The sequence below is a fragment of the Talpa europaea genome (assembly GCF_964194135.1).
Source record: "Talpa europaea genome assembly, chromosome: X".
NCBI classification, from domain to species: domain Eukaryota; kingdom Metazoa; phylum Chordata; class Mammalia; order Eulipotyphla; family Talpidae; genus Talpa; species Talpa europaea.
This window is the reverse complement of record NC_140081.1, coordinates 81,557,090-81,845,447: the sequence shown is the minus strand read 5'-3', so window position 1 is coordinate 81,845,447 and position 288,358 is coordinate 81,557,090. Positions and strand designations below refer to the sequence as shown.

Sequence of the window (288,358 nt, the reverse complement as noted above, 5' to 3'; positions counted from 1 at the left end):
TAGATCCAAGTGCAAGTTGCTTTGCACAGCCAAGGAAAAGGAGACACATTTCCCCAGGGAAAACAGTGGCTTCCAGGAGGCTCCAGGTGTCCCGAAAGGGAAGGCACAGTCCCAGGAGGGCTGTATCAGGAGTCACACGCCACTCCTGCTTTATACTCTCTATTTAATAAGAAATACTTCTTTGATTCTTCGATTCACGTGGTTTCCTTTACTTCCGTGAACATATTTAGAATGGTTCCTTTAAAGTCTTTGTGTGCTAAGGCCAACCTCTGGCCCCACTTGGATACAGTTTCCATTGACTGTTTTTCCCCCTGTGCGTATGGATCCCGCACTCCTGTTTTCTTATATGTCGCATATTTTTTGTTAAAAACTGGATATTTTAGTAACTGTAAATATTAGTATCCTTCTGAGGCTTGCTGTTGTTTGTTCATTTGTTTATATATTTAGTGACTTGACCGGACTCTAATTCTGTGAATCTGCTTTCTCTGCTGTGACTAGCCTCATATGTTCTTGCTGAGATTCCTTTCCCCTTGTTTTTATTTTTTAAATGGGCTTTCCTAGGGGTTTTGCTTGGGTCCGGTGTCTTAGTGGTTAGCCACCAATTGGCCAGAAGTTGTCTGTAAGTGCTCAGATCCAGTGCAGTTTTCACCCTTTACCATTGGATCCATGTGTGGCTTACAGACTGCTTTCTGGTTCAAGGGGAAACCATTCAGTTAGGGAACAGTATTTTGGAAGTATTTTCTCTGGTTTCTCCTAAGAAAGGAGAGCCTTGAACCTTGGTCTCCAGACCAAGGGAGATGAGTGATTTTAGAAGTACCCTCTTATACTGTTCCTTGCCCTGATGCACTCATTAAGTTTATGATTGGTCTCCCTCTGTTGGTATCACCCAGCTGTTACCCTCCTCTGATTGGTAGTCTCTGTGATCTTGAGAGTGTTCAACAACACCCTGGAGGATGAATTCCTCCACTCTCTGATCCAGATGTGCCAGCCAGTCTTTGCAGCATTCCCCATACCTACTCCCACAGAACCTCAGTGCTATGAGTTGGGAGAGAGCACCAATCAAGAGTCTGCACAGACTGCTTCTCCATGCAGATCCTCCCCATGAAGCAGGGACTGTAACTGAGAAAACAGACACCACCATTGGCTGCTCCCACCAACCCAGTGTAGATTTCTGCTGCGTGGAAATGGGAGAGCTGGGATTTTCATCAGCTTTGACGAATTTTCCAGTGTAAATTTTCCACGCCAAGGAACTAGCAGAGATACAAGCTACCTACCAGGTTACAGATTCTGAGTCCACCCAGTATGCCAAATATGCATGGGGTAGTAGTCTTTCCACATGAGGAGCTGGGGGAAGATAGGTGCAGCTCAAATGCGATGGCCTGCCACTGTTCTTACACGTTTCAATCAAATTTGTTGAATAAATGACTTCCCAATTTTCTGTACACCCATTGGTCAATCTTCAAAGACTTCAAAAGCTTTTCTTTCAAAATTTAACCCGTTTATTAGATTCATCTCTGCAGGAGAAAACCCTGTGAGCACTTCACACCAGAGAAAAAGTGCAAACTTTTCTCTCTGAGCCTGAAATCAAGACTACAGCTGCAGAAGATTGACAACCAAAACCAAGGTTAGGTAAGTAGCTGGATGGGAAAGTAAAAACCACCATCATTAATAGCGTGGATCAGCAGGAAGAACATCAGCTATGGCACAGGCAAAATGTATATGCATAGGTTTTTTATAGCCACCCTTGAAGTAAGTTTCATCTTCCTAGGATGTCACAAATGGTTCTGTTTGTGTGGCACACACCAGACTCATAATCTATTGAACTTGCATAGTACCTACCTTCCTTCTGGGGAGAGTGCTTATCGGGTGGATGGGTGGGGGTGGGGGGTTCATTCCACTGTCCTTACCAGAGTGAGCAAGTTGACATTCTCACATAGTCCTAACCAGCACCAGGAGGAAGAGAAAGCCCTTGGAGGCTCCCCAGTCTGATGAGAGAGACAAGACACACATCAGGAAGAAAGAAACTTTCAAGTTGCATATAAGAGTCGAGGGAAGTAACAGTGAGGCTAAAAGTGAAGTTAAATCCCAACTTGTTCTCTTACTAAATTTGTGACCCAATGCAAGACATTTAACCTGTCAATTTCCTTGTCTTGTCCTTATCTTTAAAATGTTGATGCTTAGTTCACAAGGCTATTGAGATAATTAGATAATCTGAACCCCCCTTACCTCCTCCAACTATCTTAAAGCTAATGCTCCTTTTTGCTTAACCCAAGCAACACTGATTGCTTTGTCCTCCTTGAGCATACCAAGTTCTTGCCTGTCTTGGGGTTTTGCACGTTAAATTTCCTTTTTGAAATGTATTTTTTTACCAATTCTTCATGAAACAGGCTTTCCTCTCACCATTTAGGCCTCAGCTTAAATGTCACCTCTGCAGAGTGGCCTACCCTGACATTTCAACCTAAAATAAAACAAAACAAAACAAAACAAAAATCTGATTGCTCCTTACTCCAGCCTCTCGATTCCATCCTCTTTCTTTCCTTCGTAGCCCTTACTGATGCCTGAATACAGACACAATTAGCACAGTGACATAGTATCAGGATACCTGGGTTTGGACACTGGCTCTACCACTTTCTGCTCTGTGACTTTGAGAGTTACTTAATCACCCTGTCTCAGTTTCTTCATTTATAAAGTAGGAATAATAACATTATCTGCCTCACAGCATTGTGAGGACTATTGCTTCTCAATTTTAGTTACTATGGTAGCCAGTCTCCCAGGTGGCTTCCAAGGAGCCCCACCTCCTGCTAGTGTCACGATGGTTGGTCTGTATGATAAAGCAAAAGTGATAGTATGTCACTCCTGAGATTTGCTTATAAAAGATTTCATCTTTCATCTTGAGTACTCTTTCTTAGATTGCTCTCTTCAGGGAAAGGAAACTAGCTGCTGTGTCCAATAGCCCCATGAAGATGTCCATATGGCATGTCAAAAATATAGGCCTCTGATCAACAGCTGGAGTGAAAGAGAGGACTTGTCACAACCACTCGAGTGAGTTTGTTAGCATAATCTCAATCCTCATTGACAAATTGACTGCAACCTCGTGAAAGATCCTGGATCACAATTATCAAGTAACTTCTGGATTCCAGAACCTTAGAAATTGTATGAAATATTACATTCTTTTGTTTTTTTAAGTTGCTAAGTTTTAGAGTAACTTGTTAAGTAACAATAGTTAACTAGTGTAACTAATAAATTATCTTGTTGGTATATTCAATTATTACTAGCGCTCTCTTATCTATGCCTAGACCCTTTAGTGGAATGCTGAATTTGGAGCAAGTACAAACATTTTATAGGGGTGAATATAATTCAAATTTCACTAGAGGGCTTGGATGGGTCTTATTTGATTGTTGCCACACTATTTCTGGGGTGATGGAAGGACACTGGGTTGTGAAAGGATTTTCACTGGTTATCTGAGTGGTCTTGGATAAGTCATTTCACACTTCTGAATACTCTCATCTCTCATTTAGGGAAAATAACACTTGCCATATACATACCTGTAAAGGTAGTTATGAAGATGAAATAATAGATAATAGATGGGAAACCTAGTAAGAGAATAATCAGTGTCAGGATAACACCAAATTCCCTCTAACAACTTTTTTCTGCTTTTTTTCACAGCTAGGCAGCAAAAAAAACTTCTGAATTTTTAAGAAATATATTATTTTTAATCTCTACAGAGAAATTAAAGATTCCGAGGTAGTTACATTATACCAGTATGTTTTAGTCAAACTCCAATTTGGCAGTTCCTTAAGAGCAATATTTCTGTCAAAGCAAAGATTTTCCCCTAATGAACAAGCCATCATTCTCTGTCAGTGGTTATAATTCCCCCCCCCATCATATTAATTCTCTTCACTTTGGTCTGACTATGCAATTCCTTCTTGCCAGCAAACAGCTCAGTACTGAAATAATGCCCTTACCATTTGAGAAATTTTCTCTTTGAGCAAATAACTCTCCAAGCTGGAAAGACGGCCAAAAATAATAAAATTGGCTACTTTAAGAGGAGGTAGAAAATAGAGTGAAAAGAAGGGGAATGGAAGCTACACCTATATAAATGTATCTTATTTTGTATATATGTCTTTGGAACCATGTAGCTGTTTTATAAATTAATTTAAAATTTAAATAAATCAAAATGGCAAAGCAATCACTCTAATCAAAATACAAAATGAAACTGGTGAACCTGACTATATATTAAGATGGTGACCTATCACAGTAGGGAATTATTTCAAGTGATATTCAAACACAATCACTTGATTATACATCACTAGTTTGGATATACCTTAGGGACAAAGGCAGCTGCAAACAAATCTTAAAGTGTCATCGATAACTATATTGCTAGTAAAATATTGGTATTGTCATGAAACATATATCCGTGTAAAAATTGTCAAGGTGCACACTTGAGATTTGTGCATTTAACCATCCATAGGTTCATTTCAAAAAAAAGAGAAAAAAATAAGAAAAATGAAAAACAATATGTGATGGTGGGAGAAATTTGACCACAAAATGTGCATTTGCTCATGGGAAAGAAATACTATCAATTTTGCAGGTGTGATATTGGTGTTGTAGTCATTCCATTAAAATCTTGTATCTCAGAGAGATATGCTCTGGAAATTTCGTGGCTAAATGATACATGGAATTTACTGCAAAATCATTCAGTGTTATGGGATGGAGTAGATGGGAATACAGATCAATTAAGATTGACCATGTGCTAATAATTCCTGAAACTGGATGATGGGTGAACGTTATTTCATTACACTATTATCTCTATTTTTCATTAGATTGAACTTTTCCGCCATAAAGAGAAAAAAAAAAACAAACCTTCATTCTAATAGATATTAAGTTTTGCAGTGATACAGCGCTCCCCCTACTGATCAGTGTGTGAATATAGAAAAGCTGCCTGGCCTCTCTGAACATCAGTTAACGTCGTTTTTTAGATGAGGAAACTTCTAGAGCCTGCCTCACAGAGGGTGGGAGGGTTCTGTAAGATTCTGCAGTTAAGTGCCCCGTGTACAGTGTGTGCGCAGCCCTGGCTCACTCCCCTGGCTTCTCCTTTTATAACAGGTCAGTCCCTAATCGCTCAATCAGCAAAGAGGGCTTGTGCTTTTGGTTTTTGCTCCCTGTGAGACAGTGACTCTTGCTCTCTTTCTCTCTCTTTCTCTCTTTCTCTTTTCTTTCTTTTCTTCTTTCTTTCAGAAGAACAAACTTTAAATTTTAATGGTAGTCATAGTACAAAATATTATGAAAGTACAGAGGAAGAGGCTCCTAAGTTCAAATTGAGGTATTTTCTTATTTGTTTTTGGTAGGCAACCATGAATGGAAGGATTGAAAAAGAATTAAGGAAGACTTCCAGGGACAGATGATTGAATTGAATTTTGTAGTGAAGAGAGCAGTTAATCATGCAGATGAGGAAGTGAAAGTCATTCAGGCAAAGGACTGAGACAAATGCATGATGACAATGATGTGTAGATTTCAGTGAACACGATAGAGCTTGAGAGAGAGATGAATGTGCTAAAAGGTTAGGCTGCAGAGACGGATAGAAGATCAAATAGAAGCCTTTAATGCTGGGGATGCCTGGGGGCAAAGGGAAGTCATCAAAAGCTTTTCATGGGGAGGAGGAGGTGATTTGATTGCTCTGAGCAAATTGAACTGAGGACATCCATTCTTGCATACTTTGTCCTCACCCCATTCAGAAAGAAAAAAACCCTTTTTTTTTAAAAAAAAAAAGATTTATTTATTTATGCATACAAGATCTAGGATACAGGCCAGAGGCATGGGAGGGTGAGAAGATTCACCACAGACAGAGCAGGGAACAGAATAGGCAGACAGACCGAAAGCACTGCTGAGGGGAGCAAGGGACAGGAGAGGTCTGCTGCGCCATGTGGGAATCTCCCTGGCAGGCCTGGAATCGAACCCACACTGCAGAGGCTGCGGACAGCTTCACAGTGCTGCGCTCAACCCGCTGCGCCACCGAGGAGGCCCCAGGAAAAAACCCTTCTTTTGGAAACAAACTCACATTTCCACAAAAGATTTATAGACTTTGTGAGAAATTCCAGAATAAGTTCAGAACAAACTGTTTATTTTTGTTTTTTTTTTCCTCAGAGAGAGAATAAACTTCACTTTTGAGAGTGTGGGTTTTTTTTTTCTTCTTTTTTTTATTCCCTCCAGCAAACCACCTCCCCGCTTTGCCTTATTCCCTCTGGTAACCATTATCTTCTTTTTGCCCAGTTCAAACTTCTATTTCTTGTACTGTTTGCATGTAATTGACTTGGGGGGGGAGGGAAACTTATATTCCACTGATGAGCGAGATCATCTGAAATCTGTCTTTTTTTCATTCAACATAATCACCTCAAGATCTGTCCATTTTGTTGCAAATGCCACCATTTCATCTTTCTTTTTTTTTTAAATCAAATTGTATTGATTTGTCATCTATGTGCACGACTATCATTTGGGGAGCACATCTTCAGAGCTCCGTGTGTGCACCCTCCACACACCCTCCCGCAAAGCTGCAGTGCAGAAGCGATCTTGTGGCCACCCTTTCCCTGCCCTGCCCCTCCTTGTCACCACAGCCCACAGGACACAAGCTCAAGTACCTTGAGGTTCCACCTTGGTCTCCAACCAGCACATCATCTCTGATTTTCCCTTTACTTACCACATTTTAATTCAAAACTTGAGTACTTTGTAAACCAAGGGCAAATCAGTGCAATTTTATTTGAATAACTAAAAACTTGATCACTGTTACTAACTAGCTCTATTAAGTAGCTCATAGCTCTTTCTTTTTTTTTTTAATAGAGGCATGTTTATTTATTTATTTGTTTGTTTGTTTTTTTGTTTATACATGCACTGGGTACAGTCAGAAGCGCAGGAGGGTGAGAGAATTCGCCAGAGCCAGAGCGGGGAGCAGAGCAGGCAGAAGGACCGAAGTACACTGCTGAGGGGAGCAGCGGGCGGCAGGAGAGGTCTGCGCGCCATGTGGGACCCTCCTCCGGTGGCCGGGGAGCAGCCGGGGATCCAACTGGCGCTGCAGAGGCCGCGGGCAGCTTCGCAACCCAGCGCTCAACCGCTGTGCCACCGGGGAGGCCTAGCTCTTAGCTCTTTCTAAGTGTTTATCTGAAAATGGGGAAGTGCCAGGAAAATCCTTTCCTGGCTGTAAGGATTAGATTTGTAAATACATGTGAAGTTCTTAACGCAGTCCTGGTAGGTATCACACTCTCAGTGAATAGAAACTTTGGATGCTGTTAGAATAGCTTTTATAAGCCAGGGCCTTGGCACGTATTATCGCTAACCTTCTGAGATCCCTGGCTTCCTTTTCATGTCCCAGAAGCTTCACCAGTCACCCAATTCTCCTTAGGCTGTCTTGGCTCCCCCACAATCCCTGGCCACCACTTACCCCCTGGACCATCCTCACTTTTTCTCCCAATTTAACAGCCCAATTTCCTACAGTTTGTTCAATACCCCTCGATCTCCACCAGGTGGCACCAGAGAATGCGAGAAGCCCATGGGCTCAGCGCAAAACTTTCCAGACTCCTGGGGGAAGAGAGGTTTTGGTTTTGGTTTGTTTAAAGCCTCTTCCAAACCACATTGCATGGGCTGTCTTAGCCCATAAATCAAGTTACAGGCCTGCCCATACTTTTCATTCCTGCACCACTTCCCTCCCTCGCCCTTCCTGGCCAGTATTTGGGTCTGAAGTCTTTCTTTTAAGACAGTTTCCCCTGGCACACATCCAAAAGGATCCCTAGATCCTCTTAATCCCTTTGTGGGGAGACAGCTGTTCCCCCTGCGTTTGAGACCTCTCCCTGATTCCCCAGAGTCAATCACTAGTACTTCCTGGGGGATGTTCCCCTGAAGACATTTCTATGACACTGGGAGGGACAAGAAAAGATTAGTCAGCTATGGCTGGTTAGATTTCCTGGGCGCCTTGGCTCTGGAATCCTCAAAATTCTAGAGTTTGAGCATTTTTTTCTCACACACTGGAGCATTCTTAGAAAAACATGTTATCCAAAGATAAGGCAAGTCATTAGTGAGGTTCAAGGTGGAGGAAGGGAATCAAGAAAAGAAAGCTCAAAAGAGGAGGGTAGAGAGTGCTTAACACGCTTCCGTTTCTCCAGCTTAGAAAGGGGGAAAAACAGTTGCTATTCATGTCATGAATAAAAATGTCACTCCTTATAAGGCACTTGTAACAGCACCTGGCGTGCAGACAGCGCTGTCTTTCCTTCATGTAATTGTACTGCTGCAATTATCTTACTGTTAGAAGTCCTGGGTCACCCTGGAGCCCTCCAGACGTGTTGCTTTAGGAGCTAACCCTTTCCTGGTTCTCCAGATTCCTACTTACCCTGAATTCTTTCTGGCATGCCACAGGGTCTGCATCCTCTCTGTTCTTGTTGGTTAACTCCCACTTTTAGCTAAAGGCACAGAGCAGCTAGGGAGCTGGTGATGAATGAACAGAGGTGACTAAAGAGCCAACGTCTGGTCTATTTGTGAAACTAGCCCTCTGGAAGATGTCAGTGCAGCAATTTTTAGCACCAGTGAATGCCAGAGCCTTCTCCCTGATTCCATTCCCGCTTCCTTCCTCACAGCAGCTCTAGCCATTGGACTCAGGAAGCAGCAACTTCCCAAGTGGACCTGAGGGTGATTGCTTTCTTCACTGCCCCACACTGTGCCATCCCGCACTGCTTGCTGTGACTCAGTGATTGCTGATTTCTAGAACGGTGGAAAAAATGAAGTGTTTGAGGTCACACAGTGTTTCACCCCAGAGGTAGCGTGTTTGCTTCTTCCAAAGACTCTAGGCTCTTTCAGGCCAGGGCCCTTGATTTCCTTTTGGTTATTATTTCACTCTACATGCTGGAGACCCAGTGATACCGTGGCAATAGAATTCATCTTCAAGTGAGAAAACTGGGATCGTGAGCAGACAGCACTCACTAATGGCATGACCGTCATACCCAGGCTGCTCGGTTTCTGTCTCTATAACATGGGCTTGGCTGATCTTCCCAACTCATCTTCACAGGGCAAGGTCAGATGTTACCTATAATCCATGACATGTCGGTCAAATCCAGGAACATAATAGGTCTGAGCTAGGCATAAGGAATTTACCAAATAACTGCTCTCTAAATGAAAGGAAACCTTTTCCTGCCACATGGCCACTAGCAAAGTGACCCGGATCCCAGAAGACAAGGGAAGAGCGCAGCAACCAGAATTCTGACTCATTGCATCTCCCTCTCCTATCTTGGAAAAGGGACACAAAAGCATGGAGCACCATCTCCCATTTTCCTGGTACACAAAACCCATTGTCCCAATCCTTCCCCTTCCTCTTCCCAAACCACTTCCCACTCCCCATGCCATCTGCAACACCTTCCACCTTTCCAGCTTTCCGGATTCTTGAAACCCTTTGCAAGGGAGTGAGGTTATAGGCTACAGCCAAAATTCCTGGCCAGGGTAGCCCCCACACTTTGCTGTTTATTAGCTGGTAGTAGGAGCAACTGCACTGGGCGGAGAATAATGGGGTGAGCACCAAGATGGCGGCTTTTGTCACTATGGCCTGTGCCAGCAGTGTCTGCTGGTGAATACCTCCAGGAGTACAGGTGACGGGTGCTGCTGCAGGTCCCCTCCATTCCTGTCTCTGCACCCATCAGCAGTCTATTTCCTTCCTTTGGAACGTCCTAGTCCCATCCCACCCACTGAGGTCCTGCTCATCTTCTAATTCCTCTATGAAACTTTCTCTGATTTCTGTAGCCCAACTTTGACCTCCCACTTGTATAAATACCTGGCTTGTTGAAAGTGCCATCCTCATTAACACGCTTATTTTACTGTACATGTCACAAGCAGTCCCTAGGCACACCTGAGCCCTCCAGACCGGGCGCTGGCCCGTCCTGGCTTTCGCTCCCCACTCCTTTTTACTGTTCACCCTTCAAGTCAGCAGCCCACAACGTCACACGTTTAAACATTCTCTAGTTTCTGCATGTGTTTTCATCTTTTCTCGCTCACTGTAGGCAGTGGCCATGTCTTAGATTCCTCCTAGTACAGCGATTAATGCACTTAATTTACAGGAATAAGAGCTACTATTTATCAAGCACTTAATGATGGGTCAGGCACGTCAAGTGAGACATACTTTAAGTAAATGTATGTCATTCAATCCCACAGCAGCCTCATGAGGCAGGCACTATTGGTTATTTTTCACAGATGAGAAAACAGTAGGTAAGAGAGGCAAGTTGGCGTGTCTGGGCCTGGAGCTCCTCACTAGCAGGCTGACTCCAGAGCCCTCTCAATGAGCGTCTCACTGTTTCTCAAAATGCAGTCTGGGTAAGCCACTTGCATTAGGTTCTCCTTAGCTACAAGTAACAGACTGTTGCAGCCCACCCAAGCTGAAATGAATCAGAAATCTTGCGGGGTAGGACTCGGGAATATTTGAAATTCTGTCCAGGTATTTGAGATTAGACTAAATTTAAGTACCAGTGTGCTACACTTAACACATACATGCTTACACGGAATTGTGCACATAAATGCATACCCATGCATGCACATGCGGACATACCCATCAACACATAATATTTTATTTATTTTATTTTATTTTTTTAATTTTAAATTCTTTTTTTTTTTTAAAGATTTATTTATTTATTTATTTATACAAGCACTGGGTACAGTCAGAAGTGCGGGAGGGTGAGAGAATTCACCGGAGCCAGAGCGGGGAGCAGAGCAGGCAGAAGGACCGAAGTACACTGCTGAGGGGAGCAGCGGGCGGCAGGAGAGGTCTGCGCGCCATGCGGGACCCTCCTCCGGTGGCTGGGGAGCAGCCAGGATCGAACCGGCGCTGCAGAGGCTGCGGGCAGCTTCGCAACCCAGCGCTCAACCGCTGTGCCACCGGGGAGGCCCAACACATAATATTTTATATCAGACTGGTCTTCAGATGTCAGTGAGGAAACATTTCCATTGAGCCTGCCAAATCCCATCAAGAAATTCACATAATGAATTCCACAGACATGCATCTATAGGAAAAATGGGTATGAAAATATCTTGGCCCTAGACTCTGGCCATTGGTGTGGGTGATTGGCTGCCCACACTCACGGCCCACCCTCCCCTACCCCCAAAGGTCTATGAGTCTCCCCATTAGGTTATATATACCATAAGCCAATTTCAAAAGAAAACGCAGGTACAAAAGAGGAACAAGGTTTATCAAAATCCTTGCTTGGCCAATTTCTTCGCTGTGTGGATCTGAACAAATTATGTAATCTTTCTTGCTTCATCCACTTTATCTGTAAACCTGGGGTAATAATCATAATACTTATTTCATAAGGATAATATAATGGTTAAATAAAGGTTAATAAGAGCATGGTTTGTAAGGCTTGGGACGAGGATTTGGCAAGTAGACTCAATGTCATACAGCAGTAGTTGGCAGGTTTTAAGCTTAGCATTCCCCACTGTGTCCAGAAGGATTACAGACAGGTCCTTAGGTGGAAGATCCTGGGAGTTTACTGGTATGAAAGACTATGTTTGGGGATATGAATACAGGATGGAAGAAAAAATAAAGATATTTTGTGTAGCACTTCCTCCTCTGTAATAATAACTTTTGGTGTGCAGTTTTATCACAAAAACATTTAGTGTTTTCCATTCTTTGGCCTTGGCAGATGTTGTCAGGTATGAGATAAAGTAAGGAAGGTGACATCAGACTGAGACAGTCAGAAGGAAAAGACGTAGGTGTTCCAACTTCCTGAAACAAAGCCTGTAGGGTGGTCAAATGTCTGGAATTCAGAATTTAGGATATTTTAAACAGCTGATATGGTAAATAAATGGTCCATTATATAACCCTCTGGTAGGTATTACAAACACATTAGTGTTTATTTCATAATGAAATGGATAGTCACATAAAATACTCAATTAAGATTAATATTAGCCTCACATCAGTTCAGGTCCAGTTTTACTGCCTGTGTTTGCAGCAAACTTAGGGTAAGTTTTGGTTTCAGTATCATTAATTTACAGGGTTCTATACTTAACCTTTGTCCTTTAAAGATCAGTATTCTGTGGGTAAATGCTGAGAAGTGGAATTAATGGATCTTATGGTAATTCTATTTTAATTTTTTGAGGGACTTCCATACTGCTTTCTGTAAGGACTGCACTAAATTAAGTTCCCACAAACAGTGGAAACTTTTTCTTTACATCTTTTCCAACATTTTCTATTTCTTGACTTTTTTTAAGATTTGTTTTTTATTTATTTATTTTTAAAGAGGCACGTATTTTATTTATTTATTTGTTTGTTTGTTTATACATGCACTGGGTACAGTCAGAAACGCGGGAGGGTGAGAGAATTCACCAGAGCCAGAGCGGGGAGCAGAGCAGGCAGAAGGACTGAAGTACACTGCTGAGGGGAGCAGCGGGCGGCAGGAGAGATCTGCGTGCCATGTGGGACCCTCCTCCGGTGGCTGGGGAGCAGACGGGGATCGAACCTGCGCCGCAGAGGCCGCGGGCAGCTTCGCAACCCAGCGCTCAACCACTGTGCCACCGGGGAGGCCCAAGATTTGTTTTTTATTTATGCATACAAGAGCTGGGGTACAGGCCAGAGATGAGAAGGGTGAGAGGACTCACCAGATACAGACCAGGGAACAGAACAGGCAGACAAACCGAAAAACACTGCCGAGGGGAGCAGCTGGTGAGCCAGGAGAGGTCCACTGCACCCTGCCAGGCAGAGGCTGCGGATTGCTTCACAGTGCAGTGCTTAACCCCTTGCTCCACCAGGGAGGCCCTTTCTTGACTTTTTGATAATAGCCATTCTAGCCAATGAAATACTACTCAGCCCTAAAGAAAGATGAAATCTTGTCAGTTGAGACATGGATGGACCTTGAGGGGATTATTCTAAATGAAATCAGTAAGAAGGAGAAAGACAAATATTGTATGATTTCACTCATTTCTGGACTGTAAGGAAAGCAAAAGGAGAAAAATTACTAGTTCAAATACTCTCCAAGGGAAATTTAGTCTATGTTTAGTTTTTTAATTACTGTCTAATACTGATTTCTCCCCAAAGCCAGCGCTCTCCTGTGCTTTATACCCACACGTCCTTGCAGCCTATCTGTCATCTCTACTGAGTATTTCCATAGATTCCTCAAAGTTAAAATGTGCAAAGCAGAATTCCTCGTATTATGCAATCAACAGTCTATGAGCTGAAACCAGACTTTTTTTTTTTAAGATTTATATATTTATGCATACAAGAACTGGGGTACAGGCCAGAGGTGTGGGGCGTGAGAGGATTCACCAGAGACAGAGTGAGGAACAGAACAGGCAGACTGACTGAAATACACTGCTGAGGGGAGCAGCAGGTGAGACAGGAGAGGTCTGCTGCACCATGCGGGTTGCTCCCTGGCCGGCCAGGATGGCTGCGGATTGCTTCATAGTGCGGTGCTTAATCCCTTGCGCCACCAGGGAGGCCCAGAAACCAGACTTTTGATGGCAATCATTATGTCGTTTATACAGATGCCAAATTATAAGGCTGTACACGTGAAACATGTATATACCATTCTAAATGAATGCTACTTCAATTAAAAAAAAAAAACTCAGTCAGAATTTCAAATCACGATATAAAGTGTTTGTGCCAAAATGGTAATAGTAAAATACAATTAGATCTTTCATCTGCAAAACCCCATGTCCTGACAAGCGCGGTTGAGCAAGACAGCGCGCACCGAACTAAAACTCCCAGAATGCCCTACTACTTCTGAGCCCTGGGGATCGTCGGAAGAAGTGCGCGCGGGGGAGGGAGGAATTGTGGGTATATAGAAGTCAGTGTCTCAACTCCATTTCCCACCATGCTCGGTTTTCACTCGCGTGTCTCCGCCAATGCCAAAATTGCAACCCCTCAGGAAGACCAGCCTCCAGCGACCTCGAACTACATTTCCCATGAGGACAAGGGATTGGGCCGCAGCCGCCGGTGACCGGGAACCAATAGGATCCGCGGCAGCGAGTGCGGAGCGGGTGAGAGTCCAGCCGGGGCCAAGGCGGGCCTCCGCGGACTGGCGCGCCGCCGCGGGTTCGGCGGACGCCGGGCGGCGTGGGAGCCGCGAGGGCCGGGTCTCCGTGGCCGTATAAGGAGTAGCGCTCCGGCAGCCGCGAGCTGGAGGTCAGCGAGGAGGAGAGCCCGAGGGGCCGGGGACCGTGGGACCGAGGGGGCCTCGGGAGGAGGGTGCTTCCGGGCCGTGGGCCGCTGCGTTGGCCCCGCCCAGCTCCGCTCCCGTTGGGCGGGGTTCGGGGCCGCCCGTCGGGTGGGCAGCGGCGCTCCTGGGAGCGCGCTCTTTACTCTCTGTGCCTCCCAGCCGCCCCCCATTCCCGCCCCCGCCGGTGGCTCCACCGCGGTTAGCAGTTAGGGTGCTGGCCCAGGGTCTTCCCCAGGGGACGTCTGGACCCTCCTGACAGCTAGAAGGAGTGGGGTGATCTCTATCGCCTTCCCTCAATTTGCGATTCAGGTTTGGGCACACAATCCTCCCAGTGCACTCTCTCCCCTTTTCTTCTGAGGGCGTGGGAATCTCCTGCCACACCCAGAGTGACTTTTTATTACTTTTTTGCTTTCCGCCCTCCTCGGCCCTTCTCGATGCTGAGCTGAAAGATCGTCGCCAACTGTGTTGGCTCCTCCAGCCAGGGTTTCCCTTCAGTTTCCAGAAGGGATGGGGAGCAGCAGAGGGAAGGTATCTCGCTTTTGAGAAATAGATGTTTAAGGTTCCGTGCACAGTTCTGGTGAGAGTAAAAAGCAAGTCACACCTCTTTTAAATACCGAGCGCTTGCCAGCAAAGACTGATAGCACTAATGTTGACAAATATGTAGGGGGCACACTGACTGCAGAATAAAGTAGACTGTGCGAAACAGACTATTAATTATTTTGTTATTACATACAAACGCGTGCAAAAAGTACTGAGGATTTCCTGGAAGGGGACTGGGATGATGTAGGGAAGGTCAAGTCTAATCCTGGAAGTCCGGAGCCTGGAAACTCTCATCTGTCTTCCATACCCTCCCGGTGGGCTTTGTGGAGGAGGTGAATTTCAATTTGGGCTCCGAGTACTAAAGGGGATTTGGAATGGGTAAAGAGGAAGGAGAAAATCCTTCCTGAAACCGGGGTTGCAATTTGAGAAGGGTAGATGGTAGAGGGAGCACTTAAGCGACAGATTCAGGCAAGGGCGTTGTAAAGCTTGGGGTCATAATAGGACTCTTTGAAACAGCCACCTAGTTTGGATAGTATTCTGTATCAAATAAAATTAAAGACAAAAAATTAAGATTGGGTGATTTTTGTTTTTTTATCCTAGGGGAACCTGATTTGAGATCAATTCTTGGAGAACACAGAAGTGTGGTGGTATGTTCCAGGTGTGTCTAATTTAAACCCAAGAAAAAAATTGTCTTATAGACTGTTTTGTTTGTGGCTATTCTTAGCTACATTCTGGAGTTGTCCATTTTAAAGCCTGGTGATATAAATTTATTTTCTTAAGGAATGCAGGTGCTGTCCTTGTGCATTATAGTGTCTGAATTGTCATTTTATTGGGCACCAACAATGCTGGCCATTTATTGAACCCATATAATGTTCCAGGCACTATCATAATCACTTTGTTGCATTATCTTAAGAGTCTTACAAAGTAGGTACCATTATTCTCATTTTTCTAGAAAAGGAATTTGAAAGCCAGGGAAGTTAAACAACCTACCTAAAGTCATATCGAATCCAAGGAATTCATTTGGAGTTGGGTGTGTACATTCCTGATGCCAGACAGAGTCCCTCTTACTTTGCTGGTCCCACTCTTCACTGTTGTTCTTGACTTTCCATGTGTGTCTTTCCAAGTAGAGGTCATTGTGAGATGTAGTTCACCATCCTGGCAGAAATCCAAATGATGCAGTTTTAGTGTCTGTGTCAGTATGTGTCTGCAATGTACTAGCTCCCAAACCAAAGTAGCTTAACTCTATTGCAGTCATAGCTACCTGTGTCTGCTGGAACAGGAGTCAGTGTAGCTCTTTCTGAATCAGATGTTTCTCTTTATAAAATATGTCAGATCTTTAAGTTATTTGGGTTTGGGCAGTCCTCTAGCTTTTATTTTATTTTAGCTTTTAAGTGTCCTTCTAGGTCACTCCTTGTCCTTCATGACCTTTGCCAACATGAAGTATTGGGGATACAACAGAGGAGGAGGTATGAGCTCTTCCTGAGTCAAGTTGGGGAGAGAGATGCCCATCATTCTGCAATAATGCAGTGTGTAGCATAACAGAGACGGGCACAAGGTGCAATGGGAGGATCCAGGAGGGAGTACGTACTGTCAGAGAGTCGGGGAGGAGGCTCTGTGAGGATGTGACATGAAAGATAGGTTTTTAAGGATAAATAGCTTGCCAGGAAAAGACAGTGGGAGGGAGGCAATGCAGACAGAGGGCGCCTTCTGTGGAAGATGTAACTACACAAGCCAGGCACATCCACTCACTACTGAGGAATCTAGCATGGCCGGGATGCAGATTGGGAAAAAGATTTAATGGTAAAAGAGCCTGGAAAGACAGCTTGGGGCTGATGTGTGAAAAGCCTTGATTGAGTGCTGAGGAGTTTGGATGTGCTCCCATAGGTCAGTGATTTTCCAAATGTAGGGCCGCTGCCAGTGGTGGTGATGTTGTACTCCCACAAACATCTACGTTTCAGTAATTCTACAGTATAATGAGCCTAATAAAAGAGAAAACTATATCCTGAAGCCTAGGGTTCCTTAGGATATGGCTTACATAGAAAGTCAACCAGCTTTCAGTTAATTTAAAGACAACTGTTAAGTAAATGACAGTCACACGTGTGTGGCTATGGTAACATTGCCAGTACCCAAATGACTGAAACTGGGAAACAGTGTTGTAGGTAATACACAGCCATTGCCATCATCAGCTTTGCACTTTCAGAGGCATTGGAGGGAGGCATGACCAGTTAGGAGATGGGTACACGATCCTCAGAGAGATGGGCAAGACCCGAGGGAGCAATACATGAGAGATGCACACATTTGAGAGACATTTAGGAGGTAGATGTAGCAGGAGTTGGTAAGATGTGAAGAGTGTTAGTCAGTGGCATCAGAATTATTTAGAAGTCTGTGTGCCACTTGCCTATTATACTTTATAGTCTTAAGATGAGCATATCCATACCCAAAGAGGCTGGGTACATAATATGTATTAAGGTAACAGGTGGGACTGTTGTCAAGAGTGGGTTTGGATCGCACACAAGCATCCTCACTGCCTTCCTGAGTGTCTACTTGAGATCAGTGGCACCAAAATTTAGGTGCTAGAAAGGAATATGAGTATGAACTGTGATCCATCTGAGGAATTATTGCTCCTTAAGACTCAGCTCAAATGGCAACAACACTACACACACACACACACACACACACACACACACGAATCGATGTTAGGCTCCTGGCTTCTTCAGGCCCTGCTCTTACCTCTCTCCTGGCCTGGACCACAGTCATGTATCAGTCTGGATGTATCAGTCTGGATGTGTCAGTCTGCCTTTGCCCTAGCCTGTGAGCTCCTGGTGGGCAGGGTGAGGACTCATTCATCTCTATACCCATAATAATCCAGAACAGCCCTTGACACATAGTCTAAACCTAACAAATGGTTATTGGATTAAAAAAATGAATATCAGCATATTTGCATGAACATGACTGGCTACTACACAGCGCCAAATGCTACAAAACCATGAGCTGTTTGCCACATTTGCTGAAGAAAGCAGCAAGGTAACCTGGGTGTGTAACCTCACTAGAGTTTATTTCTCCCCACTCTCCTGTGGTTACCTTACCTTTCACTTTCACGTCATGTATGTGCCCTGCCACCTGTTTCTTCAGCCTGCCATTGCTTTGCTCCTCTTGGCAGAGTTCGCGTTGCCCTGATTCTCTGCCAGGGAGCCATCCCTCTTCTCACTATGTCCAATTGAGTCCATCCTTGAAGTCGCTCTCAAATGTGTCTCCTACTCATGGGCACTGAGTAGTGGGACGGTAATTTGATACCGCCCTTCTGGAGAGCAGTTTGTCAAGGTGTCAAAAATCTTCCACGGAAGATAGTCTTCAACCTACCACTCCAACTTCTAGGGCTTTCTGCTGAGAAAACAAGCATGATGTTTCCAACCATTTAGCACCCAGGATGTGTATTATAAATAATCCCAGAACTGTTTTTAATAGCAAGACGAAAAGGAAAAAGAAAACATTTTAAGTGTCCGGTACTAGAGGTTTGAATTAAATCAATTGTGGCTACATCTATAGGATGGATTATTAAGTAAATTGATGTAACCAGAGACTATTTAATGATGTAGAAGGTTGTTTGTGATATATTAAGAGAAAATTCAGGTTATAAAGTTGTCAGATTCCAGTTTCAATACACATGCACACACATGGTGGCGGGGGGTGTTTGTGTGTGTGAGGAATCCTATAATGTAAAACATACAAAAATGTTGATAGAGGTTTGCTAGAAGTTAAGACTACACATGAGTTCAATTTTTAACTTATTTTTATTTTCTAACCTATAATAATACATCTGTTAAGTTTAAAAAGGTTATTAAAAATGTTTTCCCTGTTTCCACCCCTATTACCATTGCCTCAGTTTGGGGAACACCATCCCCTAGCCACCCACCACCCCCCAGCAAACACATGACTTCTAGCTGGAATTACTGCTGCCTGCAGCCTGCCTCCCTTCCAGTCCATTCTTCCCAGTGCTGACAGGATGATTTTTCTAAATTGCAGTTTTGAAGCCATCTGAAACCCTGTATGAAATAGTTCCAAGACTGTCCATTGTCCTAAAGGTAAAATCCAAACTTAATAAACTGACTTATAACACCTTTGAAAATCACCTCCGTGTTTCTTTAGCATCATTTTGTCCACTTAGTATTTACTTTTTCTTTGGGTCTTAGGCCAGTGTCTAGCACATAATAGGTGTTTAGTTAATGGTAGCCAATATGTCATGTGGATTGTATGGGCTAACTATTGTGTGCGGAGGCAGTCCGCCCACATTTCATTTAATCCTCACAGTAAAAATATTAAATATATGCAGTAGTTTATAGAGGAGGGAAATTAATTAAAATAATAAAAGTGAAAGGCCATAATCATGATAAAGAACCTGTTTTAAAAGAGAAAAATCAGCTCTCCTGTCATAACACAGCTCTCTTCATTTTCCTGCAGCCTCTGCCAGTCCTTGTCAGTATGTGTATAGATTTTGATCATTGGCTTGGACAAGTTATATGTGGCCACGGCAGAACAAGAACAGTCCAGACTGATATGTTCTCACCATGTCACAGTTCACATTGTGCTAATGTACCGAAATCTTCCCTTTGTGTACATAACACTTTTCATGCAGGAGAGACGAAATAGCTCCAATTGCTCTATTTTTCTTTCTGTTTTGAAATTCTATGTCTTTTGGGATGGGAATGTCGGCAGAGAGCTCCGGAAAACCGTGATAGAATTGAATGTGCGAGAAACAATGTGTCTCAAGGGAACCAATGTCATTGGTTAATTTATTTTTTTAAATGTCATGTAGATGTATTTTCCAGCAATCTGTCCCCAGGGAAGACCTTGGTTGAATTCAACTGTTAATCCTGTTTACAGAAGGCAGTCCATGCATGTACTACATTCTTGCATTGTTAAGTGATCTCAGACATATGTAGTGGATTACCATAACGACATACAATCAGGTGGATATGGTATATCTGATTTTCTCTACAAAAATGTGTCAGTGTTTGTATTGCTATTCAGGATACTGCACGCGGTCTTTCCTTCATTTTCATTGCAAATAACACCCATTGTGCAAAAATGGATGCTCTTTAAAGCACATTAAGTCCTTAGCATGAATCATCTGAATAAAATGATGTTACCTCATAAGAAATTGTCGTTTTTAAAAACTGCAGGAAAAAGAGTTGGTCTCCTCTCCCATGATCAAGTAAGCTAAAGAATGAAGAGAGAGAGAGAGAGAGAGAGAGAGAGAGAGAGAGAGAGAGAGAGAGAGAGAGAGAGAGAGAGAGAGATTGAGAGATTGAGTAAAATTTATCCAGCTGAAAATTGGGATATGTGCCAGTAGGGATTTCTTCTTTTTTTATTTCTGTCTCTTTCCTCTGTGGGATGGATAGGCAAAAAAGAGCTACCAGCAAATGGTCTACTTCTCTGTTTACAAACAATTTGAGAGAAGGAACAGTGACTTTCTGTGCATCCAGCCCTGCACAAGCCTGCTGGTGATGTTGTGAGAATTATGACTATGTCAGCTTTTCCAGGGTTTCTGTCTCTGCTGCAGAGATTTGGCAGACACCTCAGACAAATTTTATGTCTCTTAAATCTTCCTCAAGCTAGGCTTGGCGCTTAGATTTATATGTACAAAAGAAGTGAAGTGTTTACCTGTTTGACATTTTTGAAGATCAAAACATTCAGTTTTTAATTCAGCATACACCTCAGTTCAGTCTACAGAAATAGCTAATTGCTTTTCTGTTTGTTTAAAACAACCCAAACATTTACTTTCCAGAAGTGGCGACTGATCGTATGTCTAAAGATTTATATTCCAGGCCACAGGGTTGCTTCCTCTTTTTTTTTGCCTACAGAGTGTGAAGTTTTGCAGAAGTCTTTGTCCCCTGCCACCTTTACTGATGTATAGTATAAAGCAATGTAGAATGGGAGTTGCAGTGAAAAAAAGATAGTTGTTATTAACTCCACCCTTACCCCTTTTGGCTCTGTTTTTCCATGGTCCCCAACCCACAAATTGTTGTCCCTCTTGCATCACAGTGGTAGGTGCGAATAAGAACTGGAGAACTTTCAGTGACTACCCATTAGCAAGGCAGATCCAAATGCATCTGTGGGCACAGCACACATGAAAGTTTGGCTGTCATTCAGCAGAGTGGAAACACTGTGTGGAGAATGTTATATAAACAACATCGCTTCCCAGATAACCGTGGGGAAATCCCCAGTAAGGGCCCTCCTCATCCGCTCCAGCTGCTCTTCTTTTTAGCCAGCAACAACTGCCAGTGAGAGCTTCCTGGGGTAGAAACTGTCCCCCAGTAAGACCCCATAATATGTCCTCCTGCCATTTTTTTTTTCATTCAGGTCCTCAGAAACACTTCACTAGGATTACTTTGGCCACATAATATTCTAATTTTCACCTTTCAAGTGACACTGAGTTTGATTTAAGGGACCCTTGATGTTCAAGCTCATTTATTCAACAGATGTGCAAGTACATGTTTAGGACCAGACCCAGTACAGATACTAGAGGTACAGTGATGAGTTCAGAGTGGTTCCTGCCTGCCCTTAAGGAGCTCACAGCCAAATAGGGGACAGAGACAGACACTCAAGCCAATAATTATATTTCAGTGGGAAAAAAATGTTCAAAGATGGAGGTACCCTGGGAACACAATGGAGTGAATCGCTATGACTCATTGCTGGGTGTGAGCAACTTACACACCTGAGTCTTAACTGCAACTGTTGGATCACAAAGGGTGAGTGGGCATTGCCTACCATCTAGGTGGCCAAAGAGGATTCCAGCAGAGGGATCACTGACAGATGTGAAGCCACTGTGTCTGAAAATGCATATTTCAGAAACCAGTAAGACATTGTGTGTAACCAGTGGGAATATGGGAGAGGGGTAGGGATAAGAATCTGGAAAGGTATCCTGTGGCCATTTGGTGAAGGAAGTCTACTTGGTAAGGAGGCTGGTCTTTATCCTATTGGCAGGGGTGACCAGCATAGGCTTGTAAATGGGGAAGAAAAATGATTGGATTGGGGGATGGGCTTTATGGGGGAAAATCTGGAGACTGAGAAAGTCCATTTAATTCCACAGTCTCTGAGATCACGTGACACTGTTCAGCAGTGCCCTCACTACTGGGTTTTCTTTTTTTTTTTTTTAAGATTTATTTATTTATACAAGCACTGGGTACAGTCAGAAGCGCAGGAGGGTGAGAGACTTCACCAGAGACACAGCGGAGAGCAGAACAGGCAGACTGACGAAGAAATACACTGCTGAGGGGAGCAGCGGGCAGCAGGAGAGGTCTGTGCGCCATGTGGGACCCTCTCCTGGCAGCCAGGGATGGAACCGGCGCTGCAGAGGCTGCGGGCAGCTTCGCAACCCAGCGCTCAACCGCTGCACCACCGGGGAGGCCCTCTACTGGGTTTTCTTTCAATACACAAAGATCACTTTGAACAACTCTTTCTTAGTGCACGCAGGATATACCTTGCTGTGCTCCTTCACATGTTGCTTAGCTGAGTATTATTTCTTTGCAACTCAAGTCAGTGATCCCAGCAGTATTGGGACTTGAGTATGATGAAGAAAATCAGTTTCAAAGCATGGCAGCATAGTCTCCAAAACTACATGAGGCTTATTTATTGCTTACTGAGTGAGCAGGACTGAGGTGACTGCTGTCAGTGAGCTCCCCTTGAGGGTTGGGCAGGGAAAGGGACAGAGGCTGAAGAGATGACAGGAGGTGGCTGTCCCTAAAGGCCATATCCAGATATAGGAAGTAGATATAAGAGCTAGAGTAGATGAATATAAAGCGAATGTATGTTGAAGGTACCTGGGCCCAAACAAATTGTACTGTCTGTCCAGCCAGTCAGTTTTAGAGGGTGTTCTTTCCCTGGCTCGGTATTGCAAATGGCTTTCCATTATCCATAGGATCAAGTCCAAACACTCCAGTCTGGCATTCAGTACTTTTCTGCAGTCTGGCTCCAACCTACCTTTCCAATTTTCGTACTTCTCTCTTACAGAACTTCTCTGCTCCTGCCAGTTGTCCTTTCAGACTCTGCTTTGTCATTCCCTCACCAACATTGTGAGGCCTCTCAGGGAAGGGACTACGCTTTTTATTTTTACCTCCTGGAATCCCCCACAATGCCTACCATGAGTCTTGTGTGTAATTGGTGCCCCAGATGTAGGGATGGGTTGATTATTATTCCCCCATTCTACTGACGTAATATCCTCTCCACTAAAAGCGACCGCCAGGACAGTAGGTGAAAGGGATCAGTGGTCAGCAAACCATCTTTTAACTTTTTAGTTTGAAATAGTTTTAAATGTAGAAACATTGCAACGGTCATATAGGGGCTCATGTACTGTGCACACACGCTGACCAGAATTTTAACATTGTGCCCTATTTCTGCTTCTCTTTATAAATGTGTTTCTTTGGTTCTGAAACATTTGAGTTGAAAAAGCCATACCCCTTACCTCACTCAGTTTTTCCTAACCTTTTATGATGAAAAAAAAATTAAATTTTTAATTTTTTAAATTAAAAGTAAAGTAAAAAGAATTATACAGTGGACATCCATGTATCTATTATAATTAACCTTTTATTCTACTTGCTTTATCACTTATCCAGCTGTTCATCCATCATTTTATGTTGCAGATACCTATACAATTCTAAATTCTTCAGTCTGCATATCATTACCTAGATGAACAAACTATTTTGTACTCTGAAATCAATCAGATCATCCAATTATACCTGCATTTACTGTGTTGCCAAAGCTCTGGCATACCTGGGTATCTTAGATCTGTGGTCAGGGAACACATGTCTCTCTGATTAACTTTCCAGTGCCCCTCTGCTTCACCTAAAGCAGTGCAGGGCACACATACTATAAATACCGCTTGATGCTGATGAGCAGAGACAGAGCTAGAACCAAGGAAAGAATCACAGTAAAACTAGAATAAACTCAGTGAGGAGGGGTGATGAGAAGATGATGGTCACAAGTGAATGGGAGAGAGAAACCGGGGCTTGGAGAATTGGGAAAAGCTTGTCTTAGTCCACCTGGTCCTTCCAGCAGTACTTCTATCTGCTGCTTTCCAACCCTCTCTAGAAGGATAGGTTTCAGAAAACTAGGGACGATTGCTGCTCAGCAGAGCACATGATGAGTCTTCTTGCTAGTACTTAGGCACAACCAATTGATATATTCATGTTGCTTCATGAATATGCTAATCTAAAAGACAGCTTAGTTTGGGAGAGTATAGGAGGGCCACTGAAAACCTCTTTTAAACTGTATGTTTGATATATAGGCCAAAGAACACATGAGGTCAATAAATTCCTTTTTTCTTTATGACCTTTCCTTTCTTGTTCTGTGGCGTATGAATACAAGGGTAGCTCTAAACTGCATTTATTAATTACTTTGTGCCAGGCACTGTGCTACCTGAAATTACATCACTGACACTTTCTCTACTTCTGTCCCCACTTACTACATAAGAAAATTTGAGAATCAGACTGGGTAAGTACCTGTCCATAAGGCAGAATTCAAGAAACAAGTTTGTCTGACCCCAGAATCCAGTGGTTGTAACCATTTTGCCACATTGTCAGATGAAATGTTTCTTTTTTTTTTTTAAGATTTATTTATGCATATAAGAACTGGGGTACGGGCCAGAGATGGGGGGTGGTGGTGGTGAGAGGATTCACCAGAGACAGAGTGGGGAGCAGAACAGGGAGACTGACCTAAATACACTGCTGAGGGGAGCAGCGGGCGAGACAGGAGAGGTCTGCTGCGCCATGTGGGTTGCTCCTTGTGCCGGCCAGGGATTGAACTCGTGTTGCAGAGGCTGCGGATTGCTTCATAGTGCGGTGCTCAACCCCCTGCGCCACCACGGAGGCCCTGAAATGTTCCTTAGTTGTCAACTCAGTATAAATGCAAGAAAGTCTACTTTCACTCCTTTGACATAGTGAGCGATTTATTCACTAAGCAGCCTAACTGAATCAGAAGTCATTGAGATTTTAATCATTAGAGTGTTGATATGGTATGAACTGAGATTACTTGAGTTCAAAATCCCAGTCCTATCACTTTACCATTTGAGTGACAACAAGCAAGTTAAAGTGCAGTTGGGCTCGGTTTCATTGCCTATAAAACAAAAATAATAATAGTGACCCTGTGTTGTGAAAATTAAAGTATCGCGATACATCTGGAATGCTCAAGGTGCTCAGCTATTCTAGGTCACTTTCCTGTCTTCTTCCCCTTGGGAACTTTTCTGTAGCTTCCACTTGGGAAAACAAACTGCTCCTGAAACATTTTTTGAAAAGAAATGTTCTGAAAAGTGAGTTCCCAAGGCTGAGCAAGGACAGATGTCCAACTTTTATGTAAAGCATATTTCAAAATAAGAAACATGAACCTTTAGGAGAGGCTGGATGGTACATCTTTCTGCTTCCTGGAGATTAGGGCCAAATTGTGACATCATCTATTTAGTCACTAGACTAAATGTTGTAATTGTCATAGACTAGCAGACCTGGCACACTAGTCATCTCCATGCAGCCATTTCAAGGCAAATGAACTGAGTCTAAGTGAGTACAAGTGACTTGACCAAGGTGAAGCAGTGAAAACATCACTTCTCCCAATTCCTTACCCTATGTTCATTCTGAAACCAAGTCTTCATATGTGTTCTTTGCAGAAGCTTGAACTGATTAGACTGTCAGCACACTCTTAACCAATGCTTTACCAACACAAAAATAATTGATTTAGAAAACAATTATTTGTTGTGGTTCAAATCAATTCACTGGTTGTTGCTGCTTTCAAACTGTTAAAATTTCTATTTTCTTTGGAGTTGAGCAATGTAGTGTATTTTTCTCCACATGTAGGCGAATGGTTTGGTTCAAGTTCTTGGTTCTTTGAAATCACCCACTGAGATCTTTGTTTTTGGCATATGAAGTACCCAAGGTGGTTAATGATGGGAATTCATTTGAAAAGATCACTCAGATTTGGTGATTCGGGTAGATTAAGGAGACCGTTAGTGCTGACAGTGTGGAGCTTGAATTATGGGTAATGGAAATATTACAACGGGTTTTTTTTTTGCGTGTGTATGTTTATGTGTTAGTTTTTATCGGGGTGCTTGATGCTTTCATTGCTGTTCTTGTTAATTTGGGTGAGCCTGCTGCCTCCCACCTCATTGCCTTTTGGAACATGCTTTCAGTCACGTTGTTGATATGATCCTCATCCTTTGACTGTGGGAAAAGAGCTAACAACAAAATTGTCTTCCCCTACTTGTCCCTTTACTTTGAATGTCCTTCTGAGGAACTTGAGGAATATGAATTTCAAGCTTCAATAAGGAGGAGTTCAGATGCAACACCCAAAGGCAGAACAACCTGATTCTGAAATGCAGCCTTTGTTTCTTTCTTACTAGTATGATTTTAAAATCTCAGGCAAGTCCCCTTTGCTAAATTTAAAATTGCGATGGCACCTTTTCAGTGGCCAGCAAAGTCACAGGTGAGGCTGTGGAGGAGGGTTGCAGTGATGAGGACCCTGGGGAAGTGTATCCCACCTGCCTGGCTGCCCACAGGCTAAAGAAAGTGGAGTTCTGGTGCTAGGGCTGTTGGTGCCTTTTCAAGCTCTTGACCATTTACCAAAGCAGTTTTGGATGATTCCAGCAAGTGTGTTTCTGATTAGGAAGAAAAAAAAAAAAACAACAAATCTCGCTTTAGATTCATTTGTCCCTCTTCCCCTTTCCTGCTCCTTACCCATCCCTCCTCCCCTGTCCCCTTTTAATGAGCGCACTTGTTTCTAGCCACTGACCACCTCTTTGTGATTCATATTATCCATTTCCCCCATTGATTCAACATAGATTTTGGATATATGTTTTACTGGCATTTTCAGTGTTGGCAATGGCATTCACAGGGGCATTAGAAAAGTTTTCTTCTTACAGGAAGTGTGCTGGGCACTTGTTTGGGGACACAGATGGCATTAGAGAGGGCCAAGGGGAGCTGACATCTGATATTTCTGCTATAACTCCCACCTTTCTTTTGGCTGCCTCAGATTTGGCCCATGTGGACAGGCATACACTTGGGTAACCACCATACAGATGGAAATCAGGACATGTGGGATTTGGCTGAACCAAAGGTCCCCAAACATTGCTTGGATCATTTAGTGCCTCAGGTGTGGCCACCCCAGGACTTCATGTGCTAAAATTGTGTCCCAGCTTAAGCCAGCTGGTCACTGTATATATAGTATCAAGGCAGCTTGGAGGCTCATAAAACATGACTTTGGATTTTTACCTTGTGGATTTAGACTTAGCTAGTTAACCTGAATCCCCCCACACACACTTGGCAGTGAGGATATCAGGTTAATAGAAAGATTTAACAAAAGGAGATGTTCGTTGCTCAGTAGATTGCATTCTAGATGGGGCATAATACTAGAACATACCAAAAAGGAAAAAAAAAAAAAAAACAAATGGGCTGACTTCTCAGAAAGAAAGAAAGAAGAATTTAGAGGACTGCGGTCTCTTTAATAAACTTTCAGTATATTATATATCAGGTTTTTAATTTTTTCTTCTTAAAAAAAGTCCCCTTGGTGGAATATTAAGAGCTAACAGTGCTTCCTATTAATTCTAAATTTGGGAGAATTGGTGAAGCTTTTATGGAATTATATTAGTTATTTTGCTTTTCTTATCTGATAGAGCTGCCTCACTTTAGTCATTTAGGTGAGATTTGTTTCAAGGTATTATTATACCTTGAAGTAATCCCTTACAATTGTATATCCCTTTACAATTTTCAAAAGGATTTTCGTATCTATTATCTCATTTGCTCTTCACAGCAATGTGAAACAGTCGGGATGAGTGCTATTATGAGCAGTTGGTATGTAAGGGTACTTAGGCTCAGAGTGGTGAAGTGACTCGCCTAGGGTCACACAGCAAAACTGTTGTACAATTGGAGCCTGAACTCTGCTTGCCTGATGCCCAGCACCGGTTCTCTTTCGATTGTCACGTTTCCTTCCTAAGAGACTCTCCTTTTTGTTCCTACTTATAATTAATTATGGAATCAGTCTAGAAATGATGCTTCAATTTAGCAGGCGAGTGAAACTAAAGCACTTACAGGTAAAGTGCCTCCTTCAGGTCACCTATGGCGTGAGTTTTGCATGAAGCATTTAGGTTTTCACCTTGACTTTAATTAACTATTTTTAGGTAGACATAGATTGTTTTTCTGTGTTAAACATATGCATAAAAGTTGTGTGAACCACTGATTATAGGTGTGAAAGCTGCACCTGGGGAATGGGACTAGGGATGAAAAGTTGGCTCAAAATAATTAGCTTCTTGCCTTTTTGTTAAAAGATGTCATGTTCAATAGAATTTAATTTCTTTATACTGCCTTTGCTTCCAGCCTTTTAAATACAATTCTTTGGGGAAAATTAGCAAATATTCATCCTGAATATTGATTTCTTAGAAACAAGGGGAGCTGAAGGAAAGAGAAAGCAGAGGGGTGACTTTCCATGCTGTCTAACAGTGGAAAAGCATTATTTGGTTTTGGGCTGCGAGCTAAGATTTCTTCTAAGGCATGCAAATCGTAAAGTTCTGATTTGTCAACTGCATGCTGTTTCTTTAGGCACTGATGTATGAAATCCCGAACGAATTCTCCGATGAACATACTGCTAATTGCTTCTCCACCTGCTCTCCAACCTCCTCCACCCCACCCCCTCCACTCCCAATTCAGGCTGTAAGTGTCCGTCATTGGAGATGGATGGTGACACATGCAGTAATAGCAATTCATAAAAGCCAGTCCCAGCCCTTGTCTTCAAGGCTCCTGGATTTTCCACTGCCTGCTTTTGTGTAAGTGAAGTGGATGGAAGTACTACTGGCATCAGAATCCACCTCCCTCTGCTCCGTTGCTAGAGCTCAGTTGCTCGGCTGGAGCTGAGCTAAACAGAAGCATCGGATCTGAGCTGAATTGTGGCTGCTTTCTTTCCCCTTTCAATGGGGTGGTGGGCTAGGGGTAGTGTGTAGTGGGCGTTTGGGGTGCTTTGGCTTTTCTTTTTGTGGAGAAGAGGGTAAAGGGAGAATAACTTACGATAGGATACAACGTGAAACAGTTCCCTGAAGAGTGTCACGATGTTCCTGGTACAATATACAGGTACAGTATGCTTTATTTTATCTGAAATTTCTCTTTTGTTTCAAAGTGCATTCCTCTCTTGTTTTGCCTCTAGTTTCAAATGTACTGAAGGACATATAGGGTTCTGATGAGCTAAAGAAAATAGCTGCATAAAACATGCTTGCTCCTAGCTATAATGTTTGTGGCAAATTGCTGTGTAAAATCTGGGCTTTCTGTGAAATTGGTAGTCCCGATCCCTTAATTGTGCACGCTTCTCTGCTGTATTCTTGTATTGAATTTCTCAAGTCTTATGTCTGCAACTGGTAGTATGCGATATAGCCTAGAGTGTTTGCACAGAAGACACAGTGCTTTGGAAGCAAAAAGCAATTTTTGAACGCTGAGTATGTTGTGCTTCTCTAGAGTTTATTAACTCTTGTGTTTGTTAATTGGTTGTCTAGAATTGGGATGTTAAGTAAGGAATAAGGAAACTTCAGATAGGAAGCATTGCAGAACACGTTGCTGGGTAAATTTGTTTCTGTTTTATTATTTAACTCAGATTGATGAAAATTATATATTGTTGTTGTTTGTTTATTCTCCTGGTAGAAAAAAAAGTGCTGGGTAAATTTATTTTCCTTTCATTATTTAACTCAGATTGATGAAAATTATATATTGTTGTTGTTTGTTTATTCTCCTGGTAGAAAAAATGAATGCTGGAAACAGCAAGAGTACAAATGCCAGCTTCAAGTCATCTGTAATATAGAATACCATTGAGCCACAAGTCGTCCTTAAGTATTCTCTTAAGCTTTCAGAAACATAATGGTCCATAATAATTAAGCACTGGAAGGCTGATCAAATATTGGTGAATGTTGTTTAAAAGACTTCTTATGTAGTAGCTAGACAGGAGGGATTGTTCCAAATGAAAAACCTTGGGAAAGTTTCACTTTCTTGCTGAACAGAACAGAAGCTCAGCTTGAACAAACCCCATGTTTTGATAAGTTTGAATATCATTTATTGTCAAGGACCTTCACCTCCATTCTTGCTTTATTGCCCTTAAAATATTGTGCTTCAGAGCTAAAAGATCATGTTCTGTTTTGATGCATGGTTTGACAGTTGATTTCACTCCTCATTAATTGGACAGCATGCAGATGATGTGGAGAAGTGAGTGAGTGACAGTATTTCAAGGTTACGCTGAAGAGCATACAGTGAACCTTAGTGCCTGGACCAACAGCTGCTGAATTGAATTGTCTGCAATTAAAGCAACAGCAGGTTTGTGTAGTCTCCCTGCAGCCCATTTATTTGAATTTATGGCTTCAGTTTCTTCTTGGGTAGTGGCTGGTTTGTTTCACTAAGTAGTGGGGAGTTGTGCTAGTTGGATGTTTTCTCCATACTTCAATGCATGCTTGACTCTAGATGAGCTGTCTCTGTACATTTTAATGTGGGAAATTGTTGAGTTTTTTCTCTTTGGGCTAAAAACCAGAGAATGTCTCATTTCCTCTGCTGCAAAAGTAGATAGACACATTTCCATGGAAAATTTTGCTTTGTTCAATAAATGGACGATTCTCATGGACTTGTGTAACTGGTTTAAATTTCCAGCAGTGAAAAATGTTGGGCTTTGTTATGCTACTAGAATTAGTATATCTGGGAAGAACTTGTCTATGCTAATAATACTGTATTGTTAAAAAAATAGTGGCATTATCTCCTTGCCATCTCTCTATGCCAGGGTGACTCCTAGAATAATGTTAAATCTAACTAGTTGGCTTCTATTTATATGCTAAAGTGAATAAATGTTTAATTCTTACATTTTTTTACTCTATTAAAAATAACTTATAATTGCAATATAGTTGTTGGTTATTGACTCATAGTGGATGTGATATAAGATGTTTGCATGGTCATTTAACATATGCTTGGTCAGTTTATCCTCATAACAGCCCTGTGTGAGGTCAATGGCTTTATGACATCCATTTCATAGGTAAGAAAACTGAGACTCAGGCTAAGTAACTGATCTGAGGTCTTAGATCTAACAAGTGGCAGAACCCAAATTCAAGGTTAGATAATCCGATGGAAGAGTCTGTTTTCCTCCCCTTATACCAGACTGCCTTGAAATTGATGGATCCTAGGTAAAGATGACTTAAGCTACCAGTCAAGAATATTAGATTCATTTACTAAAAAAAAAAAAAAAAAAAAGGCATTATTTGATAGAACTTTAGGGATTTTTTTTTTCCAAATGATTTTGACCCAACATTTAGTATGAGTGCCTTCCAGATTAATTCTATGAGAGACATTAATATGTTTTGATTGATTTATACACCACTGTCAATGAAGGTAGAGCCTTGTGACGTTATTGGGAAGTAAAATGTTGTCCAGTCAAAAATGTTAATGTGGAATATTTTCCTTCTAAAACAGACTAATTTGTTTTTAATAGTCTGCTCCGCTTACTTATCTGATTGTTTTCATAAAAGTAGGTGTGTTTTAAATCATACTGGCCATGAATGCGAAGTGCTGTATTTTTTTTAAAATTTGAGTATTTTATCCAGAGCAACAGAAAAAAAAATATGCAGCTAGCTCACTTTCACACCTTCTCTCTATCTATCTGCTATGTATATTTACATGTATCTAAAGTAGACCAGCTTTCTTCATTTTAAATTTGTTAGTTTAAATGAAAAAAAAAAACCCAACATTTTCTGTCCCATTGAAAAAGGGAATATTGTTTAAAGCTCCTTTATCATGTCAGCAGATGAACCCAGATAGTAGCTCATACTTGGGTAGCTCATACTGCCTCTCTGGTACAATATCCTTCAAAATCTCTTCAGGAAACATTCTTGAAGCAGTCATTCTTAGATCTCAATTTATTAGACTCTATCCCTTGTACTGAGGAAATGACTGGATTTTCACTCCATAGACATCTCTTCAGCATTTGACAGTGAATAATGGAGAATGTTCTCAGGAAAATGAGCCAGAGATAGGGCAAGTGTTGTTATGACCTGTTTATGAGACTTTAGCAAGATGGTAACGACTATATTGTCTCAGATACCATGTAATTAGAATTTATCTTTACTAGGATGATATCTTTATACTGTCAGATGTCTTAAAGTACAACTATCCTTATATTATTTCCTCCCAGCAAAAAGGAAAGGAAAATGATATAAAGCCCTTTTGTCATTCTTTAAACTTAAATAAAATTTGACACTTTAAAATATATAGGAAGGAACTTGGGAGAATGGGTGATGGTTAAAGGGAGGAGAACTAGGAAAACTAGTTCCTGGTTTGGAGGTATGTAATTGGAAGCTCCATATTGAACTAGGTTTCATGTGGCAAATTTTCTGTGCAGTTGGAAGGTCTACCTGACGTCTCTCACTCTACTCCTTGTCCTTGGAACAAGTGCTCTTTAAAAAAAAAGAAATGAGGGCCTCTCTGGTGGTGCAAGGGGTTAAGCAGCGCACTATGAAGCAATCCCAGCCAGCCAGGGAGAAGCCCACATGGTGAGGCAGACCTCTCCTGTCTCGCCTGCTGCTCCCCTCAGCAGTGTGTTTCAATCTGCCTGTTCTGTTCCCCATTCTGTCTCTGGTGGATCCTCTCATCCCCCACATCTCTGGCCTGTCCCCCAGCTTTTGTGTGCATAAATAAATAAATCTTTAAAAAAATTTTTAAAAATGAAATGAATTTATTGGGGACTTTTAAAGAAATTGACACTTTCTGATTGGTGAAAAAAAATCTTTTCATCTGATTATGCATTATACTCATTTTTCTTTTGTGTTGTTTGAGGTCTTCCAAATTTGAGAGGGAATAGAGTTCTAGGTTCTGGTTGTTCAGAGAGCTAAGTTGGTTATCTGAGGGGTTTGCCCTTCAGTGTACCTCTGACTGTATTTTAGGGGAGAGAAAGCCGCTCTTATGGATGGGGGTATAAGAGCTTATATATACTAGACGGTGGTGTGCTCGTACAGACTGACACTAGCTTACTGAAGGGGATCACTGAGAATATTTACCAATTAAAAGCTTACTCATATCTGCCTTTTTCCAAACCAGACTTAAGATATTCATTATGAATAATAGTTAAGATATGCTGTCTCTGCAGGATAGTTTACTGCTGATGTGCCAAGGACTGGGAGACTTCAGCGATCGCCTTCCTTAAGCTATAGCACTGATGCTTCAAAGGGCTATTGGACACAGCACGATAAGCTTGTGTCCCTCCCTGATACATATGCACGGTGACAAGAATAGCTAACATTTGTGGAGCGTTTACTATGTGCTAGACTATGTTCCAAAAACCTTATATGTATCTTTACAGCACTCTGATGAAGTATGTGGTGTTTCCATTTTAAGGATAGGAAAACCAAGGCATAGAGTTTAAGTAACCTGCCTACCAAGTGACACAGTTACTATCTTGCAGAATCAGAATTTGATTACAGGAAGCCTCTTTCCAGAACCCATGCTTGTTAGCTCTCTGCAGTATGTTATATATCTTTAAGAGCACTTCACTAAAGAAGCTATTTACCCAGCCATGTGCTGCCCAGAGCAGACATCCCATCGTCTATGCCTTCCAAACACATTGACAGAGAAGAGCTGCCTGTTCACCAGACTATGAAAAATTCTACTTTCTTTCTAACCCTCAGTGCTGATACTGTCTATTGCCAGAGTCCTGGTGCATCACTGCATCTCTAGCTGCTTCTGAACACTGCCACTATTCATGTTCTGTCTTCAGATTTTTCAACTTTCAAAAAAATCTTTCATATTCTGTTGCTTCTCTCTCAATTCTCAGCTTTTTGCAAGAACAAACATTGACAGCCATAGTGCAGTTTTTCCTCCATGCAGCCAAATCACAGCCCACCTTCCCTGCATCCTCTGTCCTCACTCCACTTTGTACCTAGCTGTTAGTGTTATTCCTAAATGCAGATCTTGTCATACCACTATCCTACTCAGAAACCTGCCAAAGGATTTTGGTTTTATTCCAAACAGTCATTTGGGGCCACCCATAGCAGTGTCCCAGGCACCCGGAAAGCCTTAACCCCCTTGTCTCTCACTGCACAACCCACTCTGAATCCTGTTCTCCAGCCACTCTAGACCTCTTCTGGGTCACCAGGTACACTCCAAAATTTTCAAGCTCTTGTGCTTTTTCCTTATGCTGTTATCTACATTTTCAGTGGCCATTCTTCCACATCTCTGACAGCCCTAGAGCTTCTCTACATGTGTGCTTCGGCTCAAATGATGCCTGCAGTTGTACTAAAGTACTTATTTTTGGTCTGTCTTCCCCTACTAAACTGAGTTCCTTGAAACAAAAACCTTATTTTACTCTTAGCACATAGCCTAGTGTCTTGCATATTCTTGCACTTCCATGCAATATACAGGTCTTTAGAAACTGTACCACCAAAGACTTTCTCCTCTCCTTCTAGCTCAAGGTTCAGAGCTGTTCTCAAACGTGAGATTTTCAGAAGATGAATGGATAGATGGATTCTGCTCTGCACAGATATTCTGGAATATTCTGCTAAAGATTTTCTTTCCTAGTGCAGCTGTCTTGATTTTTTTTCTTCCTTCTTTTGCCTTGGTGGAACACGTTTTTTTTTTTTAAAGGTTTAGTTGATTTTATTTGTTTTTTATATATTTTTTTATTTTTTACATCATTGTTCATTTTTAAACAATATTTGCTTCTCCCCACCACCTCAGATGTAGTCCCCATAGAGTTTCCTTCACCAGTGCACCCGTGCACCATCACCTCAGTCCCCTGTGCTCCTCCTTCCTCCCTCTGATCCCTCTTCCCACTCCGCCCCCGCAGCAGGTCCCTGACCTATAATTGTCTGTCCTTGCTTTGTTGTGTTTTGTACTGTTATTATTTTTTTACACTGATGTCTTATTTGGCTTCCCCACATTCCCACCATAAGTGAAATCATCTGACACCTTTCCTGCTCCTTCTGACATTTTCACTGAGCACAATTCCTTCCAGTTCCATCCACGTCGCTGCAAATGCCATGAGTTCATCCCTCTTGATTGCTGAATAATATTCCATTGTGTATATATGCCACATCTTCTTGATCCAGTCATCTATTTTTGGGCATTTGGTTGTTTCCAGGCTCCACGCACTGAAAACAGTGCTGCAACAAACAGGTGTACAGGTGTTCTTTGAATCAATGTTTCTGTGTCCCCTGGGTAGATCCCTAGGAGTGGAATTGCCAAGTCATATGGCAGCTCCATTGTTAGTAGACTTAGGAACCTCCAGACAGCTTTCCATAGTGGTTGGACCAGTTTGCACTCCCACCAGCAATGCAGGAGAGTTGGTGGAACACTTTTGTTGAATCACAAGGGCTTGTCCATGTATACATATTAATATGTTTATTCATACAAGAAAAAGAGTATGTGTAAGCTTATTATTGGATATTTTACAATGCATATTCAGTGTGTTTCTGAAAACATGTTGTAGGGACTGCCCATCTGGAATTACCTAGGATATATGTTTAAAATGCAGATTTCAGGATCCCCCATCAGGCCTACTGAATCACTGTCTAAGTGTTCTGCATTGAGCAAACTGCCCAGATGATTCTTCTGTACAACTGACTTTTGAGAACTACTGTCCAAAGTAAAAAATAAAATGTTGTCCTAATCTATATTCTCTATAGGTATGAATATTAATTACAGTGTGGAAAAACTATCATTAAAAGGTTTGAATTTTTTGGTCTGATTTCAAAAATTTTGGCCTGTTGTCTTGCTCAGTGCAGTTCAATAAAAAACTTTCTGTGATTATAAAATATTCTCTGTCTTCATTGTCCAACACAGTCACCACTAGCCACAGTTATTGAGCACTGAATTGTGGCTTCTGCAACTGAGGACCTGAATTATGCATTTTATTTAAGTTTAAGTTGAGATTTAAATAGTTCCATTTGGCTATTAGGTGCAATGTTGGATGTGCAGCTCAGAAAGCCTGGCAACTCACAGTGATCATTGCACCAGTGGGGAATCAAACAGGAATGTTGTCTCCTCTAACATATAGGGCATTGCATTTTTTCTTAAAAAACAGTTTACATTTTTAAAAATGGCCTAAAGTCAGTTATCCTCAGAAGTGGTTTAGCAAATTATGATTTCAATTACATTTTAAATGAGATCTACACTCTGCATTTTTCATCAGTGCTATTTTTCTAATCATATTGGTTTGCTATTGAGGGCTGGTTGTTAAGCCTTGATTTCCAAGCAAGGGATGAGACAGTTGAGTTAATGAGAAGGAAGAGCTCCTAGCTCCAATGTTTAGGTTATAGACGTTTTTATACATTTTAGCTCTCATATACCCTTTATACTATTTCATATTGATCAGCCCCATAGCCACACATTACTCACTACTTTTCAGCTTCCATCTCTCTCTTTTTTTTTTAAAATCTTCCTTGAACCAGTAGTGTACCCCTTTCATGATGATTTCATTGTTTAAAATAGCCTTGACACTTTGGAAAAAATTGAATCAGAAATGGTTTGTAGAGACATAAAGATACACAAGTCTAGGCATTCTGTCTTATTGTATAGAGTTCATCATGTGTATTAATTTTACCTTGTGGATTCCTAAAAAGAACCTAGTGTCATAATTTATGATATTGGGAATCACATATGTAGAAGAATGTGCCGGAGTATTGATGTCTGTAGAAACTAAATGTAATAATCATGCCTTCTTGACCACCGTCTGTTGACAAATCCCACTTCTTTGTACTTTTTTCATTTGCTAAACATTTTAGCACATCCTGCAATTCCCTTCAAGCCCTTCACACTCCTCACTTCCTTGACTTGCTTTTTGTTTTTAGTGGTCCCAAGACTCCCCCCCCTTTTTTGTATCATTCAAACTCACTCCCAGAATCTATTGTTGTGTTGGCCTCACTGAACTGCCTGGAGAAGTTCAAAACTGGTGTGTTTAAGTGCCACTGAGGGCCACCCTGGAGCACTCTGCAAATAGGTTCTTTTGTTTTGAGGACTAAAGAGAAAGTAATGCAGCTCAAGGTTTGAGAAATGCTTGAAGATAAAACCCATTTAGAGTTAAAGGAAAAATTTAACCCCTCACCTTTCCCTCCCCACAAGGTATATCTTGAGTGACAGTTTTAGTTTGTTTAGGAACCTAGACATTTCTACTTTCGATGAAAAAGTTTACTCTGATCAGAACCCTTCATAATTCCAACCAGCAACAAATATATATTCTAGGACTCTTTTAGGAGTTTTACATAAGTTATTTCATTGAATTCTCATTAAACCTCTGAATAAATTCTGATTGTCCTTCTTACCCAAGACTATATATATATATATATATATATATATATATATACACCACTAACTCTGCAGCTGAATCCACACCTCAAAACCTGCACTTCTGTTGCTTTTTACTTATGTCTATCTTAGGAATGGTGGTTTTTCTATCTCTGTGTGTGTATATATGTGCGTGTGAGAGACAGAGACAGACACACAAAATTCTCAGGATTAGAGTGTTCCTTCACCCAAATCCCAGATCAGTGTAAAGTAAGAGAACATATAGCAGGTACTCCCTGTGTTCTGTGTCTACCACACAGGAACTGGGAGGTGGCCAGTTAAAGCTGAAAGATGAAGACGTCGTAAAGAAAGCCTTCTTTAGATTCTTTATATACTTGACTCTGCCTCTCCCATTCCCTTACCCTAGACTGCCAATGCCTGTTGCTAAATATGGTTGACATTTTTCCAAACACTGCCCTTTAGTTTGGAGGTGGGGCAGAAACAACTACAACCCTAACATGTTATGCTGAGCCATGAAAATATGTCCAGCTTATTCAGTAGAAGTTGACAATATGGATTCACCTAAATTAGTGAAAGGAGCATCCAAAATATAAAATAATTGTGACAATCCATATTTAATAAATATGACAATAATTTTCAAGTAAGTCAAACTAGTCTCAAAAGTTTTTTTTTGGGTGAGATCTTACATTTTTCTTGATTCCAAATATGTAACTAGGTTGGGTTTTTTTGGGGGGGAATTATTAGGAACTATTCCTCCCCTTTGCCACTAATTATATTAAAGATCTTTTACACTATATATATATACACACACATACATACATAGATGATCATTGAAAGTAAATTTTTTTCATGCTTTTATAAGTCTGCTGGTAAGAGCAAATAATAAACTATATTAAAAGTGTGCAATGTCACCCCTATGTTTATAGCAGCACTATTTACAATAGCTAAGCTTTGGAAACAGCCCAAATGCCCAAAAATAGATGAATGGATCAAGAAGATGTGGTACATATATACCATGGAATATTACTCAGCATTCAAAAAAGATAAACACATGCAATTTGCAGCAACATGGATGGCGCTGGAAGGGATCATGCTCAGCGAAATAAGCCAAAAAGAAAAAGAAAAATACCGGATGGTCTCACTCATAGCAGGAATCTAGAAAACTTAAATAAGGGACCAGGAAAATGAATAACTATAAGAAAGTGAAAATCAGAATCAACAAAAAACTATGAAACAGAGACACTTTTGGGGGGGTGGGGGGTGGAAGGGGAGGGATTGGGGTCAGAATGGGGGGTTTGCAATTGTATGGGGGAATATAAAAATAAAATTTATTATTTAAATAAAAAAAAGTGTGCAATGTGAAATGTCATTTTAAAAGGCAGTATGGTTTTGAGTAACTGACATGGATATAGACAAATAACTTTTTCGAGCAAAGTAGTGAGAATCCCTTTTTAATTGGTAATAAGGCTGTGCTCAAATTTCCATTCTCTGGAATTGAGATGCTTGAAATGGAAAAGTACAATCGAAATGCTTTAGGGATCTAGGGTGAGTGGTTTATGAGGGTGGGATACAAAGTAAATGCAATAAAGACAGCTTGAGTATTTCGTGAATATTGGCGCTCATGGCTAATTTGAGTAGTATGAGCAATAAAGCGCACAATCTGGCAGAAAAAAAGATAAGCAGAGGCAGAATGATCACTGTTGGAGAACTGAGCTGATTCCGGTAGTATCTTTCCCCTGCCTTTCCCCTCCATGAGTGCCCTCTCCATGGGCCTTGAGACTTTTAACAAGGGAAAGAAATGATCTGGGAAAAAATGGTGTAAAGGAATCGATACGACAAGGCCACAATTGTTTTGTCAAATATTTACAACTGTTTAAAATAAAAAACTCTCACCTCGCAGCAAACTCTCCAGAACATTTCCTTGGCTGGCCTCACATCAAGACTAGATAAAGCACAAGCTGTAGAGAAGAACCTCACTCTAACATGGAATATGATCTATGGCACTGCCCTTCTTGGAGCCTCTCCATGGGGATTTATTACTGGAAGTAAGAGAAGGACTGTGTTAGAACATCAGAGGACGGCTCCAAGGCATGAATCCTGAGGTTAGATTTAGAGCAAGGCTCTGGTGTACCAGCTGGACCATGCGTACAATTTTGTTGCAGATGTTTTCCATTTGCAATTTTTGACAAAGGGATTTTGCATTTGCCTAAGATGTCAGTGCGCCAGGATAAGTTAGTCAGCACTACTTAGCCACCAGCACCTACTACATGTGTTGTCTGTACATGCCTAATCCAGTGAGGCAGCTTTTTGCTTGAAGCTGTTCAGCTCTTTCTGATCCCCATCCCACTAGTGGTAAGTGCCCACACCCAGGATCTTCAACTGCCCCTTGCTTTGTGAAACAGATGATGGATAAGCAGCTTTTCTCATTGTATCTCAGCTTCTCTTTTTTAATATAAAATCATTTCCAGTCATTTTTAAATGTAAAGTAGAATAAAGGACTGCTACCCCATGAGTTTCTAAATCTAGATCATAATGGACCACCTGACAAATGACTCCACTTTATGATCCCAAGCTTAAGTTATTGACAGAGAGAAAAGCATTGCAGGATGGAGTGCCAGGTTCTTATGGCATTTATGGACTTAAGCCAGATTATTTGAAACCTTCAGCCAAACAATTCATTCTAGAGCTTTGGAAGCAACTTGTAAAAATCAACAGCCTACATGTTCCATATCTGGTGAGAGGACAGAGAAAGAAAAGAAAATTTAGACTTCAGAATGATTTGTATTCATTAACTTAACTATTATCAGTATTAAGTGTAATATAGAACCTGTTCTTACTAACATTTTTGAGTGCTACCCTTAAAAATGTAGACTAAAAAAAGAGTAATGCAGTCGATAGGCCTATTGCTAAATGATTGAGCCAAAGATAGTACATAAATATTAGAAATGGTGTAAGCCATAGACTTAAGTTTTGTATTTCATAGAAAATCAAATCAGGTCTGATTGCTCCAAGTTCCGTTATTGCAGGTCTGTTGTTATTTCTGAATCTAGTTGGAATATGGAACTATGTTTATAGCAGACATCTTTTATCACATCATTCAGAGCAGTCAAGCCTACTAGACCTCTGATTAGACTCCAGTTGTTCCCAATCCCTGTAAATTGACCCTCTAGGCATATTGAGAGGCAAGTATCAAGACAGATACAAAACCCTAAAAGAAGAAAAATCCGGAAATAACACAGCCATTTCCCAATTTGAGATTGAAAATACACATTTTCAGACTACATTTTCATGGAGAATAATTTGGGAATAAAGCCATGATTTGCTGGGTACTGCAACACTTAGGGGTCTGCTGTATTATGCTGTGGCTCTCCCCAGAAGTTTTCCAAGATGGTCTCCAAATCATCAGCAGGAGAATCGTGTTGGGACTGGGTCAGTGGCTGTAGGAATTCCTCTGTAGACTTGTGGAACTGATGGTTCCAGGTCCACTTATTCCCAGCTTGAGTTCCCCAAGTCTGACTGCTCCAGGATTGGCTGCCCTGGGTCTGATTGCTCCAAGTTCCGTTATTGCAGGTCTGGTTGTTCCCATTGGAAGGTTTTCGGGACTGTTTCCGGGCATCCCTGGTGAGAGGAATAGAGATAGGCGTATTCCGTAGGTGCTGAGAGCTTCTAAGTCGTGCTGGTGTTGTTCTTTGGCCAGCTGTTTTTCTGCCACCTCTTACATTTCATTCTCTGGTTCTGGAAACAAGCCTTAACCTGTTTGTAACTGAAGTTCAGGCTCTTAGAAAGTTCATGCATCTCCTGTAGGCTGAGGTACTTTGTGAGATCTATCATTGAATACACATAGCTGGATCTGAGACAACAGTTCTGTTTTTCTGTTTCCTGACCAGCACCGTATCTTCCTTCTTCACCATACGATTTCCTAGTGTTACTTTGGGACTGGTGGAGATTCAGGACTGTCAGTGTCCATGTGGGGTATCTCAACAGAGGACTTTTGCAAGGGTGCATGATTTTCTTCAGTGCCATAATTTTCAGACGTTGGTGGAGTCCTTAGAATTGGATGCTTCAGGGCAAGGCAGGCTTTGGGGTAAACTGGATCCACACTCATATGGTTGAGTTCAGAGAGTGCAAAAAACTCAGAGAACTAGATTGTCTGAAAGACCCAGGCTTATCTATGAAGAGCTTTAAAGAAATATGAAAATCTCTAGGTGTAAAAGTATCCAAAAGGGGCTGTGGCAGGGGGAGGAGCTTGGGGAGGATGAAGTGAGTCACCTCCACTATAACAGGAGCCAACCGGCCTAACCTCGCCTTATGTCTGACTTTCTGAGGAGCCACCAAAATTGCTTTCCAGAGTGACCACGCAAATTTATAATCCCACTAACAATGAATAAGTTTTCCAGTTTCTCCATAATCTTGTGAATACCTATTATTGCCTGCCATTTTTTAATAGGTGTGAAATGGTATCATGTGGTTTTGCAAATGTTTTTCTACCACTCTGTAGGTTTTCTTTCACTTATATAGGTATTGATTTTCAGCACAAACATTTCTAATTCTGATGAAGCCAACGTACAGATTTTTTTTCTTTTGTTGCTTGCTTGTGTTTTGGTGTCACATGTAAGAAACCATTCCGTTCACTCACAAAGATTTACTCTTATGTTTTCTTCTAAGAGTTTTAAATTTTCATCCCTTCCATATAGGTCTTTGATCCATTTGTAGTTAATTGTTGTGTATGTTGTGAGGTAGGGGTCCAACTTTATTCTTCTGCATGTGAATATCCAGTTGTCCCAGGATCATTTATTGAAAAGACTGTTCTTTTTTGTATTGCATGATCTTGGCAGCCTTGTTAAAATCAATTGGTGGTAAATGTAAGGATTTATTTCTGGACTCTCAATTCTGTTCCGTTATTCTACATACCTTCCCTTATGCCTCTACCACACTGTCTTAATTATTGTAGCTTTGTAAAAATTTTTGCAATCAGGAAGTAGGAGTCTTTCAGCTTTGCTCTTTTTTTCAAGATTGTTTTGGTTATTCTGTTTGGGTCTGTTGCACTTCTATATGAATTTTAGAATCAGTGTGTCAATTTCTTAAAAAAAAAAACAGCTTGTATTTTGAAAAGAGATTGCCTTGAATACATAGAGTGACTGAATTTTGACAGGCACAATCCTCACTTAGAATGGACCCCATGAGGAGTGACTCCATACACAATTTCCATATACCCTTGATCACCAGTAATGCCACTTCAGAACCAAAGGCTTTACAGCTACCTATTTGTTTGTATATTACCCAGATCTCCCAGGGTGTAAATATGTGATATGAACAAGCAGAATTAAGCGATCTGCTCAGTGACCAACACAGTTGAAGAGAAAACTGGCTCAGGCAGAGATAGTTTCCTTTCATTTACTCCCATACTGGTGTGTGTGTTTTGGGGTGGGGGGCGGGTATGAGTGGCTGTGTATGTGACTATGCACGGGATTCTGTTTTAATCCTTGTGCACAGATGTGTGCATCTGTGTGTATGTATGCAAACATATGTGTATTGTTTTCTCCCTTCTATTTTGTTATTGCTTTCGAACCTTAGCAAAGATGACTTTTGATCATGGAAAAGTGTTGCAAATAAACTTTGTGGTATTTCATCCTTTTAGTTGAGCTTATTGAGATTCAGTTATAAGTGAATGTGGACATTCCACCTGAAAAGGGTTATTTATAATTTTATCTTTTATTTCTCTGCTTTCCTTCTCCTACTTCATTCCCCTGCTTGACACTAGTTTCTGCATTTACTTCACACTAGTTTCTGCATTTGCTTCTTGGTTGCAAAACCGCAACTTCACATGATCTTCATGGTTTACTTGCTCCCTGCACTGCTGTGATCGCCTGTGCTGCCAAACTTGAGGCGCTGCCTCTTGGCCTTTGTCCTTTCTTCCCACCTTTTACTACCAAGGAGTCAGTTTTTCTCTAGAGCCCTTCTAATTCCCTCACACCCCATGACTCAGATGCCGCCAAAAGAGCCAGGTTATGTGTTTGCATTCTAGGTCATGACAGACACTTAGAGTGTGGGAAATAGAAGCCAATCCTTAGCATGAAGAGAATTCAGTCAAGATTTGAAAGCTTAGTCAGCTAGAAAGCTAATGTTATTTCCTCTGTTTTAAAAATTGCCTCTGCCTTTCTTCTTTTCTGATCTCTCCTTTCTTCATTGCCCTGGTTAATATGATGGCCTGCCATACAAAGGTAGTTAGGAATGAAGTTCGGTAATAGTTGGTAAGTATTAAGTCTAGGTTGATGCTGAAATCAAGTAGAGAGGAGATAGACCAACTTGGGCAGATATCAGAATATTAGAAGTTGGGGATACATTGTTTGAAGAGAATTTGTGATTCTGATATGATCTTCAGTGGATATAATGCCAGTCTGGTTGGAATTCACTGAGGTAAATAAAAGTGACATTCATGAGCATTTTATGTTTTGCCAACATAAAATGACTCCCTGTATCTTAATAAAAATGGGAGGGGATAATGCTAAGTGAAATAAGTTTGGAGGAGAAAGGCAAATACTGGATACTGTCACTCATATGGGGCAGAAAGAAACAAAACAAAGGGTCAGACAAAAGCAAACCAATAACAAACCCTAGGAATCTGACTGTAGAATTGAGGCTACCAGATTGGGAGGGGAGGAGGGAAGACACAGTGGGGAGAGACTGTGGACTGTGGTGGGGGGCTCTGGGTGCCTCGGCAGTGGGTGTGCTGACGTGTGCCTGCAGAGGTGTGAGCCTTTGCCTCTGAATCTCATACAGTGTGGTAACACAATGTTATCTCAATAAAAAAGCATTTTGCTTTTTTGCTTTCTAGCCTTCAAGAACTTACATTCATTTACTCCTAACCCTCATTTAGATTACACAAACAGCACTAGTCTTACATGAGAACAGAAAAAGCAGAAAAAAACTAATGCTGAAAAGAAATAGATACTTAGAATAATTTCTTAAATGGTTTCCAGTATTTGCAATCTGCTATATCCAGGAGCCAAATAAAGTAAAGAGCTTGTGAAGAGGGGGACAGATAGGTTCTCCCTAGTGATTCTGCATAGCTGAAGCTCTAGCAGATTATGTGGTTAAGGGAACACCACTGTCTGCAATGGAAAAAGAAGAAAAAGGCTCTGGCGGGGGCGGGGGGGCTCTCCCAGTGCCAACATACCTTTTCCTCTTATTTGTATTAATTAGAGATTCAGTTGTTGGTTGATGATCTCTTTTAAGACACACATGTCTCAAGAGGTTAAACCTCAATCATATTTTAGTATCAATTACTTTAATCAGATATTCAGATCAATTCTGAATTGTTTCTGAGGTTTCTGTTGCTCAGTGGCTTAAAAAGGAAGGCATACAGGACGTGTGTGCACCTCCTTGTTGCCACCTTTACCTGTTTGTTGGTATTCCAGGGAGGAACGTTCAAAACACTTCTGTGTTAAAGAGCTCACGTACTGGGATAGAATGAAGGTGAATGATAAAGGTTAATTTGATGCTTAGTTTGTCCTCCTCCTTCACCTTTCTAAATTCTATTCAACTTACCAAACTCAAAATCTACACATCACAGAAAGCATCTCTCTCTTCTTCCAGTCTCCACTGGCTTCTCCCCTCTTTTGAACAGCAGCAGTCTTTACTACCTGTACCACCCAGTCCAGTGTTCCACTGGGTTTTCTATCTCCTATTCTTTGGTGAGTTTGTATGTGCTAATTCTGTTCTCATGTAAGACTAGTGATGTTTGTGTACTCTAAATGAGGGTTAGGGGCCTCCCCTGGTGGCGCAGCGGTTGAGCGCTGGGCTGCGAAGCTGCCCGCAGCCTCTGCAGCAACGGTTCAATCCCTGACCCCGGGGGAGGGTCCCACATGGCGTGCAGACCTCTCCTGCCGCCCGCTGCTCCCCTCAGCAGTGTATTTTGTCACTCTGCCTGCTCTGCTCCCTGCTCTGGCTCTGGTGAATTCTCTCACCCTGCCACACTTCTGACTGTACCCAGTGCTTGCATAAACAAACAAACAAACAAATAAATAAATAAATCTTTAAATAAATAAATAAGTGAGGGTTAGGAGTAAATGAATGTAAGTTCTTGAAGGCTGGGGCGGTGCCTTTCTTATTCCTCAGCTGATTGTTCTCCACAGCATATTTGGATCTAGGCAAACATCAGCTGTAACTACTGTTTGACTGCAGTGGGGGACTAAGGGTGTCTTGGAGTTGGGAGCACTTCGGTAGCAATACCTGAAGGGGGGGCTTCTATACTTCCAAAATATAAGCCACGATGGAACCACTGTTGCCTCAATAAAAATAAACAAATAAAAGAAAAAAGACAGAAACTTTACCTATGCCACTCAAAACAACCTCATTCTATACGGTTATCTACCTTAAAAAATACAACATTGGCAAGTGGACGCAGTGATGCGTCCACCAAGCCTTGAGTCACCGCGTCAGCTGGCAGCATTTTCTGCCTGCTTTGCACTTGCCTTACCTCGTGGCATTTGGCCATTCCTGATGGCTAAGATTTTGATACTGGATGCTTCTCATAATGAATAGTGAGAGCACTTAGAAATGCCATTTGCTAGCTTCATGAAAATAGGAGTATTGATGAAAATTTAGTAGGTTTCTCCTTTTCCAAATTCTTAATGTTAACTAATCTTATTGTGATCACACTATATACATATATCAAATTTTTACATTGTATACCTTAAACTTACATCATGTTTTATGTCCGTTATATCTCAATAAATTGGGGGGGGGTGGAAGATCTGTATCTATGTCATCTCAATAGTTGTTTCTTTGTTAAAACTCTCTGTAGAATATAGAAAAAAAGTTTATTTAGACAGTGTTATCCTTTTTTTTTTTTGACATAGACTCAAGGGGGCCAAGTAAGAATGCCCTTCTAAAAAGATAGAGTGGCTTTTAATTCTCCTTAGTAGTTGCTGGCACAGTAAAACACAGTAGCCATTGGCAGAGTGTGTGTTAAAAGGATTTATATATTTAATCATTGCCCCCTGCGCTTCCTCACCTTGTACTTATTCCTTGTAACATCAGGTAGAATACAGTGCTGACGATCACTTCTCTTTCTCCCAATTGAAGTTTAAAAATTATGAACGCTGTATAATGAAATGGTGATTTTTATTCTATCCTGGTGGTAAAAAGGGATTTGCTGATGTGTAAAATGAGACAAAGATAAATAACAAACAGATGTTCTCACAAACTGTTCATTAAATCCCTGCCTGGTATAAGATGCTAGATTACATGTGTTCAAACTCCAAATGTGTTTGAGAATATGGAACATTTATACCTTAATGCCCAATTTAGGAAAGACTATATAGCTTTCTCTGTAAAAATCATAGTAATCAGTGACTTATCGTCTCTTCCTCATTTCAGAATGTCTTGTCATGACTGTTTTTAAACTTTTCTTATTGATTTTGACAGTTCCAATTATCCAAACAGACATTGCCTTATTGAGAGATTATGAAGTGAGTTTAAGCCTCCTGGATTGTAAAGGCCCAGACAGGGGATATCCCATGTGTATAACTTATGACTTTTGCTTAGATCATCTCTAATGGACTATCTGTCATGGGGATTTGACTGTGATCCTGGGAGAGGGAAGAAGGGGAGGAGGGCAGAAACAAAAACATCCCTGTCTTATTCTTCTGCTATTCCACAACAAATTCAAAATTAGAGTTCCTGACATAGTGTCCTACTTGTAGCAAGGACTGCTTGCAGCTGGTTACCCACTGTTATGCTGTGCTGAGTGCTGGGCAGGTGTTTGCTTCTGGTAAGTTGTAATATGCAATTTATGTTCCAAAAGTGGGAAAGAGTACCTAGCTTTACCTGAGGAAATGAATAGCCAGAGAAGGTAGCTCAGAGAGGAGATCTGAATCTTGAAAGATGGTAGAAGCTCATTAGAAAAGATGATTCTATTTGGCTTTGTGCCTCAGTTCCTCCTCTGTAAAGTGGGCATGCCTATCATTATGATACCTATCTTCTATGATTGTGAAGACTAATGAATTAATAGATGTAATTTAGAACTGTGCCTGGCATATGGGTGATTGAAAAGTTTTAGTCATATCAAGACATTGATGGGTAGAGTTTGGCGTTTGTATATGAAAATGGTGAAAAATTTAGTGTAAGTAATAAGTAGAGGAGTATGTTATAGATTTACACTTTGTAAAGGAATGTGTATTTTTTTTTCTTATAAGTAATTGGGAACTATTATGGCATTTTATGCTGAGGTTTCAAATAAGTGATCAGATTTGCATTTTAGATCACTCTGCTTGCTTTTAAAAAATTAATCAGGATGGGGCAGGGAGAGGAAAGTATTACAGAAACTGGAACCAGAAAGATAAGTTATAAAGCTATTACTGTGGTCTAAATCTAAATTAGAAGAATGGCAGTGAAAATTGACAGGCAGGTGCAAATTTCAGAGTTACCAGTTATCACAGACTGGCAACTAACAGCTATGGTTTGTTTGGCCCATGCAGTATTTGGATTTGAATACTTTTAGATGGTGTGTGCTTTCTCCAGTTTGAGTTAGGCCTTGCCACTCCCTATTGCATTATAATGCTGTTGTTATCACAGTCTCATAAATTGATGTTATCACTGGCACTTTATGGGTGATGGAGGGGGAGAGGTTAAGCATGACCCCTAGATTTCTAAATTGAGTGATTGGATAAAAAAATATACTGAAAGCCTAGGTTAGTAATTCAAAACATGAAGCCTTCGAGAGAAAAGATGAATTATGTTTTGAGTATGTTAAGTTGGAGATATCTACAGGATATTAATCACAGATATAGATCTGTGGTTTGGGGTATAAGTCTGTATTGGAGATACAGATCTGGAGAAATTATTAGTTTACAGGTAGTTGCTGAAACCATTTAGGTAGATGATACCACTCATAGTGTATATTTTGAATGGTAAGAGAACTGATTTCAACAAGAAGCTGGTGAAGTGACCTGAGATATTAGAGGAAAGAGTTCTAGGCATAGTCTAGACCTCAAAATATAGACTTAGAGTGTAAATTCAAGTGTAGACTCCATATAGAACCATGTTGAAGGGTGGAACATGGACCCCTGGGATATCCAATACCCTTGCAGGGATCCTGAGAGGTCAAAACTGTTTTCACAATAGTTCTGAGATGTTTTGTTTGCCTTTTCCCCTGTGTTGACATTTTCACTGATCGTGCAAGAGCAGTGATGAACAAAAGTGCTGGTGCCAATCAAGGAAGTGGCACAAAGCTGCAGTGATTATAATTATATTCTTTACCACCATATATTCACAGTTTAAAAGAAATACTTTCATTTATTAATGTCCTTGGCAAAGCAGTAAATATTATTAATTTAATTTAATCTCAACCCCTGTGTACACATCTTTTAAAACTAACTTTATTGAGGTCTAATTGATACACAAAGAACTGCACATATTTAATATGCACAATTTGATGAGTTCATATCTTTTAAATAATCTCTATCAAAATGGGGATTATGCATAAAGCACTTCTTTGGTCCATACTGAAGAGTGTGGACTAAAGTGATAATGAAGTTGTTGGAAAGAGAATCTTGAGCATAGGTATGATGTTGTAGAATGAAAGAGTGGAAAAGTCTCATTCCAAGGTATAATAGTGTCTCAAGGTGAAGCACTTGCATGATTAAGTTGCAAATTGAACTAGCAGCTTTTTCCATAGAACTCCAGTTTTACTTGAAAAAACAACTGAAAACTATGGTTATTCACACTTGGGCATTTAGTAACCATTTTATCAAAAATAAAATAAGTCCATCACTTTAAGGAAAATACCTGACAGTATTTGTTGTCAATGATAAGATTTGAGCTTTCAGGTGAAATTTAGAATTTTGGAACATTTGTATCCACCACCATGAGCTTCAGAGCTTCCCAGTACAGCATTTTCTGATGAAATTGACAGTGCTATTAACAAATATAACTTTTAAAATACTGTATAATGAAATGTGACACCACTTGTTAGATCTGCATAGCTCCGTGAAATGATATTTTTTAAATGATCAATGCTTGATATTGTAAAATCATACCTTGGTAAGTGACTCATTTATAGTAGAAGACTAACCAGATAGGTTTTCATATAAAGAAGTCTAAAAAGTTCATTAGTATGGATTCAGATTCCCCATTATACTTGAGGAAACTGCCACTGTCAAATTTTGGTGTAGTATCAAAGAATACCCATAATTATCTGAAAAGACTATTCAAATACACCTTCATTTTCTAATTACATATTTACATGAAACCATGGTTTCATGTAAATATGTATTCATATATTTTAAACAAAGAACACATCACAACAGATTGAATGTAAGAAACAGACATAAGAATCCAGCTATCTTCTATTCAACTCTCCTCTATAAAAAACATTTGCGAAGTTGTAAAACAATGTCGTTAGTCTCAGTGTTTTTATTTTGTTTTGGAAAATATAGTTACTTTTCATAAACATGTTATTTATGTTAACATGTATTAGATTTATTGTTGTTATATTTAAATGAATACATAAATCAATACTTTAAAATATTATAGTTATGATTTCTAATACAGTAAATCTAGATATAGCCTATAAAAGTCAAAGACACTTTGAGATCATCAGTATTTTTTTAAAGTATAAAGGGGTGTCACTACCAAAAAGATTTGGAATTGCTATTGTGGATTACTGGGAAGAAGTGGTGGAGGAATAATTGCTTCCACTAGTCTTTTTGTTACAGAGCCTTGACTCTTACAAAAGAAATCAACATAATGAAGACATAATGTGGAAAAATATGACTAAGTGCCAAAGCCAGTGGACAGAGACAGTAGGCACTAAACAAGAAAAAAGAAGAGTATGAACTAAAGTGATAATAGAGTTGTGGGAAAGAGAATCTTGAGCATAGATATGATGTTGTAGAATGAGAGAGTGGTAAAGTCTCATTCCAAGCTTGATGTCCACCACAAGCAAAGTCCTAGAGGCCAAGATAAGCATAATATATTCTAGGAAGAGTGAGGAGACCATCCTGACTGGAGTAAATAGTTTGTATGGGTGAATGGCAAGAAATTTCTTGAACAAATAGGCTACAGCCATGTTATAGGGAGCTTTAAATATTGAGATGAGGAATTTAGATTTTATGGACAATGGGAAGCTATTAAAGGTTTGTGATTCAGGATGATAACTTGATGAAAGTGCTACTTCACGAAAATTAATGTAGAAGGAGAGGCAGGAAATAGAAAGACTAGAAATGAGTTAGGGTAATATTATGGTTATCCATGCATGAAGTGGTGAAGACCTAGTCATTCCATGATATGGAATGTAAATAATGAGAATAAAATATTGTAAACAAAATAAAATATTGTAAAGGCGAAATGAACAGGACTTGATAGATTAGAAAGAGGGGGTAAATTTTGATACTGAATGACTGAGTATAGTGCTGTCATTGGTGGAATATAAAAGAGTGTGGGAAGACCCATTTTAAGTAGTGTATGATAACTCAATAGGTTGTTAACTTGTTTGTTGAAGGTGTGGGACTATCCTAATAGAAATATGTATGTATAGATAGTCACTTGATAGGAAGTTGGAAGAGAAGTATAAACTTGAGAGGCTGATTAGAGAGATGAAGGATTATAGAGATGATTATAGAAGCTGAAGGCCAGATTATATGGAGGGGGAGATCTGCTTTCAAGCTTACATGTTAGTAGACTTCAGTCCCTTGTCACATATGCCTCTTTACAAGTCTGCCCATTGACATAGCAACCCAGTGGGGAGGATCTAAGAGAGTGAGAAATACCCAAGACAAAAACAAGAATCATTTTATTACCTAGTCGCAGAAGTGGCATCCCTTCACTTTAGCCATATTAAAATTGCTAAAAGAAAGTCAATACATCCAGGTGAAATTCAAGATTATACAAGGGTTTATGAAGACCAGGAGGCAGGGTTCATTGGCTACCATTTTAGAAACTGCCTTCTAATTTTTTGACACATATTTTACACAGAACTGAATTTGTAGAAAGAAGAAAGAAGCAACACTACAGTCAACCTTTAGTACTGAAACCACAAGCACATCCTGTCTCCTGAAATAAGAAAATTTGAACACTTGATCTTAGCCAAAAGGCTGAGAAGTAATAAAATATGAAAATTTTTATCTTCTTCTATAAAGAAATTTAGAAAAATCCTTGATACTTAATACATGTATAATAAACTATATATGATTTATATGCATACATGTGTATGTGTGTATATCTATGTGTATATATATGACTATAAAAGATATGCTGTGTTTACTGAAGCACAGACTGAGAAGAAACTGAAAAACCAAAAAGGGAAAAAAGGTTAACATGAAGAGATGAAATTTATCTTCATGTGATTCCTGTAATTACAAAACCACCCGGAAGGACAGTAGAAAATGTTTAGCATTAGCAATAGCTCCATTTTTATTTCAGTACTGTTATTCAATTAAAATAAGTTAATATGAAATGAGATACAAGCTATATCATTGGGATACAGTCCCAATATGTTGTTTTTAGTGCATATTTGAAGCCAGAGAGAAGAAGTAGACTAAGCCAGTACGAAATTGAATTCTAAAAACAGATATTATGGATTTCCTTTTCATAAAAATCAGAACTATCAATCTCTTCCTCTTACCTTTTCTTTATCTTCCATTACATTTTAGTTTAATAACTGAAATTATAAAAATACCCATTTTTGATGATAAAATGGTAATTTAGCAGGAAACAGAACAATACTGTCTTGCAGCAGATCTTTAAATTCAATTTTTACCTAAATTAATTTCATGAGGTCTGAGTTGTTCTATCTAAATCCAGAAATTATATGTATTCATTTAGATTCATTTACCATATTCCATTTACTCCAAATAAAAGCTATAGCCCTGCTCTTGTCTATTGAGACAAAGAAAGGAACAAGGTAAGAGAGGAAAGTGCTTTATTAATCATAACGAAATCAGATGCCCATTTGAAACCGAGCAAGGAGAAAATATGTATAATAATTTGAAATGAGTGTGTCTGTGTATTTCAAAAAGGTGAAATTTCTGATGTAGTCCTTTTTATTGGAAAGACAGACATCTTTGCTCTCAAAAAGGAAAAGATGGAGAGAGGCAGAGCTCAGATGAGATGACCTAAGGTCCCTTGTAGCTTTAACATCCTATTACTCCTATGTTCATGAGATGCATTTGAGATGTAAGTCTTGGTTATTTGTGATAAGGAGAACATGCATAATTAAAATGTTAATATCATCTCTAAACTTAAATTTAACATAAACTTCATTAGAGTCAATACCAAATGTGTGCATGTACATGCATGCATTCAAGACATCTGGACTTGCAGGTTTTGGGAGTGGGGTAGTGCTGTGTACCTTGCAGTAGTATCTTCACTGTTTCCTACTAGGAAATGTAGATTATTGCTTTGCGGACACAAACTGCCTTTGTGTTCCTTGTACTTCAGAAATCCATTAGAATAAGAGGGACGCTGTGTATGATCAGCTCTCCTTATACCCCTTGGAAATTCTCTTCAAATAGGCTCTTCTCAAATTCCCTTATACTTTTCAGATTTATCTAAGGTAGTTACTCCCAATTTTTCATTCCCTGTAGGTTCTGCTTCATATTCTTTGATTTATTCATCACATATTTATTGAGCACTTACTATGTGCCAGGCACAGTTCTGGGTGCTGGAAAAACATCTGAGTACAGAAATACCTCTGCTTTATTGATTAGATTCTAGAAAGAAGAGATAGGCAAATATTACACAGACATACACATATACATATATATATGTGGTATATGCATAACTACATGGTGATTATCCACACACATATGTATACATATATATATATACATATATAATATTGAAGAAATAGAGCAGGATTAGGGGAGTTGAGAACATTCATGTGATACAGGTTGCAATTTTAAATAGGATGTTCAGGGTAACCTCATATTCAAAGGACATTTAAACAATGACTTGAATGACAGTGGCTCTCTGGGAGAAGGACATCCAGGCCAAGGAAACAAGCAGCATAAAGACCTTTAGGTGTCTGTGGAGTGCATGTTTCTAGAGCAGAGGAAGTAAGGGCGATGATTGGGGATTAATTCAGAAAGATGTAATTAGGGGTAAGAACAGATTTTATAGGGCCTGGAGACCATGATAAGGACTTTGGCTTTTAGTCTGAGTAAAATGAGAAAACTTTGGAGGATTTTGAGCATAAGAGTGATGTGATCTGGCTTTTAAAAGGATTGTGTTAGCCGCTGTCTTCAGAAGAGATTATAGGGGTATTAGAAGGGTGGAAGCAGAAAGACCAAATGGGAAACTGTTGTAATATTCCAAACAAGAGAGTGGTGGCTGGGGTCAGGACAGAAACAGTGTTAGATGGTGAGAGGTGGACAGATTCAGGATAAATTATTAGGGTACAACAAACGGGATATGCTGATAGATTGGGTATGGTGTATGCAGGGGAGAAGATAAGGATGAATTCACGTTTTTTTGGCCTGAGGAAGGTGAAATAAGATTGACATGCAGGAGTTCAGCTTTGGACATATTAGTCTGAGATGTTTATTAGACATCTAAGTGGAAATGTCAAGCAGATAGGTATGAGTCTGGAGTACAGTAGAAAGGTCTGGGCAAAAGCTATGCACTTGGGGATCTTTGTGTTTAGCACATAGTATTTCAAGCCAAAGGAGTGAAGAGAGAGATGAGATCCATGGACTGAGCTCTGGATCAATCCACTGTTTAAAAGTTAAGGAGGAGAGACAGAACCAGGAAAGAAAACTAAGAAGGATGGCCAGTGATAAGTAGGAGGAAAATCAAGAAAGCTTGGCATCTTAAAAGCCAAATGAAGTAAATTGACCATTGACCATAATCTGTTCTGTCCTCTAATGCTATTGCCCTCCCTAGTTCAGCACCACATCATTACTTGTCTAAACCTCAGCAGTCTCTTTAATTGGTCTTCTTGCCTCCCTTCTTATCCCCTCTGATTCATCCCCCACACTGCCAGACTTTTCTATTTAAAACACAAATTGGATCCTGTCACTCCTTTGCTTAAAACACTTAATCTATTTGTAGTTTAAGCACACTCTGCTGCGTCTCTCCTTCATGCCTCTGCCTTTGCTTATGTAGTCCATCGTGCCTGAATTGCCCTACTACATTTCTCATCACCTAGCTAACTCGTGTCATCCTCCAAGACTCAGTTCAGATACTGTCTCCTTCGGAGAGCCTTCCCTGGTCTTTCCTCTGTACTTGACTTACACCTTGTCCATGTTTTTTATTGTTGCCCTAGCCATCCTATTTTATAATCTATTTATCTGTCTCTCCCATTTAGGCTGTTATTTATTGGAAGAAAGTGATGATATTTTCTCCATTTCTGTATGTTTGGCAGCACACACAGAGTCTGACACGTAGTGGGCACTGAATGGATGAATGAATGAATGAATGAATGAATGAATGGGGAGTTATTTTTATGCTTGCTCTGAATTTGTCAGTTTCGGCTTACAGGTTTATAGATTTTTCTCCACATCTTTGCATTATTTCAAATTCTTCAATTTTAAAATGCAAATACAACTAATTATGGGACAGAACGACAGATTTTCATCTCAGACACAGCAGCATGCTGAATAACAATGTCATGGTTTACTAGCCCTGGGATAGCATCTTCCCCAATGTAATCAATATACATCTGAGTTAGAATAATACAACCAGTGCTCATGAATTGTATTTCTCATGCTAGCACATTTACCTCATACCTTTGCCATGTAAAATACATTCTTGTGGGAAGACTCGAGTTTGCTTGTAGCTCTGGGGAGAAAGAAGGTATTGTCATTCTGGACCTTTTAAAAGGTATTTAATACTCATTTGTCATAAGCTGAAAGGATAAAGCTAGTTTTTTTTCTATTGATGACCTTCATTTCACAGGTAGAAATGTAAAAATGTTCTGGATGAGGCCTACCTGTCATCCAGCCAATCCAATATTCTGAGGAGATCATCAAATATCTCCCTAATATCAAAAATTTTTTAAATTATTGGAGTTAAACATTGGTATATGGTATTATATATTTCAGATGCACAGCATTATAATTCAATATCTGTATATACTTCATCATGATCACTAGTAGAGCCTAAGGCCATAGAGACAGAAAACAAATTTGCTAATTTGCTAGTGGATTACCAAGGATAATAGTGAGCCAAACCACTCCCACTTTCATTTCAAATAATTATTTCTGGATCCATAAATCCTGGTTATTGGAGAAATAACACCACATGTTGGTCATTGATTTAGAGCTTATACTGCATCCTGGAAGGCAGTGCCCCTCAAAGACATCGCCATCTAGGGCCTCCCCGGTGGCGCAGAGGTTGAGCGCTGGGTTGCGAAGCTGCCCGCGGCCTCTGCGGCGCCAGTTTGATCCCCGTTTGCTCCCCGGCCACCAGAGGAGGGTCCCACATGGCGCGCAGACCTCTCCTGCCGCCCGCTGCTCCCCTCAGCAGTGTACTTCGGTCCTTCTGCCTGCTCTGCTCCCCGCTCTGGCTCTGGTGAATTCTCTCACCCTCCCGCGCTTCTGACTGTACCCAGTGCATGTATAAACAAAACAAACAAACAAATAAATAAATAAATAAAAACATGCCTCTAAAAAAAAAAAGACATCGCCACCTAGTTGATACTGTACAGCGCAAGCTTCAAAAGGCCATTCAAAACAAGCCCTCAAATCTGACTGAAGAATTGAGGCTATAGAGGGGAAGAGCGGGGATGGGGAGCAAAGTGTGTATGGGGGCCCAATGGACTATGGTGAAGGACGATGGTGGGTTGGTGGTGGGTATAGTATGGTAACATACATCTGAAGAAGGGTGACCCTATACTTCTAGGTCATATATGGTGTTGTAAATCAGTGTTACCCCAATAAAAATAATACTAAAAAAGAGGCCATTCCACCAGTGTAGCATGCCTGCTGCTTTAGGGTGATTGGGAACATGGTAGGACTAATAATCCCCATTGCCATGGGCTCATTACCACTATTCATGATTTCCTTGATCAAAAGTGATTCTATGTGGAATGCTATGATGGTGGATGAGGCATTCCATGCATTTATATATATATATTTTTTACATCATTTTTGCACAATGTATGCATTTTCGCCATGGTTATAGTCCCCATACAATTCTCACCCCCACCTTGTTTTCATCCTACTCCTTCCTCCCCCCCCCCATGTTGTGTCTCTGGCTTATAGTTGCTATGGAAATAACCCAAATGCCCAAAAATAGATGACTGGATCAAGAAGATGTGATGTATATACACCATGGAATATTACTCAGCAATCAAAAAAGAAAAACTCATACCATTTGCAGCAACATGGATGGAGCTGGAAGGGATCATACTCAGCGAAGTAAGCCAGAAAGAAAAACAAAAATACTGGATGGTCTCACTCATAGCAGGAATTTAGAAAACTTAACTAAGGGACCAGGAAAAAGACTAATTATAATAAAGTAAAAATCAAAATCAACATTCCATACATTTTAATGAACTGGAGTGGCTGTGCCACTTTATGTTATCACTAGCAATATGCGAGATTCAGTTTCTCTGCATTCTTGGCAGTGTTTGGTGGTGTCACTGTTTTTTTTATTTTCACTATTTTGATAGGTGTGATTTCATTGTGATCTTAATTTGCATTTCCCTAAAGGCTAGTGGTATGGGATATCTTTTCATCTGTTTATTTGCCACTCATATCTCCTCTTTGGTGAACTGTCTCTTCATATCCTTCGACATTTTTCTAATTGGGTTGTTTGTATTTTCATGTTCACGAATCTTTTGTCAGATATGTGCTTTGCAAATATTTGTTGTGTTTTTTTTTTTTTGCCAATTGGTAGTTTGTTTTTTTAATCCACTTAACAGTCTTTCACAGAGCAAAAGTTTAAAATTATGATGAAATATAATTTATTGATTTTTTTCTTTTATGGATCCTGCTTTTGGTGTTACGTCTAAGAGTTCTTCACCAAGCCTAGATCCCCAAGATTTTCCCATATGTTTTCTTTTTACATTTTGCCCTTAAACTCTATGATACAAGTTGTATTAGTTTTTGCTTACTATGTGAGTTTTGTCAAGGTTCACCTTTTTGCCTATGAATGCTAAACTGCTCTAGGACCATTTATTGATTACTGTAGCTATATAACTCTGGAAATTGGATATACCAATTCCTCATGTTATTCTTAGTTTTCAAAGTTGTTTAATTAATTAATTTATTTTTGCTATTCTAGTTCCTTTGTCTATCCATACAGATTTTAGAATGTTTGTCTATAGCTAGAAAAAAAAAAATCTTGCTGAGGTTTTGACAGATATTGCGTCTATGACCTATATGTCATGTTGAGGGAGAATGATATCTTTACTATGTTGAATCTTCCAATCTATGAGCACAGTAAGTGTCTTCATTAATGAATCTCTTTGATTTCTTTCATCATGTTTGATAGTTTTCAACATATGTCAGATAGACAATTTGTTGGATTTATACCTAAGCATGTCCTTTTTCTGAACAGTTGTGATTGACATTATATTACTAATTTGGGTGTTCACCAGTCCATTGCTAGCAGATAGAAATATAGCTGGTTTTTGTATGTTGGTACTGTATCATCTGACCTTGCTGAATTCCAAATTAGTCCTAGATTTTCTACATGGATCATCATGTCACCTGCAAATAAGGACAACTTTATTTCTTCCTTTAAAATTTGTATGTCTTGTATTTTTCTTTTTTTATTGGACTAGTTAAAACTTTCAGTACTATATCAAGTAATAGTAGTGACCAAACACCTTTACCTTGTTCCTAGTAATAGCAGTGATGTATTAAGCTCTTCACCTTTAAGTAAGTAATGTTAGCTGTAGATTTTTTTGTAAATGTTCTTTACCAATTTGAGAAAGCTCCACCTTCTCTCCTGTTTCCTGAGACTATAATGAATTATTGTTGAATTTTCAGATTGATTTTTTTTAAATCTTTTTTAAAAAGATTTATTTATTTATGCATATAAGAGTTGGGGTTGCAGGCCAGAGATGCAGGGGGTGAGAGGATTCACCAGAGAGAGTGGGGAGCAGAAGAGGCCAATCTACTGAAATACACTGCTGAGGGGAGCAACGGGCGAGATTGGAGAGGTCTGCTGCACCATGTGTGTCACCTCCCTGGCCAGGGATCGAACTCGTGCTGCAGTGGCTGCCAATAGCTTCATAGTGCTATGTCTTGACCCCTTGTGCCACCAGGGAAGCCCTATTGTTGAATTTTCGAATGCTTTTTTCTTGCTTCAATCGATATGATTATATGACTTTGCATGTTTAGCTTATTAACACAGTAGTTTTCATTGATTGACTTAAAAACAACAAATAGTCCTCGAATCCTTAGAATATACCCCACTTGGACAGATTCTATTTTTATCTATAATTCTGCTTATATATCTGCTGTCATCCTGTTTTTCACTTACAAGTAAAGGTGTTATTTTTCCCTCACTGGTTTCAATGTTTTGTCTTTAGTTTTCATTAGTTTGCTTATGATGTTTGTTGGTATGGATTTTTTTTTGTTTGTCCTATTTGTAATTTTTTGATACTGTAGCTTTACGTCTTTGGTCAAATTTTCATCCATCATTTCTTTGAATACCTGTTAGCTTCTCTTCCTCCTCTCCTGGGAATTCAGTCATACAAATGTTATATTTTTTGTTATTGTCCCACAGGTTCTTGAAGATCTGTTCATTTTTTCAGTCTATTTTCTCTTTGTTGTTTGTATAAGGTAATTTTTATCATTTTATTTTCAAGTCATTGATTCCTTCCTTTGTCATCTCCGTTGTACTGCTGAGTCCATCCAGTGAGTTTTTTTTTTTTTTTAATTTTGGTTATTGTATTTTGCAGTTCTAAAATTTCCATTTGGTTCTTCTATTTCTTTGCAGAAATTTTCCATTTTTCATTTTGGTATGTTCATAATTACTTGTTCAAGCATTTTTATGATGGCTGATTTAAAATGCTTTTCAGATAATTTCAACATTTGTATCATCTTGGTCTTGGTGTCTGTTCTTTAAGTTGAGATTTTCTGGATTCTTAATATGATGAGTTACTTTTTAATTGGATCCTTGGCATTTTGGGTATTATGAGACAGGCTTTCTATTTATTTTTTTAAAGATTTATTTATTTATGGATGCAAGAACTGGGGTGTAAGCCAGAGGTGCAGGGGGTGAGAGGATTCACCAGAGAGAGTGGAGAGCAGAACAGGCAGATCGACTGAAATACACTGCTGAGGGGAGCAGTGGGTGAGACAGGAGAGGTCTGCTGCGCCATGTGGGTAGCTCCCTGGCTAGCTGAAGATTGCACTCGTGCTGCAGTGGCTGGCAATAGCTTAATAGCGCTGTCTTTAACCCCTGCGCCACCAGGGAGGCCCAGAGACAGGCTTTTTAAAATAGCATTTTAAATTTACCATTGAATTGCAATACCAAATATGTTTTGGGAGTGCACCTTCACACCTCAATATGTGTATATATCACACTACACCCACAACCAGAGTTCTAGTAGCATTCACCACTATTAAATCAACCCCCTCTCCACCAACGCCTTCCACCCTCTACCCTTTCTCCTTTGGCAACCACCATATTTTTTTCTCAGGAGACTCTGAATCTTAGTTACACCTTTCATTCTAGTAGGTTTACTCTGACATCATGCTGTCAGGCGAAGTGGTCACCACTTCATTGCTGCCACGTGGAAACAGAAGTCCAGGTTGTCCATTCAGCATCCATTTAACCTTGATGAATGTAGAGGAGCAGCTCCTTGCTTCTGGTAGGTGCAGAGGTTTAAGCTCCCGTAAGGCCTTTGCTGACACCACCTTGGTTGTTGGAGGGAGTGGCACCTGGTTCCTGCTTATCATGTGGCCTCCACCAACATTGCTGGCTGGGATGAAAGCCCTACTTGGCCTCCTCTGATACACAGCCCCAGGATGCAGCTTGGGTGACCTCATCAGAGTCTGGAGAAGGTGGAAGTTTAAATTCTATGCTTAGCCTTTGCTCATGGGCTTGAGGGTGATGCCCGGGGTTTTTTTTTTTTTTTTTTTCTATTGTGTGGCTGGAATCTGGTGGTTATTGTTTAAAAGATTTTAGAATTGCCTCTTACCCCTTTCTGGGTCTTTGGGTTAGGGAGAGCAGACTTTTCAGACTTTTTACTGTGTGCATTGGATTGTCTGAATTGCTGGCTTCTCTAATTAATACCCAGTGTGGGATATATAAAGTAAAAGTATAGTCAGGGAACTCAGCACTTTGTCATTCGTTCGGTCCTGAATTCCCTAGCCTGTCTGCCTTCTTTTCTCCACCTTTCAGAGTCTTCTTCTGTTTGTTTTGTATATTATTCCCAGATTTTCAACTGTGCTTTGTGGAAAAAATAGAAATGTATCTACTTTAATGTGTCCTGGAACCAGAAATTAAGGTATGCATTTTATCGTTTTAATTTACCATATGCAAGGCGTTGTTCTGGAAGTGGGTGTATCATCCTATAGCTTCCATTCATAATGTTCATAACGGTCATTGAAATTATATATTATGTTATATATTTCCATCATCATGTTCCTTCTGAGCCTTCCTTCAGTCCTTGCATCATTTAGTTGACCTTTGGTGGCCGACCTTCAGCTCCATTTTGATTTCTTTGAATATTCTAATGGTATTTTCCAAATTTTGAACTCTGTCTGTTCTTGCTTTCAACTATGAGCATAGTAGTTTTTGAATTAAGACAAGAAAAACTAAGATGAGTCCTCATTTCATTCAAAACTGTGTTCAAATGTCACTTCTTCAAAATGGCATTTCCTGAGCATTTCCTGTACATTCACCCATTTTTTCATACCACTTATCACTATCTGATACTGATATCCATACCTTTCTCTCCCACAGTATACATGCTTTATAAGGGCAGAGGCTGTGTATTATTCACTGGTGTATATCTCCAGTGCTTAGAAAATCTCTGGCATATAGTAGGTTGGAAATAAATATTTTAACTGATTAAATGAATAAATAATTTATGAGGGATTTGGTTGGAAGAGAGAGGAGTGAAGAGAAAATTCTGGGCACTTAGTCTAAAGAAGTCTAACTAACTTGTGTGATACTAAATACTAACTCCAGATTAGAAATATACAAAACAAATTTAGATCAAAATGTGTGAGGGGAAGAAAATAACTTTTCTCTGTTTTTTTTTTCCTCCCTTTATCTAAGCTGCTTTTCTTATTCTATGAAAATGCCTTAGTATAGGAGCAAAGTCTTTCTGCATGTGGCATTTGTAGCCCTCTGATGGGAAATGGCGTATTCAAAAGTCGAAGACTTCTGACCAGAGAGATTTCCACATTTTGCTTAGATGGCAGAAGCAAGTGACAGTTTGGCCAGCTGCCTTGGGTGCATTAAAACTCATGTGGCCCCTGGAATAACTGGGTTCATGCCAAATGCATGTCTTCCAAATAAAGCTCAACACCTTGAATTGAGTCCAATTTTTAACTGGAGAGTAGTTAAAATGAATAGAAGAATGTGGTGATGTCATATATTCTGTGTAGTCAGAGCCTGTCATATTTCTCCCCTTAATATGACTTTTGTTGCAACTACCTATGGAACCCCACAGAGACGGGGCCTCTTCACTCATCACAGTGGAGGAAAAAATGCAATCTATTCCTAAGATATCATTGCACCTTGGAGGAAGACAGGAAAGGGATGAGACATTTCTCACTTCATCTATTAGTTTGATATTTCTCTAAGCAATTCAGTTATCAGGCACCATACATTGAAAAAAGAAAACTGTTTTAACCATCCCAAGACGTTCATAAAAATACATCCATTCATAAGGCAGATTCAGAAAAGGAATAGTATATAGTATACTACAGTAAAATATTAGGGATATGCTAAAACAAAAGTGGAATTTAAATTCACCTTAATGTCCTTTCACATCTAATCACCTTCTTGGGAAACACAATTCAGGTTTGATAACATTAGTTATGTTCAACACTTGTCCTGGATAACCGATATCACCCCAGCTATAAAACTACAGAGCCACCTGGCCCTTTCCAGAAAGATTTCCTTCAGAAATTATATTGTTCCTTGAACAGGCAAAGCTTTTACTCAAATGAGCTGTCTCCAACAAGCTTTCCATCAAATTCTCTGCCATTGGTGCACTTGTCTTAATTTTACTTAAGTGCCTGCTGGCTGACTTTGAATCCAAAAAGACAAAGCATATTTTCTGGGATAGAATTTATGCTGGGGAGGAAAAAGAGAAACAGCTGCCTTCTGCTTGACCTCCCTGTCTTCCCACTACTAATGGAGATAAGGAGGAGGAGAGAGAGAAAATGACCCTTGTTCCTAACTTGATTTACTTACTTTGGATACTTCTTTACTCTCTGCATGTGAATGACCTCCCTGTAAATAAGTTTTAGGAGAGAAAGATCTCCTGCCAAAGCAAAATTTAATTTGATGATTTGCTCCCACAGATTTATATTTCACATAGTTGGGCAGGGTTTTGCCTTTAGTGCTTGGCTGACTCAAGATGGTAGCAAGATTATTATCCATCTACCCACTCATCCTCCCATCCATCCATCCATCCAGCCAGCCATCCACTTATTCAGTCTTTATTGAGGACCTGATACCCCACAGTGATGATTCTACCATGGAAAGAATGGAGAAGTAGATATTTTATTCCAGTGGGTCTTTGAAGATGTCCTGCTCCTTAAAACTCTCTCCTTTGAAGTACATCTTCATTTTATTTATTTTGTTTACCTTGAGAGGATGGTGAGCTTCTCCACAATTGAAACCCCATCTTGTGTTTTCTATGATACAGGACATACAACAAATACTTGCTAGACTTGATTGAACAAAGAATTTTGAAGATTGTAGGTAAGGAAAAGTTTCAGAGTCAGTCATAGCAGTTTAGATCTAGATGGGACCTTAAAGATCATCTAGCCCATATATTTTTAAGAGGTATTTGTGTAAATAACCTTTGTCTGCTTCGAGGGAATAGTGAAGGCCCAGCAGAGGGACTGGGGCAGCTCTTATGGTCTTTACTGTTTTTCAAACATGAGATTTCTACTTTCAACTTTTTTATTTGTAGGGCATTTTTCAAATTTTATTTGAAGAAAGGGTTTGCTGCTTTAAAAAAAAAACACACAAACCTGAAAACATTGATTGGTCTGACACTTCTGTCTGGTATATCTTTTAGATCAGCCTAGAAAGGTTAGGTGACTTGTTCCAGGTGACTTGTTCCACATGCAGTTATTAATACTCTCAGAACTAAAACCTAACTCATACTTTTCTGTCTTGTTTTTTTCTATGACATTCTGTTGTTAACAGTTCACATCTGTTGCATGATCGACACAATGCTTGATGCATAGATGACATAGCTGAAAGGAGTGTCAAAATCGAGTTTGACAACACATTATCTCCTGTAACTCTGCGTCTCTGCACTTAGCCATGTGGCTGTCAGGCAGTCAGTGCTTAATGGTGGTGGTCTTACTGGTGGTAGTTATTCATCACTAATTGTTTCATCGTGGCTGATAAATGCACTCTAATCCTTTTATGCTGTCCTTATTGTTGCCCCATCACCATTTCTTCAAACAGCTTTCTCGTTCTTATTCTCTGACTACATTCCTTGGGGTGGGCTGGATGTGGAAACTGGGACATATATAAGCAAATCTAACCATAGCTACCACTTAAATGCTTTTAGCTGACAGATTTAATTATGCAACACTTAGCAGTTGTCTGTTGTCAAGCTTAAGAAAATAAATAAGTGGCTATAAACATGAGTCATACTAAAAATGATTTCTAGAGTTCAGTTTTTTTTTTTTGTTCGTTGTTTTAAAACAAGAATCTTTGTATCATTTAACTGTACCCTCCTCCTGGCATATCTGTAGCACAATGATTTTTTTGTTTTGTTTTTATTGCGGTAATGTTGGTTTACAACACCGTGAGATCAGAGGCGCAGGATCACACCTCCTCAGACACATGTCACCACACCACACCCACCGAGGCACCCTCAGTCCTCCACCATAGTCCATTGGGCCCCCTCCCCCCTTTGTCTTCCCGCTCCCCATCTTTAACCTCAGTGCCACAGAGAAATTTCTAGGGTAGTTGGTTCTCCTGACTCTTGCTCTGTTGGCTTCCTTAGTTTTGTTTGTTTAGCTTCCCCTCCCTCCACTTCCCTTGTTGCCTGTTTTTCAGTTGTTATTTTTTCCAGTCCAGATGACCAGTATCACTGATGAGGACTTTGAGTTTTGCTCCAGGGAAAGTTACTTAGTGTTGCAGTTTTTCACACCTTGCAGACAAATCCTCTAAGAATAGTTAGGCCGGAATGTTCCCTTGTAACACAGATGCAGGACTGTTTCGGGGAGGGTCTGCTGCCCCCAATCACTGCTGCTACTGCTGTTGCCAGTTCAATAGTAGCCAGTGAGCTGGCTTTGTCTCCAGACAGAATTGAGTTTTGTTGGTTTTCTCATTTATTCTTTCTTTCAGATGCTGTTGTCTCTTATTAGCATTATAACACCTCTTAAGAACATTATAACAAAAGTTTAAAATTCAAAGCTAGAATTTCGGTCTCCATTTGGTCAAAAAAATAGAACCTCCACTTTAAAAGTTCATGCTAGGTTTGCAGTATTTAATTTAAGACTACTTTCAGTATTAATTTAGGGATGATTTTGTTACAGTGAATGAGAAGTAAGGACCATACTTTTCAAATGGATGGATTTATTTTATTTTTAAAATTCTTTCTCATTGTATTATTTTTTATTGAGCTTGTATTACAATTGACATTGTATTATTTTTATTGAGTATTATTTTTTAGAGCACTGTATATGATTCAGAGGTATAGGTTGACATTTCTTCAGATAGATGCCACCACCAAGGCAGCTATAATCCTCCACCATAGTCTATTGGGCTCTCTTCCCTGCTCCTACCCTCTCCCTCTGGTGGCCTCAATTCTATAGTCAGGGCTTGTTGTGGTTTAGTTTTGTCTATTCCTTTGTTTTGTTTCTCTATATTCCGCATATCAGTGAAATCTTCTAGTATTTTTCTTTCTCTGTCTGACTTATTTCACTTAACATAATCCCCTCCAGTTCCATCCATGTTGTCACAAATGACAAGAGTTCACCGTTTTAAATAACTGAGTAGTGTTCCTTTGTGTATGAATAGCAAATCTTCTTAACCCACTGATAAGTGGGCACATAGGTGTTTTCTATAACTTGATTGTAGCAAAGAATGCTGCGATGGACATAAGAGTGCATATACCCTTTCAAGTTTGTGTTTTTGCATTCTTTGGGTAGCTGCCTCAGAGTGGATTTGCTGGATCTCATAGTACATCTATTTTTAGTCTTTGAGAACCCCCATACTGTTTTCCATAGGGGCTGTGGGCCAGTCTACATTCCACCAACAGTGTACGAGTTTTCATTTTTATCCACACCCTCATCAGCACTCATTTCTGGATTTTTGTGTTTGTTTTTGATATGGGCCGTTCTCACAGGTGCATTTCCCTGATGATAAGTGAGGAGGAGCAATTTTCCATGTTCCTGTTGGTCATCTGTATGTCTTCTTTGGAGAGTATCTAATTAGCTCTTCTACCCATTTTTTGATTGGGCTCTTTATTTTCTTTTTGTTGAGTTGTATGAGTTCTTTGTTGGTCTTTGATATTAGCCCCTGGTCAGATATGGTATATGCAAATATTCTCTCCCATTCCTAGGTATCATTTTAGTGATAGTCTCTTTCACTGTGCAGTAGATTTTAGTTGGATGTAGTCCCATTTGTTTATTTTGGTGTCTGTTTTCCTTGCCAATGGAGTGTAGTCTGAAAAGATACGACAAGCCAGTGTCATGGAGTGTTGTGCCTATGTGTTCTTGTATGTACTTTATGGTTTCAGGTCTTATATCTAAGTCTTTAATCCAAAAAGAATGGATTTTCATAGGGCATTCTATATATTGTGGTGTAGATTTTGATATTGTGTACTGAGAATTTATAATTCAATATTTTCTGGTTTTCTTTTTTATTTATTGTAAATAGGACTAAGGCTTTTATTTTCATAAGATTTCATAACTATATGTGATTGTAATTATAGTGCAGTTAAATTTTTAAAGCCTAGAGGTTTGGAGAAACCTAGCCTAGTTTTATCATATCCAGGGAGAAGTTGACCAGGCTGTTTTTAGAAGAGATTTTGAACCGAGGTTATTAGATGATTAGAGGGTATGAAACTCTACATTAGAAACTTGGGTGATTTATCAGACTAAAGCTGTTTTTCTATCCTAACATCATGCTGGAACTAAGATTTACGTAGAGCGACATTTTTCTTTAGCACAATATAATTCTTCAACATTATATAATGTAAGACAATAGTTTGCATTTATCACAGTCAACTAACATGCATTGTCTGTGACCCTTTATCATAGGAGTTAAGGTATTAATTTCACAACAGTGGTTTAAATGTGTTGTAGTACAAATTCCAGTTTTTATCCTTTTGAGGTAAATAGATTATTCCTTAAAGATGTGTTTCCACATTAGACAGAAGAATAGACAGTTGTCTGGGTTTTAGTCCAAATTTTTCTATGGGTCCTCTGTCTTCCAGTCTTTCTCTCTTTGAGGTCATCTAATAGATACCACTCTGCTAATTTATCAACTTGACTAGTTTTTATAATTGGATTCAAGGAAACATTAATCACAAAAATAGAATTAATATCTAATTCTATTTTTAAAGCCTAGAGTAGAAAATATATTTTTTAAAACTTAAAACATTTTTTAAGACTACATATTCAGATAGAAGCCATCAGGTGCACACACAACCAGAAATTGTGATTGTATATTAATATACATAGACAACCAAGGACAGGCTCAGAGGTTCCTCAGAGCAGTCTTATTTATATTTATTTATTCATAGTTCCTAAGTATGTCAGACCAGTACTTATATATAGTAGAAAAATGTTTTATCCTTCATTAAACTAGACTTCAGTGCTTGGCTCACCCTGAGCTCTCCACAGAGATTCATCTTTAACCCAAATGTGATAACACACTTCTTTCCAAATATAGACAATGCAGTGTCACTTTTTTCTGGAGGTTGCTGAGGACCTTTGTGCCTCTCGTTTATTACATTCTCCTAAATTTAGTCTTTCAAATGCCTCAAGGATATTTTCACATTCACTTATTTCAAAACTCGACTTCCTTAATGGGGACAGTGACTTATTGGACATAGTTTCAGTTTCCTGGTTTTGAAGTATGGATTTCCTTTTTCTCTCTGTCCCCCTGTACCTCCAAAATAGGCATTCTAAACTTTAAGGACAGTCAGTATGTCAGTGTTCAAATTTGCAAAAGGAAAATCAAAGGCACGTCTACAGGAAGCTTGGTGGTTCAAAGATACCTGATTTTATTTTTAAAATGTGCTTAAGAAACTGAATATATAAATTCTGTATTTGTAGAAACAAATCTTAATTAAATGTGTAATGTGAGCTTGGCATTTTAAAGACTGCCATGTGAACTGCTTCTGTCATATAAATATCTACCTCTATGATCTGTGGGTTGGATATGGGAATAAGGCTTTTCTTAAAATAGGGTACCCCTTTCCTCTGTATCACCACAGAGAGTTCCTCAAGGAGTGCCCTCCCTGTTATACCCTGATTTCTCAGACTGATCCTGCGTGGTCTCTTGTGACTTCTTCCTACTGCATAAAGGTTTGGTTAGCCAGGTGTACTTCCCTGTCCCTTGATCTCTGCCTGGTTATCATTTATAAATATATCAACTATTTATGTATTTGTATGTGAGATAGAGTGGGAATTTATATAGGAGCCCTATACACATATGTCTCCAGGTATTTATCCAAGTTTCATGGTATGTAAGACTAGCAGACATTACACACATTGCTAGGGGTTATATATTATATATAATAACTATTCTAAATATTCTTATTTTGTTTCTTAACCATTTATGTGACATACTAACTCGATCTACTGCTGAAGTGTAACCACTTCTGAAGTGAAATGGCATGTATCCTAACAGCGTTTAAAATGCTATTGGCATTGTTTATCATAGAAAGTGGACACCCTTCTTTCTTCCTTGCACTGAGAAAGTTTAACCCATCTCCAATGTTGGCAAGGATAATGTTTCTTTTGATTTGTTTTTAAAAGGGTATGCACTAGTAATCTCATTTTAGTCTTTCATTTCCCTCCTTAATATGCTGCCCCTTGGCTTCATTTGCCTCTTTATGGGGAAGAATGCATCCGAGGCTTTCTTTGCTCCTACTCTTGCTATGATATGTTGACTAGTTTATGGAGAAATACATCACCTGCCTGCTGTGCATTTAAATTCCCCACTTTCCTGCTGCATTTGTGTGCAGCAACTGAAAGACAAATAGATGAATACATGGTCATTTTTGTCAGTGTAAGTTTTGGGGTGCATACATTACCGAGCGCACATATCATTAAATACGAGTTTAATATCCTGAAGCAGAAGTGGTAGTACATCAGCTTTGTCCACAGAGGAGAAAAGGGGTCACTGTTTATGAGAACTGAATGGAAGCGTACCCTTCCTTATCAATCAAAGAAATTAAGAGATGAGAATTGGTCTTTTAGGCCATCTGCTTCCTGCCCCGGGGACCAGTGGAGGATGGGTCCTTTCATTATTATAGTCTTAGTGCTGCTTGGAGGGTGGTTTGTGGTTGTTTTTTGCCACACATTTCCATAGCTTTGCAGTAACTTCAAAAGCTTCTTAATATTCTTGGAAGTTCCTCCACTCTTCTTGACCAGAGAAGTACAACTTGTATCTCATTTCAAAGGAGATGCCCTCTCCCCTCTTTTGTAAACCTCCAGTAAGCTTTATTCCACCAAATTGTGTCAAGTTACTGGAGTTCTGCCTTTTCAAGATAATTTGCCACTCCATCTCTCTTTTTCTTCACTTCCCCCATATTGTTTTGAGTGTTCTTAGACAAATTTAGGAATCTTGTCATCATATCGTGATCTGACATTGTGAACATCTGAACCACTGTCACTCATGAAGGCTAGAAAGGGGAAGGGAATGGTGGCCAGGAATTGCTTCAATATCTCCTTTCCCTTTCCCATTCCCTCCCTCATGCCCTTCCTTCCACTCTCTCTCTCTTATACACACACACACACAAAACCTCCTTGGACTAATGTTGAGCTAGATCATCACAGCACTGGGATGGTGGTAGTGCATGTAGGAAAGGCCTGAACTGGGCCTGAACTGGGGTTTGGGGCATGAGAATTAAGTAAGCTAAGGAAGCCGTAAACTAAGGAATTTCCAAGCCAGAAAGGACCATAGAAAACAGATCCTTAATTATACAAATGAAGGAAGTGAGCCCTAGGCAATTAATGCCTAAATCAGCTAAATTTTTATTTCTGACAACAACCTGAAGGCCAAGATTGTAGAGATTAAGAGTACAGTGTCAAAGTGCAAGTTTGCCATGAATTAATTTAGTTCATCAACATGTATGTATTGATGGGCTCTTAATATGCCAGATACTGTGCCAGATGTTAAAGATACCATATGATCCCTGGCCTCAAGGAGCTTATAGTTATTCACCAAACTGTAATGGTAAATAGCAAAGCAGAGAAATAGACAATCACAGCATTAGATACTGTGTTTCCATAGTCTATGCCGATGCTAACAGAGGATATGGGAGCTGCCCCCAATCCAATTTTAGGTGGATAGGGATAGCTTCTTGGCAGAGGTTACCCAAGCCAAGATGGGGCACAGTGTTCCCGCTGATGTTAAAGTATATACAAATTCCTGAGCAAAAACTGTAAATAGTTCAGTATGGCTAGAGTATAGAGTAGTTAATGGTTGGGGAAATGGGTAGTTAAGGGATTGGTTAAGGGGGCTGTTGGGAGTATGGATGAGACTGGAAATAAGCAGTAATCCACTTGGACTGAGATAATGGTGGTTGAGATGAAGATTCCCATTTGAGGTAGGGGGTAGAGTATTGGGCTTGGTTACTGGATGTGGGAAATGAGGGAGAGGGAAGACTGTAGACCCCCAGACTGGCACTGAGCAGCTAGGTGGATTGTATGTCATTTATTGACATAGAAGAAAGGGCAGAACTGTCAAGTGAACATAAGTTGGAGGTACCGTGGGGTGCCCACACTGAGAACAGTCTGAACTGGAAGATTATAGATAACAGAGTTATCTGCATATTTAGATATGATTTTTAGTCATGGGATCATGCAAAGCCAGTCTGAGAATTAGTTGCCCTTAGACCTTGCTTGGCCTTAGACTGCTTTAGGAATCTGGCAGCTATAGACCCTCTCCCTATAAAATTTACATATATAATTCTGCATGCAATTTTAGGAGGTTTATAGGCCCCATAAAGCACATCCATGTGCCCACATGTTGTCTAGATTAAGAAACACTAGTTGTGGGATAAGAAGGAAAAATACATAAAGACAAAACATTGGCATTTAAGAAATGAATAGAGGAAGAGAGGTTCAGAAGGAAACTGAGAAAGAGAAAGCAGAGAATTAGGAGTGCCACAGAAGGTGAGGGGAGAATTTAAGATAGGAGTGGTCTGTAGAGTGAAGTGCTGCAGAAACAAAGAGAGAAAGACTGAAAAGTGATCATTGGCTTTAGCAACAGAGTGTCAGTGACCTTTGCAAGGGTGGTTTCAGTAAAAAGCTGCGGACAGGATCCAGAATGCTACGATTAAGCAGTGGAGGAGAGGAGAGGAAGTGGGAATGGCAAGGGCTGGCCACATGTTTCCAAGGGAATGGGGGTGGGGGGGAGTTTGTTTTTGTTTCTTTCAGACCAAGTTAAGGCTGTTGAATGTCTTTTAGTATTTTCTTAAGTTTGTCATGTTATTTTATGATTTTTTTACCATTCCAAAAAGAACAAAGAAATTCCATAAACAATGGAGTTTCACAGATTTCAGTGCTTGTCTGATATTAATAAATGATGAATTGTGGCTTTAAATCCCTACAGTTCTGTATCTCTTCCTCAGCTTTGCTTAAGGTGTCTATCTACAGAGAGTCCACAATGCCTCAGGCGGTACTAAATTAGCACTGGAGGTATATTCGGGCCAGTCTGGCTGGGGATGAAAGAGGCAATAAGACTGGCTTTAGACCCTTGATTGAGGAGCCAGCTTTGTAATACCCAGCTTAGTAATTATGGGGCCTTTATGTGTGCAAGCGTTAACCTTGGTTAAGCTTTGTCGTAGGTTTTCCAAAACAGCTGGGGCTTTTGGTCTATGAAGACATTAATTTGTGTCTCCAGGGGCTATGCATATATCAAACTGGGAAAGAAGGGAGGAGGAGCAAATTTCTTTGTGTGAATCGCAGCTCCCTGTTAACTGTTTAATTGAGGAGAAGGAAAGAGTCCTATGACAATTACTGAATTAGGGATGCACTATTATCTTCTGCTTGATGTATTCTTTCTTGGCGTATTTATACTAAGAAAGGCAGTAAACCCTGTCTCCTCTAAGAAGGTCTGCTTTGTTGCCCTTCCGCAGAAGTGTTGACTCAGATTTCACAGTTCTTGTTGTCTCAAAAGAAGGCTTAATGTTGGTGGTGATGGTTGTTAATTTAAACTTTGGTCCTCTTTTCTTACCATCTGCTGTGTAGCGGACTCTCAGTCACAGTTCGGGGTAACAGCAAGGAGCCCACCTGGGGAAAGCAGAGTAATGACTAGGCCTTTGGAAAGTCTGCTCTTTTTTCCTCTCTAGCCATAGAGAAGATTATTGGGAGACCACAGCATCCTGGAAACAATTGTCATGTTAGAGTGAATTAACAGTGGGACGTGAACCTGGATTTAACACCTCCTGACCTTTAAAAACATCAGCATAAATGATGCTATGGTGAGCCCGGGTTCCCCCTCTTGCACTATTTCAGGTTGATCATTCAGCCATTGAATGAATCGAATTGAAGAATGCCAAAATGTATTAAAAAAGGAGATTCTTCATAGTTTTCTTATTGCTACCTTTTTACTGTGATGGTAAAATATCCTCTGAAAAATACTATAGGAACATTCTCACCCCACCAGTGTGTGTGTGTGTGTGTGAGAGAGAGAGAGAGAGAGAGAGAGAGAGAGAGATATTTACTAAACATTCTTAATATTGGGGAGTGTGCTCATAGGGGGAAAGGATGAAACTCTCCTCTAAAACAGTCCTGTGATGCCACAGTCAAGATCCAAATATCAGAATTTATAGTCCCTGACCCAGTATGCACACTCTTGAATTAAAAGTAAAAAGACATTAATTTTATCAGTGTTTAATGGGACAGTATTTTGGGGTTTTTTTGGGGGGGGCAGTTTTATTGATAAATATAAGCAGCAATGTTGGCTCTTAAGCGTTTTCTATTGAATAATGTATCTATTCAATTGGATAATTGTATTCTATTGGATAATATATCGATAGATTTCATATGAGTACCTTTAATAAACTCTTAGAGAACTGTAAAAAAGAGTGTAGCCTGTCCAAAAGATTAGTCTGTACATTGGAGGCCGCTTATAAACCAATACTTTCATATGCAAAAAGGTGCTGCTTTGTAGTCATTTTGATTATGACTTTAAATTTAAATTAATAAAAAATTTACAAATTAGCTTATTATACAATTGCTGACATGAGATAATTAGTGATATATCTTCTCAGACTTTCTCACAGCATTTTACTTGTTGAGCTATGAGGAATATAGTGTCTACCAAATGTCAGCTTGCAAGCCATTTTTTTTCCCTATGGCAAATACATTATAAAAGATCTTACTTAATTCAGTTTCTTTTTTGTACCTCAATTGTAGATGTTAAGCTCTTCCCTTCGGCTTAGCTATATAATCATAATCTTTGTAAAACACAATTTAATTAACTGCTTTAAAATTATATAAGCAAGAGGCTGGGAGAAGAAATGCTCAACTCTTTTTGTTCTCTGTTAAAATTAACACAGGTTGTTTAAAAATCCCATTTTGTCTGGGCTATTCCTCAGTGATCACTGATTAAAAATGTAAGTATGGTATAGGAAAATAGAATTCTTTAATTACCCAGAAGCTACAGAATTGAGCCAGATGTTATTGGATCTGGAAGAGACAATGAAATTTATCTAGCCCAAACGTCTCATTTTACAGATGAGGAAACTATGATCCAATAGTTTGAATGATTTATCTAGGATTATGTCCTAAGTTAGTGGCACATATAGTGCTCAATCTCAAGTTCCATGACTCTTGGTGATCTTGGTATTCTATGCTGCCTCCAGAAAACTGGAAAGGTAGAAATTTAACTCCAGCTTTTGACATTCAAAGCATGTACTCTACCTCTGTATATTCCTGGCGGTGCTTAATCAATACTAACCCACATGATTAAAATTATTATCTTCTTAATTCAATAAGTTGCTTTGGAAAGCAACCACATAAAATGGATTGGAAGAGACACTTTGGCAGTAATGCCCCTCAATATATGTTGCATGAATTAGGCTTGCTATATTATAGATGCAGTGCAACCTGCTAAGAAAGCAGAGTCCTAGGAAAGAGCTACTGGAGCTAGCCATTACGACTGCTCTGATTCAGAAAGTAACTTGAAGTTTTGATGGAATTGATCACTCATTAGCCCATGGGCCAGAAAAAAAGAAAATCAATGAGCAAAAAAAATCATGGTGATAAGAGAATACACCTAATCCCTGCCTTGTCCGCATATGCTTTTAACTGAGCTGTATCTTCCCAAGAATAAAGAAAATTTAGGTGGAAGTCCCACTCTACTGTGCATGGTAGACTTGGGCCTCACCTCTGGACTAAGGCTTCCCATCCCAGGTATATCTCAAGAAAGACTCTTGCCAAGCTAGAATAAAATAAAGATGGTTAGGGACTAGAAAACCTTGTCATATACAGAAAGGTTAGAAATTTGGGCATTTAGTGCCTGGAAAAGAGAAAGTTTAGGCCTGGAGTAGGGAAGGGAACTGAAATATTTTAATTACCTACTGTATGCCAGGCATTTGCATGCATTATTTCCTTTCATCTGCATACCATTCTATGCAGTAGATATTATCTTTCTTGGTAGTATCTGGTTTTTTGTTTTTTGTTGTTTTTTTTTGGCAGTATCTGGTTTTAAGGTGACAGATAATAAGGAGCAGACATAGGATGCACAGCTCAAGAGCTCATATTTTAGATTGGAATCTTCAAATATTTGAAGAGCTGATATGAAAAAGAGGATTGAGGATTGATATGTGATACTCCAGAGGACATCCTTGGTCATGATAGTAGTTATAGTTGTAAAAGTAGCAGTAGTATTAGCAATAAAAACAAAGCTGACATTTATCGAGAACTTACTTTTGGCCAGAAACTGTGCAAGCACTTGAATTATATTAACATATTTAATCCCTACAATAATCCTGTGATGTCAGTACCATTATTATTTCCATTTTACATATAAGGAACCGAAATAGAGCTTAAGTCACGTACCTAACATCATGCAAGTAAGGGAGACTGCATATGAACCCAGGTAGTAATAGGAAGGCAAATTTTAGCCTTGCACCAGAGGGATATCTTTCTATTCAGATTATCTGGCAGTGGAATGAGTGTTCTGGGGAAGCAAGGACTATTCCAGCCCTGAAAGTATTTAGACAATATCTGGTCGCTGCTGTCAGGCATGCTGCGCGTGGGATTCCTTTACTGGGAACAAAGTTATGAGCAAGATAAACTAAAAGGCCCATTTCAGCTCTGAAATTATATAGTTTCATAGGCAACCATGCCCTTCCTAGACCTTTTGTGGACTTGGTTGGATACTTAGAGCCCATTGATAGGCAGGTTTCACTTCTGTTACTCAGTATATGAGCTATTGGCACAGGAGAAATATAATTTAATGAACTGGCCCACCAAATAGAGAGAAGCCATTCTAAGGGTTCATTGCATGAACAAATTTAGAAACCACTGGACAAGGTCAAAAGAAATCCATTAATGAAAATTGATTAGCCTCCAGGGTTGTCCTTTCTTAATTGCAATAGTTTATAATCCCATGAATTTAGTACCCACTTTCAAATTCCAACTCTCTCATTTTATCTTAATAATTTCTTGCATTAACCTGCCATATGGTTCTTCCCTTTCCAATCTTGTGATAATGTCACTTATCTATTCATTCAGACACCTTTGTATTTCTAATATTAGCCAATTACAAAAACCATCTGGGATTTATATAGCATTCTCACCTAGAGCACAATGGGTTTCATTTAATTTAAAAATACAAATGTGCCATGCCATGAGGAAAATAACCCACAGATATAGCTAAATAGCTAGACCTTTCTCCCTCTCCCTCAGCTTTTCTTATCTTTCTTTGGCTACTTTCTCAAAGGAGAAAAATGAGCTCTTTAGGAATTCCAGCATTGTGCATGGTAAAAGTGTGAAGACACTATCATTAACCTCTTTTGCTCAGTGATTCCCAGAAAGGCAGTTAGAGTGTGACTTATCACTACTTCCCGTGACAAAAATGACTGTAGGTTGTCACCTAGGAAAGGAATGGTTCAGGGAGAAACGAGTCAAGAATTGCTCTGGAGAAATATAAATACAAAAGCTTAACACTTCTTCATCAGTGCCTCTTCAAACTAACTAGAATCCCCATAGAAGGCCAATGGAGTCTTTGAATGTGTCCATTCTTTCTGGAGACTCGCTGATCAGTTTGGTTATTGTGTACTACACAAAAGATCAAATTCAGAAGTCCACCTACACCAGTGGAGTCCCCGTGTCTTGGCAAATTTACGTGAAGTTTTTATAAAGCTCCCAAATGCTCAATCTCCTGGAGAAGGAAATTCTCTAACTTTGGTCTAGTGATGTTTCACAGCTGGTCTTTCCCTCAGTTCAACTTTATTTACAATGATATTTCAGAAGCAATATATGAGGCTTATACTATTAGGACCATTTTTACTGACCTAACTGATGCCTTTAATTTAGTCACCCATAAACCCGTTCTTCAGAAACCCCATGATTCTGGACTTAGCAGTGACCCTGTAAAATGGTTTTCTCTCCATTTAGTTCTTGCCAACTTTGCCTCGACCTGGAGGTCCAAAATTCTTGCAGACCGTCATGTTTAGTGAAGATTAACTGAAGCCTCTCTTTGGGTGATGGTGAAGGACAGTTCAAAGACTGTGCTGGCAGCGCCATTTGCTATCGCAAAAAGGTTCTCCTTTTGAAATCATCTCCCTCTTTCTAGCAGATCTGCTGGTGTCGAGGGGAAAATTTTTAGCAGAATTTGTTCTTCCAGTTGCTTCCAATATATGTTATCCCCTAAGGCAGAACATTCATGGTAATTCATGTGACATAGCATTTCAGTGGAGTGGTAGAGCTAACTGGGATGTTATAGAACCTTTAGCTTGATATCCTTGTTTTATAGATAGGGAAAATGAGTCCCAGAAGTGTTAAATGACTCAACTGAAGCCGTGTAACTAATGAGTATCAGGGTCTAGAGTAGAACCCAGGTTTTAGGGCTCCTAATCTAGTGCTTTTTCTACCAGGTATGCTGCTTCATACCTAATTTGTTTAGCAGTTACTAGTCTGTTATGTATTTTATGAGTGGCAATTAAGAGCAAGCCTGGATTTGAATTTTACCCTTTATTACTTGTGTGCATTTATACATCGAAACTTAATATCTGAACCTCAGTTGCCTGGTTTGTGAAACTGAGATAAGAATACCTACCTGTTAAAATTATGGTGAGAATTAAGTGATACAATGTATATAAAGCACTTTGCAAAGAGCCTTGCACATAGTAAACTCTCAGTGAAGGTAACTTCCTTTAACTAGGTAGCTTTTCCTCTATATAATGTATTCAGTTCTCCCTGCCTCCTCCCTAGGATGGGAATTCTCTTGGAAATATTAATTTTCTTAAATGATATGCAAATGTGTTAAAATGCAGTAATATTCTAGCTAAACTGAGTCTAGTGTATCTATTTTTTCCTAAGTTAATTGCAGCTTGATTTGGTTCTGTTCTGTATCACATCTATTTCCACAAACAGGAAATTGTCTTTTCTAGATTTTGATTGGCAGGGATGGTTTTGTAAACCTTATTGAATTACATTAGTGTTGCTCTGTGGTGGAGGAGACTCTTTCATTATAAGCCTCTGTTCCTAGGTGTTTATCTTTTTCATAAAATTATCCTTTGGACTGAAATAGTTTCAATTTGTTTTCTCTTTCTGATGGGGTAGAAAAATTGGAAGGTAGGAAAAATGGGGAAATTTATTATAACATTTTATTTGACAACTATAATCACATTTAAAGATTTTCCTGTTTGCCCCTGTGGTTTTAAAATGTTAAAACTCCATAAGAACCCAGAAACACAAAGCATAGTTATTTTAAAGAGCAACTTGCAGAAATTCCACAGGAAGCAACAGGATCTGTATGAGGTCAGAGTCTCGTGAAGACATACACCTGGCGCCAGAAGCTTTCTTTTTCAAGTTATCTTTGACAATTCAGATTTTTTTAACAGATACATTATTTGAATTGGACACTGTCCTTTCAGCTTCCCAACTATCTTCTCAACACTGTTGGAAAATATTTGTCAGGAAAAAAGAGGTACAAAGTAAGCAAAAAGAAATGATTAGAGAGGAGTTAGGAAAAGGATTTGTAAATGGAATTGGAGGCTCAGTCAAGAAGTTAAGAAAAGGCTAGTTAGAGATTTCCCAAACCAATACCTGGTGATTTTGGTCAAATTGCTGTCTCCAGGGCCTGGGAAAGATGGCTGACCCTTACGAAGAAAGCTTGTCCGTTAGGGACAATCACAGCTAAAGGAAGTTGAGGATCCGAAAGGGGAGTGGAGGCTGCTGAAAGAGCATTGGGGTAGACTTAGGAGAGGAAAGGGAAGTATAGAATCATCAAAAACAGCACAAGATAAAGGGCCAGAGTCTGGGGTCAATGGATTAGAAGCTAAAGAAAGAAGGAACACAAAGGGACTGTTTAAACGCTGGAACCAGTATTAAGCTATGTGGTTATTGCAAATTTGACTGTAACTTATCTCAACAGCTCTCATTTAAAATGTGAACTCTAGAGAGTAGGGTTTATTATCTGTTTGTCCACTGATTTATCCCTAGCACCAAGATCCCTCCTGTGCTCAGAGTAGGCACTCACTAAGTATTTGTTGAATGAATGATCTGCTTAGAAATTTACTTTAAGGTTTTCTCCCAGTAGTGTAAAGATAACTGTGTGTTTGAATTGCCTGAATGTGCTACAATGGAATGATAGGGAGGAAAAGGTGAAGAAGGACCTTAAACCCAAGATGCAAAGCAAGTGACAATGGCGACCTGGGCTCAGGAAGGGATGGTTTGGGGATCTCCCTATGGAGAGCGTCTCAGTAACTCACTGTAAAATTGCTTTCCTTTTTCAGATCCCTTTTCCCTGAATCCCAAGGTATGCTATCCTGTAATTAGAAAGGAGGGAAATCAAAAACGCAGGTCGTCCCAAGGAAGAAACTCTATTTAACATCTTACCTGCTGCAAACAGCCTATAGCAGTTGCTGTTCCACTGCCTGCTCAATAAAACAAAACAAAACAAAAAAGTACAACCTTAGAAATCAGAAATCCTTGTCTCCTCCTTTCTCCATAAATTCATTTGAACCTATGCATGATCCTATTTGGGCTTCTTATGCCAACTTCTAAAACAGTGCCTGGTACTACGAGGCACTCAATAAATATTTCTTGAATGAATGGCCCTGCTTATCATATGGTTTTGAAGGACCACCTGTGTGTTGGGGCTCTTTCTATAGCCCCCTAAAGAACAGAAGGCTATAGCAGGAAGCAGAAGTGTGAGGAAACTGGGCAAAAGGAATTACAATTGCAGATATATCCGAATTCTGGTGCACTTTAGGGATTCCCCTAAGTGTCTCATGTAAGTTACCACTTCAAATCAACATGTAAAGTAATTATTTTAAATGTGTGATATGAAGCCTCAAGTAAATTTGGCACCTACTTTTCTTCTGGGATAAAAAGGAAATTTAGTGTTATGTGAATGTACCATTTTACATGCATGTTTACACTTGGGGTGCCTCTTAAAATATTTGTGTCTTATGTTTCCCTGGCCCATCGGTTAATGCGTTATGCTTAGAAATGTGATTCAAGACATATAAAAAATTGTTCAATATCACTTACTATAAAGGAAATGCAAATCAAAACCACAATGAGATATTACCTCCTCCCTGTAAGAATGGCTCATATCAAAAACAATGGAATCAACAAAAACATAATTCAGCGAGGATGTGGTAAAAAGGAACCCTCACCTAGTGTTGGTGGGAATGCAAGTTGGTGCAGCCTCTGGAAAATGGTATAGAGATTTCTTAATAAAAGTGGAAATACCATTTGATCCAGAAACACTTCTATTAGGTATTTACACTAAAAATATGAAAATATGTATGGATGCCTGTGTGCATAGTAGTGCTGTCCACAATTGCCAAGTCGTGGAACCAATCTAAGTGCCCTTCAGCGGATGAATGGATATAGGAAGTGTGGAATATATACTGAATGGAGTACTACACGGGTGTTCAAAAAGATGAAATAGTGATTTGGTGCACAAAATAGATGGACACTGAGGTGATTATGTTAAGTGAATTAAGTCAGAAAGTGAAAGGTGGATTTTAGATGGTTTTACTCATCTATGGAATATAAATAATAAAAACCACACACAGGCAGAATACAGCAAGAATACATCTTGAACTCAGTGGAAGAATGCTTACCAGAGGGAACAGGGTGGAGAGTGGGAGAGAAGCGAGAGGGAGGTGGAGGGAATATTGGCGTGGGTCATTTTGTGGAGAGTAAGTGGAACATGTGTGCATATGGAAGAACAAAAATATCACCCCAAGATAAAATTAAAAATTAAACAACTTCCTCACTCCTAATCCCAAAGCATTTGAGTGTAACCAACATTTTGCTAGAAGGGGTGGTATGTGAAGGCAGATGTGCTCTCTGCAGGATGAAAGTTGGAATTTGAAGCCTGGAAGGTTTATGGGCAGACCTGGGAGGCTCCAGCTCTGGAAGCCAGGAAGTAAAATATCATGGACAATACTTTTAATACAGATCTAGATGTGTGGGAGGTGAAAGCAGCACAGGAAACATTGACCGAAAACATTTGGTAACCTTGTACTTCCTGCCTAAAAATAACTGTTGGAGAACATTCGTGGGAGGTAGTAGGCTACAGTGAATTGTAACTTTTTCTTATTAGACTCATACTACTGAATTTTTGTATGGTATAGATTTTGTCCTGTTTTATTTTTTGCTCTTAGAAAGGTCACCTCCCAAGTGTGTGTATGTAGCTATATATAGTTTCTACCTTTAGGTGCATTTGTGTTCCCGAGTTACATCTTCAACAACTGACATGGTATTGTTTAGGCAAGACATTTATTTTGAGCACTGTAAGATTTCTGATGGCGGTGCTGTAAACTCCAGCTCTAAATTGATGTTGAAGAATCGATAAACTGTTTAGCAGAGGAATAAATGACTTGAGGTAAAAATAACCAAGTAAAATGTAACTCCCACTTTCTGTTCAAGTGTGTGTAGTGAGAAGAGGCATACTTGACAAAGAGAGCCTTAAACAGTTATTATCCTCAAGGTCCTGTCCTTCATTTGGGTTAACTTTGCAGATATATATATGTAATATATATATATATATATATATATATATAATTCAGAAAGAGATCACCATGAAAGGAAATGAGAATCCTCTGATTACAGCCTAGCAAAGGGCTCGGGGTCACGAAACCAGGCAGACTCTTTTCCTAAAGCTGTCAGGATTATTTCCCCCATCTAGAATATCTTTATTTCATAGCAATGTGCAGATGAATGATTATAGAAAAGCTGAAGAAGAGCTCCTCAGGGGAATATTTTTAACATTATAGTTGAATGGTACCAATTGGCTTCTTGCTTTATTTGGTATGTTCTAATGATGTCGCTCCCCCATTTGACCAATGTCCCAGATACTATCAATGAGATCCAGGAATTAATTCATTTCATTTCATAATTCATCAGAAATTTATTGAGCACCTCCTTGGTGCTAGATACTCCATTAGGCATTATAAATACAACAGTAAAAAAAGCCCTCATTGAGCTTTGAGGCAGACAAGTAAACAAATACACACATGCATGCGTATGTATGTACAAATACATACAGTATTTCCTGATAGTAAGTGCCAGGACAGCTATGGATTAAAAAAAAAAAAAAAGAGGACCTACTTAAATGACATGGAAAGTAGGTTTCTTGGAAAAGATGCATTTCAAACTGAAAGCTGAAGAATAAGAATGCAGATGGCACACAGAGCCTGTGGACATCAAACACGGGTCCCTGAAGCAAGAAACGAACAGAGGGAAAATCAGCATAGTGGACTGAAAGGGGATATGGGGGCCTCCCTGGTGGCATAGGGGTTAAGTCTCAGTGCCATCACCAGAATGGCCTGGGTACAATCCCCGATCCCCAGCCAGGGAGCTGACCCACATAGGGCACAGCAGACCTCTCCTGTCTTACCCACTGCTCCCCTCAGCAGTGTATTTCAGTAGATCCACCTGTTCTGCTCCCCACTCTGTCTCTGGTGAATCCTCTCACGCCCTCCTCCCCTCGCACCTGTTGCTACATCCCAGTTCTGGTATGCATAAATAAATAAAAATAAATTTAAAAAACTTAATGGAAGGGCATTTGGTATGAGATGAAGTTAAGAGATGTAAGCAGGCCACATCATACAGGGTTTACTGGTCTCAAGAACTTTGGATTTTGTTCTAAAATCACTGGGAATCCATAGAAAGATTTTAAGCACAATGAACTGCATTATATATATATATATATATATATATATATATATATATATGCAAAGATTACTTTGGCTGCTTTGTGGAGAATGAGTTAAAGAAGCTGGGCAGGAAAAGAAGCATGTCAGCCTATTTAGCTATTTATTGCAGGAATTTGAGTAAGAGAATCTGGTGACTTGAGTAAAGATGTATTAGGGAAGATAAAGAGAAATGGAGTTTCAAGATGTATTTTGTACTTAGAATCCAAAGGCAGCACTTGCTCATGGTTGGGAAATACAAGGAGTTGAGAGAGTAAGAGCTGACTTCCAGTAGAAAGGAAAAAGTGATATGGGATAAAGGGTTATTTGCAAGAGCAAAGTATAGGCAAGAGGGAATGGGACTCAGGGACACACTTTTATTTTAACAGGACAGAAGAGAAAGAATATAGATCAAGATGTAGGTCCATTTTTCAGATTTGGTGGTGGGAAGATGACAGAGCTCTTTGGGATGGTTCTTGTTTTCTCTCTAAAGCATGAGGAGAGATTATCAGCTAAAGGCAGGAAGCAGGAGAGGAGTGGGGAAGATGTGGGAGGATTGAGGAGAGGTGAAGATGATACATCACAGTCACTTTGAAGAGTAGAAAAGCAATTTTAATGCAGAAGGAGCTTTGCTGGACAGAGATGAGTGCTCAGTTGGGGCTTGTGATCATGAATACTTTAAATCAAAGCGAAGTCCATTAGCTCAGCTATGTGAATTTTCTCTGACCATGTTCAGTGGTTTATGTGCAAGCCCAGAAAAAGGCAATTTAACTGAATTCGTCTCACATTTTGCCATATGAGTGTATCTGGAAGTGCAAAATAATGGTACAATGGAATGAACATTTCGTTTGGGATTAGAAGATCTGGACAGTAATGCCAACTCCAGCTACTTGGAAACTCTGTGACCTTAGGCAATTCACTTAACTTTGCTCTGTCTCACTTTTTCTCATTGGTAAGATAAGCAGGTTAAACTAAATCATCTTTAAGGTTCTTTCCAGCTTGTGAAATGTGTGATTTCCTCCTCCCTGCCCCTTGGAATAATTTCTAACCTCAACCAATCTCTCATTAAACTTGTTATTTTCCTGGAGTATAGATGAGCAGTTGGGAGCCCATCATTGAGAAAGAACTAAAAGGAAAAGCCAGATCAGCCAGGACATTAGAGACAAGATGAAACTAGAAGGGCTAGGACAAAGAGGTGTGCATTGTTGTAGTTAAGCATGTAGACTTTGTAGCCAGACTTCTCAGATTTGAATTCTAGCTCCTCTACTTTCAAGCTGTGTGACCTTGAATACGTCATTTGAACTTTCAGTGCCACAGCTCTGTATCTTTGTAATAGCACTGAACACTGCATACCTTAGTAGGGTTATTGTATGTATTAAATGAGTTAGTGCCTCTGATTCTCTTTGAACAATGTCTCGTATGTACTGTGCCCTTAATAAATGTTAGCAATTACTATTATAACTTAAGTTCTACACCATGCTTTTGGCCATAAAACATATGAAATCTTGGAATTTCTTCCCTTGCAGGCATGCATACCAACTGAAACCATATGTAGAGTACATCATTTAGCTTCATGGTGGCATAGAAAATGATTTTGGAACCAGATGAACCTTGATTTAATACCTGTGTCTGCCATTTACTTAGCTGTGAGGCCTTGGGTAAATAAATTAAAAGAGATGATATTCAAGTCCCTCTCTTATAAAGTAAATACAACAGAAATATATATCTAATATTTTATGGGAAGAAGTTAGACGAGCTAATGCTTGCAAAGCACCTGCCAGTACAGGGCTTAGCATATAGTACAGATTTAATCAAAACAATGATGATGCTTTATAATACCATGCTCTCATGTTTACATTCTTATGTCAACTCCTGATGTAGACAGAACTCTTGTCTTCGGTACTTGTTATTTTCCTGGAGTACAGACAAGCAGTTGGGAGCCCGTCATAGAGAAAGACGTGAAAGGAAAAGCCAGATCAGCCAGGACATTAGAGGCAGGATGAAACTAGAAGGCAAGAACAAAGAGGTGTGCATTGTTGTTTGTTACACTCAATTTTGTAAACTTACAGATTTTTCAACTTTGTAGTCTTCCTTCAGAGTTTGAATATTGCCTACCAGTGAGGATGGACTAATAGAGTCCAAGACAAAAGTATGCGTGATCTCTGCTCTCTAAGGAGGCACCATTGCCTTTCTTCCCACCCATTACGCGTCAGTACACTGGCCATTTCTCTGAGTTTCTTGAGCTCCTACGGGGAAAGGAAAGAGCTGGACTCTCAGAACTGCTTTGGGAGCAGTACCCACTTTGCTTCCTAGGTTTGAAAACACCCTACTGAATTGTATTGATTTTTTGTAAGGAAAATAAATATGGAGGAGAGCCCCTTATTTAAATGCTTTGTAATCAAACTAGATCATAAAGGCCTCAAAAGGGAGCTCAATTAATATGGATAGTTTAATCTCAGTGTTATTTTCCACACAGTATTACACAGATAAATCAGACTTAATTTTTTTCTTACCAATTGCATTTCACAAAAATATTAGATTTAGTTCTTCTGACTGAAATCTTGGTCATTCTTGTTAAATGTGCTTATCAGCCTGCTGATTTCTTCATGAATAATGTTACAAAATTTTATCAATTTAAAATGTAAAGTAAACTTTAACCCCCACCCTAATTTCCCCTTGCACGTGATAGCTAAATAAGTATCTTGAACTGAGAAGCTGAATATGACCTTTGGCAGAGAGTGCAAAGCTGATTAGTTGGTGTGAATTATGGGCTTGCTCTCTGCCTCAAATATTTGCTCTTACCTGTTTTTCCTGCTCTAGAAAGAGTGTGATAATAATTGGTATGTTACCAGGCTACACTGCTCTAGTGCTGGAGCCTCAACTCGGATATTTTGATACCATTTGTAGTTGGCCAAGTTCACTTCACTTTTTAATCCATTTCCCCTTCAGAAAAATGACAATGATATTATCTGCCCTTATCTATTTTGCTTGGAGTTTGTAAGAATAAATGAAACATGATGGAAGCAGTTTGAGCATAAATACATAAATCTGAAAAATCATGACTTCTCTGGAAATATTTTGGTATACTGATATTTATGTTCCTAAAAGTTCTTCCCTTTTATAGAGTACATAATATACTCCATCAAATTTAAAGAAACACATACACACACAAACCCTTATGTTATCTGACATAAATTTTGAAAAATGGTTACTTCGCACTTTGTAGAATTTGATCAGCATATTAATATACCTAACTATGTCTGTATCTATCCATCATCTCATTAATATATTCAAGAAATATTTACTAAGTCCCTACTATGTTCCAGGTACTGTGCTATGCTGGGGGGAAACTATAAGTCAGGAATGATTCTTGGCTCATGAGCTTATGGTCTAGTAAGGAACACAACAGATAGTTAAAACAGTTTAAGTGCTATAATGGCTGATTGTCAAAGTATAATAGAATACTGAATAGGAGTGCAGAACCTGACACATGGAGGGTAGAAAAGGTAGAAGACTTCCCACAGAGCTGACATTCATGCTGAGGAGTAAAGAATGAGTAATTGTAGCCTAACAAAGAAGAGTAGAGTGTGCCAATCTGAGGGGAGAAAGACAGTATCATTGCAAGGTTTTGCAGTATTTGAATGTGTGTGTCCGTTCACATTTCAAAATCACTTAGGGGTAGCCGGGCCTCTGCCTAAATTTGGAGGAACTTTATGACTTTTTAAACCTGTGGGTTATTGGCCTGGATACACTATATGAATGAAAATGAAACCCTGACCTGGTTTTGCGCTTGGATTACTTTTCTAATTCCTAAATGTCAAATTCTCAAACTTGAAAGTTTTATTAGGACATTTTTATGTCCTGTCTTGACTGTTGTTTATTTTGGTTATCATAATTGAGATAATTGCACATTTGCATTTAGCATGAATTTAAATACTTTTAATGAGTTTCTGTATAATTGTGCAATAAATGCAAACACACATATCCCTTCAAATTAGTGTGTTTGCATTCTTTGGGTAGATACCTAGGAGTGGAATTATGGGATCATATGATAGATATATTTTTAATATTTTGAGTCATCTCTATACTGATTTCCATTAGGGCTGAACAAGCCTGCATTCCCATAAACAGTGTCCAACGGTGCCTTTTCTCCACATCTTCACCAATTCTTCTTGTTCTGGTCTTTCTGACGTGGACCATTTTCATAGGCATGAGGTGGTATTTCACTGTGGTTTTAACTTGCATTTCCCTGATGATAAGTGTTGATGAACATATTTTCATGTGCTTGTTCATCATCTGTATGTCTTCTTTGGAAAAGTTATCTATTTAGCTTTTTTTTTTTTTGCCCTTCTGGGTTCTTTTTTGTTATTGTTGTTGTTGATTTGTATAAGTTCTTTGTAGATGTTGGACATTAGCCCCCTGTTAAATGTATGATATGCGAATATTTTCCTCCCATTCAGTAGGATATCTTTTTGTTTTAATGATCATTTTTTCCCACTGTGCAGAAATTTTTTAGTTTGATGTGGCCCCTTTTGTTTATATTTGCTTGTTTCCCTTGCCATAGGAGTTCAGTCCCCAAGTACTTCACTGAGCCTGATGTCATGGAGTGTCTTGCCTATATGTTTTCTTCTATGTATTTCATGGTCAGGTCTTACATCTAAGTTTTTAATCCATTTTATTTTAAAGATTTATTTATTTATTTATACAAGCATTGGGTACAGTCGGAAGCGCGGGAGGGTAAGAGGATTCACCAGAGCCAGAGCGGGGAACAGAACAGGCAGAGCAATGAAATACACTGCTGAGGGGAGCAGTGGGCACAACAGGAGAGATCTGTGTGCCATGTGGGACCCTCACCAGTGGCTGGGGATCGAACCGGCGCTGCAAAGGCTGTGGGCAGCTTCACAGCCCAGTGCTCGACCGCTGCGCCACCAGGGGAGGCCCAGTTTTTAATCCATTTTGAGTTAATTTTTGTATATGGTGTGAGATTAGTGGTATAGTTTCATTCTTTTCTAGGTGTCTGTCCAGTTTTCCTAACACAATTTATTAAAGAGGCTTTCCGTTTTCCAGTTTATACTCTTGGCTCCTTTGTTATAGATTAACTGTCTATATAAGTGTAGGTTTATTTCTGGGATCTCAATTCTATTCCATTCGTCTATGTGTCTGTTTTTTTCCAATGCCATAGTGTTTTGATTACTATAGTTCTGTAGTATAAGTTGAAGTCTGGGCATATGATACCTCTGTTTGTCCTCCTTTTTGTTAGAACTGCTTTGGTTATTTGGGTTCATATGAGGTTTCATATAAATTTCAGTAATGTTTGTTCTTTTTTCTCTGAAAAATGCCATTGAAACTTTGATAGGGATTACATTGAATCTATACCTTAATAATTGTAAGTTGTTTCATTTTATGAATGTTCCCCAATGTACTTATCAATTTCCTTGTTGATAAGCCTTGTTTCTAATTTTTCATTATTAGTAAAACACTCCAATACTCACCATTGTACATGCCTCCTTGTGTGGATGTGTGAGATCTTTTTCACCTTGAAGTGATGTTGCTGGGTTGCAGAATGCACGCCTCATCAACTTTAGTAGATGCTGTCAAGTCACTCTCCAAAGTTGTCATTACAAAATACCATAAACCACATAAATGTATTGCTTGTAGCTCTGGAGACTAGAAGTCCAGTATGAGAGTACCAACATGGTTGAGTTCTAGTGAGGACCCTCTTTCAGGTTGCAAACTGCAGATATGTATTCTCACATGGCAGTAAAGATGGTAGAGAGCTCTCGGAGCTCTCTTTTATAAAGATTACTAAAGCCATTCATGATGGCTCTATCTTAATGACGTCAATATCTTGCGAAAGCTACTCCTCCTAATATTAACACACTGCGGGTAAGGATTTCAACATGTCAGTTTTTTCAAAGATTTATTTATTTATGTATACAAGAACTGGGGTGTAGATCAGAGATATGGGGGGTTAGAGGATTCATCAGAGAGAGTGGGGAGCAGAACAGGCAGATCTACTGAAATACACTGCTGAGGGGAGCAGCAGCGGGTGAGACAGGAGAGGTCTGCTGTGCCATGTGGGTCACCTCCCTGGTCGGCTGGGGATTGAACTTGTGCTGCAGTGGCTGGTGATAGCTTGATAACGCTGTCTTTAACTTCTGTGCCACCAGGGAGGCCCCTCAACATGTCAATTTTGAGGGGACAGAAACATTCAGTTCATAACTTCTTTATACTTCCTGCAAGTAGTGTATGAAGATTCCTTCTCCACATCCTCCAACAATCAGCATTGTCATACTTAAAACATTTTGCCAGGGCCTCCCCTGGTGGCGCAGCAGTTGAGCACTGGGCTGCGAGGCTGCCCGCGACCTCTGCAGCGCCGGTTCGATCCCCAGCCACCGTTGAGGGGCCCACATGGCGCGCAGACCTCTCCTGCCGCACCCGCTGCTCCCCTCAGCAGTGTATTTCGTCGGTCTGCCTGTTCTGTTCCCCGCTCTGGCTCTGGTGAATCCTCTCACCCTCCCGCACTTTTGACTGTACCCAGTGCTTGTATAAATAAATAAATAAATAAATAAATATTTTTAAAAAAAAAAAACATTTTGCTAATTTTGTGGGTATGTTTTAACGTGTATTTTCTTGTTTATTAGTGAGGTTTAATATCTTTCCATGTGTTTATTGGCCAGGTGGGTTTCTTCTTCTATGAATTGTATATTCGTATCACTTGCCCATTATTCTATTTTGTTGTTAGTCTTTTTTTTTTTTTAATGGATGTGAAGATTGTCTGTTCTGCATAGGTACTCCCTTGTTTTATAAATATCATCTTATAGTCTGTAGCCTGTCTTTTAATTTTGTTTGTGCTGACCAGAATATTAAAAAAAAATATTATCAAGTTCTTTATTCTTTCAGTATAAAGCTGTGTGGAAAGTGTATCATTATCATTCAACCTGTACTCCTTATCATTACATTTATTTATTTATTTTTTAAAAAGATTTATTTATTTATTTATACAAGAACTGGGTACAGTCAGAACCGCGGGGGGGTGAGAAAATTCACCAGAGCCAGAGTGGGGAGCAGAGCAGGCAGAAGGACCGAAGTACACTGCTGAGGGGAGCAGCGGGCGGCAGGAGAGGTCTGCACGCCATGCGGGACCCTCCTCCAGTGGCCAGGGAGCAGCTGGGGATCGAACCGGCGCTGCAGAGGCTGCGGGCAGCTTCGCATCCCAGCGCTCAACCGCTGAGCCACCGGGGAGGCCCACCTTATCATTAAATTTGAATGAAGCAACTTGAAGGAAAATGCAAAATTATATTGCTGTGACTTCATGTAAGACAAACTTGGGAAGTTATCTAGAAATGCATGAGAGTTTTCATCACTAGAATTGTAACTTCAGTAGAACAATAAAGAAACTAAGTTATGCAAAATGAGACATTCTAGAGCTCTGCTATACAATAATGTACCCATAGTTAACAATACTGTACTGAAAATTTTATTAAGTTGATAGAACTCATGTTACATGTTCTTTTAGCCATATTGAGAAAGAAAATAGGTTAATAATTCAATACATATATTTTCAGCCTAAAAAAGGTAATGTCATAGGAAATGTAAGTGTTATTTCCTTCATTTATCGCTAATAGCATTCCTTGGATGACTCATTTTATCTTTCTTCTGGTCTTTTCATATATAAGTGAAGAAATTGTATCATATGGTCTCTGAGTTCTGTTCTGGTTCTATGATACAGGAAACGAAAAAATGGTTTAGGTGTAGGCTAATGATTTCAAACACTCATTCAGATCAGGCCAGTTTTTCTCAAGAATTCTGCCAGTATTTCTTAGAGACTTTGTAGTACACATTTCTATGCTGGGCTCATCCATGGTGCTAAAACAGTTCTCATAGATACTTTTGGAAGACCTAAATGAAGAAAAGCAGAAGAAAACAAGTTGTAGAAGTTCAGTGAGGGGAGTGAGGTGTGTTTGTAGAGGAAACCTCAGGACTATTCTCAATGCCTTTATTTTGCTTTTTTAAAAATGCCTTTATTTTGATAAAGAACAGACCTAGTATGTGGAGGTGAACTGGTCACAGATGTGGATCTTACAGAAGCATTCACCAGTAGTATCAGACTTGCAGGGCATTGCGCCGTGCCCTTAAAGATGACCCTTATCCCCCAAACACATATACCACATGCATTCTGTAAACTTCACAAACTATTAATTTTCACATATAATAAAAATATGTCCCTTTCCTCACTATCACCGTGATCTTCTTTGTAAGTTGTTCTACCCACAATATATAAAGATACATAAAAATGAGAAGAGATGGGCAAATGTAAGGAATGACTTAGTTATGGGCCATCAAATCAAAGTTCAGGTTAGCGCAGTCCACTTAGTTTGGGGGAAATAAAAAATATCTTTGTTTGGAGATTTGACTTGGCCTTGGTTAAAGGGCCACGAAAGAGTGACATTTCATTGCTACCCCTGTAGAACCCAGTACAAGAGCAGTGGCGCCAGTCTTGGCAAATGTGGAACTAGCATTATTACTTTAGGTAGTGTACTGCAAACTTCCTTTGTGACAGTGTTATAGATGCTATCTGAAGTGGGTATGCCAGCATCGATGCTTGTTACCATTGTGGTGACTGGTTCATTGTGTTTTCAACAGCTGCAATAAATCAGCTCCTCCTCTGTAGTGGAATAGCTAGTGCAGCTACCAACCAAAATGAAATACACTATAATTTTCCTGTATCTTTAGGTACCTAAAGCAGTATGTCTCTGTTAATAAAGTTAATAAAACTCTCATGGACACTGCCACTTCCTCTTTTGTCACCTTTATTACCATTTCCTGTTGGTCAGTAGGAACAAAACAAGAACTCACTTTCAGGTCACAAGATTTTGAAGAAAATATTGACTAGCCTTAGTTAATTAAAAGGCAACTTAAAACGTTCTGGCCTTTCTATTACACACCAGGGCAATTAGGAGCCTACTGTAAATGTGCACTCTCTGGTGTGCTAAAAGAGATAAGAAGTTGGTAGTTGATGCTCTACTCTGTGATGTGGGCTACAATACACAAAATGAAAACCTGTAGAGACATATCTCATTTGATTGTGCTTTACCTTATTTACAGTTTTTTCTCAGTTGCTGAGTTTTGTCCAAATTGAAGGCTGTGGTCACCCTACATTGAGCATGTCTATGGGTACCATTTTTTTTTTTCAACAGCACGTGCTCAATTCATGTCTCTGTGTCACTTTTGAATAATTCTCGTAATGTTTCAAACTTCGTTATTATATCTGCTTTGGCGATCTGTGATCAGTGGTTGTTGATGGTGCTATTGTGACTGTTTGGGGGCACCATGTACCTCACCCATAAGAGATGACAAACTTCATGGGTAAATGTTGTGTATGTTCTGACTGCTCCACCTCCCAGCTCTTCTCCCATCTGGCTTCCTTCCTCCCTGAGACACAGCAATATTGAAATTAGGCCAAGTAATAGCCCTACAATGGCCTCTAAGTGTTAAAGTGAAGAGTCTCACAACTCTCACTTTAAATCGAAAGCTAGAAATGATTAAACTTAGTGAGGAAGGCACATTGAAAGCCCAGGATAAGCCGAAAACTAGTTCTGGAGAAGAGGCTGTGAACACTGTTGAAATGACAACAAATGATTTAGAATATTACAAAAATGTATGTAACAAAGCAGCAGGGTTTGAGAGGATTGACCCCAACTTTGAAAGAAGCTCTACTGTGGCTAAAATGCTATCAAACAGCATCCAGGCTACAGAGAAATCTTGCATGAAAGAGTGAGTCAGTCAATGCAGCAAATTCATTGTTGCTTATTCTTAAGAAATTGCCACAGACACCCCAACCCTCAGCAGCCACCCCCCTGATCAGCTGACAGCAATCAATACTCAGGGAGGCCCCTTCTCTGATAGAAGAGTGATGACTCACTGAAGGCTCAGGTATTGGTTTGCATTTTGCATCTTTTTTAGCAATAGAGTATTTTTTAATCTTGAATCAAGGTATGTACACATTAGTTTTTAGACAGAATGTTATTGCACACTTAATACTACAACATAGTGTAATCATTTTTTTTTAAGGATGAACACAGTAGAGCAGTTGAACATTTTGTAAACATAACTTTTATATGCACTGGGAAACTGAAAAAAAAGTATGACCGGCTATATTGCAATATATTCGTTTTATTGCTGTGTTCTGGAACCCACAGTATCTCCAAGGTGTCCCTGCACATTCTACAGCTCAGTAGGGTGATAGAAACTACATGTGCTTGGAGAATAGAATTCCGGGAGTGGTCCTTATGCTCTAAGTGTTATATCCAAAAAGCTTTTTTCATCTCATGGGATATTTACTATGCTACCCAAATCATTTTTGCTGTTTGGGGTCTGCTGCCCTTCCCGCTACAAGGGGTAGCAGATCTCTGAGAGTTCTGCAGATGTTTTTGGACAAAGCACTTCATCACTACTTGACATATATTTCACTTATATATTTTATTTCTGTGTTATCTACTAGACTGTGAGCTCCATGAAGGCAGGGATTTTTATCTTTTTTTCCACTGTTTTATTTCCAGAGTCTGTTATGTAATAATTGCTCAATAATATCTGTTTTTTGGATGGAAGGAAAATTATCCAAATTTCACTGAGGCAGTCTTAGCTCAGGTTCCTAGGAAAACTACAGGTAAGAAAGAGTGAGTAAAAGTAACTCATTTTTTCAAAGATTAACTTTTATTTATTTAATGTATACAAAAGCTGGGGTGTAGGGCAGATGTGCCCAGGGTGGGGGTGAGAGGATTCACCAGAGACAGAGTGGGGAGCAGAACTGGTGGATCTACTGAACTGCGCTGCTGAGGGGAGCAGCAGGTGAGACAGGAGGGGTCTGCTGCTCCATGTGGGTCAGCACCCTGGCCAGGGATTGAACTCGTGCTGTAGTGCCTGCCAATAGCTTTATAGTGCTGAAATTTAACCCCTTGTGTCACCAGGGAGGCCCAAGTAGCTCACTTTTACAAAGTATTTTGCTGTGTATCAGATACTGTGTTGACTATGTTTTACGTGGATTATCTCAATTAAATACTGTAAAGGCTCTGTGAAATAGATAGTATCCCCCATTTATAGACACAGAAATTAGTGTTCAAGGTGTTAATTATCTTGCCCCACAAGGTTCCACAGTCATGGGTGGCAGGGCAGTTATACTAGAAGGTTTGACTCCAGAGCTTTTGTTCCCCTGCCTTGTCATCTATAAAAAAAAAAAAAAAAAATACCACCTGCTCCCTCCTCAGTAGTACTCATGCTCCCAAGTAAGGCTTTATAGGATGATCACCTTGGTTGGGGATGGACTTTAGACATGAGAAATCACTTTAGATGGCACCTATAGAGAGGATGTGAATCCCAGCTGCTCCCATGAGGAGGACTTCTGTCAGTAAAGAGATTGGAATCTGTTTCTGGATATCCCATTAATTAGCCATGACCTCACCTCTCAAACACCCCAGAATTATCAGCAAAATGGAGGTGGGGTGGGGGGATTGTAGTAGACCAGGTGACTGCCAAGGCCCCTTTCAGCTCTAAGACCTTTTTACGGACTGAGTGAATGGAAGGTGTAGCAATTAAGAGGCATCGTTTACTTTCACATTGGTAGCTCAGATGCCTTTCTAAATTTTACTTTTCCTGTCAACCTTGTTGGAAGATCCCACCCACAGAAAATAGGAATGATAATTAGTCCCTCATTTTTTAACCACCCTGCAAAATTGTCACCAATTCTGTTTCAAACTTCATACTGAATATCTTAGTCTTTCAGCTCACGAGTCTTATGCTACCAAAATACATGGCTGCATTAATCTTCACAATGGCTTTTTGCTCCCTTATTGGAAAGTAAATGACCTTATAAAATACTCCGGAATGTGGCTATAGAACTGTTTGCAAATGAGTAAATATAGTTAGGGGAGATAGTGTGATATACATATTCAGTCAGTCCATCAACAAATATTGAGTACCACATGTGTTAGGTATTGTAAAACTCTAAATATGTATTCTTTTGGCCAGCTTAAACCTTTAGAAGCTATATTGGGCAAATTATCCTCTTTAAACCCCAGTTTTCATTTTTAATAGAAAATAATAATACCTGCTCTACCTACTCCAACCCCTGGAGTTGTAAAAATTGAATAAAAAGTGGCATGAAGTACCTTTGTCAACCATGTGGACCTCATTAAGATAATTTGTCCAAAGTCTCTTAGTGAGTCATCGATAATTCTAGAAGTAGAAATCATGTTCTGATGATGAAAGTTACATTATAGAACCCCTTTCTGATTTGGAAATATTTTTTTGCGGAAGACCCTTATGATGCAATGTTAATATTTTGACATTCAATAGACCACTCATTGCTCTTCTTTTCCACAGAAATATTTATGTAATTATGCATACCCTATCCTTTTGATTACTTTTGTTTGTACATGATGTTACCTTTGCTTGACTCTCTTACATGGAAGATGATTTTCCAGTAAGTTTGATAGCAGTTCCTTAGTCACACAATGACAGTGTGAACAGTGATGTTCTATAACAGAAGAAAGGTTTAAATGATGTGAGAAAGTGTGCTTACAGGCTGCTGGCCTAATGGATTGTACATTTTTCCTCTTCCAGCAAAGTTTAAACGTCAGCCAAATTTTGTATTAACTAGAGTTGGTTGTGTCAGCTGTAATTCATAGCATCCTTTATGTAAATGATGACATACCAGCCCAGGCTGGTAAAAGGAACCCCCCACAAACAGATACCCGAATGTCTTGTAAACTCTTCAGTTAAGCACACTCATGCAGTTGATAGCAAATTGTGGATCACTTGTTTCTGATAAAATTACTTATTTTTTTTATAATAAAGCCTTGAGGACAAACATTTCTAAGTTTCCCCCCTGCTCCCCTCCGATTGCTAGCAGGAATATTAATTGTCCTCACTGAGTAGAACTCTGCTTTGGGTTTGGCATTGACATTGTTTCCTAAGTGAAAGAGACCAGAACTGCCTTCACTATGCCTCCCTCAGTTGGAGGTCTAAGGAAGTGAAGAGAGAAGTGCTAGAAAGGGAATGAGTTGTTACGAGGGAAGGGATGAGAGGCCAGAGCGCTGTCATAAAACGTGCCACCACACATGTTTTGAACCCTGTAGAGTGTACAGTGTGGTGATGATATATTCCAGCCCATAAGGGTGGTGTGCATGCCTGTGCCAGGGCTGGGGAAGCAGGGAGCAGACAAGATGCCATGTGCATAGGAGAAAGAAACTGTGCTTACACAACATGAGTGGGATTTATAAAACAAAAGGAATGCAGGTAGAGCTTGGAATGCTTGGCCAGGGTAGGGGAAAGGTACTAGTAGTGTTGGCATGTTCACAAGGAATATTTACTTCATAAAAGTTTACTTTTAATGGGGTAACATTGGTTTACAACACTGTATATGATTCAGAAATAGAAGTTCCCACCACCAAGGCAGCCAGAGTTTTCTACCATGGTCTGTTGTGCCCCCTCCCCCTTTGCTTCCCACCCTCTCTCTTCTGCTCTAGTAACTTCAGCTCTACAGTCAGATTTCTAGGGCTTGTTATTGGTTTGGTTTCGTTTGAACTTTCGTTTTGTTTCTCTATATTCCTCATATAAGTGACACCATCCGGTATTTGTCTTTTTCCCTCTGACTTATTTTCCTTAGCATTAGCCCACCCCCCCAGTTCCATCCATGTTTTCACAAATGGCAAGAGTTCATCTTTTTTTTTAATAGCTGAGTAGTATTCCATTGTGTATTTATACCACATCTCCTTAATCATCCACTCATCTGTCAAGGGGCACTTAGAATGTTTCCATAACTAGCCATTGTGAATAGTGCTGCAGTGAACCTAAGAGAAGTTAAGGAATCCTGGACTATTCTTCCTTGCCCTTCTACCACATTCAGCTTAAATTTCTTCCAGAAGTGCTAGCGGGTTTTCCTTTATCAATGACACTATTTGTAGAAAAAATATCTTTGGAAATACAGAAAAGTAGATATGCAGTCCAAAGCTGCCTGGAAACCATCATCATAATGGAATGGGCAGCTTTACCAGAAGTATGAGATCTCTGGGAATTGATGGTTTAGGAAACAGGGAACATACCAGATTGATAAAACAGGGTTGAGAAATGAATCTGGATCTGAGTAGAGTAGCCATACCAGGGAGCCAGTTCTATAGCCTGACATGAATTCTAAAGATAAAATCAGCAATCATCTGTTTCTAAGGAGGTGAGAATAGGAGTGGTTGAAAGAGAATGGGTCGATGCAGGGAAAGGTGGCCAGAGGGCTATTATAAATTTTGTCTCCAGGCATGTAGAGTGTCTGCAGAGTGCACACTGTGGTTATAATATGCTGCAGTGTGTGAGTGTGTGCGCGCACGCGCGCACGCATGCCTGTGCTGCTGGTGGTCTCACACTTGTCTTGATTATTAAGGAATAAGAAGAGAAGTAGAAAAAAAATTAAAGCAAAATCAAGTGAGGCACTTTAGGTGAATATAAAGGAAAGGATTCCCTACAGCTCAAGTCTGGTGTATGTATTGAGAGGGAAATCAGATTCTTAATTACTAAAAGGATATTCACCAATATGCTGATATTGCTGGAATGTTGACTCCTAATGATTCAACTCATCATTGCTTAAGGGAACAAGAGATACTACTCCAGTTTTCAACCATCTCTTATGGTGTCCTAGGCTCCTGAAAAAGTTAGCGACACCTTTGGGTGCCCAATACAAGGAAAAGAATAGTGTATCAAGAGAGGCTACTAACAATGGTTCCAGTATCAAAGTTTGGCTGTCACTCCCTATCTCTATTCTTCCAAACAAGGACTTAGCAATAAACTGCAATTTTGTGTTTATGAAGCTAAAAGGAAAGTATAGAATAATGACTCTAAGTGAGAAATAATTCAGATTTAAGCCCAGCATTGATTATTCAGGAGCTCATTGTCTGGTTTGTAGATTATCCATACCCTTCGCATCCCTTGTTCTCCATTCTACTCTCTGCCTTTTGGTAATTTTACTGCTCATTTGTTCTTTTATCAGAAAGTGGGCAGAGAAGGAATAGGAAAATGGCACTTTTATTAGCCAACTTTGCTACCTGAGAGCGCTCTGGTGAAGATTCTGACAGAGAACAAAGCAGAACTTTGGACCAAATGAGAGATTTAAGGTCTATATAAATTTCAGTTTTCTTCACAACCTTTATCTCCTGTGAAAAGGTGAACTAATTGTATAGTTTTTCGTGGAGGGGACTTGATAAGAGAGGAAAATCAGGCCCTTAAAGAAAGTGCTGAAAGTTCTTTTTTTCAGACGCCCTTATCGACATATTAAGCTACAAAATATACCACACTAAGCAGGCTTACATCAGGCTCTGGGGATAGGTAAATGAAACAATTTAATGTGACATTTACAATAATATGTTTTTATTTTTTATTTTTGGTGATGGTCAGCGTTTTTTGTTTTTCTGAATCACCTTTGCAAGTTTGTTATTCACTACCACTGTCATTTATTTTTTCCTCTCAGTTTTTCCAGTTCCTCTCTGTAATTCCTTTTGCTGTGTTCCATTTCATTCATTTCCTGACTAATTACTTGGGGTTAGTAATGAAGCCATATATATCATTTTATGGCTTATTTATGAAGTACAAATCTAATCATGCTATCATACATGTTTTTGAAAAGTAAAGGGTTTTCATCATGGGTAAATTGACTTGGATCACAAGGGTTATCCTTTGTGGTGGTCCAGCAAGCAATAAAAGTGACATTAGTTTTAATAAAATACATGTGTGTGATGTAGCATGTGCCTTATTTATGGTGAGGGAGAAAGAAGTCAGAGGTTTAGAAAAATCAGTTATAAACTTCAAGAAGAAATGGGTTAGAGAGATGAAGAAATCTTAAGTGTTTAAATAAAACATTTTATAAGCAAAGCATTGGGCAAGTCTATTTTGTAGAATTAAGTAAGAAATAATAATAAAAATTAGAACTGCTTCTGTTTTTTTTAAATCCTTGACTTTTAAAAATATTATATATGCTCTAACTTACAGAATATTTTGTGCCAAATATACATGAAGCCAATATTCTTATGTTTTAGAGGGAGTCTGAAAACAACAGAAAGGCCTCATAATTGGTGTCAGCCATGCTTTAATTTGTGAGTAAAAGATGTATGATAGCATAATTGACCCCATCCTTCCAGAAGTGAAAAGAACTCTAATAACAGAAAATATTTGTATCATTGTTTTCATTTGAAGTCTACCTTTTTGGGCTTAATTAATGTTCAGTTTGGCAGGATTGCAATTAAGACTCCGTCTGCTTAAAACAAGTTTCTTATTCAGAATTGCCTGCTTACCATGCTGGTTTCCTTACTTCTGGGAAATCATTTGTAAATAATTAACTTATGCAGTAGTGCAAAGTGAGCCATTGATGAGCTTTTCATGACTGCTATGGAATTCTTCCAAATACAACTCTCCTGACCCCTGGAGTCATAGTTGGGAGACCCAGCTCGGCCACTGGATTGCTGAGGAAACTTGGTCGAGTCATGTGGCCTCTGTGAACTTAAGTTCCATAAATTAATGGTAAAATCATGCCTTCTCTGGTCACCCCGTTAGAGCAGTGTCTGATTATTCATTGTTATTATTATTGTTAAAATAAATTCAAGCATCCATTTAATAATATCAGTTAGTGCTTTTTCCTGCTTTTGCAACTTTTCAACTTTATCTACATCTTGTCTATAGGCGCCAGCGTCTCACTGAGTCAGATGACACAGTATATTTGGTGACACAGTTCACCACTATGCTGAAGGGCAGAAGAACGCATTAAAAAAAAAATGTAACTTTCCAGAAGATATCTGGGAAGCAGCAACAGATATATTGTCATTTTGAGCCAAATCATTTTGTTGACCGTGAGGCAGAAAGGCAGCAAGCTCAGATGGGAGAACCATAGTCATTATCCAAAGGTCAGACTTGAAAAGCAGACTCTGCTGTTTCTTCTCCTTGCTCCCATATGTCTGGAGGGCCATGTGGGCGGCAGGGGGAGCCAGAAATCTCACTGTCAAAAAAAAACATTTAAGTGATTTTCTGCAATTAGACTTGCATTCTTCTATGCAGAATGACAAGACCTATCTTCAAGGAGTTCTTACTCTAAGAAAATAAGGCAGGAATATCAGACAGAGCCCACATCTATCTTGCTGTTTAGCTCAAAGTAATCGTTCCATAAATGTCATCCGGACAATTGGATGAACGAATGGGTGAACTGAGGAGTAATGAATGAACAATGAACTTTGAAAGGTAATTCGATAGAGTTACTATTTGGAAAAACAGAGGTGACAACTTGAAAACCTTTAGCAGTGTAACTTAGAGTCAAGCATTAGAAATGTAAATACTGAAATTCAGACCAAGGGTGGGGAATGCATTCATTATTATTAATTTGTATGTAAAATTGAAACAAAACTTAGCATTAAAGATTTCCAGTGAAGTTACACTCCAATATCATGAGGATATACTTTTTGTTGAATAATTTATCATAATATTTTAAATCTTTTTGATTTATATTCTACAAAAACATCTTGGAAGTAATATTTAAGCTTTTTCTTTCATTGATGGTGAACCATATACCTCAGTAAAAATATTTATCCCAACAACATACATTCCACAGGTGTGGCCACAAGGAACAGGGGGACAGATTTTTAATCAAATCATCTGGGTTCCAGTTCATCCACATGTTCATGTTATTACTTTAGCAATCCTTGAAGCTCCCATAAGCTGCAGTTTTCTCATCTACAAACCAAGGCCACTGACTCTCACCCAATTATAGGAATGTTCTGACGGCACTTAGTAGAATGTAAGATTCTATAATAATGTAAGTTTTTCTGAGGCCAGATGTTAGACATAATGTCCTCGTGCTCCAAGACTTTCCTTTCTGGCATTCTGGCATAGAGGTTGGGGTGTAGTCCCTGAATGTTGCTTACCACCTAACAACATTGAAATTAAAGATGGTAATATGAAAGACCTCCAAGTTATTAAACGAAAAGTATTCTAACATGGCAGTCGAAAAGATTATAAGGTTTCAGTTGAGACTCCCTTTATATGGTACTACTCTTTCAAAGACTTCCCCAGACCTCACTTGTATTTGCCAATCCACATGGCACATACCATGCATTGCTCTGGTTGGCAGTGTTTAGAATGGAGTTGTTTCACTGATAGGCCCTCATCGCATTTGACTAGCACCAAAGTTGCTGGAATCTTTGCTTTAATGTAATCATCAGTCCCACTAAACTGTAAAATGCCATTTCATTTTAGAGGATTATTATCTTACTATATATAAATCAAGTCACTATCCTCTAAAATACAACTATGTTTAAGAGCACTCAGCAAGCCACAGCTATTTTCTGTATGTTGGATGAGGTTGTAAATGTGTCACCAAATGCTCAAATCAGATTGTTACTGAAGCACAATCCTATCTCCAAGAGGGAAGACAACTATTAAGAATGAGCTAAGAAAAAAGACATTTTGTAGATGTATTAAAATAGAAAACATAAGCTGATTAGGCAAAGTTCCAAAGATTCATTAGTTTATTAAAGTAGATTGAAATGAATGTTTGAGAGATTTAAATAAATTAACCTTTAATGAGTACCCAGGGGCCAAGGAAAAAGAATGACAGAGGATTAGGAGTATTTTGTCTGATTGTTGCATAATGCACACTGATTAGTTTTTTTCTGAATGCTCATTGCTGTATAACAATACTAATAAATAAAAAGATTATATTTAAAATATCTCTAGATTGTAATTGCTGCCTGCTCTTATGTGTACATAAATACCGTGCTTGGATTTAATAGCAGTCCCTATAACTTTGGCAGAGAGAGACAAGAATTTTTGTCATTACATCATTACATTTTGAAATATCTCATATGTGAGCAAAGCCTTGGTCAATTAGGATAAGTTATTCCTAACATGCTGGACATGCTTTTAGCATTTCAGCATTAAATTTTTATTCTGAATTTCCAAACTTGTGCTTTAAATGTTTTTGATTGCAAGTTTCTTAGAAGATATGTTGGTTTTTAAATATCTTATTAAGAAAAAGCCATCTCTGTGCTTCTATACAAGTTCTGGTTTATAATTAGCCAAATTCTTAAGAAGCAAATTTTTTTTGGAACACTGTTGGAAATGACTTGATTTGGGGGAGACAGTGTTGTAACTGTACTACTATAAAGTCACTTACTGACAGTGTAGTAAGTTTTGTGTTGGTGCTACTGGGAAGGCATTCTTCCAGGTCTCCCTCCTCTCCTTTATTTATCCCTGTTCCTGAGTTGTGTATCAGGTTTCTATTAATGTCTTTCACGAATACCTTTGTTAATGTCGTTGCATCTTAAACACCAAATTTAGAGATCGCATCGTTTTTACCTTTCATTTCTCAGATGAGGAAACCTCTGTGAAAAATGACTTGTCCAAGGTTGATGGAACAGCAGAGACCAGAGCCTGTGTCTGTCTGGCCTGCTCTCTCACTACACTTAACTGTGGTTTTGCACATTCTTTGCATTTTACCAGGTTCTTCCTAAAGTTCAATGGAATCATTGAGGAATAGATGAGAGGTGACAAAGGCAAAACTCATTAAAGACTGATTTTATTAAATGTAGTTGTGTAGATGCTTCATGACAGTGGTACATGAAGTGAAGTAATGAGTGATCTACTTGATGGTAAGGGTAGGTGGCCTGCCACCCTGAGGGTTATGAGATTTGAGGTCAGTCTCTAAAGACAGTTTGGAATCTTTCTTTGGAAATAAGAAAATAGAAAAGGATCATATGTCATGACCAAGTGTGATTCATTCCGGGACATAAGGATGGCTCCACATTTGCAGATCAATCAGTGTAATTCACCACATCAACATACAGGAAGAAAAAATATAACAGATACAGAGAAAGCATATGACAAAACTCAACATCCCATTTATGATAAAAACTCTCCATAACTTGGAGATTGAAGGAACATACTTCAACATAATAATGGCCATATATGACAAACCCACAGCTAACATTGTTCTCAATGGTGAAAATCCACTAAGATCTGGTACAAAACAAGGATGTGCACTCTCACCATTACTATTCGGCATAGTACTGGAAAACCTAGCTAGAGCAATTAGGTTAAGAAGATATAAAAGGAATTAGAATTGGGAAAGAAGAAGTAAAACAGGGTGGTATGTAGAGATAAGAAAATGTACCATGTGTGAAAAAATAGTGAAACATGCCATATGATACTGTGTAATTCTAAAATATTATAATTTTTTAAAAAAGAAAACAGATATAATATTCCTGATATTTTAGCTTGTATCTCCTGCAGCAAGGAAAGGGACATAATCATAGAATTAATATAACTTGCCTAAATTTTCCCCAAGACTTAACAATTTTGTCCAATAACCCTTTTGTCCAATAACCCTCAATCTATCCATCTTTCCCCTAGAAACATTATAAACTGGACAAGTGTAAGTCTAACCTATTTATACTACACAACCTGCTTATTGTAGGTAATGAGTAAATAAACTTACTCTCTAAGTGTTATGTAGCTTTAACTTTAAAAAAAAAAAGACCCCTTTGGGCAGTGGCTATTCATTTGCTCCATTTGGAGCAGTGGATTCCAGTTTCTGGATGCACATTACAAGCAACCAGTAGCTTTTAAAATACCAGATGCTTCCCTGCTCTATGCAGAGACAAAATACTAACAGCCATGTAAACCAATGGTACTTCAATAAAAATAATTAAAAATAAATAGTAAAATAAAAGCTTGATTCTCAGGCCTCATTGTGACCAATGAACTTAAAATTTCTGGGAGTGAGACTCAGGCATTGGTATTTTTTAAAGTTCTCCAGGCGATTTCACTGTGTAGCCAGAGGTGACACTCACTGCCTTGAAGTCTCCATCTCTTCTGGGTCACTCCTAACAAATCTGTGAGGTCAGGGACTGGGTTGAGGCAAGAAGCAAGTGGTGAAAAAAGAATGTGAGCTACTTCTGGCACTGCTCACTTTGTAGCAGAACAGATTTGAGTCACATGTGTATCAGAAATCAAGTGTGTTTTAGAAGCCCAAAGGGAGGATCTTGACATGGAATTGGTGTGCTGCACTATTGCTATGTGGTCACCTGGAGCATCCACTCAGGAGGCCCGGCTGCCTGGCCAAGGTATTCAGGATCTTAGCTCATTGCTATTTTTTTCTTTATTCTACCGTCAACCCATGATGGTGGGTTTTCTCTGTCCGAATTTCAGCCCCTGTTTGCTCTGTCAGAATTTCCAGGAAATTCTGAGCCTCAAAATTTATTAAGACTGTAAATTTACCAATTAAAATCTGTTCTCAGGGATGCATGTCCCCAAAATGAAGAGGTACGGGGTGGGGAGGATTCACAAATAAAGCAACCACGATGAAAGAGGGAAATGGATTCAGTTAGAGAGGGAGCGAAAGTTGAAATGATTTTCCAAACAAGATTAACACCAGGATCCCAGTGATATCAGTTGGACTGAGAGGATGTTTAGGTCTTTTCCACTCCTGGATTCTTCTTGAAGGTAGTTTGCAAAGTCCTTCGTCTTTCACGCCCTGACTTCACTTAGTACAACAGCTTCCTCTACTGTTTAATTACATTAATTGGGTTGTACGCTTGCTGCCTCTGTACTGCCTAGAACTCTTAGGTGTAAAGAATCAGTGCAATGTTTAAGGCCTCTCTTCCATGAGGTAGCTTGATTAGGTCTCCCTTACAGTGCTGTTTTGTTGCAGAGAAACTCATGTTGAAACCCTTCCTGGAATTGAATTCGGCTATGACATTCTCTTCAACTCAATCGATCACTTAACATCTCTTAGGAGCCCCTGTTTGCTCTGTCAGTTGTTTGTCTCAAAGCATCTTCCTTAAATGAATTTACTTTAAAGTTAAAGATGATTGGAGTGCTTCCTCTCCGGAAGACAATTACATTGCTGTATTCTTTGGCGGGGAGAAAAACAATGTAGCATTATTTTTTCCAAGCTTTCTTTGAGTATTGCTAAAAGGAGAATTGTCAGCTTAATCCAACATACTATAATAACCAAAAGACAATTGCTATTAAAATTCAGGATTTTCTAATAAGACCATTTTGAGGAGTTGTTTGGAAGCAGGAGAAAGGGGGAGAAGTATGAAGGGAGAAAGGGAAAGAATCTATTAAGTATTCCTGACCTTTAAAGACACTTTTGTCAGTGAATGCTGTAGACAAAATAAACCATATCAGAAACCTGTTATTGAAATGTTTTTCTGCCTCTTTAGCCCAATAGTATGTTATCCTGCCTCTTAGACTATTATACTTTATCTGTTTTCTGGATGAATTGATATCTTCTGACAGGCTTTGTTAAGTGTACATAGTAAAGGTCAAGTGTAAACCATTTGCTGGTGTTTCCTGGCAGGCTTTATGTCATGGTAAATAGAGATTGGAAGAGGTTTTACTTTGCAGTATAGCTGTGTGGATAGTCTTCCAATGGATTGTGCTATTTCTCCTAGTGAAGCTCATAAACCTTGCAGGATTTTCAGGACTGTGAGTTTTAAATGGAGTCATCTCAGACTCCCCTCTTTCCCTCAACTCTCAGATCCAATCAAGCACCAAATACAGATGATCGTGCTTTGTGGATATCTCTGAAATCCATTCATTTCTTCCTATCTGTTGCCACTGTCTGAGGTGACAGTACTGACATCTGTTCCCTGTATCACTCTGGTATTCTAAGTGAGTCTCTGCCTCTGATGCCTTCTCACCTCCCGTGCATCCTCCATGCTGCCAGCAGAATTAACTTTCCAAGGAACAGATCAGATGTTGACAACCCTCTCTTGAGAACATACACAAACCCACAAACATCCAGAATGAACCCCGAGGTACTTCAATAAGTGCTCTGATTAAAAAACAAAAATCTCCATGTCTCTCTGTACTCATGTGGAGAGAGCCTGTGGAGATTAGAAAAAATTCACTGAAAAGGTGACATTTTATCAGGGTTTCGAAGGTTGAGTAAAAGCTCTCTGGGTTGAGAACAGGGGAAATGGTAGCTCAAGCAGAGGGAATGGTTTGTACAGAAGTATGGAATAAAAAGCCCAGAAATAAATCCATGCACATACTGCCAGTTGGTCTTCAACCTGGATGCCAAGAACGCACAATGGGGAAAAGATTATCTCTTCAACAAAATGGTGTTGGAAAAGCTGCATATCCACATGCAAAAGAGTGAACTTGGACCCACAGCTTATATCATATATAAAAATCCGCACAAAGTGAATTAAAGTTTAAATGTAATACCTGAAACTGTAAAACTCCTAGAAGAAAATCTCAGGGAAAAGCGTCGTGACATTGACCTTGGCAGTGGTTTTATGATACGACACCAAAAGCACAGACAAAGAAAGTAAAAATAGGCAAGTGTTACTACATCAAGCTAAAAAACTGTATAGCAAAAGAAACAACAACAAAAGAAACAATCAACACAGTGAAGAGGCAACCTACAGAATAGAAGAAAATATATCAATTCTAAAATATATAAACAATTCAATAGCACAGAACAAAACAAAACTGATCATTAAAAAATTGGCTAAGGATTTGAATAGATGTTTCTCCAAAGACAATATGCAAAAGACCAACAAGTATATGAAAAGTTGCTCAAATCGTTAATCATATGGGAAATATAGGCCAAAAGTACAATGAGCTAACACCTCATACCTGTGAGGATAACTGTTTTAAAAAAAGAAAAGATAGCAAGAATGGATGACCATGTGGAGTAATTAGAACCCTTGAACACTGTTGGTTGGAATGCAGAATGGTGCAGCTGCTATGGAGAACATATGGTGGCACCTCAAAAACTTAGAAATAAAACTATCATATAATACAATCTTGCATTAGGCAATTTTGTTATTGTGTGAACATCATAGAGTGTAATTACACAAATCTAGGTTGGTTAGCCTACTACATGTCTAGGCTATAAATATCACAGTCATATTTATGGCCTTTAATTAAAACATCATTATGTGATGTGTTACTGTATAGGATTCCCTCATGTGGGAACTAACCAAAAAACTTAAAAATCAGGATCTCTAAAAGATATTAGCACCCCCGTATTCATTGGAGCACTACTCACAATAGTCAAGATATGGAAACAACCCAAATATCCAACAGATGGACGGATAAAGAACATATAGTATAGACATACAATGGAATATTATTAGGACATTAAAAAGAAAGAATTCCTGCCATAGCCAGGAACATGGATGAACCTTAAAGATATTATGCTAAGTGAAATAAGCCAGTCATAGAAGGACAAATAATTGACTTAGATGAGGTATCTAAAATAGTCAAACTCATAGTACCAAAGAGTAGAACAGTGGTTACCAATGATGGAGGGCTGGAAGTGGGTGAAAAACTGTTCATCAGTAAACATCAAGTTTGACTTGTGCCCTATGAATGAGTACTAGAGAACTGCTTTATAACATCATGCCTATAGTTAACAATACCGTATCATACACTTAAACGTTTGATTAGAGAGTAGATGTCATGTTAAGTGTTGTTACCATAATAAATACACATTTTTAAAAAGGAGATTGAAGAGATATGGAAAGGCACAGCATGTTTGAGGAATTTGAGAAGTTCGTTATGAGTGAAGGATAGGGTACTTGGGGGAAGTGGCAAGAGAGGAAGCTGATAGAATAATTTGAGTCAGATTTTCTGTGTATTATCTGCTTGTCTTTTTGGTTGTGACCTGCTGGAGGGAAAAAAGTGTCTTACTCAGTCCGGATGTCCTAGGGCCTGCCTAGCAGACTGCCAGGCACACAGAAATATTTGAATTAATTGGATGACTAAGGAGAGAGACTGTCTGTCAATGTTAATTAATTGATCCATTCATTCCAATACATATTGAATACCTCAGTTAGACTCTAGGCTGAAGCAAAATTAAGATCCTGTTTATTCTTTTATACAACAACAATAGTAAGTCTTGTTTCAAACACAGATTAGTTTTATTTATTTCTTTGCAGCCTTTTCCCATTACAGTCATGTTGTCTTCTCAAAGAGTAGATTCTGGTTTTCTTTGTGGTAGATTTAACTTCAGCTCAGGAATATCTCTAAAGGAATTCATCACTTGTGAACACCCTGTATTGATACTCCTAAGGTGGAATTGTTATAGGGGGAGGTATAAATCTATAAAGATGCATTATCATATTACCGGAATCTCTGTTTTCTCCCGTGTGTTTAATTTCACAGCCAACAGCAGGGTTGTTTATCATACATTCTTGAAAAATGAGCCCAAATGGGGATCCAAGATTAGGAATGCAGAAAGCATAACTCCAGAACATTAATGATACAGTATAGCAAAATTAATGTCGTGGGGGAAAGGAGGGAGGATACAAATTTTGAACATGTAAATGAAGATTTACTGTATTTATGTAGTTCTATCTTTAGGGAATGCTAAATCACAAACTCATCATTGGTTAATTAGGAGGTAATTAAAATTGTAGCATAGTGATTGGATAAATAGTTAATGAAGGCTGAATGAATGAAGAAAGAAAGTCTAGGGAAATTAGTGTGTACATTTTGGAAAACCAAAGATATAAATGGTATTCATGGGCCTTCCTGGTGGCACAAGGGGTTAAGCACCACACTATGAAGCAATCTGCAGCCTCTGTAGCATGAGTTCGATCCCCGGCTGGCCAGGAAGAATCCCACATGGCACAGCAGACCTCTCCTGACTCGCCCGCTGCTCCCCTCAGCAGTGTATTTCACTGTCTGCCTGTTCTGCTCCCCGCTCTGTCTCTGGTGAATCTTCTCACCCCCCACATCTCTGGCCTGTACCCCAGCTCTTGTATGCATAAATAAATCTTTAAAAAAAAAAGAAATCAGAAAAAAATGGTATTCATGTAGTCCATCAGTCTTAAAGTATACCAATATCCTTTTAGCATTCATTGATAAGATTAACTCTCAAACTCCAAAGGAGTTTCTGTTCTCACTCTCCTCTTCAAAGCTTCCTACACTGAAATGCAGATTTATCTAACTGCTACTTCAATTTTCACTCACTTGCAGTGAAATTATTTTGCTGAGTCTTGCTTACAACTTATTTATTGGAGTCTTAAGAATCTACTAGTGGGAATTGGTGTATCCTGTAGTAACTGTTCCTACTTAAAGGGCTGGCTCAACCTAGGCTCCTAATCAGATCCAGCTGACTAGTTAGTTTTCAAAACCAGTAGAGTGGTTTCTTCAGGGAGAACTATGCTTGCTTTTGAGAATGACCTCAGCTTTATGAAATCAATCAGCCTGAAGGGAAGATCTCATTACAGATCTGACAAGATAGACTCCAATTTCAATAGCAGAATAACTCTCTGTCCTCAGGCACGGAAATCTGCAATTATTTATTTTATTTAGACAGACACCCATAACACTACCTCTGGGGACAATCTCAGGTAAATATGAAACAGATAATCTAATGGTCAGTGTGTTAGGAACCTGCCTTGTGCCTCTCATACAGGTGGAAAATCTGTCAACAGGAATTGCAGCATGCCTAGAGCCAGCTCAGAGCAGGCTCTGATGAATCACCATCTTTCTAATCTCCTAACCCCAAAGATGTAGAGAGAAAGGTAGTTGATGTAACTGTTCCTAAGGCTAAACTACAGGAAAGTAAGACTTTCTCTTCTCATTTCCTCTGAAGACTGCCAGACTTTATCCTAAGGAAAATGATAGATCACCCGTCTGCCATCTGTTTCTTTGAACTGTTCTATCAAATCAACAATTTTTTGAACTTTATTTTCATGGAAGAATGTGATTCTTTGCTGTGCTCCCCAAGCCTTAAATTGTACAGGGGAAAAGAACCCTGAAGAGTTCTTCTTCTCGAAGTTGGAAATAAGTATTTTGCTTTCCTGCTCACGGAACTGAAACACCTTAACAGATTTAGTTCAGACTTTTCTCAAATAATTCACCTTTACCAGGCCTGGGAGATGTCAGCCTCACAGGAAAAGCACAGAGAACATTCTGAGTGTAGGAAAATAAGAATTTCGAGAGAAATGGTCCTTCTATGTTCCAGCTTTAGCGTCACAGTTAGCAGTGTTCTAATAACATAGCACCCGTCTGAACGTGAGCACGATTAAAGTGTTGGGAGGAGGCATTTCAGTTGTAAGGGGGAAATGTGGTTCTTTCTTGTTGGAAAGTTCAAGGTGGTGACAAATACGGTCTCCCCAAAATAGTGCAAGCAAAGAACAATCACGGACTACTGCCAGCTTTATTTATTAATGATTTACCTTGATGTCTGTGTATTAACTGCAAGAAAGGGTTATAGACTGAATGCAAAGCTCACATCTTCCAAGTCATAAATAGGATGGAATCTGGGGACCTAAAATCAAACCTAGTCAAACTTTCATATTCTATTCTGAGACAAATATCTATAAATCCTCAATTGGTTTAGAAGGGCACTAATCCTTATTTAGTGTCTAATATGTTCTAGACCCTGAATGTATTCTAGCACTTAATTCTCCTCACTTCCCTGTAAGGCAGGCATGACCATCTCCATTTTACAGCATAGAAACCATTTTAGAGAGAGGAAGTGACTTGTCTTATATACCTTATGAGTACCAGATGCAGTTGGAAATCCAGTCTGACTCCAGAGTAGCGCTGACCAGTAAAATTTTTTGCCCCATGCGAGGCGGCAGCCACCAGCCGCATGTCACTGTTGGGCTCTTGAAATGTGACTAATGCTGTGACTGAAGACTGAAGAGCTGACCTTTTCATTTTATTTCATTTTACTTTCTTTGAACTTGGATTTAAATGGCTGCCTGTGGCTGCTGGTGACTGGATGGGACAGCACGTGTTGAGGCATGGCCTTTTCTTGACTGTAGTTGTAAAGCGGGAGTCTGTAATCTGGTGTACACAGAATTAGTAAGAGAAATTCCCTGGATAGGGGTTGCCTCTATAGTGTTTTCTCATGTAAGAGTCTTGTTGGAAGGACTCTTTTGCTTCTTGGGGGACAATGAAGTTATGCAGAATGGATCATAGTCTTCCGCTCCACCCTGAGAAGTCTTCTGGGATCCTAGGATGGACAGGATACCAGGAATGCTGAAGGAACCCCAAAACATTTCTTCCTCCATTCATATCAGCCCCAGCAGCGGACTAGTTGCCATCTAGAGTGGGAAACATAGCTATTGTGCCCAAAGCTGACGCTGAGTTGAGTTCAGTACACATTTTGGAGTGCTGATAATAGTGTGTGGGGCACCATGCTGGGCATGGGGGAGAGTAAAATAGGATTGAGATGGACGCACGTAAAGCGTGTCCTCAAAGTGTTTAAACGTGGTGGTGAGGTAAGGCAAGAGGGAAGGGAAAGTAAGACAGACAGATTTCCAAAGAACTATAACATACAACATGTTCTAAAAGGCACAGGGAAAGTGTATGGATTAAGATCTGAGGAGGGTCAGAATAGTGGTTTAGAATTTTAAAAGCCCAAGTTCCTTGTTCTACTGCTTGCTAGCTATGTGACCTTGGGAAATTTACTTAAAACATGTTGCAAGATGGGAATAGTAACTAGAATGTAGAATAGTAATCTATGTAAAGCAGGCACATTCTGAGCAGGCAGTGAATGGCCCTTCGCTTGTGGATGTACTCTCTCGTGCATACGTTTTGTGTTGGGTGGAGGTGGATGTGGAAAGGCATCATGAAGGAAATAGCATCTGAGATCAACTCTAAAGGAAGGGCAGTGTTTTTGAAGGCTGGAAATCGAGAAGAAGGTGGGGGAGCAGCAGCATGACCCAAAGATGTGGAGTTCGGAAAGTACTGGAATGAATTTTAAGTGGTAGGTAGTCCCATTTTGTTAGTGTCATACTCGTCTACTCACATCTGTGTATCAGCATCTTCAGGGAACTTGGTAGAAAAGCAGACCACAACCCAGACTTACTGAGCCAAAATCTGCATTTTTCACAAGATCCTCAGGGAAACCCGTGGTTCAAGAAATGTTAGGGTAGAGCACAGGCTGGGGCATAGTAGGAAGCAAGGCTCGCAAAGGACAGGGTAGATTGGGGAGTCACTAAAAGTCTCTGAAAGATCACTGTCAATAAAAATCTGCCTGTGAGCAGTATCAGGCTTTGAAAAGGGGGATGGGACAAATGCACTCATTGTTTTCTCTCTTTTGAGCAGGAGAGGACTTTGCCCCTTTTCTTTCTTCACTTGCTTTCCCTCACCCATTTATCTTTTACAATCGCCCTGCTTCAGCCAAACCAGTTACAGAGAACGTTGGACTCACAAAATTGACAAAGTAGGTTTCATTCGTTTGACATCAGCTAAGACCTGCAACTGAGAAATGTTCATTGGTTTTGGCTACTAAGCCCTGTGGCTGGGGAGTGATATTGCAGTCTAACTCTTTTACACATTGTAAATATTCCTTCAGAAGTAGCCGGTGGAGCAGTTGGATGGTGAGAGCTGAAAATGTGGTGTCAGAGGTTTCAGACCTGGACCGGGGAAGGAGCTGGGGGAGCGCTCCCCAAGATGGATAAATCATACAAAAGCTCCTGCCTGCGCATTAAGGGGGCCTGGTCATTATCCTAACCACTTATTTAATTCAAATGTTTTGGATTAAAAACTAATTTGGAGACCCTCTCCTTTCCCTCACCACGGCGTCCCAGATCTGATTTTCAACAATTAGAAAATAAGACTTGTCATGCAAATTTGTTATATACACAAATTAGCTACAATGTTCCTGTTGCCAAAAACTCATATATTCTATTTTTCAACGCAACTGTCTGTCTGGAGATTGCTGCCTTGAATTGAATTTATCAGGTTTCTCAGGATGTAACCATTTTCTTATAAAGGAAACTAATCCAGGGAAGATAATGTGTTTCTGTACCACCTAAGTCTGTGGGCCACAGCTGCAAATAAGAACTAGCAGGGCCCCACCGGGTCACCTTTTGGTCCTTTATCCTGGAGCAATCATTAAAAGTGTTAGATTGCATCATGAAGGTTAGTCCTTATTTGACCTGATAGTGGAAAGCTCTGTAAAGTGAATTGTGACCGTAACTACTACAGCAGTTGAGCACAAAGAGATCATTGATCTTCTTTCACAAGCATCATGAAAATTCTTCAGTGTTTTCCTCAAAGCCCAGGAACCATTTGCATCTGCGTGGCAGACATCATTGCATAGAAAGCCCTGACCTGCAGACCGGAAGATTCACTAGGATCCACACTTCATCCTGAGATGCTTGATCTCCCGGTTCCATTGGATAAGCAATGTCATTCTCCAACGACGCCACCCCCATCCTTCGCCTGCATGCATACTTTCTAAAGGGGCCTCATGTGTGATAGGGAGTCAGATTATCTATAGTTTGACACAACACAAAATAAAAGCTGGTCAGCTGTCTAAACAAGTTGACCCGATTTTACATGAGATTCCATTGCCATGCAGATGTTCTAAATTGTGAATATAAGACACAGAGATAGCAGAAATCTCTCATTAAGGTCTAGTACCTATTTCCTTTTATTTTATCAATTTGTGCTTTCCATTAACAAGCTGTTCATTTTGTGGGGTTAGGCGGTGAGCAGACGCGATGTGAGGAGGAATGAATGAGCAAAGTTCAAGTGTTATTAAATTTATCCTCCGGAATGAAAGGGCAAGGACTACGGGAAATATATGACTTCGGGAAATTTCTAATTTTGCTCCATTAGTTATCTGTGACTCCCTCATTTGTTTTCTTACAGTGATTGTCAGTAGAACCCTTCCAAAGTTAGATTTCTCATGTAGGCTCATTTTAGGGACAATAAGAAAGTTGACGATTACACAAAATGCATCTTGCTTTGTTTGGGGGACATAAAAGGAACCCTAATAGAATAAGTGGTAGTTTTTGAAAAGGTAAGGAAGGTCAGCCGAATCCCCGGGAGCATAAATAGGAATGGTCCCCAGACTAAGAAGAGCTCCCGCTCTCCAGATTTAGGTCAGGAATTCTATAGATGAGGTCCCAAACTGCAAAGAAGGATGAACTAGGATAGCTTCAAAAGATTATTCCTAATTTAATATTCCCCAGTTTCATCATGTCCAGTTGAAAGTTGGTAGAAAATGCTTCCATAAGGGATTTAAAAATAAATTCTGCAGTTTGGGTGAGAATTACAATACAGTAATTGCTCATGGTTTATACTTAAGTCATAATTGAAATTTCAGCAACAAGAATTATTGAATTTAAAGGTGTGGGGATTTCTTTTTAACATTGAAATTGTTTAAATAGGGCTGTTTTACTTAAAATAACATCAGGCATGGATCACAAATACATGACACAGAAAAAGATCCTATAAGTATTTATTGATTTATTGGCTTATTTACTGCTGGCTAACAGTAGGAATAAAACAATACAATAAAAGTAGCTAGGCATCACCACTGTGTCTTAGGATTTTGCTATTTCTATAACCCTTGCTTTCAAACCACAAATCTTTAGAGACTGCATTGTGTCCTGGATATAATATAAAATGTGGATTTGTATTCAGTGAATCAGCTTACACAGCGTGATATCTCTCTTGTTGATAGGAGATCTTTCCCTATAAGAAAGAAGGCGTGAGATGGTGCCCTGAATTATCAGGATTTTCACATATGTTGATCATATATGAGGAGGCTACATAGAAAGTACTCAAATCTCACTCTTAATTCAGTGCCAAACAGAAATCTGTACATTAGTGTGAAGAACAAAATACCTAAATCCCTGAAGTTATCATCTGGGACTAAACAAAAGGCAAGCTCAATTATAGTCAAATGTCTATTACTAAATGCCTTTAGTTCATCAGATTTTTCCCCCTAAACTCCTTCAACTTTTAGAAGAAGGTATAAATAGCAATGAAAAGGTTCAATGGGGAAAGCAAGGTATATTCATGGATCAGGGCAAATTCAGACCAGTCTCCTCGCGTTGTACATTAACAATTCAGAAATTAAAAATAGAAACCCAAAGTTATAATAGTAGCAGTTAATATTTATTGAGCATCTGCTCTATGCCAGATGTGATGCAGTGTGTTCTACGTACATCATCTCATTTAATTTTTTTAACAGTCCAGTGAGTTAGGTGCTGTTATCAGTCTCCTTTTATAGATCAGGAGCTCTGTAAAATCCAATCTTCTACTTTAAAAGGCAGTGATGTGGACTAACATATTATTCTGTAAAATTACCAAGTGCAAAACAAAATAAGTACATTTTTTTCTGATTAACCATCGTTAATCAGAACCTCCTAAATCCCTGAGCATTCCATTTGATCAAGATTTCACCATCTTGCACTATAGTACTCAAATGATGGAAATGCATTTAAAACTTGATTATTCTAAGAAATGTTGATATAATCAGCATCAGAACTTTTAAGTTGTGGCATTAGCTCTTCATTATCATCTGTCAAGTTTTTACTGTAAGTGAGTAAGTTCCTAGAATGAGTCACATACTCCTACCCTATTGAGTATTAATTTATTCATTCAACCAAGGCCCACTCTGTTCCAGGCATCAAACATGGTGATGGGTACAGGGGATATAGTTGTAGAACAGAGCAGGGGAAGACAGGGAGAGGGAGAGAGAGAGGGACAGGAATAGTCAGAGGCCGAGGGAGAAGGAGGAAGCAGCTGAAGCAAAAGGGAGAAGAGAAAGGGAGAGGGAGAAAAAGATGAGATCCTCCTTAGAAAAACTTACAAACTTGCGGGGGGAGAAGTTAGGTTGTGTTTTTTGTTTAATTTTTTTCTATTCCAATCTAATCTCTTATTTATTCTAAGACTGTATGTATGTACACATACATATTTAAACAGAGTAATAGTACATATGCTCATTTATAACCTGCTCTTGAAGTTTGCACTATAGTGATTATTTTTCCATGCCAATGAATATTCTTTTTATTTATTTATATAAAAATATTGTGATGTCATTAGTTTGTAGCACTATACATGACTTATGATTCACTTAAATTAATAAGATAATCATAATTTTATATATTTGCTTACCTTTGCAACAACCTTGTGAAATGTTATCATTCCCCTTTACACATGATGAAAGTAAAATTAGGGGAGATTGCATGAATTACCCAAAGCTACTCACCTAGTAAAGGACAGGGAACCAATATTTGAGTCCTAATCTGTCAGGCTCAGAAGCACTACTGCTTCCATCATACCATTCTATCTCCCATGGAACTCATTTTGAGCAGTATGAAACTGCAGAAAGAAATGCCAAGAAAGTTTTGGGTAGTGTACTAATATTTGACTCTCTGGGAGCATTCAAGTGCCAGAACGGTCTTCCTTTGAAAATGATATGCAAATCTAGTCTGTGAAAATCATCTTGGTCATGACCTGCATATTTCCTAATACACTGCACTGGGTGTTCGTATCTTTAGTTCTAGTCATGGCACGGATTTAATAGGACATGCATATGATGCAGTGAGTGGTGGACTCAAGATACACAAGCAAGTTTTCATCCTTTCACTTAGCTACTCAGTTGATGCAAGGAAGGAATGTTTGACAAGTCCCAGAAGACATTTAATGGAAGTGTTCCAAATGGAGTCTGATTGCTGAAGAAATGGCACTAGTTATGCAGGCTGAAAACATTAGCCTAGGGATGCTTTTTATTAAAAACAATATTGTAAAACGTCATTTTGTTAGAGCCTTAGCATGCATTGTACTGAAACTTGATTGACCTTTAGCTGACTGGATTCCAAGCCTTTTATTGACATCTCACAACACTGCCTCAAGAATTCTATAGCTGCAGGCCCTGGAAAAATTGAGGGTTAAAGAATGAGCCCTGAGAGGCCAACCTGATTTCTCTTTTGATAGGATTAGAGAACCAGTAGATAAAAGGCTTAGGCGAGTCACCTAACTTTGGACTTTAACAAACCTTCTGATTCCACATTTCATGAAGTTTTAATTGAAACACTTGAAATCCCAGGTGCTGCTGAGGAGTTAAGAAACCATCTCTGCTGGTCCCTGACTGACCTGTGTAAGACTTGGAGAGTAGAAAATGCCTTTAGCCATTTTATTTGGTGGAGCAGTGACTAGTAAAGTGACCATGTTTCTGAAATCATTTGAAGAGGAAAGGATTAGCACTACCCAAACCTGGGCCATAACCCCCATCACTCTACCTACTAAATAACACCCCCTTTTTATTATTTTTTTTAATTGAGCTAACTTTTAAAACACTGTGTATGACTCAGAGGTGTAGAATCACACTTCTTCACATGGATGTCACCACACCATGGCACCCACAGTCCTCTGCAATAGTTCAGTGGGCTCCCACAACACTCTACCCTCCTCTCTCTCCCTCCCCCTCTGGTAGCCTTAATTCTGCAGTCAGATTTTTTAGGGTTTGTTTTGCTTTAAGGTAAACAGACGAAATAACATAAATAAATAAATAACCCCCTTGCAGTTTCTGTGTCTTTGTCCTCTTTCCTCATTTGCTGTGGACCTATAGTTTTCTTTTCTAGAATCCTCTATATTATCAACCAAAGTGGCTGTGGCACCAGGATAGTACAATGATTATATCTGCATCAATGAAACAAACCTTATAGTGAAAGGATGGGAAAATGTCAGGAGAAAACCTAAGGAATATATGGCCAACATTTTCAAAGGCAGATTGAGTCCAGTCATAGCCATGTTCAAAGAGGATCCTATCTCTTTAAGGGAAGAATAGAAGACAATTGATAGCTTATGACCAAAATATTAATTTCCCAGTCGCAGGGGGGATCTTGCAAATGACAGCGTCACAACCTTTTAAGGGCCTATATTTCAATTCTGTATTTTTCAACAAGATCTGTAAATATTACAGAGGGCAACTGGCTTTAAGCAATTCATGTATTAGTCCTAGACTTTGAAGATTTAAAGAGTTTTCCTCTGGCTCAGATAAAATCTGGAGACATCCCAGTCCTTAATGGAGTCTGGACTTTGGCTTTCTTTTTCTTCTTTAGGATTGAACCAGCTGCCCTTTGACCCTGCCAACAACAACGAGCCCCTGCAATTTGGTAGTGCCAGTGGCCCTTTGGTCACAGAAGGCCTCAGTGAAAATGGAGGGGAGTCAAGCAAGAAAAGAAAGAGAACAAATGCTCCTGCAGGTAAGCTAGGCGCTAATGCACTCTCTTAAGCCAGTGCGACTGAGCCAGCATTTCCCTTGAGCCTTGTATGTGGCAGGCACTGTGCTAGGATTTGTAGGAACTACAGAAATGAAAGAGTCCCCTGACTTCAAGGAGCTCACGATGATATTGAGGGGGAGAGTAAAGCACATACAGGAATAGTTTTAATAATAAAGTAGCATAAAATAGCATATCACTAGTGCTGTGGTAAATGCTTTAAAAGGAAAAAAAATGTCTATGGGAGTATAAATGGGGGAAGCGTTTCCTTCAACCTTGGGCATCGTGGAGCACTTCACAGTGGAAGTACATTTGTAGTTGGCTCTTGAACGGGTGGGCTTGAGACAAAAGATGAGTAAAGACCACTGATTTATGTGGAAGGAGTTGCATGAGTGAATGGTTTCACTGTACATTTTCCTTTGTGTGTGCACGTGATAGTCCACCCTTGGGCGCGCTTCTGATGCAGATAACTGCATATATTTACATCTCACCACCCCACCTGTTTCCCCCAGGGCACACGATGCCTGTGTGTGTGAAGAACACATTTTCTTAAATCCTCTATCATAGCCAGCTGGCTTTGTAGTCTCCCCTCAAGTCCCCTGTATCCCTTATGCTCCATTGGTCTAATCTCATGCTAAATTTCTCCAAAATGAGTGGGGAAACGTAGGATAACCAGATCTTAATTGATCATTTTTATTTTAAATTTTCTTCAAAACATCTCTTTGTTGCTTGGCTATTTATTTGGAAATAGTAACTATTGTATATAGAGTCTTGCCCGAAATTTTGGTACTTTTTTTGTTCTGATTTTTACTATCACTTTTATATTCTGATTATATGTTTATAAACATATCATATCCTATCTCACTTTTAGTTTTTATTTTTTAAATTATGTTTGTTGTGGCGATTTACAATGCTGTCTGTGTTTTAGGGGTATAGGTTCACCCCATACAAATGTGTTATGACACCAGCCCACCACCAAAGCCCCAATAATCCTCCACCATAACTGATTTTAAGTTATTAATTTTTCTGCTTATAAATCAAGATATTTGGTAAAGAAAACTTTGGAAAACAAAAATACAGTAAAATATTAGCTATCTGGACCCTCCAAAAAAGAGTGATTCTCAAAACTGGAACACTGGAAAACTGGATTTTCTGGAACACTGGAAAGTATAGCCAAAGAACCAGCCTGAGTTGTAATGGCATCTGTCTCCCTCTGTGGCCTGAGGTTGGTTGCCTCCCCCTCTGAGTTTCACCTCTGAGTTTCTACTGTAAAGGAGAGTGATACTAAAATCTACCTCTTAGGGAGTGACAGAATTAAATGAAGTGATGCAGGTAAAGTGCTTCATATGCTGTCTGCACACAGCAGTCACTTCGAAGGTGTCATTATTTTGTTATCATTATTATTATATGATCATATCATATACTTCATCTTTTTAAGAATCAACACATTTCACAATTTCAGCTTGGCCATTGTGGATACTAATGGGGCTTGTGTGTGTGTGTGTGTGTGTGTGTGTGTGTGCGCGCGCACACCCGTGCCAGTGCATGTGAACTTACCTGCCTTTTAAGGCGCATGCTCAACATAATCTCGACATTGCTTGCTTACAGGCATAATTCCAATCATTAATTATTGTGCTGTACTATGACATGCTACTTTTTCAGGTTTTCATGGTTTACTAAGGAATATAGGTCTTTGCCTCTACTCTAAGTGGTGGTTTTTCAGTTGTTCCACCCACGTTTTACTTTGTCCTGTGCAATCTATGGTCACTTCTGGTTTCGCTCAATATCTCTTCATATAGCAGCTTTTTTCCTTCATCTAATCAGCTACAAACTTTAAACAAAAAACTCATCCCTTTCTCCATGTTGGTTTATCATTATTATGTTAAGTATGAATTAAATCAGCTTCACGTGAACCCCTTATGGAGAGGGTTCCAAGAGTTAGGGCATCAAAGTTCAGACATCTATTTGGGCTGTTCTGAGACCTTTGCTGGTCACCTACTAGTTTTTCCCCTGTGTTCATGATCAGGATGTACTGGTTTTGAGTAACACCTCATGAGCTGCTGTTAACCCTTGAGAGTGGGAAAGTGGATGTGCATTCATCTGAATGGTGAACTCTAAAGTAGTGCAGTTTTACTTCCAATGAGCGTATTCAGCAAGAGCAGAGTAACTGTTGCAGATATAGGGTTTTAGCGGTAGACTATGCTAATCTGTAATTAGCAGAATCAGTTTGCATTCAAATAATGAATATGCTGACGTTCTTAAAAAACAGTATGTTCTTTAAAATAGGTGAAATAGGCCCCTGGCAGGCTAATGATCTCTCTTGCAATCTTTTTCGCACTATTTGCTTAGTGAACCCTTTCTTTATAAGTAATACAAAGGTAACACCAGCCCAGGTTAAATTACCACAAATTTCAAATTAGTGTAGTTGAAATTAATGAGGTGTTACTATACAGGGAGTCTCTTAGAATTGGGCAACTGGTAATCTTATGATATAGATTATAAATGGGCAGGTTGCCTCATAATGATTTTCTTTTATGCAGTACCAGACAAAAGGAAGAGGGAAGTTATTTTGGTAGTAGAGACTTCCTTCTTCTTTTGTCACAGTTCTCTACATCTTAGTGAGGAATGCTGGGGTTGGAAGTGCTTTCAGTGGCTGCCCATTTCAGTGCTAAGTGGAGATACACGTCTAGCTGTTACAAAACTCAACCCTGTGTGCCCTTTCAATCAAAGATCTACCTGCCTCTCCTTTCATTACAAATAAGGGATAGGTCTTTGCTTGCAGCTCTAGTTACTCATTACACATTCTTTTTTTCTTTCTTTCCAATCCCTCCTACCTCAACATTTTCTATACCCTCTCTCTCTCCTTTTATACTAAAATTGATTTCTTGAAGGTCAACAGTGATCTCCAAATTGTCAAAGTCAGTGGCCTTTTGGCAGGTTTCAACCACCTTGACTCTTTGCTTCATTTGATGCTGTTAACCTCCCTTTCCCTGCATTCCCTACTCTTGCCTTCTTTGGCAATACACTTAATAGATTCCCCTTCCTTTTCTGTCTCCTTTGTACATTCTTTCTCCTTTTCTTCCTATCTCGATTGTAATTGAGGTTACTATTATCCACATTCACAAGTGAAGAAATAAAGGTTGAATAGAGTTACCAAAGCATGAACATTTAACCAATCATTTAACCAATTCTCCAACTCTGGCCCCTAAGCCAGAGTTACTATGTTTGTAGATAGTCAGAATCTGGACTCATTACCATAAAGTATATTAAACATCAGTAGCACACTAGGGGGGCTATATTTATATGAGAAGAAGGTGGACAGAGCTTGGATTTGATTATCTCTAGAGTCCCTTTGAACTTTGAATGCAGATCCTGCAGTTTCTTATTTTCAACTTTCTTGTCTGCTACTCCCTAAAGCAATCTTCTTCTTCTTTTTTAAAAAAGATTTATTTATTGGGCCTCCCCTGGTGGCGCAGCAGTTGAGCGCTGGGCTGCGAAGCTGCCCTCAGCATCTGCAGCACCGGTTCGATGCCCGGCGTGACATGGCGTGACAGACCTCTCCTGCCACCCGCTGCTCCCCTCAGCAGTGTATTTCTTCATCAGTCTGCCTGTTCTGTTCCCCGCTCTGGTGAATTCTCTCACCCTCCTGTGCTTCTGACTGTACCCAGTGCTTGTATAAACAAACAAACAAATAAATAAATAAATAATTTTAAAAAAAGATTTATTTATTTATGCATACAAGAACCGGGGCACAGGCCAGATGCGGGAGGGTGAGAGGATTCACCAGAGACAGAGCTGGGAACAGAACAGGCAGACTGACCGAAATACACTGCTGAGGGGAGCAGCAGGCGCGACAGAAGAGGTCTGCCGCGCCATGTGGGACCCTCGCCTGCCGACTGGGATTGAATCCGTGCTGCAGAGGCTGCGGACAGCTTTACAGCACTGCGCTCAACCACCTGTGCCACCAGGGGAGGCCCCAAAACAATCTTCTTTTTCAGCCAAGCTGACTGCTTCCTCTTTTCAAAGTGACAATGTGCTGACCTCACTTGGTACCTTGTTCATGCCATTTTTTTTGTGTGTTTTCCCTCTACTTTCACCAGTCAACATCCTGTCCAACTGACAGCAGCTCGCACATGGCTTACCTTCTCCAGGAAGCCTTCTGGATCATCCAGTTTAAAGTGTTCACTTGTACCCCTTAGTCATTATATTCATATGAATCACTTGCTACTGACTATAAATCACCTCGAAACAGCCAGTCATCTGTTTATATGAATATGCCTTAATCTTTCAACTCAACATCAACCCCTTATTGGAAGGCTCCCTGACCAGCAGAGTTAGAGTATCTTGCACTAAACAGAATTCCAGTTGTTGGTTGAGCACATATTTGGTTGAAGAATTGCTTTCCCTTTGCCTTACTATTCTCTTGCCACTCCCGGAGTAGAATGTTGCATAAATTGGTCACTCCATTGCTAATGTTTGATCACTTGACCCCAAATGTCAAACTCCAGACATTCATGAAATTACATACTGAGAAGCAACCACAAATAAAACTGGATGTTTGTGAAAAATATACTTGACTCCTATAGGATCCTTGATTCTTTACTAGGTAAAATTTCTTGAGTGCCCTAGGGGAAAAGATAGGTAGCATTTGGGTGTCCTGCCCCACATATCTACTGCAGATTACTGATCTAGTTCACAGAGAAGGGTAGATGACTGGATCAAGAAGATGTGGTACATATACACAATGAAATATTAGTCAGCGATCAAAAAAGATAAACTCATGCCATTTGCAGCAACACGGATGGAGCTGGAAGGGCTCATGCTCAGTGAATTAAGCCAGAAAGAAAAAGAAAAATACCGATTGTCTCACTTATAGCAGAAATACAGAGGATCCAAATAAGGGACTAGGAAAAAAAACTAATTATAATAAAGTAAAAATCAAAATCAACAGGCAACTATAAACCAGAGACACACTACGGTGGGGGAGGGGGGAGAAGGGAGTAGGATCAAAACATGGGTGGGAAGAGCGCAAGGGACCCTTGTGATTGTTCATGGGTGAATGGATGGTGGGTATTTTACGAGGACTATAACCAAGATGAAAATGCATACATTGTACAAAAATGAAAAATGATGTAAAAAGTATATAAAATAATTAAAAATAAATAAATTTATTACAAAATTAAAAAAAAAAAAGATATGTTACCTCTGACCACAAACTTGTCCGTTGTGGATCCAACTGCTCACAAATTTTATCCTAAGGTGAGCTCAGACATCTTCAGAGAATGTTTGCTTTCAAATTTCACCTTTTCCCCTTGGAAATGTTTCTTCAGTGATGCTGCGACTGCATACATTGTTTAAGATGGCAATGAATACACTTAATCAGCTGGTACTCTATGACAAAAGAATGGAAGATCATTAAACTTTTGTCAAATCATAATGCCAAGTTCCTGTCCCGAAGATGCCAACTGCCTCCTGGTTTAAGATCCACCTGGACTTGTAGAAACAGATGCCAACTCTCTTCTAAGATGTACCCATTAAAGTGGAAGAATCCATGAATCAACAAAACCAGCAGGATGATGACTAAAATTGAATGCATTCTTTTAAGTAACATCATGACATGCTAGTATCCAAAGAATGTATGTGCTCTCTGAAAAAGTGGACAGCTAGACTGGGGATAATTATGAAACTAAAGTGATCATCCAGATGTGGACAACTTGTGTTTCCACTGGAAACATGGACCTGTGTTAAAGATAGGCTTTGGGCCTCCCCCGGTGGTGCAGGCAGTTGAGCGCAGCGCTGTGAAGCTGTCCGCAGCCTCTGCAGCGCAGGTTTGATCCTGGCCAGCCAGCGAGGGTCCCACATGGCAGGGCAGACCTCTCCTGTCCCGCCCGCTGCTCCCCTCAGCAGTGTATTTCGTCAGTCTGCCTATTCTGTTCCCAGCTCTGTCTCTGGTGAATCCTCTCACCCTCCCGTGAATCTGGCCTGTACCCCGGTTCTTGTATAAATAAATAAATAAATCTTAAAAAAAAAAAGATAGGCTTGCATTTAAATGCTCATTAAATGCAGTACTTAACAATATTGCCATTTTTCATTTGAAATAATGATTGAAGATCCCTAGGAGGACCTTTATATGCAATAATATTTTTCACCTGTACGGTGGTTCTTTCCCTTAATATATTTTCATATTGCCTTCATGTTGCAGATAAGATGCTGACAGTGAGAGGAAAAACAACTTTGTCTAAGATAGACAAGCATCACCAGGAATGTTATGATATGATCAGGACCTCCAGATAGTATCTAATTGTGGTGATAGACCCCTAATTCAATTATCAAGGTTTCCTTTCAAATTCCTGGAAGTCAAAATGAGACTTGACAATATGAAAGACAGTGAACAGTAGCGGCACTGCCAAGGCTAGACTAATGAGAGGAAGTGGGCCTCCAGAGCATATGGAGAGGTTCAGTCAGCCATGAGGAAGAACTATATCAGAATGAGTTATCAGGGGGAGTTGTTAAAGCGTGCTTAGAAGAGAAATGTAAAAATGAGATGAGTGCTCATCTGCCTAGGAGTACTTTTATTTCCTTTCTTACCTAGAAGAGGCATCACAAACCAGGAAACTTTTCTGTGACACTTTACAGCCCTTTGATTTACCTCAGACTCACAGGGCTGAGACTTTTATTTCACATGTACTTTGAAGTCCACAAATGAAAGCATTGATTGTTTCTGATTGTTTTTAAAGAGAGAAAATGCCACCGTTTTATATCATGGTGTGTGATATTTCTAGCATGTCAGCTGAATTATTACATTGCCAAAGACAAGAAGAGCCTATTGTTTCCTTCAGATGGAATTAAAATAAGAAAAAGAGTAGACTAATAGCCCTACTCAGTTTCTTTAGTCCTTTGGACATTTTTATCAGATTGCAATTTCAAGAAATAAAACCATATCTTGATAACTAGAGGAAAAAAGTTAGCTGCCTTCATTCTTTCTCAGGTCTGACAGAAACTCGGTGTGAAATTTTTCATCTTTAAGGACTGTGGCGGGAGGGGAGAGGTCGAGAAGAGAGTGAAGTGGCACAAAAGAGGGAAGATAAAGAAATGCAAACATTATCTCTCTCAAGTTGCCCCGCCCCTTGGAATAGCTCAGAATGAGTTTGTGACTTCACTCTACGTCTTTAGGAGTTCTTTTCTCTAGGGGACCTGTAGTGTGAGTCGGCCTCATGCATTGGTAATAAAGAGGCCAGTGGTAGATGTCGAATCAGAGTGTTTTAGAGTTACAGGCCACATCCACTCAACCCATCATTTTTACACATGAAGAAACAGAGACCCACAGAAGAATGAGACTTGTCTAAATGCCCATGGTTAATTAGTGGCAGAACCAGAACTAGTTATTACCAGACTAGAAGATCATTTCAGGTTGGCTCGGATCGTGGCATGTGATTGATTCATTTGAACTGTATAAAGTGTTTCTCTAATCTAGGGGAGCTTGCTTCCCACGTGCTAATAATATGACCTGATTTGTAGCAAGCTAACCCACAAGTCTTCCTTTCTCTTCTGTGACACCAAAGTATAATAATTATAATGCTTTATTGCTATCACTACTACTACTACACTAGCTAGTAGTATGGAACATCTACACGTGCCAGACACTGTTCTAAGTATTTCTAATATGTTAATTTATTTTATTTTAACAGCAACTCTATGAGTTTTTAAAAGCACCCCAGATGATTCCAATATGCAACCAGAGTTGAAAGGCAGTGTAGCTGTCCTTGCTGTATCAGATAACTGGGTGTGCCTAGGCCACTGTGACAGCATATATCTAGAGTCTTCTGTTAAGAACTGAAGTGGGGCCTCCCCTGGTGGCGCAGCGGTTGAGCGCTGGGCTGTGAAGCTGCCCGCAGCCTCTGCAGCGCCAGTTCGAACCCCTGCCCCCCAGCTGGGGATCCCACATGGCGCGCAGACGTCACCTTCCATGCCCGCTGCTCCCCTCCGCTGCTCCCCTCAGCAGTGTATTTCATCAGTTTGCCTGTTCTGTTCCCCACTCTGGTGAATTCTCTCACCCTCCCGCGCTTCTGACTGTACCCAGTGCTTGTATAAATAAATAAATAAATAAATACATAAATATATAAATCTTAAAAAAAAAAAAAAAAAACTGAAGTGACGGTGAAGTAATAGGCCAAAAGCTGACAAAGAAAGTGGTTGAGTAAATGTAGACCGCTCTTGGCATTTCAACACAGAAAACAGAGACCACCTAATTTGCAATTTTTTCTTTCCTTGCTTTATTTCCAAATATCCATTTATTTCCTATTGAGATTAAAATCCACGATAATGACGTTCCCTCTTGTAATGGGAGACAAGAACATCTTAATTTTTTTTTCCAGTCCTCCATATCCTTGAAAATGTAAGCCGTTCAATTTAAGCCCCATGGGTCATTGTATTTCACATTGCACAATTGCTTGTGTAATAGTATTAATTTTAAAATATTTTCTTATTTTTCCATTTGAATTTTAAGCAACAACAACTTTCAGTGTGCAAGCTGTTTTATGGAAGGTGGTGAGTGAGAGTTGATACAAGTGTCCCAGAAAGCCTTTAGACACATGTCCAGCTGCTGAAATCCAATGTCCTATTTGGGAGAGAGAGGTGGGGAGGGCAGTTTTCAGCAGGTGGCATTCCTTTGCTACAGTTGCTTTCTTCTGCATATTTGAACAACAGTAGGGAGTGGCAGCTTTTCTTAAATATTAATTGTATGCCAACCCTATAACCACGTGTATTATATATAAAAACTCAAGAAAAATTCACAATAAATCTGTGAAATAGATACCATTTTCTCCTTTATTTATAGATAAAAAGCCAACTGACGCTTGGAAAACTTAGGAAGCTTTCCCAGACTCCACAGAGTAACTAGTAGAACAGAATTTCAAAAGAGAGAAGCAGGCTATTATAGTTGTTAAGAGCACTGCTCAGAATCCTAGCTCTTACTTGAGGCAGGTTATTAGAACCCTTTGAGCCTCAGTATCCTCATCTATAATGTAGGGATAATAATACCAGTGTGCAGGTATTTGAAGGATTAAATGAGAAAATGAACATATAGTGCTTAGTATATGGTGTTCTTTTGTTCAGTATTTATTTAGTGTTAATAAACATGAGACATTGCAACAGGCATTAAGAATACAGCTGTGAATAAAGACAAACTCCAACCCTGGCCATGTGATGTCTAGTGAGGAAGATAGTCATTAAGCAATTAATTGCACAAATAATTATTTGTAATTATACTGAGTGCTATGAAAGAATGACTGCTTATAAAGAATACTCAGTAAATGAGAGCAAATATTTACTGAGTGGCTATTATGTGTTGGGCTTTATGCCAGGTAGAGAGTTGAGTGTAAGAACACAGTTGGGATGAAAAGTAGAGGCAGTTTCTTAGGATCTTATTTCAGATCAGGGTGAGGCTAAGGAGCCATCTTCTTTCCTCTGGTCAACCAAGGAGGCTTTTGGGGGAAGGAGGTAAAATTTCAGTAGATGCTTGGTTGAGTTCACTGACAAGAGGAGAGCTCAAGTTGAAAATGTTCCTTCTTTCCCCAAAATTAGCTCCTGGGGATCAGAGGCCTCGCCAGCATTAGTGGTCTTCGTGTCTGCAGAACAGAGAACTTCAGAGGCTTGTGTGCCAAGCCACAGGGACCGGTTTTCCCTCTGAGATGAATGCTGAGTGCTGAATTTGCTGAACAGGCAACAAGTCATAACTATAAACTGTTTTCAGATGCTAATTTAAATATTAGCCCCTACAAATATAGTAGTTGTGCCAGTCAGCTATTTTCTAATGTGGGCTTGTTTATTCTTCGCCATACTTACGCTGGTCTAGGGTGACTAGACTGAGAAACACGGGCTAATACATCCTGAATTCTCTCAGCGGGATAACCTTGGGAGTAGAGCTTCCCTTGACTTTGGGCTGGGTCTCCGTTAGGCAGTTCTTACCAACCTGAGGCATGTGCACAGGGGAGTTTACAGGCGGGGGTTTCCCACCCATTAAGATTCCTGTACCCTTTGCTGTGAGCTGCCACTTTCTCTGTGGCATAGCCTGCCAAGAGGGAGCTACCTTTCACTTTTTGTCCTGCGATCAAATAGCCAGTTGGTTGGAAAGCTTTGTTGAAGCTTGGACTGCCAGAAGTGTTGTTTGTCTTGATCAGAGTGAGTAAAGTGAAAGGACCTCAATTCCTCACCTTCAGCCCAGGCCCTTCGCTGATGAAGTTGTAACTTGGGACTTGACACATCAGTTAGTGAAAGTCTGTTCTCCATAAGCTAGTCAAACCCTGGCTTCTAAGTGGCGGGTCCTATGCACTTTGCACTGTGCCCCACTGCTTTGTAGGATGCTAAAAATGGCAGTGATACACAGAGTGGTTTTTTTTAAAAGCTATATTTTTATTTATAGAAGAGCTGGGGTGCAGGCCAGAGGTGTGGGAGGGTGAGAGGATTCACCAGAGACACAGTGGGGAGCGGAACAGGCAGACAGTGCCTGAGGGGAGCAGTGGGCAAGACAGGAGAGGTCTGCTGCGCCATGTGGGATTCTGCCTGGCCGGCCAAGATTTGAATCGGCGCTGCGGAGGCTGCGGACAGCTTCACAACGTGGCGCTCAACCCGCTGCACCACCGGGGTGGCCCAAACACAGAGTGGTTTTTATCATGGATTGGAAAGAGGCAAAACTAGAGCTGGAGAGAGAGAGGAGTTTGAAGACTTTTGAAGTAGCTAGGGAAAATGAAATATGGGCCTGAGTCAGTATTAATGGAATTAGGGATGGACAAGAAGGGTTAGATACAACAACCTTAATGGAGGTAAATCATCCTGAACTGTTGTGGCTTAAGGAGTCATAAAGCCTAGAAATGGAGAAAATATGAAAATCATCAAAGCCAGTCCTCTATCTTTAAGCAGAATAGAAATACGGCCACTTGTACTGCTGTGTCCACTGAGATTCAAGCCAAGCGACTTGACGAAGGTCTCACACTAATCTGGGTAGAAAGGAACTGCAACTCAGAAGTCCAGCTTCCTAGTATCATCCTCTTGCCACGAAAGCATGGAGTCTCCCAAATCTGCTTCTCAGTTTGTTAGCTTTATTTAAAAATACTTTTATTGGGCCTCCCCTGGTGGCGCAGCGGTTAAGCACTGGGCTGTGAAGCTGCCCGCAGCCTCTGCAGCACCAGTTCGATCCCCAGCCACCGGCGAGGGTCCCACATGGCACGACAGACCTCTCCTGCCGTGCCCGCTGCTCCCCTCAGCAGTGTATTTCATCACTCTGCCTGCTCTGCTCCCCGCTCTGGCTCTGGTGAATTCTCTCACCCTCCCGCGCTTCTGACTGTACCCAGTGCTTGTATAAATAAATAAATCTTAAAAAAATACTTTTATTGACATGCAAACAAGTGAAAAATCAGATGCGTACACCAAGGAATTGTCACAGACAGCACACTTATGGAACCGGCTCCTGAACACATCCGACACCACGGAAGAAACTCGTGCCCTCTTCCAGCCACTGACGTACCCACCAGGGATAACGTTTGCCCTGACTTAGTCTTCCTCTTTTAATACATACCTTCCTGGCGGGCCACATCAGACAGGGAAATTCACTCATGGGGATCCTCCTGTTGCTAGATATTTAGATTATTCCTATCTTTTCCTGCAACAAACAGTGCCTGCACAGAACATGCACGCGCATGCTACTCTGTACATGTGAGCAGGTGGCACCCAGGATAGGGTCTGAGAAGGAAGCATTAAGGGTTTTGTACATTTTGATAACTGATACCATTATGACTTCTGCAAAGTTTTCCTTCAACCATAGTGTGGATTCCCTATCTTTTTGCTAGAATACAGTATCATCAACCCTATGAATTTTTGCCAAATTGACAGGTGAAAATTGGTCGCTCCTTATTGCTGTAATTTGCATTACTCTGTGAAGGAGTGATTTTTTTCAAATGCTTACTAATCCTTTGTGTTTCTTTCATAAATCAATTGTGGTATCTTTCCTCATGTTCCTATGGAAATTTTTCTTTTACTTTTGGGCTTGTAAGCATTCTTTTGTGGCATGAATATTAATATATTTTCTGTTAAGTGTCTTGCAAATATTTTCCCCATGTATCTACACATTGTTTATGCTGTGCATAAACAATGTGTTCTTTTCACATCGAAACAATTTTATAAAGTTTTTGCCCTCTTGTAGATTCTTTTATCATTCCTTTAAGTATGGAAAAGCACATATTCTGAATTTTTCAGGGCAGCCCTAGTGTCCCCAAAAGTACAAGTGCATATGTCAAATCATGCCTTCCCAATTTAGAGTCAGAAAATTTAGTCTTCCTACCCATTGTGGTTCCTGGTATAGTTGTTGGTCTGTTTTCCAAACAAATCCAGGTGCTCTTTGAGGAGCAAAATAGGGTAGCAGGACACACCTGTCTTATACTTGTGGAATCCGGTATGTGCTAAAGGGAATGTGAATATGGTGTAACCTCTGGGCTTTCTCAACATCATGTCCCCAGCTGTCTTCTGCTGCGACACTCAAACAGCAAAGACACTTTGGAATGTTTGGTTGCCATTTCAAAGTGTTTGGTTACACAGAAGGAGGTCTGGAAAATTTCTGCTGTTGTCTATAAAGGGAAATGGAACTTTTTGAGCACATGGAAAAATCTCTTAAATTCCCATCCATATTCTTCAGGCCTATAAAGTTTAGTTGTATCTAAGAAGTAAAGAGTTTGCTAATCAAAATTTTTAACTCTCAGGATAGTGTTTACACTAATGTGACCAGTTTCAAAGCATTCTCAGCAGTAGACGATTTCAAACAAATAACATGCTAATCTGGTTATTCAGCAAACATTTATTGGATGTCCACTGTCTTTCAGGTGACATTGGATGAAAGGGTGGATGAGTGTGCTCATTTCTAGCTGAAACTAAGAGATGAATAATACCTGGCTCTTGTCCACAAGGTGCCTACATCTGGTAAATAGAAATTATTCTCTTCCATTGATGAAAAACACTTCCCTGTGAATTCTAAAGGGACCAAATGGATTACTTTTTAGTTAGAATTACTGAGTTTGCTTGAAAGCAATAAAAACTGAGCTTACCCTCATGTAATCTGTACCAGTGCCTTTTTCCTGTATTTTTCTCTCAGGAGCCCCATTATTATACTCATACTCTTTATTTTTTTTTTTTTCAGGAAAAGCTGGTATGAGCATTCAAGTAAGGAAAAAAATGACTTTTCCTTTGCCAAAATTTCTTTTGTCCAAATGTCAGTGACACCTTTAGGATATGAAATGGTCGCAATGATCTTGGTTTCAATTGATAGGAATTTAGATGGTAGAAATAAGAGGAAATGGGGAGATGGAGACTTTGAGTCTGCTTCAGCCTTAATTGTCGTAAGGAATGACACATTTCTCACTGAGAAATGTTCTTGGTGATAATTGGCTTCCTGTTGCAGACTGAATGTGGCTTGAGAAGAAACTGCTTCCCCTAGATTATGGAATAGGCAGTGTTGGTATTGTAATTTTAAAATTAATTCAGTAAACATTTGCTCTGATAATTAGACCTCATAGAGCTTCATGCTGAGAGTACACTATCATTTGTGTGTGCAATTTAAAAGTTTCTTCGGAGTAGGTCAGCTTAAAAAAATGACTTTTCCCCTCTCTACCTGCCCCTCTCACCTCCACCCAAGCTTTATTTGAGGTTGAGACAGACAGGAAATTTTAAGGCATCAGACCTTCAAGGATAACTCTGCAATTTGGAGTTCCATCTCTCTGCAGCCTGCCCTCCCCACAGCATACTTACACCAATTCTCACAATTTCTCTTTGAAAAGATCAGGCTGCCTCTGCTTGCAAGAGAGCTCCCAAGTTATTTATGCAAGTTAGCAGCAGTCCAGTAATTCTATCCCCTCCCTGGGGAGCAGATGCTCAAGTCTTTCAGATGTCTCTGGCTACTGTTGGCTAGTTTTCTTCCAAGACAAGAATTTGTAGCTCTGAGCACCTCCAGAAAGGCCAAACAACTCTCTCAGGGGGATCCACTGTGAGACTGAAAGCTTAGTTGGAAATAAGAAAAGAATCAGAGCATGTAGCAAGCAGGGTATTTCGGGAGGTGGGTGGGGGTGGTGTAAAGAGGGGGAACTTAAATATCATCGAGTCCAGTGGTTCTCAACCAACATGCCTGAGAGATGCATTCACATGTGTATCTGTTTGGCACTGCTGCCAAGATCCTTGTCAGGGGGTGGTTGGGGCTGGAAGCAAGTATTTCTGTTGGAGCAGTTTCTAAGGAATATTTCTTAGGAACTATCTGAAGAGCATAGGTGTACTTTAAAAAAAAACCCTCTTTCCCAGCTTTAAGTGAACGAAGTTCCCATGCATCATGCAACAGTTCAGTGGCAAAACTGACTTGATCCCAGGTCTCTGGACTCCCCATCCTCATGCTCTGCTCTGGAAAAAAAGGAGAAACAGCAGGTGAGAAAGGAGGGAGAGAGAAGTCACTACTGTGATGGTCTCCTTGCCTCCATTATCACTAAGTCTCTGAAAAGTCTCAAATAGCCCAAGCTCTTGATGTCAAGCCCCACAAGACTAACTTTACAAGCTCATCTCTGGAGCCTTGTCACAGCAGCACTGGACTCCTGGACAGAACACACCCTGTGTTTTCAATCCACTTCCTCTACCCAGACAACTTCTTCCTATTAGCCAGGCAAAATCCACTTTGCTCCCCACAATGACAGTTACTTATCACAGTGCTTGCTTGGTATTTTGCGCCACGATATCTGCATGTAGTAGCTTTCAGATAAATAAATATGCATTTAACTTCCATAATTTGCACTTTATTTGAAGGAAGACATTGCCAAAGCCCACCCCCAGTGTGGCCGCCTGTACAATCGCGCCTCCACGGACCACTCCCATCTGCATTCAGTTTTCTCCTGTGTTCAAATTAGTATTTTGTTTGTCTTGTAGCACTTCGTACTTTTTGTCTTGTATTATCATAGCACTTTACATACACACATACATTCCTGGCCTGTAAGTTCACGAAGGCGAGGGTCGTGTTGCTTCATCTTCATGCTTCTCCCCTTGGTAACCATCACAGGGCTACACACGTGATAGCTTCCCAGTAAATGAAATAAATGAACGAGTAAAATTTTCTTGTTTTCATACTTCTTTTCTTTTTGAGAAAAGTAATTTTAATGGCATTTAATACCAGATAGTGACTTACTATAGTTACTGTTTTACTATTCAATTAGTTGAATATTCTACGAGATATTTTTGAACTCTTTAAGCTGAGGGAAACAGATGTTATCTGTCTGCATTTGCAGCAAGAAAATTGAGGCACAGAGATACTGAGTAACACTTTACCCAAGTCACAGAGACAAGACTGGAAAAGAGGTGCTTACTCGTAAGCATGTAACCAGGGCCTGCCTCCCTGGTGGTGCAAGGGGTTTAGACACAACCTATGAAGCTATCATCAGCCATTGTAGCACAAGTTCGATCCCCAGCCAGGTAGCTGACCCACATGGCGCAGCAGACCTCTCCTGACTCGCCCACTGCTCCCCTCAGCAGTGTATTTCAGTCAGTCTGCCTGTTCTGTTCCCCACTCTGTGTCTGGTGAATCCTCTCACCCCTCCCCCCGACACCTCTGGCCTGTACCCCAGTTCTTGTATGCATAAATAATAAATAAGAACACAATGAAGTACTGTAAAGGCTATAGATTTATGGCAATTCTGAGGGAGTTCTCAGGAGATGGGTATTCTCGTCCGGAGATGGGTATTCTCGGCATCCTATGATCCTGACCATAGGCTGTTTCCCGGGAGGAATGACGTGCTTTCCCAGCACATGTCCTAGCGCTTGCTGTGCTGCCCCAGTGCAGATCTGATCCGCTAAGATGGTTCTTGCCCTCTCGTAATCAGTTCACACCTGTGTGCATACATGTGCCTCTTAAGAAGTGTCGGGTAGAAAGTATGCTAGACAGTTTTACATCCACGAGTAAAAATTCTTTTCATGACATTTATATTTAAAAGAGTATAAGAAAGATATACCTAGTAGAGAAGGTGAGTACAACTGAAATTATATGGTGTAATCTTTTTTCCATATATAGGCAGAAATTTGTTATCTAAAGAAAACAATGGCAGAATTGAGTAATTAATACTGAAGTTTTATTTATAAATATAGAATTGTAGCACTAAGGAGGACTTTTGGGGGGAAATAAAAGAGCAGGATCATGTCTGTAAATTCAGACTCCTCCCCAAACACCACATTATTTAAATAGTGACATACTAGTTCAGAAGACTTTATTATCAACCATTTTTTTAACCTTTAGGTTAAAAAATATTTTATTTATTTTTATTTTTTAATGATGTACCATTGTTTCACATCCTTGTTTATTTTTTCACAATATCAGATTTCTTCCCTCAGGTGTGGTCTCCATAGTTTTCCTGCCACCAAAGCACCCATGTCCTCTGCCACAGTCCATTGTGCTCACTTCCTGCCTGTTTTCCCCGTCTCCATAGTTCCTTTCTTAAACTCAACATAGTCCCTGCTAGATTGTCAATTCTCCAGTGACAGAAGCCTTACCTTGTTTGTTTATTCATTCGTTCACTCCATAAATACGTATCATATCCCTGCTATGTACCCGGCACTGTTCTAGGCTATAGGCAGACAGCAGTGCATAAAACAGAGTCTGTCCTTGGCCTCACAGACCACACATTCTAGTGAATGAGACAGATAATAAGCAAATACCTATATAAATTGAGGTCCTTAATTAGTTAAAAAACAACAAGACAAATGAAAGGCCTGCAGAATGAACAAGTGCTGCAGTTTAGGTAGGGAGGTCAGGGCAAGGCTGAGCAGTTGACATTTAAGCAGAGACTTTGTCTTTCCTGAACAACACTACCCCCAACCCTGGCTCAACCACCATAGCTAGTACAGAGCTAAATATATAGTTTACTGCCTGTGCAGTTACTGACTTTCACAACATCCTTCTAAAGAAATAGGGTAAGAGCTAATATTGATTACTGCCTAAAACTCTGGGCTCTAGAGTCTTGGGCTTAAAGCTGCCATAAACTAGTCTTTGCTGTTGAGCAAATAGCCAACTACTCTAAGCCAATACTTGCCTAAATCTGTGAAGTGAATTCAGTAGCATCTACCCTCAGGGTGATTTTGTGGATGAAATACCAGATATTAGATTACTTATTGCGAAAACCGCTTGAAATACACCCGTACATGTGTGGAGCTCTGATATGTAGCAGAGAGAGCATGTCAGGTCAGTGGGAAATGGAGAGACTGTTTACCAGTGAAGTTGGAAAGATGTTTATCCATATGGAAAAAGATGAAAATAAACCCTGTCACACTCTATACAGGTTCCATCAAGAGTATAAATTTCAAAAACAAATTTTTAATTCTGGGTAGAAAATATTAGTGAATATCTTACTAACTTTGGAATAGAGAGATGTCTTAAGTCACAAAACAATTAACTATAAAATAAGCGATACATGAACTATTTTAAAATGTAAATTGTTGTTCATCAAAATACTCCTAAAAGAATGAGAAGAGACAAGTTACAAATAGAGAAAATATTCACAAAACAAAGAAATAATAAGAATATAATAGCAATAATAGCAAGAATGGTGAAGAGGGTCAAAAGGTACAAACTTCTAGTTATAAATAAATAAATCTTGGGGATGTCATGTAAAGCATGGTGACCATAATTAATAGTACTGTACTGAATATTTGAAAGTTGTTAAGAGTCGATCTTAAAAGCTCTCATCACAAGAAAATAAGTTTTGTCACTATGTACAATAATGGGTGTCAACTAGACTTATATGTTATATACAAATATTGATCATTATGTTGTACACCTGCAGCGAGTATGTTATATGTCAATTATATGTCCATTTTAAAGAGTAATAACATTAATTTTTTAAAAGAAATCCCATAAGAATTTGGAAAAAAAACAATAAACAGACATTTCACAGAATTTCAAATGCATGTGGCTAGTTAACTTTGAAGAGGTTCAACATTGTTAATCAGGAGGCCTCCCCTGGTGGTGCAGTGGTTGAGCACTGGGCTGCGAGGCTGCCCACGACCTCTGCAGCGCCGGTTCGATCCCTGGCTGCCGGCGAAGGTCCCACATGGCAAGCAGACCTCTCCTGCTGCCCACTGCTCCCCTCAGCAGTGTATTTCGTCAGTCTGCCTGTTCTGTTCCCCGCTCTGGCTCTGGTGAATTCTCTCACCCTCCTGCGCTTCTGACTGTACCCAGTGCTTGAATAAATAAATAAATTTTAAAAAATTAAAAAAAAATAAAAGTAAATATTGTTAATCAGGAAAATGCAAATGGTGTCATAAGATACCATTTTATATCTGTTGGTTGACAAAAAGTAAAAGGTGACAATACCAGGCAGCCTTTCTCAGTTGTGGTTCCTGGAGAGAACAAAGTGCTAATGCCCAACGATATCCATTATGTGTACAGAATTAACTTTTATGCTTCTAGAATGGTACCAGTTATGTACCATCCTTGAGAGAATTGATGAAACAGTTACTGAAATTATTTTCTGTGTTATGGGTTCAGATGACAAAGTCCAGCTAAGAAAGGCAAGGATGGAGAAGATGCCGTTACATGATTCCTTGTGTGTACTCATAGGACGATTAAGGAATTGCTGCAAACACTATGAACATGTTGACATTATCTCCTAAAGTTGAATGCTCATATAGCCTATGACTCCAAAATTCTCCTCCTAGATAAATATCTAAAAGAAACTCTTTTTCATGTATCAAATGAGATGTGGACAAGTATAACAGTATAGTTTACAATACAAAAACCTGGAAACAACCTAAATCCTTATCAACATTAATTATACATTAATAAACAGCTATATTCATATAGTGGAATTTATAGAGCATTCAGAGCAAATGAACTACAGCCATACACAAAAATATGTATAAATTTTAGCAATAAAATATTAGATGAAAAAGTAAGCCCTAGGGCCTCCCTGGTGGCACAAGGGGTTAAGCATGAGCACTATGAAGTTATTTGCAGCCACTGCAGCACAAGTTCGATCCCCGGGCAGGGAGCTACCCACATGGCACAGCAGACCTCTCCTGACTCACCCGCTGCTCCCATCAGCAGTGTATTTCAGTGGATCCACCTGTTCTGCTCCCAACTCTGTCTCTTGTGAATCCTCTCATCCCCCACACCTCTGGCCTGTACCCCAGCTCTTGTATGTAAAAATAAATAAATCTTTTTAAAAAAGAAAGAAAAAGTAAGCCCTAAAAGAATCCTAAAAGATACAAAAGTATCTTTATCATACATGTAGGTATAACAAAACTAGTATTTGAAAAACAAAGGGATAATGAACAAAGGATTCAGGATGAGGGCGATCTTGACTGGTGTGTGGAAGATATGTAGGATGGGGGTGGAGGAATTGTCATAATAATCAAGGTCTTTTTTTTTCGGAGGGGGCATTGTGAATTTGTAAGTGCTTATTACATTATTTAAAATGACTAGCTAAATAACTAGGGGGCCAGCGCTGAGTATATATCATGATCCAAGTAATGTATGCACCTGATTGCTTAAAAAAATACATGAATAAGGAAGTACTTAGCCTCGTGCTTTTGATATAAAATAAGGCTAAGTAAATGACAGTTGTCATTGCTACCATTTCTTCTTCCCCCTACTGCTTCTCATTTTACCTTCTGTCAAGAAATCATTATTTTCCTGTTGTGCCTGCGAATTAATGAGTAGAAATATTAATTTGCATGAAGTTTCCCCAAATGACTAAGAGAACTAGATTCAAAATTTGATAATTCCAGAGTTTTCAAACTTTTATAAATCCATTAGACATCATTCATTGAATTGTGCTTTTTTAAAATTATCAAAGTAGTTCTATACATACACTTTTAGGATTTTACTAACACCAAAAAGCTTTAACCTCTGCATGTTATGACTTTGGTACTCAAAATCATAATAGTAATTTAATCTAATGGTGGCAGATGGTACTGAATTAGGGCACTCTGCTAGAAGATTATAGTGTGTGATGAATGGGTGGAGAAAAAAAATTGCACTCTTAGCTTGGATCTGTAAGTCTGTTAGCTATTATTATTTATTTATTAGAGCTTACATAGCACCTACTCTTCATTCCCTGCTGCAAACTTTCCTCTATTTCCACCATCAAAAGAGCTGAACTATAACTTTTTCGGACAAGTTTTTAATGTTACAATGGGGTAGGAGGAATGATCTGGAGGTGTTGTCTCATTTCAGTTTGTTTTTGTGGTGAAGGGTTCAGTGCATAACAGGAAAGAGAAAACTGAAGGAGTCCAGAAGATGAAATGCATGAAAGAAAATAAGGTAAGGGCAAGAAAAACAGGATAGTACTGGGGGGAAAGTATCAGAATGACAAGCCAGAAGATCTGAAGTTTGGCCTAAGCTCTGCCCTCACATCATGTTTGACCTTCAGCCAGCTCCTTACCTTTTCTAAGTCTGTTTTCTGGTATAGAATGGAGAAATTAGACTAGACATGACTATGTCCTTTTAAGCGTCTGCATACAGTTTAAGACAAATAGGGGGACTTTACTTCCAGGAAGATGGAGTAAACACTTTCCCCTACTACTGCCACTAGTTCAGTTACAAACATTGGATATTATATATTTAAAAAGTCAGACTGTAAGTTACAGAGACAAGGGATGGTGGTGGGTCAGAGGGATAAGACTTAGCTCTTCTAGGGCCTGTGTCTTTCCATATAAATGTTAGAAAAAGCTTGTCTGTGTCTCCAAAAATAATGCCCTTGCTGGAATTTTGATAGGAATGGCATTGAAGCTAAAGATCAATTTGGAGATTACTGACATCTTTACTAAGTTGTGCCTCCCGTTACATGAACACAGTGTGTTTGTTCATGATTTATGTCTTATTTCATTTGAATTTTATAAACTGCAGCATATAGATCATGAACAGGTTTTGATAAACTTATATTTAAGTATTTCATTGTAATTGAATAATTTTAAATGATTATATTTTTAAATTCAGTTTCCATGTGCTCATTGATAATATACAAAAATGCAATTGATTTTTGATCTTGCAATGGGATTTTCTGTATAGATAATTATGTCTACTTTGTTAAGTTTTTCTATTTTTTCACTTGACTCAAGCAAGTTCATTATAACTTGTTGGAAGATTTTTCATCAAGGCAGATTTGCAATGTTTACCAGATAATTCTAATATCTCTGTCATTTCAGTTTTGCATCTATTTATAGTTGTTATCATTTAGTTTGAAATTTTCCACGTTCTTGGTATGACAAGTGATCTTCAGTTGAAATCTGGGCATTATGAGACTTTGGATCTCCCTCTGCCACCACCACCATCCCTTGTCTTTTTCCTTCCCCCTCTCTCAACCTGAGAGCCCTGAAAGTGTTTTATGTTGTCGAATTGTCTACTTTATAGACATCTAATATTTGTTTTTATCATCCTGGCTTGCTCTGCTGCATATACATATATATATATATATATACACACGTATACATATTCATACATATAGACACACATATATATTCAACTTTCCTCCATTTGTTGAAAATGGCTACATTCGTACTTTTACTTTTACTTTACTTTTTACATAATTTACTTTTTACATACTTTTACTCTTTCGTATATGCATGTACCACATCTTCTTTGATCAATTCATCCATTGAAGGAGACTTAAGTTGCTTCTATATCCTAGCTATAGCTGCTGTGAATAATGTAGTCTATATGGGTATTTTTGTTGATGGTTTCATATTCTGTGAACAAATGCCCAAAAATAGGATTGCCAGGTTGTGCTGTATATCTATTTTTAATTTTTAAGGTTAATCTGGATTGCTTTCCATGTTGATTTCATCAGTTCACATTCCCAGCAACAGTGTAATAGGGTTCCTTTTTCTCTGCATCCTCTCCAGCACTTGTTGTTGGGGCTCTTTTTGATATGTGCCATTCTCACGGTGTGAGGTGGTATCTCACTGTAGTTTTAAACTGCATCTCTCTTATTAGGAATGACAATGCACATCTGTTGGCCTTCTGGAGATCCTTTTTGGTGAATTGTCTATTCACATCTGCTGCCCATTTGTTAACTGGGTTATTTGTTTCTTTGTTGTTGAATCATATGGATTTTTAAAAAAATATCTTGGATGTTAATCCTTTATCAATTATATATTGTGTAAATATTTTCCCACTCAATATAGTGTCTATTTGTCTTGTATTTTCTTTTGTTGTATGGAGACCTAAGTTAATCTTTAAAAAGGAATATATGTGGAGTAATCAATCTATGCGATATTGTCTTGCCATATAGCTTAAGCATTCAAGTTCATGTGGTATTGATGGAATGATAGATACATAGGACAATGGAACGAAATAGAGGACCCAGAAATAGACCCACATAAGTGTACTCAACTGATTTTTCAAAGTGCAAAAGTAATTTAATGGAAGGAGCATAATCTTTTACAACCAATGGTGCTAAAGTAATTTGACATTCATAGGCAAAAAAAATTAGCCTAGATCTAAATCTCACCCCGTATACAAAAATTAACTCAAGATGGACAATGGTCTTAATTTTAAAATGTAAAGTTAATGAAACTTCTAGGGAAAAAACCAGGGTAAAGTCTTAGGGATCTATAGCTAGGCTGTTAAGTCTACTTAGGTGACACCCAAAGCACAATCCATGAAAAGATCAATTGATAATTTTGACTTCATCAAAATTATACTTTTATTCTGTAGCCTATAGACTATTTCTCCTAGCCTATAGACTAGAGGAAACCTTTGCAAATCACATATCTAACAAAGGATTAGTACTTAAGACATACAAAGAAGGGCCTCCCTGGTGGTGCAAGGATTTAAGTCTCAGCTCTATGAATCTATCTGCAGCCACTGCAGCATGAGTTCGATCCCTGGCCAGGGAGCTACCCACATGGCTCAGGATATCTATCCTGCCTTGCCCACTGCTCCCCTTAGCAGTGTATTTCAGTCAGTTTACCTGTTCTGCTCCCCACTCGGTCTCTGGTGAATCCTCTCACCCCCCGCACCTCTGGCCTGTACCCCAGTTCTTGTATGCATAAATAAATAAATAATAATAATAAAATGTATACAAAGAACTCTCAAACTCAACACTATAATACATAAAAACATACATACAGGCGTACATATATATGTACATGATCCAATTGGAAAATGAACAAAGACATGAACACACAGTTCATCAAAGAGCATATACAAATAACGAATATGCACAGGAAAAGATGTCCATATCACTAGTTATTGAGGATACACAAATTAAAATCACAATGAGATCTCACTTAACCACAATGGCTAAAATAAAAAATAATGAGGATAGCAAATTCTGGCTGAGATATAGAAGAACTGAATCAACTGATACGTTGCTGGTGACAATGTACAATGGGATAGCCACTGTGGAAAATTTTGATTCTTTCTTTAAAAAACTTAACATACAATTACCGTAAAACTCAGTAATAGCAGCTTGGACATTGACCACACAGATAGGAGGTGCACATGAATGTTTTTACCTGCTTTATTCATAATAGCGAACAACTCAACTGTCCAGCAGTGTGTGAGTGGTTAAACCAACTGTGCTATAAACATACCATGGGGTACTAATCAGCAATAAATAGAACCAAAGTGTTCATAAATATAACATGGATTAATGCCCAGATAGGTATGCTGATGGGGGAGGGAAATCTCAAAAAGTGATAAACTTTGTGATTCTATTTATATAATGTTTTTGAAATTGAAATTATAGAAATGAAGAACAGATTGCTGGTTTCCAGGGGTTAAGAAGGGTTTCAGTAGGAGAGGAGGTGGGTATCACTACAGAAGGATAACCTGAGGACCCTTGTAGTGATGGACAGCTTCTGTATCTTCATGTCAATTCAATGTCCATGTGATGTTGTTATCATATTCTCCATGTTGTTGTACTATGATTTTGCAAGATGCTACCAAAGGGCATGGGCAGCAATCAGTAAGGGATACACAATATCTCTTTATTGTTTCTTATACCTGCAGGTGAGGCTGTAATAATCTCTCAATAGAAGTTTAAAAAGGAAAAAGACAAATGAACAAACCACACAAGAATAACTGAATCATGGGCCTCCCTGGTGGGGTTAAGACGCAGCACTGTGAGGCTATCTGCAGCCACTGCAGCACAAGTTCGCTCCCTGGCCAGGGAGCTACCCACATGGTGCAGCAGACCTCTCCTGACTCACCCGCTGCTCCCCTCAGCAGTATATTTCAGTGGATCCACATGTTCTGCTCCCCACTCTGTCTCTGATGAATCCTCTAACCCCCCACACCTCTGGACTGTACCCCAGTTCTTGTATGCATAAATGAATCTTAAAATAAAAAGAATAACTGAATCCCCATTCTGGAAAGCAGTGGTTCAAAAAAAAAACCATTAAAACAACAGGAATTGGGCAGGACCTTTTTTTCAAAATTGATGACCTCTTTCCTCTTTCCTCTCTGGCCATCCCAAGGCCCTACAAAGGTTTTATTCTGCCGCCTACCAATCTTACTGCAGACAGTGTGAAGGTATGTGAACCACACAGGGTGATGCCTGGTGGTGCGCTGTATAAATTGCACAGATCTGCCCCCGGTGGCCAATATTCTTCATCCAGAAGATCTTTACCTGCATAAATTGGACAAAATGTGTTCGGCATGACCGCAGGAATGTAGGGTATAAATTTGTAAGGGGGCAGGCATGTACCCGATCACACAGGAATGCTAAAGCTGACAAGTTTGGGGGCTAGGGCCAAGACAGGTGCCAGGGATATGTGAATGTTGCCACACACCCCACCCCACCCCCACAGGGAATTGGACAGCCTTGTTCCAAGGAAAACATTGAATGAAGAAAATAAAAGGGTGGGTAATTACGGTGAGAGAATTCTTATAGAATATGTGAAAATGATATGCCCTAATCATAGGAAATATTCTGAAAAGTGATGTAGCATTGTACCTCCAAAGGCAAAAATTCATTCATCACGGTGTAGGGTATGTTATGCCAAGACATTTGGAAGTAACAGCTCTTGCCTGAATGAATATGGTTTGTGCTTTCACAGTTTTCATCCATTTCAGATGAAACCATTGCCAATTGCTTACCTTAGCTAATAAGTTAGAATCTTTATATCACGGGCCGTTTTCTCAGGCTCAAGGTCAATTTGCTGATTGTTATTCTTCCTTTTCTCCAGTTGCCACTCCCCCCCTCCAGTTTATCCATTCAGAAAATGGGATTAGTAGGCCAAGAGATTAGATTTATTATTTTAAGCAAGAGAGCTGTTCAGTCTGGAGTAAGTATTCATGAGTTTGCCATTAGTTCTGTTACAAACCCCAAATCAGCAGACATATAAAATACACATATCCACTAACACAGTTCCCCCTCAGCAGCTGCACAGGGTAAGCAGCTTTGAAGAGGAAATCAATATTTAACAATGTTAGAGAGCCCTCAGTTTGGGAGATGATTTAGCCACAGATTGTATCCAAAGTGAAGTAACTCCCTACAGACAGTATTCCTCATGGACAGTGTGCCTGGGAAGGTGGAACCTTATCTGAAAAAGGTGAACCTTACCCCCATAGGCAGCATCCCAAGAAAGTCACAGCACCATTCCAGGAAAAGTACAACATCCACAGGTAGCACGGAAACAAAGTGCAAAATCCCAAGTGCTGAGGAGGGCCCTCTAACTTACACAGGACCCAAGTCCTCATGTCTTTGTGGAAATGTCAGTTACCCCAGCTGTCTCATATGAGCAGCTTGGAAAAAAGAATTAGAATGAAAGTTGCTCCTGATTTTACAGGTTTTTGTCCTGATATTGTGAGAGGTAAATAAGTCAATGAGAAAAGTTTATACATGTCAGGTTGACTTTAAAAATGTTTGGAAATTGGACCTCCCTGGTGGTGTAGAGGGTTAAGTCTCAGCGTTATCACACTATCACTGCTGCAGCCTGGATTCGTTCCCCGGCCAGGGAGCTGACCCACATGGCACAGCAGACCTCTCCTGTCTTGCCCACCGCTCCCCGCAGCAGTGTATTTCAGTCATTCTGTCTGTTCTGTTCCCCACTCTGGTGCATCCTCTCATCCCCCATATATCTGACCTGCACCCCACTTCTTCTATACAAAAACAAATCGTTAAAAAAAAGAAATGTTTGAAAATCAAAAGTTTATCCTGTGGCTTCTCTCCTTTCCTTTGTGTAACTTACAGTTCTGACAAACTTTTGAGGATAAAAATTGCATCATGGAGTCTGACCTAAAATATGACCCAGGGCCTCCCCTGGTGGCGCAGCAGTTGAGCGCTGGGCTGCGAAGCTGCCTGAAGCCCCTGCAGCGCCAGTTCGATCCCTGGCCACCGGCGAGAGTCCCACATGGCAGGCAGACCTCTCCTGCCGCGCCTGCTGCTCCCCTCAGCAGTGTATTTTGTCAGTCTGCCTGTTCTGTTCCCTACTCTGGCTCTGGTGAATTATCTCACCCTCCCGCGCTTCTGACTGTACCCAGTGCTTGTAAAAATAAATAAATAAATCTTTAAAAAAAATATGACCCAATGTGTTTAGCATTCTGAAATATATGAGTTCTGGAAACATAGACCCAAAAAATGATCTCAGAGGTTCATCTTTTTAGGTAAGGTTCAATTTTTTAGGTAAGGAAACTGCCAAAGAGCAGACTGGCTGTTTAAATATTTATATAATTATAACAATGAAAACAATTACAATAATAACAACAATAGAAGTAATAATAAGAATTTTTGAGTTCATGCTATTCCAGGTAGTGTTCTGCTGCTTTACATGGATTGTTTCATTCATTCCTTGAAGGTCATTTATTATCATAAGCCCCATTTTATAGAGAAAGAAAGTGAAACCGAGAGATTTAATCACATAGTTCCTTAATGCCGCTAAAGATTCCTTATTATTGGGTCCATAATTACCAAAGTAGACTGTCAGGCAAAAGTCAAGTGATTATTCTGATATAATACAGTCTGCGGGATTTTGAATTGCTCTGTTTCGATGAAGATGTCATTTTCAAGGATAATTTGTTCAGGGTCTGTATTTCATGTGGTCTATATTCCTATTAGAATAGAGTTTTTCAACCTTCTTCATTTCTAGAAGATTACTTAAGATATAAGTCTGGTGAATGCTTTGCAAGACAAGCTTTGAGCACATAGATTGTATTCTATTTTTCACTTAATGGGAAAATAAATAACAATGCTTAAAAGAGGTTAGTGTATACCTGTTTTAAAGGTGCCCAATTGACTTTTTTATTTTATTTCAGAAATTTAGTACAGTTCATGCATCTTTCGCAAGCCAAGGACTGTAGGTCCTTTCTCTGAGATATATGATCAACTGGTAGAGGATGGGAAGAAATTTATAGTTCAGCTTTTATGGAAGACGGGTGCCATTAATATTGTTCTTCATAGCAATTCCCACGGAAAGGAGGAGATGGACAGAGACATGGTCAGGGAGAGGTAGACATACAGGCATAGAAATAGCCATGAACAGAGTTGGACAGAGGTAGGGATGGACAGACCCAGAGACAGAGACAGCTGGTGGGGTGTTAGTGGGGTGGGGGGAGAGGAGCAGAGGGAAACATAGATAAAAGGATGAAGATCAACAGATAAATGTAGAGAGATGGAAGCATCTCACAAGAGATGGACAGATACAAGGAGGCAGACAAACTGGAAGACAGAAAAAGAAAGAAGAAAAGGAAAGAGATGCAGAGAGAAGTGAGGAACAGGGAGAGAGAAATGGAGATGGAAAGATAGAATGATGCGCAGAATCTGAAGGATGAGAGAGAGCGCCAAAAACAGAAAGCTGAAGAACTAGTGGAAGACGGAAACCAAGGGAAGAACACAGGGAAAGCTGCTGCCCCCCAGAATGGAGAGATAAGAGAATAGAGGGAGTCCCAGCTTACTGCAGCCGAGACTCGTGGTCAGAAATCACCATGGGACTGGCACTGGGTAGGAAATCCTGAATTGTAATTGACAAGTGGCTAGAGGCTCAGTATCGACAAGTATGGAAACCAAAAACTCCAGAGACCGCAAGTCATGTGGAGCCTCCATTTACCTATAGGAGTTCAGTCAGATTCCCACAGTAATAATCAGAGAAACCTCATGCTTCCAGCAAAGGGAGTGGAAAACGCGCCATTTTGAAATCTGCAAAGGCTCTGTGTTCTTCCTAACAGGGTCTGCTCTCAGGGAAACTGGTTAAGCAGAACCTGACTTATTGAGGTTTTGTCAGAGCCTTACTGACTGGTGAAGGGAAATAGCCAACTCCCACCCACTCTAGCAATCCTGTCCCACATAAAGCGGGAGTAAAAAAAAAAAATGCTGAGAAACTCTTGTGAAGTTCATGGTCCAAAGGCCTAAACCTCATCATAGGATAACCGAATGCTTCTACTCCCTCCACCCCGCACAGCTTCAATACTTACATGTCATCAGAAAATGAAAATCAAAACAATGAAATACCACTCCACACCTACTAGAATGGTCAGAACCCAGAGCACTGACCGCACTAAATGCTGTCCAGATGCAGAACAATGGGAACTGTCACTCGTGGTTGGTGGTTGTTGGGGGTGCAGAATGGTTCGTCACTTTGGAAGATAGTTTGGTGATTTCTAATTAAACTAAATATATACTTACCATGTAATCCAGCAGTCATGCTCTTTGGTATTAGAGTTTAAAATTTATGTCCACACAAAAAATGTGCACACAGTCGTAATTGCCAAAACTTGGGAGCAACCAAAGTGCCCATCTGTGGGCCAGTGGATAAACAGTGCTACATTCAGAGAATGGAATCATATTCAGCACTAGGAAAAAATGAGCTAGTTTTTGGTTATCAAGCCATGAAAAGACATGGCCAGACATTACATGCATATTACTAAGTGAAAGAAGGCTTTCTGAAAAGGCTATATACTATGTGATTCCAAGTATGTGACATTCCAGAAAAGGCAAAATTGTAAAAATATTAGTGGTTTCCAGGAGTTGAGGGATGGGCAAAATGAGTAGGCAAAGCACAGAAGATTTTTAGGGCAGTGAGAATACTCTGTAATACTATAGTGAGGGATACATGTCATTTATGTTTAGTGAAACCTATTAATTGTACACCACCAAGCGTGACCCCTGATGTAAATAAGGACTTTAGATGATGATGATGTGTCTATGTGAGGTCATCAGTTATGACAAATTATACCTCTCTGTCCACACAACACCACAACTCTGGTTGTGTTGATAATGCGGAAGGCTATGGGTATGTGGGTGCTTGAGCAATATGGGACATCTCTGTACCTTTTCCTCAATTTCTCTGTGAACCTTAAACTTCTCTGGGAAAATAAAGTTTAAACAAAGATATGAAGTACCTATCCTTGCTACAACAAGGATGAACCCCATAAACGTTATGCTACATGGCAGAAGCCAGACTCACATTTATATGAAATATCCAGAGAAGGTAAAGCTGTGGAGACAGGACTGGTGGTTGTCAGGGCTGGGAGGAGGAGAGATGGGGGTGTAACTGCTTACTGAGTGCAGACTTTCCCTTTGGGGTGAGAAAAACGTGGGACTAGATAGAAGAGGTGGCCGCACAACACTGTGTGCTAAATGCCACTGCATTGTCAACTTTAAAATGGTTTATGCTGGGCCTCCCCGGTGGCGCAGCGGTTGAGCGCTGGGTTGCGAAGCTGCCTGCAGCCTCTGCAGCACCAGTTCGATCCCCGGCTGCTCCCCGGCCACCGGAGGAGGGTCCCACATGGCGCGCAGACCTCTCCTGCTGCCCGCTGCTCCCCTCAGCAGTGTACTTCGGTCCTTCTGCCTGCTCTGCTCTCCCCTGTGACTCTGGTGAATTCTCTCACCCTCCCATGCTTCTGACTGTACCCAGTGCTTGTATAAATAAATAAAAAAAATTAAAAATCTTAAAAAAATAGTTTATGTTATGTGAATGTTAGCACAATCAGAAAAGGCAAAGAAGAAAAAATGAGACAGAAGAAGACATTGACCATGATCGACAATGTGACAGAAGGGGGGAGAGGCAAGAAAACAGCCTGAACGCCGGGGTCAGACAAAGTGGTAAAGGGAAAGGGAAGCACAGACAGGCAGGAACAGAAACAGGAGGCAGGGAGGGAGGCAGACAGGTAGGAGGAGATGTCGACAGAAACAAACAGGGGCAAAAAGAGTCAGATGACGGGGAAAGAGACCAGGTGGGCAGAACACACAGAGAGGGTCTGATGTGGGGAGATGAGAGGAGGTGAAACACACACACACACACACACAGAGAGGGGGGGGGGAGGAGACGAGCAGACAGACTGACAAGAAAGACGTAAATAGACCAAGAGACAAACCTGGAGACAGAAGGACAGACTTGGAGGAAGGGAGGGAGACCAGGAGGAAACGAAGGGGAGAGAGAGAACGAGAGAGACTGACAAAAGCTGTGTGACAGGGGAAAAGGCAAGAAACAGAGGAACAGAGAAATCAGAGCAACAAGAGGCGGAGAGACAAGTAGATGCAGAGGGAGAAAGAGAGAGAAAAAAATTGAACAATAATCAGCTACACAAAGACAAGAGTTCAGCCTGACATAAATACACACAGTCAGAAACAAGCAGACAGTCAGGCTGATGGAGAGACAGACTGACAGGTTGCACAGAGACCCAGAACACAGACAGACAGATGTAGAAAGAAACTAATGCAGAGACAATAAAACAATAAAGAGACAGGTTAACAAAGACTGACGGAAAGAATTGACAGACAGAGACAGGGAAAAGGAGACAAAGAAGCAAATGAAAGAGGCACAGAGTCAGAGAGACTGATCCAGAGACGGGAAGGCAGATATATAGCACCAGACAGTAAAACCCAGACAGAGACTGATATTTACACAGAAAGAGAGAGAGACGGCCGACGCCATTGGTCAGAGACACACAGAGACAGGCCAGAAGGCGGGAGGCAAAGACAGAAACACAGAGAGACAAAGTGAGGTGCAGAAGAATGAGGGATGGGGGGTGGGAGGGGGTGGGGGTTAAGCCGGGGGAGAAAGAGACAGAGACAGAGACTTGAAGGAAGAAGGTAGTGGACAAAGAGTGCCGACAGCCCAGAATATTGATAGAGAAACAATCAGGGAAGCAGAGAGAACACCAAAACAGACATGCTGACCTAGACAGACAGAAATGCAGAGAAGAAAACTGCAGAACAAATGGAGGGGCCCCCTCTCCGGCCTCACCCCACTCTCCCCACTGTGACCACCACAAATGCTTCAGTATTTGGCATTAGATGAGGAACAGCAGGGAGGAATGTTCACACAGTGCCTAGGAACTGGCAGAGATTTGGGAGAAGGTGGTGTCCGGCAAAAACCATTCAAATCATGCTGGGAAGGGGATGAGTATGAACTTTTTTGCCTTTTGGAAAGATTCCAGGGCCCCTGTACTGCTAGGTAGGAGAACCCTCGTCCTATGTCCATTCTGTGAGCATTGGTCCTTGTCAATACCCTGGAGTTTGGGTTGTTGTTATTTTTGTTTTTAAGCAAACACATGAAACCTCTGAGAAGTCCATTGTTTGCAGATTTCCCATCATGCTTCCTTCCTCCCTGGAGGAAAATGCTTTGTTTCTTTGATAAAGCAAACTTATCGCTTTTTTCTTTTACAGTTTTCTATTGAGTGTCTTGTTTTCATAGTTTAGAATTCATATAGCTCTCAGGCAAGTTTCTCTAAGATGTTTCTGTTTAATATTCAGCTGCAGCTCCAAGGAGTTTAACATTATTTTCCTTTTTAAAAAATGAAAATTCTAGGGGAAACTTTTCTTCCTGAAGGCATTTCACCTGAAATATCTTCAAGGGACTTCTGGCCTCTGCCTAATTATCAATGGCATCTGATATTTGCTCTCCCAATGTATTGAAAATGTGCAAATAACTAAAAAGATGTGCTCCACAGGTGGCCTTTTTGTTGCTTTACCCAACTCCTCCTTCCCAGCAGGAGAAAGCTCTGGAAAATGAGTTTGGGCTGAGAGAACTAAAGTATGAAGGGAGTCTGTGTGTACTTTGCTAAGGCCTGATGCAGGGAGCAGCAGTAGCCTATTCTCTTAGAAAATTCTCTGGCCTGTTTGCGGAGTTCACTTCACCTTCTAGAGAAACAGACTGGAAAGCCAGTCCTTTGGGCATCAAGAATGTAATGTTCACAGGAGAAAAATTCCCGTAGCATGTGATATAAGCTCCAAGTTGTAATGCTGTCTACTAAAACTGTCTCCACATGTACTTGGAAAGCAAAGAGCTTTTATTCTCACACTCTTTAAGAAATTCCTAGAATTTTAGAATGAGGAGGATTCTGAGATCATCCAGTCCATAACTCGCACTTACAGTGAGGAAACAGGAACAGTAGCGATAGGATCCGGTAAGCGGTGAGACAAAGAGGGTAGGTTCAGACCAACCTGGAATAGGTGTAACCTGTTATATTCAGCGAATGTTTGGCCTTTCTGATTCCTGTAAAAGGAGAAAGATAGTACGACTCAGTGAAGAAATAAGAAGGGGGCCATGAAGAAATAAGACAATAAAAATGGAGTAATGTGCTTCCCGTCGTATCTGGCACGTAATAGGTGCTTAATATGATACTCTTATTAGTTCAGAAAGAAGTGGCTCAACGAGTTATGGCCTCTTGATTCATGATCCAGTACTCTTTGAAAACTGGGGTACAATATACCCACCGAATGTGTAGCGATAGACTTAATATACAGTTAGCATTGCAGCACTGACCTTCTATGCCCTCTGTTGTTATTCCAAATTTTCACAACTTTGGGGAAAACAACAGCCTAATGAGCATTTCTAACTACATCACTCCACATTTGCATCTAATCTTTGTTTATTTTCTGCAGGCTTTCTTCAATGGTGACTAGCCTGAGCTGGAATCCAAAATATCCGCAGGTCTCCATATGTTGAATAAATAGATCTGTCCAAAGACACTGAAGCCTCCAAATTCAATCACAGCCACTTCCCCAAATTGGGGGCTTGGTAGATCTGAGTAATGCTCCAAGTTTTGCACACGTTGCTGCAAATCTCAGTTATTGGAAGACACATAGGATAGGGACCCTTGTCTGATAGCTGAGGCTAATTGCAGTGTGCCAAGAGCTTGCTCAGCAGAGAAGCTCTTTGAAAAGCCTTGCTTCAGGGGCAGTAGACCCACAACTCACAGCTTCTTTGTGTCTTAATACAGGTCATCTGTACACAGTATCTGGAGTCACCTGAGGGGTGAAACTCCAAAGTCAATTCAGGGAGATAGTGATCAATATTCTGCTGAAACCAGGGGGCATTTGGGCTTGTTTTATCTGCATGGACTGTTATAAAGTTGAGCAGGGGAATTAAATTCTGAAAACAAGTTGGAACTCTATTGAAAGGGTGTTAAACTAGGAATTGATTCCAATTTCTTTTATACTTGAGTCTTTTTCATTTGAATGGCTATTTCTTATATAAATAGATTTAGGGGAATTCAAACTTTCTGCTAAGTGCCATTTGTTCTCTGAGATATATTGGGGTGGAAGAGAAACTTCATAGACTTTTCTCCTGTCTGCTAGGAGAGTACAGGCTAAGATCCCATGTAGCTTATGAGGGCTTTGTCTGGAGTAGTTGTTAAAGCTGTGATTTGCTGGCATTTTTCATAACTTGACTCCTCTGTTTCCCTGGCCAAGGAACATGCCTCAAATCATCCTTCCACCCAAAATTAAAAACATGAATTTGATGCTCTGCACACCACTAGTCCCCTTTTTCATATTCCAGTTAATATTTGAATGGGAGATTAGCATGAGTAATACTCTTCACATTTTCAATGTCAACAGCCCGTGTTGTGCTCTTAACAGACTCTAAACTGGCCGCCATTTTACTCACCTGTGGCCTGCACACAGCTTTGCTCTTGTGATGGCGAGAAGAGCATCATTGGAGCTCTGGTTCTGGAGTTGCCAGTGCCTGCCCAGCATGGACACAACCACCCACCTTGGTTTGGGGTTGTGGATAAGGCATCAAAATGTAATCCTCTGCCCCATTTGCTCTTGAATAGTCTCTTGTCTCACTTTCTCAATTCCTTCATGCTTGGAGACTAGCTTCGTTGTCTGTTCTTTTGGCAATGGGAAATCCTGGTTGGGGGGAAATGTGGATCCTAGGCCTAAATCAAGGTGGGGAGGCAGGTATATTTAAAAGCAGTGCCAATTAAGGCAGGAGGAAATCTGGTAGATATCAGATTTGTAGCTGCTATGTTACTAACCTCGTATCTAAAATAAGGAAGGCATCCTAACTAAGACTATAGAAGACAAAAGCAAGGTGCCAATATAAAGGAGGATGGGGCCGTGGGTTTGTAAGCACTCTTGTTTGGCAGTGTAGCGGTTACACATTAGTCCACCTGGGAAATGAGGCTACGGATGTGGCTCAAGTTCCTGACTCTGCGATAGTTCCTGGAGTGTCCTGTCTGCATGGGGAAAATGATGGGTAGAAACAGTGTCTGCTGGCAAGCCGATTGCCTCATTAACGGGAAGCTGAAGAGGAATGTGTAAGCTGGGAAATGCACTGGCCTTTCCCCAATTGCTTGAATTAACACAGTGGCAATTTCTCTTCACAAAACTGATGCCTTCTCGGAAGTGAGAACTTGTGGTTATAATTCATCACAGGCTTTGGAGAATAGATGACAGGTTCTGAAAAAGGGCTTGAAGTTGGAGCTGGCCAACCAAATCATCTTTCCTGCCAGCCTTTACTACTGCATTGCCACCACTTACTCTACTCTTCAGTTCCTTAAGAACCAGTTGAACTTTGGACTTTCTCTAACCTTCACTCATTTATACCAATGGGGCAGGAAGGGTGAGCGTGAAGTCCCGTCAAAGGATGATTACCTTTACAGCAGTAGATCTTAGACTGGCATTGCTTTAGAACCTTGACTGAGAGACTGGGAGCTCCCACATGGGGGGATCTCAGTCCTTCTTCTGTCTCTGGACCTCCATACAGTAGCCATTTCAGGGTTCTGCATATAGTGAACAAGCAATACGTGAAATCACACGGACTGTTGGATCTTCTATCTTTTCCATCTCTCAGCAGTTTAGAATTTAGATTGCAGAAAACAGAGTGACACCTTTTACTGTGCATTCGTCCTCCAATAATTTTTTTTATTTTAACATTTATCATTTTTTAATTTTTTAAACAATATTTGCTTCCTCCTACCCCCTCAGATTGAGTTCCCATAAAATCTCCTTCCCCAAGGCACCCGTGCACCATCACCACAGTCCTCTGTGCTCCTCCCTCCCTCCCTCTTATCCCTCTCCCTCCTCCTCCCCTGCAGGATGTCTCTGGTTTATAATTGTCTGGTTTTGCTTTGTTGTGTTTTGTACTGTTATTATTATTTTTTTATACTGATGTCTTATTTGGTTCCCCTATATTCCTATATCCCCTATATTTGGTTACAAATGAAACCATCTGATATTTTTTTTTTCTTTTACCTTCTGGCTTATTTCACTGAGCATAATTCCTTCTAGCTCCATCCACATTGCTGCAAATGGCATGAGTTTATCTTTTTTGATTGCTGAATAATATTTCACTGTATATATATATACCACATCTTCTTGATCCAGTCATCTATTTTTGGGCATTTGTTTTGTTTCCAGGTTTTACCTATTGTAAATTCAATGCTATTCAAATAAAAATCCCAATGACATTCTTCAAAGAAATAGAACAAATACTGATGAAATTCATATGGAACCACAAAAAAACATGAATAGCCAAAGCCCTACTGATGAAAACAAAGGAGAAAGGAGGTATCACACTTCCAAACTTCAAGCTATACTACAAAGCCATAATAATTAAAAACAGTTTGGTATTAGAACAAAAACCGACACACAAACCAATGGAACTGAATGGAGGGCCCAGAAATAAAGCCACAATTATATGAACAACTAATCTTTGACAAAGGAGCAAAGAATATGCAATGGAACATGGACAGTTTGTTCAATAAATGGTGCTGGGAAGACTGGACCTTCACATGCAAAAAAATGAAACTAGGTCACTACCTCTCACCATGCACAAAAATCAACTCAAAATGGATAAAAGAACTGGACATAAGACCTGAAACCATAAAATACATAGAAGAAAATATAGGTAAAACACTACAAGACATACATGTTAGAAACATCTTTAAAGACTCATCACCCAAAGCAGTGATAGTGAAGGCAAAGATAAACACCTGGGATTACATCAAACTGAAAAGCAAAAGAGACATTAACCAAAACAGTGAGACACCCCACTGATTGGGAAAAAAATCTCTGCACTCCATTCAACTGATAAGGGACTGATCACAAAGATATACAAAGAACTCAAACAGCTCAACAAAAACAAAATAAACAATCCAGTCAAAATATGGGCAGAAGATCTCAAAAGACATTTCTCCAAAGAGAAAATGCAAATGGCCAACAGGTATATGAAAAAATGTTCAACATCCCTTATAATCAGGGAAATGCAAATCAAAACCACACTGAGATACCACCTTACATGAGTAAGAATGGCACTTATCAAAATAACAAGCAACAACAAATGTTGGAGAGAATGTGGTAAAAAGGGAACTCTCCTACATTGCTGGTGGGAGTGCAAACTGGTCCAACCACTGTAGAAAGCTGTCTGGAGGTTCCTCAGTCTACTAAAAATGGAGCTACCATACGATCCGGCAATTCCACTACTAGGGATCTATCCAAAGGACACAAACACAGTGATTCAAAAAAGCACCTGTGCACCTATGTTTATTGCAGCACTATTTACAATAGGTAAAACCTGGAAACAACCCAAATGTCCAATAATTCTTCAAGCACATTCTTCTGATCTTAACATCAAGCCTATAAAATAGGCCACGAGTATCTAAATTTCTCCTATGCTAAATAGCTGTGGAGAAATTTGGAGACTCATGGCCTATTCTATAGACTTGATTTTAGGAATGTGGATTTTTTCAGTCAGAGATCATGTGACTGTAGATGTTGATGTTACAGTGGTTTATCAAAGGTAGCCATTGCCATCTATGCTATTCCTTATCTTTCCTATGTACTTTGTGGTGACAGAGGAAAGAAGAGGGAACAAGGGCGCCAATATAGCACATTAGACAACACAAAGTCAGAAGTAGTTGTGTTCAAATCCTGTCACCACTATGTCCTAGCTATGTGACCTTGGATTAGTTGTTTCTCTTTGAAAATCTATTTCCTCAACTTGAAATTAGAAATAATATTATCATACTGACCATGTCAAGTTGCTGCAAGGATTAAAAAAAAAAAGATAATATGCTTCCTTATATATATTTTATGGTTTCAGGTCTTATATCGAGTTCTTTAATCCATTTTGAGTTGGCTTTTGTGCATGGTGTGAGGTAGTAGTCAAGCTTCATTCTTTTGCATGTAGCAACCCAGTTTTCCCAGCACCATTTATTGAACAAACTTTCTTTGTTTCATTGCATATTCTTTTCTCCTTTGTCAAAGATTAGTTGACTGTAAATCTGTGGGTTTATTTCTGGATTTTCTATTTGGTTCCATTGGTCTGTGTATCTGTTCTTGTCCCAATACCATGCAGTTTTGATTATTATGGCTTTGTAGTATAGTTTGAAGCCTGGGAGTGTTATACCTCCATTCCCTTCTCTTTTTTTTCAGAGGAGCTTTGGCTATTCGGGGGTTTTGGTAGCTCCATATGAATTTCTTTGAAGAATGTCATTGAAATTTTTATTGGAATAGCACTGAATCTGTAAATTGCTTTTGGTAGGATGGCCATCTTGATGTTAATTCTTCCAACCCATGAGCAGGGGATGTCTTTCCATTTCTTTGTGTCTTCGTCTATTTCTTTTAACAGTGTTTTATAGTTTTCTTTGTATAGGTACTTTACCTCTTTCGTTAGGTTTATTCCCAAGTATTTGATTTTTTTTTTGTTTTTATAATAAAAGGGATGGTTTTCTTGATTTCTTCTTCGAATTTATTGTTTGTGTATAGGAAGGCAACTTATTTTTGTGTGTTGATTTTTTTATCCTGCTACTTTACTAAACTGATTGGTTAGTTTGATTAGTTTTTCTGTGGAGTTTTTGGGGTTCTCTATGTATATTATCATATCATCTGTGAATAGTGATAGTTTAACTTCTTCCTTCCCTATTTGGATTCTTTGTATGTCTTTTTCTTGTCTTATTGCTCTGGCTAGGACTTCCAGTATTGTATTGAAAAGCAGTGGTGAGAGTGGACATCCTTGTCTTGTTCCAGATCTTAATGGAAATGCTTTTAACTTTTCACCATTGAGAATGATATTGGCTATGGGCTTGCCATATATGGCCTTTATGATGTTGAGATATGTTCCTTGTATCCCAAGAATTTCAAGGGCCTTCATCATAAATGGGTGTTTTACTTTGTCGAAAGCTTTCTCAGCATCTATTGATATTATCATATGGTTTTTATATTTCTTTTTGTTGATGTGTTTGATTACATTGATTGATTTTTCGGATATTGAACCATCCTTGTGTCCCTAGAATAAATCCTACTTGGTTGTGGTGAATTATCTTATGGATACATTATTGGATTCTGTTAGCTAAAATTTTATTGAAGATTTTTGCATCAGTGTTCATTAGAGAGATTGGCCTGTAGTTTTATTTTTTTGTATTGTCCTTGTTCAGTTTTGATATTAGTGTAATGTTGGCTTCATAGAACGTGTTTGGTACTATCCCTTCCTTCTCAATTTTTTGAAAGAGTTTATGAAGGATAGGCACTAGTTCTTTTCTGAATGTTTGGTAGAATCATTTGTAAAGCCATCTGGTCCTGGGCTTTTGTTTTTGGGGAGGGTTTTGATTACCATTTCAATTTCACTGCTTGTAATTGCTCTGTTTAGGTGTTCTTTTTCTTCTTTATCTAGTTTTGGGTGATGGTAAAGTTGTACACCTCAGTAACATCTTTAAAGACACATCACCCAAAGCAGTGCTAGTGAAGGGAAAGGTAAACAGCTGGGAACACATCAAATTAATGGGCTTCTGTACAGCAAAAGCGACAGTAACCAAAACAAACAGACACCCCACCGATTGGGAGAAAAATTTTGCACACAACGCTAATGGTAAATGTAAATCAAAACTACAATGAGAGACCATCTTACACCAGTGAGAATGGCACATATTAAAAAAATAGCAACAACAAATGTTGGCAAGGATGTGGAGAAAAAGGAACTTTCCTGCACTGCTGGTGGGAGTGCAAACTGGTCCACCACTATGAAAAACTGTGTGGAGAGTCCTCAACCTGCTAAACATGGAGCTTCCATATGATCCAGCAATTCCACTCCTAGGTATTTACCCAAAGGACACAGAAACACTAATTCAAAAGGGCACCTGCCCCCCTATGTTTATTGCAGCACTATTTACAATAGCTAAGCTATAGAAACAACCCAAATACCCAAAAATAAATGACTGGATCAAGAAGATGTAGTACATATACACAATGGAATATTACTCAGCAATTTAAAAAGATAAACTCATGCCATTTGCAGCAATACGGATGGAGCTGGAAGGGATCATGCTCAGCAAAATAAGCCAGAAAGTAAAAGAAAAATACCAGATGGTCTCACTCATAGCAGGAATTTAGAAAACCTAAATAAGGGACCAGGAAAAAGGCTCATTATAATGAAGTAAAAATCAAAATTAACTAACAACTATAAACCAGAGACACACTATGGTGGGGGAGTAGGATCAAAACAAGAGGGAGTGGGAATTGTATGGGGACTATAACCAAGATGAAAATGCATAAATTGTGCAAAAATGAAAAATGATGTAAAAATATATAAAATTTAAAAAAAATAAAAATTTTACCAAATTACACACTTTAAAAAAAAAAGATAATGTGCAAATATGCTCTAGCACAGTGATGGAAGTTGAAGTTAGGTCTCTACATTTTTATTATGTCTAAAGACATAGCAAGAGAATCATCCATTGATGGGTTGTGATTCAACCATTGAGATGGAATCCTTCTGAAATTTACATTTTCATTTTTTTTCTCTTTTCATTTTCTATTTTTAAAAACATTCAATTCCTTTCCATCATAAATATAGCATATGCCATTCTCTCACATCATTGCATGGCTTAATGAATGGATTGTGTGTTGTTAGGATTATTTGAAACCTCCACATATCCAGATGGCATCCCTGTCTTTCTCCTTAAATACTGGTGTATATTATTAGAAAAATTACTGTGTGTGTGTGTATACACTCACAGACACATAGCAACAATCCAATAAATCATATATATGTGCATAAATATTTGAACCAGTTAAGTAGAAAATTTACTGATTCTTAGATTAGACAAGTCTTAGTCACAGTCATCTAATTCAACTCCCTCCTCCTACCTCACCACCTCGATGCAAAATTACATATGACACATTCCTGACAGGTGTTCAGCTAGCTGTGTTTACACTCCAAGTGATGAACTAAGTGAAGAAATTTAATGGTTACCAGAGGGAACAAGAGGATGGAGGAGGGTGTAGGGGAGAGAAATAGAAGTGGTATGTGGTATGGATGGTTTGGTGGAGAGTGAGTGGAACATTTGTGCACATATGGAAGAGCAAAGATGTAACTCCAAATTTAAATTAAAAAATAAAATAAGTAAATTTTAAAATAAATGAATAATAAATACTCCAAGTGACATTGAGATCACTGCTTTACAATTTAGTCACTCCCCTCTCCACGGACCGCATAGGTTCTTGTGGGGATTCCATTGGGTAAGTTAACCATAGACCATAGTGCTGAGTTATTGAAGTATTGCCTGTTATTGTAATTGCTACCCAGCTGGACTCCAGTTAGGAGGACTCTCTTATATTGAATCTTAAACTGCCTCCTGCATCCTAGGTTTGCACTACAAAACCTATCACACCAAGTGTAATCTTTTTTTTCCACATGATTGTCATTGAAATATTTGATTACAGCTCCCATGCTCCCAAATTTTCTCCACATTCAGTTAAATTATGGTAGTTACTTCAGAATGTCCCTCATAAGAGGTGTTTCCAAACACTTCACCCCATACTCTTCCCTCTGGTGATATTCAATGTTGCCCTTGTTACCTGCTCATCACAACAAAATACAGTAGCCAGAGCAGGACTGTATTTGTTAGCTTCTCCAGGTCTGGAGTCTGGTTAATGCTTCTATTAATACAGTCTGAGTTATATCTACATTTCTCGAAGTCATTCCATGTTGTTATCTCATATTAATGTTGCAAACTAAAGCCCCTAGGTCTTTGTAATATGAATTACAATGAAGCCACATTTCTTCCATTCTGTTCTTCTGTGGCTACCTCCCCCCTCTTTCCCCTATATGCCATCTGTTTTCATAGTTGTTGGTTCATCATTCCAGCCACTTTTCTTCATGCAAATAAAGATTAATATGATGAATGCAATCCATCACAAAGCAAGGAAGATGTGACATTCACTGTCTTCTAGCTGAGAATGTTCTTGGCAGTTTATTAGTTCAAGTGCAGGTTTTTCCCATCACCTTAACACCATTCTGATCCTTCATGAAAGCCATTGTGAGTCCATGTGTTCTGATTCTTTCCAGGGCCTTCAGCCTCTGCTCAGCTCTGTCCTATCATCAGGAGAAATCATATTTTAATTTAGTTTGTCAAGCTAGTGTAGAGTAGTGGCTGGCATGCTTAGAAAAAGCATGAACTTTAATAGCAGACACATGAGGTATAAATCCTGGAAATGCCATTTACGAGCTGTGTAGTTTGGACAAAACCTCTCTATGCCTTAGTTTTCTGTGGCTTTAAGATTTCAACAAGACAGTTTATGTAGAGTAGTGCCTAGAGAATACCCAATAAATGGAGTGACTTTTTGAAACTCAAGTCTATCATCAAATGAATATATTCTCCAGTGTTGTCTTACCTACAGTTGTAACAAGCAAGCCTATTATTTTATACATTCTTCCAAAAAGCATAGATTAAAATCTTGAACAAGAAATGGGCAAGTGGAGAGTCCTATCAAAATTGTTGTCCATTTATTCATCACCATCTTTGAGCACAATTCTTCAGCCAGTTAGGAATCCCATTAACTAAGTTATTGTCTAATTCAGTTTTTGTCATCTTTCTTTTCTTAAAGACAAATTGTGAAGGATTTGCTGTAAAGCTGTCACTCTAACAGCATTTTCAAAGAAAAAAACTAAAATCATCTTTCCTTAGCCAGATAAGTGCTTAACACTGGCTTCCCTGGTCACCACTTACTTTCCTAAGTACGTGTGCGTCATCGATTTAAGAGGCCATTGTTTAGCAGCGACGGTTTACCAGTTCAGCAAGCTGTTGGTTTTACAATCTACATTTTCCCTCCTTTTGAAAAAGAAAAGGGAGAAAAAGACACGAAAGATACTGCATGCTGTCATAAAAGGTGGCTTCCCACGCCTTCTTTACTTCAAAAGCAACCCTGCAGCCCCCTCTGGACCAAGGAGAATGATGTATGAACACTATTTGAAAGCACACGACTTGCATTCTGGGGGTGGTTAGAGTTACCTGGAGTTCACAAGATAATTTTCTTTATCAGAAACAGAGCTAGTTTAACTCTCTTGAGCACCTCACATTTAAATATTACATTGTTCTTTGTTTCTCCCTTTCTATCTCCCTTTAATTAGTGTATCCATCTGTTTTCCTGGTACTAGGGGGATGCTTATTGGTTGGTAATTACAGTGATGTCCCTGGGCTCCTATTTTGAAAATGTGTTCCACATTCCTGACCTTCCAGGCTCCGTGACAGTTGCTCTTTCCTGGAGTGCTGTTGCTTGTCATTGTAGGCCCCTGTTATGTCCTCCTGCTCACTCAAGCCTGGAATTTAATTCCCTAGACCACTCTTAGTGAATCTGATCCTTTGCTCCACTATCCCTGACCTCTTGTTAGAGAGTGATTATATCCAGGGTTTCTAGCACAAGATGATGATCCAAACTTCCCATCCATCAGAAAGTGTATGAGGGAAGCCAGATGTGCTCAGCATTCCATACCTTTAAGAAATGCTCCTTAGAGAGAGAAAATGAGAGGAACCAAGAGTGTCACCTGGAAGAGTGGATAGACATAAGGATGAGCAGTTTGCAAGCTTGGCACACTTTTGCCAACAATTGGCTAGGTGTCCTTGAGTTGATTCTTCTGGCTCCTTCTCCTTGGTCAGAAGGAATATGTATTCCCCACAGGACGGTCTCCTCAAACCAACCACGAAGACTGCAGAATCTGATCTTAACTTTCGTAGTCAGTGGCATCTCCCACTCTGTCCCCACAATGATGGTCATCACGTTTTATGAATCAAGATGTGAATAAAATATTAGAACAATTGGTCCGGCCCAAACATTTCATTTTTAAATTTATCCACGTGAAAAGACTTTTCAAAAGTGTGAAAATAAAGTCTCATTCAATGGATCACCTTTATCATCGTTTCCCCTGGAGTGCTTATCACATGTCAGCACCTTGCTTAGTGCTTGATGGGCGTTATGTCATAGGCTCCACATTATAACTCCATTTTACAGAGGAGGAAAGTAAGTGCCACAAGGTTAATTTATTAACTCAAGGTAATACAGCATGTAAACGGTCATCCTGGGACTAAAACTCAGGTCTGTCTGACACTACAACCAAGTTCTAAATCATTATTCTGTCTAATTTCAATGTGATTTTTATTCAGGAGTGAACAGAATGCTAGGAAAGGCAGACCACACTCTGCCTAAGCACTAAGGGTAAATTGTGGCTTAACCAGACATTTTCACATTTCTCTCCACTCCGATCAGTATCTTCACAGATGTCCAATCTCATGCATGTCTTTTCCTTTGATTCAGTTCACACTATTCTATTCCCACACCTTTCATTTTCCCTTTGCCCTCCTCTCTGCCATGGAAAGTCTAGCCATCCTGTCAGTGCTTCATTCAATTCCATTCCTTTCATGAAGACTTCTCTCACTGACTTCCCTTTCCTCGTGTCCTTACAGCATGTACTGTTGTGATGATGACACATAGGAATTTATTATACTCTATGTGGTGGTTTTGGAACTTCTTGAAGTCAAGAATGTTTTATATTTTTGTTTATTTCCCTGTCACCTTGCACATGGTCATTTTTACAGAAGCTCAATAGATATTTGCTTTGACTTTAGTAGATACATAATGATCAACTGAATTCATTGACTACTGTGTATTTACTCAGAGTTCTCCAAACCAGTGGTCCTTGTATTTTCTCAGAGTTCTCCAAACAAGTGATTCCCATGATGAGAAATTAAACATATGTCACAAGTCTTCAAATGAGTGTAAAATTGTTTTGCCATATCTGATTTATTTATTTATTTATTTATTTATTTATACAAGCACTGGGTACAGTCAGAAGCGCGGGAGGGCGAGAGAATTCACCAGAGCCAGAGCGGGGAGCAGAACAGGCAGAAGGACCAAAGTACACTGCTGAGGGGAGCAGCAGGTGGCAGGAGAGGTCTGCGCACCATGTGGGACCCTCGCCCGGCGGCTGGGGATCGAACCAGCGCTGCAGAGACTGCGGGCAGCCTCGCAACCCAGCGCTCAACCGCTGCGCCACCGGGGAGGCCCCATATCTGATTTTTAACTTACACTCCTGACAACACCTAACAAGTAATAAAGTTATTTGAAAAGTGTATTGGTGAATTTGGTAAACCGGTGAAGATTTGGGTTCTGTTCTTGACTTTACCCCTTGCTATGAGAACGGGGACAAGTCCCTTAACTTCTGTGAGTCCTAGTTTCTTTATCTGGTAAGTGGGAATAGTAATACCTGCTTTCCTCACCTCAGTGGGTATTAAGAAAATATAAATGAGAAAACACATTTGTTGGCATGTATTACAAAATGTAAAGCATTATGCAAAATTGACCTATTATAATTACTTTTCTACTTTCTTAGCATTTGTAATTATCTAGGAAAGAGATTCACTACTATCAATTATTTAGAAGTAATTCCATCACTTCCTATGGAAAGGACTCCAGCTTAATCCTCAAAGCAAGTGTTAGACTTGGCATAGGGTTTCTGTGAGTTGGCCAGGATTCTTTCAGTGATGGAATCATGTGTTCCTGATCTAAAAATTGGCTAGTGTGGGCACAAAGAGAAAACCACTTTGTTTTCACTAGGTAATAGGGCAGCCCTCTCTGGCTGCACAGTTGGGGCCTTTGTAATAGTACTTGCTTGCTGTGCTTCCCATGGGGTGAGTTAATGAACCACCAGAGAGCTGCTCTGAATTAAAAAGGTCACACCTGACATGATCCATTTCAGCACAAACATCCTGTTCTTTTCCCCTCTTCAAGGGGAACATTTTACTTAAGACCATCTGTGATTGGCCAAAAACTTAAATTGTGTGATGGCACAATGACCCTTGCAAATAAATGTCGGGAGAGAAAACCCACAGAATCATAAAATGTGAGTGGTAGAAGATCCTTTAGAGATTATGGAGTCCAACCTCATCTCACAGGTGAGGAAACCGACATCCAGAGAGAGGAAGTGACTTAGTCAAGATTACACAGTAAATTTGTGGGCAGAGCTAGCACTAAAGCCAAATTTCCCTGTCTCTATACTTTCTGTTCACTGTACCTTCCTCTGCTTCAGTTCATTCAAGTTAAAGGTCTTAAGGCTTTTCAGTACTGACAGTGACTTCAGTGTCATCCTCTAAATTGGACAATCTCCATCTAGTCTCCTAGCCAGGAACAACTGCTGTGTGCCAGCCCCATGTATTCAGAATCAGACACTTTCAGGTTTAAAGCACCAGTTATCATACCTTCAAACTTCTGTCATCTCCACAGAGGAGTCCAGCAATCATTTCACACCTACATAGTACATAGTTTTTCTAAGTTATGGAAATCTTTTTTTTTAAGATATTTTTTTTTTATTTATACAAGAACCAGGGTACAGGCCAGATGTGCGGGAGGGTGAGAGGACTCACCAGAGACAGAGTGGGGAACAGAACAGGCAGACTGACTGCTGAGGGGAGCAGCGGGTGAGACAGGAGAGGTCTGCCGCGCCATGTGGGCTGCTCCCTTGCTGCCCGGGGATCAAACCAGCCCTGCAGAGGCTGTGGACAGCTTCACAGCGCTGCTCTCAACCGCCTGCGCCACCAGGGAGGCCCCAGTTATTGAAATCTTTTGGAAAATAAAGTCACTAGCATGGTGAGCAGCTGGGTGACATGGTAGAATAGAGCATCGGCGTGGAAACTGAAAGTGAATTCACCTTTCCGATCACTGACAGGAACCCGGAGCAAGTCACATAGCCTTTCTCTGTCAAACAGGAGCCTTGATTCCAGCAACACATCTGTGCTCCCTCTCTGGTCCTCCCTTTCGCCCTTAGGTCACTCTTACCTCAACTAGACCTTTGACGCCACTCCCCACTCCCTGTGAACCTTCCAAACACCGTCTGTTAAATTGTCTTGGGTCTCTCGAAGACCTTCCTTTTAACCCACCTTAGCCCACTCCCTGCTCTGCTAAGTGGCTTGGACTTGGGCTGCTCTACCCGGGTGCTGGCCGGCCTGCGAGACCTGAGATTCTATCACTGAATCTTTGGTGCTATCGGTTAGATTTTCCCAGGCTAGGAATTCAGAACATCCAGCTCTGCTGTGGCCCAGAATCTTGAGTAACTGGCTCTGGTTCTGTGGATCTAATACCTAATGCATTCTGTTCTTAGGTGGCTTTTGAGTGACCAGACCATTAAATGTGATTGGATCATATTTTAGATGGCAGGATCTGGGTGATCTGGAAGTTACATAGTTTAGAAGCATTTTAGTGTGTGTGTGTGTGTGTGTGTGTGTGTGTGTGTGTGTGTCTTAGCAATTAATCCAACTTCAAAGAGTAAAGAAGAGGTAGAAAGTACTCTTTGCAGATTGAATATGTCAAATAAATTGCTTTAAGAAACTGCAACACGGATTGCAACTTAAGGTGAAGGTGAAGGTGTGAACTAGGTCCTTACAGTTGGCCTCATTCCATACTCTGCTGGGCATTCCGGGTATTCTCTGTGACTGGGTGTGCCTGACCATCTTCAACCAAAATGTTCCCTTTGTTCCCATGTATATTTTGCCTCAGCTATTTAAGTCTTTTAAACTTCTAGATTTAGGATGTTGTTGAACATTTTCACCCTCCTGGAAAAATTTCCTGTGGCCAGACATTAATAATCCACCTCCTCAGAAAACTGCTTGTTGTAATGTGTTTAAATACTAATGGGTATAGGGAACACTGATTGTTTTGGCCTTTCTGGTTCGCTAAGGTCATTCAGTTGGTGGTTATACATTCATCAACCCTTTCGAGTCACTTCGGGAGCATTTGTATCATGACTTTATCTATGGTAGAGCTAGAGACCACTTAGGTGGGCAGGGTGGCCTGAGATGAATCGTGACTTAAGTATGGAGTAGGAAAATTCCCAATGCAAGTAGCAAAAATAGAAGGTACCAATGATGATGTCTCCAAGCCATTTCATCTTCAACTTTGGAATGCTGCATTGACCCAGGGAAGCAAAGGACACCAGATTAATTCTCAAGGCACATAGGACTGCAGCCCCCTCTACCTCTATTCTAAAGCACAGATAGATAAACTACAGCCTGTGGGTGAAATCTGGCCCACTGCCTGTTTTTTTTTTCTTGTAAATAAAGTTTTATTGGAACACAGCCACACCACTTGTTTACATACTATCTCCGACAGTTACAGGGGCAGAGTGGGAATAGTTATGACAGAGGCTACATGGCCCACAAAAACTAAATATGATCTGGCCCTCTATATAAAAGTCTGCTAACTTCTGCTATAGATTAAAACCTGAGTTTGAATAGCAACATAAAGGTCACTTGGAATTCAATTTCAAGTAAAAGTAATTTGCAAGTTGTATAGCTATAATCCCATAGTATTTTTTAACAAAATAATTTTGCTGTGTATGCTTTCTAAAAATTCAAACAGTAAAGAAAGATGTGAAAATCGCTCACCATCACAACACCCAGAGAGAACTTGTTAACATTTGGTGTATTCCTTTTCTCGCTTTTTGACCAGTGTGCCTTTTTTTTCAATAAAAACAATTGAATCATATTGTACATACTGTTTTGTAACTTAACTTTTTTATTTATTAATGTTTCTTGGCATCTTTCCATTTCATTAAACAGATCTACCTCATCATTCCTACTGGCTACAAAGTATTGCACTGTATGAATATAGCATTTAATTTATTTAACTAATCTTCTATTGTTGGACACAAATTGTGCCTCATAGATTTTCTTCTCATGGCAGTCCCATAACAGGCATTCATTATGTGTATTTCTTTTCACACTTGTGACTTTTTATGTTCTCCAATTTTTTAGAAATCATCAGTTACTTATGATGTCAGAAAAAAATTCCTATAGCATTCTCTTCTTGGGTGAATGAATGTTTTTTCTAAATGGCAAGAGGTTTCACTTACATTAATGTAGACACAAAACCAGGAGGGTCCAGGAGGTCACCTTCCCTCACAGGTAGAGTGAATTAGTGTACCCACTGAGATCATTAAATAACAGCTTTGCCACGTAAAGCTTGTACATTTTGATAGGTTTTTGTGAAAGCTTCTCATCACATTAAATATTAATGACTGATGGCAAAGCATTGCTTTAGGAGAACATAATGGCCCAAAGAAAACTAAAAGACACTATTAAAAAAAAAAAACCCTCTGGCAGGATCAAATTTCTAATGGAGATAATAGAGCTGGCATCCAGAAGAGGAGGTGGGCAAGGCAAGAGGGTGCTATCTCCTAGGGAAATGGGCTGAAAATAAAATGAACTCAGAAGTCCAGGAAGCTCCTCTGTGCCCCTGACAATTAGGGACGTGTGGGGGGGGGCGGTGGAGAGTGGGCACAAGTGAGCTGTCCACCCCTGCCCTGCTCCTAGGAGACATTAGATCCCCCTAGCTGCAGTAGGCATTCACATGGATGTGGTTTTTAGGTCCCCTTAGGATATCTTTATTCTCACCCATTGACTATTCACCTGATTCCAAAGAACTCTGCTGATAGTAGGCAGCCCGCCCAGGCATCTGTGGTGGGTTTGGTAAACAGGGAGCCAGTGTGTGGGGAGGCGTTAAACTCAGTGCTAATCAAGTTGAATAGATGAATGACATCAAGGAACAGCAGAGCGCAGCAGGAAAGACTACAGTCATGTGTCGCTCAGCGACAGGGCTATGTTCTGAGAAATGCATCGTTAGGCAATTTTGTCATTTCACAGATGTCATAGAGTGTAATTGCACAAACCTGGCTATTGCGGTCGACTACACACCGAGACTAGATATAGGGACTGCTGTCATATAAGCCATCCTTCATTGACCGAGGGGTCTGTTTGGAAATGCTCTACCATGGCGGAAATGTATTCTCTCTGCGGAGGTCCATTCTCCAAATGGAAAAGCAGACCGGCCTTTAACATTCCGCACAGCCGGGTCCTGTGTGTCCAGTTAGCCTTTAGAACAACTCTTGGTCTTTACCCAACACTTTTCTTCTAAGTCGCCTCCAGTATTGCAGGGCATCCATGATAGGTAAAGAGATGCCCGCTTACCCAGGCACGCAGAAGCACAGAAGTTTCTGCTCACTTCCATTCTTGTCAAGGCGGTGATTCTCAGTCTTTTCTTCCCTCCCACTCTTTTCCTTCTCCACATGGCATTGCGACCTGTCCTCTGGTTGCTCTCCCTTGTCTCTCCAAAGGCCAAGCAAAAGAATACCATTTCCCCTGAGTTCCCTCCGCGTAAATGAGCCTGGAAGTTTCTTCAGTGGCAATCTCATTAACAGCATCAGAGCTGCTTGGAGGACTTTCAGGAAATTTACTGGTTCTGATTCTAACCCAGACCTCCCTAACCTTGATTAATTGTGTCACATCCCTCCCAGTTGCCAAATTTGTAAGAGCAATAACTAATATCCCAGGGAGAGGAGCAAGTATTATCTCTGCAGGAAAACTCTGCATTGCTTTCCCATACTGGGCCCATCTCCGCAGTACATTGGATTAGCCTGCCAAGCTGGAAACCCTGTTCTAATCTGGAACACATATCTGACTCTATTGGAATCAGCAGGGTCTGTTTCTTCTCTGCTGCTTCTGTCTACCCACATTTTTTTCTTTTTTTCTTTTTTTTACTTAAACTGGCGAGAGAGAGTGGGGCAACTCAGGATGTTACAGCAATGTGATTTTTAGTAAGTAACGCTATAGAAATAGTGGCTAGCACATGAGACATTTTTGCTGTGTGCCAAAAACTTTACACATCTTATTTTATTTATCCCTCATAACATCTTATAACGTACATACAGCGATCACCTTTTTGCAGGTGAGAAAACTGACTCAGGGAGGTAAAGTACCTTGCTTGTGAACCTGGCAGTCACACCCAGATCTTGATCCTGGGCCCATCTTAAACATTAGATTCCCCCTCCTCTCCACACCAGCTCTTCAGATGGCAGGGCAGCCACCCTGGGCAGGAACCAGCCCTCTAATCTATAATCATTATAATGGCAGCAACAGAGGACTAAGTCCCATTTTGAAAGTAAAGGCAAGTCTGAGCTCATTTCCAGAAACCCCTAGTTTATTTCAATAGCTTTCAGACTCTTCAGGAAGAAGTTTTAACTGGGGTAACAAAGCCCTACATATAACCTATTCTACCTGTCCCTACCAGCTGCTACAGTATAAACAACAAAATGCTCTCAGGCAATCTTCCAGTCTTGGCTGTGTGATCCCTCTGTGTGTGCATGTGTGTATATATATATGGGGTGTGTGTGTGTATATATATATATGTGTGTGTGTATATATATATATATATGTGTGTATATATATATATGTGTGTGTGTGTGTATATATATACACACACACACACACACACACACACACACACACATACTTTATGTGGTATATATAGGGGCAGAGGAAAAGAGGGAAAGCTAGTGAAGTTTCTTAGGGACTTGGGCCAGGGCTACGTTTGGAAAGAGCAGACGCAAGAAGGCAATGAGAGGCCGTGATTGGGCTGATTTTCTGAAACCAGCTGGTTAGTTTTCTAGCAGGAGAATTCTATGACTCAATCTTTTCTCATTCGCCTGTGCTGATTGGGATCTCCCAAACATAAACATTTGGTGCCCTGAGTGATCCAGAAGACCACCTGGGAGCCTCTCAAAGATCATAGGTTCTAGTATTGTAAACCAATGCTACCTTAGTAAATAGTAAATATATATATATATATATATATATATATATATATATCTCATAGGTACTGCAGATCACTCTGGGTAGATACCCTTTATTGAAAACTGCTTTGGCTCCAAATACAGTTGTTATTGCTATGAGAGTTCTAACACATGGAAAGTGTGTATCAGAAACTTCTAGCAATTAAATAGGCTGGCTGATTAGCTATGATGCTTTCAGTGTTTCTGATTTTGATCTGGGCCAGTGCTTTCTAAATTCTCCAAAGATGACCTTGTATCATGTACAGGCAACATTTTAGTTGATTATCAGACCTTGAGATTTACATTTCGTTGTTCTCTCCTATTTAACTGCTTGTTTTCCATTATGTATTCATTGAGCTTTGGGGAGGTGATATTGCAGTTTGAGGTGATTTGGAGGGGCAGGGAAGCATGAAGGCATAAAGAGAACAAAAGTAGAAAGGGAGTGGTTAATTGCCAATATGTGTTTTGGAAAATATGTTGTATTCAAATTCAAAAAGAGAACTCAGCTGCACAGATCCAAGATGAATACCACAGTTAGGACGGTGTTCAGCCACCGGTGAAAACATCCTGACATGCCAACTCTAGACACCTAAACTTCTGAAGTTTCAGAAGTTTTTACAGAATTCCTGACACATTGAGCTGTCTGACCACATCTATGAATTTGTCCAGAGGAAAACTGGGTGAAAAAGGAAAATTACTTCTTCTCTGGCAGTAGAGGGAACACAACCTTGAACTTTGAGAAAGGACTCTGTGAGCACTCATAGAGATTTGGGGTCCATTCGTCATCATTTTCTTAAATGAGGGTAGTCATTCTGAGGCTGTCATCACAAGTACCCACATCCCCCTTGGAGTACCTATCCTGTAGAACATCAAGTGTGGTTTGAACTAGAAATCATCATAAACCCCTTGAGTCTCAAGCCCGAAGCAGTCCTCAGACTCCAGTTGCCTTTCCTATCTGGCAGGTTCTTTCCTACTCTTTGAAAGAATTCCAGCAACCTACAAGCCCCAGATGTTCTAATTCGTTTTCTTATACTGGAAAGCAAACAGAAAAGTCATCTCCTGCATCCTGAAAAAATAAGATGTTATTTCCTCTTATGACCTTGTCTCTGAGGAGAAAGTCATCCCCCACCCAACTGCTCTCCCCCCCTAGAAGCATCCCTTTGCCCTGGAGTTGCCTTACCTTGACATATGTGGAGAGGGAGTTATTTATATCATTTTGAAGAAATTCAGTACAGAGAAACCACATAGTATTTTGTTTTTTGGTTTTTGTTTTTTTGTTGCCGCCCTCCATATTTTATTGCATCTGGTGTGTCAAAATACACTGTCCATTATTTTAAGTCTCACAGTGTCATACAGAGGTAGGACCATTGATTTTTAGGCCTAAGCCTCATTCAGGGCCTTCATAAGCTTTTACAGGTTAAAAAGGGTGATATCCATAGCTTAGCTATTGTAAATAGAGCTGCTATAAACATAGGGGTGCAGGTGCCCTTTGGAATTGATGTTTCTGTGTCCTCTGGGTAAATACCTAGGAGTGGAATTGCTGGATCATATGGAAGCTCTATGTTTAGTAGGTCCAGAAATCTCCACACAGCTCTCCATAGTGGCTGGACCAGTTTGCACTCCCACCAGCAGTGCAGGAGAGTTCCTTTTTCTCCACAACCTCGCCAACATTTGTTGTTGCTGGTTTTTTTAATATGTGCCATTCTCACTGGTGTGAGATGGTATCTCATGGTAGTTTTGATTTGCATTTCCCTGATGACAAGTGATGTTGAACATTTTTTCATATGCCTGTTGGCCATTCGCATTTCCTCTTTGGAGAAGTAATAAATAGACTACTGGATCAAGACGACGTGGTACACACACCATGGAATATTATCAGCAATCAAAAAAGATAAACTCATGCCATTTGCAGCAACATGGATGGCGCTGGAGGGGATCATGCTCAGCGAAATAAGCCAGAGGGAAAAAGAAAAATACCGGATGGTCTCACTCATAGCAGGAATCTAGAAAACCGGCAGTGACAGCCGCCGTCGTGTAAAATCTCAGGGGCGTTGGGGGGAGTGGCGCGAGTTGGCGGCTTCCGTGCTCCGGCCACCTCAGGCCTCCTCAGGCGTGAGCGCCACCCCCGTGTGCGCGGCCCGAAGCCCCGCCCCACATAGTATTTTGAAGAGAGAAGATTTAATGCAAGTATTATCTATATGAGAGACTTGGCTAGTAAGAAGTAAAGGCATATTAAGATATAAAGAGCAGTCACTACCCCTCAGACTGAGCTAAAGCACCCATGGGAGAACCCTTCCCCCAGGGATGAGAGCCAGACCTTACCGGAGAGGACACAGTTATGGCTCACTGAATAGGAGAAAAGTTGCTGTGGTGCTGTGCCAGCAGAACTTGCTGAAATTCTGCTTCCTGGAATTTTCTGGATATCTGTCCTGTGGCACTTCTGGGAAATCCGCCCACTACAGTGCCAGGGAGAGCTCCCAGGGAGGTATCTCAGCATAGGCACTCCACACAAGACCACATGGGGGAGGGGTACCGGGAGAAGCTGCTGGATGCTGTCGATCACCGTGTACTATAGGAACTACATGTTAGAAAATAAACCGCAGGACCTTGGCTCAGGGGAAGCCAGTGTGCTGGCCAGGCACTGGGAAGCCAGGGCCCTGCATGTAGGAGCCACCAAGTGAACACTCCAGCACACCAGAACGAGAGAGAAAAGCCCCTTCCTCCTGAAAGGTCTCCTTGAGCCACTTAATGACAAAGCTTAACACTCTGCTGCAGAGAAAGGTTAAAAACATAAAGCGCCCAGAATCCTTTTCACAGAACAAGCAGGAAGGGTAAATTTGGATCTAAAAGGTGATAACTGACATACCAATCCAGCTCAGGTAACTCTCTCATAGTGTTAACTCCTAACCCAGTTCGTGTTCTGAGTGGTCTTTCTTCTCTTATAATTTGGGGATAAGGGGGTAGAAATCAGTTTCTTTGTCACCCTTGCCCCATCCTATATACACCAGGTAGATAGCAGCTATACCTCTGGCTCCACTACACAAGATCTCCTGCTATAACTGCCAAATCCAGGTTACTTACCTTCAACTCTTTGTTCTCCTCTATTCTCACTGTACCAGCTGGGATGGGGACACACATTTCCTGATTGTATCAGGTGGCACAGTTCAGCAGCTAAGATCATGGACTTCAGAGTCAGGCTTGGATTAGAATCCTTGCTCTGCCGCTTACCACCTGTGTGGTCTTAGGCAAGATGTCTAACTCCCTTGATCCACCATTTCTTCAAGTGTAAATGGAGATAACGAGACCTGCACCTCAAGAGTACTGTGGAGATTAGGAACACAGAATGTACCAAGCACACCACCTGGCACCTAGGGTCAAAAATAGGAACCCGGATTCAAATCTTAGCCCATCAGGCTTGGTGTGAAGCCTTTGAGTAAATTGCTTCACCCTCCAAGGTCAAGGGTGATGAGCAGTTCAGCCCCTGGGAAGACGAAAAAGAGGGGATAGATTAATATTTCTATAGGAACAGTTTCTGCATTTGAGTTTAACGTAAGGAATAAATTTGATCACAAACGTTTCCTTGAGCATTGAGGCTGCAGGAAACTGCAGCTAGGGATAGGAGTACCCACTTACTTACGCTGCATGTTCACATAACAGTTGGTCCCCCACCTCCAACCAGTGTATGTTTAATGACTATACCCATTTAAAAATATTGAAAATCTTCTGTTCTGGTTGATAAATAGATGTTGCCAGGAGCCCCCTATGTGGTCACCAGTCCCCGTGTTCAATAAATAATCATTGTTCCAGATCCCCCTCAGTAACCTGTCACCCAGGCCACCCCATTCCTTCTGGCATCCCCCTAGTCTTCGCCACAGTATAGCAATAATTGATTGACTGCTGGCATAACAAAGGTGTCTCCCAGGCCCTGCTCTGGTGCTAAAGTTCACTGTCCAATTCTGTTTTATTGCTCATGCCATTCTGTTTTTTTTTTTTAATATTTTGAATATCAAGGCTGCTTCCCTTGATCTTTCCCCCATGACCTGAGGTCATTCTTGCAAAGAGAACCAACCAGCTTATCAGAGGACCACAGTGGAGTTTCTTGCTCTTATGTTAGCTAGTCAGTTCGTGAAAGAAGAAATTAATATGGAAATATTAGCACGATTAACTTGGAATTTATGTTTATAAAAGTGGGGGAAATCATTTCTACTTAAAAACAAACCAACAGTTAATATTCACCACAATTATTGTCAGGCATTACAATGCTGTCAGCAGATTTGAAGGTGAAAATTGCTTGTGCTCTCTCGGCTATTTTTTCATTCACTGTGCCATATACTGAGTGTAAGTAAACAGTATATAATGCATCACCCCTACCCTCAAGGCTCTTATAGTCCAGCTGGGGGAATATGGCAGGGACCCGTGCTCTTATCCATACAATGTAAATTACTGATACCCATTTAGAGAATCACAGTAGTGCTAAGTGTCTCTTAGAAAGGTATAGTCAGTATACTTTCTGTGCTAGAGGAGAATCCCCAGACTGGAAAATGCTCAGTTCCTGTGGAACAAAAGAGGGGGGCTCACTTAGACAAAACCAGGTTATCTCTGTATTAAATTAATACTGACTTAGCAGTGATGAGTAATACTCCATGCAACAAACCCTGATTGTTAAAGAAAAACTTACTGCACTCAGTAGAATGAGGCAAAACAGACCATTGAAGGATCCCTTCTACTCCTGTGATGGAACAAATTAGATAATTTTGATTTCCTTATCCTCCTCTGTGAAATTATATTTGCTAGTAGAGTGTTAATGTCACCGGTAAAGAAAGAGCAAAGATGAATCATTAGAATGAATGTTCAAATAAAGAGCACCAGATTCAGAAAGTCACATTATATTGCCTAAATAAAACCAACCAGGGTTTTCCACTCAGACAATCTTAGCCCTTTGTGTGTAACACGGTTGTTAAAGTGCAGTCACTGGAACACAGATTCCTCCTGAGTAATGCTAGAGTTGGTGCTTCTGGTGCAGAGACTTTCTAGAAATCCAGCAGGGTTCTCCTGTTTGAGGTTTTCTCAGCCACCTTGGGGAGAAGGCATCTTTCTGAATTCGTCAGTATCCATTTGGCTTTCTTCGTTTCTGATTAGCAATCTCCTGCCCTAGGCCACCTACCACCAGCTGGAATGGGAAGGGGAGTGCAGAAGGATGGCATGTCCTGTACTATCCCCAACCCACTCAATTACCAGCCTCACCCTGGGGTCTCTGGCGCTTGCCAAATGGCTTCCCTATGTGGGAAGCTCTTAGGGATTGAAGTTGCATCTGCAGGTGGTAGGGAAGTAGCCCTGTGGGCGCCAGACATCAGATTTGTCTTACTCTTTTGCCTCATTCTCCAAATCAGTTCTCATCGAGTGCCTACTGTGCACCAAGGATAGCCCCTTCCACTTAATTCCTCGAAGTCTATCTGCCTTGTGTTTCCTACATGATTTGGCCAATTGGCTGGTATCCTAAAATGCATCAACTTCAATTCTCCCCTCTGATGAGCTTAAGTGGAATTTAATAATCCCTGCTAAATTGTCTTATGATTCTGTCATATGAATAAAGGCTACAGACTCTAGGTTAGATTGTAAGCATCGGATTAATTTTATTGCAAAGGTCAGGCTGCTCTCCTGGTGCTCTGTTGTGCTTGAAGGTTAGTCACTGCATGCTTGACCAAAACCTTCCTGTCTGAACTGTATTCAAAACAGATTTCAAGGTACAGCCAGATTGAAAACCAGACATTTGGAGATAAAAGACTGTGGACTCTGACCCCCTGGAAATAGTAAGCAGCTGCAGTGATTTTATGTGTATATATAATACATCATCATCTCCAGGAGCTGATGGACATTAAGCTCAGCACCTCTTGCTCCCAAAGCAAATGTCTGCTCATCTTTTCCACCTAGCTGCTCATGTCAGAGTCAAGAAATATTTCTTCCCAAATGACTTCTAAGCTTGCTAGCCTGAGAAGTGCTGCCCCTGGGGATGCGGGGTCTATCAGTGGAGTTTGGCTCAAAAAAAGACATAATCGTATTCAGATAATAGCAGACACCTCCATCTTGGTTCCCTTTAACCTTCATCTGTCTTCCTAATTTACCACCAGCTCACCTTTTCCAGCTCATGTCCTTTGGCCAACCCTATCATGAGTTCATGCACTCCTGATGTATGTGTCAATATACTCATCAGTTCAGGTTCTACAAGTAACATTCATGTAATAACCTGTCATTTATATACCTAGAAAAAATCCATAGATGGTCTCTCAGGGTATAAGATAACATTCGGGCTATTGTCAGAACTGTGATACCTGGAAGCTCGAGGGGCTGGGGTCACAGACTTCTCATCACATGACAGTTCCTTTGGGAATAATTGTCATCGCTTTCAAACTTCCTAAAATGAAAATTGGCCCTATAGAAGGAAATGGAATCAGATTGCAATTCTGCATTAATTCTTCTCAATGAGAAATTTACAAGAATATCCAGGGAAGCCCAGTAGCCTGTTACTCCTCACAAAGTTCAGCTTTTGCCTGTGTCAATAACACTGTGGACTCACTGTGTGAAGAACTGTGGACCCACTGTGTGAAGGACAGTGTGTAAGTTCAGTGAGTTCAGTTAAATTATCTACAGTAATCCCCACCCCCTACCCCATCTCCTTACAACCAGTCGTGTTTGCTAGACAAGGACAGGTGCGGTGTATAATCTGAGGTCGTGAACCAAAGGAAAGTGGAAAGTGAAGTTGCTCAGGAAGGCTTTGTCTGAGATACCTATGAACACCAACTAAGTGATGACAACAGATCCACAATGCCTTTTTCCAGGAGAATTCAGTCTCTCCTTGCACAAACTCCATGAATGGACTAGCACTCCAACTGGACAGACAAGTCAGACTTAGTTTCTGAGACAGAATGACGGCTTGGCCACGAGATGTCTAATAACTGAAACATGTGGCCTCTCTTCAGCCCACAGCACAGACTACCTGCCTTTTGTGTGCTCACCAGGCACTAGAGTACTCTATCTTGAATTATCTGCCCTCCAGCGCTTAGATGTATATATAGGGATGTGCCAACCCGTTGTACTTGCCTGAGAAGCACTGCCCCCATGGAAGCAGGACCTATCAATAAAGTTTGGTTCAAAAATGACATGATCATATTCAAATGATGGCAAACGCCTCCCTCCTGGTTCCCTTTAGCCTTCATTGTCTCCCTAATTTGCCTCATGTGCTCTCCTGTTCATCTCCATCGGCCACCTTTAGTGTGACTACTGCTGATGGAAGTGTGTAATACATTCGTTCTATTAGTAACATTCATACAGGAATTTGCCAAAAACCTGCTTTTCAGGTTTCCTCATTCCTTTCCTCTAGCTAGCAGGATATAGTTCCTTTTGTTTACTTTTGCTTTTGTTTTCCTTGCTGTTAGAGTCAAGTCCCAAAAGAAATCCCTGAAGCCAACATTGCAGTGTTTTGCCTATGTTTTCTTCTATGCATTTTATGGTTTCAAGCTTTACATCCAAATCTTTGGTTCACTTTGAGTTCAGTTTTATGTATGGTGTGATATAGTGGTCTAGTCTCATTCTTTCCCATGTGACTGTGCTATGTTCCCAATGCTTTTTTTGAAGAGACTTTCTTTTCTCCATTGCATACTCTTGGCACTGTTGGTATAGAATGACTGTCCCTATAAGTGTGGGTTTATTTCTGGGCTCTCAATTCTATTACATTTTTCTGTGTGTCTATATTCCATTGCCAAACTCTTTCTATTGTTACAGCTTTGTAGTATAGTTTGAAGTCTGGGAGTGTCTCTAACTAGTAAGATAAACAGGATTGTCACTCTATATTTAGGGCTTCTGTGCAGTCTTGTTTGATCTTTATTTTGTGTGTGAATTTGCCCATCCCACTTCTAAGTCAATCATAAACTCTCTTAGTGAAATAACTATCTTCTGCTTGTCTTGTGTCCCTCTCAGTCACTAAGAAAAACTATAACTAGGGCTCAGTACACACCATTCATTTATTCATGAAACTAGGAAATACCATCCATCCAAATGGATTAGACTGGTTTCTTAACTCAAGTGTATTCCTTTTTTTTTTTCTCAGAAGTAAAATTGTACTCTAAAGTTGTACTGTGCTCTAACAGAAGTAAAAATGTACTCTGGTTCTGGGCTTTTATCTGCAGATTTTCCAACTACTATGGTTGAAGAAATCTATGCCTTTCACGGTAGCTGAGAGCATGACCGCAAACCATGATAGGTTGCATAGAGTAGGTACTGTCATCTTCAGAGGAGCAGCTCAAAGCCTTTTGCCTCTTTATCTTGGCTCTTTATAACCCAAGTCCTGTTATGGAATGGTGGCACCGCTTGTGCTAATTTTCACTTAACCTCTCCATGCCCCCATGTTTTCTTCAAAAAAAGCCCATCAATATCAACCTGTCTTCCAGGGATGTTTTGAGGACATAATGCTGATAATAAAACATTCTCCATGAGAGAATATTAATGACTGTTATTTTGTAGCCTCAAAAGGAGCGGGCACTCAGCAGTAATTGGGGGCCATGTTTAGCCACCCAACCACCCATTATCGTTAGTACTCAAATTGATTTTAATGCATCATAATAATGCAGCATATACTCCACATTTGGGGGGCAATTTATTGTCAGGTGGTGATTGTTAGTGATAGAGAATCATTTGAATGTATTCAGAACATAGTTGTACACATCTCTTCTTTTTTTTCCTTCCTTTGTTTGCAGGTCCAATTTTATGCCCCTTTGCCAATCCAGTTTTCTCCTTTACACTGCATCTTATAGTATTGTTTTTACTCCTTAAATAAGCTTAGTATCTCAATGAACAGCTTGAACTCAGGAGACTGATTTGGAAAAGCAGTTTAAGTCACCAAGTCCAAGTTAAGAATGGTGGCAAATTTTATCACTCAGCTTTATTAATGGACCTCATTGCGCTGTATTGCGTTTCTCTCCCTGATGCATTTATATAAAAGCCCTGGCCTCTCTCATTAACCCCTTTGGCTGGTGTTAACTCATTCCTGGGCATTTGTTGCCATAGTTGCAGCCACCCCTGTGGAGGCCGTGCAGGGGCTGGCCTGCCTTTTCCAAGCGTCAGCTGCTAGGCGGAGGGCAGGAGCCTTGCAACCTCAGAGGTCAAACAGCCATGTGCTTAAGTCCTATCTATTTTTTTTCCTTAGCAGCAGATGGGCATGTGGCTGTCCAGTCTCAAAGTTGGGAAACCTTTGTGGGAACATTACCTGCACGCTTCCTCTCTCACCTTCTCTTGGGCCTGCAGGCAGGTAGCCTTGCTCCGTGTTCAAAAAGATGATCAGTATTTCCCCTTTGTTGTTTGAATGTCTTCCTTCAGCACCTGCAGCAGCTGTGGGGAAACAGCCACAACTTGCTTCTGTTCCCTGAAATAATTGCCAGCAGTTTTATGGAGAGTCTCTTGTGTGTGTTTTTGCCGGTTTACAGATTTGATTATATCATTTGCAGAATAGAAACGTGGCTTTCCACTGCTTACTCTCATTCTTGTAGATCTTCAAGGAGAGCCCCTTTTAAAAACAAAATGGAAATGACATGCAAATAGTTATGTTAATAGCACACACACAAAAGTCAGAACTTTCAGAAGGTTCTTCGGGTGCAAACAGATCAGGTGATGAACACATCTTGCATACATTTCGATTTGAGTTACCAGCTGGTGCTGTCCTATGAAAAATGACAAGCACCAGAAGATGGTAGATACCTGTAATGGATGACCGTGGTCTGCGCCAGGCTCCGGCACTGACATAGCTCAGAGCAAACGCCACAACTCCCACACACACACAGATTGGGAAGGTGCAAGGGGTTTTGAGGGATATGTTTGAAAGTGGAAAGTTTCCTCTGGTCATACAGAGTTTAAAATAAATTTTCATTTTGGGCCTTCCTGGTGGTGCAGGGGTTAAGTCTCAGTGCTACCACTATGAAGACCCACCATAAGGGCCTGAGTTTGATCCCCCGCCAGGGAGCTGACCCACATGGCGCAGCAGACCTCTCCTGTCTTGCCCGCTGCTCCCCTCAGCAGTGTATTTCAGTAGATCCGCCTGTTCTGCTCCCCACTCTGTCGCTGGTGAATCCTTTCACTGCCTCACCTCTTGCCAATACCCCAGTTCTTGTATGCAGAAATAAATAAATCTTTCAAAAAATGAAATTTTCATTTTGTCTGTGCTATGCCAGTTTGGCCAGACAGCTGGCAAGGATAAACCCAGGACTTGGTTCAGATTTGGAAAATTCATAGCCCTCTATTCCTTTACCTTGACTTTAACGGAAATGATATTATATCACATCATTAACAACAGCAGCAGAACAGCGACATCGTTAACAACTAACCTTTACAGCGGATCTTAGAGCTTTCAAAACACTTTACAATGCATATATCTTGTTTAACCATCTGCCAACCCTGCAAGATCAGCATTATTCTTCTCTGCATTTCTATAATGAGGGAACCAAGACTCAAAGACATTAAGTGACTTACCCAAGGCCACACAGCCAGTAAATAGCATAGTCTGACTCCAAATTCCTGGGGTCCCCATGCTAGGCCATGTGTACAGCCTGTCACCCTGCTCTGCAGGTCACTGCCACCTCCATGTCCCCAAACATGTGGATAAACAAATTAAGGCCCATGGAGGGATTCACTTGAAAAACAAATGGAAAGTAGTCAGGTTACAAAAAAATAATGTCTTTCCAAATAGGTTTACTATGAAAGGATATCTTTGACACTCATGGAAAATTCATACCTTCCTAACTACTGGGTAGGCTGGGTCGAGGAGTAGGGGTGTATGAACAAGGCAGAGGGGTGGAACACGAGGGTGGTCAGCACAAATTCAAGCTCCTAGCAATTAAAGAATCCTTCAGAAATGCAGGCAAAACTTTTCTGAATGGGCAGCATCAGCATATGTAATTACTATAAAGATAAACAAAGAATAAAGAACACAAAATTCAGAGTGGTTATTTTTATGGGGAGATGGGAGAAATTAGGGATGTGGTGACCTTTAAAGGTAATAGTTACAGGGCCTCTCTGGTGGCGCAGCAGGTTGAGCGCAGTGCTGTGAAGCTATCTGCAGCCTCTGCAGCACAGGTTCAATTCCTGGCCAGGTGGGGAGATACCCACATGGCGCAGCACACCTCTCCTGTCTTGCCCGCTGCTCCCCTCAGCAGTGTATTTCAGTCATTCTGCCTGCTCTGCTCCCCACTCTGTCTCTGGTGAATCCTCTCACCCCCCCGCACCTCTGGCCTGTACCCCCAGCTCTTGTATGCATAAATAAATCTTTTTTTTAAAAAAAAAGGTAATAGTTACATTCTTTTGCTTAAAATGTTGGTTGAGTACACAATATTCATTGCATTTTTTTATACTTTTCACTGTCTCATAAGCTCTCCTTGTACCTACTCAATATTTATTTAAAAAGTTAGAAAAAGGGTGTAAGTCCATACAAAAATAGGAGTTGCCATACAGAAATTACCTGTACATTTTCAAGTTGCGTAGTCACTGTTGAAAACTACGTGCACTTTAGTTAAAAAAGAAGAAAGAAAAAGAACCTTAGCAGTTTGCCTTGACAGGGTATCCCAGTAACATGCCAGTTAGTCTCTCAAAAGTTGTGATTTTCTGTGAGGACATGTTTACCCAGAATTTTCCTGACGTCTCTAAGTATTTCAGCTGCCTGCCCCTCATCCCCTTCCTGACAGTGAACTTCTGGCTTGTGAGAGAGGAAAGAACAGAGACATAGTCATATGGAAATCTGCAGTTAAGTGCTTAAACTGTAACCAAGGATTTATGGGTTGTTACCCACAGACTTATTATCTTTCTGGCTTTTCCCGGTGTTGGACCTGGCAGCTAAGGCAGAGAATGGATGTTCCTGTATGTTTGTTCTTGTCACAGGTTGGTTTCTCTCCGGCCAATCTAGGCATGCTGTAAACACAGGCTGTCAGGAGTTATGGCTTCTCTTCCATGTGGAAATAAGTGGATAAGCAAATACTCCTAGCCTGATTTTCTTTCCAATTCATTATTTACAGGGAATTCACCCTTTGTAATCATTTTCAAATCAAATTTGCTCTACTGATCCCTGTAAGGTTTACTCTGGAGATCATCACCAACCTAGACATCTTTTATATTTTAATAGCTTAGGTCTCCTTCATATTAATACCAATTTTTTTAAAAAAAAACATGAATGAATTAGAGATAATGTCACTACTGGCTTGGAGATTCACTCAGGAAGAAAATTTAAGTTACCTCAGAAATGGATAAAAGAAAGTCGATGATTCACATGTGTTTGCTATTTGGACTGCTATTGCTGTATTGAAATATTCAGGAGCACTATTGAATTAAATGGGGCAAAATATGTCATATATTAGAAAGGTTCTGGGAAGGTGCTATTCTCAGTACTTTTCCAGAATCCCAAACTGTCAACCGAATCACTTGCATGAGATAGCTTCCTGGACTAGGCCGATAGTGTGTGTCCTGCCCAGCTGCCACAAGGTCCCAGCCATGGCCTTAGTCTCCCTTTGTCTTCTTGAAATGCTGGCCCTGAAATCCAGGTTCTTCTCCTGCCTAGCCCCATCGCTTCCCATCCCTGTTATGGAAATCGAGATGTGATACTAAGTAATTCTGGCTTTCCTCCACCAGATGGGTGATCACAAGAGAAAGCATGGATGCAAATAAAATACTGGCCATGTCTTTGGAAGAAAAGCAAATGGGTTTTGGCAGCAGGTCCGATGGGCTTGGGATATAGACAGTGGAGAAGGGAGACACTGGAAAATCTTTTGAGGATTTTATTAGTAGTACCACTTTTAGAAAATGCATCAATCAGATGAGAGGCATATAAATTAGTCCTGCTCTTCTTTTTGGCAGTGTTCTTGGCAAAGAACTAGTTGAAGGGAAACCATCTCGTGTTTGTGTGTTTTTGTTAATAGATTCTGCCCTTTTATTAATAACTGGTTGTTCCTGTACTGGTACTTTGCTGTCCTTTTCACCTGAATGAATTATAGCACCAGCAGTGGCCCCTCAGTGGCCTACCCAGTAGTTAGGAAGAATGAACTTACCATGAGTGTCAAAGATATGCTTTCATAGTAAACCCATTTGGAAAGACAGTGGCCCCTCTTTTCCATAAGATGTCAGAGATAATGCCCACTAGTATTAGTACATTAATAATAATTACTAATATTCTACTACCCTTTACTGAGCTCAGCATGGTATTGTACCTTTTTCTCACATATTTTCTCCTTTAATCCTTTCCACGGCCCTGTGCGATAGGTGTAAGTATTATCCTCATTTTTCAAATGTGGAAAATGAAGAACAGAGACATGAAGTCACTTCCCTAACATCATACAACTAATAAGTAGCAGGTCAAGATGGGAACTCAGATCTAATTCAGACCGTGATCTTAACCCCATTTTTATTTCATTCGCATACATAGCATTAGAGGTTGCAAGTGTAACCTAAGTAGAAATGGGGGTTGATGGGAGTGTGTTACAGTCTTAAAAGAAACAGTCCTTTTGAAACATGAAGGGTGATGGCAAAGTGGGAGGTTCTATACAGTAAAGGTATAATTTCTGTAAAAGCAGAATTTCTGGAACCTTGTCAAATTGAGGTGCAATTTGAAAAGTTCAGTGAGGTAACCTGGAGAAATAAAGAAGCTAGAAAGGGCCGGGGCTGCTGGCCTTCCACAGCTGAATGTGTATATATAGCATTGCCTTTGGTATTTGAGGCTGTCTCTGCTGAGGCAGCTGGTTCTCAAGCCAGAGTTCCCATTATTAGTAGCAGTTAACACTTGACTTGTTTATGGTGGTCATGGCCAGTGTCCCACCCCCCTCACTAAGACCACGGTCTTAGAAAATACAAGTGACTCCAGTTGTATAACTTTTTTTTTTAATGTGATTTTTTAAAAGATTTTTATCTATTTATTTATACAAGCACTGGGTACAGTCAGAAGCGTGGGAGGGTGAGAGAATTCACCAGAGCCAGAGCGGGGAGCAGAGCAGGCAGAAGGACTGAAGTACACTGCTGAGGGGAGCAGCAGGCGGCAGGGGAGGTCTGCGCGCCATGTGGGACCCTCCTCCCGTGGCCGGGGAGCAGCCCGGGGATCGAACCGGCGCTGCAGAGACTGCGGGCAGCTTCACAACCCAGCGCTCAACCGCTGCGCCACCGGGGAGGCCCCAGTTGTATAACGTTTTGCTTTTAGGAGACACCGATGACAAATAAACTGATGCAGAAAATATTCCCCACTCATGCCCGTAAACGCCCAACACGAAGAAATTCTATTCTAGGTTTTAGCCTGATCTCCTAAACCCTGTAAGATCTCCATGGTGCCATCACTGACTTAGCTTTGGAGGCTCGGTTTAAAGTTACCTCCTCCAGCTTACCATCACTTCCTCCATGCTCCCTGCTTCCTCCACCCCCTCTCCTCCTACTAGAGTCACTGCCTCCCCTTTGTCCTGTCTCAGGTAGCCATTCTCAAACTACACGGGAGTTTTAGTTTTCTTGTCTGTCTCTCCCACTACTCTGTGAGCCCCTCAAACAGTAGGAAAGCAGGGATATTTTTTTTTACCTTGGCACCGCCAACTAGCATATGAATTTAACATGCTTGTTAAATTAAGGACTTTTTATGGGGACAATAACCAAGATGGAAATGCATACATTGTACAAAAATGAAAAATGATGTAAAAAATATATAAAATAAAAATTAAGAAACACACACACACAAATTAATGTTCAGAATATATCCTCAAATATGACCATAATCTCCCTGAAAGATTCAGATCCAGCTGCGCAGGTACACCCCTGTGAGAAGAGCAGGATCATCCTTAGTTATAGACAAGGAAACTGAAGTTCCATGTTTCTCACTTTGGCCGTGGGAGTAAGAGTTACCTAGGGCGCTTATTCAACACATTCTCCAGCACCACCCAGATGCAAACCTCAGCCTTGGACCTTCCACCTCAGCGATTGAGCAGATTCTGATGCACGTGGTTGAGCTGCACTCTGACAAACGCTGGCATGAGTGATTGCTACACAGCAAGTCAAGCCAGAGTCCAGGCCCCGTCCTTCTAATTCCAGCTCATGCTCTACTGCTCTTTGGTGTACCCTGTCTCCCACGGCAAGGAAGTGGACTGAAGTATGTTGGAAAGATTTTCAGCAACAAGGGCTAAAGCAGGATGGCTTGTGGATTAACCCCAGCGCTGTTTATTTTTTTCCTCCAAGAGATCCTGCCATTCTTCCAACAGCTTGGCATCAGGGTTGCCAAGTCATCTCTTAGGCAACGACCTCAGGGAAGCGTAGACACAGGACATTGGGAACTTACAGAGTTTGTGCTTCTGTTTTTTTCTTTATCCATTCCCCCACCACCAGCAGCCACACCCTTTACTTAAAGAGTCGCCTTAATACCTGTTATGTTAAATAATCAGGTTTCTAGTTAAAATCCAGTAACTACCACGTGGATCCTGACAGTAATGTTAATGTGTCTGTTTCAAAACCAGGAGAGGAGGGGCCTCCCTGGTGGCACAAGGGGTTAAAGACAGCGCTTATCAAGCTATGGCCAACTACTGCAGCACAAGCTCGATCCCTGGCCAGCCAGGGAGCAACCCACATGGTGCAAGCAGACCTCTCTTGCCTCGCCCACTGCTGCCCTCAGCAGTGTATTTCAGTAGATCCGCCTCTTCTGCTCCCCACTGTCTCTGGTGAATCCTCTCAACCCCCACACCTCTGCCTTACACCCTAGTTATTTTAGCATAAATAAATAAATCTTTAAAAAAACAAACAAACAAAAAACCAGGAAAGGAAATGTTTGACTTAACAGGCAATTAGTAAAGATGTTAGAAGAGCTAAGGTAAGGTCGCATTTTTACTGCCTGTTTATGCCTTCAATGCTCTTTGTCTTACTGTTAGGCGAGGAAACGGGATGAATGTGACAGTGCTATCCTGGAGACCCAAGCTCCTCAGTCAGCCATTCATTTCAGCCAGGGTAATACGAGCTCACTGGTAGCTCAGAGCTCAAGAAGCCTGAGCTGGAGAGGTGGGGGATTATAGTCCTTAGTCCAGAAAAGCCCTAGAGAGTGTCTGTGGTGCAGCTAGCCACCACTCTTCCTGACTAAGGAACCCCTCCAGCGTTCCCATGGCAGAGTCTGCTGGGGTTCCGGGACCCCTCCATCCAGCCTCAGCCTATCCTCCTGGCTCAGCTATCACCTTGATGTGACAAGGACTATCCCTAAGATTCTTCAACTTGTGCTAGCCTATCCTTCAATCACAAAGGGGATCCCTGGCTCTGGTTCAGTGAATGGAAAAAGAGACCCAGAGGGCAGCTGAATGGCTTCTTTCTTAACTGGGAAAAGGGGGAAGGAAAAGTTCAAGGAAGAGGGGTTAAGAGCAGTGATTGCTTGTTCTGTGCCCGATGTTAGACTCAGCATCCTTTGTAGTGATTCTAGAGCAATCGTACAGAGCTCAGTGATTGAGAGGATGGGCCCTGGAGCTGTCATGTCTGAACTGGAATTCCAACTCAAGCCTTCACTCCAGCTGTGACATTGGGCACCTTCCTACATTGTGTTTCATTTTCCTGATAAAATGAGTATAATGATACATGTTTCCTGTCTCATAGGGTTGTTGCGAGGACATAATATATGTAAAGCCTTAAAACAGTGTTTGGCATATAATGAGCATTTAATCAGTATTAGGCATCAACATCATTATTGAGTATCATTAGCTTATTAGCTAATATCATTAGCTAGTTCCTAAATGATAACTACCGTTAACACCAACTCCAGGTGACTAAACAGGCTAAAAAGTTTGTAGAACTTTCCTAACGTCATACAAGCTAGTGAGTGGTAGAGCTAAGGTTTGATTTCAGATCTGTCTGGCCCCCAAGTCTGTATTCCTGTCTCCTGTTGCCTTCATAATCCTAGGGCATCTGCTGTGAGGTCCTTGGAGAGGTGCATGCGACCTCCTTCCTTGCTCTGCCCCACCCCCGCGGGAGGGCTGGCTTCCCTAGCTTTTTACAGACCTGGTTAAAAACCTTTTAACTGCTCCAATGTGGAGGTGGCTGTCTCTGGGACACTCCCGCTTACAGACTAGAACCATGGATCTTCCAGGATAAGGGATAGCCTGAGAAAGCACCATCTGCCCTAAGGTTCTCATCTGCATACCTCGAGGATAGAGCTACTCTGCACCCCCCACACCCCATATCACACTCAGAACCTACGTGAGAGTGACTCCGTCCTGCATAGGCTGACATAAAAAAAAAAAAACCCTTTCCCTTTCATATTTCCTTTTCCTTCTCTTTTTCTCTTTCCCAAGGAGGAACATGTTGTGACATCCTGACCCCCTTGAGTGCCTCTTTGATCCATTCTTGGTAACACTCAGGAGGAGATAAAGCCCTTGCTTGTCTCAGAGCATCATTTCTCTCAAGCTGCCTGGGAGCCTGTCTTACAATAGCCACCCCTACCCTCCACCCCCGCCCCCGCGTTGGTTCTCTCACCTTGCATAGCCACGACGCAAGCTGTGGCGTCACTGCTGGTGACGTCTGATCCCAGAGAGTGGGGGTGTGCCTGCGGCGTCAGTCATTCACAAACAGTGATGCATTGTTAATTTTCAGAGAAAATGAAAAAGGATTCAAAATAACACCTGCAACACACAATATATTGCTTCGTGAGCAATAAATACCAAGCAGAAGATAAAGACCTTGAGCCCTAGGCTTAATACAGACCCAAAACACAATTTATCTACTGCTGTGTTATTTAGTTCTAGAAGATCCAGCCCTATCCCTGTGCCATCATATTCCACAACACATATTTCTTGAGTGCCTACTGTGTGCAGTGCACTATATGATGTGTTCCATGCAAGCATTTTCTAAACTTCCTCTCTCTTTCCTTTGTATTCCCACTGCTGTTCACAGAGCAGCTTTGTAAACAGTACCCCACCAGCCTTCCATGGCACCTGGACTCCCCACCATGGGAATCATTTCTTCTTGGTGAAGCATAATAGATTCCTAGTTCGGGTTGGCGGGGTTGAGGGTGAGTGATGACCACATTAGTCTTAACTCAGTGGTGTTAACGAGTAGGGCATAAATTGTGGAAGTTGGGATTGGCTGCATTGTGGATGGGGAGGGAATTTTTTAAAAACCTGGGGTAGAGGTTTCTCTAGTAAGAACATGAGAAAATTGCTGCAACAGAACAGGATTTCTCAACCTTGGCATTATTGATATTTTGCACCAGATAGTTGTTTGCTGTGTGTATGTAGGAGGGGATCTTCCACACATCAAATAACTTTGATAGTAATTGACTAGTTAATCAGAGAAGAATAAACATAACAAAAATAAACAGATGGCATGATTTGATAGCTATGGAGTGACACCAAGTCAAAGCGGATGATTACTTCTTAATAAATAAAGTCTTATTCTTTTGGCAATAATGAACTCTTGTTCCAACGTGCCACATCGTCTGTCTACTGACCTAGAAGGCACTCATTCACAACTACTCTACAACGTGCAGTCTCTTGAGGAGTTGCCACATGAGCAGAACAAGAGACCCAGCACAACATGACATGTTCTTCAGATTTGGGTGAGGTATTTTGAATACCATTTGACAACCAACTGCTAGCACTTGTCTTCTGAATATTCTTGGCCATTGCCAGTGAGTATAGGACTCATGCAAAAATGAAAAATCTCTTATTTTAGTGAGGTAGAACTACTTTTATGAAACATTTGAAGAAGTTGCTAGATGCCCATTTTTAGTCTGGAGTGTGAATCAGGCCAGGACAACTTTTCTACCGTTAAGTGATGATTCTGAACAGATGTTGAGCACAGCATGTTTTGCTAGTGCAGACCTTAACTCCAGATTGCTGCCAGACTGAGGTGATCACCTGGGATTTTTCTTTGAAAGTAAAAATGTACAAACTTATCTGTACATGTGACTGCCTATATGGGGAAAAGGCTATAGCTAATGAGATTAATCTGAGTTATTAGTTGGGTACATCTATCCCTGGTTCTAAGTCTAAATAAATTCCTACATGTAGATTCAGTTGTCCTGGGGAGTAAATCAGTATAGCAATTTTTCCATCTTTTTTAAGTCAAGTTATCATTCTGAAAATGTACACAAATTATCAATGAATATCATTGCATAGATTGCTTATTGTGCCCCAAATCAAGGTAGTCGATAGTAAACATCCAGTTGTTCTTGCTTCCTGGAATGCTCTGAACCCTAATCCTCCATTCACTACCTGAAGGAAAATCTTATCCTCCTTAAAGACTCATTCCCAATGATTCTTTCCCAGTGAAGATTTCCCTAGCATTCCTCATCTCCTCCCTGCCTACAGCCCCAATCATAAATATCTAAATCCTCTCCAGCAAATTTAATTACTCCTGCTCTACTCCTACTTTACTGATAGTTTTATCACAATACTTATTACAGTAATTTGTATTTGGTTGTTTATATGTCCTTTCTCAGACTGTAATGCAAGTTCTTCCAGAGCAGTTAATAAATGGATTTTGGTTCATCTTTGTATTCCTAGTCACTAGAACAGAACTGGGCTTAGAGTTCGACTCGATAAAAGTCTGGTTTGGGGCAAAAGAATGAGAGAATAAGCGAAAATAAGCAAACATGAAAATCAAATTCTAAATAAAATGTTATAAGGACACATAGGACAGAGTAATTAATCCCAGTAAGGTGACGTCACAGGCAAGGTGGCATTTGAGATGATCCTTGAAAAGTGAGTAGGACTTGACAGGTGGAGATGAGTGTTGGGGAGTGTGTGTGTGTGTGTGTGTGTGTGTGTGGGCAGTTAAAGATGAGAAGGGCACTTAAGGCAGAACTCCTTAAGGATTTAACAACCAAATTCATTATGAGAAAATAATGCTGTTAATTACACATGTTCCTTACCTATTCATGTAACTCTAGCAGGAACACTGCTTGCTAACATTTTAGCAGGCAGTTTGAATTAACACATATTTTGAAAATAGTAACACTGCTTTCTGTTTAAAAAAAAAACTGATAATTTTTTTCAAGTACCACTTTTTAAAAATTTTATTAAAATAACATTGGTTTATAACATAGAGGTTTCAGCATCATACATCAACATCTGTGTATGCTCCATTAAGATCACAACCAAAAGTCTGGTTTCCATCCACCATCATACATTTTACCGCCCCCCGCCCTTTGCCCATTTTAGCCACTCTTTTAACCCTCTCATTTTACCCACTCCCCTCTGGTAAACACCATTCTGTTCTCAGAAACTAAGAGTTTGTTTTTGTTTTGTTTGTTCATTTTTTTTTGAAAGATAGATAGTTTAGATCTTTTTCTCCTTTTCGCAAATTAGCCCACAGCTTGATTGGGTGAATTACATTGTAAATTCCCATTCTTTAATCTCAAAATTCTTTATTGAGAATAATTCTTGATTCTCTTATATTCCCCATGGTTGCAGAACCAATAAGTCATCAGAATGTTGCAAGAAATTGCATCGGGGCCCAATCCTTCTAAACCTAGCTACTTGCTCTGAGAGTCAGTATGAACATAGTAACCTCAAAAGTCCCTTCCAGCTATAACATTCCCTAAAAGCCCATCTCCCCTGGCTGGAAATTGAGAATGATCTAGATGACCCTAATACTGACTACATAAACTCTTGACCCAAAGGGTATTTAATGCCCATGTTTGTTTTCTAGATAATATTTACAAGAAGACTATTTCTAGCTTTCTCATATACCTTCATGAGAGAACACTAAAAACTGGGGGTGAGGATTTGAGTTCCTACAGATTTAGAAATCATCAGTTCTGAAAGGTGACTTCTGACTGCAGTAACGAATTCTTAGGGCCATCAATAGGCAGAATAGGAGAAGAAACACTAATATTTTAGAAATAGTATTTTTGGCCACTTGCATTTGTTGTTCTGACCAATTAGTGGCCAAAATAGCACTTGTATAAATAACCCGGCCAAGGATCAATTCTGATGTTGCCAAGTTGGAAGGATGTGATAGACGTTAGCAAGCTACTATTAGAACAGAGTTGCCTTCCGGGGTTTAATTGGTAGGAGTGTACACTGGGAGGTAGGAGAAAAGCCATAGAAAGCTTTTCCTATGGATATCTGCAGTGAAAGGGTAAGTTCCAAAATAAAAGTCTCTTTTTTTCCCTTTTTTTTTTTTTTTTGCTCACCTGACTTATGATTGTATCTCTCTCAACTGTATAGTATATATACATCACTTGCAGATATAAACCACTTCAATGTCTTTCCTTATATAATCACAGTTTCTGGAATGTCTTCCTTCCCTCATAATTTTCCTATCTAATAACTACCCTGCACCCAAGACCTGTTCTATAGAAATCTGGTCCATTCTCTCAAATTTCATCTTCTCCATGAAGTCCCTTCCACCTACTGATGCCTTAGTCCTCTTCATTCCTTAAACTTCAGTAATGTTTCTGGTTTGTACCATTTGAGTCATTGTTTCCTAATTGTTTTATTGGAGGTAGTAAAGCATAGTGGCTAAAAGCACATATCCTGTGACCTAATTGTGAAATGCAAAACTATTAAACTTTTAAAAGATCACAGGAGAAAACCCAGATGACCTTGGATATGGTGATGACTTATTAAATACAGTATCCAATGTGTGGCCCATGAAAGAAATTATTGATAAACTGTAATTCATTAAAATTCTCAGTACAAAAGTCTGCTCTGCACAATACAATGTCAATAGAATGAGAAGACAAGCCACAGACTGGAAGAAAATATTTGCAAAATACACATCTGTTAAAGGACTTATCTAAAATATACAAAGAACTCTTAAAACCCAACAATAAGAAAACAAGCAACCAGATTAAAAAGTGGGCCACACCTTTAGTAGACATCTCACCAGATATGACATACAGATGGCATATAAGCATATGAAGTGATACTACACATTATATGTCATCGGAGGCATCGCATGCATCAGGAAAATATAAATTACAACAACAGTGAAATGCCACTACACACCTATTAGAATGGCCAGAATCCAGAACACTGACAGCACCGAATACTTACAAGGATGTGGAGCAACAGGAAATCTCATTCATTGCTGGTCGAATGCAAAATGGTTCATCCACTTTGGGACACAAGTTGACAGTTTCTTACAAAACTAAATACGCTCTTGTTATATGATCCTGTGATGGCACTTCTTGATATTTACTCAAAGGGGTTGAAAACTTATGTCTACATAAAAACATGCTATAAACATGGATGTTTATAGCAGTTTTATTCATAACTGCCAAAACTTGGAAACAACCAAAATATCCTTCAGTAGGTAAATGGAGAAATAAACTGGTATATCCAGACAATGAAATATTGTTCAGCAATAAAAATAAAAATAAAATACTATCAAGCCATGAGACATGGAGAAAGACGTGGAGAAAGCTTGAGTACGTGTGTCATCAAACTTTTGTTCAAACCCATAGAATGTATAGCACCAAGAGTCAGCCCTGGGCCTCCCCGGTGGCGCAGTGGTTGAGCGCTGGGTTGCGAGGCTGCCCGCAGCCTCTGCAGCGCCGGTTCGATCCCTGGCTGCTCCCCAGCCGCCGGCGAGGGTCCCACATGGCACGCAGACCTCTCCTGCCGCCCGCTGCTCCCCTCAGCAGTGTATTTCAGTCCTTCTGCCTGCTCTGCTCCCCACTCTGGCTCTGGTGAATTCTCTCACCCTCCTGCGCTTCTGACTGTACCCGGTGCTTGTATAAATAAATAAATAAATCTTTTTAAAAAAAAAAAGAGTCAGCCCTAATGTGAACTGACTTTTGGGTGATTATATCAGTGCAGGTTCAAAAATAACACATGTACCCCTCTGATGGTGATACGTTGATAATGAGGGAGGCTGTGCATGTGTACAGGGTGGGAGTATATGTGAAATCTTCCCCTCAACTTTTCTGTGAACCTAAAACTTCTCTAAATAGATAAAATATTTATTTAAAAAATAAGGACAGAAAGAAGGGATGGAGAGAGGGAGAAGATAGCAAAGCAGAGAGGAAAGGTAGGAAAAAGGAGGGAGTAATGGAGAAGAAGGGAGGGAAAGAGAGAGAGAGATTCTGTGACTTCCTGCCAGCTCCAGCTGTATTGTTTGGGTTGGGTTTGGTTGGGGTTTATGGTTTTTTGGTTTTTGTTTAGTTCCTGCTATTGAGCTAATGTTGGTTTACAACACTGTATGGGATTCTGGGAAGTAGGTTCATACATCATCAGATGTCTGTCACCCAGCCACACCCACCACCAAAACACCCACAGTCCTTTACTCTTTTACCAGTGGGCCCCCTCCCCTTTTTGTTCTCCCCCCACCCCCCGCCCCAGTTCAAGCTGTATTGTTTTAACCCTTGTAAAAACCTGGAATTAAAGCCTTATCCACAATCCTCCATCAGTCCATGTCTATAGTTGGCCAAAGTTTACGTTGATAGGTAAACTTGATACTGAAACCTTAATATAACAAATGCTTTTGTTTGTTATTTATTTCTAGCTGATAATAGTAGAACTCTGAATGTGGATTCCACTGCAATGACTCTGCCTATGTCTGATCCAACTGCGTGGGCCACAGCAATGAATAATCTTGGAATGGCACCGCTGGGAATTGCTGGACAGCCAATTTTACCTGGTATGCTATTTTTAATCACCTCACAAGTGTTTCCTTTTATTGACTATGTGGTAATAAATATAACAGGGTGACGCAATTTATTTTGAAGTTGACATTTACCAGATTCTGCCTAGAGTGTGCATTTTTTTGTAATATGAGCTTTATAAGCTGGGTGACCAGTAATTACTACTATACTCCCTATGGCATGATGGGCCAGCTGGAGGTATTTCTTTTGCAGCCTATGGCCACTGAACATTTAAATACCTCATTGAAATAAAAGGCAACAGGATTTGCAAAGAATTACAAAGCTTGTCTCCTTTTATATATTTCTAAGAGGAGTCAAATAAGCATAGAGCTGGAGTGAGAACTGACTTAACAGCTCAAAACTTTTAGATTGCTAAAGAGGACAAAATGAGATGGTGGGGGACATCAGAAAAACAGACTATGTCTTACATTAAATAGCTATTAGTATTTTTTTACACAAGTAACCCATGGCATAGTAACTCCATTTCCACTAAAGGTAAAATCGGAAGAAAACTGCCTCTGCATTTGAAAGGTTTAGTTTAGACACCAAGAAAAAGCTTTCAGTACCATCAGCTATTAACCATTAAAATGGTTTTGTGAAGACATTAGAAAATTGCCGTCTTGAGCCAGGGTGTCTTTTAAACATCTTAAACATGAATCTTCCCAGTTATATTTAATGTGATCCTACTTAAAAGCACGAGGGTCTAGGACCTCGCTACTCAAAGTGTGGTCCACATAACCTGGGGGTCGTTAGGAATGCCAGAATCTGAAGCCCTAGTTCAGACCTACCGAATCAGATGCTACATTTTATATGATCCCCAGGGTTTTCACAGGGACATTAAGAGTGAGAACCAGCAGCTCTCCTGCCTGCCTGTGACCTATGCAGGTGTTTCTTTTCACCCACCTTCCTCCCTTTGCAAAGCAGCAGCGAGAGCTTCCTCCCAAGGCCGCCGACCTGTGACTATGCAGGTGTCTCTTTTAGCAAAGCTGTCCCTTTCAGAGGCAGCTCTTTCTGCCCGCCTGTGTCTGCGCAAGTATCCTTTATTCCCTCCCCTTTTTATAATAACCTGCCCTTTTGAATGTAAAAAAAAGTGAGAAACAGAGCTAGAGTGTGCTAGTTTGTTGTGCAATCTGTTTATAAGTTAGCTACCTCCTCCCACCACCACCCCCCCCGCAGATAACTTCATGATTCTAGATTTTGAATCCTTGTACGTTATAATGGGAGTGAGGTAGGATAAGCAATACTTAATAACCTTAATAATGTTATTACATTGAAAGCGAGAATAAAAAGTCAAACATAAAGAAAAAAGATATGTGAATGAGAAAAAAAAAAAAAAGGAGCTCAGATTCTGCATGTGGCGGAGACAAAGAACTGTCACACCAAACTGAAATTCATACCATGGGCTGTAGCAACCAGACCTCATCTGACTCTGTTAGCCCAACCATGATTGAAATGAGCAACCAGTGTTCCTCTGAGGGCTAAGATGATTGGACCACGGACCTCCTGGTACTTTCTTTTGGTATGTGTACTTTTAAAGTTGTTAGCACATTTTTAAAACTTTCTCACTGAAATAACAATTAACATTGGCTTATAACATTACATAGGTTTCAGGTATACAGCATTATATTTCAGTGTCTCACCACCCAAAGTCTAGTTTCCACCTATCACCATGCATTTGGTCCCTTTTACCTGATTTATCCCCTTATTCTCCCTTTCCCTAGTGGTAACCACAATTTTGCTTACCTCTAACACCAGAAACAAAAGTGTTAGCAAAGAAGTGGAGAAAAGAGAACCCTCGTACACTGTTAGTGGAAAGGCAAAATGGTGTGGACACTATGGAAAGTAGTATGGAGATTCTTCAAAATATTAAGACTAGAAATAACATATGATCCAACTGTTCATATTTATCCAAGGAATATGAAAACACTGATTTGAAATGATATATGCACCCCTTTGTTCGTTGCTATTCACAGTAGCCCAGACTTGGCAACAATCCTCGAGTTTTAAATAACTAACAGAGCCGGTCTGGGATTGGAGGGTATTAGGACAAGAGCCAATATTACATTGCGGTTAAGAGCTCAGACTCTACAGTTAATCCACCTGATTTCCAAGCCTGTTTCTTTCTACTTCATCTTGGGCAGTAATAGATCTTCTGTGGGACTCAATTTCCTCATTCATAAGATCAGACTAATAATAGTACCTAACCCTTAAGTTTGTTGTGAGAATTAAATTGTGTCTAGCATACAGTGCTCCAAAACGGTGGCAATTAAGAATCATTCTTTTCAAGTGAAAATCAAAATCAACAAAAAACTATGAACCAGAGACACTCTATGGGGGGTAGAGGGCGGGAGGGGAGGGGTTGGGGTCAAAATAAGGAGGTTGCAATTGTATGGGGAATATAAAAATAAAATTTATTATAAAAAAAAGAATCATTCTTTTCTAATGACTTTTATGTTATTTTATAAACCATTATTAGCATATGTTCTCATGGACATTTCTAAAGGAAGTGATGGGGTTTTGTTTCATTTTTGTTTATTTCATTAAAATAGAATTTAACTATTAAAATAGAATTTGAAATATTATGTATTATTTTGACTCCACCCAGAATGGTCCTGAATCACAATCCTTTATAGTTTAGAGCGACTGGAAAACCTTACTTGGCTTAAATGTGTATGGAAATCTGAACTGTATGGGTGGATGTCACAGGAAAATTCTTGAGTCCAAATCTGCTCTGATGTCAAGGGTACTAAGTTTCAGGTTACATCAGATTACTTGTAAATCAGCACATCTGAGCATAAACCTATGCTCACAAAGTAATCTTCATTGCCAAGCCACCCATCTATCACGTAAAGCAAAAAAAGGCTTAACTCAGAGAGTAAAAGATCATTCAAGCCATCATTACAGGCACTAGAGTGGTTATAATTCCTACCTCTATTCCCCTTTACCTACATGTTGTTTTCTCTTTTGTTTGTTTTATTTTTTTTTATTGAAGTACTGTTGGTTGACATCTTGTTAGTATTTTGGGAGTATAGGGTCTCCCCCTTCAGTCCTCCTTAAGGACAATGAAGAAATGCCTTCTCAAGGTCCCTTTCAACCTTGTGATTCAGTGATACTCTAGCTGTGTGCCAGAAAAATTAAAAATCCATCCTGTTCTAGAAATACTGATACTTAGTTTGGTAAGCCCTTCTTGGCTTAAAAGTGCACGGGACACTAGCACTGGACTAAGGCATACTTCATAAGCTTTGTGTAAAATCACTTGAGTTCTGTGTGAAATCATTTTCTCCTCTCTGTATTATTTTAAGAAGGCAGTTTAAAATCAAGATTAGAATATGGATTCTGGGTTCAGACTACCTAGATTCAAATAAATCCATGCTCTGCCATTAAGTAGTTATGTAGCAGTTGGCAAGTTATTTAACCTCTGTATGCCTGAGTTTCTTCATCTATAAATGAAGTCATAGTGGCACCTTAGTCACAGGGCTGTTATGAACATTAATGAGTTAATGCATAATTAATGTATATAAAGTAAAGTTAATAAATATAATGTCTTAGAGTAATGTTTGGCTCACATTAATCCTTCAGTGAACTCAGCTATAATTATTATTGCTTCAAATTCACATCTGATATATGATTCACAAAAATTTGAATTGTGGCTCATTTGTATTCTTAACAGTGAAGAATAACAAATGCAGGGCTGAGATTTTTCCCTGGTGACGCACTGGACAGTGGTAGGTGAGGAGAACAATGTGTCTTACACTGCTGATGACTGGACTACTCCCTACATCGAGTGGCATGTCCCCAGAATTAGGCACTCAGTGCTGTCTGCCCTTCTTGCCAAGGTCTGGGTAAGAGGGTGCCATCATCTTTATTGTGTAATGTTTCAACTGAATGGGCTTCCCTCTAGTCTCTCCCACTCAAGATCCCTTACAATGGAAAAGCAGCAAATGAGCCATATGCATCTGTTTTCCAAGGGGGCCACTCATTGATGGCTCAATAATTCAGCTACTTTTCTGCCCCTTAGTAAGCATCCCCCTGAGCTAGCCAACTTTTCTTTGTCCTGTCTCATCTGGCCTATCCGTAACAATAGAAAAGGCTTTGGCAATGATGAAAAACAAATGATACTGAAGCTTCCTTGACTTCCTCCAGAGAGCTCAAATCTGTACTGTCTTTTGGACACACACTTGCCCTCAAGGCAGTGTCTGGGTTATTCTGCCCACTCTGTGGAGAGCTGAGACAGGCCATCTCTGGGGTTTGACGTGGAGCTCACATTCACCTAACTTGGCATTTTCTCCAGCTGCTCTTCAATGAAGTTAATCCACATGGCATGATTAGGAGCCCCCTCTGACTGGAAGCTGTCTTTCCTGCAAGACTCTTTGCTTTTCTAAGCTGGTCAAATAAGACCAAAGTTGGTTTTCAAATGAAGAAAGGCATCGAAAAAGAGCCAGGCCTTCTGCTAAGAAGCATTTTTCCACCCATCACCTTAGATGAATGCAAGGATGGACCAAGTAAGGGGTGCTCATTGAATACTATGTGTTGTTTTCTTTATTTCCCCCCTCAATTAAAATATCCTTAGGAGCCCATCTGGCCTTTCTGACATCCCAAGAGAGAAGAGTCTCTCCTTATGGTGTCTCCTCTGTGTTGGCTATGTTACCTCCATAGTGAAAGATGTTGGAGAATGTAGATTCATGGACCTTATTCCCAGAGCAAGATTCTGCCCATCAATGGGCGTTGTCACTTTTTGTGTATTTTAATTGTTTTTATTGCACATAAGCTATTCACTGCATTCAGTTCAATATATTCAATATTGTGTGTGTTGCCTTTTTATTAAATATAAGTTTAATAGAAAAGTTTTAGATTTATAGTCAGTGCTGATCATTGTATTTATAAATGAAATAAAGGCCTTTATTGATATCTCATTTTGAAAGCAGGGAGAGGCTGGTAAAGTAAAATGATTTCTAGTAAAATTATTTAAATCCAGGAGGAGAAAGAGAAAACTAGAATAAATTCATTTTTTAAAAAATTATCCATCCATGCACACAAGAACTGGGGCACAGGCCAGAGGTGTGGGGCGTGAGAGGATTCACCAGAGACAAAGTGGGGAACAGAACAGGCAGATTGACTGAAATACACTGCTGAGGGGAGCAGAGGGCGAGTCAGGAGAGGTCTGCTGTGCCATGTGGGCTGCTCCCCGGCCGGGGATCGAACTCATGTTGCAGTGACTGCGGATTGCCTCACAGGTTGCGTCTCAACCCCTTGTGCCACCTGAGAGGCCCAGAATAAACTCATTTATAGTAGTACAGTCAACAATTGAGATTTAAAGGATTCCATTAAAAGCTGAAAAATCTACTGGAAAAAATGGTAAATAAAATAGGATTAAGACTACTATAAAAGTATAAATACAAAATTGACTGCTAAAATAAAAGATAAAAACCTTGAGTCACAATGGTTTTTGAAAAAAAATACATTAGGTAAGGAAACAAGCAAATATAATGTAACTCGCATTATTGTAAAATGCTATTATAGTTAAAAAACATTAGTCATGTCAATAAATATGAATAGACTTAAATCAATTACATCAAAAATTATCAGTTTGTCAGAAAACAGAACCCAACTATATCCTTTATGAAAGAGTGATTCAAAAACATTAAGAGAATGAACAATGGTATTCCAAAGAAATAAGAAAGCAAGAACTATCATCTTGATATCAAACTGAGAACAGTTCAACCTCAAATACATGAAACATGAAAATACTTTTTAATGGCACAAGTTGCAGTTCACCATATGAAAATTATGAACACTTGTACATCAAATAACAGTAAGGCCACCTTATAAAAACTATAGAAGATGCAGGGAGACATATACAGAAACATAGGAGACTTTAAAGCACCTTTAAATAATAGGAGACTTTAAATAATAGGAGACTTTAAAGCACCACTCTCAGTTCAAGAGAGATCAAGTGGATAAAAAAAAAAAAGTAACATGTAGAAGACATAAAAGATATACTGAGATTGGCATTGTCATTCTTGGGAGATAGTTCTCCCTGGACCGAGAAAGCCAAGTTTGATGGTAACAGAAGCAAAGAATGAGGATGTGCAATACATGACGGGCCACTCCTCTACAGGCTCCTCAAGGGGGTCTGGACTTGAGTTTCTGTTATTTTTAATATCTTCCACTGATAGAAGATGTCTTCATTAGCAGATAAGGTTGAAATTCTGAGAAAACACTCTTTTGTACATCATCATGGTGGACACTTCACCAAGAGCTAATAGTAGATAAAGCACTAAACCAATTAGAATTAATGTCTCTCCAAAACATCCTTGAAGCCTACCCAGTGATGGTGCTCTCAAGACTCCTCTTGGAATCTATTATGAAGGATTATCAAGTGACCACTTGTTCTTCATTCATACCAAAGCTATTTACTGAGACCTGCTGTATACGTTGTACTGCCAGAAGCCCTGAGGATAAATGAATGAACAAAAAGGTCAAAGATTCCTGCCCTAATTAAGAAAATCATCCCATTTACAATTGTGCCCCCCAAAACTAAATACCTAAGAATAAATCTAACAAAAGATGTCAAAGACCTATATGAGGATAATTATAAAACATTCTTAAAAGAAGGCACAAAGATATGGAAAGATATTCCCTGCTCATGAATGTGGAAAAGCAGCATTATCCAAATGCCCATCCTACCCAAAGCAATTTACAGTGTGTTGTAAATTTTTGGACTTCTTTGATATTTTAGGTTCTGTAGTACTTGCATAAGACCCATGAGTTCAAATGGTTGTTTTCTTGGTTGACATTGGAAATTGACATCTACATTTGTAATTAGTGGTTGAAGATAAACAAAAGAAATAATCAGTGTGATAGGAGCCTTTGAAATGTCATGTTCTCCTGCTCTCTAGCAAGCCCTGCTGGCCAGGGTAGCCTGTGGAACTCCTGGCCTATTAAACACAAGGAAGAAAGGGCCTTTATCTACTCTGGCTGTAACCATATGTCGTGAAGGCATCTGTTTTTAAATGAATTTCATACAATATTAATGTAACCTACCAAACAGCAGAGTGGTGAGTACATCAGTCAGAAGTTATATTTATCCTGTGTGTTTGTTTTTTTTGTTTGTCTCCATTTCTTGGTAGACAGTGCGTGGAGACAGGCATTTCTTTCTGTCAGAGTGGCAGAACTTGTTTAATGAACTAATGTTTCTGTAATCTGTGGTAAGGTAGAGTTGTGGGTGACAGAACTATATGAATAACAGTGAGGAGGCAGTGGAATCATAAAAGGAAGACAAACATTTCAATAGGAGAGGGAAAATAGGTAGGATGGTTTCGTTGGCACACAATCTAATCTGATCTTTCCCTACTGAAAATTAACAGTTTGGAAATGGGTGAGATGTTGTGTACAATTTTCTGAAATCGTCTACACAAGGAATCAGATTTTCCAAAGACATAAACCCCATTCTTAACCACGGTGTTCCTATTCTACAGCATAGAAACACATGGTATTGGGGTCTTAAGTTCCCCAAGTTAGGAAGGAAGGACTGAACTCCTGCCCACCCCCGTACATGGAGCTTGACATAGAGGAGGCCATCACAAATGTTTCTGGAATATGGGAATGAATGTCTGAACCCATATGAATCCCAATCTCCATTTCTCCCCTGGGGGCGCTGTTCAATCTTCTATGCTACCTGAGGGTCAACTTGATGTCCAAGAAGCTCCAGGGCTCATGTCTATAGAGTTCTCCAGAGTCTTGGTTCTAGGAGCATAAGCTGGCAAATGAATCAACCCAGCTGGCTGAGAGAGTATGACTTTCACATCATGTGACATATTGCATGAGTATGGTGTTGACAGTGATTTGGGTTGAATCAAATTGTAAATATAGACAAACCTCACACGACAACATTGCTTTGGGGCCCTGCCTATCGTAGATGCATCCCTGAATGAAACAAAGGATGATGCAAAATAAAATAAAATTCAGTGGCAACAGACATAGAACAGATTTTAGACAGCAGTAAGAATGATCCAGACTTACCTGAAAAGTGTTCTTCAGGGAGGGTGGCAGTTAAACCAGGTTTTAAAGCATAGGGATAATTTGGGGGATGGGTGTCTCAGATGATTCCAGGCAATGGAAATGGCATGATCAAATGCATAGAGAATAGTTATTTATTGAGCATTTTCATTTATGAATGGTGCTAAGCACATTACATTCATGATTTTGTTTATTCCTCGCAGCTCCTTGTACAGTAGAGCGTATTAGCCTTATTTTGCAAATGAGGAAATGGAAGTTTGCAAGATTCATCCTGCTAATGAAAAATGGTAGAACTAGCACCCAGGCTGCCTGATCCCCAAAGCTGTGTGCTCTGAACACCATACTATACTGCAGTGAGACAGCAAGTGCTGCAAGGGAGAACAAGAAGCCTTGGCTGACGGGAGCAGAGGGTGTATGTTGGAAACTAGTGGAAGGGCCTTTGATATTGAAATGAGATGTAGAGGTTTAAATAGACACTGGTCAAAAAAAAAAAAAAACAGCCCCATCTCAACAGGAAAATGCACAACTATAATATATTTAAGACCTGGCGATGCTAGCTTTCTGTTTTTGTAAATATTTTGCCTCTGTCATTGAAAGACCTTTGGTTTGAAGCTTATAAGAGTCTGCTCCACTTGACCTCGCCTACTGTCATTTATTGTTTTCTCTTTCCTTTCCTTTTTTTAGACTTTGATCCTGCTCTTGGAATGATGACTGGAATTCCACCGATAACTCCAATGATGCCTGGCTTGGGAATCGTGCCTCCACCAATTCCACCAGATATGCCAGTAGTAAAAGAGATCATACACTGTAAAAGCTGCACGCTCTTCCCGCCGAACCCAAGTAATATTCTGCTTTGCTCCATGCAACTCACAATGTTTTGGTGTCTAGAAACACTTTCTTCTTTTTCAAAAGAATACCCGAGGGCTTCATAGTTGTATATATAGACGTTTCACCTAGAAAACAGAAGACGGGAAAATATTCCCTTACTAGGCAAGGCTGAATTTTAGGCACTGAACAGTAGATTTCTGTATGCTGGTTGCAGACCAGATGATAAAACATGTTTCTAAGGCCACTCATAAGGAGCTGAAATGTGTTGGTACAGAAGGAGGCACCTGACATGAATCGTTCAACACTGTCATTTGAAGGCTCTCCTTTTCATAACCAGCCCACATGCTGATGAGGCAGAAAGAGAGTGAGGCCTGAAGCTCCCCTGAAGCACATGAGAATGTACATTTGGTACTAAGAACTCGCCACTGCTACCAGCTATGCACACATCACTCAAATTACTGCTGGACAACTGATGGGTGGTGATAGGCAGTGAGGTGAAGTTCGACTTACTATGAGAGTGGAGAGGAATATTGAGGTTAAGTCAGACTACCTGCAGCCATCCAGTCAGTGCAGTTCATGTGGACATGATCTAGGGCTCTATCTTGTCAGTAATGAATAGGTTTCTTCTTGGACTCCTCAAAACATCTGCAAAGATGGGGTGGCCATCTTTTGTTGAAATTCTAGCAGCAACAATAGTTGACTCAAACTTTTTTTCTGGATCTGTTTGGAGTTCTGTTTGTTTAAAAGGATCAGAAGCTACTTCTGCATGTCACCCAAGCCTCATTAGAACATCTCCCACTGTTCTAACGATGCTGCCTGGCTTACTAAAGGGAGCCCCCACTATAGTGCCTAGAGAGTAGAGCTTTTAAGGAACATGCTCAGAGGTTCAGGCCATAGATCAAATGAACTTGCTTATCATGATAAACATGAACCTTTGGCGTGCGACTTCAGTCAACTACATCATCTCCTACTTCACACAGGGATCAGTTAATCATAGTATCAGGCCCTGACAGAGACACAGAGTCCACTTAGTATGGTCTGTTCGTAACCAAGAGAATTTGAGTCACTTGGGGTTAGTAAGATACATCATCTTGGCTCCTTGCTAGTGAAGTGTTCTAAATGCCTTCTTCAGTTCCTTGAACTTGGTGATCATCAGGGTACTTTTTGCCAAACCATTAGGAGAACTAGGAGGCCAGCCTCTCAAGAGGACCATGTTGGGAGAAGAGCTAGCATGTCACAGGAGAGTAAAACAACCCTAGGCAGTCTTACTTGCCATCTCAGGTGAATGAGCAGGGCTGTTGTACCCTAGTCTCTTTTTTTTCTATTTAAATTTTATTTTTATATTCCCCATACAATTACAACCCCTTTATTTTGACCCCAATCCCTTCTTTCTCCACCCCCCACTCCCCATAGAGCCTCTTTGGTTCATAGTTTTTTGTTGATTTTGATTTTTACTTTCTTATAGTTATTCATTTTCCTGGTCCCTTATTTAAGTTTTCTAGATTCCTGCTATGAGTGAGACCATCCGTATTTTTCTTTTTCTTTCTGGCTTATTTCGCTGAGCATGATCCCTTCCAGCTCCATCCATGTTGCTGCAAATTGCACGAGTTTATCTTTCTTGATTGCTGAGTAATATTCCATGGTGTATATGTGCCACATCTTCTTGATCCAGTCATCTATTTTTGGGCATTTGGGTTGTTTCCAAAGCTTAGCTATTGTAAACAGTGCTGCTATAAACATAGGGGTGCAGGTGTTCTTTGGAATTGATGTTTCTGTGTCCTTTGGGTAAATACCTAGGAGTGGAATTGCTGGATCATCTGGAAGCTCTATGTTTAGTAGGTCCAGAAATCTCCACACAGCTCTCCATAGTGGTTGGACCAGTTTGCACTCCCACCAACAGTGCAGGAGAGTTCCTTTTTCTCCACACCCTCGCCAACATTTGTTGTTGCTAGTTTTTTTAATATGTGCCATTCTCACTGGTGTAAGATGGTATCTCATGGTAGTTTTGATTTGCATTTCCCTGATTACAAGTGATGTTGAACATTTTTCCATATGCCTGTTAGCTTAGTGCACATGTCTCTGCAAAGGGACGATGGACTTTTCCCTCTTTCTTCCAACATGTTGCTTGTGGATTCGAGAAAGCTGTACACCCGTGATACAGCCATTTTTACTTGAAAAGCCATGAATTTAGGTATTGACAGTTTTAAAACCTCCTGCTTATGAAAAGGTAAAACCCTGCAGATTTAATCATTAATTTATCACATAGCCTGCATTAGGCTTGCATTGTCTTGATCAAGTCTAACCTAACAGGATGGCTCATGACCTGTAATGTCTAGATTGGGTGCAAAAGATGACTTTACAAGATGCTCAGCTTCTAATTTCCAAAGAAACAGAGATGACTTGTGCCCAACAGACCAATTTGTTGAACAGTCTTTAAACAAAGTACAAATACATGGCTTAAGAGGACTCTGACTTTCGACAGTCTCTAGTGAAAGAAACAGACATCTCTCAAATGTTTTTATCTTTCCCCACCCACTGCTTTCTCAGTTCTGCATTGGAAGGGCCACAGTGTGAGAGGGAAAAATTTTGCCTCCACAGCTCAGTCCTTTAGTTCTTCATCTCTGCATTAAGAATGCTGACAGATTTTGATGTTTCTTTCTTATAGTTATTCTTTTTCCTGGTCCCTTATTTAGGTTTTCTAGATTCCTGCTATGAGTGAGACCATCTGGTATTTTTCTTTTTCTTTCTGGCTTATTTCGCAGAGCATGATCCCTTCCACTCCATCCATGTTGCTGCAAATTTCATGTGTTTATCTTTTTGACTGCTGAGTAATATTCCATTGTGTATATGTACCAACTATGAATGCTGAAGTTAAAACTAAATTTGCACACCTCATCAAACTTACTAATTACTAAATACTACTTGATAAATACCCTTATAATCAGTTTCTCAAAACACAATCCCTAGCCTAAAATAGATTTATTGGGTAATATTACTAAACTGAGACAAAAATAAACAATTTTGCAAAGAACCATAGTTTGAAAAAAAGGAGAAAAAAAAGAATGCTGACAGAGCAACTAGTGACAGTAAAGTGGTGGCTTCTGAGAATGAACCTGGCTTTGGAATTGAATTCATAATAACACTCCTACACCACTTGAAGAAAACTGCTATCTATTTCCTTTGTAGAACTTGAATTTTGTTAAAAGGGGGCTCAGGCTAACTGGGCGGGAAAAGCAGTAACAGAGAAGCCTCCCTGGGTTCTCAGCTGAAAACTCGGCAAGTGCCTTTTTTATTAATAGTCCCAAGACTTTTTGAAGGTGAGATGGAGAAAACTGGAACTTGGTATGGCTGAATCCTTTATCTTCTCCAGACCCAAGCAACCCTGTCTGATAAGATCTTGATTAGAAACTTACCTCTCTGCTATAGTCTCTTGCATTCAGTGACTTCTGATATTGCAATAAGGCTGCAATTTAGGGTCCCTCATAGTCTTTCATGTACCCATTCGATCTGTTCCTAAGTCTCATTGCTTCATTAGAAAATATTTTAACCATCAATTCCTTTCCCTCTCTCCTACCTGACTCTTAAGCCAGGTGCTTTTCACCTATACAGAACCCTAAAATAGTCCTGGGGTCCCATCCTGAGTCTAACTCCTGCTTCAAGAACCTTTCATTCGTGTGCCTCATGCGACTGTCTTCAGTTCACAAATTTCCTCTTGCTACTTACCACCCTTTAGGCAGGTTCAACTTCTTCCTCACCCCACACTCCTCTCCTATCCTAACCCTCTGTTGGAACATTTCTACATGAAATGTACTGAAATTAAAACAGTAGTTAGTCATTCATCACACTAATGCATTTCCACTTAAATATTGGGTGTTAAATCCAATAGACACTGTTTAGTCCTTACAATAATTTATCTCCCTGCTATATGTAGCACTATTGACCCTTTTATCCTTCTTGAAACATTAGACCATTTACAAGTATAATAACAACTGAGATCACCAGAGAGATGACATAGATCAAGAAGGGAAGATGTCCAAGTAGAGCACCCTGAGGAAGTCCAATAATTCAAAATTGTTGGAACAATTCAAAATTGTTAGCAATTTAAGCCTCTAAAGGATTCATCTTTCTGAGCTGTTTCCAGTTCTTCTCTTCTTCTTAAATCTTCAGTTATGCTTTTTCCCTACCCTTCTCTCAAAATGTTCCTTCTTTAAGACCACTAGTGCCTTTGTAACACTAAATCGAATGGTCAATTTTCAATTCTCTTTATAATTGACCTAATAGCCATATGTGATGCAGTCGATTACTCCTTACTTCTTGACATCCTTTCTTCACTTGCTTCTAGGACACCACACTATTGGTTTTCCTCCCACTGTCCTAGCTGCTCTCTTGCTGGTAACCTTCTCTCCTCCCTGATTTCTTATCATTGGAGAGCACCCACTCTCTGTGTCCAGACACATAGGAAAGTGCCCAGGAACTTAAAAAAAAAAAAAGGAGCATTTTATTTTGCATTTTACGATCTCAAAACAAGCAGACCTCATTTTGTCTTCTGGAGCTGGATTCTATAAAGAGAATTAGGGAAAGAGGATAAATTGAGAATTGATAAAGATTGTCAAGCCTTCTGATTATTTCCAGTCAGTTGGGATTACATTAAAATCCACCTGACCCCTGCTGATTATCTAAGGGGCCTTCAACCTTGGACTGTCTAATAAAACCAAAGACTTTGTAGTATGTAAATTCTTTTTTTTTTTTTTTTTTTTGTGGGACCCTCGCCAGCGGCTGGGGAACTAACCAGCGCTGCAGAGGCTGCGGGAAGCCTTTGCAGCCCAGCGCTCAACCGCTGCGCCACCAGGGGAGGCCCTGTAGTATGTAAATTCTAGCAAACCAGTTTAGTAGTCTGTGATGCTCTTTTGAAAGATACAGGTGGTTTCTAGATCCTCCATGCTGCTCCCAGCCTCACTTCTGGAAGATCATCAGTAACTCTTATCTTAATGCTGATTGCTCCAACACAGCTCCCCGAGGTGGATGTTTGGATAATTAGAATTGCTAGAAGCTCCTCCTTTTCCATTACCAGAGATTAGAATTCTTTATACTTCCAGTTATCTTGAATTGTTTTACATGAAAGTTTTCTTTTTCTCCAGTTGGAGTGGAGATTGGGGTGTTACAAGAGCTAAGCACATTACCTGATTAATAGGTGGACTTTGAATTTGCTTTCCTATGGAGTTATCGTGGCTATACTAAGATCACTGTATTTCAATGGGATTAGGAAATCAGGTTCAGGAAACAAAGTGCTTTGAGCTGTTAATTAAAGAAAAGTACTATCCATTAAGGAAGATAGTGCAGCCTACTGCCTTGCTTGGTGCCATACACCTAAATCTCAGCAAATGCTATCAAAGAGGCTTTCTACATTTATCTAAGGAAAACAAATAAATCCTCAGCATTCTTGACACAACACTTACTGGCTTTTATACTCCTTGACTTAGCAGAGAGTCACCCTAGAATAATCACTATATCTAAGTACTGTGATTATTTCATCACCGAATTCTTTTTTTTTAAATAATAAATTTTATTTTTATATTCCCCCATACAATTGCAAACGCCCCATTCTGACCCCAATCCTTCCCCTCCCGCCCCCCGCCCCCCAAAAAGTGTCTCTGGTTCATAGTTTTTTGTTGATTTTGATTTTCACTTTCTTATAGTTATTCATTTTCCTGGTCCCTTATTTAAGTTTTCTAGATTCCTGCTATGAGTGAGACCATCCGGTATTTTCCTTTTTCTTTTTGGCTTATTTCGCTGAGCATGATCCCTTCCAGCGCCATCCATGTTGCTGCAAATTGCATGTGTTTATCTTTTTTGAATGCTGAGTAATATTCCATGGTGTATATGTACCACATCTTCTTGATCCAGTCATCTATTTTTGGGCATTTGGGTTGTTTCCAAAGCTTAGCTATTGTAAACAGTGCTGCTATAAACATAGGGGTGCAGGTGTTCTTTGGAATTGATGTTTCTGTGTCCTTTGGGTAAATACCTAGGAGTGGAATTGCTGGATCATCTGGAAGCTCTATGTTTAGTAGGTCCAGAAATCTCCACACAGCTCTCCATAGTGGTTGGACCAGTTTGCACTCCCACCAACAGTGCAGAAGAGTTCCTTTTTCTCCACACCCTCGCCAACATTTGTTGTTGCTAGTTTTTTTAATATGTGCCATTCTCACTGGTGTGAGATGGTATCTCATGGTAGTTTTGATTTGCATTTCCCTGATTACAAGTGATGTTGAACATTTTTTCATATGTCTGTTGGCCATTTGCATTTCCTCTTCAGAGAAGTTTCTTTTTAGCTCTTCTGCCCATTTTTTGACTGGATTATTTTCTTTGTTGTTGCTGAGTCTCATCAGCTCTTTGCAGATTTTTGTGATCAGTCCTTTATCATTAGTGTTGGGTGCAAAAATGTTCTCCCAGTTGGTGGGGTTTCTCTTTGTTTTTGTTATTGTCTCTTTTGCTGTGCAGAAGCTCTTTAATTTGATGTAGTTCCAGCTGTTTATCTTTGCCTTCACTATCACTGCTTTGGGTGATGTGTCTGTAAAGATGTCTTTGATGTGCAAATCCCGTAGTGTTTCGCCTATATTTCCTTCTATGTATTTTATGGTTTCAGGTCTTATGTCTAGTTCTTTAATCCATTTTGAGTTGATTTTTGTGTATGGTCATCACCGAATTCTTAAAACCCACAAATGTAGTCAGGGGAAAGAATCTTTGTGTCTTCAGTGTTATAATATACAACTGTAGCAGTAACCAGACATTCCTTAGTCTTTCAGTGGACAAAGGTAAACCTAACTAAGCAAACTCAAATAAAATAAAAAGGTGATTATTTAGCTTCACAAAAAGACTCTTTGCCATTGAATTCCTTCAAATTGTAAACTTCAGAAGTCTTTATTCTAAAACAGGATTTTAGACGCCTTTGTTTTGAAACTGTGGCTCTAAATTACATAGATGCCCAAATGCTGATTGGGAATGTTCTTTACCTAAATAGTCAAAGACTAGATTGTGTTCCACACTCAAAACCATATGTGTCTTCATAGCTATAAGGGTCCTCTGTTGGTAAAATTGATTCCTTCCCAAACCCAGTGTATCTAAAGGTCTGGATAAAGCAAGGTGTGGGGAGTTTAGATGCCCAGGTCTTCTCTACCACTCCAGTCTGGACTTGTGATAGGGCTTTGGAAAGCCTGAGATTGGTAATTAAGAAACCTGAGTTCTCCCATCCAAGTACTAACCAGGCCCGACCCTGCTTAGCTTCCGAGATCAGACGAGATCGGGCGCGTTCAGGGTGGTATGGCCGTAGACCAAACTGGTCCAACCACTGTGGAAAGCTGTGTGGAGATTTCTGGACCTACTAAACGTAGAGCTTCCAGATGATCCAGCAATTCCACTCCTAGGTATTTACCCAAAGGACACAGAAACATCAATTCCAAAGAACACCTGCACCCCTATGTTTATAGCAGCACTGTTTACAATAGCTAAGCTTTGGAAACAACCCAAATGCCCAAAAATAGATGACTGGATCAAGAAGATGTGGTACATATATACCATGGAATATTACTCAGCATTCAAAAAAGATAAACACATGCAATTTGCAGCAACATGGATGGCGCTGGAAGGGATCATGCTCAGCGAAATAAGCCAAAAAGAAAAAGGAAAATACCGGATGGTCTCACTCATAGCAGGAATCTAGAAAACTTAAATAAGGGACCAGGAAAATGAATAACTATAAGAAAGTGAAAATCAAAATCAACAAAAAACTATGAACCAGAGACACTTTTAGGGGGGTGGGGGCGGGAGGGGAGGGATTGGGGTCAGAATGGGGGGGCTGCAATTGTATGGGGAATATAACAATAAAATTTATTATCTAAAATAAATAAATAAAATAAAATAAATAAAAAAAAAGAAACCTGAGTTCTATAATAGCAAATAATAGTAACATTATAATGACAACTGATAGGGAACCTGGAAAGCGCTAGATACCGCATGCCATACACAGAATATATTATCAATTATCCTACCCTTCTCAGGTATATTATCAATTATCCTACCCTTAACATGTAGGGGACAATATCCCTATTTTATAGATGAAAACAAAAATGAGTTTCTTAAAGGTTATGTTATTTTCCCAGTGAGTAATTAAGCTAAGACTTAAATCAAGGTTTACCTGTTCCAAGTTCATGTTCCTTCTCTAATTTGAGGACTTTGAATGCATCACTTTAGCTCACTCAGCTAAGGGTTCTTCCTCTGTAATATGAGAAGTTTAGATTAAGTCAGTGGTTTTCAGCCCCAGTTACACATTAGAATTGCCTGAGGATCTTTTGAAAAATAATGTGCAGGCTTCACCCCCAACTAATTAAATCAGAGTCACTGGAGTGGAGCCCAGTCAGTGTTTGTTTTTGTTTGACGCCCCAGTTGATTCTAATGTGCAGCCAGCGTTGATCAGCACTAGAAGTATGATGTCTAGAACCTTTCAGTTTTTAAGAACACAAAAGCATAAGTCATGAGAGATTCTGGACTTTATTTTCCCCTTTCCACTAAAACTATAACCTTTCTAGTATCTGTGACTAAGACATTTCAGATTCTGGCTCACTTGCTTATCTTTTTCTCTTTAAGTTTCTCATATGGAACATAAATCAAGACAGTAAGTTCTTGAAATTAGAGACAATTAAAAAATTAACAGAAACTTTGTAAGTTCCCTGACTCTGTTTACCCCTTTAAGTGACTGAATAGAGGAGAAGACAACTTCAGGAACAAAACGGATTATCCCGAACCGCACTGATTAAATAGGCAGTGGGAGCAAAGGGAGGAAGCTATAGGTACCTGAGGAAGCACCCACACCATCTGCCTGCCAGCTTGGAAAAGCGTCAGGTGGGCACCTTGGCCTACTCTACAAAGTGAAACACATTTATTTTTGCATGTTAGCTGTAATCACCGGTTGAGCTCTCCAAATCTGCAGCTGGGAGAATTATTGTTAAGAGCTGAATGGAAAGAGCGGATTACACAAAATAAATCCTTGCAGATACAAAACCAACACTAGAAAAACCCTTGACCATCATGCTTTGTTTTGTGGGGCTATGAACTGTAAGATTTTGCTCAGAAGATGCTTTGATACATAGAAATAGCAACAAGGAACTGGCAGATACAAGCTTTATGTATAAGATGAGTGAATAGAAAGCATATTTTTTAAGCAGAGAGAGAAACATCTCATTAAGTATGTTTTTAATGACTCTCTATAGCCAAATTTATCTCACTTTAGTTAATAATTTCCCAGATAAGCTTCCTTTCTCTGCTGTCTTTCACGCTTCCTTCTAAATGCTGAATGATCAGTTCTGGATCTTACCTTTCCAGCAAGGAATTTGAGAAGGGTTCCCTGCTGTCAAAAAACAAACAACCTAAAAGGGATGGGTTGTCCTCTGGCTGAGTTTGTTAACCAACTCATTCTGACAGGTATAAATATTTTTGTAAATATTCACTCCATCATCAAATGAATCCTGAAACAGTTCTTCCAGTGAGCCTGAACACAGTGTATGTAGTAACTACACACTCAGTTGAACAAACCCTTCTCTCGGGGACATTGGTTCTGAGATTTCCTGAAATTTTTAATTCATTAAGTGGGATTTCCCTCCACTGCCTTCTTGATGACTGAAAATCGGGCAGAGTTGGGTTGCCACAACAAAAGTAAAGAACAAAATTAAATAAACCTTCACTGGAGTGGACAGGTATGTCTGAGTCTTTATATAACCTGTAGATGTCATGGTCACCAAACCATTGAATAAAATGATTTTGAGCCTCATGCAACCAATTTACTTGGAACAGAGAGATGAGCACCTTGGCGGTGACTTGCTTCCTCCAGCATTCTCATGCAAAAGTCTGATGGGGACAGTTGGGCTATCTTTGAGACATGTTAGCTTTCCAAGAGGTCTGTCTCAAATAAATATTTTAATTTCAAATGCTTTTGCACTTACTGTAGATCTTCCACCTCCTGCAACCCGAGAAAGGCCACCGGGGTGCAAAACAGTATTTGTGGGAGGCCTGCCTGAAAATGGGACCGAGCAGATCATCGTGGAAGTGTTCGAACAGTGTGGCGAGATCATTGCTATTCGGAAGAGCAAAAAGAACTTTTGTCACATTCGCTTTGCTGAGGAATACATGGTGGACAAAGCCCTATATCTGTCTGGTACGTGTTTCGTTGTACGGGCTGTGCCCACCAGGCACAGCAGATATTGGGGGTCAGTTTAGGGTCTTCAATAGCACCCAACTGTCTATAGGACAACTGTAAAACTCCTTATTTATATCACCTAAAGTCCTTAATAATCTGCTCTACCTCTTGGCGCCATCTCCCAATCCCTCCTTCACACACCAAGTCCCAACCACACTGAACTAATTCAGGTTCCCAGAATTTGCTGTGGTGTGTTATGCCTTTTCTTCTGACTAGAATTAGCTTCTGCATCCTCACCCGCACACACACATCTTCTAATCCTAAATGCTCCAGCTCAAGCATAACCTTTCCTGGAAAACTTTGTCTGACTTCTATATGCTGCCTCGGGCTGCTTTGGGTACTCTTTCCTCGCTGCTTCTGCAGCACCCAGTGACTCCACCTAAGGTGATACCTGTAACACCATGCTAGAACTGTCTCCACATGTCTCCCTGCCAAAGTGTGAACACAGTAGAGGCAGAGATTGTGTCTTATATAACTCTGAGTGCCCAGTATCAAACACATAACCTGGCACAAAAAGAGAAGCTGAAAATAGCTAAAGAAATTAGTTACCAAGTTTGTATTGACAGCTAGGCAGAATGATAAGATATTGAGAACACAGCAAAGACCAGGACAGAGTTCTTGCCATCAGGGATATTACATTCTGGAAATAGCAAAATATGAGATATGTATGAATAAATATCAGGTAGCATTGATCAGTGCTACAAAGAAGATAAAAATGGTTAATGTACCTAGGATTATTAGGAAAACTAGTTTTCACTAACATTTGAATTAAAACCTGAACAACATAAAGGAGGCTGCTCTGGAACATCTGGGGGAAGGGCATTACAAGATAAGGAAGAGCAAGTTAAATACCCTGAGCTGAAAATGGACTTGGCATGTTCAAGCAGAGAGGAGGTTACCATGACTGGAGCATAACAAATGAGAGGTAGTAAAGGGAAATGGAGTCTGAGAGGCAAGCAATACTGAATCATGTTGTGCCTTATACTCTACTGTAATGAGTTTATTATTCGGGATGTAATGAGAAGCCATTGGAGGATTTTAAGGAGTAGAGTGACAAAATATGATTTAGAAATATCATTTCTAATTAAAGGATGGACTGAGGGATGTGGGCAGTTGTGGTGACTGGGAGATAAATTAGTCAACTGTAGCATTAGCCAAACACAGAAGTGGCACTGGCTTATATAGTCCAGTAGTTGGAGTGGGGATAGTAAGAACTACTTTGTATAATATTTCTTGTTTGTAATAAGTTCAGATATGAGAAACTGAGGTAAGAAATTAGAATTTGAATAATTTCTGTTGAGTATTATAAAGAGAAACCCTTTGTTTTTTTTGGAGGGGTGGTTTCAAGATAAAGTTTCATGGCTGATAACTTTATTTTAAATTGGTATGCCATGCAGAATAGAAAATAAGTAAAACCTACTTCGCCCCCTTAATGAACTTAGAGTTATCATGCAGCCACACATTCATTTATTAAAGAAACATTCAGTGCCAATCATTGTTCAAGACATACTCATTGCTGATAATAATAAGAAATTGAAAGTTATAAGTGCTATAGGAGAAGTATGAATAAAGTGGTATGGACATTCAGAAGAGAAAAAGAAAATATGTATTTCTGACTCCTAACTGAGGGTATCAAGAAAGGGAGCATTTGGACCAAGTGTTTGACACAGAAAAGCATTTGCATATGGACAATGGGCCATAATACAACCTGAGCAAAAGTACAAAGGGGTAAGTTCAAGGAAACAATGAATGTTGGTTTGTGTACTGAGCAGAGTTGAAAGGGAGAGGGAAAATATCAGTTGTTAGCATACTATTAAAGATTTTTTTTTCATTTTTTTATAATCCCCATACAATTGCACCCCTTTTATTTTGAGCCCCCAATCCCTCCTTTCCCCACTCCCCCACCATAGTGTGTCTCTGGTTTATAGTGGTTTGTTGATTTTGATTTTTTCTTTCTTTTTTTTCATGTCAATTCGTTTTGTTTTTTTTTTTTAATTTACTCTTAAAGATATAATGGAGAATAGTTGAAATTTTTGAACAAGGAAGATGATCGTTTCTGAAAGATTAATCTGACAACTCTGTATAAAAATGAATTAAGAGGAGAGATGAGAAAGGGGGAGAGGAAGTCAATTAGAAGCGTGTTACATAATAGACCAGAGAAAAGGTAGTGAGGGTTTGAAAAAGTAGGCTGGTAACAGGGAAGGAGAGGAGGCAGATGTAGAATACGCGTATTATATTTTCTAAGTGCTGCAAAATCTAACTACTGAAGATTGAACAGACCTTAGCAATGATAACAGCACTTCACAATAGACTGTTTTAATAAGGTCTTGAAAAGCCCTAGCAGTTGTACATAAAAGATGACAGTGCTGCTTAGGTAGCATCCACCTAAACATCCCTGAAACCAGCTCTCTAGTAACAATCACCTCCTGGAAAGATTCTTAGTGCTGCCAAAGGAAAGGGGATTGCAATCAGTGATGTGAAAACAACTTTATTTTGTTCTTTGTATTTGAAGCTACCTGCTGGTAGTTCACAAGTGCTAGAAATCTGAATTGGATAGCTGTTCTCCCACATTGTAAAAGAAAGAGGTCAAAGCAAACAAAGATACCCCAGAAAGGGGGCTACAACATGTAGGAATAATCTTTTTATTTGTATTGGAGTAGGAGAACTTTCAGAATCAGGAGTTGTTTCTAGTATACCAACCTCATAGCATCACAGCATCTTTTGTGTGTTTACGTAGCTCTTTCAGATTATTCTCTTATTTGGCCCTCTCCAAGATCCTGGAAGGATAGGCAAGGTGGTCTTGAATAGCCCTATTTTTCTCATGATTCAACTGGTATTATTGCAATGAAAAATATACAATAAAAAATTTTAAAGAAAAAACAAATGACAGTATATTGTAAACTGTAAAGCAATAGTTGCTTGTGAAATTTATTCTTTCTCTTTCTAAAAAGAATGGGTGGTACTTTTAGTGTTATTGCACTTTATTCTTCATAACAGATTTATTGAAGAATTAATATAATCATTGACATACCATAAATTTCACATATTTCAAAAAGGCAATTTGATATACACACATACAGCTGTTATATCATAACCACATCAAAATAATAAATATATTGAATACCCCCACAAGCTTCTTCATGCCCCTTTTGTACTGTTCCTGCTACCCCTGTCCACTTCTCTCCCGAGGCAACCATTGGTCTGTTTTTAGGGTTTCATACAAATGGAATCATATATTATGTATGAACTTGATTCCTTTATAAAGATCCAGTTTGGTATCATTGACCCCGTGCTTGTATTTCCTTTAACTTTTTTTTTTTTTTTTAGCATAGGTCTGCTCATGATGAATTCTTTCAGCATTTGTATTGAATATGTATCAAAAAGAATTTATCTTACCTTTCTTTTTGAAACGTATGTTCTCTGGGTATTGTATTCTAGGTTGACAGATTTTTTTCTCTTAGGTGTCACTCCACTACCTTCTGGCTTGCATTGTTTTCACAAAGAAATATGATGTTATCCATATCTGTTTTTTCTCTGTACATAATATATCTTTTCTCTGTGGCAGCTTTTAAGATGTTTTCTGCTTTTTGTTTTTGTTTTTTTGCCGCTGTTGAACAATTTGATTTTGATGGCCCTAGTGTAGTTTCTTCATGTCTCTAGTACTTGATGTTCATTGAACTTCTCAGATCTCTTAGCTTCTATCAAATTTGGAAATTTTCCTGTCCTTATTTAATCTTCAACTATTCTCTAACCTTTCCTCTCTCCAATCGGGGCCCTGATTAGGCATATATCTATATATAGGTATCTATATATAGATATATAGATATATCCACACACACACATATATATATTATATACACACACATACAGCTCTCCACTGGTACACTATCCATATTGTCTGTCTTTTTTCACTCTGTATTTCATTTTGAATACTTTCTATTACTGTGTCTTCAAGTTCATTAATCTCCTCTCTCATAATGTCGAATGTGCCATTGGTCCTAGCCACTGATTTTTTTTTCAACTCAGTTATTGTAGTTTAAATCTCCAGAAATTGGATTCTGGCTCCTTTTTATATCTTTTGTGCTTCTACTCAATATATTCAATTTATCTTTATGTTCTTAAGCATATGTAATCCACTGATAATAGTTGTTGTCCTTATCTAATAATTATATTATCTGTAGTACCTCTGTTTCTATTTTGATTGTTTTTTCTTTACTATGATTTTCCTACTTCTTTGCATCTTGGAAAAATTTTTGTTAGATATCAGACATTTGGAATTTTACCTTATTGGGTGCCAGATACTTTTCATTACTATAAATATTCTTGAGCTTTGTCTGGGATGCAGCTAAGTAACTTGAAAAAAATTATCCTTTTGGGTCTAATTTTTTAAGCTTATTCAACAAAACCAGAGCAAGGTCTAGTCTAGGTCAATTTTTCTCCACTAAGTGAAGCAGAACTCTTATGATTATTCTACCCAGTACCCTATAAATTATGAGGTTTTTCTGCTCTGGCTGGTGGAAAGAGGAACCATTCCTAGTCCTTTGTGAGCTCCAGAATTGTCACTTATTATGCTCATGTAGTTTCCACACATAAATGTGGACATCAATATTCAGCTAAACAATAGTGGAGAACCCACTTCAAATCTGTGAAGCTCTTTCTCTGTGTAACTTTCTTCTTTCCAGTGCTCTACCTTGTGAACTCTGTCTGCCATAGTCTCCCTAAAGCCCCAGTTCAGTCTCCTCAAGTGAAGAAACTGACATACTTTTCCTGAATTCACCTCCCTGTACTAAGGCCTGAAAAGCCTCTCGAAGCAGTAAGCTGGGAAAATAACAGGGATCGCTTCATTTGGGTCTTGCCTCTCAATAATTGTTGTCTTTGTGACCTTATGTCCTGTGTCTTAAAAACCATTGTTCATTATATTTTGACCATGCTCTTCAAGCTTGTTCTGAGAATGAAATGAGATAAATGTGTGTAGACACATGTATCTCAACTCCTAAAATTAAAAGGTTAATAAAAATTTAAAATTTCCCCCACTTTTTTTAGGAGCCATATCTTGGGTAGCATAGCTGGTAAAAAAGTGGAAGTAGGGACTTACATATCCTGGTTTTCTGAATGCTAGTCCTATACCACTTATATTACAATCACATTATCTCTTTGTTTTAAGGGTCCAAATCATGTCACCTGGATCACATATATATCACTTCCCATCATATCTAATTTTTTTCCCAGAAAAAAAGATTCAGAGTCACCAAATACATCAAGAAAGGAATTTTAGGGATTGAAATGCCAAACTGAGCCATTTAAATTTCATCAAAATTCTGTGTGGTGCTATTGAATGAGTGTCATTGAAATTATCCAAAGACATCATAGTTTGGAGCCATCTCTAAATTCTTCCCAGCCCTCAATGCCATATAAAGCCCATTCTTGATATTATTACTGAGCCTCCTTCAGCCAGAAGTGGGTGGCACATGGAGGACTGGAACACCTAAGAACAAGACTAACCAAACCCATAGGCTAGTGAACTGTTATCAGAAATGAGAGTATAATCCAAGTCTTTTGACAGTTCACCACGCTAGTAGTGGGAAGAAAGTTTGGGAATATGTGGTCCCTTGAAACAGCTGCAAGTGCATCTGAAAAGCTGAACTTAGTTGCTCACTCACTGGGCTACCTTGTACCCCCTTCTCTCCTTGCCTCTGTGCATTTAGGTTACCGCATTCGCCTGGGCTCTAGCACTGACAAGAAGGACACAGGTCGACTCCATGTTGATTTTGCACAGGCTCGAGATGACCTGTATGAGTGGGAATGCAAGCAGCGAATGCTAGCAAGAGAGGAGCGCCACCGTAGAAGGATGGAGGAAGAAAGACTGCGCCCACCATCCCCACCCCCAGTGGTCCACTATTCAGATCACGAATGCAGCATTGTTGCTGAAAAACTCAAAGGTATAGAATACATTTAAGCTTTGTGATTAAAATAACTTTTTAAGAGAAATTTGATAAATGTATTTGTGTTGTTGGCAGACATCCTTTGACTTTCCCATTAACAGAGTCTGGGGATTTCTTTTGTTGGAGCCTTGCAGTTAGAAAGGTAGACCTAGTAACTGAAGAAACCAAAAGCATTCCACCTGTGTCTCTGCACCTTCACTGTCCCAAGGAAGGGTATTTTTCCTTCCAAACAGCAGGTGACTAGTAGGAAACAGGTTTTCTATGTCAGAGGCTTTTAGTTGTAATCCATGTCTTGGGGCCTGTAGGCACACCCTTACACAGTAGATATAAGTTAGTTTTAAATTCTAAATCAAAGTAAATAAGAATAACAGAACTTGATATGACCCCAGAAAACTCTGGGGAAAAAAAAATCCTCATTTTACAGATGAGAAAACAGTGGTCCAGAGAGCATTCAGAGTGGACAGTTTTCTTAGATTACCTTAAGATTTGGCCACCAGCAACTGAAACATTCTTAATCACTTTAAATGGCCCACTTGTTTCACACGATGACTGTGGAGAGTTACGGACATGAGTAAATCAGACTGGTCTCCCTTTAGTTTTGATTCCTTTTCCCCTTGCTTGACTCTTAGAGCCATTTTGCTGCTCTCACATTAGTTGTCCTGTCTAATTGCCTGTATTAGTAGCTCAAATCCACTCTTTTTCATTCTCTGAGTGTATTTGATTTTATTGAGTGAGTGTTAATGTCCCATTAATCACATCGATGACACCAAACCACCGCCAGAGCATGCCTTTTCCTACCTTCTTGTGCTCCAGGCTCAGCAAGAGTCGGCTAATTCCACTTCCAAATAGGTCTCACTCACCAACCTTGTCTCCACCATATAGTCTCAGGGATGCACACAATTAAGAAATCTTTTGTTTGGATTGATTTGTCTTCATGTCAGAGAAGAGCAGAAAACAGAATCCAAAGAAGAGACACAGAAATCATGATGCTTTTCAAAAGTTGGAAAGGCTGAAAGCATTGGTAAGATACCAGTTCCAAGACTCGCCTGTTCACACACTACCAAACAGGTCAGTTTGAATCTTTTTAAAGAGTGAATTTGCTGGTTATGTGGACCCCAGAGGAAGCATCAACATATTGACTACATGCAAGTCATCAGATAAAAAGCCGCTCTATTGAGGAGGCCAAACTCATTACAGACACACCTCAGAAATATTGCAGAGGGCCTCCCTGGTTGTGCAAGTGGTTGAGCGCAGCACTGTGAAGCTGTCCACAGCCTCTGTAGCGCGAGTTCGATCCCCGGCCAGGGAGCTACCCACATGGCACAGCAGACCTCTCCTGTCCCGCCCGCTGCTCTGCTCAGCAGTGTACTTCAGTCTATCTGCCTGTTCTGTTCCCCACTCTGTCTCTGGTGGATCCTTTCACCTCCCACACCTCTGGCCTGTACCACAGTTCTTGTATGCATAAATAAATAAATCTTTTTTAAAGAAAAAGAAATATTACGGAATCTGTTCCAGACCACCACTGTAAAGTGAATGTTGCAATAAAGTGGTTCACAAGAATTTTTTGGTTTCCCAGTGCATATAAAAGTTACATTTATACTCTACTGAAGTAGTGTATAAAATGCACTACAGCCTTATGTCTAAAAAAAAAAAAAGTACACTCCTTCATTTAGAAATACTGTGTTGCTAAAAAAATGGAAAAGTGATGCTGCTGGACTTGCCCATGCAGGGTTGCCACAAACCTTCCATTTGTAAGAAGTGTAATTGCTAAGCAGCACAGTAAGGCAACACACAATACAAAGAGGTGTGTCTGTATGTGTGTGCACTGCCAGAAGCCAAGAGGCAAGAAGTTCAAATTGCAGACATAAGGTTTCTGACCTGAGAGGATGAGGAATCCTAGAGCCTTTAGTGGGATGTGAATGAACTTTCCCTCTGAGGAGTCTTTAACAGCAAGAGAGAGATTTAGATGGCTATCTCAGAAGGCTGAGCTAGAAACTTTGGAGTAGCTGTTGCTACTATTTAAACATCAGAGAATAACTCCTAACTAGCTGCAGAAATCTACTTAGAGGGTTCCTCAGGCAAGAGAAAGAGGACGTGGAGAAATGTCAAAATAGAATGAATTACATCAAAACAGATTGTGACTGGAGCTGAGTAGACGGCCTGGAGCTGTGGATTGAATGCAAAAGTGATGTTATAAAAGGTCAAAGTTGTAGGTGTTTAATACCTGAAGAACTGCCCATTTAACTTGTTCTTAAGGCTCCCTCCAGCAGTTTCGTCGATCCAGGATAAACTTACCGTCAAATTCAAGTTAGACTCGAGACATGTTTACTTTTCCTTATTAAAATCTGGGGTTATAGAATTCTGAAGTTCTCTCGCTGCTCACTCAGACATTACACACATACACACACATACACACACTCACACACACATACACCATCGGAGGGGTTAAGACATTTGCAAAATGTGGAAACTGCATCCGTAAAGAAAACGATTTTTTAAGGAAAGAAGAAACCATTTCCTTTCTGAAAATTCGTCATAGCTAACAAACAGCCAGTCTGAGGACTTCTGAGTCTCCCACTCCCTCGGTGGGTCCGCCGGCTGCCCGTGCGCGCCGCGTGCTCGCTCAGCCCCTCGCCCTCAGCAGTTAACAGCCACGGCGCAGAAGCCACGGTGGCCTCCTGAGCGCATGTTGGAAAAGTAGATTGAGATTTGGTTACTTTTGAGGATTCTAAACATGCATTTTCCTTTTCAGACGATTCCAAATTTTCAGAAGCCGTGCAGACCCTGCTCACCTGGATAGAGCGAGGAGAGGTCAACCGCCGCAGCGCCAACAACTTCTACTCCATGATCCAGTCCGCCAACAGCCACATCCGCCGCCTGGTGAACGAGAAGGCGGCCCACGAGAAAGACATGGAAGAAGCGAAAGAGAAGTTCAAGCAAGCGCTTTCAGGAATTCTCATTCAATGTGAGAATAAACATATTGATTCCATAAAACATAGTTCTGCAGGCAGCAGAGTTCTACTGAAAGGGGAAGGCAGTCCATCACAGAGTCACCACTTGTTCCACACACGAGCCCCAGCCTACAGTGCCCCCTGTGGCAAAGGCAGGGGTCCCCTGAGTCACCAAATGCCCAAGCTCCAGTTTCACAGGATATGTGGAGTCACCGCCTATTTTCATGTTCTCTGGTGTATCGGCTGCAGCACCTTAGAAATGTTGACACTGAGGCCCCTGTCCTGTACTTTCACTGCTGCTTGTTCTCAACTTGAGTTCCAAGCACCCTCAGGTCTCCCTGGAGAGTTGAGGATCTCATTGCTGAAGTTATAACGCGACATGAGCACTTGTGAACATCTTAGCTCTGATTTTCATCGTGATTATCATGTAATAGGGTTTTTAGGTACTCCATTTTAGTGGTAAATGTAACTGTACCTCCCAAGGTGATTGAATAAAAAGCAGATATGGCACGTCTGCCTTTGGTTTTAGTTTCCTTTGATATTTCCTTAGCTGGATGCCATAGACACTAGGCTGGAATGGGAAGCCACTGAAATGGCTATTTTCCAAAAGAAATGCTTATCCAAGATCTCAATGAGATAGATGAGAAAAATTCTCACGTTCTGTTTCTCTTTCACCATACTATTAAATTATGCATGTCTATCCTTTGAGTAAGGAACTGTGTCTACCTTAAGAATACAGGTGCAGTTGTATGATTTTGCTTTTAAACTATTATGGCCCACTGTCCTCATATTTGACTTCCCAGCCTTGATTTGTACATAATTTGAATTAAGGAGGCGTTGTTTGATTTTCCTTTTTTATTTTGAAAGTATATGTGGGCATAGAATCCGGGAGGAGAAAATACATGTGTTTAGGACTTCAGAGTAAATTGAAGAAGAAAGCAGCAAACATCATGAGACTATAAATGTTTAAATCGTTGTTAAAGAAGCTTCCCTTCTCTTGAGCTGGCTAGGTAAAGACCCCAAATAGTTGTACACATTTCCTTATTTGACATTTTAAGAAACCCTGGAAAATTCTCTGTTTGACAATACTTGCACAGTATACTTCCATAAAAAATATTTCTCCAGTCGACAAACCTACTTAGGTTGACTTAAAATACATTCCATCTGGGGTCTCCCTGGTGGCGCAAGGGGTTAAGACACAGCCTATGAAGCTGTCCGCAGCCACTGCAGCACGAGTTCGATCCCCAGCCAGGGGGCAGCCCACATGGCACAGCAGACCTCTCCCGGCTCGCCCGCTGCTCCCCTCAGCAGTGTATTTCAGTCAGTCTGCCTGTTCTGTTCCCCACTCTGTCTCTGGTGAATCCTCTCACCCCCATGCCTCTGGCCTGTACCCTAGTTCTTGTGTGCATAAATAAATAAATCTTTAAAAAAAATACATTCCATCCATCTTAGGCTTTGATATGATGCTAGTTAAACATAACTTGGAATAATAGAAGATTGGATTCTGTTCAAGTATCCAGGCTCACTTCGGAGGACTAGTTTAGGAAAGCAGCCAGTGGCCAAAAGGAGCTGTTACCAAGCAGGGTACATAGTATAAGTCACATTCACCGCCATGCCTGCCTTTCCTGCCTCAATATATACCGACTCCCTGTATTAACACTTCAGTCACTACATCACTCCAGACCTCCCAGTGTTCCTTTTTTTCGGCACACTGATGTCTCTGCCTTTGATGCTCCTTTAAAATCATGGTACCCCAAAGTGCATGGCCTTTCCAGAGCACAACTACAGCCTCATGGTATAACAAGAAGGCACAACAAGCCTGATTCTTCTTTTTTTTTCTTCTGTCTTCTGCCATCCCTGGATGACACCCTGGCCTGATTCGACTGCTGATCTGATGCTGCAGTTGAGCAGATAGTAGCTGTGTACCATTCCGCCTCCAAGCAGAAGGCCTGGGACCACTTCACAAAAGCCCAGCGTAAAAACATCAGCGTTTGGTGCAAACAAGCTGAGGTTGGTAACTTCTCATTCTAGTAGCCTTGGGGGAAGGGGGGCAGTTTCTTTCTTTAACAAGTTATTGATCTGGAGGTTAGCCAGAATTAAATAGTGCCAAGCTCTCATGGGCACAACGAGGCCCTAATGAAACACTAAGATGTGTTCTATAGCCTGTCACTGTATCCAGACCACCTGCTGCCAGGAGGGTAATAAATGTGTACGTGTGGTCTGGAATGCATTCTGCTGGCTAGAAACCTGAGTAGTGAAAATGTAGCTGCGCTAATTGTAAGTTTACTTCTGTAAGCGAGCTAGTCTTGAGTACAACAGTAATTACTGACCTGTGTATCTACTGTTAGTAATATTAGGGCTGTCTTAAATTTATTAGAGCCTTGACAGTTGATGCTGGAAACTGCCTGGTGTTACATCGGAGCATTAGAATGTCTAAGCTTCTTTTATCAAAGCCATTCAGCCATCTTTATAGGTGGCAGCTTTAAAGGTATCAGAGGACTCTGATTTCAAATCATGGTTGACACACACCTCTCTGCTTGTGCTCCAGTGACATTTTTAGCACAATTCTAGAATATGTCTGATGTGATTCGATTGCTATTCTGAATCTGAGATTACAAACCAAGATGAAAGATTTGTTTTCACTGATTTCCTTTGCAAGGGTGCTGTGTATACCCCCAGTCCTCCCATTCCTGTGGGCGGCTCCCTTACCCAGCGCTGACATTTTTGATCTATATATGCAGCGACTTTTTCAACTTCATTTCTGAGTTTTCTTTGCCCACGCGGCGGTGGTCCCATCACAGCTGTCAGTGCAGGTCATCGTCGTCCTTAATATTTAAATCGCGTCTGGAAGGCATTTACCTTTATAAAGCACCTTCGCATTGTTATGCCACCATTGCAAGCCCCCTACTGGATGTGGAAAGAACACTGAACTCAGAGCCAGACACAAATCTAAAGCTCAGTTCTGACACCTGATAGCTGTGCGACATTGAGCTAGTTCTTCAGCCTTTCTCAGTCTGTTTCTTCACAGCTAAGTTGTAGATTTATACAATTGAATGGGATAAGAGATGCATCGACTGTGAAAAGTAAGTGGTAAATAGTATTCTTTCAATTTATTGTTAACATAGACTAGGAACAGGAATGGAGGAACAGAGAGTAGGAAGAGTATTCATATTTTACACGTGAGGAAAGTGAGACGCAGAAATGTTAAGTGATGGACACAAATTACATAGTCAGCAAGTGGTCATTTCACAACTAGAAACTTTTATCTCTGGTGCAAACTGCATTGTGGTCTTGAGCAAATCATTTAACCATTGTGGGTCTCGGTTTCCTAACCTGTAAAATGAAGATGATGATCTATCTATTTGTCTGTCCTTCATGAGAATACATGACAGAGTTTGTGGTGCAACAGTTTGAAAGCCATGAAGAACATGAACAAGCCAAATCCTGTTCATAAATGGATAGTCTCAGCCCTCAGTTCGGATACAGCAAAGGCATCTGGGAGACACTGGGGAGAAATCCCTGAAAGCATAAGCACAGTGAATAGGTGGAGTCATAAAAAGTCAGTAACATTTTTAATTTTTTTTTAAGAATTAGGAACAAAGGGAAAGCTATTGACTTACAGAAGCACAAAATGATTTCATAATCCTAGGGTCACTGCATGTTTTTGAACCTCAAAACAAGCAGAGTTCAACATTTCATTCCAAAAGGTTACTGGACACATCCTCTGTTTCAGGTATTATAGCAGGCAATACAGAATGAAATCGTTTTTTGCTCTCAGGGAGTTAGAAGGGTAACAAAAGTGGTCAAGAAGGGAGTAAAGTTGAGTACCCTAAATTTAAAATATCCGAAGTCTTACTGCAAAAGAATTAAATATTGAGGAAAATGCTCAATGTTCCTTACCATTGTAGAAAAGTGATAGTAAGTCTTTACTTCCCCTTCAATATGTGTATATGGGCATGGGAGACCATGTCTAAACTGCCTTGCCCTGCACAGAAAATCCAGCCAGGACAATGATGCCTCTTTGTAGGAGGAAAAGAGCGTCTGGTTAGAGCGCCGACTCACCTAGGCCACAACCTGTTGGTAAAGGCCTTTGCAACAAGACATTTTCCACTAACATTATTCTTCAAGTCTCTCAGTCATTCTGTGGAGTCTGCCTACCTGGTGGGTATATACAGTCATGGATTTAAGGATGTTTTGGTGAACAACAGTCCACATATGCAACGGAGGTGGCAACAGGCCACACCATAGAGCCGAGGTGGGTGGAAGGCCCTACCATCTAAGTCTGTGTGGTTCTCCTCTATGACATTTACACAACGATGAAAATCACAAAACCAGGCATTTCTCAGACTGTGTCCCCATTATGAAATGAAGGAGTTTAAATGTATATGCTCAGTAAAGGGACCTCTGTCAGAAAACTGGACATCTCTGGGCCTGTGGAGAAGTGTGAGAATAAAGTACATGGCCACTGTGAGTGGCCAAAGGCCAGATGTTTCATGCTGTGCTTTTCAACTTTTTAGAAACCAAAACAAATTCTTCCTGCCTGTGTGGACTAAATTAAGGTCCACCTTGTATAACTCGGTCTTGAGAAGTAAAACTACTAAGAGTGGAATATAGCTCATGACTCCCTCTGACACTGTATTCCCTACTTTATAATGATACCTTTTAAAATCATGATTTTTTAAAATCTGCTTACTTTCACTTTATAACAGACAACTCAGAGGACTAAAGGAGGTGTCCTATGGAAAGTAACAAAACTGTCCGCTCCAATTGAGACAGTCTCTCAGCACCCCCACTGAGAATCAGAGCATCTCAGTGACTTAACCAGACTGGCTTTTCTTGACCTTGATAGTGAAGCTACAACTCATATGTCAAGGTAGACTTTTCTGAAATTTAACCTTTCTCATCAGTAATCTCTGGGAACAAGGTAGCTGGTCACCTCCTCCTGTCATAAAGTATCTGTTCTTTGTCTCATTGTCCTCCTGCCAGCAGCTAACACTGTCTTCCTCTGTTGAGAGAGAGGAGGTGATGGAATAAGAAGGAAAAGCCCCTGCCTTGAGAGAGTTTAGGCATTCACTTTGGTAGCACAAGCCAGCAGACTAGCTTGCTAATGCATCTTGTTCACTGGTTCACTTTCATGGTTATCTCTGTGTGTGTGAGGCTCCTGCTCATTCAATTGGAAAGGGCAATAAGAGAAGGTTAAAGTGCCTCCCCTATCTAAAGGAGGTGCTCACTTTACTAGCAAATCTGTTTGTTGTAGGAACTCCGCAAAGAATTGTTTAAAGCCTATGAATTTCTCTCACCGGGAAGCTGGCCTACGTTGGAAGCTAGCCCTTGGATATCCATAGGTACTAGAAGATAACCCCTTGAGTCCTCCCTGTTGGAAGATTTTGTACCACTGGGCCAGGGGAGACGGTCCTTGGCAATGACTGGCATTCAATCCATAAAAGGAAATACTGTGATTGCTAAAATAACTTTCTTTCCAGATTTCCAGGCCTACTTTTCCAAACTCTGAAGAACTGTTTGCAGATAGACATCACATCATCTGCATACCTGTGTTTTAGGACCCATTTGCATAAACACTATTTATTGATTTTCACCCTCCAAAACACACACTAACATGGTTTGGATCAATTGTATTGGCCAATACATGTCATACAACAGACATTGATTAAGAGCTTGTGTTTGTGTTTTGCTTCATGGTATTGAACGATCTCAGAATCCGATTTCTACGTAAATTAGCTCTCTCCTTATCCTCTGCTCTTTTCATTCCTTCATCTGACCCCTTCCCCACCAAGTATCCTGTTAATATTATAAGTCTGGGTAAGTGCAATTTTGTTACACATTTAATAAGAAACTTTGCTTTTCTGATAACCATGCTCCAATCAGACATCAATAAGGTATGTTTCAGTCCACATAAATTTTTGTGAAACTGTGTATAGGTAGGTAATTAACATGCAGTGATTGATGATGTGCTTACTTGATGATAAATCAGAAATGTTAGCTGATACAAGGGTGATTCTTTTTATACATTCTCCTCTGTCTTGGGAGCAGTGTGTGCATTTCCAAGCTTTAGAAAAGTTACTGATAGAGCAGTCTCAAAGTCATTATAATGCGTTTTCAGAAATCCCCAGGAGTTCACTGTTTAGGTGAAAATATCACAGATCCACTGTGATCAGAAGAGTGATATAGAGAACTTTAGGAGGACTGTCTTACCTTTTTTCTGATGTGACCTATCACTTAAATGGCCCAGTCAATCAGTAGATTTACAAATGTACTATTCTGTCAAATGTTTTGATGTCATTTCCACTCCTAGTTTCAGCACCAGTTATAAATGTCAGCAACTGTTGGAGGCAGCTGTTTCCCTTGTGGCCTGCACTTCAGTGGCTGAGTACTCTTCCTATGTCCAAGTTAGGTAAAATGACTTCAGTAGGTAAATGCCACCTTTCAACCATTCATTTTGAAGGTATTTCCCAAATACCTTGATTTTTTGATCCAACTAGAGAACAAGATAACAATTACTTAGATAACAAGTGGTTTAATGGTAAGGTTTTCAAACAGTTAGAATCTCTCTTTCTGTAGTTAGGGGTTTGGACATAACTAAATGCTCTGCATAAGTTTACTTTAGTATGCTACTTTAGAACCTCCATGTCCTCCTCTTTTAACCCAGTCATGTGACTCAGTATGGCTAGTTCTAGAAGAGTAATGATAAGGACCTTAGTTTCTTCATAGCTAAAAAGGTTGTCTAATAGTTAGGGACTTTAAAGCTCTGCCCCTTTACCTGCCTCACGGGAAACTTAGAGCAAAGCTGCTTCTTAGTTTATCTTACCCTCATTTCATTATCAGCTAAAAGAACTGCTAGTTCTTGTTCCTGAAGCATTTTGAGGTATTGATATTAAATTTGCCCAGAGGTCAGTTATATTTTTAGGGATTTTTTTTTTGAAGATGTGAAAGACCTCTAGGTAAGCTGTACCAATTAGACATTGAACTTCTTATACTTCTAAAGAGAAATTAAGCTTTCTTGCCCAGCTGGAAGCAGAAAGCTGCTTTGTGGATGCTGGGCAGCTACAGGGCATATCTTAACATTCAGTTAGATCTTCCTGCCCTGGGACATTTCCCCAGAAGGAACTCAATTTTCTCTTCTGAGAAACACAATAACTTTCCCAGAGTTCAACGATGCATTTGTGAAATCTGAGTTGGCCTCTCTTATACCCTCTGACAGTCTACATTTTTGTTAGGCAATGCAAAGACCCCAGCTTTTCCTGATACAGTAAGTTGTACAATATTGGGATTTGCCAGTGTCAAACCTCATCATAACCACCTTTCCAATAACAGCTCTTTGACGGTGACTGAAACACAGATGCCTGGGATAGAATGAATTCTTAGAAATGACCAATTCCTATGTTGTTCTGTGTGCCATGTGTTTGAATAAGACATAGAAAATCTTTCTCTTGACACAGCCCCTTCAAGTTCATTTTCCTCGAGCAAGTCATTATATTCCGCTATTTTAAGGAGTGCCCCTGCAGCACATGAGGAAGCTATATCAGTATTTCTATCTTCTATTACTTCTATTTTTATATTACCTCTTAAATTGCCATGATAACACTGAATAGCTCATTTTTTAAAACTACTTTTATTTATCTTTAGTGAAAACTTAACTTGATATAGACATTATTTTTTCTGGTAAAGGGAATAAAAAAGGATATTCGTTGAGATAGTGATTAGCTATAGCATAAATTATTAAGAACGCCATTTGGAATATTTATAATCCCCCTAAATAGAGGCAGTTTTTGCCAGACAGCTTTGGCTATTTCCTGCGTTATGGCACAATTGGGGCTACCCGAGGCAAGGAATTCTCAGTGCTGCGGAGCCTCTGACAGACAGGTAACAACTGGCTTCTAAATGATTGCAAGCTGCTCCGAGTGCACCGTTCTCCTGCTTCCTTTTTTTTTTTTTTTTATAAAGTGACTTTTTCCACTGTGATCTCGGTCATTCCCAGGGTTCTTCCTGAAGATGTGCGTTTACCTGGCAGCGCTCCCCTTCACCCTGAAGAGCTTCCTTCAGCATTTCTTAGCTTGCAAGTCTTTGGATGACAAATTCTTACACTTATATTTGTCTGAAAATATATAAATCTTATCTTCATTCTTGAAATAATTTTTTCTCTGAATATAGAATTCAATATAGATTCAAAATAGGTATTTTTATTTCTTCTTGTACTTTCCAGATATTGTTCCCAGAATTCTGGCCTTTATTGCTTCAAAAAGAAATTTAAGTATTCAAATCACTGTTGCCCTGAATAGACTTTTTTTCTGGCTGCTTTTAAAAATTTCTCCATTTTTCCCAATTTTATTGAGGTGTAATTGGCACACACGCTATATATGTAACGTATGCAAGCATCATTACTCACATATATTGTGAAATGATCACCTCAATAGTTTTTTTAAGATTTATTTATTTATGCATACAAGAGCTGGGGTACAGGCCAGAGATGCGGGGGGTAAGAGGATCAACCAGAGACAGAGATGGGAACAGAACAGGCAGACTGACTGAAACACACTGCTGAGGGGAGCAGCGGGCGAGACAGGAGAGGTCTGCCGCTCCATATGGGTTTCTCCCTGTCAGGCCGGGGATCGAACTTGTGCTGCAGAGGCTGCGGATTGCTTCATAGTGCGGTGCTTAACCCCTTGCACCACCAGGGAGGCCCACCTCAATAGTTTTTTTAAGAATCCTACGCTTTATTGTGAGTTGTTGGGTTGAAGTTCGAATTTCTGTCTCTTCTATGGCAGCTCAACTCTCAGTTCAGTTCTTTTAGCCTTAGTTTTGTTGTTTGGAATCTACCCTATGCTTTCAAGTTCAATTAAGTTCTATTGAGTAAGATTGTAAGGGGAGACAGAAGAAGATGGAAAGAAGGAAAATCGAAGGGTTTGGCATGGAAAGGTGAAAATAATATATATCTCTTAAGGAAAATTCCAGAAATCCACATGAGTGAGATGTGACAGCTCTTTCCTCACCAACACTGTTTTCTAATATGGGAGGAATACAAGAATCATCAACTATCAGAACTCTGGTTATGGAAAGAAAAGCCTATGCAAGACAGTATACAAAGTCTAGTTTTTCTATTGAGATTACTTCAGCCTCAACACACCCCTATGCCTTTGACGTTAGAGTACTCTGAAATTTTATTATTAAAAAAAAAAATCCTGCCTTATCCTATCCTTACTGTGTTCATTTCCTCAACATTTTCAAGGCTTTCCTGTCTAAAAAGCATACCTTTGAATCTTAGGAAATTCGCAACATTCATAATGATGAATTAATGGGAATCAGGCGAGAAGAAGAAATGGAAATGTCTGATGATGAAATAGAAGAAACAGCAGAAACAAAAGAAACGGAAGAATCAGGTAAAGATAATTCTGCTTTGTTTACTTAACATCTACTTGAAGGGGAGATATTTTAAAACCGTTAACGCCCGGAAAGGTGTGGGCACAAACACATCAGACTGAAATCAGCTAGAAACAATTGGTCGAGGGCATTTAAGTACATACTCACAAAATATCAACATTGGCTACAGGGTATTTTGTGGTCATCATTTACCCCTGCCTTCCATCATAATGCCTAATTAATTGTAAACTATCTTTTCTATAGGTGCTAAATATTTAGGCAGATTAGTCTATATTTTGTTTGGGTTCATTAATAACATTCTACAGTAGGACTCGTAAGAGTTTATACATAAGTAGGTAACTAGCCAAACTTTTAGGAAAATTAGTTCAATCCCTATATCACATATACCTTACACCAAAATTAACAGCAGATGGTTTTAAAATGTAAAAAACAAATACATATAGCAAAAGATATTCTGGAAAATATAGGACTTGATTACATAATTTGGGGTGACGGTCTCCCAAGAGACCTTTTGACTTTAAGAAATCATTAGACTGGTCCAACCACTATGGAGAGCTGTGTGGAGATTTCTGGACCTACTAAACATAGAGCTTCCATATGATCCAGCAATTCCACTCCTAGGTATTTACCCAAAGGACACAGAAACATCAATTCCAAAGAACACCTGCACCCCTATGTTTATAGCAGCACTGTTTACAATAGCTAAGCTTTGGAAACAACCCAAATGCCCAAAAATAGATGACTGGATCAAGAAGATGTGGTACATATACACCATGGAATATCACTCAGCATTCAAAAAAGACAAACTCATGCCATTTGCAGCAACATGGATGGAGCTGGAAGGGATCATGCTCAGCGAAATAAGCCAGAAAGAAAAAGAAAAATACCGGATGGTCTCACTCATAGCAGGAATCTAGAAAACTTAAATAAGGGACCAGGAAAATGAATAACTATAAGAAAGTGAAAATCAGAATCAACAAAAAACTATGAAACAGAGACACTTTTGGGGGGGTGGGGGCGGGAGGGGAGGGATTGGGGTCAGAATGGGGGGGTTGCAATTGTATGGGGAATATAAAAATAAAATTTATTATTTAAAAAAAAGAAATCATAAGTTTATCAGCATAAAAATTAAATTAATTAAATTTCTGTTAAAACATCACCAAGTTAAAAGAGAATTTACAAACTGGGAATATCTATAATATATGACAGTCTACCTTTCTGCAGCCCTCCACAACCTACTGTCTATATTGAATAAACCCTTTGTGATTAGTGCATAGTTAGCATTTTCAGTCTTAGGGGTTTATGGTGATCCAAACAGGAGTCTATAAACAGTTGTCTGGGGAAAGACTTTTACTCTTACCCAGTATAGTCAGGACCTCATTGTGAAACAGAAGCCATGGTGTGTGTCCCCTGTGGAACTCATAAGTCAAATCTGTTAAGCAATATAGAAATATACCACCCTTCAATTTCATAATGAACCACCTTGAAGATAGGGTTACTATGGGGAAGATAAAAAAATATCAGCCAAAAGACTAGTGTTTTCAGGTAAACCATTCTTGACAATCTTAAAAGTTAGTAAGGTACAAAGGACAAAGCACAGGACCCACAATTAGAACACCTGACTTATAGTCCCAGGTCTGTCCTTCTTGACATAGGAAGCACTTCTTCCTCACTGATCCTCAACTTCCACACTTATGAGAATTGCATTATAAAAGACATAATAGGGATTTTTTGATGGTTAAATGAGTCCACTCACTCATTTAATAACTATTTCATGACAAGCACTATGCTAGATATTGGAGATATGGTAATATACTGTCTTCAGTGCATACACTTGTACATGTGTGTGTATGCATGTGTGCATGAGTGAGTGAGAGAGAATTATGTGTGTGAGAAGGAGATACAGAGACAGAAACAGATTGAAACTAATACAAATCAGAATTTCTTGGTTTCACTGCTTGCATATTGAAGTCAGCAGCTCTATAGCCACTTCACTGGCCCTAGAACATTCACTCCATTGAAACTCTTAAGGGAAGAAAACCACCAAGTCAGACTTTTAAAAAGCATTTGTTAGGTGTTGTATCTGAATTTCTTCTATTTCTAACATATGTTAGATACCTAAACATACAACCTACCATCTTTATTGAATAAACCCTTTGTAATTAGTGGATAGTTAGCATTTTCAGAATAGTGGTCTAATTACTGTAAATAATATCAAGCCATAGCCAAAATAAACAAAAGAATTTAAGAATAATTGAGCTGCTCAAATTACTTAATTTCTTAGTCAGAATACTTTATAGCTGATTAACCTTTGACTTGTAGGATTGCCTCCACCTCAATATCTACAGTATTGTATACAGTGCTAATCCAGTGTTACACCGACATGAATGCAACCATAAGTTGCATCCACTTGATAAATTGCTGAGTTTGAGGAGTTATTGGGGGAGGAGAGGGGTGTATGAGAAATTCAGATTGAATGCACTTACTAGGGTTATATAATTCCATTTTGCTTCTGTATCTCTTTTGAGTTAAAAGCTGTATTGGCTACTGCACAGAATCTTATTCGTTTAGAGACTAGAAACTCCCTGACAGATCATCTTATAGCTATTTTCTTTCCTGTTCCACATGCCAGGATGCTGCTTTGTCAAATAAAGCTATCTACAATAGACTTAATGGAGCTTACCAAATAGCTTTTCTCCCAGAAGGTTTCAATACATTTTAATTCAAGGACTTTTGTGCATTTTTCTTCCCCTCGATCGTATCTAATTTTGTTATCTTGCTTCTGTAGTACTCAACTGCAGAAATCCTGCACAGTGTAAGCCAGTGAGCGGCTACTCAGTTTTTATCTAAATCTGATACATGTTTTAGTTATCATTTGGTTCCAATTAAAAGCTTATGCAACTGGATCTCAGGGTTGTTGGGTTTTTTTTTTCTCTCTCTCTCTTCAGGCTGCCCAACTTGAATTCCAAGAGTCAATAGCACTTTTTAGGTTAAACTTTAGTTCCCAGAGAAAGTAAGAGTCAAAACTAGCCTAGCAGTTTCAGTTACCTTTCCTTGGAGTGCCACAAAATTTCCATTCTTCATGAGACTCTACACTAGCCAGCCCATATTTGTGATTTTGTGCTGGAAATACTATTGCCATAGAAAAAATGACTGCTATGTTCAAAGCCGTGTATAAGAGGAAGAATAACATCAAAGCAATTCATAACCGTGTGAAACTATTTCATTCTATTGTTAACTATGATGGAAAATACTTGTACCCATGTATTTATATGAGAACAGCTGTTCTTTTCAACATCTATCTTCTGCCTTCTTCACTTAGATTAGTGCTTCTCAGACTTGGCATACGTAAGAATCATTGGGTTACCTTTAAATATCTAGATTTGGGGACTGCAGAATCTGACTCAGTAGGCCTGTAATATGTATTTTATCAGGGCTGCTAAATGATGCTGCCAATCCAAGGAACACATTTGGAAAACATTGACTAATTCTTCTTCATTGTTCTAGCCAAAGTTTTCCCATCCCAGGACATCCAATCTCCTTCCTTCTCTTTTGTGTCCTATAAGTTGATGATCATACTGATATAATATTTGTAAGTCCATAAAAAATATAAGCAAATGCAACTTGGTGCTCACTTGGAAGGTACTGATTAAAAAATGCATCAGGGACAAGCGATATTAGTGTGGGCCAGAGTGGTTGTAGTCAGTGAAAATTGATGAAACACTTTGAAAGATGAACAGGTTTGAATGAAAAGAGGGAAAGAAAGAAAGCATCTTGGGGTGGAGGAGGAAAAAGAGAAGGAGTAGGGCTTTTCAAAAGGGGGAATAAGGATAGTATGGATAGGGAATAAAAGACTGATTAGGCAAATGGGTCCAGATTATGGGGAACCATAATTATGGTACTCATCTCATTATGAGAGTGTGCACCTCATTATGGTGCTCATCTCCCTCTCTTTCTTCCAACTCTTTTTTTGTTTGTTTGCTTTTTGTTTTTGTTTTTTTTTGGATTTTTCCCTGTCACTCACTCCAGCTCTACCTTTTTATGAACCTGCAGAGGAATGTTGTATACTTGTCCTTCTATAATTTGGTAACATTTTTAGCACCTCTTGTCATACACGTTTGTCAGGGTAGCTGACTTGAATTTACTTCCACTCACCTTTTGTATTCTTTGTACCATTGTACCTACACATTAATTTTTTTAATAGCACAAAATGCTTTTAGATCTTTTGTTGTAGAAAAACATGTCTGGGATTTTGCTCAAGTGGCTTCTCTAAAAGGAGTTCACAGCTGTCTTCATGCTTTTATATTGGCAGGATGAACTGGCAGCCTTTAGATCTGAGGAGCAATCCCCATAAAGAGAAACGTTTTTCCCACACAGGAAATAGTCAAAAAGGAGAAGCCAAGAACAAATGATGGTAGGATATGAGTAAATTCACTGTCCCATGCTCTTTAGTATCAGGACTAATGGATTCACCTACTCAAACATATTATTAAAAGGTAATATTGAACTTTTCAATGTTCTGGCAATGTACAAGGAACTCCAACTTCAGAAACAGGCCCAATTAATACTAAGTCTGTGAAGGTAAAGACTTAGTGTCCTCATTAAAATGACAAAAAACCCTCATTTCAGAGAGCAGGAAATACATTTTGTGAGTAAGGCCCCTCAGTAGCATTATGGGAGATCACATTTTCTTTTGCCTAGTGACAGGTCCAAGCTGAGGATATTATCTGCTCCCACTTGGCTGCAGATACCATCTCTGCTCATCAGGATATCCTGCCCCCAGGAGGGAAGCCATCTCTCCTCTTTATTTCCTCAGAGGGCAAATATTTTCATATTTCACCTACAGAATATGCCTCTAACCGTTCTCCCAGATCTCTGCCCTTTTCTTGACCATGTTTCTCCACATGATTCATAAGACATGAGCATGCTTTACTGACCTACAGTACAAGAAGAAACAAAAAGAGAAAAATGAAATATCACCATTTTGTATTGAGCGGTGTGGCTCGCCAGCGGACAAACATGCAAACCAAAGCAGAAATAAATAACCGTCCATCTGTAGCAGTCACTTGATTTACAGACTAACCTCTGTGCCGTTCCTCCAAATGCCAGCTCCAGATGCTATCCTTGGTGCTGACCCAGCAAGCAAATCAAATATTTCTTCCCTTGTTTGGCAGTTAGTGGCCCTTTTTCTATAGTTTCTTGTGTACAGTTGTCTTCACTTTGAGCATTGTCTTTTGGTGTCGTTATTGTTAAGAACATTGCCTGTCTGATGACAACTATCTCAACTGCTGGGAGAAATGGCAAGGATACCTATTATTTAGAGTGTTTGCAATCCAAGTCTCTGTGTAACAGCTTTCTCTTCAGAGACACAAAATATGTGTGATTACAGCAAGAATTTAAATCAGTTATAAAATCAAACTTAAAATGTGTCATGCCAGAGGTCTTTTGACATTTTTTAAATCAAAGTGCAAAGTTTAAAAGACATAGAGATGGTCAATAGGCACATGAAAAAATGTTCAACTTCACTTATCATCAGGGAAAGCAAATCAAAGCCACAATGAGATACCATCTCACACCTGTGAGAATGGCCCATATCAAAAAGACTGGAAACAGCAAGTGCTGGGGAGGGTATAGGGAAAAAAGGGACTCTGTACACTGTTGGTGGGAATATAAATTAGTTCAGCCTCTATGGAACAATATGGAGATTCCTTACAAAACTGAAAATAGAAATACCATGTGATCCAGCAATATCACCCCAAGGTATTTACCCAAAGAATATGAAAACACTAATTCAAAAAGATATATGTACCCCTATGTTCATAGTAGCACTGTTCACAATAGGTAAGACATGAAAACAATGTAAACGCCCAACAACAGATTACTGGATAAAGAATTTGTGGTCCATGTCCTCACTTGATACTTACTACTCAGCTATTAAAAATGATGAAATCTTGTCTTTTGTGGCAACCTGGATGGAGCTTGAGGTGGGTGTGCTGGGTGAAATAAGTCAGAAAGTGAAAGATAATTACCAGATGGTTTCTCTCATATCTGGAATATAAATAACCAAAGCAAATGAACTAACAAATCACAATGGAAATAACTCTTAGACTCTGTGAAAAATATGGTGGTTACCAGAGGGGATGGGCGGGGGCTGACTAAGCAGAAAGGGTTGAGGGATCCATCTGGTAGCAGGAAGGGCACTAGAACTATGGAGGTGGGTGGGGTGTGGCTTATACACATACAGAGGCGTGAAGCTGTACTCCTGGAAATAATATACTTTTGGAAATCAATAAAAATTCTTTTCAGCAGAAAGGAAAGGAAATGCAAGGTTTAAAACTGTAACATACGGACAATTGCATGGCCATCCACAAAAACAAGTGTAAACTCTGAGAATATGTCTTGCCACTACTAGGTCTTTCTCACCCAAACCCTGCCTATTACATTGCCTGTCTCTGCTCTGGGTAGACAATCTGATCACATCAGACTGTGTCGGTGCCTAATTGTTTTAGGAAGACCTGGAAGGTTTGAGTAAACCAAGCACCTCCCTAGAGGCACCTTCCTTTTAGGAATTGGGAATGTTTTCACCCTGGAATATGCTTTTCTTTTTTCTATTTCCTCTTTGTAAAGCACAGTGTCTTTCTATCCATTATATAGAGGGTGAATATTGTCTTTGAAATTCCACCATTTATAGCTAAAAATGTCAGATTTCATTTCTATTACTTTCTTTGACTTTCTTCTACCCAAAGATAGCAGAGAAAATTCATACCTTTGTTATATTGCCTTTAAACATTTTAAACATTTAATGTAGAGTTTTGTAATTTTGATTCATTTTGATAATGTCTCTTTTCTGGGCTTCATGCTCTGTTAGGAATTTTAAAAAAAAAGGAAAATCTAGGTGTTGCCACTAATTTGGAGTGTAAACAGTAGAGATTAGTGGAATCTCATTTTTTACCATAGTCATAGACCTGGAACGTGGAATGTATTCAATAAATGTCTGTTGAATGAATGAAAATCCTCTGATTAAATATTTTGAAATAGCCCTTATGATTCTTAACCTTGAAAAAGGTACCATAACCATAAATAATTAAATTTAACCTAGGTTTCTCCATGCATCTCAGTTTTAAAAAAAATTTTAAATGAACAAATTTTTAAAGCAGATTTTGGCTCACAAAAAATAATTAAGCCAGAGATACAGAGTTCCCAAATAGCCTCTGACCCCCTGCACATAGTCTCCTCCACTACTGACATTCCTTACCATAGGAGTACACTTGTTATAATCAATGAATATATCATTATTACCCAAAGTCCATAGTTTTCATTAAAGCTCACTCTTGGTATTGTACATTCTATGGATTGGGACAAATGTATAAAATGCAAGCATCCACCACTGTGGTATCGTGGAGAATAGTTTCATTCACGAAAAGTCCTCTGTGCTCAATCTATTCATCCTTCCTGCTCCCCTCCCCCACCAACCCCTAACACCACTGGTTTTACTGTCTCTCTACTTTGACATTTAGAGATATCATATAGTCAGAACCATACAGTATGCAGCCTTTTCAGATTGGCTTCTTTCCTTTAGTAATACTCATTTATGTTTCCTTCATGTCTTTTCATGGTCTGATAAATCATTTCTTTTTAGCACTGATAACTATTCCATTGTCTGCATGTTACCACAGCTTACTTATGCATTTACCTACTAAAAAACACCGCAGTTGCTTCCAAGTTTTGGCAATTATGAATAAAACTGCTATAAATATCTATGTGCAGGTTTTTGTGGGGACATAAGTTTTCAATTCACTTAGGTAAATACCAAGGAGCATAATTGCTGGAGTATGTGATAAGAGTATCTTTAGTTTTGTAAGAAACTCAAATTATCTTCCAAACTGGCTGTACTATTTTACATTCCCACCAGCCATGAAGGAGAGCTCCTGTTTGCTCCACATCCTCACCAGCACTTGGTGCTGCCATTGTTTTGGATTTGGACCTTTCTAATAGGTGTGTAATGATATCATATTGTTGTTTTAGTTTGCAATTCCCTAATGATACTAATGATATATGATGAATGTCTTTTCATATTCTTCCCATTTGTGCGTGTGTGTGTGTGTTGTGTGTGTGTGTGTGTGTGTGTGTGTGTCTTTGGGGAGGTATCCAGGTTTTTATACCAATTGGGTTGTTCATTTTCTTTCATTGAATTTTAAGAGCTCTCTCTCTATTTTGGATAATAGTCCTTTAGGAGATAGGTCTTTTGCAAATATTTTCTCCCAAACTGTGGCTTGATTTTTCCCTCATTCCCTTGGCCTCTCATCCATGGTGGAGAAATCTTTAATTTTAATGAAATCCAGATTATCAATTATTTCTTTCATGGATCATGCCTTTGGTAATATATCTAAAAAGTTACCATCATATCCCAGATAAACATTTTCTTTTATGTTAACTTCAAGGTGTTTTAATAGCTATCACTAATTTCACTTCTACATAAATATATATGTGTATTTATGCACATCCAGTATAAATAATTAAATATATAGTTACTCTTATTTTGAGCCAACTATTTTGTTAGGTCAATTAAGACTAGGAAAAAATAAAAGTTTTCGTTTCACTTTCATGTATTTCTTTTTTGATGCTCTTCCTTTCTTTCTGTGGAGTTAACTTTCTGACCTGTGTCATCTTCCTTCTCTTAAAACCTTTTTAAAATTGAGGTATAATTGACATGTAACATTATATTAGTTTTAGGTGTACAATATTATGACTTAATATTTGTATGTATTGCAAAAGGATCACCACAATAAGTCTGATTATACATACATAATTACAATTTTTTCTTGTGATTAGAATGCTTAAGATCTACACTTAGCAACTTTGAAATATGCAATTCAATATTATTAACTATAGTTGGCATGCTGTACATCACATTTCCATGACTTATAGCTGGATATTTGTTTGGCTCTCTTCCCCATTTTATCTACCTCCTTTACCACCCACTTTGAGCAACCACCAGTCTATTCTCTGTATCTATGAGTCTGAGTTTTTGTTGGTTTTTAGAGTCCACATATAACTGAAGTCATATGGTATTTGCTTTCCACTGCCTGACTTGTTTCACTTAGCATAATGTCCTCAACATCCATTCACATTATCTCAAATAGCAAGATTTCAGCATTTTATGGTTGAATAATATTCATATATATATATATATATAATCATGTACAACATATGTAAGTTTTGGTCAACAATGTACCACCCATACATAGGTGGTCCCAAAACTTCTAGTGCCTAATGACGTCATAGACTTCATAACACTGGCCACAACCTTGTGTTAACCATGTCTCTTGATAGCCTCATTTTCCCTTGTGCTTGATTCAATCTCATGTTGTTTTGTTCATCATGGACCCTAAGTATACAAAATCTGTGGCTAATTCGTCAATAAGAAGCCACATTGACTGATTGACCTGGAAACAAACTGAAAAGTAATTAAGGACTAAGAAAATGGGAAGTTGGTCATGGTTAAAGCGCACCAGCCAGATATGTCCCATTCCACCATGGCTACGATCTTGAAGAACAAGAACAAAGTGGCAGAAGCTGTTAAAGGCTTTATACACATCAACTTTCATGGTACTCAGAGGAATCACAAAGGAGTCTGGATATATGATTTTATTACTTTATGTTGATTGTTTAGCCTTAGTATCACAGGCAGAAGCTCTGAAGGAAGAAAATGACAGCCTCCGTTGGCAGCTTGATGCCTATCGGAATGAAGTGGAACTACTTAAGCAGGAACAAGGCAAAACCCACAGAGAAGATGACCCAAACAAAGAACAGCAGCTGAAACTCCTGCAGCAAGCTCTGCAAGGAATGCAGCAGGTAAACGCATTTTGGTTTTCTGAGATTTTCAGAGGGATACTATCCGCTTCTGGCCTGTAAAAGTCATCTGCAAGCAAATAGAATAGCAAGCCTCTTACTCTTCTTGATATTCTGTTCTCTGGCATAGCTGAGGAAGAAATTATGTGTTGTGGTTAATGAAATGTTCTAGTTAATATAGAGATAGCAGTGGGGCACCAATTTTCAAAGAATGAGCATTCAGTGAAAAATATTTAATAACAAAACTATACAGGACATAATATAATCCTTTCTTTATGCTTCAGAAGGTACAATGGATCTGGACAGGGCTTCGGGATCTTTATGAAGAACCTCAATTTCTTAGCTATGACAAAGTGAAGGTGATTAAGTATCTAGCTGATGCAATGCTGAAGGACTATCTTTTGGAAGGAATGGTAGAACTCCTACCCTTGACTTTGGTGGAGGCAGGGGTGTTATAGGTTTTTAAATGTTAATGCTCTGGGCATACAATACCAATTTGCTTTTGTTTTGTTTTGTTTTCGGTCACTTATGTGAATGAGCCTATCTGCATATTACCAAGTGTAAAAAGTAAAGTTAGTAAGTGCATCCAAATGTCACTGCATTCAAATACAACATCATGTAATAGATGCTCAGTATCTAGAAGTTTTATATAACCATCACCACAGTGAGCCTACAACTTAAAAGATATCAAGGGCCTCCCTGGTGGCACAGGGGTTAAAGACAACACTATGAAGCTGTCGCCATCCACTGAAGTACGAGTTCCATCCCCGGCCAGGGAGCTACCCACATGGCACAGCAGACCTCTCCTGACTTCCCCGCTGCTCCCCTCAGCAGTGTATTTCAGTAGATCTTCCTGTTCTGCTCCCCACTCTGTCTCTGGTGAATCCTCTCACCCCCCACACCTCTGGCCTGTACCCCAGCTCTTGTGTGCATAAATAAATAAATCTTTTTTAAAAAAGATATAAATATCTAGTTTCATGAGGGTAGAGGAGGGAACAAAGTGGGGAGGGGCCCAATGGACTATGGTGGAGGATTATGGGTATTTTGGTGGTGGGTATGGTATGATGACATACAAGTGAAGAAGTGTGAACCAGTACCTGTGAATCACATACAGTGTTGTGAACCAACATTTCCTCAATAAAAAATGATACAAAAAATTAAAAATATCAAATGAATAAATAAATACATCTATTTTTACTATAGTATGGGAGTAGTTTCTGTCCAAGGGAACCACCCGCTTCTGCTCACCAGACTACCAGCTGTTTTCCTTACAATTTAAACTGTGCAAGAATTTTTTTTTTATTGTGTGCCTTGGGATTATCTCAGACTGAGCGAATTGTTGTTTAGAAATCACATATTGTGAACAGAGAGTCTCTTCTGGCTCTAGAAGTCCTGTGTTCCTGTTACTTCTGCTACCCTTGTCTTCCCGTGTGACAAGCAATAGCACGTTAATATGTCACCTTTCCTGTTAGCAAAATGTGTGAAGTAATGCTTACCTTCCCTTTACTGTCACCGTGGAGTTTAATTAGAACATGTAAATTACTTCAGAGATGTTTCCTCCAAAAAAAAAAAAAAGCATCTTCTCTGTTAGATTTCCAAGAATTTTGACAAGGTACATGGTGCTGTGTCTGTTAGCTGTTGTGATGGTCTTTTGCAAGCCTCTGAAAAGCAAGATTTTGGAAGCATTTTATTGTTGTTTTCCCCTCTTAGTTTGAATTTGAAGCCATTCCATATACAAGTGGTTCTATTACTTAAATACAATTCAAACTATATAAGCAATTTTTCATTTTATCATTCCAGGAGACCACAGCGAGACAGTCACACCTATACATTCTGAAAAATTAATATCACTCATCTTGATCACTTTTTATTGGAAAATAGCCCTGTAAACAATAAAGTTTCTTCCATCTTATCCTAAAAAAATATGTATAGTCAAATATGTTAGTTAAGATCATGAACTCTGGAATTGACTCAACTTGAGTTTCAACCTCAGCTCTACCTCTTACTATCTCAAAGGCTTTAGGCTAACACTTCTTTAAGCCTTAGGATCATGTATCCACAAGGTTATTTGAGGCTTAAATGAAATAATGTATGGGAAACCCTTGGCACAATGCTTGACACATGTTTGGAGCTACATATATACCATTTGTTGTCATTATTGACAATGAGGAATGAAGTTCCTTGCCTACTGATATGAAAACTAAAATTTGTGAAATTTAGATTCTTTACTAGTTTCCTCACAGAAATTGAACTTCTCTTGGAAAATTGCTATTTGCAAGAAAGTTTTACAATATTAAAGTCACTTCTAGGCAGCAATCGAGATATTGTCCATTCAGTTTTAGCTGCATCCATCCCTTGTTTCTCACTGGAATAGGAAACCAAAGTAATTAGATGAATCCGTTTCTCAGGCTCTTTCCAAAATATGAAGAAATCCAAAGGAAGTTCATTAGATCCAAGATAAAATAACTTCAAGTGGAAATTATCTTGATTTTTCCCTGGAGTACCTCTGCAAAAAGAAATGATTGTGTGTGCTGGGGGAAAGTGAGGCTAGCCCATCTAATATCTAACTTCATCCGGGATTTTTAAGTGAAGTGGACTCCTTGAGGCTTGATTGTCATGGTGGAGTGTGGTGGAAGACTGTGGGCATTTTGGTGTTGGGAAAACTGTGGTGACTGCACCTGAGAGGAGCAATCCTATATTGTGAAAAAAATGAACAAGGATGTTTTAAAAAATAATAGTGATGATGATGATGATGATGATGATGATGATGATGATAAAAGACTTGATTGTCTTTGGCTTTTCTTGTAGCATCTGCTCAAAGTCCAAGAGGAATACAAAAGGAAAGAAGTTGAACTTGAAAAAATCAAAGATGACAAGTTACAGGTGGAAAAAATGTTGGAAAATCTCAAAGAAAAGGTATGAGTCCTACGTGACCTTTGCCCCTCACCCCTTTCCCCCCTTTTCAGTGAACAATGAAAATGTCCTGGAAGTTATTGCGATAGGAATCAATATGGAATGTTTGGCGAATTGTGGATTAAAAGCCCCTCTCCAGGGTAATTCTTGGACCTAGGACTCTGCTTTTAGGTTCTTGATATTTCTGGAGTTCCAGAGTACTTTTCTTTTCTTTTTTTCTTTTTTTTTTAAAAAAAGATTTATTTATGTTTGCATTGAAGAACTGGGGTGTAGGCCCAGTTCCCAGCACCCAGAGGTGCTAGGAGTGAGCGGGTTCACCAGAGACAGAGTGGGGAGCAGAACAGGTGGATCTACTGAAATACACTGCTGAGGGGAGCAGTGGGAGAGACAGGAGAGGTCTGCTGCACCATGTGGGTTGCTCCCTGGCGGGCTGGGGATCGATCTCGTGCTGCAGTGGCTGGCAATAGCTTGATAACACTGTGTCTTTAATGCCTGCGCCACCAGGGAGGCCCCACTGCCTGATCTTAATGCCTTAGAAGGAAGAGAAGGTTAGAAGCTCAGACCAAGAGCAGTGCTACGAGTTCCACAAGAGCTCATGCTCTTTATCTTTCGTGCTCAGCTCAGGAAGATGCAGTTGCCTGCGGCCCCCGGATGTGTCTGGCAGCACAGTGACTTCCCCCAGAGTGCCATTAAGAACTGGCAACCTTGTGTAGTGGAAACAAATGATTGAAAGTGTTTTCTTCTGGAGGCCATTTGCAATATGCTTTTAATTCTTCCACTTCATAAAACCAACTCACTTTCCAGTTTTGTGGGTGCTATTAAAGAAACGAGCGCAATCCCAGAGAAATTCATTTATCAAGCATTTAATTGAAAAGTGCCAAAGCTGCTCTATTTAGCAGGACTTTCCTCACACTATCAAAGCTTTTAAAATGTCCCAGAGCTGCTGCATAGCTCTGTTGCGCCACTTATATAAAATGGAGTGTGGAGTCAGAGACTAGAGAGACAAGGGGTTGTGCTGATGACATTAGGCTTAGAATCACTCTTTAAAATTGACCTCACAAATTGACTGAAGGTATTTTTTTAAAGATTTATTTATACAAGAACCAGGGTACAGGCCAGATATGCAGGTGTGTGTGAGGATTCACCAGAGACAGAGTGGGGAACAGAACAGGCAGACTGACTGAAATACACTGCTGAGGGGAGCCACAGGCAAGGCAGGAGAGGTCTGCCGCGCCATGTGGGTTCCTCCACGGCCGGCGGGGATCGAACCGGCACTCAGAGGCTGCGGACAGCTTCACAGCACTGCGCTCAACCGCCTGCGCCATCAGGGAGGCCTGACTGAGGGTATTTTTAGCATAAGAAGCTTTCTGCTTTGTGAAGTGTCTCCTGTAAAAAAAAGCAAGAGGTCAAATAGCATAGAAGAAATGTGCCATATTTTACCTAAGTCTCAGTGTCTCCCATTCCAAAACTGAATATCCCATGAAGTGGCAGCTAACAAGGACAAGGAGAGAAATCCAACAGACAATCAGGAAACTGTGGCTCAGAATGTTTTTTCCTGTTATTTTAGGCAGAGCTTCTTTCAGAGAAAGGTATGACAGTTCATTATAAACTGATCTTCCCTGAGATTCTGATTTGTGACCAAATATTTCAACCTGACACAATTAGGTTAGGAAGCAAAGTACCATCGCCATTAGACAGCAAAAATAATTTCAGGTTGAAAGGAAAGCAATACATTTTTGTGAGAAGGGCTCTTATTGTTTTTGTTTGGGTTTCTTGACAATAAACCACAATATGAGTTATTGTCCATGTTTCACAGTATAACAATATGACTTATGTCTGTCCTACTGCAGAAAGAACCAGCTTTTTGAATCTGCTAGTAAAATTCAAGGTGATAAGCATTCTTTCACTATACCTTCTAATTTTTTTAATGCCAGCTATAATACAATGGAAGTCAGGTTTCAGTAAGGCTACATTTCTATTCACGATGACTAAAACTTCTCGGTATGTCTTCACATCTTAAATCAACCCCAACATGCCACACTCTCACACTTAAGAAATGGCTTACTGGATCATTTAATGTTTTAAGGGGGTGAGAAGCGGATGTACAGCCCATGGCTTAGACGTGAACCAGCAGCTTAAATCAAACTTGGCATGATGGTTACTGCCTGGATTGGATTCTAAAGGCCAGAGATTGAGTAGGTCATCGAGAAACGTTTCCCTTCTGACTGCAGCCGGGAAGCCTGTAAATCCACAAAACAACATAACTTGCAGCGTAGACCATTCATTTCATTCAAGGGCAGCGTCCTGGAAGCTTTGAAGACATCTTAAAGGAAACACAAGGAAATCCCTCCCCGCTGAGGGCTTGGGAAGGGAGGTGACAAACCATCCTAGTCGGCCATGATCTGCCCCCACCCCACCCAGAAGCGTTTCCCCTGCCTTTTCTTTGACAACAGCAATGAAACTGAAGTAGTGATTTCTCTTATTCCTTCTGAAGGCTCTTCCTTCACATTTATAATACAGGGGGGAAAAATGTCCTCTTAGAGCAAAAGAAAGATCTTTGAAAGGTCTGGAGGTCTTTTTCGGTTTGATTGCTAGTCATAGATTTCATTCGAGCATCTCCTAGGAAACATACCTGCTCTGCTCAGACAGGGGAAAACTTTCATCCATAAAGGCCACTGACTAATGATATTTTTGGTCATGGTCATTTTTTGCTGGTAAAGTAAGAACTATCCTAACTGATAATGTCCTTATCAGAGAGAGGAGAGCTGATAGTCAATAAATAAGAAGCTCTAATGTTTAGTTGAAGGACCCAGAGTTGGTTGCCTGTGAGTGGATTAGCTATGCTGTCCATTCTCCACTCAGAGGCAGAAAGTACCTTTAGCAAAGTGTGCACCTAAAATTACCAAGAGTCCTTTTATTGGAAGCCTGCACTGAAATCCTGACTCTGCCGCTTCCTAGCAATGTGGGGCTTTCCTCAGACAATTTCCCTGATTTATCTGAGCCTCACTTTCCTCATACTGTAGAAAGGAGCTAAAACATACCTAACAATGTATGGTATCTAGTAGACAAGAAATGTTGTGTCTGGTTCCTCAGAAATTTGTAGAGTCAAAAATGATGAAATCAGAAAAAAAAAAAAAACTGGCAAAGATGAATATCTAAATTGTTCTGTATTTTGAAACCATAGAGAAGCTTTGATAATCTGTGTAGGATTTATTTCAATGAATGCTGTTTTCCCTACTGTAACTGAAAGGAAATCTGTTACCAAATAAGGTGAACTGACCCAGGAAGCATATTATTCCCCCAGGAAAGCTGTGCTTCTAGACTGTGTGCCTCGAGCCAGGAGAGCGACTACCCTCTCGAGAAGACCCTGAACAGCAGTCCAATCAAATCTGAGCGTGAAGCCCTGCTAGTGGGTAAGGAAGCTAACACCCGCATACACTGTGTAGTAGGCCGTGGAGGCCGGGGAGGGCTTACCTGCAATCCATAAGCACAACCAGGCATTTATGAAGCATGACAATGCAAGGAGAGAGTCCTGAAGACAACTGAGTCAGAAGCAGTACAGATTTCAATAAAAATAGTAACAGCAAAAGAAAAAAGAAGAAAAAGAGGAAAGGTAATAGCAGCTCCTAGCCCTCTTCCAGGTCCTGTGGCCACTGCACATCAAGCTTATCGATGTTGCACTATATGCTAACAGGGGTCTCCTGGAAAAACTCATTGGATATTTTAAATCTCTATGTAAGGATAGCTGAGCCCGCTCACTCCCACTCAAGGGGCAGCGCAAAGCACATTGGGCAAAGAGTTTTTCCAGATCAGCTTCCAGAAGAAGTGTGTGCCTCATTGATTTTTTTCCCAGGTTACTGGCAAATGACTCAGGAAGCTGCCTTTGGGGTGTTGGACTCAGGAGGGCTCTGAATGAGGTCAATGCTAGAATTGCTGTCATTATATAAAAACTGATTTAGGGAGACAAGGTAGCATAAATGGTTAAGGAATGAATGGTATTCGCCCCACCATTTCCATCCTGAACTTCAGTTTCTCCATCTGCAGAATAGGCACGATCATCTGACCTGCCTCTAGTGGCCACTGAGGGTATTAAGTATGAGATGCATCTAAATCACTTAGCACAATGGCCAACCCATAGTAAGCCCTTAATGAATGGGAACCACTTTGCTCCTACAGCACTGTTGACAAAAGCTTGTTGACATCACATTCCGTTTGGAAAACAGTGACAGACTGAGGGGCTACAATATGCAGTTCTTTAGAAGAGGCCAATCTTAGGGCTCAGCAGATAACCCCAGCTGCTTCCAGGAAGCTGAGCCACAGATTAGTTCTACCCCAGTCTCAAAAGTCTTCCACAGAGATTGGCTTTTGCATATTTTTAAGATATATTCTGCCTCCTTTAGTAATAAGTATTGTACTCAGATTTAATACTTTGATATGTTAATAAAGATGCACAGGGGATCTGCCATTGAGTCTTCAAGAAAAGTGACAACTTATTTCCATTTTCCAACTTCAGATTCTTTAACAAATTGGCATGGCAACAGGGAGACCAGTCAGAGAAGAGCTGGGGTAGGAAGAAGCTTCGTAAACAGATAGTTCTAGAAAAAGAGATGGTTATAGTGTTTCTTATTTTTTAAAGAAGGTAATTAGGGGCACACAGAAAGGATATTTGTTTTTTTTTAATTGGTGCTTTGCATGTGAAACCACAAAACCTGTTTAGTGTTTTGAAACCTATGACATTATTCTTGGCCTCTCGCAGACTTTCTTGGCCGTAGCATTCAGAATTCTTTTGAATATGGACCACTGTCTCAGGAATTTAAGTTTCTAAACAGCCAGTGTTTTGAAATTCAATTCACCTAGTCATTTCAGAACAAAGTAGCAAGATGCCAGCCTGTACCTCCAAGTCACATACAGTGTTGTCAGCCAACATTACTTCAGTAAAGAACAAACTTTAGGTGAAAACATTAAACCTATAGCTTACGTGTAGTCATTTTTCAGACTTTATGAAATAAATCTGGTGGCATCACTATTGGGGGAAAAAAGAATAAAGTAGCACTGTAACTAATAGCATACATTTTGAACAGATTTGCAACATGGATTTTTCAGCCAACCTCCTTGTCATCTAATATTTGGAGGATTTTCACAAAAAAAAAAAAAAACTGATTTCAACTTCAATCTACAATTTAAACTTGTGCTATCACTTGCCAGTCTCTTAAATGGATAAAGAAGTTGTAGTTAATAAACCAAATCAGATTTAGCTCTTATTTCCTGGCAGTTTTCAGCAAACTCAGTTCTGGGTCTATGTGATACACCCAAGATCTTAAGAAAGGAGGTAAATTCAAACAATTTAAAGAAAGAAGTAGTAGACTTTTGAACAATTTATTTTCTACCTATTGCCAGAGAAAGAGGAATTAAAACAATTAACCCAATGGCCAGAACCATCAAGGAAGCCGCCAGTCACCCCAGACTTGTGCTGAGCTAAGCAGAATTGATGCCCAGTCCTGGAGGCTGTAACCCCTATGGAAATGACTTGACTTGAAGAGTCTCAGGCTCTGAGCACAAATAAAATGCTCATGATCACTTGAATGAATGAAATGTTTGGCTTTTCTTTACAAAGCTACTCCCAGAATAAAGCCCAAATACCATCAAAAGATTCTCTTGTGAGACGCACGAGATTAGTCAGGGAAAGATTTGTACCACTGAGCTTTGTACTTCTGCTGGCACAACATTATTAACACGTAAGAGGCTGAAGCCCAGTTTAAAGACCATGCAAAGGAATTGCAAGCACCCAGCACAAACTAACCTCATTGTCAAATGTAGAGCTCAAATGGCCGTTCACCACAGTGAATGATGGAAGGGACTCTTCAAATGCCAAGCAGTGACAGGTTGTAGTGAGAAGCAGCATGGGCAGTGGTTAAGAGCAACATTCTGGGTTCAAATACCAGCTCTGCCACTTACCAGCTATGGGAACTTGGGCAAGTTGCTTAAACTCGCTGTGCCTCAGTGTCCTCATCTATGAAATGGGGGTGGTAATACCTACCTGAAATGGGGGTTGTTGTAAAGATTAAATGTGTAAACTAGCTGTCTGGTGTACACCAGTTAGTTCTTGCTATATACATTGTCATGTGGCATCTCAAGGAGTAATGCTAAGTGTAACTTTCGTGGTATTGTGTCTATAGGGATTATCTCCACTTTCCTTCACGTCCACCCATTCGGAGCAAGCATTGAATACATCTGTTCCTACTTACACCGTCTAGATAATAAGGTATGTTGGTGGGGGGAGCTGTAATAGGCATGCAAGGTTGTTTGTAAACAGGTGACCTTCCTCCCCTCAAGTGTAAATAGGTCATTAGTTACAGCTCTATGGAAATTTCGCTCTCCTTTTCTCACTGTGATTCAGAGTAGAGCTTCAGTAGAGTTGTTACAGGACAGGGAGAGGGGCAGCCCAAACCTGTCTATTCTATTAAATGGTTTCTGCCATTCGCCTCATCAACACAAAACTTATGAGACTTTAATGGAAAGGAACTTTAATAAAACTAGGAAATAATACAGGAAAGGCAAAGAGTCTAGTTTCTAAATGAAGCACCCAAAGTTACCCGTCCCCTCGTGGGTAAAAGTCCATCCAAATGGGATTGGCCCAGAGCAAGGCCCCAAAGCCTGCCACAGGTCTAAAGCATCTTCCAGTGGGGACCCACAGAAAAGGGTCAGAAACAACCAGACAAGCCCAGAAGGAAAAGGGCAAAATCAACATCAAGATAAAAGCCGCCATTGTCACCTCCCCATGGGTCTCACCCACATCTGTGTCACCCAGTCCACGACCAAAAGGCAAGCGCAGTTTCTTCACGTGTCTCTCGGCTCCATGCGCCTCCTCCAGGTCTCCTGGCTCCATCCTGCTTCCTTCCTTCCTCAGTCTCCTCTGCAGCCTCTTCTCTCCCTGCTCAGCTCCACCCTCCCTTGGGTGGGGCAGGAAATCTGGAACCTCCCCCTTTCCTGGGGACCAGCCTGTTACAGGGTGACCTCCTGTGCCTGTTTGCCTGGACTTGGGGCTTCAGTGCTAACACCAGGGAAGTCCTAGGCCAAACTAAATGCACTGGCCACCCTACTTCCAAGATACACCATAGAGGAGTTTTCCTCCTTTCTCCTAATTTACATATAAGCTGCAAGTTAACGATTATTTCTCACCAGTCAAACTTATGCCCTGGGTCTTTAGCCATCAGTAGATGTTAATGTTCAGAATTGAAGGCCTTACTCCACCCTTCTCCCCCACCAGCACCATCCCCATCACCTCTGCCATTATCTATGATGAAACACCCAAGACAAGGACAAAAAAGCGTGGAACGATAAGTCTGTAGCCAGCTGAATATTGGCTCTCTTGAACCGCTTCCTTCTCTGGATGCTATCCTGTGGGGGAGCTCACAGGGCACCAGGAGCAAGGGCAAGTGCTGGTTCCCTAGAAAGTCAAGGGTGCAAGGATGCCTCTTAGAGGCAGGAGGGAACTCTATGGACCCCTCTGAGCAAATAAGCTCATGATAGATTTTTTTCAAAAGCAGCACTCAGTGGAACTTGCTCCTGGATTATACTCACTATTTCACAGGATCTGGGCCTTCTGAGAATGCCATTCAAATGCAGATGCCTGACAATTGGCTATCCACAATGTTAAGCCATTTAAGCACATGTCCTCATAACAAAGTAACTGGCCCATTTGGGAATCCAGCTGTGGTGATAAATCCTCCTCATGGCATTTATTTTAGTTCTAGCTAGCAGTCCCCTCATTTATCTCTGGGAAGTGATGCTATTCTGCAATTAAATAGCCCATTTGGCAGCTAAGGGAAGGATGGAATGTGAGCTCCCGGACCAAGTGGTCAGTGGAAGTGGTATGAAAATGAGCTATACGTCAGTAAAATGATCTGCTTCTTTTTTCAAATTGCAAAAATAATGCATATAGACTGTCTTAAAAATGTAAGCAATGTAAAAATATAGTAAATGGAAAGCTGCCCCCATCCCACCCCGCAAGAATAAGCACTGTTAATAGTTTGCAATATCTTATTTCAGGCCCTTTTCTATACCCATGCTGTACTGCCATTGTATGTATCTCTAAGCATTAGATATTTATGTTTTTTGAAATGGGATTTCAATTCTACATGATATTCTGCAATGCGCTTCTTTCTCTTAACTGGATCCAGTCTACTAGGTGCTCTGGGAGGAAGACCTGACCTCTCCCAGCCTGGCTCCAGTTCCCCCTGAGCAGCTTTCTGCCACAGTTGTGGCGGGGCCACCCCAACGGAGCCTGCAAGGTGTCAAAAGAATTGGGGAAGAGTCCCAAGTGTCCCTCTCTCCAACTTCAGGAGTATCCAGTGAGAGAGCAACTCAGTTTCTTTAAGGAACCCCTAGTGCTCTTCTGCCATGCCCTGGTGCCCAGGTTTAGCTAGGAAGGTTGCTGGTAACATAAAGATGGCCACCTGGAGAAATCCTGAAAGGGGTGCATAGGTTTATTCCTGTATTGATGAGGGGGAAGTAGGTGTGGTGTGGGGCTCTGTGGTGGGGAGAGAGAGACAATGCACAGAAGTAGGAACACAGAACATCCCCCATTCCTGTCACTTTTCCTTTGTGAATTAATGCATGTCCGTTTCTACCTCCTTCCCCTCCCAAAATGGGAGCTTTGCAGCTTCAGTGGGCCAGCACCCTGTACCTCAGCCCTTATCAGCCACCATTCAGCTGGCTACAACCCCAAGCCATTCTACACAAGTGACACCAGACCTTTCCAATAGAACGCTCAGTGGCAATCGATCTCAAAACAGCATGCTCAGTGAAAGAAACTAGTCCCACAAGAATATACAGCATATGATTAAACATAATATGAAATCTCCAGAAAATGCAAAGCCACTGTGAAAAAATCTAAATCAGGGATTGGAGTGAAGACGACCGCAAAGGGACACAAAGGAGTTTTGGGGAGGTGAGAGAATGCTGTAAAACTCAGCTGTGTCAGTCGCACAATTGTATAAATGTATCAAAGGCTCGTGGAACTGTACGTGTAAAATAGGTGAATCGATTGTGTGAAGCAGTTATAAAACATTTAAAAGGAAAGGATTCTATCTGGTGGTCACAGCAGAGGAACGCTGCCATCTGGGAGCCACTCACCCAGCACACACGCACACGCGCACGCACGCACACACACAGCTGTGCTCTTCGGCACCCCAAAGCTGGGAAAGAAGAACCCGATCAGGCTAGGGGGAGCTGGTTTTAATTGGCCATGTCTTCTCTGTCCCACAGATCTGCACCAGTGATGTGGAATGTCTCATGAGCCGACTCCAGCACACCTTCAAGCAGGAAATGACTGGCGTTGGAGCCAGTTTAGAGAAGAGATGGAAATTCTGTGGCTTTGAGGGCTTAAAACTGACCTGAAGCACTTTGCCTAACAACTTGGGATCCTGAAAATAAATGTGGGTTGGACAAGCTTAGAAAGTGATTTGTATTTTCAATGGTTTTCAAGTGGAAATTGTTTTCGATTTGTCCATTCATTCCTGGAATATCTTTTGAGTTAAAATAAGGATCCTAGAACAGCACCTCGAGCTATAGGCCCTAAAAAGACTCAAACCTCAAGTGCTGTAACTTCCTCCCCCTCTGTCAATTGGTTGTCTTTTTCCATTGGTAGTATTGAAAAGGGCCTGAGGCTGAAGCGTATTTGGGGTGTTTTTGGTGTCTGTACTACTGTTATAGTCTTTGGTATTTTTTTTAACACTGTTCATGGAAAGCTTTTGATGATTTCATGTGCTTTGTGTTTCAAAACGTTGCTTCACATTAATGTTGCTGCTGGTGAGAGGGATGAGGGGAGCACTAGGCGCTCTGTAACTTACATGTCTTTCTAATCCCTAGTAAGCCAGTTAAAAAATAACACATCGGTGTCTTCTAAAAGGTGTTTGACCGGTTCACCTTTTAAAGGACAAAAGCATGGTTTGTGGCTTTTTGCAAATTTACTGTGAGCCAAAAGTTGACAAATGTTTCGAAGTTATTTTCGCTAATATATCGGATTAAAGATTTCAGAATTAAAAATAAATAAATCTAGCTGTATTCGCAAAATGCAAGTGTCCAGTATGACTGGCATGTGAACGTGCTGCTCAGAATCACTTTGTAAATAGTCTGCTTTTGAAGGAGGGCATGTTTAGTTTTCTATGAATTAAAACATATGTGAGCAAATGTGAGTGTGCGTGCACACACGCACACATTAGCAGAAGGGATTTATTTTAATATGCTTTCCCCTCTGACTTTCTGACAAAGTCTGTTGCTCCCTTTCCTTCTGCTGTCAGTGTGTTGAATTGCAAACTGTGTACTGCTGTAAATACTATGTTTACTTCATGCTGAATGTTTGTAAAGAGTTGATATGAGTATTAATAGAAAACTCCTGGTAACAAATAAATAATGGGCCAGAGAGTGTGGCGCTTCCTGTAAAAAGGTCAGCTCCATGTTGGGTGTCGATGGCCGGGGTCACCCCAGCTCTGTGGTGCCCATCAGCTGGTTGCCATGGCAAAGGGTGCACAGACTAGTCAGGAACTCTGCTGGGCAGAAAAGAAAGCGGCGGGATGATGATTTGGGGCTAAAATCTGGAGGCAGAGATGATCTTGTCTTTAGCGGTGGTGGTGGTGCTCAAGCAGACCCTCCCTTGAGTCTTGATTCAAACTAAGGAAACGAACTAAGAAAGCAAAGCGACAAAGGGTATTTCAGGAACATACTTTGTAAATGAGATGTCAGTCGTGTTCAAAATTGTATTTTTAAAAGATAAATATTCCTTTTTTTATACCTCACTTTGGTGTTCTGTTGTATTTTTTTTTTTCCGGTGAACTTGTCAGTTGTTTCCATGTCTATGTAACTTTGGGGTTACATCTTTACTCCTCCATTTGCGTGTGCTTCACTCACCCTCTCTTGCTCTCTAAGTAATGATTTAGTAGATCATCTCTCTTGCTGCCTTTGGGTTACCAAGATAATGAAGGAAGATGCTAAACCTCCAGCCTTGACAACTAGAAATAGGGTTCCATGGCAGTCCATTCATGCTGAAAGCCGCATCCCTCTCAAGCACCCGCTGTGACACCAGCGGGAAGCTCAGGTTATTGTCACATTAGCTTCCTCGCTAAAGGTCTGTGCCATCCACACTGCAGAAGGCCCTGTTCATCAGTCCTGGGGTCCAGGAAAGCCTTACTTTAATCATACCTGTGTAATCAAGGGAAATTTACTACTTGTCAATTATTTCTTATTTAAATAAGTGGAATAAAATGAATTTTTAAAGCAACAACTGTCACACCCGGGCCACTCGCTCTCCTTCACCTCATGTACTTGCACTATAAATGGCCTCTTTCTATTACTCCTGCCAACTTAGTGCAGACGTGCACCTCCCAGCCTGCTTGCATTGATCAGTTGTGATCATTAGTTTTATGTGTGAAGTTGGCGAGCCTAGAGTGCTCGGGTTCTTGGTCAAACACCAATCTAGATAATCTAGATGTTACTATGCAGGTATTTTTGATATCTAATCAACATTTAAACTGGTGGTCTTTGAATAAAGCAGATAACCCTCCATAATGTGGGTGGACCTCATCCAATCTGTTGAAAGCATTAAGAGAAAAGATAAAAGCCCTCCAAGGAGAGAAAAATTGTGCCTCCGGGTTGCCTTTGGTCCCAGGACAGCAGCATTAATGCCTGCCAGACTTTCCCGACTGCCTCCAGCCTTACCAATTTTAAACTTGCCACACTCTACAATCACATGGGTCAATTCCTTAAAATAAATCTGTCTCTAGATACCTATGTATGTTTGCATGTATATATTATACATCCCATTGGTTCTGGTTTTTTGGAGAATTCGAATACACTACTCCAGAGCACAAAAATAGAATCTGTTTGTATCATCACATAATCAAATTGCACACACACCATCTTGTACAATCCTTTCCATTCACCATGGAAATATATCTTACCAGTCTTTCAGTTGGGCAGGAAGCTTTAAAGATTTCGACTTGCCTAAATTTTCTATTTGCATGTAAAGGTCTCAAAGGCATACTGAAGCAAGTAATTGGGGCAGCACAAGGAAGGAAAATGAATTTATTGCACACATGAGTGTTTAATGCAATAGAACCTTGTGGAGATATCAGATTTGGGGTGGGAAGTGGGATGCAGGATATATTAAAGAATATTATTCCGAATTTCATTCACTCCCATGCTGTGTGACTATTAGACTACCCTAAAATTAATAGTCTTTGGCATCAGAAGACTTGACTCATTAATAGTCATCACTAAATACCTTAGGTGGTACTTTATAGTATTTTCAAAGCAACTCTGAAAATAGACATTATGTCATCTGTGACCTAGCAGGGGCGGATGGTTCCCTCATCATTTTATTGCAGTTAAGGAAAACAAATCTCAGAAGGAAGAGGAGCCGTAGTTTAGGTCACACCGTTAAGTGGACAGTGGAATTGGTGTGAGACTACAGGACTCCTGAATTCTCCTGATCTCTTCCCACCTCAGCCCCAACCTCTGCCTAGTATGGCTGAGAGAATGTAAAATTAAGAGTTGACAGATTTTGATGCCATGAACTCCTGGGAAAGCCCGTGAAGCCATTATCAGAACCACATTTCAAAATGCATGAAATAAAACACAAAATTGTGATTACAAAAGAAATCAACTAGATGGAAATAATACAGTTATCAAAACACATTTGTAATACAGTAACATGTGCTCCTTCAACACTTTAAATACAATGGCAGGTCAAATAACTACTATAATTCTGAAATACACTCATGTATGATACAATGATGCCTGTGATACTGGTGGGAAAGTCACAGGTATTGCTAATACCTCTGTATTTTGTTGTCTACATTTATAAATGGAAGAAAATGTTTAATCTCAGTTATTAAACATTAACCAAAATATAAATGTGGTTAACCAAAATTTAAATGTAGTTTTTCCATCAAAATTCACACACTCCCTAAAATTTATTTCTAGATAAAAACCCCCTGACAGAAGAGACTGATAGAATATAAAGTGAGCGCCCCCAAAGTGGGAGCAAGAATATTTTTATTAACTATATAACTATTTATAAATTACTTTCAGCCGTGGCTATCACACAGCAAGCTTATGAATGTGTTTATTAAATAAAAGTATATATTAAATATGAAGTTTCATAAACGATAGAGATAAATGCTTTGCACATTTTGAAATAGTGAAATTCTAAGTCACTACATAAATGGTGGGAGGGTCACGCAAGCCTGTATTTCTGGGTGAAAAAGTGACAATGAGCTTCAATGTGAGCAAATACAAAGTACTGCATTTAGGAGAAAATGAGCCGAATGCTATTCAAAAGATGTTAGTCTCCAAACCATCAGTTCTGGCACAGGAAAGGGATCTGGGAGTTGTTGAAGAGATATCCCTGAAGACATCTGTCCAATGTGTGATTGGAATAATAAAAAGGCAAAAATTCTTAACACAGTTATAAAATATAGAAACAAAATATAAGACATCATCCTATTCCCTTTACTTAAAAAAAAAAAATGTTTAGTACCCACACGGTAAATTGGCATGTTTCATATGGATGGGCATCACTTCAATTCATATTTTTAAAAATTATTTATTGAAGTGATATTGGTTTATAGCATTATATAGGCCTCAGGTATATGGTCTTATAAATCAACATATGTATATACTACATTATGTTTACATCTTAATTCCAACTCAGATGTTGTTCAAGTGTTTATAATGTCCAAGACACACTGCCAGCCAATAGTGGATGCAGAGCTGAATGTGAGATTTTGAAGAGAAGCTCAAAGAGTCTAGAGTTTGAGTGGGCGTTAATTCATTAACAAGGCATGTCTATCCTCTGCACCAAAGTCACCCAGTATTTGTCTTTCATTTCTGGCTCATTTAGTATAATCTCACTCCAGTTTCGTCTATGTCGTCACAAGTGGCAAGATTTCATCTTTTTTTTTATATATATAGCTGTATGTAGACCACATCTTCTTAATCCATTCATCTGTCCTTGGTCACCCGGGTGAAATAACTTGCCTATTGTGAACAGTGCTGCAGTGAACATAGAAGTGAATATATACCTTCAAAGTAGTATTGTTGCATTCTTTGAGTAGGTACCTAGGAGCAGATCTGCTGGGTCATGTGGTAGATTTATTTTTTTATACTTTGAGAAACCTCCAGACTGTTTTCAATAAGGGCTGTATAACTATTTATAAATTACTTAAAACAGTTGCCATCACACAGTCTACATTCCCACCAACAGTGGAAGCGAGGTGTGAGGAACTGGTAGAGGCAATCAGTTTGATGGTGGTGAATGATATTAGCACTTTGGTGATGGATGAAGTGTGGTATATGCATCTATGGAGCCAGCAGGATTTACTGACGAATTGGTTGTGAGGACAGAGAAAGAGAGGGGTCAAGGATGACTTCGAAGTTTTTAGCCTGAGCAACTAGAAGGATTGAGAGCCATTACCTGAGGTGGGGGAGACTATGGGATGAGCAGATTTGAAGGAAAAGGTCGATTTGAGGTTTATTCCTGACATGGTAAGTTTGAAGTACCTATTACGACTCCAAGTGAAAAGGTCAAGTAGACAGATATATGTTTGGAAATTGAGAGGAAAGTTCTGCACCAGAGCTGTAATTTTTTTAAAATAAATTTTATTTTTATATTTCCCATACAATTGCAACACCCTTATTTTGACCCCAATCCCTCCCTTCCCCGCCCCCCACCCCCCATAAAATGTCTCTGATTCATAGTTTTTTGTTGATTTTGATTTTCACTTTCTTATAGTTATTCATTTTCCTGGTCCCTTATTTAAGTTTTCTAGATTCCTGCTATGAGTGAGACCATCCGGTATTTTTCTTTTTCTTTCTGGCTTATTTCGCTGAGCATGATCCCTTCCAGTGCCATCCATGTTGCTGCAAATTGCATGTGTTTATCTTTTTTGAATGCTGAGTAATATTCCATGGTGTATATGTACCACATCTTCTTGATCCAGTCATCTATTTTTGGGCATTTGGGTTGTTTCCAAAGCTTAGCTATTATAAACAGTGCTGCTATAAACATAGGGGTGCAGGTGTTCTTTGGAATTGATGTTTCTGTGTCCTTTGGGTAAATACCTAGGAGTGGAATTGCTGGATCATATGGAAGCTCTATGTTTAGTAGGTCCAGAAATCTCCACACAGCAGAGCTGTAAGTTTCAGAATTGTTATTGTATAGATCATATCTGAAGATGTAATAGTGGATGAAATCACAAAGGGAGTGGGCGTTGCTAATGAAGAAAATAAATTAAGGACTAAACCTTGTGGCACCTCAATATTAACAAAGTGGAGAAATGAGTAGGAAATTGTAAAGGAGAAAGAGCAGACAGAAACCAGGAGGAAATCATATTTCAGGAGTCTTGCCAACGTCTACCTTCATGAAAAGCAGCAGAGTCTAGAGGGTTATCTGCAAAACTGAGTGAAAAAATGAAGAGTGAATAGATTAAAGGTAAAATCTATAACAATTCTGAAATTACTTGTATGCACACGCCAGTCTATTAGGTAACTGTGTGGACTATGGAGGAGACCTGAGGTCACGGGATGATGTCGCCAAATTCAGCACACAGGCCATCGCTTGGGAATCCCACTTACTCTTCAACTCCCTGTCTTCTCCTAAAGTTCTGGGCGTGAAGTCCCTGGTTCTTATTTGATCCATTTCTGGGCTCCCTTCCCCAGATTCTATGCCCAAGCCCAGCCTTGGAAAAATTAGCTCACTCAAATACTCAGGGAACTTCTTAATGAGCTTGATTTTCAGCTGTTCAACTTGATGGAACTCACAAAACTGTAAAAAAAAAAAATCAACTGTGACAATCTGACAGGAGACAGAACGCTATTAGTAGCCCCTATTAGCAGTGAATGAGTGCCTGCAAATATGCTCATCTCCCCAAGCAGCGAAAGGTGGGGAGATGGTGGTTTGGCTGAGACGCTGTCACGAAGAAAAGGGAGGCAAGATAAAAGGAGGGGGCTTTATTTTCCTTCACTTATTACATTTTCACTTTTCTTACCACTAGGATACATTAGTTACGTGAACACCACCGGATAAAGAACTCATGGAGAAGCAGCAAAGAGATCATCAAACATTACTGCTTCCCTGGATATCTACAGATAAGAGTATTAACTCTAATAGTACTCCTGTAATGACTCGATCATTACGGCTGCAGCCTGTAGGAAATTCTAATTTTGAAATCCCACCTCTGAGGCTTATTATTGAGAGAAAAAAGAGATTGTCTAAAAACCTGCCAAGGCCAGTTACAAAAAAAAAAAAAAATTCATGAGAACAGCATCGTCGGTTGGAATTTCAAAATATCGAAGCTGGAGGGGCCCTTCACAAGCAGAAGTCCGAGCCCCTTTTTCAAAAATGAAGAAAATTAGGCCCAGCGAGGGAAATGACCTGACCACGGTCGCAAAGGAGAGCGGCAGAGCTGGGCCATCCTTCACCTCCCCTCCCAACTCGGTGCTCTTTCTTTTCACTGCACTTGAGCGTGTACTAATGGAAAACAAATTAAAGCAGAAGATTACAAAAGAGTTAGAAGACCTGAAATTGTTCATAAAGGATTGTTATTTTCTCGACTGGTTCCCTGCAACACCAGAAATCCTCGCTGCAGTAATGCACAGAGCAGAGCAAAGACAATGACACTCAAATGCTCGTCCCTACTCTCCTCTGAAAGCGTTGTATTTGCAGCCTTTTTTGCCTTCACGGGGTGAGACTCCACATATGTAAAAACTCAATTCAGTGCCATTGAAGATTTGTTATAATGAATACTGAAAATCACAGGTAATTCACCGTCCCCCTGGAACATCTTATTATGCCATCAAACAGCTGAAATTCCCCACCAGCCACGACAGCGGAACCCAAGAGTGAGTCCTTCTTGTGAGATGGACAGAGTAGATTAAATCGCCGATGACATTAGACTGGAATTTTCATGAACGAGGAAAGGTCAAGGAGACGGATGATTGTGTGTGCAAGTGTGTGGAGCTGGAAGCCACGCCCACCTCCTCTCCACGGGGGGCTTGGGGAGCCCCTGCAGGGCGCCTCCTTAATGGCTCACCTGGGAGCAGAGAGTGCCCAGAGCCACTTTCATTAACAATGGGGAGGGAAAAGAGGAGGAGGAGTTTGTTTCCTTGCATCCTTGTCCTGTCCTGCGTTTCCTAGGCGCACTTGAAGAAGAATTGTTTCAAATGTTTTCCGAATTAAGTTTCTCCCTTCACTTTGTTAAAGTCAGGAAGCAGCGGCCACTACAGCTGGAAGTAAGTCTGTCTTTGCCAGGGCATCCAAAGGTAGAATTAAAGGCCCAGTTCCTTGTCTTTTTCTGGTGTCCGGGCGAGGGAATGCTCCCTCTCCAGTCATCTGTTTTTCTTCCCAATTCATTCTGACTCAGAATTAAGAATATCGACGTCTCAGCCACCTCCAAACCTGTAAAGAAAACCAAGTAGTTGCAGGTGAGGACACCACAGTGGTCCTTTCATATAGACCTTCCTTACTCCAGGAGAAAAAATGTACCAGTGGCCAGAGATGGGTTAAAAAGGCAACTCTCAAAAGTAAAAGGTATCTTCCTGGCTTTAAATTGACACTCTAATCAGTGAGAAAATGCTAAAATAACCCAAGGGGAGAAATCCTGGGCTCTCAAAATATTAACAAGGATGTAAAACAGTGCTCCTCCATTAAATAAAAAATAATAAGGGCCTCCCCGGTGGCGCAGCGGTTGAGCACTGGGTTGTGAAGCTGCCCGCAGCCTCTGCGGCGCAGGTTCCATTCCCGGCTTCTCCCTGGCCACCGGAGGAGGGTCCCACATGGCGCGCAGACCTCTCCTGCCGCCCGCTGCTCCCCTCAGCAGTGTACTTCGGTCCTTCTGCCTGCTCTGCTCCCCGCTCTGGCTCTGGTGAATTCTCTCACCCTCCCGTGCTTCTGACGGTACCCAGTGCATGTATAAACAAACAAACAAACAAACAAATGAATAAAATACATGCCTCTTTAAAAAGAAAATAAAAATTAATAATAATAAAATTTTAAAAAGGTAAAAACCGAGAATGCTAGAGTAAACCAGGGAAGCATTTATATGCTTACCATTTATATGCTGGGGAGGGGAGGCTAGAGGGTACAGCCTTTGCACTCATGCAATCACTGTTGCAGTTGGGGAGGCAAGATGTACACACTCAATAACAAGCAATATAAGAAAATACAAAGACTGGGTGGAGCATGTGACAAGAGTTCACATGCAATGAAAGGAGAGCGGTGAGGCTAGAGCCCTCCGCGAAGCCTTTGTAGAGGAGGTGGCACCGTGAGACCAAAACAACTGCATACACAAAGCACAGTGGAAAAGTGAGGACGTCGGCCTATTGGGAAGAAAGTTAGTGTAAGATGAGGTGGGGCCTGGAGACCCAGACGGAAGAGCCTGCACCCAGTGAGACTAGAAATGAGGACACTGTGTCAGTCTGAGGTTAGGAAATGCTGCATTGCCAACAACAACAAAAAAAAGTAGGCAGGAAGGATGAGCTTCTGATAGAAACAGAAAGGTGGTTATGGATCAGCCAGCAAGAGACAATGAGAGTTTACATTACAGACTCAGAAAGAGAACTGCAGTTAACAGGGTAAATGTGCCTGAGCTGACAGAAGGGGAGAGGTTAGACAACTTGGATATAAACTAATTTTGTCACCAGTTACTGTGTAACCATGATGATGCTGTATGTCGGCAGCTCTCCAGTAAACAGGAATAAGAATTAATGAGGTTCTCTCTCTTGCTCTTGCTCACTCTCGCTCTCTCTCTCTTCTCTTCTCTTCTTTTACTAGAAATATTAGAGGGAAAAAAGGGAGTTGGTTATAAGAATTAATACATACCGATATTTTTGGCTTAAATTAATGACATTTATTATTTCACATACTACAAAGTGTAGAGGTAGAGCAGAATCCAAGCACAGTGCAATTAAGTACTGGAATAAGTGTACAATGAACCTCATCCTCATTTCTGAATATTTGCACTAAGCTGTTCTCATTTTAAGGACTTTGTAGCTGATAATGTGTAGAAACATAAAGAAGCAAACCATGAGAATGGTACACAACTCTCAGTATGGTCCCTGTTCTATTATCCTTTTACATAAAAGGGTGATACAAGTTTTCCCAAACAATGAACACCAGTGGACAGTAGACTTCAAAGAATCAGCTTGGTCTCTCTACACAGATCAACTTTAGCCCTGCCTCTCTATTTATTCAACGGATGATGATTCTGCTATAGGAAACTTTGACATTTTAAAACAGTTCATTAATTATGCATCAACATCTGTATGGCAAATGTGCCATTCAGCAGCAACAAGTAGGACACATTGAAATTCTGATTTGATAACAAAAAATATGTTCTTCAGATATCCATTTATGTGTTAGAAAACCAATGCAATGCACTATAAACCTTAGGATTTTGCTTTCTGTTAGAAAACAATTAGGTGTATATATTTGGGGGAGGGTTGCTAATTTCATCCCCATATATCATGGGGACCAAACCCAAGGCCTTTGTAGAAAGGGGTCTGTGTATCAATATATATATTTCTATAAGCCAATTTTCCAGAATTTGATTAAATCTCCTCTGGGTAGTTTCATGCCAGTTCAACACAGACAAAACAAAGTTAAAGAATTAGGAGAAGCCCATACTTTGTATAAATGAACCATTTCAATTTAGCTCCTAAAACTAGGCCTTAATACAGCCTCATGTGTATAAACATCATTCTGGAAGAGGAAAGCAAATCATTATTAAAATAAAAAATTTTGAGTCCATTAATTTACTGTTCATGTGCCTTGAGGCCAAAAGTGAAGAGTTCTATGGTCAAAATCCAATCATCAAAAAATAAAAGTCATTTTCTACTAATCCAGAGATTCCTATCTTGGGATCATGAACCCCTAGGGGGTCCACAGCAGACTTCAGGGAGACTTTGAAGTCTCCAAAATTGTGTATTAAATTTTGTGCTGGGGCAAAGGGTTAGAGCTTAAGTACATTCTTTTGAGAATGGAGTCCATGGCTTTCATTATACTCCCCAAGATATTGAAAATTCTTAGCAAAATAACTGCGCTGGTAGATCAAGAAAAACAATTAAACATCTGTCCCTTTCTACAAAGGCCTTGGGTTTGGTCCCATGTGATTCAAGAGGCTGTCCAAGTGGCTAGAGTTCATGAATAAACAGTAGTTGCAAATAGGTTCAGATCTGCCAGATGATATTCAAAATGGGATGTGTGGGTCAAAGGTAGTGAATTCATCAAAAGCTATTTTGATACCCTATAACACGTGTTGAATGTGGGCACTAATGAGCTTTGGGCAGATGAACCTTACAGTTTGACCTTTTCCAGAATCATCAAAATGTGTAGGGCTCCAGCAGCACAGTGTATAAACTATGTTCCACAATTCAATACTGTAGCATCCAGTTAGATGTGCTTCTGATGTGGGGTATCAAATTTCAAATGGAGAAAAATTAAAACAACAGCTAATAATAATCAAAGCAGTATGGCACTGGAATTAAAATAGACACAGAGAACAATGGAGACTTAAGAGCCCAGAAATAAACCCACACTTATATAAACAGGTAATTTATGACAAAGCAACCAAGAGTATACAATGCAGAAGAGAAAGTCATTTCAACAAATGGTGTTGGGAAAACTGGAAAACCACATTCAAAATATTAAACGCAGACCACTCTGTCACACCATACATAAAAATTAACTCAAAATAAGTTAAAGACTTGGATGCAAGACTGGAAACCATAAAATACATAGAAGAAAACGCATCAGTGGTTGTTTTGGAGACTGGATTCCAAAGGCAAGGGAAACAAAAGCAAATATAAACAAAAGCAAATGTAAAAAAATTACAACAAAATTAAAAGTTTCTGCACAGTGAAAGAAACTATCATTAAAATGAAAAGACACCCTGCCAAATGGGAGAATATATTTGCATGTCATACATCCAACAAGGGGCTAATATCCAAGATCTGCAATAAACTCATACAACTCAACAACAACAAAAAAAAAAAATCAAAAAATGGGCAGAAAAGCTAAGTAGACACTGCTCCAAAAACACATACAGATGGTCAACAGGAACATGAAAAAATGCTCATCGTCACTTATCATCATGGAAATGCAAATCAAAACAGTAATGGGATGCTATCTCACACTCTTAGAATGACCTTTTTTTTTTTTAAAGAATCAACAAGTGTTAACGAGTATATGAATAAAAAGAAACAGTTTTATACTGTTGGGGGGAATGTAGGCTGGTAAAGACCCTGTGGAATGCAGTATGGAGGTTTCTCAAAATATTAAAAATGTACCTACCTTAATGATCCAGGAATTTCCACTCCTAGGTATCTACCCCAAAAATACAAAAACACTCACTCAAAGGGATAAATATTTCATTTCAGCACTATTTATAATAGTCAAGACATGGAAACAACCTGAGTGCCTAATGACAAGTGAGTAGATTAAGAACATGTGTGTGTGTGTGTGTGTGTGTGTGTGTATATATATATACAATGGGATATTACTTTGCTATAAAAAAGATAAAATCTTTCCATTTGGGTTGGAATGGATGAAACTGGACAGGATCACGTTAAGTAAATTAAGTTAGAAGGAGAAAGAAAAATACCAGATGATTTCACTCACATGTGAAATATAAAGAAACAAAGCAAAGGACCAGACAAAACCAAACTTTAATAAACCCTTGACATCTGACTGCAGAACTGAAGCTGTCAAAAGGGGAACACAGGGCTAGCATGCAAAGAGGGGAGAGCGTCCAATAGACTATGGTAGAGGATTATTGGTGCTTCGGTGGTAGGTACGGTGCAGTAACATACATTTGTAGAGATGTGAACCTATACCCCCGACACACATGTTGTGTTGTACCAACATTTCCTCAATATAAATAACTTAATATTAAAAATAAAGACAAAAATAAAATAACATACACAAATACAATGTTAAAGGTAATCTGTCATCAAAGCTTATACTGACTTAATGAGGTGGAGAGAAGGCATAGACACCTCACTTCATTTTCCTTGGCTGTGATACTTTCCCTGCCCTCTGTAGCTCTCTAGGTGACATTGCCTCAAATGCAGTAATTTGTGCTAACGTGAGCACAATGAGACAGAGCCTCGACACCGTGCATACATAAGCAAACAATGCACAAAACTTCCAATCAACTAAACCAACCATGCCGGGTTTATGAAGGAAAAAGAAAAGGGCAGAAGACGTGACAAAATATACTCACTGAGAAGCACTTTTGTCCACCTCCACCTCTGCTTTATTGCCTTGTTAAACAAGAATTATAGCATAAAGCACAGGGTTTATATTGCAAGCTGGTCACATGTGGTGCCAGCGACCTGAGGCTCTTATCGGCCCCCAGCAGATTCGCTCACAGCCCTCTTCTGTCTCTGCACACTTTCCTGAATTCAACCGTGCTTGCTCAGTGTCCTGTACCTTCCATTCTCTTCCTTGTACTGGCCTTGGGTATGGAACACCCAGCCTCCTGGGACCAGACAGGAGGACCTTTTAGTGAGTCTTCATTCTAACAAAAAGGAAGGGGGCTACTGTGTTTCTATTGCAGATGGCATTAGAGGAGGGGGGAGGTAATTAGAATATTAAATCGCCTTTATTTTTATGCATGGTCAGATTTTCTATTTGAAATTGAGAAAGCTCTGCAAACATGTGGCTGTGCACTGTCTCCAGGCTTGGCAGCTCATCCTTTCCTGTTGGGATGAGTGCCCGGCCTCAGGGAATCGTCCCTTTATATGGCAGCTACACACCTTGCCCAGAAAAAAGCTTCTAACAATTTGACTTATTCTAAAGAACCCCCATAGCAACTGAGAGGCTATTAGAGCGGTGAGATGTTAGGTACACTGAGCTGCATCTGCAGAAAGGCAGAGAAATGGAGATGAGAGCAATATTGCCCGCAGAAGCTTTACAAATGTGTGTGTGTGTGTGTGAGGGGGTGGGGATGTGCAAGTAGGAAGGAGACACTTAGAATTTTCTGCAGAAGAAACTTAGGTTCTTTTCACCAAGATGGTATGAGGACCTGCGCTGAGGTTAGTTTCTGGAGAATTCAACTCCAGATTTTAGTGTCCCAAGAAAAGTGTTCTTAGGAAAGATTGGAACCCATCCAGTATCTTAGAAATACCAGTATGTGACTATTTACTTGAGGATGTCAGCATTTCCATCATACCCAGTCACTCGTTTGCAACACTTAAGCAAAAGTTAGCAAAAATCTCACATTTATAGAACATTGGGTATTTTCCAAGGCAAAAGCATAAATTATTACATGTAACTCACAGACTAATGAATCAAAAATATTTAATGTGAGCCTACTACACACATAAGATACACACACCATACCTAATCGTGCATATAGCCTCGAAGTTGGCCGATAGTAGATTATTTTAGGCCTCTTGAGATTTTTATATATTTTTATATATTTTTAGTATTTGTGCTCTGATATTTCTGTCTCAAGTGCTGTTACTTAGACAAACAATGAGTTTGACTTTAATCCTGGTCCAACCATTAACTAGTTCTTAGAGAGTTGGCACCTTGCTTAATCTCTCTTCTGCAAATTAATTTTTTATAATTATTTTTTTGTTTATATCTTTTACATATTGTGTATTCCCCGTAACATTCCCACCACCAGTTAACCCATGAACTATCACCATAGTCCCTCATGCTCTTCTCTCCCCTGTTTTGATCCCTTTTCCTTCCCCTCCCTTGTAGAATGTCTCTTATTTATGGCTGACTGCTAGTTTTGTTTTATTATTATTATTATTATTATTATTATTGTTATTTTTCCTGATCCCTTATTTGGTTCCCCTAAATTCCTACTATAAGTGAAACCATTCAATATTTCTCTTTTTCTTTCTGGCTTATTTTACTGAGCATGATCCTGTCAAGCTCCATCCACGTTGCTGCGAATGGCATGAATTTATCTTTGCTTTGTTGTGTTTTGTATTTCACAGGGACAGACAACCCAATAGAACAGGACAGAGTCCAGAGATATATATGTATAAAAATACATGTATTGATAGTTTCTGTAAAGCTGAAGTAGGATGAAAAGTAAGCACTTTAATTAAAAATGCTGGGAAAATTAGGCATCCACAGGGGAAAAAATTTAATATTGACCTCTACAACACTTTATATATGAAAATCAATGCTAGGAGGAAAAAAACACCTAAATGAAAAATGTACAACTTCTGGAATTAACACAGCAAGTTACTTGGCAAGCTCAGGGTAAGGAAGGATTTATAAAACAGGGGAAGAAAGTAGTTATCACAAAGAAAAATATTAATAAAAATCCAACTATGTTAAAAATGAGAACATAAGAGATGTTGTAAGAGAGTTAAAAGACTGACCGTATGGATAGAAAAGATTTTGCAGCAGCCATAAACCTGTAAAGGACTCGTGCTCAGAATATGTAAGAACTCGTACAAATCAGTAAGAAAGTAAGAGTTGTGAACAGGTACTTGATAAAAGAGGAAATTCAAATGGTCAGTAAAAATGAAAAAGTGTTAACTTGATTAAAGATTAGGAAAATGCAAATAAAAACCGTAATGAAAACCTACTACATACCCATTTGACTAGCAAAAATTTAAAAGTCTGTCAAGAGCAGGTCTTCAAGCAGTGGCTGAGTGTGGAGAGAGGCAAATCCATTTTACCCAAAGCAACTACAATGCTAGGCAGAATGACAGAAACCATCTTTTAGGCATTCTGGAAATTAACCAAAAATAGGCAGTTCTCTGAGAAAATATGTCTTCTTGAAAACCTGCCAAAGTTTGGAAGTGGATTCTGGCCCAGGGATGTTTCAGTGGGATTCTGGCCCAGGGATGTTTCTTCTTTCCCACCTCAGGACCACTGATGTGGAGGTCCTACCAGATCTTGACATGGCAGTTTCTCTGCCAAGGTGAAGAGGCAGGCAGGGCTCACTCTGTTTTGAGAAGAATGTGATGCCCATACTTAGCAACACTGTCTGTGAAATTAACCTCTAAGAGGTTGACTAGTGGCAGAAGACCAATCACTTGGCTCTGTTAGCTGGAGGTTGTAGCTGTGGTGATGTTTAACATATTTCTCTCTGGGTCTGCTCACATGCACAGAAAAGGTCTCAAGAGGCCTAAAATAATCTACTATCGGCCAACTTCGAGGCTATATGCACGATTAGGTATGGTGTGTGTATCTTATGTGTGGTAGGCTCACATTAAATATTTTTTGATTCATTAGTCTGTGAGTTACATATAATAATTTGTGCTTTTGCCTTGGAAAATACCCAATGTTCTATAAATGTGAGATTTTTGCTAACTTTTGCTTAAGTGTTGCAAACGAGTGACTGGGTATGATGGAAATGCTGACATCCTCAAGTAAATAGTCACATACTGGTATTTCTAAGATACTGGATGGGTTCCAATCTTTCCTAAGAACACCACACTAGACTTAAATTGACTGTGTTCCCATCTCAACTCCACCACCACTTGACTGTGAACTTGGACCCCAGCTTCTACATCCATAAAATGATAATAAGAGTACTTATGTCATCAAATTGTTTTGTGAATTAAGTGAGCACTTAGTGCATAAGGACATAGTAGGTACTCAATAAATAATGGTTATTAACCAAATGTGTCTTCTATTTCTTTTTACTTAGCAGTGTTTTCTACTTTTTTTTATAATGAACATTTTTATGTGAAAAGACTAAGTGGTAGAATTTAGGTAGATGAGAAAGTGATGTTAAAAATAGTATTCCTTCAGCTAAAATGAACTATTTCATCCCATTTTTTGGATCCTCAGCTGCATCTCCTCACTGTCTCTCCTGTACTCTTTCTGATACATTATTAGAGAGAGGAACACAGATTGGATTTGGAGGCCCCATTTTTTAAAAATTATAATTCATAAGAAGCCAAAATGCACGAGGGAGAAAACTTAAAGGGGATGCCTTCATTCATTTTATTCAGAAATAAAATTTCTGAATTCAATTCATTCTCTTGTTAAAAGAAGCAGGAGGATACAAAGAGAGAGTTCTCCAGCTGAAAAATCAACTTTCAACCTGCTTAGAATTTCAGAAACTGTTCATGTGAACAAGCTCAATTTCACACTCTGTTCTTCTCATCTTCAACATCCAAGAAAGTAAATTCAATAGGAAACAGCTCTTTTAGGCTAGTGCCACATCAATTTATTTTGTGTTTCTCAAGTGTTGATGCAGGAGGGAGAAGGCTACTTTGCTCAATCCAAAACTGTAAGAACAGCTGCTGTTACAGTCCTGCTTGCTGGGCTGTAACGCCCCTAGTGGAGTAACAGGTTTATAAAATGCATTTCTTTCTGTTCCCTTTCCGTAGAAATGTTGATTTTCAGAGTTGAGTCTCCTGGATACTTTGTAAGCAATAACTTTTAACCTGGGGCCAACTGATGGCCGTAAGTGGTTCTATGAACCCACTGAAATTATATGGTCAGTTTTGTGTGTATGTGTTTCCATCAGATTTCCAAAGAACACCATGACCTAAAAGCAGGAACTGGCTCAAGAGATATAATTTAGGGGCCTCCCCAGTGGCGCAGCGGGTTGAGCACAGCGCTGTGAAACTGTCCGCAGCCTCTGCTGAGTGATTCTATTCCTGGACCGCCCGGTAGAGTCCCACGTGGCACCGCAGAACTCTCCTGTCTGGCCTGCTGCTCCCCTCAGCAGTATCAGCCTGTTCGGCTCCCCATTGTGTCTCGGGTGAATCCTCTCACCCTTCCGTGCCTCTGGCCTGTATCCAGCTATTGTATGAATAAAAAATAAATCTTTTTAAAAAAGAGATGTGATTTTACATCTGTCATTGGTATAGTTAAATGGAAATAATTGAAACCTAGCTGTACTAGATTTCAAAGTCATTATAGTGAGGAGGGCCAGCATCATAAGTCAGAAAGCTGCATAAATGGTTTGAGTAGAGAGACTCTGAAAAGGCATTTTTGCCTTCGATATATTCACTCCCTCCATTGGTTTACCAGGGATATCCAAATTCTTTCTATTAGCATATCCCTGTAGGGGCCTCCTTTGATTAGTTTCAAAAGCTTCCAGGGACCTCTGCTTCCTCTCATGGTAGACTAGGTTATTTGAAGGAACCCTACAGCCAAAAGCAACAAAAATGCTGTACAATATACAAAGACGTTCTCTTCAAAATACTCACATGATTAAAAGATAGTATGAGAACCGCCAGGTCGTATTTTCGGAAGAAGTCCAATCCCATAGAAGTAAGCTGAAATTAGGACACCAAAGCCACGTTAGCCATGATAGCATTCACAGGTACTGCACATTTTGGGCACCAGTTCCACAATCAAGGGGCAAGATGTGGAGAAGTCACAGCCTGGATGTCTTAAAGGAGACCCAATTTACAGGAACCTGACATTCGAAAGGACTCTCTGTAAGTTAGGGTATGGATAAAACCACAACTGAAATAGCCCAACTAGATTAATCAAGGTTTGGTCAGGAAAAAAGTCACTCTATTTACCACATTTAAATACAAAAAGTGTAAACACAAAGAAGCAGAGGTACGAATCAGTTGGAAAAGCAAAAGAGACAAATTGGGTCAGGGAAGTTGCATTCGCAGTTTTCAGCCTGATGCACCAAAGCCAATGATTCTTCAAAACTCATCTGGAACTACGCTGGATCTAAACCTTTGGATAACTTCCATCAACGTATCTTATATTTCTAACTCTTTTACAGTAAAAATCTCACTTAATTTAGATGTTACTAGGAATTATTGTTCATTGTCTTAGTTATGATAATATTGTGGTTATGTAAGAGAATGTCTTTGTTCTTAGGAATTGCATTGTAAATAATGCTGAAATAAACATGAGAGTGCAGATAACTTTTTGATATCTTGTTTTTATTTCCTTTGGATATACACCAGAAGTGGAAATACTGGGTCACGTGGTAGTTGCACTTTCAATTTTTTTGTGAGAACCTCGATGCTGTTTCCCATATGGCTGAACCTATTTACATTCCCACCCACAGTGCAGAGTTCCCTTTTTTTTATATCCTCACCAACATATCTCTTGTCTTCTTGGTAATAGTCATGCCATCAGGGCTGAGATAACAGATCATTATGGTTTTGATTTGCATTTTCCTAAAGATTAGTGATATTGAGTAGCTTTTTGTATGTGTTCTTTATCAAAAGTTGTATTATATATATTTTTATATCCAATTACAATGCTAGAGAAGTGATTTTACATTAACATTTCACAATGAGGTTTTTAATAGATTACCCCTTCCCTATAATGTGATCCTTGAACTTCTAGCCATTGATTTATGAACATCAGCAACAGACACTGCACAAGTTTTACTCAACTCTTCTACTGGATCTCCAAAGCAGCCACTGATAGCTGCAATGCTTTTTGATATGAGCAAATGATAAATCCTTTGAAATTTTCCACTAAGATATGGACATTAAGAGACTTGCCCCAATGCATACATAAATTGATTCCTAGAAATTAGTATTCTGCCTGAAATATCAAGAACATTTTGCCCATCCATAAGTAGAGCACAAGGAAAGAACACTGAACAAAATGTAAAACAGGGCCTCCCTGGTGGCGCAGGTGGTTGAGCGCAGCGCTGTGAAGCTGTCCACAACTCTGCAGCGCGGATTCGATCCCGGCCGGCCAGCGAGAATCCCACATGGTGCAGCAGACCTCTCCTGTCTTGCCCGCTGCTCCCCTCTGCAGTGTATTTCGTCATTCTGTCTGTTCTGTTCCCGGCTCCGTCTCTGGTGAATCCTCTCACCCTCCCACACATCTGGCCTGTACCTCGGTTCTTGTATGAAAATAAATAATAAAAAAAATGTAAAATATAAAAGAGAGAACAAGCATTGTGTCAAGTTAAAGGAGAAGCATTTGTCAAAACCAGGGGACTGAACTGAAACTTAATGTGGACACTTGAGGTTGGTCCAAGCATTTATCCACATGTGTTATTTGAAAGCTGGAGTCCTAGAATCAGAAATGTGAGGCTAAGGGTGGCATTTCAGGTGACTTTACAAACCTTCCCTCACCTGACCCGCTTGCACACATAAGACATGGAGAAGTTAAGTACGAGAGAATATCTGGGAGTACCCGAGAACGAAGGCCCACCTGTAAGGCTCTTTACCGAGGAGCCATACACCTTTCTCTCCATGATCTGTGCAAAGTCATCTTCTAACCCTTGATTCCAATGTTTCTACAGCAGTCTGATTTAGAATTCAAACCTACCTCCGAAATATTTTGAAATGAGTTTTAAGATTGAACATAATGCAAAAATTAGTCAAAAAACATGAAAGGAAAACAAGACATAGAGAAACTTGTCCTTGTCAAAAGCCTAAGGAGACAGATATCATGGTAACAATATTCAGAAGAGCTTCCCTGGTGGCGCAGGGGTTAAAGACAGCACTATGAAGCAATCACCAGCCTCTGCAGCATGAATTTGATCCCCGGCCCTCCAGGGAGCTACCCACATGGTGCAGCGGACCTCTCCTGCCTCGCCCGCTGCTCCCCTCAGCAGTGTATTTCAATAGATCTGCCTGTTCTGCTCCCCACTCCCTCTGGTGGATCCTCTCACCCCCCGCACCTCTGCTTTACACCCCAGTTCTTGTATGCATAAATAACTAAATCTTTATTTTTTTAATTAATTAATTTATTTATACAAGCACTGGGTACAGTCAGAAGCACGGGAGGGTGAGAGAATTCACCAGAGCCAGAGCGGGGAGAAGAACAGGCAGACTGATGAAGTACACTGCTGAGGGGAGCAGCAGGCGGCAGGAGAGGTCTGCGCGCCATGTGGGACCCTCGCCTGGCGGCTGGGGATCGAACCTGGGCTGCAGAGGCTGCGGGCAGCTTCGCAGCCCAGTGCTCAACCGCTGCGCCACCAGGGAGGCCCCAATAACTAAATCTTTAAAAAAATTTTTCATAATATAAGGAACTTTGAGGCATGCAGAAGTTGGTATCAGTATCCAGCTACATAAGCACTGAAGCCATTTTTTCCTTCTGAAGAAGAGGATTTCAAACCACTGGCTCCAGACTGTACTGCTATGCTACAATCCTTGCCATCAACAGGTGGCCTGTACTCTGCATTCAACACCTATGACTCTAGAAACTGGAACCTTGGGCCTAAGGTGGAAGTGGCAGCTTCCCTACTCCTCCCTCCCGATTGTAGCAGAGGCAGCAGCTTTGGGGTGGTGGGTCACTTTTATGCCATGTATATCAACCACCTCTTGTCACAATAATGCTGTGTGACAAGTCACTCCAAAACACAGTGACAAAGAAAAAGTCACCATTGATTTGTTATCGCAAGTCTCCAGCTCTGCTGGGAACTTCTGATCTGGATTGAGCCTGGCTGGACAGTTCTACTTTTAGCTGATGCTCACTTCACAAATCTATCATTGCCTAGATGTCACCTGAGACAACTGGAATGTCAGCTCAGGCAACTAGGGTGACCAGGCCACATGTTTCTCACTGTTCAAGAGTCTAGCTCTAGCATGTTCTCATAGTGAAGGCAGAGAAGCAAGAGAGAAACTGGACAGGAGCAAGGGCTTTTCCAGGCCTCTGGTGACATCAGGTTTGCTATTATCTCATTGCTCAGAGCAAGTCACACCGGCAAGCCAGAATCCTACAGGAGGGCACTATCAAAAGGCATGGCAACAGGGAGGTGGGCAAACTTGGGGCAATTAGTGCAATCAGTCTACCAGTGTTTGGGGAGTCATAACTGGAAGCTGAACCTATAGCTTGTCCTTGTGGCCCTTCCAATTGCAATACATCATAAATTCTTAATTCCCTGCACTAAATTTTTTCCTACAGGCAACGATAGTCCCTGCAACTGAACACTCTTCCGAACAGGGTGACTCCAGAAAGTCCTCTTTGAGGAGTGGACTTGAATGAAGAGAGGAAATGAATTTGGAAGCATCTTAGAGAAAAGTGCTCTGGGCCAAGGGCACTTCTGGGAGGTACAGTCTCATGTCCATGAGGCACGGGTGTGCTGGGCAAGCAAGTCCTCTTGTTTCTCTTCCTCAGCCTCTCTCAGATTTGTTGTCTCCTCACACAGTCACAGCCATATCGCATCCTCAAACTCTCCACACTCTGCTACTGAGTACACTCCCTGCCTTTATGTGCTGTTATTCCAGCTGTTATTACAGCCCTCGGTAATGTTTCTAAAATGTATAATGTAGATGTTGCTTATCTCCACACAGGGCCTCTATTTTTGTGCCCCACACCAACCTTAAAGTAACCATCAGCACCTCACTGCTTCTTTAAGGAGCAGATGTCCTCTTGCCTGTGTCGCTGCAGCACGGGTCTGCTGTCAATTCTGTGGAGAGGAGAGGGCATATACAGCACAGCCAGCAGCGAGCACATTAACACAAAACCCCCATTAGACATCTGTCTTATGTTTCTCCATCGCCCTCCCTCTCTTTCCTTTTATTTTTTCTTTCTTTCTCTCTCCTGTGAACTAATTTATCCTTCTCCTCCTTTAAGCAGAGCATTTTGGTTCTCCAAACTTGCGTAAACCACCCTCATGACACCAACGAGGGACTCTCTGGTGATTCTAATGCACCTTCCAGAGAAGTTTGTGAGACCGGAGGTGACTATGCTTTCCTGTCACAATATACATTGATTCTGTTCTCCTATTGTTGTGCCAGAAGAAAACAAGTGTGTGATTCTTCTGCTTACAATCTTTTATTGGTTCTCCCTCTTTCAAAGACTGAAGGACAAACTCCTGTGTGCAACATCCAGGCCTGCCATGATGTGCCTGCTACCTACTTCTCCAGTCTATGTCTTCCAGGATGCCCCTCACATACTAGACTCCAGACATACAGAAGCATTTGCATTTATCCAAATATGTCAGGCTACTTCAAATTTCCGCGCCTTTGTCCTGTTGATTCTGCCTGGAACAGCCTCTCCCCCACTGCAATTCACTTTCTGGTGGATGCCTAGGCATGACTTACCTATGAAACCTTTCCCGACCTTATCTGCTGGGACAGGTCACTTCCTCGTCTATAACCCAGCCACACATCAGAACACTCGAGAACATTTACCTATCTCTGCTACACCACTGGAAGGGCCTGAAGGGGAGAGAATTCATTTTTTCAGCTCTGCATCCCCAGTGCCTGGCACATAGTAAACGACTAAGTTAATCAATTTGGAGACTAGGTTGTAAAAGTCATTTCATAACTGTTTTAACATTATTTAAATTATTATATAATCCCACAGTAACTACTTTGAATGAGAGAACATTAATTTGGAGGATTATAAATTCTGGCAAGTTGTTAAAAATCAGTCTCATTAGCTTTACCCTGACTTTTCATACTGTGTCCTGAAAGACACCACCAGGTACTAAATTACGGGCCACTTTGCATTCACTTTGAGGGGCACGTAAATCAAGATACACCAGGTTATGCCATAATAGTAAATGATGTCAACATCTCAGTGGTAAAAATAGCAGGAATTTCTTTCTTTCCCTAGCAGTCCACTGCAGGTCGGGGTGACTGTCTTGGGCAGCTATACTTTGTTTGATGGCTCAGCATTGCACTTCCATTATCAGTGAGTGCTCCCCAACTTGGCAAGGCAGAGGAAGAGAACACAAGAGAGTAGAGACCCAACAATGAAATGTGTCCACTTAAAATTACAGGTCAAGGGGCCTCCCCTGGTGGTGCAGGCGGTTGAGAGCAGCACTGTGAAGATGTCCGCAGCCTTTGCAGCACCGGTTCGATCCCGGCCAGCCAGGGAGGGTCCCACATGGAGCAGCAGACCTCTCCTGTCTTGCCCGCTGCTCCCTTCAGCAGTGTATTTCATCAGTCTGCCTGTTCTGTTCCCCCCTCTGTCTCTGGTGACTCCTCTCGCCCTCCCACGCATCTGGCCTGTACCCCAATTCTTGTATAAATAAATAAATAAATAAATAAATAAATAAATCTCTTTAAAAAATAAAAATGAAAATAAAATTACAGGCCACTTCTGCTCATATTCTATTTATCAAACAAGTCAGATGGCCACATTTAACTTCAAGAGAGGAGAAAAGTATAGCTCTACTCTGAGCTCAGAAGGAAAAGGCCCAGTAACATGGGTGAGAAGCACTAGTATCTAGCAGACTGGGACACTAGTAGACCCAATCTAACAAGGAGCAATATTCTTCAGGCTACCTTTTGAATTATGAACCCAGTTCATATATGCTATTTTAATTTTTTAACAAGGTCAGCTTAACTATCAGATACACTGGCTTTCAACACTGTAGGTGATTCGGAGGTATAGGATCACACCTCTTCAGATGTATGTCACCACACCACACTCATTACCAGGGCATCCACAGTCCTCCACTATGATCCACGGGGCCCTCTCCTCACTTTGGTTTCTACTCTCCCCTTTTCCTCTGGTACTAATACAGATTTCTAAGGTTTGTTATTGATTTGGGTTGGATTGACCCTTTGTTTAGTTTCCATATATTCTACATATAAATAACACCATCCAGTATTTGTATTTCTCAGCTGACTTATTTCATTTAGCATGAACCCTTCTAGTTCCATCCATGTTGTTGCAAATGGCAAGAGTTAATTTTTTCATCACTGAGTAGTATTCCATTATGTACATACACTACATCTTCTTAATCCGTTCATCTCTCCTTGGGCACTTTGGTTGTTTCCTTATCTTGGTTATTATAAGTAGAGCTGAAATGAAACAGGTATGCATACATGCCTTCAACTAGTTTCACCAATTTAAATGTTAATCCCATCCAAAAAAAAAAAAAAAAACACCATCATGGAAACATCCAGAATAATGTTTGAACAAATATCTGGACATTGTGGCCCAGCCAAGTTAATGCATAAACTTAACCATCACACCCACACAAAGCCAGCATGCACTGAGAATTCATTACGGGTGCTAACTAACATGGTGTTATTCAGAAAACCCCACAGCGAACTAGAAATCTAATATTGTCCTGACAGATTCTAATTTATAGTTTTAAAGTAAAAATACCATCCATTATTTCCCTACCCTTTGGATATTCTTTTTCTGGCTATATTAATTAACCCTGCAACAAGAGAGTCTCTACCAATCCCTGTCATTTCAGAAGCAAATTTAGTTCCTGTATGTCAGATTCTTTTTGAGTTTTCTGTGTTAATTGCTTTGAGCATCTATGTGGTGGCACTGGGGAAGAGTGGTAGGGTCAGGCAACAGGAGATGAATGTGTTTGGGGAAGGAGGTACATGAGACTACAGTTGTATTTGTAATTATAATTATTTTAAAACTTGATGGTGCATGCATTTATGTTTATTACATTATTCTTTTTTATCATTGGAATGTTTGGTATTTTTCATATAAAATTTTAAAATCTGAACCTCAATAAATTTAGGTCATATTTCCAAAATCACACAGGATTCAAATGCAAGGCTGGGTGATGCCAAAGTCCTTGATGTTTTCATTCAGCCTCCACAGTACCCATTAGTAATGCCCTCCATAAAATTATACCAATTTTCCTCATCAATCATTGTAAGGTAACTGTTTCTTCTCCTTGACCTCAATGGAGTCTTCAGCCTACATTGTCAGGCCATCTAAGAGTCAGCAGCATTGCCAATACATCCCTGGAAAGCACCATCAAGAGAATTAAAAGCAAAGATTGCTGTGTATGAAGATTTCCAAGCATCTGTTCATGCAGTCTGGTCTGGACACTTCCCATGACGATTAGCACAACATATGTGTTGACAATTCTTGGTGAACTGTTCACCAAGAAAAAGGTAGTTATTGGTATGAATTTCCTGGCTTTGATTGGCAAAAAGTAAATACACATCATCCCTGGATCCTGCCACTGTCCTGTGAGACTGCAGTGACAGCTGAGCTACGAAGGCAATAGTAAGAAGGACCTCATATTAACATGACCTAGATACATTGGCTTGAAATCAAATTGTGAGAACAAAGGTACATCTGGAAGAGTGCCACACAAGTAGAGGACCACTAACAATCTCAAAAACTATAGTTTTGCCTAGAGAAACAGTGTTAGCCAGCACGTCTACCCAATGCTGCCATCAACCAAAACGTACTACCAGAAATCCTCCAAGTCTCAAAAAAGCGCAAGCATCAAAATAAAAACAAAACAATTTCAGAGTCAGCAGAAGGCATAGGCAACTACCACCGATATCTTGTTTGACTTCCAAGTAAAACACAATATAATCTAACGTAGACAAGTCTTGTGTGCTAGATACTTTCTCTTGGATAAATCCCTCTCTCTGACTTTAACAATATTTCCCCTTTGGAATACAACAATATGCAAGATGAATGTTTCCTACGGCTGTCATAATTAACGACAGTGGATTGGGTGGCTTTCAACAACACAGATATAGAGGCTATATCTCACAGTTCCTGAGGCTAAAACCCAAAATCATGTTGTCCCTTGGATCGTGCTTTCTTTGATGACTCTGGAGGAGAACCTTCCTTGCCACTTCTAAGCTGCTGGCATTTGCTGGCAATCTGTGGTGTTCCTCAAGTTGCACATGCATCATTCCAGTCACATGGCCATCTGTTCCCTGGATGTTTTTGCACTAGCTTCCCTCTGTGCTTGTTTGTCTCTTGTCCAATTTCCCTTTTTTTTTTTTTTTAGAATGCTAGTCATAGTGGATGGGAGCCCATCCTCATAACCTCATTTATCCTGTTTGCCTCTACAAAGACCTTGTTTTCCAATAAGGTCACCTTCTGAATTACTGAGGGTTGGGACTTCAACAGTCATTTCTGAGGGATAAAATCCAACCTATAACACTGGGGAGGTGGGAGTGAGAAACAATAGGAAAAACAAAATGGGTGACTTTAGGATAAATAAAAATGGTAGAATAGTCTTACTAATGTGTGGCTTAATAAATAAAAAAATCTGAAAAAAGAAAAAAAAAAAAAAAACCACAAGGCTGAGTGATAAGCACTGGTCTAGTTTCAGGGACTTGGTCTCTAATCCCAGCCATGTCATGTGCCCCTTGGCTGGCCCAGAACAAATAAGTAGCCATCTGTGAATCTCAATTCTCTCAGCTTTAAAGTGAATGGCTGGAAATTACAGTCTCCAAATGTCTTCCCAAATCAGATATGCCATGCTTTTCATCCATTTAAAGAAAAATAAACTAAGTATCAAATTCAGTCAAATGCAGGGAAGGTGGCAGACAAATGGCGTCTTCTCCAGTCTTAAATGCCACCAAGGGTTATGCAGGTAGGAACCCTGCTAATAAGACGCAATGAACAAGAGAAGAAAGAGGTGAAAGGTAGACAATGATCTCTGAACATGACTTTGCATCAACTGTCCCTAAGGCCTGGAGTAGCCCACTCAGAGAGTGACATAGAATGGGGGCCTGTGCCACAGAGTGAAGAAGACCCAGGGCCCCCTAAGGAGTAATGAGAAATATGGTCTATTGCACTAATTAGGTCAGGTACACTGGAAACGTTTGACAATCAGGATGGCCTGATTAGGAAGAATCCTGAAATCCTTGCTTTGGGGACCAATGATAACTCAGCTTCCTCCCCACTCTAGATCTTATTTTACAACAACAACAACAACAACAACAATAATAATAATACAATGGGAAAGGGAGCCATTAATTATTGTACAACTACCCAGGTTCTGTCCCAAGCTATTTACACATATTTTCTCATTTTAAAAAAACCCTGTGTAATAGTTAATTAAAACAATGACCAGCATTTATTGAGTGTTCACTCTGAGCCTGGAACTTTCATATGCATAATGTTTATTTCCTCAAAAAAATACTTCAAAGTACAAAATATCATAAGCACAATGATCTCCATCTTATAGACAAAGAAGCTTAGGCTGAGAGGAGTGAAAATGATTTGCCCATGTTCACACAGTTAGTCAATGGCAGAAGTAGATTATGTGACTTCTAGTCCTTGGCTCCTTATACTCTACATGTGAGTTTCTGATCTTAAGATTTAAAAGTGAGAGGGGGAAGAGAGGAGAGGGGAGGAAGAGGAGGAGGGAGGAAGGTAAGAGGGGAGAGGGAGGAAGAGAGAGACCGACAGGCCTGATTCTGCTAATAGAAAGGAGAGAAATGAGGACAAAAAGCTGGAAAGGAAATGTTACATACTCGTGGAGGAAAATAAAACTGAGTCTTCTACAGAAGTGATTCACAGATCACTTCTCTCAATTCCATTCTAAGTGACCATGAGGCCCTAGAGGAAGGGGAAAGCCAAAAAGTAGGACTAGCCATGACAGGCAGTCAATTCACAACAGATGTACCAAACGAGATTGTGTGACTATGTGTGTGTGTGTGTATATGTGCATATGTGTGTGTTAAGAAAATCAAGGTGAAATCCGCAGCAGATTCCGAAGTCATGCTCTCTCCTGAGGGGAAAGGAAGTTGGGGTAAGACAGGCGGTGATAAGGCAAAAGCAAAAAACATCCCAAGGAGATTATTATTGTGAGCACTTATTAGCCCATGGAAATGACCTCCCATCAGGGTGCATAATCACCATTTTGCATCCAATTACAACTTAAAGATGAAGCATGATTGCTGGTGTCATGTTTGCAGCTAATCAGAAGTTGGGAGACAATTATGGTAATGACGCAGGGTGCTGGTGGGGGGAGCTCACATCAGGAAGAGAGGGCATACCTCCCTTAAGCACTCATGTCTGCTCTACAGATGAGTAGAGGTGCAATGAGACTCTACAGCCACACCAGCTAAAGGATCCAAGGACTCAGACTGACACACGTGCCTCACAGAGTGGCCAAGGATGCCATTGGTGCAGGGAGAGGACGGATCCTATTGAACATGGTTTTCAAAGTCTGATTTTTGGACCCTGGCATCTCAATCAGCTGTGGTGCTTCTGATTCCCAAGCCCCAATCCAATCTTTTTGGACCTGTAGGGGCCCAAGAAATTATATCTTTCAAGCTATCCAGGTGGCAATTCTTCTGATGTATCCATCAAAAAAAAAAAAATGATGTGAGAGAAATTATATGCTCCACACCTCTACTAATACCAAGCTAGGTCCCTGGGTCCTACCACTTGATATGTTAAAAAATATATATGTGTTATTATTAATACCGATGTAATAAGTTATAGGTGACAAAACAAATTCTTTACAGTATTCTCTCAAGTTCTGAGGATATTAGCAATGGCAGATTATTGCACCCTTCTCGTTGTAATTTAGTTTAAAAATCTTACGTATGAAATCCTCACATGCAAAGAAAATAGACATGCCAGTATCTATTTCTTTACCTACCCCTCTGTCCTCATGTCTATGCTTCCTTATTCAAAACACCTTTTACCAGGTCGAATCAAATAAAGTGAATCAACCTTCAAAGTACACACACTTCCAATTCATTAAACGTTTGCTTTAAATGGCTGTGACTGTTATCATTCATCAACTAAAATGTACTCGGCGCCTGTGCACTGTGCTAACGACTCTAAGTACATTACTTCACTGAGCACTCTCAACCATCCTCTGAGTTAAGTTTCACAATTATCTCCATCTTACATAGGAGGACCTGAGGTTTCAAGGACTCAAGTCATTCGACCAAGGTCACACAGCTGGCATTGAGGGAACCCAGGATAATTAAATGGTCCTGTGTGCCTTGTCCTACAGGAAAGAAGGGAAGCAGCAATACAGATGGTAAACCCACAATTCACGGGCCTCCCCTGGTGGTGCAGCCGTTGAGCGCTGGGCTGCGAAGCTGCCAGCAGCCTCTGCAGCGCCAGTTTGATCCCCGGCCACCTGTGAGGGTCCCACATGGAGCGCTGACCTCTCCTGCCGCACCCGCTGCTCCCCTCAGCAGTGTGTTTCGTCGGTCTGTCTGTTCTGCTCCCCGCTCTGGCTCTGGTGAAGTCTCTCACCCTCCCGTGCTTCTAACTGTACCCAGTGCTTGTATAAATAAATACATAAATCTTTTAAAAAAAATCTATCGATTAAAAAAAAATATCCACAATTCACAAGCTCTTTAGGTTTGGCTTTGGGATACAGTGGGTGATTTCCGGCAGCCAAACAGTCTCCCTAGTTTTGTTTAGGCTGGCATTATAATTAGTCTGCTGGTGCTGAACTCTTGTCAGCAGGAGCCACTGGGGAAGAAGGTCAGATCTTGTGTTTAAAAAAATGAACAATCCAAACTTGACAGCATCTCCGAGAGTAATACATGATATGGGATTGGGGCAAGGCAAGGAGCCTGAGCTGTTCGCAGAGTGGTTTGGTGCTCACATATTGAGTAGAAACCCTTGCTTTCACATTGAAATCTCCCACTTCTTCTAGCCAATTTATAGCTTTCATCTTCATGCTCCCTACAGATTTACTCCTCATAGTAATATCCATGTCATCTAATGACAAGATGCGATAACTAATGTGAGGTAGTGCCTGACCCCTAATATTCCCACTCTGAAACTCTATTAGATTCCACATTGACAGCTCCTTCTGACTCCAATCTACCAGCTTCTCACTGAGCCAGTGTACAAGGTCCCTCAAGAGCAAAGCAATTTATTTAAATAACACAATTAAGTAGATGGGAAAGTGTGTTGCATTCAGAACATCAACATGCTCCTGCGGAAGGCGAAGGGCCCAGTGAGGCCAGTCCTGAAGCAGTGGTGTAACGGGCACATGTCCCTCTAACACCCACCCCCCACTTCAGTCCTATTGGGTCATTTCCAAGTTCATTTCAGTGGAACAGGCTAAATTAGTTTCTGAAAGATGCATTTGCAAGAGGATGGTAGCCTTTCTATGGGGAAAATGTAGATTTTGGCTTACTTCACCCAACACCCAGAGACCTCACTTAGGAACCCCAAGAAGGACAGATATGGAAGAAGTGACACGCGCATGTCCACATGGGTACAACAGATCAAAGGCATGAGCTTCTCACCATTTAAAACTGCCTTGACTCCTTTATATTCAGAAAGATTAGGGGGATCTTGTCTAACCATGTAATGAATAAGATCTAGGGCTCCTCCCTAGAGAAAGTGAAGGCATCTACTGCTTCTAAGGTCACATTAATTTCTCCCCACTTGCACTGGGAACTCCTTCACTGTGGGACTGTAATCTGTGTGAATGTGGAATTGCAGAGTCTACTCAAGCAGACATGGAACTGCCATTGATTCCTTTCAAGTGATTGCTGTTTAATTGGTTGTGTAATGAGGCTGCCTAGGTGAGGAGCACAGCCTGCTCTCCGGGGAGAGCCATTTATACTGCCTTTGAAGCCCACCAGAAATGTTGTCAACTTGCTGCAGGAAGAGTTGACCTGACTGCAGTTGTCAGGTTGTCTCTGCACAGAGCTGAAGAGAATCAATCAGGCCTTAAATCTTTGGGAAGAAGCCTGGGTGACAGACCTTGGTGTGTCTGAGTATTTTGCCAAGACAGCAAAGCTCTCTGTGCTGACCTGTGCAAACTTCTGTTACTCCTTCCTTTTCTCGTGGCTCATTCTCTCACTCAATACATATCCTCCCTCTGAAAAAAGGAAAATGGTGCTCCTTCCACTAATTCCCATCTTAGCCTTCCTCCTCCACCCTCTGTGTATACGAATTAGCCAGTCCCTCCGGAATTTCTCCCTCTCTGCAGGCCGCTTCCTCTCTGCCTTCAAAGACTCTGAAAGCCTTTCTTTGGGCCCCTGGTCCCTCAAGTCGCTAACGCTTGTTCACATTCCCTCTATAACTACACCCATCCCTTTCTAGCTTAGAAATCTGGCTTCTAACGTCATACCGGCAAAAGTGTTCTTTGGGCAGATCTTGAATGATACTGATCAAACACAGTGAGTAGCCTTTCTTCGTGCCCATTCTCTTGACTGCTTGCCAACTGTTAAAAAATAAAAGCCAACACATTGGCCACCAGTTTTCATCAGCTTTATCTTAGGAAATCAATGTCATTATTCTGCTTTGAAAATCTTGAATGGCTCCCTAATACCTGCTAAATGAAGGACAAAACTCATTAGCCCGGCCTTCCAAGCCCTGAGACTCCTTCCCAGCCTCACTCCCCACTCCTTGATATATACCTTTCACTCTGGCCTAAAATCACTTTTTGTTTCCAGGACATATTGTGACATTTAAAAAAAATATTGTGGTAAGAATGCTTAACATGAAATCTACCCTCTGAGCAAATTTCAAGTCTACAATACATTATGAACTACAGGGGCAGTATTCTACAGCAGCTCTCTAGAACTTATTCATCTTGCTTAACTGAAACTTAACTGCTGCTGATTGATAATTCTCACTTCCCTCTCCCCCAGGCGCTGGCAAACACCACTCCACTCTGATTCTGAGTGTGACTGTTTGAGGCACCTCATGTAAGTCGAATCACGCAGGATTTTTCCTTCTGCCCCTGGCTTACTTCACTCAGCATAATCTCCTCAAGGTTCATCCTTGTCACATATGGCAGAACTCCCTTTTAAGACTGAACAGTATCCGTTTATGTATATGCCACGCTTTCATTATCCATTCATCTGTTAATGGGCATTTAGGTTGTTTTCACTCCTTGGTTATTGTGAATAATGCTAAATGGACACGGAAGTGCAGGTAGCAGGTAGAAATCCTGATTGCAATTCATTAGGATAAATACCCAGAAGTGGGACTGAATTGTGTGGTACTTCTATTTTTAATGTATTGAAGAAACTTCCTCTTGTTTCTCATAGCAGTTGCACCATTTTAAACGCCACCACCATGTGTAAGGCTTCCACTTGCTCCATTTCCTCGCCAACATTTGGTGCCTTTTAGTTTCTGATAATCACCATCTTGACATTGTGACCATTCTCGCCTCCACAGTTCCCTCAATCCATTCCTCCACTTATGATTCCCTTTCTCATATTTCATCTGTCTAACCCCACTTTAATAAATACTTCCTGATCACTTATTTTGTGCCAAAATTAAAGCAGATATCACTTCCTTTCTGAAACTTTCTCTGGTTCTACAAACACTGTATCACCAGTGGATTATTTTCTTCTTTGTATTTTCCCATGGAACTTTGAACTCCACAAAGATTTCAAAGGTTATTTTAACCCTTTATTAACTCATAGGCTCCATAAAGACAGAGACCATGGCATTGGATTCCTGCAGCATTCAGAACCGGGCTTTCTTCTCACAGACATTTGATCATTTTCTGTCAAACTCAGACCATGCAATTAATAATGATGCCCAATCACAATTCCAATAATTTTCTTGAGACTTTAATCCTGCTGATTCCTTGCTCTCCCCAAATTCAGCAAGATAAACTTGCCCCTTTTCACCCCTCTGCTGATAAGAATAGCGAGGCTCTATGGGGCACCATATGTCAGCAGTACTAAATGGGGCACATGTGAGCAATACCTAACAGGGACTGCAATTTCAAAAAAATGAATTGACACCAAAGCTGCAGAGATGATGAGATGCCAGGACCAGCAATGCCATGTGCCAAAAAACCAAAGCCAAAGGTGTGTGCATGGCATCATGTAAGAGATAAGAAAAGCACACAGGGCTTCTGAAAACGTGATGTCTAGAATTTCCTATATGATCTGAGTGCAGCACTAACATCACTCCCACAAAGATATTGAGGCGGCAGACAATCCTTAGACCTGAGGTCCCTGTGTTTGGGGCAGCAGTAATCTACCTGAAAATAAAAAGCTGCCAGAAAGTGGATGCTTAGCAGGAGATGAAAAGGCTGAAACATCAGAAACACCTTTGTTTTGTGGAAATAACACTAATTTAGTGAAAAGGGGAGCAGGCTTTGGAGAAGGAAAAAACAGCTCCACCCAACCTTAGGTAACAAACAGCTCCTTTTCCCAGGAGTTGAAAGGGAGTGAAATGAACAGCCAGGGTACCCCAAGGGCTAAGGAGTATGCTTGGGGCTTGTTATTGTTATTATTCTGTGGTGATAGCTGATCTTGTGCTTCTAATTTCTGGAATAGGAATAATGTTTCTGGGAAACATAATGGAGTGGTGGAAAGATCACAGACTTTGGGGTAGATCCATTGCAATTCAAATTCTAGCCTCACACTTAATCATTATACTTTGGATAAGCTGTTTCAGTCCTCTAACCCTCAGCTTTCTCAACTGTAAAATGTGCAAAACCATGCCTATTTTGCAGGGGGGTGGAAGGATAAGGATAATAATAACAGCACTTACTATGTGGCATGCACTCTGAGGTTACTTCACATGCATTATTATCTCACATGTGTTATCACTCTCTGAAGTAGGTTTTATTACTCCCCCATTTCACAGATGAGAATACCGAGGCTCTGAATAATTCAGTGCTTTATCCAAGGCCATACAGCTAGTGAATGACACAGCAAGTCCTAAAATCCAAATCTAGATGTGCTTTTACTCACTACAGTAGTCAGCCTTGCTTGAGGACATCTTCAAAAGTATTCAAACCTTGCCCCCAGGGCTGGAATTGAAGTCAGTTGCCAGCCTATTCCTAATTCCTTCTGTTGCTTGCAGACCATTCTTTCCCTGCCATATCTGAAGAAGCTGGTACTGCCCTATTGCTGTCTTGTTCCAGCAAGGATTTTGGTTATTAGACCCTGGACTTTGCTTTTTCAAGGTCATTGGTTACATCTTATTCCAGTAACTCACCACTAATAATAGTAGCAGAAATAATAGCACACATTTATCGACAACTTGTTATATGTCAGGGTCTGCACTTCATACACATGACCTTGCTCAATCTTGATCACAACCCTGATAATAAGGGTAGGTACCCTTATTACATTAGATAGGGTATATTATACCTCTGGCACACGGTAAGGTCAATAATTTCTAGTTCTTACTATGAATATTATTTCTCAATAGGTCTGCAAAATACAAAGGCCCCACAGAAGGAATGGGCAATCTTTGTTCCTATTCAGAGCAACTGTCCCAAAAGGAGTAAAAACCACTTGAAAAAAATTAACTAGGTTAGGTTTTATGGGCAAGAAATATAAGAAATCCCACTCACTAGCTTTTACAATAAAAGGTAAAAGTGTGCAATAAATAAAAATGAATAAAGAAAACTTTGCTTCCAGCGTATGTCTCAATTAGGGAGAGAGGAACTTGGGGAAAGAAAAGACACAAAGAAAAGGGCGCTTTCAAAGAAGAGGCCTCTTAGGTACATATTGAGAGCCCTTGGGTTAGACAGGAGCAGAGCAGAGAGCAGAAACATCTAGGCTTTCAGAGTTCTGGGTCTGGACAATTTACAAACCACAGATCCTTCTCTTTATCTAAATGTCAAGGAGTTCTGAAGCTCATGACTGCTGCTCCTACCCAGCGAAAGGGGGAGAGAGGACAAATTCAAGCCAGAGAAATGCTTTGTCTTTGTGTTATCTTATTAGGGAGTTAGAGGTCCGTGTTTAAAATGCCATTTGGTATAATAGGTATGAAATCAATTCTGTAAATCAGGAGTGAGGAAACTTGCCTCGCAGATTTGTTGGTGCAGGGGATGAAAACCACAGCTTTATTGGGATAATGCAGCAATGCTTTGTTGGTCTCCTCTCAAGTGGATGTTTTGTTTTGGGGATGGGTTTTTTTATTTGTTTTTTTTGTTTTTGTTTTTTTTTTTGCAATTTCTTGAGAGCAGACTTTTTTAAGTTGAATTTTGTTTAGAAGTGTGAAGCCTGTGCTCATAGGCGGGAAAAAATGAAAATTAACTAGGCCCACATTTTTGGTTTTAGTCTAATATACCATTTAAACAAGCGCTGCTTCTGAGAAAAGTTTGAAAGTCACCCTTTTTAGATCTGAGTAAGCCTGTAACAAAAAGGGTCTCTTAAATAAAACATCCTGGATACCCTACACAAAATTGTCTGCACAGTACCACGGAAGCCACATAAAGATAAAAGCTCTTGGTTCAATCCCATGCCTCCAATGGAGATGTAGAACCCTGAATTATGTAAAAAGTAGTCAGTAGTGGTATTGATACTGGTGTTTATTGAAACTGATGGAAATTGAACATTAGTTAAATAAAAAGGAACATTATATATTTTTTAATAAATTTTATTTTTATATTCCCCATACAATTGCAACCCCCTTATTTTGACCCCAATCCCTCCCCTCCCCGCCCCCTGCCCACCATAGAGTGTCTCTGGTTCATAGTTTTTTGTTGATTTTGATTTTCACTTTCTTATAGTTATTCATTTTCCTGGTTCCTTATTTAAGTTTTCTAGATTCCTGCTATGAGTAAGACCATCCGGTATTTTTCTTTTTCTTTCTGGCTTATTTTGCTGAGCATGATCCTTTCCAACGCCATCCATGTTGCTGCAAATTGCATGTGTTTATCTTTTTTGAATGCTGAGTAATATTCCATGGTGTAGATGTACCACATCTTCTTGATCCAGTCATCTATTTTTGGGCATTTGGGCTGTTTCCAAAGCTTAGCTATTGTAAATAGTGCTGCTATAAACATAGGGGTGCAGGTGCTCTTTGGAATTGATGTTTCTGTGTCCTTTGGGTAAATACCTAGGAGTGGAATTGCTGGATTGTATGGAAGCTCTATGTTTAGTAGGTCCAGAGATCTCCACACAGCTCTCCATAGTGGTTGGACCAGTTTGCACTCCCACCAGCAGTGCAGGAGAGTAAGGAACATTATTAACCTTAAGGAATGTACACTAGTAAGCAATGGTAGGATTGGGAAACTCGTGACCATCGCATAACTTCCAAGTGTGAGACTAGAAAATGAAAGTCCACTTTGATCAAAAATTTAAATAATTTTTCTGTTATGCTAATTTGTGATCATTATGAACCCAGAGAAACACAGTTGCTTTATTAAAAGTGTATCATTGCTTATAAAACTTAAAAATATATATATCATAGTTTACAACAGTCAGTCTTAAAAGTTGTCTTGGGTCAGCCCACATTACCTACTTCCATAAAGCTACTGAGGCATCACCTATCAGGTGTAGGTCAATAGCACCTGATGGTTTTCAAGTTACCCTCAAAAATCCTTACCATACCACAAACTTGCCAGACCATCAACTGTGCCCACCTTAACATTACACATAATACTACATACTATTGAATTGTTTCTGTTGGTATAATGTCTCCAATAAACTAGGCTTTTATTTCCAGGGTGAATTTCAAATACATAGGAGATGCAAGGAGGACTTACCCCAATCCTTAGCAATTCTAGGTTTGCTGACTTAGGAAGATTTAATTTCAAGATGTAATTGCTGGTATCCTTGAACTAATTTTTCTGTTTTCTTCAGGGGGCTTAAAAGGGTTAGTTAAATGATTTCCAGAAAACATGAAGCAGGCTATTAAAAACCTCCTGAGATCTAAATCCCTTTCTGACAAGCAACTATAAACCAGAGACACACTATGGGGGGGGGGGGCGCAGGAAGGGGAGGAGGGACTAGGGTCAAAATAAGAGGGGGTGGGAATTGTAAGGGGAATATAACCAAGATGAAAATGCATACGTTGTGCAAAAATGAAAAATGATGTAAATAATATATAAAATAAAATAAATTTTTAAAAAGAAATAACAAAAACTTGAAAATGACCATACCTAAAATTATGGTTTAAGGCAAAAAAAAAATCTTAAGTCATATATTTAGGTTGCATGTAGAGGTTGTTTAATTAAAAGAATAAATGTCTATTATATTAAAAAAAAGAAATAGCCTTAATACATTGTGCTATGAAATATTCATGATAAAAGGTAAACATATTTTTAAAGTTAAATTCTTTTTCAGTTAGAAGATGCATCTAATAGGTGAGTCATTTTATGGAAGGAATGGAATATTACACCTGTCACGAAGACCATTCCCTGCTAGGTCTTTTAAATTAAAAAAGGTTAATTATTTCATGCCTGGTTACAAAGACTTCATTGAAATTTCTTGTGAAATCTGATTAGAAAGCAAGTATCTGATTGT

General features: G+C 40.1%; 1 protein-coding gene across 2 annotated transcripts; it reads left to right on the top strand.

The window, feature by feature from the left end:
• Nucleotides 1-90,328: 90,328 nt before the first annotated feature.
• On the top strand, nucleotides 90,329-250,972 carry ENOX2 (ecto-NOX disulfide-thiol exchanger 2; the record flags this gene model as incomplete). 2 transcript variants are annotated; one of them, XM_084258256.1, is made up of 14 exons in its annotated part: nucleotides 90,329-90,407; nucleotides 116,543-116,686; nucleotides 191,285-191,419; nucleotides 200,127-200,282; nucleotides 210,271-210,477; nucleotides 216,225-216,458; nucleotides 219,214-219,426; nucleotides 221,316-221,422; nucleotides 228,693-228,807; nucleotides 238,482-238,663; nucleotides 241,469-241,576; nucleotides 244,878-244,986; nucleotides 247,750-247,835; nucleotides 250,841-250,972. In XM_084258256.1, the coding sequence occupies 12 exons, from the start codon at nucleotides 191,323-191,325 to the stop codon at nucleotides 250,970-250,972; spliced, it is 1,746 nt and encodes a 581-aa protein (XP_084114382.1). The 2 variants fall into 2 exon arrangements, with proteins under 2 accessions (XP_084114382.1, XP_084114381.1); XM_084258255.1 differs by lacking the exons at nucleotides 90,329-90,407; nucleotides 116,543-116,686 and having other exon boundaries at nucleotides 191,323-191,419; nucleotides 238,488-238,663.
• Between the last annotated feature and the right edge of the window lie 37,386 nt (nucleotides 250,973-288,358).